At 31.8% G+C, this 288,358-nt stretch overlaps 9 protein-coding genes, 8 long non-coding RNA genes and 2 other non-coding genes across 30 annotated transcripts in view; 10 read left to right on the top strand and 9 right to left on the bottom strand.

Moving 5' to 3' along the window:
• Nucleotides 1–44,316: 44,316 nt before the first annotated feature.
• LOC143201193 (uncharacterized) lies at nucleotides 44,317–163,797 on the bottom strand. Its single transcript, XR_013006903.1, has 2 exons — nucleotides 163,683–163,797; nucleotides 44,317–44,398 (listed from the first exon to the last, which is right to left on the bottom strand). It is a non-coding gene; the product is annotated as an uncharacterized LOC143201193 (long non-coding RNA).
• LOC143200492 (uncharacterized) lies at nucleotides 46,189–47,091 on the bottom strand. Its single transcript, XM_076410931.1, has one exon. The coding sequence runs from the start codon at nucleotides 47,018–47,020 to the stop codon at nucleotides 46,208–46,210; it is 813 nt and encodes a 270-aa protein (XP_076267046.1). The 5' UTR covers nucleotides 47,021–47,091; the 3' UTR covers nucleotides 46,189–46,207.
• LOC143201826 (U6 spliceosomal RNA) lies at nucleotides 74,094–74,200 on the bottom strand. Its single transcript, XR_013007032.1, has one exon. It is a non-coding gene; the product is annotated as a U6 spliceosomal RNA (small nuclear RNA).
• slbo (slow border cells) lies at nucleotides 88,697–91,339 on the bottom strand. 2 transcript variants are annotated; one of them, XM_076412094.1, is made up of 2 exons: nucleotides 89,704–91,339; nucleotides 88,697–89,591 (listed from the first exon to the last, which is right to left on the bottom strand). In XM_076412094.1, exons 1-2 carry the CDS (start codon nucleotides 90,687–90,689, stop codon nucleotides 89,537–89,539), a joined length of 1,041 nt encoding a protein of 346 aa, XP_076268209.1. In that variant the 5' UTR covers nucleotides 90,690–91,339; the 3' UTR covers nucleotides 88,697–89,536. The 2 variants fall into 2 exon arrangements, with proteins under 2 accessions (XP_076268209.1, XP_076268210.1); XM_076412095.1 differs by having other exon boundaries at nucleotides 88,697–89,634.
• Nucleotides 121,153–128,262, top strand: Fatp3 (Fatty acid transport protein 3). Of its 2 annotated transcripts, none has more exons than XM_076412091.1 (11): nucleotides 121,153–121,255; nucleotides 121,914–122,026; nucleotides 122,075–122,225; nucleotides 122,345–122,582; nucleotides 122,902–123,097; nucleotides 125,319–125,520; nucleotides 125,579–125,771; nucleotides 127,270–127,389; nucleotides 127,444–127,663; nucleotides 127,721–127,811; nucleotides 127,901–128,262. In XM_076412091.1, exons 1-11 carry the CDS (start codon nucleotides 121,250–121,252, stop codon nucleotides 128,210–128,212), a joined length of 1,842 nt encoding a protein of 613 aa, XP_076268206.1. In that variant the 5' UTR covers nucleotides 121,153–121,249; the 3' UTR covers nucleotides 128,213–128,262. The 2 variants fall into 2 exon arrangements, with proteins under 2 accessions (XP_076268206.1, XP_076268207.1); XM_076412092.1 differs by lacking the exon at nucleotides 121,153–121,255 and adding an exon at nucleotides 121,366–121,501.
• Nucleotides 128,335–136,683, top strand: LOC143201192 (BBSome complex member BBS2). The gene is made up of 11 exons (XM_076412096.1): nucleotides 128,335–128,516; nucleotides 128,575–128,739; nucleotides 129,230–129,663; nucleotides 129,723–129,945; nucleotides 131,674–131,921; nucleotides 131,982–132,164; nucleotides 134,222–134,336; nucleotides 134,406–134,662; nucleotides 135,690–135,853; nucleotides 136,254–136,402; nucleotides 136,462–136,683. The coding sequence occupies exons 1-11, from the start codon at nucleotides 128,393–128,395 to the stop codon at nucleotides 136,560–136,562; spliced, it is 2,163 nt and encodes a 720-aa protein (XP_076268211.1). The 5' UTR covers nucleotides 128,335–128,392; the 3' UTR covers nucleotides 136,563–136,683.
• Swim (Secreted Wg-interacting molecule) lies at nucleotides 139,527–187,067 on the bottom strand. Its single transcript, XM_076412093.1, has 9 exons — nucleotides 186,792–187,067; nucleotides 148,270–148,432; nucleotides 146,134–146,353; nucleotides 145,907–146,074; nucleotides 143,012–143,200; nucleotides 142,821–142,952; nucleotides 142,072–142,274; nucleotides 141,865–142,016; nucleotides 139,527–140,204 (listed from the first exon to the last, which is right to left on the bottom strand). Exons 2-9 carry the CDS (start codon nucleotides 148,430–148,432, stop codon nucleotides 140,052–140,054), a joined length of 1,380 nt encoding a protein of 459 aa, XP_076268208.1. The 5' UTR covers nucleotides 186,792–187,067; the 3' UTR covers nucleotides 139,527–140,051.
• A 4,983-nt stretch (nucleotides 187,068–192,050) lies between these two features.
• Nucleotides 192,051–194,030, bottom strand: LOC143201778 (uncharacterized). Its single transcript, XR_013006994.1, has 4 exons — nucleotides 193,771–194,030; nucleotides 193,311–193,388; nucleotides 192,197–192,310; nucleotides 192,051–192,139 (listed from the first exon to the last, which is right to left on the bottom strand). It is a non-coding gene; the product is annotated as an uncharacterized LOC143201778 (long non-coding RNA).
• Nucleotides 194,031–198,558: 4,528 nt separating this feature from the next.
• Nucleotides 198,559–237,468, top strand: LOC143201187 (influenza virus NS1A-binding protein). 4 transcript variants are annotated; one of them, XM_076412088.1, is made up of 12 exons: nucleotides 198,559–198,693; nucleotides 210,711–210,738; nucleotides 228,195–228,379; nucleotides 229,808–230,011; nucleotides 231,302–231,478; nucleotides 231,527–231,770; nucleotides 231,846–232,110; nucleotides 232,232–232,389; nucleotides 233,328–233,455; nucleotides 233,530–233,773; nucleotides 233,831–234,175; nucleotides 236,176–237,468. In XM_076412088.1, the coding sequence occupies exons 2-12, from the start codon at nucleotides 210,732–210,734 to the stop codon at nucleotides 236,427–236,429; spliced, it is 2,211 nt and encodes a 736-aa protein (XP_076268203.1). In that variant the 5' UTR covers nucleotides 198,559–198,693; nucleotides 210,711–210,731; the 3' UTR covers nucleotides 236,430–237,468. The 4 variants fall into 4 exon arrangements, with proteins under 4 accessions (XP_076268203.1, XP_076268205.1, XP_076268202.1 ...); XM_076412090.1 differs by having other exon boundaries at nucleotides 198,566–198,693; nucleotides 228,195–228,597; XM_076412087.1 differs by lacking the exon at nucleotides 198,559–198,693 and adding an exon at nucleotides 209,014–209,155.
• A 2,331-nt stretch (nucleotides 237,469–239,799) lies between these two features.
• On the top strand, nucleotides 239,800–241,020 carry LOC143201557 (uncharacterized). The gene is made up of 5 exons (XM_076412680.1): nucleotides 239,800–239,900; nucleotides 239,954–240,266; nucleotides 240,379–240,644; nucleotides 240,737–240,844; nucleotides 240,898–241,020. The coding sequence occupies exons 1-5, from the start codon at nucleotides 239,835–239,837 to the stop codon at nucleotides 241,018–241,020; spliced, it is 876 nt and encodes a 291-aa protein (XP_076268795.1). The 5' UTR covers nucleotides 239,800–239,834.
• A 1,009-nt stretch (nucleotides 241,021–242,029) lies between these two features.
• Nucleotides 242,030–242,494, top strand: LOC143201199 (uncharacterized). Its single transcript, XR_013006907.1, has 2 exons — nucleotides 242,030–242,098; nucleotides 242,275–242,494. It is a non-coding gene; the product is annotated as an uncharacterized LOC143201199 (long non-coding RNA).
• Nucleotides 242,495–245,305: 2,811 nt separating this feature from the next.
• Nucleotides 245,306–288,358, bottom strand: part of LOC143201194 (phospholipid-transporting ATPase ABCA3) — a 46,509-nt gene continuing 3,456 nt past the window's right edge. The window contains exons 1-22 of one of the 5 annotated variants that reach the window (XM_076412100.1): nucleotides 270,289–270,678; nucleotides 270,125–270,232; nucleotides 267,055–267,411; nucleotides 266,797–266,997; nucleotides 266,483–266,739; nucleotides 266,194–266,428; nucleotides 265,955–266,131; nucleotides 265,685–265,893; nucleotides 263,724–263,946; nucleotides 262,267–262,418; nucleotides 262,022–262,168; nucleotides 261,751–261,961; nucleotides 258,734–259,004; nucleotides 255,789–255,877; nucleotides 255,632–255,708; nucleotides 250,470–250,701; nucleotides 249,902–250,405; nucleotides 249,054–249,847; nucleotides 248,249–248,390; nucleotides 247,944–248,187; nucleotides 247,651–247,873; nucleotides 245,306–246,697 (exon numbers count right to left, since the gene is read on the bottom strand). In XM_076412100.1, the coding sequence (XP_076268215.1) occupies nucleotides 246,536–246,697; nucleotides 247,651–247,873; nucleotides 247,944–248,187; nucleotides 248,249–248,390; nucleotides 249,054–249,847; nucleotides 249,902–250,405; nucleotides 250,470–250,701; nucleotides 255,632–255,708; nucleotides 255,789–255,877; nucleotides 258,734–259,004; nucleotides 261,751–261,961; nucleotides 262,022–262,168; nucleotides 262,267–262,418; nucleotides 263,724–263,946; nucleotides 265,685–265,893; nucleotides 265,955–266,131; nucleotides 266,194–266,428; nucleotides 266,483–266,739; nucleotides 266,797–266,997; nucleotides 267,055–267,358 (4,854 nt within the window). In that variant the 5' untranslated portion in view covers nucleotides 267,359–267,411; nucleotides 270,125–270,232; nucleotides 270,289–270,678 and the 3' untranslated portion in view covers nucleotides 245,306–246,535. Of the gene's footprint in view, nucleotides 246,911–247,650; nucleotides 247,874–247,943; nucleotides 248,188–248,248; nucleotides 248,391–249,053; nucleotides 249,848–249,901; nucleotides 250,406–250,469; nucleotides 250,702–255,631; nucleotides 255,709–255,788; nucleotides 255,878–258,733; nucleotides 259,005–261,750; nucleotides 261,962–262,021; nucleotides 262,169–262,266; nucleotides 262,419–263,723; nucleotides 263,947–265,684; nucleotides 265,894–265,954; nucleotides 266,132–266,193; nucleotides 266,429–266,482; nucleotides 266,740–266,796; nucleotides 266,998–267,054; nucleotides 267,412–268,799; nucleotides 268,909–269,036; nucleotides 269,185–270,124; nucleotides 270,233–270,288; nucleotides 270,679–280,950; nucleotides 281,080–288,358 lie in introns of those variants that run through there. The other 4 variants (XM_076412099.1, XM_076412098.1, XM_076412102.1 and 1 more) reach the window with 4 other exon arrangements.
• LOC143201196 (uncharacterized) lies at nucleotides 256,373–268,089 on the top strand. Its single transcript, XR_013006904.1, has 3 exons — nucleotides 256,373–256,513; nucleotides 267,449–267,563; nucleotides 267,623–268,089. It is a non-coding gene; the product is annotated as an uncharacterized LOC143201196 (long non-coding RNA).
• On the bottom strand, nucleotides 257,684–258,071 carry LOC143201201 (uncharacterized). Its single transcript, XR_013006909.1, has 2 exons — nucleotides 257,931–258,071; nucleotides 257,684–257,870 (listed from the first exon to the last, which is right to left on the bottom strand). It is a non-coding gene; the product is annotated as an uncharacterized LOC143201201 (long non-coding RNA).
• LOC143201198 (uncharacterized) lies at nucleotides 266,125–266,657 on the top strand. Its single transcript, XR_013006906.1, has 2 exons — nucleotides 266,125–266,261; nucleotides 266,324–266,657. It is a non-coding gene; the product is annotated as an uncharacterized LOC143201198 (long non-coding RNA).
• On the top strand, nucleotides 270,721–272,948 carry LOC143201197 (uncharacterized). Its single transcript, XR_013006905.1, has 4 exons — nucleotides 270,721–270,946; nucleotides 271,004–271,394; nucleotides 271,450–271,680; nucleotides 271,858–272,948. It is a non-coding gene; the product is annotated as an uncharacterized LOC143201197 (long non-coding RNA).
• LOC143201200 (uncharacterized) lies at nucleotides 273,841–274,143 on the top strand. The gene is made up of 2 exons (XR_013006908.1): nucleotides 273,841–273,930; nucleotides 273,993–274,143. It is a non-coding gene; the product is annotated as an uncharacterized LOC143201200 (long non-coding RNA).
• The window catches only part of ITP (Ion transport peptide), a 53,990-nt gene continuing 42,849 nt past the window's right edge, over nucleotides 277,218–288,358 (top strand). For 2 of the 3 annotated variants that reach the window (XM_076412103.1, XM_076412110.1), the window contains exon 1: nucleotides 277,218–277,336. In XM_076412103.1, coding sequence (XP_076268218.1) covers nucleotides 277,334–277,336 — 3 coding nt within the window. In that variant the 5' untranslated portion in view covers nucleotides 277,218–277,333. Of the gene's footprint in view, nucleotides 277,337–281,978; nucleotides 282,121–288,358 lie in introns of those variants that run through there. The other variant, XM_076412105.1, reaches the window with a different exon arrangement.
• On the bottom strand, nucleotides 277,418–277,490 carry TRNAV-CAC (transfer RNA valine (anticodon CAC)). Its single transcript has one exon. It is a non-coding gene; the product is annotated as a tRNA-Val (tRNA).

Here is a 288,358-nt window from a genome sequence, read left to right on the forward strand (position 1 = left end):
ATAAGTAAGAATATTGATAGAACTGCTAATAAAGTTGAAACAACTGTCAAACAAATGAAAACTTACTAAACCAAAGTTCTTTGCAACATTATTAACGTAACAGGTCAATTGAAATGTCCCTAGCCTACCATAGTAAAACCCATTTTTTTGACAAAATTAGTTTTATTTTATTCAACATAATTCCCTTCAAGTGTGATAAACTGATTATAACGATTCTCCAACTTTTCGATACCATTCTTGTAGTACGATTTGTCCTTTGCTTCAAAATAGGCCTCAGTTTCGGCGATCAATTCTTCATTCGACGAAAATTTCTTTCTAGCAGTTAAACACTGCTCCGAATCATCAAATCGTCGTTGTTTTTGGTCAAAAGTGAGCTCGCGCAGCACCAACTATGCAGAGCAGCTTTCTCATACCCATATATTCGTGAATGATATCATCTACACCTTCAGTTGATATCTTTAGAGTGTCTGCATACAAAATCATTTTGCGGATTTTGTTAATGTTTTCGTCGGTAATAACTTTCTTTGGGCGTCCACTACGTTCACCGTCTTCGGTGCTTATTTCACCACGTCTAAACTTAGCATACCAATCCTTGATGATTGATTTTCCTGGGGCAGTGTTCGGAAACTCGACATCAAGCCAAGTTTTTGCATCAACTGTATTTTTTCCCTTCAAAAAGCAATATTTTATCAACATGTGAAATTTCTTTTTATCCATTTTTTTCACAATAACAAAAGTTGCTTCACTCAAAATGCTATAATTCACAAACTAAAGATCCGACAGCTGTTAAATTTATCCATGCATCTTTCGAGGGTTAGAGCTAACTAAAAAATATATGGATTTAATTGTAGTAGCGCCATCTATGTGTCAGGCCTGGGAATTTACAATTGACCTGTTATTAGAAACGTATATTGCAAATGAAGATATCCACAAAGAGCTAAGGGCACCGGGTAAGACCACCAAAGAACTGATATAGTTAAATTTTGTGTAAAAAAGCTTTAGAGTTTTAAAAGTATGTGGGTTGTTCCAGTAGGAATACATCAATCAAACGCCAATTAAGCTTAAGTTTGAAATCTTAAATCAAACTCTATGAACAATATGACTCAAAATTACTAATTAAAGAAAACATGTGATTAGAGTTTAAAATTTATACAAGTAAATTTTAAAAAACTAATGAGAACTAAAATTACGTTTTACCTACTCATCCGTAATATATATAAATTGTGTTCACGTAATTTAAGTGTTATTACACCTATCTTACTCTACTATTTGTTATTTATAATGGTTTAAATAATGAAAATGTTTGTTTCAACTAAAAGAAACGCATTATTATAGATGCGTGTGTGTGTGTGTGTATAATAGAAAGTGGAACATCAACAAGTAGCCCAGTACGAAAGATAGGATAAGGTACAGTAAATTTAAATCTCATTTTTCATCTATTTTTAAATAAATAATGTATTAGTTTGGCATCTGAATATTAAAATATTCAAATGTCGAATATTTGGATTTAAATAAAATAATAACACTTGCGTTTGAAATCGTTTACTTGCAACTAACTTCATAGGATGTTAGTTATGAACCCACAACGTTCATATTCCCTCAAATTTGTATACAAATTCGTCGAAAAACCTTCATACGAAGTTACAGGAGGATATTATTCGAAACACACAATACACCATAAATATTTCCCGACTATCTTCGAGCATGGTCTTCACCTATCAAATATAATATCGAAAATATTAGCTGGTTCTGGTCCTGTCCGAGGGCCAATGGTCTATAACTGTTAAAAGTTCAGGCGGTCTCTCCCGAAAGCGGCTCTATTCTTCTTCCGAAAACGTATCTTGGCCTCACCTTGCTGGTTGTTGACCTTTTGCAGCTAATATGCATCTGCTGCAGTATCAACTCTTTCAACGGGTCGAGCGCCTTAGTTTTTTTTTGTTTAAATAAATTACGTCTCTTAAGCTCACCTCTCGATCTTTAGAAAAATATTAACACACCTAATATAATCTGTGTTTTAACATTTTAATAAGAAACACTATTGGTTTTTATTCGTTCACCAAACTTAGATAAATTACTCTCACAGACTTTGATTTAGGTCAAATTCATTTACATCTAAGATTTATCTTTAGCCATTATTAGAAATAGATTCAACAAATAGTCTCGGCTTTAGTCGGGTATTGTTTAAATTGTTGTTTAATACTAAAAATTAATAGTTATACAATATATGTTTACAAAACAGCGCTTAAGTAATAATAACAATAAAATAATATGTGAAATTTAATTATCTATTTAATTGAGAATTTTCTACAATTCAGCCTTTTAATTATTTATAACTAATTTATAACATATAATATTTTATGGTATCAAATACCAAATTGTAACTTATGTAGTTGTCTTTCAATATAATATTTAATAACAATGGCTTCGGAAAAATGGAATTTCATACATATAAAAAACGAATTTATTCAAATTAATTTTAATAAATAATGCCGTTTTGTTCGATGACATTTTGATACTTTTCTGGAATAACTATAACACGAAAGAGCCTTAAGCCACTTTTAGGCCAACTTGAAAGGATTAAATGTGAAAATGGTAGTTAAATTGGACAAGGGGTGTTGGCCACCGCAAAAATATCGATATTTCGATACATCGATATTTAAAAGAAATGATGATAAGGTAGTTAAGGTAACTAATTGAGGTTAACTAATTCCTTGTTTTCAAGACATGTTCATGTTCCTTCAAAATGAATATTAATAAAATTTTATACTACATATCACTTGGAAGTAATTCTTCGCTTTCTGTTCGTTCTTTGAACTATACATTCATATCAATATGATATCAATGATAGGTCGATGAATCATTATGCTGTCACTATGCTTCAGATATAAGGCAGAAGAACAGGCTTGACTAATAGCTCTAATACTGATTATGCGGAAATATTTAGTTAATTATTAATAGAAATAAAAACCACCAAATTATAGTCGGTGACGAACAACAAATTAGATGTGTTTTGTTCGTAATTTAATTTTGTGTATATGTCACAAAATTATATTATTATTATTTTTTACATATTTTAAAGTCTCCTTTTGTCAACTATGAGCTTATCTGGACTGGATCTACTATTTAACGTGGGTTCCGAACCACAGTCCTCGGCATTAAGCCTACCGACTGACGAGTGACCAACTTAGAAATCATCCCAGAAGACATCCGGTCTTACCCAGCCTGGATAGTGGCGTGACTGGGATCATTTTCCATGTCGGATTTTACACTCTTGTCTAGGACAATCACAAATATTAAACAATCGCAAACATAAATTTACGACCATGCCCCAGCAGGATTCGAACCCGCGGTTATCGCAACAGTAGGAGAACCGTCCTGTTGCCTTTACCACTGCGCCACCAAGCTGGCTTATTATTATTTTTGTATTGTTTAGGCTTGGCACCGACTTCCAATTGAATAGTTGGTAGCAGTTAAAAAATTATTGTAAATATATAACGAGGTTTAGGAAGATATTAAGCTAAATTCTGTGTATATAATGGAATGTAAAATACGTGTAGTAGATAGGTTAAATAAGGTTTTTGATTATTTTTATTTAGTTATTACAACGATTATTATGTCTATTTATATTTTATTTTAATATTTTCTCTTTTGTGTTAAAAATTTAAGTTTGATTATTTTTTAATTTTTAGTGATTTCCTTATTTATTTTTTAAAGTCGGTTCAGTTTTTTTGTCAAAAATATTTTATATTTACCAGTCTATACACATGTTCCATCGCTTATAACGAAACTACAAATGATGTTCTGAAATAATATGTTTATTCTGTTTTATTATTCATCCTATTTATGTAAATTTTCTCAAAGAAATTGAAAATTATCGGTAATATACATATACAATAATATAACAACACAACTAAGATAAACCAAAAATTTCCAACTACATCTTATATAATATGAATATAGAAAATTATCCAAATAGCATAACATTAAATCAAGAAAACTAGATATTAAACGCACATAACATGGTATCTACAATAAAAACAAAATAAAACCGACACATGTTCAATGCTGATGCTTGAATATCAAAAACAAAAAATAGGAAGGACATGAAATTAGATATAAAAAAATAAAAATCACATTAATTATCAAACCGATTAAGTTCATTAACTTGTTTCGAATCACAAATCTACTATGGATCGTGTTTGGATGAATTGGGTTCTCTTATCGGCAAATATATGTATACAGGTCAGTAAGGTCACGAGTGTTAGCGACCAGAAAAAACGTTTATCTCGTCGTTTTTTTTAGATGATCGGGTTATTTTCAGCTATTTCGATTTATGTAATTAAAATTTGTTGTTTGAAGACATACGATGTCCAACGTTATGCACGGGCATGTAAATAAAACTAGAAATGTCTAGATATTATATCTTTTATACTTGGTATTATTTATAAACGAGCGAATAAACACAACACAGACATAAAAGCACATGATATAGTTCTGAGTATACCGAAAATCCCAAATCCCATCACACACTGCATTTGCTTTTTCTGAGTATTAATATCTAGATAATGCACAAAGTATAATGGAAACTTTAAACAAAAATTGAATCTAAATTGTTAAGGAAAACATGGCATTCTATATTTACTAGTGATCGCCCTGTACCCAAAATTCGAATCACAATATATTAACATAATCATGATTCACTCATAATAAAGTAAAAGGGCTATTTGTTAAAATATTTTCAATATAAGGCCATACATGTATTTAATACATAACATTAATTAAACAATAAATGTCTTTATATCAAAACATTTTAAAATATATGAAAACTAAAAATCTCAAGAACTAACACTCACTAGCAATTTTGAAATTACATTTAATTTCCATTAACGTTCAATAATCAACAAAGTATTAATAAGCGTAAATTACTACGACACTAAACATTATAACAAAGTATCAAAAGTAACGTTATTTTCAGAGCTGTACCAATTTCAGAGCATTAAATAAAATACATGATCTTTGTTTACTTTTATGTTATAAACATAAGTATGGAATAATCAATGAAGTAATATATGTTTGTATATTAAAACAGAATATATGAAACGGATTAGTAGTATTATTACTTGATTTCAATTATATATTATAACTATCCTGACATGTAGAAGATCACTTCAGTAAGTGATCTACTGTACAACTTATAATCTAAATCTTCTTCTAGATACCATTCTAACTTATTTTAAAGTTTATCCTAACTTATTCTAAAATCTATTCTAGCTTATTCTAGAGATTATTAAATCTCACTCTATGTGTCTATTAATCAGTTCCTATGGTAGTTTGAGTTTGAGCCTACGCACTTCACTGTCATCGCGCACATTTAACGGTTTAGCGAGTGTAGTAGGATGAATATGGAGTCTTTCAACACTTCGAATTACACTCGTTATGGGTTCTATGGGGATATCGCATTGAATCAGTTTGTTGGACCCCTAATATGGAGCATCGACGATGACTCGCAACACATTATTCTGGAACCTCTGGAGAATATGTATGTTAGATTTGCTAGCAGTACTCCACAGTTCAATACCATAGGTATAAATGGGCCGAAGTATTGACTTATACAGTAAAACCTTGTTATCTAATGATAATCTAGATTTACGCCCTATCAGCCAGTACATTTGGTTTAGTTTAACCTCGAGCTGTTTGCGTTTTGTCACTATATGATTTTTTCCATGTCAAACGTCGATCGAAATTCATTCCCATATATTTAACGTTGTCTGCTTGCGGAAGTTCATAATTATTCAATTTTACTGAGGGACATGTTCTTCTACAAAGGGTGAATGTCACATGGGTAGATTTTGTCTCGTTTGCTTTGATATGCCACGTTTTCAACCACAAATCAACTTTGTTAAGATGAAGTTAGAGGTTTCTTGTGGCTGATATTTGATACTCGTGTGATGATAATACCGCTGTATCGTCGGCATATATTGCAACATTAGTGTTTCTTGTGGTCGGTAGGTCAACTGTATACAATAGATATAACAACGGGCCAAAAACACTGCCCTTCGGAACACCCGAATATATCGTCACCCTGCTTGACAATAACATAAAGTAAATAATCAAAATAATATATATAATAATAATAATAATATATAATCATACAATGTGTGGTTTGGTTCGCTTCTGACGGTCTGATTTCCTTCATGTTGTCCAATAGTAGAGCTAGTATTGCTTCCATGTTGATTGATCTGATTTAGTACCCATATTTCATGTTTTAAGGTGAAATCTTCTATGATTTCATAAATTTCGTGGATTTCGAATTCATCATTCAGTTCGTCATTGATTACGTAGGTCCAAATAGGTTATATAGTTGATATACAATTCTGTTTGGTCTCAAGTCCAGTTGGAGTCCACTTCCGACCAACCAGTACAGTTTTTTAATTTATTATGTGATCTGCTCTATTTTTTATCTAACTTTAAATAGTATAAATGTGTGGTGGGTTTTTAGTTTTTAGTATATTTTAATTAGATGGTAAACTGAAGAGCAATTTTCCTAGAATAATACAATAAATCAGAGGAATCGTCAAGATGAACCATCATGAATAAACTTACACCACACCTGCATAAAGGTAAAAAAACAAAATATTTTTTCTATTGATTCATCCAATTTTGTTAAAAGTAGCATGAAAAACGTCGCAAATTCTTGTGTCTGATAATACACGTGTTCCATTCATGAAGTCAAGGCCCCAGACAGAAACAGTGATAAGACGAAAATGCTACGTATTCGTCAGTTTTGATATAATTCTTCCAATAATTTATGAACAGTTTTGATTTCGCTGCTTATGTTTAACTAATAAATTAAACTATCTTTGACGCACTTGTTTTTAATCATCTTTCATCTAATAAATCGGCAGAATAGTTGTTAAATACTAAATGTCCTTTAAACATTTCTACACCATATCAATTTGTGTACGTTTATCTGTATAATATGCTTTATGGTTTCTATATTTTAACAATCCGATGATTAACATACAAAGTTGACTCTTACTTGTAATTAAAATTACCTAATTGATATACAAATATATATTTATTATTTGTAATCAAATTACTCATTAAAAACGTAATTGTTATTCGTATTTCAAATACCTGACGCTGAGCTATTATGTAGTTACTATTTCAAATACTTATGACTTCAAAATATATTTAAATATTAATTAAATAACTTCTTCCTAGTTTAATGTCTGCAGACAAATTTATCGACGACCTTATTAATGAATGCGTTCTGCCTAAAATGACACTGCATAGCTATTACCATTACCATCCCTTATTTTTTATCAAGAAGGATTGTTACAACTAAATATAACACTAGATGAAACTAGGGAGGGATAGTTATATTTACCTAGGTACCTCAGATGTTCCAGTCATACATTATCTTTTGATCACTACAGATATGAACAATTTTATCAAAGATTATCGCGTTATTAGGATTCACTAAACAGCAGTCATTTGAAAAATCCTCGGCCTACCATAGTAAAATACATTTTTTTTTGGCAAAATTAGTTTTTTTTATTCAACATAATTCCCTTCAAGGGTGATACACTGATTATAGCGACCATCCAACTTTTCGATGCCATTTTTGTAGTACGATTTGTCTTTTGCTACAAAATAGGCCTCTTAATTCGATAAAAATGTCTTCCCAGTGAGCATTCTTTTGAAATCTGAGAACAGGAAATAGTCGCTGGGGGGCAAATGGACGACTGTGCGTTTTCCCATGCTTTGGAGCGAGTTCATCGTGTGCAGTCCACTCGGATAACTGTCGATTAAACTTCGGAGTGAAATGATGGAGCCATGTTTCATCCATTGTCACATATCGATGCAAAAACTCGGGTTACTTACACCCACTTTGCACAGAGCTTTCTCATACCCAAATATTCGTGAATAATACGATGTACACGTTCAGTTGATCGGTCATTCAAAATCATTATGTGGACTTTTTAACATTTTCGTCGGTAACAACCTTTTTTGAGCGCCCACTTCGTTCCCGGTCTTTGGTGCTTATTTCACCACGTCTAAACTTAGCAAACCAATTCTTGATGGTTAATTTTTCTGGGGCAGTGTCCGAAAACTCAGCATCTAGCCAAGTTCTTGTTTCATACGCTATAATTCACAAACTGATGATCCGACAGCTGTCAAATTTATGCACGCATCTTTTGATGGTTAGGGCTAACTAAAAAACATATGGATTTAATTCTAGTATAGCCATCTATGTGTCAGGCCTGGGACTTTTCAATTGAACTGTTATTTAAAAAAACCGAAATTATTTTCCCCAATCCAATATCAATAATTGATAGTTTTTTTATAGTTCATCACTGTAATTATTCCCTAACTAACCTTAATACTTAATATGTTTTAAGATTAAATACAATATATCAAGTCGGCCTTATCTAAATAAACATATAAGAGCAACTTTATTTTCACTTAATATTAATGTTCCGTCCATTATCTATATATTGCTTTCGACAAATTTATAAAAACAGACGAAATTTTCTCGACTCCTCTCTCAACGAGAAAAAACCAGTTATTCCCAATGAGTTATTATTCATCTGCTTTCTGAGCTACCAATAAATTTCATTAATAACCGTTCATTAACAGTTTAAGTTTGATTTTAGAACGAACAATTTAAACGAACATCTCTTATTATAAATTTAAATTACGTAACGTGCATGTTCTTAATGTTATATTGTCGTGATTATGTCATTTAATCGTGGTGGAGGATCTTGTTTTTTATCTGTCAGGTACCGTTATTCTGATTTTAAATCTGTAGATTATCCATGGAGGATACGGTTCGATAAGAAACGCTCTGACGTAGACGTATTCCGAGAAGGAACTCTTTTTTTTTAGTTGTATAAAACTTGGTTACCTATTGTTCAGTGAAAGTGCTTTAACAAATCGATATATTATGGTTCTGATTGTAAATAGTTATGTTTAAATGATTTACAAAAACTGGTGTTACTCTTTGTTACTGATACTACTGTACTTATTGTCTGAACTGCCTAACACTGGCTACAATTTTTGGTATATTATAACGTCGAAGTGTTTTCAAAAATTTTTTCAGTGCCTTGAAAATGTCTGAATTTGTACCGAATAGTTTTAGTGTTTTCGTTCATTTTGGAAATAAAGACGGTTGAAGGTCTTCGAATGCTGTGCGAAGCTTTTAGCAACCCTACTCCAACGATGTCGTTATGTGAATACTAGTTTAGACGTTATAAAAGTGGTGATGTCGATAGCGAATAACGTTCTGGGCAGTGACACAGTACTACGAGCTGCTAAAGCCTGATAAAACCACCAAAATGGATCGCTATCAACTACAATTGATGAATTAAATCCCAAAAATGGTCGAAATACGAGTAAAACGCAAGAATTTTATTCTTCAGCATGAAAACCCTCGACTTTGTTTCTTGCGATTTCTACTTGTTCCAACATATGAATCGTGACCTGTCTGAGAGGGGTTCTTCTTACGAAAACGCCAAAAAATTAAACGATTCATGGGTTATCGATTTACAATACTTTGAATAATAATTCAATACATTATCGATATTTTAAGATAAAAATTCAAATTTAAAAGAATTGCATTAAAACCCATTTATAGCCTATAAATAAAACCAATAATTAGCATTCAAAACCTAAGTTTTAGTATTGGAATAGTAGATGGGCCATCTCGATGCCTTATCCACTGTAATACCATCATCATCTATCCGTAACCGTCACTCAGGAAGAATATCTCTCAACCCAAACGCCTATGTTTGTGTCCCTGGCTACTGAGTTTGTGTCTTCTATACAAAAGTCGATATCGCCACATAAGTCTGTAAATAATTGAAGGCTTTTTAAATATATAATAGCAGCGAACTTAGATCTACCAAAGAATTCAGAATTTGTAACATCTTAGTGAATGGCATGTCTGTTTTTAAAAACTGTCCTACACTAGTATAACACTACTATGTTGAAAAGCAATTGAGAGACGATAGTAGTCCAAGAGGGAGCCTAAGTTCTTAAATTTTTTTTATAATATTTAGCATATATAATTTATCTACTTATTGTTAGCAATTGTTTGGTCTATAAATTCGATTAAGATAGTGCTGGCATTTTCAGACGCATATTTCATCTATCAACAATCGATATCTTATCTATTTATCTATCTGTCAAACTTTTCAACACCTTTTGGTAGTAAATGTTAAAATATAATTAGTTTTAAAGTAAATCATCTACTAGTTTGCTGGTATTTATGCTGATAATCAGTTTGTACTTAACACTCCACTTTATTCACCATATATAATCATTTCTAGTTATTTTTTCTTGTTTTATTACTAAAATAATAGTATATCATATATGATTATATAGTTTATTTTTACAATAAACTATTATAAATCTAAGACAACTATTTGGTCCTCATTTACTTGTTCATCATCAATTTTGCATTCTGTCGTACTCTTTTAAGTAAAACACACTTCGTTAATAACTTATTATGTAAGTTATGAAATGTGAAGGGTTAACAAAAGGAAAGCTTCTATTTTACTTCAAAAGACCGTTTAATTTGACGGAAAAATTTGACCAAACCAAACAGTCTTAACATAAACACACAGTATCGTTCTTTCAAACATACCTAGGCCAATATACAGAAGACCTGTTCAACTCTGATTCGTTTATTCTATTTTTGATATATTCATCCTAACAGAGTACGAATCAAGATTCAACCTAAGATACTAATGCTGATATCCATTCTGGATACTTATCCGAATAATATACATCAATCATCCTAGAAATTGATATATTAGTTTTAAAAAAAATGCTGAACAAATTAAAAATTCTACCCTTTAAGTTGCCTTAAAGAAGCAGCTTAAGCAGTAGAATTTATGCATAATATAAATATCAAACTGAAAATACGTAATATGAAGTATTTTAAGGATATGTTAGGTTGGTCTAATTTATTAATGTTTCATGTTGACTTTGTGTCCAAAACTTCTCTAATAATTTTAATTAATTCGGTAACATGTTCAACCAACATTAAATATGATGATCTATGTAATAGTTTCATTATACAAAAGCATCTAATAAAAAACTTGAACCAGCTTATGCCATCAGCAATTAAGTATATTAATTCTAAGACAGCACGAACTTTTTCATCTCAATATCCCGATCAATAGTGAAGAAACCTCACGAAAATTACAACAAGCAAGTGACAATATCAATAATTGGGCACAAGCTTGGAAAATATGAATTAATGAAAGTAAATTTGTACATGTGCCAGTTCACCTATAAAGACCGTGCAAGCACTAATAACATTAAATAACACTATAATTCCATATAGCAACAACGCTAAATATCTTGGAATAAATCTCGATGCAAAACTTCGCTGGAAGGAATATATAGAGAAGAAAAGAAAAGAACTGAAATTGAAATATAGGAAAATGTACTGGCTAATTGGAAGAAAATCACAATTTACAGTATATAATAAATTGCTACTATATAAGCAAATACTAAAACTTATATAGACCTACGGAGTTCAATCATGGATGTTCTGCAAACAGTAACATAAATCAAATACAAATTTTTCAGAACAAAGTCCTATAGGACTGATGTAGGTAATCGAGACCTTCAGATACCCACAGTCAGTCAAGAAAGCAAGAAAATTGCAAGGGGGCATGAGGAAAGACTCCGTTGTCATACGAATATTGCAACTATTGGATACCACCACAACAGACTCAAAAGAATCAAACGATCTGATAATGTGTAGTGTTGTATAGTGAGGTGCATATAATAAAAAATACAGCAGTGACATGTATAAACATTATTTTACCAGAGACTGAGTTGGGGCCGATGGGTCCTCATAGTTATATACCTAGATTTAAGTTATCGTAAAGACAAATTGTAGGGTAGATGGAAACAATTAGTAACAATATATTAATTAAATAATAATTATAAAAAGAAATATCCAGATAATTAATACGTACAAAATGAAATGAAATTGAAAATGAAATATGTAGAACAATAATTTCATTGAGACGCAAGAATGAATGCAGTTTTGGATGATATATGTTTCTATTCCACTGAAACTACGATAAATAAGTTGGTTTAATGCGACCAGTGGCAATTATTATCAGAACGAGATTGTGGCGTTGACAAACTGCACACGCGGTTTATCTTGGACTTAAAAATATCGATATATTAAAAGAAAATTATGAGATTCTCTATTTCTAATTTCAGATTGTGCCAATTAACTATTTTCATCACGAGCATCACCCTGTATCCCATGTTATCAACTTCTTGGCCTAATTTTATCTGGAATTAAGATAAAAATAGCCGCTTGCATTGTAAACAGCTGTAAATTAATCTCTTCTATTTTTAATGCTGCTGTTATACATATCGCTATCAAGTACTGCATAAAATCCATCTTTTTTCGACTCCAGATTAGATAAAATAATACATATTTAAATAAAAACATACTTATTTAATAGACGATCGCATAAAATTTGCATACGATTCGATTCGAATCAAGACAGAAAATCGAAATGTTTAATTCCGTTAACAACCGGGTATTCAAAAGTGCGAAACGGAACTGAGTCTGAAACAAAAAAAGAAGAAGCCACGAGTATAAGCCCCTGTGACCCAGATAAAATTCAGTTTGGGTCCATGGCTATTTTCGGTGAGTAGTTAAATAATCCCGAACAGAACTGAGTCACGACAGATGTTTTTCCACAGAACAGATTTGCTGGAAGCTTTTCCTAACCATCATCGGCAAAATATGTTAACAAAGAGGCAAGTGCTATATTTTGCATTAATTATATATTTTTTTAATATTCAATGCCTTTTAGATACATTAAAATAATAATATTAAACAAGATTTATGATTAAATGAGTACAATGAATACATTTAATTCATTAAGAACTACATCAAATAAGGAAACTAGCTTGGTTCTTTATCATATTTCACACTTGTTTATATAAACAATTAGTCACAATCAATTTTGCATATTTAAATATCACTAGAAAAATTATAACCAAATATCCAGCAGCAATGAAACCGAGCCGAAAGTATAACAAGAAAAAAGGTGAACCACTATATAAATGTACAATTAACGTTCATAAGAAAATTAATTTAGTAAAATAGCACTAAATGATACCGAATTGAAAGCACTGTCCAAAAAAAAACATATCCTAAACACGATTATTCTAATGTGAATAACTTAAAAATGATATGATGATAATTGGTTTGGTCTGACAATATTTTCAATATATAGTAATATAAATATATATATATAAAGTAAACACAATACTCAGTAACATTTATTAAATGACGTTTAATAAGTCAATTGAAAAGTCCCCGTCCTACCATAGTAAAACATATATTTTTCCTGGCAAAACTATTTTTTTTATTAAACATAATTCCTTTCAAGGGTAATTCACTATATTATAGCGACCCTCCAATTTTTCTATACCATTTTTGTAGTACGATTTGTCCTTTGCTTCAAAATAGGCCCAAGTTTTGTCGATCGCTTCTTGCTTCGACTAAAATTTCTTCCTAGCGCGCATTCTTTTGAGATCTGTGAACAGGAAATAGTCGTTGTGGGCCAGATCTAGAGAATACGGTGGATGAAGAAACGATTCGAAGCCCAATTCATGGATTTTTGCCATCATTTTCACTGACTTATGATACGGTGCATTGTCTTGGTGACGCAGCACTTCCTTTTTCTTCATATGCGGTCGTTTTTCGGCGATTTCGTCCTTCAAACAGTCCAATATAACGCAATGTAATAATCGCTGTTGATGGTCCTTCCTTTTTCAAGGTAATCAATGAAAATTATTCCAAGCGCATCCTAAAATACAGACGCCATAACCTTGCCAGCCGACTGTTGCGTTTTCCCCCGCTTTGGAGCGGGTTCATCGTGTGCAGTCCACTCGGATGACTGTCGATTGGACTTCGGAGTGAAATGATTCAGCCATTTTTCATCCATTGTCACATATCGACGCAAAAACTCGGGTTTATTACGCTTGATCATCTTCAAACATTCTCCGAATCGTCTACTCATCGCTTTTTTGTCATTCAAAATCCTTTTGTGGATTTTTTAAATGTTTTCATCTGTAACAACCTCTTTTGGGCGTCCACTGCGTTCACCGTCTCCGGTGCTCATTTCACCACCTCTAAACTTAGCATACCAATCCTTGATGGTTAATTTTCCTGGGGCAGTGTCCGGAAATTCGGCATCAAGCCAATTTTTTCCTTCAATTGTATTTTTCCCTTCAAAAAGCAACACGCGAAATTCCTTTTTATCTATTTTTTTACAATAACAAAAGTTGCTTCACTCAAAATGCTATAATTCACAAACTAATGATTCGACAGCTGTCAAATATATACACGCATCTCTTGAGGGTTAGGTCTAACTAAAAAACATATGGATTTATTTCTAGTAGAGCCATGTATGTGTCAGGCCAGAAACTTTTCATTTGACCTGTTAATTAAATCTTATTTTTGTGGTTTGGTTTGCTACAATGGTCTAATTTCCTGCGCGTTATCCCGTAATTGTATGACCTGCATGTTGATGTGATTTGCTAAACCGTATTTCATATTTTAGAGAAAATTGTTGAATACCTTCGAAAATCCAACTAATTTCGAGGTTCATATAGGCTTTGGATAAACCAGTCTCTTTGATTTTAGGTCAAGTTCGCAGTATCTTCCGACTAACCAGTTCAGTTCCTTGATTTTGAACCTGATCTGGTCTACTTTTTGTCTAATGTGATTTAAAAAACTTTTATTAATCTCAAGCATTAGATTATCATTGAGATTAAGAAAATGATATTATTGCTGAATACTGAATGTAAGAATATTTTTAAATAAAGTTCTAATATAGGTTAAGGAAGGATAGTTTAGGAATAGGTTTAGATAGGCTTTTCATTTCCAGTAACTCCATAATTCTGAAACTATAGAAGTTCTGATTTCAGGCCAAAAAAATGAACCAGCTCTTTTTTGCAGCATTAAGAATTTTACAAGCAGTTGGTGAAGCCCTCATCATCTTAAACACCACAACATGTCTGATGGATTTGTACTGTATCTTTCCCTTTTCGAAATCAAAATATGACAAAAATGAGCTTTTGGAATCTCCATTGTATTTATTTTATATTATCTTCTATTATACTGACAAGTATGAATAAGGTGAGAACAGATGTTGCTAAAACTATCTGATTATTATTAACAATAAAGAAATAGTGGCTAAAAATTATAACGAGGAGTCAACTATACAGCATACCAATGTCGCACCCTTAAATAACTTCCCTAAAATTATTTACCAGACAGTGTTCAGATTAACACGTGTTGGCATAGATGTAACCAATCCTAACCGGAAAACGATTTACAGGCAGTTAGTAACTAGTTTTCATCATCCCAAATATGATGTTGATAGTGACTTATCAATGCATTCATTATTTATACTACATCAAAATAACGGACACTTAAACTTTTAAAAATATATGCATTTTAAAATATATTATACCAAAAAGTTATTTTTTAAGAGGAAATTTCATTACTGTATCTATAAATGGATGGAAAAGTATTGGTACAATAACCACCAGATAGTTTTCGTGGAATTATCTAAATCATTTTAACTTTCACATCACATGCATCATGATTATCTCTGTGGTAACTTTTAAAAGCCAGATTTTTCGTTGCTATACAGTCTAAATTCGTAATAAAATCAATATGTGTTTTTAAAAATGTAATCGCTGTTATGAGAAACATCACCCAATAGAATAACAATGTTAAAGGTTGTCCTGGGATCATATTTTGCTGTACTGTATGTCCAAATTATAATATTATATCTACACACTAATGAGAGCTCAAAGTAAATAACGTATCTATATCTGGTAGGTTAGGCAACGTTGGCCTTATTATACGTTTATATATAGATACGGGTCAAAATGTCATTAGATATAGCGTTTTTGAAGAATATCAGACCACCCAGTGCACGTCAAAATATGCTGGCCTTGCCTAAAAATATTTCTGAACATAATACCAAACATATCTATATATTATATTATATTATATTATATGAGATAATATCTGACCTTATAGGTTATACTGTAATTTCACTAATAATAGTGATCACGTACGACAATAATGTTGGAAAAATATCTTGGTCAAAGCCCGGGAATCTTCACTCACAATGAAAATAACCGTTTTCATTATAAGAGAGATGATGATGACTGTATGGAAAATAATTCTTCATCATAAGCTGCTCGAAAGTGGTCAAGGCGTTCATTCGACTCTTTGATGTCATCTAATAAGATTGAAGCAGACTATCTATTTTTCGCCAAAAAAAGCGTTATATTTATCAACTTAATATCCTTTTCAGTCCAGAACTTATTATTCTTTCGAAATAATAGGGTTTCCCAAGACGCTGATAATAATAGTGAACTCTTCATTCAACCCAGCAATTTGTCTTACCTCCCTGTCCTTTCTTCAGATTTGGAGACAGGAGATAGTCTCAGGGGCTAAAATTAAAAGTATAGTGGATACGGTAGCAGTTTGTAGTCAAATTTTTGGATTTTTACCATACTGATTACACACGAGTGTACCCGTTCATTGTCTTGATGGAAAAATATATAATTATTCATTAAATTCAGTTATCTCTTAACCTTCTTTGTTGTATGTTCACCTGGAGAAACCCATTGTTTTAACTGTTCTTTGGTGTCTAGTATTTCTTGATATATCCATGTTTCAAAATGATGCAAAAGTGTAAAAACATTCTTGATCTTGTTAGAATTCGAAATATTATCAAGAGTTATCGAAGGCTGTCAAATACAAACGAAATAGCGCAGCTGGCTCAAACAACCCTGCAGGTATAACCTTCAGCAATTCATATATAATATATTTTTAATACTTTAATTATTACTAAAATAACCTAAGAGAAACTAAAAAACTAGAAGATTAGAAGTCAAAAATCAAAAAAATTAAAATAATTTGTATTAGTGAAATGATTAATGAATACCAATCAATCAACGACTCTTATACATGGTCAAGCTAATATTCAAAACCTACGTGAAAAAACAACCAGAGGAACTAAACTTGAAGCTGTATAAAATGTACTGTATAAGTTATTTTTATAAACCTTATCAGGTTCCCAACAAATACATTTTCAACATTATAAGCGATCAAACGTTTAATATTTAACATTTCTGAGCATTACTAATACAACGCATACCTGTAGATGTAAAAAATAAAAACAACTAACAAAATCTAACGACATTTGAAAGTTTACAGTGACAGTATATATGTCTAGAAAAACACATTAAAAATAACAAGAACAACGTGAAATAGAATGCATGACAGTATGAATATCACTACATAGTATAAAACAAAGTCGCCTTTTCTGTCCCTATATCCCTATGTGCGCTTAAATCTTTAAAACTACGCAACGGATTTTGATGCGGTTTTTTTCAATAGATAGAGTGATTCAAGAGGAAGGTTTATATGTATAATAGATGCATAATATGCTAAGGCAACATTGCTAATTTTAGAGGTTTCTAACGTGATGTCGTAAATTAACCTATTTTTTTAGGTTTATTTAGCAATTAGCAAAAACGCTGCCTAACCCTACGAGTTAGATCAAATTAATGTACTACAGTATTGTACACCATAAAAAGGTCTACAAAAAAGTCCGCGATGGTATATGTTTATCTTTTAGGGATAACCCACATTAACCATTTTTATTGTTTACTTTTTACATGAGAAAATGGCTTATTTACGAAGCTATTTTAAGCAATACGGCATTAATCCTTATCGAATTAAGTACCTTAAATACAGTGTGCAATTAATATAGATCAATATGGTTCCTTACAGCATGTAAATTAAACAAATATTTTCGGAGATATTACAAATTTAAAATTTGCGTTTAAAAATGTGTAATGTAATAAAAATTGTATGAATTTAGATATTCCAAAGATAGCAGGAAATCTTCATAGTAAGTATAGGGGAAGAGGAATTGTTTTACTCCAAATTTAATGCGTGCAGGCCAAGGGCAGTAATGAATGAACCAAAAATACTGGATCGATTTTAATCATGTTTTCATTGAGTGACATAGGCATATATATTTTATGCCCGTGCAAAGTCGGAGCGGGCCGCTATGTTTTTATATACAACGTTCATATTTTTTCTGTAGTGTATTTAATTTAGTATCAGCATTGCACCCGTGCGAAGCCGGGGCGGGTCGCTAGTATATACTAATCAGTGACAGAATTACAATTGAAGAAACATATTTTATCTAGTTTATAATAGACAGAACCTTTACGACATTCATTTAAGAGAAACATTATAAAATTAAAACAAATTTTCAGAAAGGCAATTAATATTTATTTTTGAAATAAAATTTGGTTAACAGCTAACTATATGTCAGGCAAATAATAATGTTAAAGGTATGTTGAAATATCGACATGATAAGAATGAAAAGCTATTAACAGGTCAGACTAAATGGTATCTATCTGCCTAATAAATTAGATATAAATAAATCGTAATTAGGTACTTAGATATTGTTTTTGAGACTTTGTAAAATGTCAGACCACTTCTTGCAAGTCAAAACATGCTGATATTGCCTAATTTTAACAGGAATATGTGTGTGTCTAAATAAAACTAAAAATATCCGTATCGTATGAGCTTATAAGGATTACCTAATTTTGTACTGCCAAATAAACAACATATTTTATATGTTTTTCTATCTTATATATTATTTTAAATCAAGAAGACACTAATAATCAATCATAATCTCTAACTAAAAGATTATCTATATCCATTATAACTTCATGTTTTGTTACAAGAAATGCTTAATGCTTAACAAATGCTATTAAAATAATGTTACTACTATGATTTGGTTATAGTACAATAAATAAAACATGAGGAATTTTACCTACAAGTTGTCTGATTAGTTAAACATGAGACAAGTAAGTCTCTATAATCATCTATAATAATTTCACCAAGTAATCAAATCTAGATTCTATTAATCCAACTCAAAATTGTTGTAAATATTCATAAGATTGAAATATATTGCTACTGTTTCTTTATCAGATAGTTTTTACTAATTAAAATGACAATAGCTGTCTATTAAACATTTTCAAGGCAGTTTTATTTACACAACACATGAACAGTCACATGTTTTATTAATTTATTAACCTGGAGCCTTTTTCATGTAGATTTTAGTCTTTTTTTGGTCAAACAGGGTTTATCTGTACTGGACCTACAGTTTAACGTGGGCTCCTAACCACGGTCATCGGCATCAAGCCTATCGACTAGCGAGTGACCAACAAGCATCCCAGAAGACATCCGGTCTTACCCAGCCTGGTTACTGTCATGACTGGGATTATTTTCCTTGTCGAATATTACACTCTTGCCTAGAACGATCACAAATATTAAACAAACACAAACATAAATTTACGACCATGCCCCAACAGGATTCGAATCCGTGACTATTGCAACAGTAGGAGAACCGTCCTGCCGCCTTTGCCACTGCGCCAACCAAGTCGCATAACTTGAAAATTAACTTGTATATTAAAAAAGTATTTGTAAAAGATGTTCATTAATATAATTAATTAATATTTAATATAACTTGTCAAAAATGGTTCCGAAGTTTCAAAACCATAATTTTTAAACAAACAAGTAAGAGAGAACAAAAAATAGGACGTTAAATCACTCAGTGAAAAATTCGCAGAGGATCAGGCATTTAGAAAAAAACAAACTCTAAAATAAACACTTAAATACCAAAAAAATCTTAGTTCAACAAAATATTGAATAAAATGCAACAAGGGCAATTTAAAAAATTAATTAGACATTATAACGTATTTGCTGAGATTAAGAAGAGTCGAATAACTTTTCGAAGCTAGAAGCATAAACAAGGATGTATGCCCTCCTCCTCAAGACAAAAGGCATCACTGTAAACTTATTAAAACATTATCTAATTGATTTAGTAAGTTTTATTTTATAAAAATGACAAAATCTTCGAAAAAAATGGATTAACATCGGTATCACTGGTTTTATTTTATTTTAGCAGTATACTTTTATAAAAAATAATATTTTATTAAAATTCTTAGTATCATAAAACATTTTATATCACTTTATTCCATTTTTCATTTATACGATATATTATATGATTAAAGAATCATCTTGGTTTTACGACTATTACAGTTTTCTCTCGACAATTAAAGATTTCTTAATATCAATTTCTTATTAAGGATATAACGATAAAAATTATAGAAATTGTGTTCTTTAATCCCGTGCTATACTGCAATCAAAGTCGTCAATTTTATTTATATAATAAATGTTTGTTTCTATCGATTATCACTTTCCTAATAATATGACTCGAATAAACTTTACAAACTTCTAAGAAACGAACATCTTGATTTTGTTGAAATCTAACAAGTTTATTGTCGTTACTAATAAAATATAAGTTTTTATTATCTAAAACAAAATAAATATCTAAATGTAAATGACTATAAATCAGTGTTAAAGGATATATTTTAGTTTGAAGCTTTATGGGGAAAAATCGGTGCAATTTATTTCATTCAAAGTAGAATCATGTTTTTATGCTTAAAAATAACATTATTGGTCATTTTCCGCGCAGTGCTCGATTCAAACGCATCAATTGTAATCAATAGCGATCGAATGTAATATTCGCATGTTGAAATAAACGAATCGTGATTCCCATAAGCACAGCATCCGATTACCCTCAGCAGCCCTTTTCATCAAATTGACGAAAAAAGTTTCTGCAGATGCCTTCATTTTTTTTCATCTGCTGACGAATATATTAGATGAGTCTATTGTAAGTTATCTGGCTTCGTCGCTATAATTAATTATCATTCCTTTGATGCTATCAATCTTGGCCCTCATATTGGATTGGTGTCTCATTTATTAACCAAAATTAGCCGACGTTTTACAATCTCCATGATTTTTTACATCTTCATGATAAGAGATCTGTCACTGAAGATCTAACTATCTAAACCATTTAAGCAAATACCTGTCACTCCTCAGTAATTAGCAGACAAACAACCTCCTTTTTCATGGCTCAAATAATTGCAATATCGAAAGTATGTTTTACCAGATAAGGTTGATCTCGTAGTCCTTGTCTTTGTTAAGATTAACAGATCAATTGAAAAGTCCCCGGCCTACCATAGTAAAACACATTTTTTGGCAAAATTAGTTTTTCTTATTCAACATAATTCCCTTTAAGGGTGATACACTGATTATAGCGATCCTACAACTTCTCGATACTATTTCTGTAGTATGTTTTGTCCTTTGCTTCAAAATAGGTGTCAGTTTCGGCGATCACCTCTTCATAAACGATTTCTTCCCAGGTAAATAAGGAAGCAATTCGAAACCTAATTCATGGACTTTTGACACGGTGCATTGTCATGATGAAGCAGCACTTTCTTCTCCTTCAAATGCGGCTATTTTTCAGCAATTTCGTCCTTCAAACGGTCCAGTAACACTATGTAATAGTCGCTGTTGATGGTCCTTCCTTTTTCGGGGTAAATTAAAATTATTCCATGCGCATCCCAAAATACAGATGCCGTAACCTTACCAGCCGACTGTTGCGTTTTTCCACGCTTTGGAGCGGGTTTATCATGTGCAGTCCACTCAGATGACTGTCAATTGGACTTCGGAGTGAAACGATGGAGCCATGTTTCATCTATTGTCACATATCGATGCAAAAACTCGAGTTTATTATGCTTGATCATCTTCAAACACTGCTTCGAATCATCAACTCATCGTTGTTTTTGGTCAAAAGTGAGCTCGCGCGGCACCCATTTTCTACAGAGCTTTCTCATACCCAAATATTCGTGAATGGTATGATGTACACGTCTGCTATTTCATTCAGTTTCAATTTACGGTCATTCAAAATTCAAAAAATGGATTTTTTAATATTTTCGTCGGTAACAATCTCTACTGGGCGTTCACTGCGTTCATCGTCTTCGATGCTCATTTTACCCTGTCTAAAGTTAGCATACCAATCCTTGATGGTTGATTTTTCTGGGGCGGCATCAAGCCAAGTTTTTGCTTCAACTGTATTTTTTCCCTTCAAAAAGCAATATTTTATGAACACTAACAAAACTTGCTTCATTCACAATGCTATAATTCACAAACTAATGATCCGACAGCTGTCAACTGGGAGGATTAGTAACTATAAAACAACTAATTCTAGTAGCACCATCTATGTGTCAGACCGGGGACTTTTCAATTGACCTATTATTTTGGTGTTTGAAAATCTTAAAAAACTCTTTCCTTAGACCTGTGAAGTGGATGAAACTTCGACTTTGTTGAATTAGATGTTGTAATCAGTATCCATCCAGTGTTCAACCAAAGTTATGTCTGTATCTGTGTTAAGCCACTGTAAGTCTGGCGTCAAAAAGCCAGAAAATGTGTAGTTCGTAAGGAAACGTGTAGCTTTAATTACTAAAATAATTCATTAATAAATCTTGTGCCATTACGATTTATTACGATATTTGTACATTAGACTACTATCCTGCATATTAATAAAAAAAGGAACTCTAACGAATATGATATTAAGAATATTGCAGTTCGCAGGTTCATATGTGTTTTTATACACAGTAAAATAACTCTATTAAAATGGAAAACCTGACGGTTTCTGTCGGTAACATTTCACCTTTTATTAAGTCGTTATAAACTGAGCGTATCACTTTTCGACCAATCGAACATAATAACCAATGCGTAGATTTCTAGTCATAATATTTATAGCCATTGGTATTCTAGTATCTTCGCAACTGTGTATCGACTCGAAAAAAAGTGAAAATAATAGAAAATTAGCGTTATATAATCGGGTACCGGTCGGCATAATGAAACGGGTACCACAAAAGTGCCGTCGTATGTGTGCCAAGGTGGTTCTGCGGGACGCAGGCGCTTCTTGAACGCCCGCCTGGTCAATGATGCGGTACCGACACGACGAATTTCTCTTTGTATCTAAGTGGAGGGAAAATGGCGGCGTTCTAGTTGCTGCCGTTGAATTATTTTTAAAAACGTGGAAACGGATTACGACATCGGCCCGTAGAAACGTAATGTATACGCTGTGCTTTTTTAAATAGTCACTCGGTACGTTTTTGAAGCATACTCGGACTGAAAATGGATGCAGACCGTTGCTAAATCGTTACGAAATTAAAACAATAGTACGTCCGACAGATCCACGCCGCACAATTCGTTTAACCATTACTATAATACACTTTAACACCTGTAATAAAACCTACAAGTACTGAAACAGCAGAAATGCAAAGAAAAATATATTTTAGAGGTATTGTGATTTTTAGAGGTACTAGATTCAATGAAAATGGTGTTGCTGCATTTGTAGATGAGGCTGAGTCAATCAGCCAAAGTAAATCAGTGCATATTGACTTCACCAACAAAATAATCAAGCACAAATCAGTATATATAAATCAGCCAAATATATTGGCATGTCACGTAACTAGGTCTCCACTTTGACCGACGGTTCGGTTGACATTTCCAAATCCAGAAAGAAATCCTGAAATTTCGGGGATAGCAAACCAGCTATCTTCTCTGATCTGCCCTTCTAGTAGACTTCCCATCTCCATCAAATGCTTATTTTGTAAGATGTTAATTCGGTCCGTACTCCTCTACAGATCTAATGTCTACTTCAAGTTTGTTACACCCAACAAGGTTAAACGGCTTCATGTTTTCCAAAATAAGCTCCTCAGGAGAATCTTAAGCGCTCCATGGTTTGTCAGAAATAATCAAACTCATAAGGAAACTGACACTCCAGAAATCAAGCACTTCATACAACACAGTCAAGCACTCCAGCTTCTTCGCAAGCTGGTCGACATATTGGGAGCTTAGCACCGCGTCACTGCTAACCTCTAATATAATAAGCTTATAATAAGCTTTTGCTTTACAAATAAGTCTTGAAACCAGTGTGGAGTTATGGTCAATTCAACAAAGAACTTGAAGGTAGAAACTGTCGATAGCCTTATCAAGGATTATCCCCAAAGACATGAACAGAGGCTCCTAGTTCTCCAACTCCTAGATAATGATGGATTAGTCAGAAGATTAAAGTGCACATTAAAATCAGTGACATAGATTTTAAGCCCAAAGTATCTATCGTAGAATATATTATTAGAATTATTTTACAAGATGTCGTATTTTATTAATGATAAAAAAATAATTAAAAAAAAATTTTACTGTTATTTTTACCAGCTAGTATTTATCTGGACTGGACCTTCTACCAAAAATGGTCTCCAAAAACGTCCACGGCATTAAGCCCTATCGTCTTTTAGACAATATTATTCATAAATAATCAAACACAAATTTAGGACGATGCTCCAGCAGTATTCGAACCAGCGAATATCGCAACAATTGGAGGACCGCCCTTCCGCTTTGGCCTCTGCGAAAGTTTCTTTAGGATTAATTATATGGCTCAGTGAATGGAGGTAAAACGAAGTGACAACAGTTGTGGTTCACATGATGTGACCGTTATTTAATGAAGTAATACAAAATATAAAAATACAAATGATAAAACGGATGGCAGCGGAGTTACTTGTTGACAAGGTTTGGGCAGTCGATGGTGGCACGGCTAAACCAACCGATTGTCGAGTACTGAATGAATCGAAATACCCTTCAATAACATCCCAGATAAACGTCTCGGGGTTGCCGCCAGCTATTCGTTATTGGGTTCTAGTTGGCGCTGCTGGCACCCCGCCCATGTTCAACATCTGGGATTATATTTCTGGGTATTTTACAGACCGTTATTCCACGATGTAAAATTCGACATGCCTCAAGGTCGCTACAGTATGAATATATTTTTCATATTCATATAGCGTTCAAAGATGATAAACCTTTATCAATTTTATCAATTAAACCCTATGCCCTGTAAGAGTGTATGAAAAGATGTCACATCCCTCAAAAAGCTACATGTCCCTAATTCTTTTATGTATACTTTCCAGACAGACAATTTTCTCTATAATAATTTTATTAAATTATGTTTATATCGATAAAATAGTTTGTGTACCTACTGTTCCTAAACATTTCGTACATTTAGTGTCGATTAGAGCCAAAATTAAGAAGGTCAAGATTCATCGCCCATTTTGTATGCAGACGGGGTTTTTTGGATGAATCTACCGTGTTATTCTTCATTTCGTAAGCGATGTTATTCACAGTACCCACACTAAAATTTACTGCGGCAGCAACCCGCTAAAATATTTTCAACAAAATTGTAGGGACTTATATTATTTAACATCATCAATAATTACCTCTCTAACGGAAATTATAGGAAAAAGGGAGCCTCCATTATTTCGTTCCTTTTCGAAATATTTCATTAAAGCCGCAATCAATTTGTGCCTGACTATTTATTGTTTTTTTATATTGTTAAACGAAATAATATATTAGGGAGCGATTTAAAAGTTATCAAAACAATCAAAGCCCTAAAATAACGTTTGTCGGTTTTTAATCTGTAACTTTGTATACGTCTGACAACCGGCCGCCGTCCGTTTGCCAGATGTATGCAAAATTCTTTAATGCAATAGTATTAAGAGGTTGTAACTCTTACCTATAAATTATTGTAGCTGTATAATTAGCTGTAGTTTTTAGATATACTAAAATATTAAAATGAAGTATATTTGATAACATTTCTGTTCAATTATTTTATTTAGATTAGAATTTTGTTGTATCTCAAAGCCAAACTGAACTAAAACTCAGAGTTGACGCGTCAACATTGCAATGTTTACACGTCATAAATATCCATGACGTATTACTAAAAAAAACTTTGAATAGAGTAACATTTTAGGGTTGTAGCATATTCCCCAAGATTCAGGTGATTCGTCCCTACAATCTGACATCGTAGACGTACATGTTAAGCATCGTGACAAAGCTTGTACTAATAAAATTAAATAATACACAGGAGTTTTATGATAAATAACTGTTTAATAGTGAGAATGGCAAGACAATTACAGTACAGCACAGATGCAATGTTACCAATTTAAGATTGACATGTTTAGCGGTCGCTACTTTCCTTACAAAAACTATCCAGCGGTATTGTCTGCACAATGCATCCATTAATTAAATATAAATACTAATGTATTTATGTTCAGAGGTATACTGAAGCCATAAATATTTGAAATACTAATTACAAACTACTTCGGCATCAGGTATTTAAAATTACAATTACAAATTAAATTTTTAAAAAGTATTTATTGTACTTAAATGAAATCATTGGACTGCATGAATCAAAACTGAGGCTATATCTCCAGAGAATGCTAACTTAAACAAAGAAGTTACTGCATGACCGAAGACTATGTTAAAAACAAGTATGCATTGTTCTATAAAAAAAAATGAGAATTTTATGGAACAGCTGAAAAGCTGATTCAAGTTTTCTTGAAATAAAACGCATTGATAAACAAATGGACAGTTGGCCAACAATATTCTTGTTAATTATACCGGATAGCACATGTATATCACACAGTTTCTTATTTTACATTGAGATAGATACATCACACCAAAATACTTAAACTAAAATTGAAACTAAATGTCCCTTGGAAGCCAAAGGCCGGTTTCAAATAACATCCTATTCAAAATATCCTGCAAAAAATTCATTAGCGATGAAAAAACCAGCACAGAATAAACTAAGTACCGAACGTACATTGTGGATTTAACTTAAGTTCTAATATTCTAGACATATTAGTAAAAAAATTGCTTAAAAATACAACATTGATAGTCGATCTAATTTAATTTTGGTTATAATTATATGGATGCATTTTTTGGCACTGATGACAAATACTGACATTGTTGGCAGTGACACAGTGAAGACAACCTAAAGGTTATGTATTTAAAATAAAAGTGAATGTCAGTGTTGAATTTATATATATATATGAAAGGCATACTGGATGTGTAGTATTCATTATCATTTACATTCATACTTCGATTGTAATGGAAGGTATCCATACCTTTGGCACCCCTGTTTCGCATATTGCTATAACACTATAATTATAATAATATTATAGCAACAACCATATATTATATTTTCCAATAATAACCGATACCGACCTTTATCAATATTTCGATTTTATTCAAATAAATGTTCAGACAATGTACGAGAATTTATAAAATAAACGAATAAACGAATTTTCAATTTAACTTAAGCAACATTCGTCTAAAATATAAGCCATACAATTACCACAGTATTACACAAAATAACGCACCGTAAAATGGCAGAACCACCATCAATAATAGTTTCGCACTTTTGTATGTCTTAACTAGCGGCAAATCAATAACTTTACGAAATATCAATCCATTTTGACGATGATTTTGTTTTCCAAAAATCTTCAAACTGTATCAAAATTCAGTCTCTGTATATTTAATTTAAGAATATATGTAATTCTTTAACTTTAACTTTTCTACTTTCATATTAATTGAAAAATAGAATTGTTTGTTAAACAAAATAATACAACATATGTGAAAAAAATACAGATTTTTTTACATATTTTAAAGTCTTCTTTTACCAAATATGGCTACCTACTGGCGAGTGGCCAACTTAGAAATCATGCCAGATGACATCCGGTCTTACCCAGCCTAGTTACTGGCATCACTGGGGTCATTTTACTTGTCGGATTTTACACTCTTGCCTAGGACAACCACAAATATTATACACTCACAAACCTAAATTTACGACCATTCCCCCGCAGGATTCGAACCCGCGGCTATCGCAACAGTAGGAGGAACGTGCTGTTGCCTTTACCACTGCGCCACCAAGCCGGCTGACAGAAAAATTGACAAGGCAAGTTATCAAAATATTTATTCTAAAAATATGTTCAAAGTAAATGACGTTCACAAATTACCTTTGTTTCAAAATATTTAAAAATTATTGTAGGGAATAGCTGTACTGGTTGAAGATATAGCTCACAGATATATGACGTTAAAACAATATAATAATATAATATATAATAATCAATATTTAAACAATTGTTTTGAAGATATCTTATGTTTTCTCTTACAGCTGTTGGATAGGTTTCTTTCCAAAAAGTCATGGCTTAGTTATTGATTCCACAAAACATATACAATTTTATATTTTGTCTTATAAAAATATCCCGTCAGCTTCTTTAAACAAAAATATGCTATGGTAACATGGTCTCTTTCCTTCGAAGTTACAAGCCTAGGACATTTTGGTGGTGGTTACCTAGCATCATAATTAACGTACATGTCTTAAACAAAAATAACTCCGTGTCCAATGTTTATTAATCTCAAATATGATAAAATCAAAATTTAACTGTAAATATTATCTAGTAGATGTCCCGATTTGAAAACTTTTTTTTGCCGTAAGCTTCTTTAAAATTAAAATGAGTGAATATTAACTAAAAAAACTTGGCCGGATAAACCATAACTCATTAAAAAAACACTAGAAAGAGAACGCTGTTAGTTGTAGTAGGTGTTGTAGCAATATTAAATGCCAATGAACCAACAATATCGCACTAAAAATATATAGATGTGAAGGTATATCGTGTATTTACACACAAAAAAAAACAGTTTAAAAACAAAAATTAAAATTAAATTAATCAATGAAATAATAAGAGTATTATTTCTGTTTCATTAATAGTATAGATATTCCGGGTGTAAACTTTTTCGAAATACAACAATTTGGAAAGGAATATTTGAGCTTTAATGAATAAGATCATTTGGTTATTTCAAGGGTTAAACTTTAATCGATAGTCTTTTATAGAATCATATGCGAACATAAATAATAACGAATCAAAATTAGTGTTGGGAACTATCGACTGAAATCGACTATCGACTGTTTAGTAATTGACTACATTTTACTATCGACTGTTTCAGTCACTATTTTTGGTTCGACTGATTTTGTTACTATTTACTATCGACTGTTTCCGTCGTCTACTTTTAGTTAGTATTTTTGGTTCTACTACTTTCAATGGACTGATTTTTTACGTTTTGGCTCTATCGTCATAGCCGCGACCTTGACAATATATATCCACTTTGTGCTTATATAGATATTTATATGTAATATATATAGTTTTATGATTTTTTTGGTAGTTTGCTTGTAAATAACAAAATATTGTATATTAATAGAGCAGCATTTAGGAACGATATTTTTCAAGATTGTTAATGTAATTGAAGATTGTAATAAAATATTAAAATTATGAATGATAAATAGGAAAATACTTTTGACTGTTTTTATGGCAATAATGGGTAATATTTCGATTACTCTGTCGATATTTGTTAAAAAATATTTTCGTTCAATAATAAACAAAGCCTTTACTTTTAAAAAGCTCTAGTAGTTATTGTGCGATCATTTTTTAATTATGCCATGAATTGGTTTTTTTTCTATGATTAGGTGTACGTTTATTTTTTATTTTGAATTTATAGTTATTGTACATCTTTTGTTTTTTAGTTTCGTTTAAATTCTATTGTATTGTCTATATTTATTATAGTATCTCATTTAATAATAGCAATTAAAATATTAAAATACGTTAAAACAATTTTGTGGTATTATTCCATTCCACAGAAAAATTCCATTCCTTTTTACAGATTCACATAAATTTGAAATATAAAAGTAATTCGACTTCCTTTAAAATGAAATTATTAATTGCATGTTAATAGTATTCAGTAATTATTTTTCCATTTTCTTTTTTAAAGTTAGTATGTGAAGGAATAAGTATATCTCCGTTTCGCTTATACTACCGTTCGAAAATATAAGCACATATAAAATTAACTGCTTCATGCAATTATCTCCGTCCTTTCCTCTCCAAATCCAAATAAGATACGTGTTTCATTGATAACAAGCAATGTAAGCTAATGAATACTTGCAATATATATTAGAGTTCTATCATATAACTTTTTTGTCATTCAGATTCTTAACATAATAATTGTTTTCAACAAAACATGTTATACCGTAAACCATTACGTGTTATACAACGAAAAGATTTGTGTGGCATGAGCTCAATTGCCTTGCCTCTATAAACTTTATCCTATCTAAAGAGTTCGCTATAACAGATTATCAACAAAAATTTCACTCCTTTTCTCATCATAATTGTAGAGACATTCTAATAGATCCAAACTAAAAATACAAACTATCTTGGTTAATTAGCCTTTTATCGAAACATATTGGTTTGAATATTTAAACAAAATATATTTCTTTAAATAGATTAATCTATTTAAAAAAATGATGCTATTTTAATAAGCTTATTTTTAAAATGAATGAAAAAACACTAAAAACACTGTCCTTTACTTATACACGCAGAAAATAGTGCCCAAAATACCAGTCAAATTGATTTGCAGCTCTTAGCAGAGCGATTCAAACAAGTAATTAATTCAGAGTACTGACATCTAGATATTCTTAATTTTACCCCATACGCACTTTCACTTGCTGAAATCGTACCTCGTAGACAGACATTTTATTGTCAAACAGGGTGACGAATACACTGACCTACAGCCCATATATTCGGGTGTTCCGCAAGGCAGTATCCTCGGCCCATTGTTATATCTTATGTACACAGCTGACCTACCGACCTCACTATACACTACTGTTGCAACATATTCTGACGATACGGCGGTTTTATCATCAAACAAAGTGGAATTGTGGTTGAAAACGTGGCGTATCAAAGCAAAATGAGACAAAATCTACCCATATGACATTCGTCCTTTGAAGAAGAACATGTTCCTCAGTAAAATTGAATAATCATGAACTTCCGCAAGCAGACAACGTTAAATATCTGGGATTGCATTTTGATCGACGTCTGACTTGGAAAAAACATATAGCGACAAAACGCAAACAGCTTGAGGTTAAACTAAACCAAATATACTGGCTGCTAGGGCGTAAATCTAAATTATCATTAGATAACAGGGTTTTGCTCTATAAGTCAATACTTAGGCCCATCTGGACCTATGGTATTGAACTGTGGTGTACTACTAGCAAATCTAACATAGATATCCTTCGGAGGTTCCAGAATAAAGTGTTGCGAGTCATCGTCGATGCTCCATATTACGTGTCCAACAAACTGATTCAACGCGATATCCCCATAGAACCCATAACGAATGTGATTCGAAATACTAGTGCGAAGTACTCTGAAAGACTATTAGTGCATCCTAAAGCACTCGCCAAACAGTTAAAAGTGCACGATGACAGTGAAGTGCGTGGGCTCAAACGCAAACTACCATTCGAACTGGTTAATAGTCACATTGAGTGAAATTTAATAATTCCTAGAATAAGTTAGAATAGTCATTAGAATAAGTTAGGATAGACTTTAAAATAAGTTAGAAGAGTATCTAGAATAAGATTTAGATTATAAATTGTACAGCAGATCACTTACTAAAGTGATCTTCTACAGGATGGTTATATTTTATAACAGAAATCAAACAATAATACTTATTGCCCACGGGCAGATTGTTGACGTTCCAAGAGATTAATAAAAAAAAGATATTCTTAACGTTTCTCCAAACTATTCTAATGAAGATAAATATCTATTTTCTCTGTGACAGAATGTTCTATGGACTGTAACCTTTCAAACTCGCTATTGTTTGACTTCATTGATAAAGTATTACTAGAGAAATCTGAGTTTAACGAATTCTATTCGAAATAAATCCGAAATTACTTTTTCCCCAACCTTATACTCACGAACCACGAATACTACGTTAAAGAATGGTTGCAATCCCAATTAAAACAAACATCAATCAAACGAGCCAGAGCCGCCGATTTCGTTTCTCGCAATTATTATTCGACCGTCAGGTTCACTGTCATAAACAAATCTTTTTAGGTGACGATTTTATGTAACCAGAATCTGCTACTACGAAACGAACGATCTCGGTGCGCTCGTAAACAGCCGACCATACGTTACTCATTCATTTATTTGGTGCCGACCCGCCCAGTATATAAATGGTTTATTTATAAACTCGTTGCTTTCCCAATTGCGAATCGACCGTTTTAAAAATAGATCCAAACAATGTCTCTTTCTATGCATTTAATCCGTCGATAGATACGATTATGTTAATAACGAGACACACATTGCGAACGGGGCAGGAATTCGATCGGTTCTCGTTCCGTTGATGCGTCCGTCACAAGGCAATGTGCCTTTCTGGGTATTGTTGGTTTTATATAATGTTTCATTTTTACGCCATGATATTAATAAGTTCAGTTTTATCGTTTCAATGTGGATCTGTCAATGATTTTATCGTAATTAGATACTTCTACTTTAGTTAAGATCTTTTATCGCTATGCTCCTTGCCTTTTTTATTTCGGGACTGTGGTTATTTATAACCTTATACAGCTTAAAATCTTTCAACTGTCTGATACAAATAATTGTTTATCGTCACGTTTGTTATACTATACGAGGGTTGCCTTTTTTATTTCGGGATAGTGGCAACATATAACCTTATGCAGTTTAAAAGTTTTCAACTGTCTGATATTTCTGGTTTAGTTTAAATAATTTATTATCATCACCTTTACTACGCTATAGGAGGGTTGCCTTTTTTATTTCGGGATTCCCAATTTTATTTGATTTCATTTCAATTAAATATATTTGATTTAGTTTAAATAAATTTAATATAACATTCGTCATACGCTACGAGGGCTGCCTTTTTTATTTCGGGATAGTGGTAACTTATAACCTTATACAATTTAAAAATGTTTCAAGTACTTCATATTTCTGGTTTAGTTTAATTAATTTTTATGGTCATATTTATTATACTATACGAGGGTTGCCTTTTTTATTTCGGGATTCTCAATTTTATTTTATTTCAATGCAATTTGATACATATGGTTTGGTTTAAACAATTTTATTACCATCGAGTTCGTAATTATACTATACGAAGGTTGTCTTTTTTATTTCAGGTTAATGGTAATTTATAACCTTATACAGTTTAAAAGCTTTCAATTGTCTGATATTTCTGATTTAGTTTAAATAATTTGAATTCTCAATTTTATTTCATTTCATTCCAATTAGATATATCTCGTTTAGTTTAAAAGATTTTGTTAACATCACGTTTGTAATACTATAGGAGAGTTGCCTTTTTTATTTCGGGATTCTCAATTTTATTTAATTTCGTTCTAATTAGATATATCTCGTTTAGTTTAACAGATTTTGTTAACATCACGTTTGTAATACTATACGAGGGTTGCCTTTTTTATTTCGGGATAATGGTAATTTATAACCTTATACAGTTTAAAAGCTTTCAATTGTCTGATATTTCTGATTTAGTTTAAATAATTTGTTATCATCACCTTTATTACACTATAGGAGGGTTACCTTTTTAATTTCGGGATTCTCAATTTTATTTAATTTCGTTCTAATTAGATATATCTCGTTTAGTTTAACAGATTTTGTTAACATCACGTTTGTAATACTATACGAGGGTTGCCTTTTTTATTTCGGGATAATGGTAATTTATAATCTTATACAGTTTAAAAGCTTTCAACTGCCTGATATTTCTGGTTTAGGTTAAATAATTTGTTATCATCACCTTAACTGCACTATAGGAGGGTTGCCTTTTTTATTTCGGGATTCTCAATTTTATTTAATTTCGTTCTAATTAGATATATCTCGTTTAGTTTAACAGATTTTGTTAACATCACGTTTGTAATACTATACGGGGGTTGCCTTTTTTATTTCGGGATAATGGTAATTTATAATCTTATACAGTTTAAAAGCTTTCAACTCTCTGATATTTCTGGTTTAGTTTAAATAATTTGTTATCATCACCTTAACTGCACTATACGAGGGTTGCCTTTTTTATTTCGGGATTCTCAATTTTATTTCATTTCATTCCAATTAGATATATCTGGTTTAGTTTAAAATATTTTGTTAAGATCACGTTTGTAATACTATACGGGGGTTGCCTTTTTTATTTCGGGATAATGGTAATTTATAACCTTATACAGTTTAAAAGCTTTCAACTCTCTGATATTTCTGGTTTAGTTTAAATAATTTGTTATCATCACCTTAACTGCACTATACGAGGGTTGCCTTTTTTATTTCGGGATTCTCAACTTTATTTTATTTCAAGCTCTTCTTCTAACTGCAAAAGTTGCCTGGAAAATATCGAAAGATATTCACAGTCACACGTTACAAACTCTTGTAAATTAAAATGATGTTCTTTAACTAGTGTAGCCTTAATTTTCTACTTTATTATTAAGTATTTCAAGCTTAATTTAAATTATTTTGCTCTACGAGGGTTGCATTTTATATTTCAGGATTAAACTATAATCTCGCATAGTTTTTTTCTCTATAATTATTATTCTTCAGTAATATTATCGAAAAATAATACATATTTCAAATTAACTAACATTTCAATATTTTGAGGGTACTAAGCAATAATGTTAATGGTTATTATGACTTATTGTCACCCATACTCCCATACCGCATGCGCTGTTAGCCATATTTGTCCCGATTGGACAACCAGTGATGTATTTTATCAAATAATCTAATGAAGAAGGGGTCAATTATACCTCGCTCAAAAAACACATGACATTACGTCAAATATATTGAAAATTGCAGTTTGTAAAAATTTTAAATTCGCTTTAAATTTCTTCCAATCCCAATTAAAGAGATATCTGATGCGTTCGAACATTTAACCGAATCAGCCTATAAAATTCGAATTGGGTTGCCAAATATCTGCAAAATTCTTCGAGACATTAGTGATAATAATTAAAGGTTATAAACTGGCCAACGTTGAAATTTAAAAGTTAAATTTGATGGACAACATTAGGATTTTCTTATTAAGAAAATTATTATATTAAGATATTTAGTATACCGATTTATTTAAAAGTAACACTGAAAAAAATGTCAACGTTATGTATTAACCAATTTCGATCACCAGTATCTTATCAATAAGCTCCAAATAAAAGTTCATATTAAATTAAGTTTAGCCTATCATCGTTATTTCTATAGTGGGTGTAGAACTCATATTAAAAGAAAAACAAAACACCATATCTTTTAAAAATAACTTATCAATACAAGTTATTTTCAGACCACCTGATGATTGACTTGACCTCGAATGTTACTTTATTTTTTATATTATTTCAACACATTAACTGTTTTAAAATATATATTCAGTGTCAATATCATTCAACTTTATATTATTCAAATCTTTTATAAGATATCAAATATATTTAATTAAAATTGCAACAAGATTAATGGCTTTATCGATTTTTAAACTACGGGTTTATTAATATGTTTGGAAATAAAAATTTACGTGATGTACGTGATTAATTCACATTGCACACATTCTTGTGGCTTGCTCTGAAAAGGAATTGACGTATAGCGTTATAGTTATTTTTCTGAGATTTTAAATCACGGGGTTTTACAATTACATACAGATACAGATACCATACAGATAACGAAGAATACTATTCCTGAATGAAATAAATACATGTTATTGAAGTAGTAATTGTAATATGATGTAATATTAATAAATAAACAATAACTAATTTAAGTAAAAATATGGTTTAGAAATAGATATTCCTACGGTTTATTTAGTTTTTAAAAATTTTACTTGTTTACTGTTTAATTATGTTGATTTATTATTCATTTAAATGTATACAACATAACTCTAACACATTTCTCACAAAAAAAAACGATTATAAAAACTATTAAGTGAATTTGATCAGACAATCTTCTTCATAGATCAGGTATCAGTAACTAGAGGGGATAAACTATATATATATATATATATATATATATATATATATATATATATATATATATATATATATATATATATATATATATATATATATATACAGTAAGGAGTAGTTTTCCATATTCAACATCTTTGAGGCAACTGGGCAACATTTCGTTGAAAACTATTCAGACGCTCTGATGCAGTTGCTTAAAAGCAGAAGCGAAGAGGTTATATTACTGCCAATGAATGTAGCCATATTCTTAGCATAGAGTAAGCCTCCAAAACCAATAGTATTTATCTTATTATCTATTATAAAAAATTTTATTTTAATTTTATTATTTAAATTTTAAATTTATCTCAATATCCTCTAGATAATGATAAACTAACATGTTTTGCGTCATTATAGCCGATGTACTTCCGATATTAATCATTTCTAACTCTTGATACGCTACCGGTACTACTTGTCTTTTTCGGTACTATTATTTCGGTATAATTTATTTACTTGTATTTGCAGGATGTGGCATTGAAAGTGACAGAAACGAAACCTGTTTGGTGTATCGAATTATTAACCTGAGTATTTTAATAGGAAATTAGCAGCCATAATTTCTGCATATATTATATCAATAAAAAACTCATTCATCTATGATTTACAACTAATATTTCTAAATGCAGGTATATATTTTATTAAAAAATAAGAATACTACAAATTTAAATGTGAATAATTATAAACTCTGGATATACGTGAAAGTTATTGTTGCTGAGGACAGATGATTCCAGGTCGAGAGACAACTTTTTACTAGAGACTAGACATAAAAAGTATAGTTTATATTATACAAATCTGTAAAATGTTATTCGAGAAAACCTGTAATTTTAAGGAATGTAATTCCATTACACGTCACCTTTTCCAGAACCTTTACACCTTAGCCAGAATGTTTAGAATTAGACTAGGAGAAGCTTACTCAGCAATGGAAGAAATAGAAGCAAGTATAACCCCTAACGCGTAACGTAAGGTACTGTTTGGATCCTGTTCTTTACCTTCCTTGTTCATCTCAAAAAGAGATCATATCACAAAGAGAAAACGTTAATATGGCTATATTTACTGATGACACAACGATACGTCCTGTTGGAGGCAATAGCGAAGAAGCATCCAGAAAACTGCCACACGTAAATAATAATATGTTCTTCACCGTATATTATATTCACCTGCAACCTAACTGTTCTTATAACAATAAGCATTATAACAGTATTAGCTCATACAGTAACAACGCCAAGTACCTTAGGCGGTGAATCTTGATGTAAAACTTCATTGGAAGGAGCATATCGAAAAAAAAAATCGAATTAAAATACAAAAAATGTATTGGTAATTTGAAAGAAAATCTAAATTATCCGTGAATAATAAGTTTATGTTGTACAAGCAAATAACAAAATCTATGTAAGCCTATGAAATTCAATTATAAAGATGTTTTGCTAAAAGTAAGATCAACGTAGTACATATATTTCGGAATAAAGTCCTGAGAAGTCTTGTGGATACACACAGATACTGTAGAAGTATTTACCTACACTTACACCTAAGAATTACAATTGTGACAGTTATGTTATCAATATATCAAATGAGACTGGAGTGCTGGAACTCTTGGATATCATTATTAAAGACCAAGGAAAATGACTCCGTCATGCCGGTAACCAGGCTGGATAAGCCCGGATTTCTTCAAGGATAATCTTTAAGGTCGGTGGGGTTAATGTCGAGGACGTTAGTTTGGAGTCCACATTAGACAGTCAAAATAAAGTCCAAATAAACCCTAGTTGGTAAAAAGGAAACTCTAAAATACAAAAAAATAAACATTATCAATGAATATTTATTATGCACTAACATACCTAGGATTAATTCATCAAAAGATATATTATTACAACAATAATTAATAGTAATTAAATTAAATTTGTATTAATAAATGTCCGGAAATATACGGTTAATATTATCATATTGTATCCAACTGTGTCACAACCAAAATTCTGACCATACTAATTTTTTTTTTAAACGAGATAAATTAATATCAGTTACAATAGGATCAATCGACACCAAAAATACGTAATATCCTTTAACCATTTCCTCAGTAAATGTATTTTACCACATACTGGGAAGGACATGGAACATTAAAAAAAACATAAATTCATGTTATCAATAAAAAATATATAACAAGCAAAAAAGTATTTGTACAATATCAAAAAATATTTAAAATGATAAGATAATGAACGTATAAAGGTGGGTCTGAGGTATGAATATGATAGTTGCAAATCCATTGGTAGTTCTTATCTTTAGATTACAGGTCCTGTACTAAGACCAACAAGTTGATGTTTATGTCAATGTTTGAACTATGAGTCATTCGTCGTGTTTTTTAAAGTGTAATATCAGTTAAGAATACAAATATATGCCACATATTTTAAATATTCTCTATAGTTACTTTATACATTTATTATTTCTATGTACTGTAGAAATACGTTTGTCAACCAATTATCCTCAGAATTGTATTTGATAATTTTTTCAGAGGTAAACAAGCAATGAAATGGTTATAAATAATTTTAGTTATTAAATAATTCATTATATTCTCTCCATTTATCTATATATTACATTTTACATTAATTATTTTTATTAATATATTATATCTAGTCATTGTCGACTCTCTTACAATTTACCTCTAAATGATTTAAAACTATACCTATTATGAAAATGGCCACTAAACGAACGATTGCAAGATGTATTCTAATGACTGGGAAGACCCATTGCTCCTTGGTCTCTAATAAAGTAAAATATAATTAGTAACAATTTTCATTGTTGTTACCATCTAATAGAGTTTAATATACAATATCACAAGCCTGTATCTTACTTCAGCTCCTTCTATATGCTCCTTCCAATGAAGTTTTACATCAAGATTCATCAGAAGGTACTTGGCGTTGTTACTGTATGAGATAATACTGTTATAATGCTTATATATAAGAACACTTTGGTTGCAGGTAAATACAACATACGGTGAAGAACATATAAAACTGCAAAATATATATAGCCATAGTAACACTTTCTCTTTGTAATATGATCTCTTTTTGAGATGAACAAGGTAGGTAAAGAACAAGGTCCAAAATAGTACCATATGTTAGGCGTTAGGCATTACATTTGCTTCTATTTCTTTCGTTGTTGAGTAAGCTTCTTAATTCTAAAAATTCCGGCTAAGGTGTAAAATTTCTTTAAATGGTGAGGTGTAATGGAATTACATTCTTTAAAATTACAGGTTGTCTGGAATAACATTTTACAGATTTATATAATAAAAACTATACTTTTTATGTCTAGTCTCTAGGAAAAGTTGTCTCTCGGTGTGAAATCATCTGTCCTTAGTAATAAGAACTTTTACATCTATCCAGAATTTATAATTATTCACATTATATATCTGCACGTTAAAAATGTTAGTTGTAAATCATAGATGAATGAGTTTTATTTATCGATATTATATATGCAGAGATTATTGTTGCTAATTTCCTATTAAAATATTCATTCATTCATGTTCAAAACAGGTTTCATTCCTGCCACTTTCAATGCTACATCCTGCAAACACAGTACCGAAATAATAAAGACAAGCAGTACCGGTATATATATATATATATATATATATATATATATATATATATATATATATTAAAGATATAATAAAAATAATAATATAAATGTTATATATTCCACAACTCGAAGCCCATGTTAGATAATATGTCCAAATAAGATCAATCCTAAGTAGTAAGACTAAAATATAACAAGAAATACTAAAATACGTAAACCTTAAATACACTTATGATAATTAAATGTATAATTTTCGAATAAATTAAGGTATAAAATTAAATTATCATTAAAACCTTATCGCAAATATGTAAATTTATTTATAATGTTTAACTACTAAATGTTTATCAATTGCTATTACTAACTAACCTTCATTATATACAAAAATCCTATTTACTTAATTGTTTATGTATATGTATTAAACGATGTTTCTATTTAAAGAAGAAAAATATAATTCAGGTAAAATATTGACTCGAATGTTAACAAAATCCTCTAAATTTTAAAAACAAATAATTTTGAATAATTATTTAATTGACTATAGTATAATTATATTCCTATTTATACTGGTATTATAAATTAATATTGAGGTATTTAGGATACGCTTGTCCTATGTAGCAAACTAAATATTTTCCCAGCTATGGAGAGAACATTTTATTTCCTTATCAAGAGATAATTCTTAAAAAAGTTTTACTGAAAATTAACAAAACGAAACAAATTATTGATGCATGTGCTAATCTAGTTTAAGTATTAATAAAGAACTATTCGAACAACCATCTTATTTTCCTAATTAACTTCTTAGGACACCACATCTGTATTTTTGTAGAATTTGAGGTATTTTGCCCCTATTATCACACTTAGCTTTATCCTAATGAATTCTGTAGCAAAAAGAAATACATGTTTAATCTCCATTATGTCAAGTTTAAACAAAATGTGTTTAAAAGCCTGAAAGATTATTCCTACTTTTTTGTGTTCAACAAACGCACCTTTGGTTTTAACTGATTTTCCTTACATGGAATTTAATAGCGACCAAAATTATTAAAATGTCGTGAAAATAAACATGACTTTATATCTCAGATATATACACATAAATGCTCGACAAACATTTGTTTATTTTCTTTTACCATATCTGAAAATATCTTTATTACCGTTCATTATTTCTACAACAAACAAGTGTGTTGGTTGAATAGTATAAAGTCTCGACTTTATGTCTACTTTATCTCCCGGTTTCTCCTGAAGCTAGATGTGATTTTCCTCCATAATTTCTGTTTCCTGGTCTGAAAATAACACATGGCTGACGACTTTTTTTGCTCCCTTACAAGTTACTGCACATCTCGAGGTTTTCTATTTATAGTTTTCGAATGACTATTTGAAAATATCCCATGATAACAGATATTATATATAAATAAATTTATATTTTTACACTTTACAATAAGTAACAAAATATAAAATAATAGAAAATTGTTTTAAATGAAATTACTCATAAATGTATTTTAAAAATAAATATCCTGCATAATCATTTTATGGTTCAAAGTACGAGTTGTGCAATGTTTATTTTACAACTTTACTATTTTAAACAAATAAGAAAGTGATTTACCACTAATGATCATATTCCCTTAAAATTGCTGGAAATATTTAGTTATTCAAGTTATTCTACTGATTCTAGTTCTAATATTAAATATTTATAAGTTTTGATCTAAATAAAATCAATATTTCTAAATACTATTACATTTCACTATTAGTCACTAAGAATGTCGATAAAAAAGTTATAAAATACCATATGAAGACTCAATCTACATTCATTTGCTATGTATTCAACAAACTTGTATTAAATAAAGTAATTTCGATGCAACTGTATAAAAATTTCGATTTTAAAAATAATAATAATAATAATAAAGAAACAGTATTATTGCATATAAACATTTAAATATTTCTAATTAGAATATGTTATTACTAATATTTGTATTAAGGCTTTAAAATTAAATATCTAATTTAAGAGCTAGGTAACTGCAAATTTGTTTCAATAACTTTAACTAATAAGCATCTGATACTAGGATATATAAGACGCTAAAAGAGTTTAACGACGGCAGTAGTTGATGGAAAAGGTAAAAGTTGCCAGGTTAAAGAATGAAGTATTTCAAAAGCTTACTTAGAAATGAAATATTTAATTGTGTTTAATGTAATTTTTTTTTTTTAGAAAAAGAAACACATTAGTTCAGATGGCGGAACAATATGGGCACAGAATATCGAAAACAATTATTATAATAGACATGCAGGTCAAGCAAGATATAAGGGTAAGAATTGTTTGGACATTTTGTTTGAAATATTCGTGGTTTATCTCTAATAATGGTCTTGAGTTTCACATTCATCAGAAACACAAAAAAAGAAATTGACCAATCGTAGAATTGTGAACTAGTGTTATATTGGAAATTAATAGTTTAGTTATTGACTTGAATAGTGCATTAGAATGTTACAATGGCTGAATGCAACTTTCTGGATATGGGATTATGATTCCGTGTTTATAATACCAAGAGGAGAGTCGAAACAACTAAAGATGGGTATATAATTAATATAGCATAATTGTGTAATAGTTCAGAATATTTGTGAGCATTTGGTAAAAATGTACGAGGAGTACATTAACAGTTTTGTAGATATGGCAAACGCATTAGAGAAAACACAATGCTCTCGAATGAAAATAAAATACATTGCTTGGATATAGAATTGTTAATTAGGTGGATTAGGCCTCCGGGGGATATCACAGGTGATTTAGAAAATGGTTGAATGTAAACGTAATAAAATAACTCTAACCTACAAACTATTGTTGCAGTTTTATTAACTGTAGTTTAAGTCCTTGGAAAATATATGCACTGTATGTGACGTACTATAAAGTTAAAATAAATTATATTTTATAACATTTTTTGTGTTTTATGTACTTTATATATGAAAGGTAAAATAAACTAAAATAGGTAAAATTCCAACGTTAAATGCGACAACATTGCAGAGTTTTGACATCATAAATTGAGATGACGTGAGTTCACCGCTACTTTGGAGACTGCATTGACTGTTATTTTTAATGTTAATGTAATATTTTTAGAGATCCATAAATAATTAATAACGAAACTGTTAACCAAAATGAAAGACATAGAAACTAAATCTCAGGTGATGAACGGTGACCGTTAGAAAAAGCAGAGGGCCGACTCTGGTTCGGCTGGAATCCCAAGGAGCGGCACTGGTTCGAAACGTAATCCCGCACCAACGACGTCGGACGAGCACATAAATATCTCGAAGGCCGGCGAATGACATTGAGCGTCTCACCCCGCCCGAGCAGCCACGCGTTATTTCCGGGCCACGGGAATCGAGATGGCTTCTGCAGAACACCCATTCCACTCGCTCCTACTGGCCCACTTTCGCACGTTGGTCCTTAACCCCGGCCTGTTGCGTCCTATTTACGCTAGATACGGCGCCCGAAATTCTCTCTACGAGCACAATGCAGACACACTTATTAAGTTCTTTTTTACGTCTGAATACATTTAAAATAGCGTTGGAAACTATCGACTGAAAACTGTCGAAACAGTCGATAGTCAAAACAGTAGCGACTGAAATAATTTCATAGTAATTACTATTTTCAGTCAAATGCACGATTTGACTTTTTTTAATCCTTGATGTTAGACGAAGATGCACGAACCCTTTCCTGTATAAACTGTAAGAGAGGAAAGAACGGAGATAATTGCTTATATTTTTCAACGGTAGTATAAGCGAGACGAAGATGCACATATTCCTTCACTTTTTAGGGTAAAAATGATGTGGCTCGGTGAATGGAGGTAAATCGAAATGAAACAGTGGTGTTTACATAATGTGACCGTTATTTATTGGCAAAATAAAAAATGTGAAAATACAAATAAATAAAACGGATGGCAGCGGAGTTACCTGAAGACGAGGCTTGGGCAGTCGATGGTGGCACGTCTTAACCAAACGAGGGTTGAGCACTGAATGACCGAAATACCCTTCAATAATATCCCAGATAAACGTCTCGGGGTTGCCGCCAGCTATTCGTTGTCGGGTTCCAGTTGGCACCCCGCCCGTGTTCAACATCTGGGATTATATTTCTGGGTATTTTGTAGACCGCTATTCCACGATGTAAAATTCGACATGCTCAAGGTCGCTACAATACTCCCCTGCCAGAATTTTACATAAAATTATTTCAAACAAAATGTGCTGTGTAAAATGGGCTTGACAGATATGATAGTTCGAAACGGTTGTGGTTGGTACGGTTGCGATCTGGTACGGCTGTTGATATCTTCCGGTCCTACAGATACCGTTGCATCATCGTCGCTTTGGCACTTGAATGTGGTCCATCGACGACGTTGAAAACAAGCTATTCTTCAGACAGGGCTCCCGTAATCGACGCTGTGGGAGGATCGACTGTTCGACGACGTGGTAGCTTATTTTCTTCGACGACGAGACGTTGGCAATTCTGGTACTTCGGCGAAGACATAACGAGTCTACGGTGACTGCAATCGGTACCTAGCTTCTGGAGCTGCTCTGTGACTAATCCGTAGTCACATACGTTAGGTTAATTCAGAAAAAACAAATAACGACGGTATCCGACCGAAGCTGCCCAAAGCCTTTTAAATCAAAATATCTGCCATTATGACGGAGACGGCGAGCGAAGGAAGACATTATGATTTAAACATAGCGCCGAAAGAAATGTTTAGCCGAGACGCTGATGATTAAGCAGTGATATAAAAATATTCCAAAAGATTGTGAAATAAAAATTTTGACAAAAAAAAATTTTTAAAAATTAATTGGAAATAATGAAATTAATCGGAATAAAATGAAAATGAATCTTGAAGGTAGAATTGAAAAGGAATCGAATTAAAAATATTTAAAATTTTGAAACAAAAAAAATATAACGGTCACGTAAAATACACCATTTTCTACGTACCCTCCATTCACGAGTCCAAACCCAATTTTCCGAAAGATCACGTCGGGGTCACCACTTTAGGGTAAAAATGATGTGGCTCGGTGAATGGAGGTAAATCAAAATGAAACAGTGGTGTTTACATAATGTGACCGTTATTTATTGGCAAAATAAAAAATGTGAAAATACAAATAAATAAAACGGATGGCAGCGGAGTTACCTGAAGACGAGGCTTGGGCAGTCGATGGTGGCACGTCTTAACCAAACGAGGGTTGAGCACTGAATGACCGAAATACCCTTCAATAATATCCCAGATAAACGTCTCGGGGTTGCCGCCAGCTATTCGTTGTCGGGTTCCAGTTGGCACCCCGCCCGTGTTCAACATCTGGGATTATATTTCTGGGTATTTTGTAGACCGCTATTCCACGATGTAAAATTCGACATGCTCAAGGTCGCTACAACTTACTTTCATTAACACTGTTATATTTAAATGTTCTGTGGATATGCAAAAAAGGAATGGAATAATACCACACAAATGTCTTATCGTATTTTAATATATTAATTTCTATTTTCAAGTAGTATACGACAATAAATATAGACAATACGACAGAACTTAAACAAAACCTAAAAACTAAAGATTTACAATAACCATAAACACTAAATAAAAATTAAACATATATCTAATCATAGAAAAAAAAACTAATTCATAACATAAATTAAAATGATCGCAGAATAACTACTAGAGCTTCTTAAAATAAATAAATGCTTTATTTATTATTGAACGGAAATATTTTTTGGCAAAAATAGAGAGTAACCGAAATATTACTTATCATTGTCATAAAAACAGTCAAAAATATTTTACAATTTATCACTCACAATTTTAATATTTTTATCTTATTACTTTAACAATCTTGAAAAATATCGTTCCAAAATATGCGAATAATTCAGCTTTTTCATCGTTGCGTCGAACCCATTCAATTCCATCATTTTTAATCGACAGTACTCTAATAATGAATCTTTTATATATCCGAGCTGTTTTCCATAACAAATAATATAAGCACATATTGTTCGAAACAACTCTGTATATGTTCTTTAATCTTTTGATTTGTTTGATTACCAATTCTATTAAATATTGTTTTGTCTATACCATATCTGGTTCCCTGCTATTCTCTTCTAGATCTTCACCTATCTTTTACCAATATCCTAGTTTCAAAGATGTAATTTACCTGTTCTGTTTTGATTTCTCTATTGATGCTGGGGTAGCTTCTCAATGAAAGAAATGGAGAAGTGATAACATTATCTCATAGGAGAAAAATCTATGCAAAAAATAATAAAGGAAAAATTAATATTAACACTAGCATTTTAATATAATTTTAGATAATAGTTTATTTAAATAGTTATAATTGTCAATGTGATTGAAAATTGTATAGTGTTTATATTAAGGAGTAATGATGGCAGTGTCAAAATTGGTTTCCTAGTTTTCATTTCAAAAATTTCGATGTTGGGAATGGGAAAATATCGCTGAATTTCCTTCATATATTCAAGTAAACCGATATATTTTACGTCATGAATCAGAACTAAAAGACTGAGCACCAAGAGAAACGATAGAGATTGACCAAGATACTATGATTTGATCCAGCTAGACCAATTTTTAGATATTTACCAGTAAGCTTCAATCACTCGATATTCGTAAATTTATCATTTCCCAGTCTTTCAGTCAGATTCAGCATAATATATGCGGCGCAATCGTTCTCAATCTACATCAGATACAGCATTATATAAAACGCATTCTATAAATTTCAAATAAAAGGAAAAATTTAGTTAATGACTGGCACACTGCTTCTATTTTTACAATAAAAAAAAGATAATATTTATATATTTCACCATGAAACTTGTTTTTGGCCATTTTTTTTTGTCCAAACCAGAAAACACTCATTATTTACTGATAAAAAAATTAGTTTAGAAAATCAATTGTGAAGATGTTAAAATGGATATAATATAGCAATCGAATACCAAATGACGAAATATTTTATTCCATTTCAGACATTAACAAAGGTTGCGAAAAAACTGCCTCTTCGTCTGTTTCGTTATCCGTTTGATATCCCGGTTCTTTTAGTTTTTCCACCTCGGTTTCCTTTCCTGGCTCGGACGCCTTGTCGACTTCTTTAATTATATGTTCTTTTTCGATCTTTTCCAGCTCTTGATTTTTCTTCAGGTGTATTCCATAGTACAAGTGCTCGATCGCTATAGCCATCCAATCGGCAACTTTTATGAGAAACGCACCAGTTCGGTCAGAATCGTCTCTGTTCGGCACTTTAACATTCTTCAGATCGCAAATTTGTTCTAAAATTATGTTCGACAAGTTCCTCAGTCTAACCGAAATTAATGGTGGAACGGGAGTTTTCAGGGCAAACTCCATTCCTTTTATAAATAAAGTTTTAAGTAACTCATAAGCTTGTTTATATTGTTTCTTGCGCTTCCTCTTCTTATCCAACTTCTTTAGCATGAACTTGATATCCTTCCTCTTAGACATTTCGTCCACTTTGCCTTTAATATACGCAAAATATTTTTCGGTTTCTTCCGGAGACATTGCATACAGTTCCTGCAACAACATCTTTATCTTGTCGGCTTTTTCTCGTGGTAAATGACTGGCGTGGTCTTGATACAGAGCTAAGATCAATCGCCGGTTAGGGATGGCCAATTGATCGATACGAGGACGACAATATTTATTTTTCTTCTCTTGTTTTCTCTGTTTGGTCGGTCGCTGTCGAGGTTTACTACGTCCTGGGGATTGGACTTCGTCATCTTCCAGATCGTTATTGAAGTTATCGTCTTCAGCCATATCGAATTTCTTGGAGTAATATTACAAAAATTTAGGAAATGTAAGAAAATATAATGTTTCAATTAAGTCTAGTAAAACGTCAATTTGACAATGACGTTTTAATGATGTTGCATAATGACGGAAAAACTGGGGTTTATTACGCTTGATCAACTTCAAACACTGCTCCAAATCATCAACTCGTCGTTGTTTTGGTCAAAAGTGAGCTCGCGCTGCACCCACTTTGCACAGAGCTTTCTCATATCCAAATATTCGTAAACGATATGATGTACACGTTCAGTTGATATCTTTAGAGTATCTACTACTTCATTCAATTTCAATTTACGGTCATACAAAATCATTTTGTGGATTGTTTAAATGTTTTCGTCGGTAACAACCTCTTTTGGGCGTACATTGCTTTCACCGTCTTCGGTGCTCATTTCACCACGTCCAAACTTAACATACCAATGCTTGATGGTTGATTTTCCCTATGGCAGTGTCCGGAAACTCGGCATCAAGCCAATTTTTTGCCTCTACTGTATTTCTTCCCTTCAAAAAGCAATATTTTATCAACACGTGAAATTCCTTTTTATCCATTTTTTCACAATAACAAAAGTTGCTTCACTCAAAATGTTATAATTCACAAACTAATGATCCGACAGCTGTCAAATTTATATACGCATCTTTTGAGGGTTTGATTTAATTCTAGTAGCGCCATCTATGCGTCAGGTCGGGGACTTTTCAATTGACCTGTTATTTTTGGCAATAAATAAAAAAGTCAAAAGATAGATTGGTACTGTGAAATAACCTAATATAGTAACAATAACAGAATTATAAAAATATACGTAATAATTCTTCCTTGATATGTTACCACATATATACATATTTCTTAGTCCTTTTGGTGTTATGATGGTGCATGATGCTGAAAACACGTCTGTTTACAAGTAATCTGCAAAGAAACAGACGTTACTTTTTCTCTCAATTTATTTCCTTTTAAAACATTTGTACTTAGTTCTAATTTTTTTTATCATTCTATTGTCGGCTGAATAACTTCTGATAGAAATTAAACTCAAATTTGAAGCCATGTTTTTTGAGGTATACTGAGATACTACAGGACTCATTACCTACATCGAGACCTTCAGATACCCACAGTCAGTCCAGAAATCATGAGAATTGTAAGGAGGCAAGAGGAAAGACTCCATTCTCATGAGAATATTGAAGTATTGCAAAAGTTGCAATACCAAATACCACCAGAGCAGGACACAGACTAAAAATAATCAAACAATTTGGTAGTGTAGTGGAGAGAGGTGTATATAATAGAAAACACAGTAGTGTTAATAAGTATTCATTATTACACCAGATACTAAAATAGAGCCGATGGGTCCTCTTCGATATATATCTGGATTTAACTTAATCTAAAGACAAATTGTAGGTTGGTCGAAACTTGAATTTCGATAGGTTAAGGTAAATCTGTGAATGTACAAATATTTCGTATTTCAATGAAATTATCTACGTAGATTTTAATGAAAGTATTACTATTTAAGTTACAACTATAAAAAAAAGAAAAAGTAAAATAGAAGTGTACAAAGCAATTTACAGACCATCCTTACGGTTCGGTTGCTAGACAAGGATATTGTCACAAAGAGATAGAAGCAAGATACAAAAATACCGCCGAAGCGTTAAGGGTATAACATAGATAGATAACCCATTTGGTTGGTACATTTACAAATTCTTGTAGAAATGTAATACTATCTAAAAGTATCAAATCAACACGTTAATTATTTTCTGAGTTCTGTAGATACAAATATACCCAAGATTAACTTTTTTGGTTTGGATTATCTCGATTAGTAAGCACCAGGCCAGTAACCAGGATGGGTAAGACCGGATATTGAATCCAATGACTAAAAATTCACCGGGAGGTTTACGTGACTAAAATTGTTGTAACAACATACTCAGCACATATAAAGAACCATTCATTTTCAAGCGTAAACTGACCGCAGTGTCTGTGGTATGTTTATAATAATCCAATAAAAGACCGCAAAACTGGATAAAATAAATAATTTATTTGACGAAGAGATAATTTCGCACAAGCACGTCAGTTGTTTGTAAAAAAAAGCCATCAAACAAGCCGAAATCGACACAGACAATGTATTTGTTACCGCAAATATATCTGTTTCAAACTCCTATCTGACTAATAGAGCCAAACAGTCTAGACGTCTCTTACGGTTATGCTGTGTGTAATTGGGCAACGTTCGTTTCGCAATCGCGAATATTGCACCAATCGGGCCATTGTATTCTCCGAACATCGTCGAAATTGAAACGAACCGGAGGGAAAAAATTAATATAATCGATTCGATCGGAATTAATTAGTTGGAGAAGAAAATATAGCGATCGGTTCGTGGCATATTATTTCCTAGTATTTGATTTTGCCTAGAAAAATTTAATTCATTACGCCAGGTTGGGCAACGGCTTTTCAATAATTACTCGTATTCAGTGGAATTAACATAAATGCAGCGTGAAATTCGAATTATATTGTTGTTTATTGTTACATAAAATTATCTGGATTCAGTTGTATGCTTCTTCATAACAAATGATGATTATATTGATTAAATCATTCAGTTAACATGTAATAAATTATTCATATTACTGATAATTTTTAATGGAGCCGGCTTCAATCACGCGTTCGAATCCCGCAAGATACTTTATGTTTGTGATTTTACTTATATCAGGTAACAGGTCAATTGAAAAGTCCCCGTCCTGACACATATATGGCGCTACTAGAATTAAATCCACATGATATATATGAGTGATATTTAGTTAGCACTAACCCTCAAAAGATGCGTGTATAAATTTGACAGCTGTCGGATTAATAGTTTGTGAATTAGAGAATTTTGTGTAAATATTACTTTTTGAAGGTAAAAATACAGTTGAAGCAAAAACTTGGCTTGATGCCGAATTTCCGGACGCTGCCCCAGGAAAATCAGCCATCAAGGATTATTATGCTAAGTTTAGGCGTGGGTGGTGAAATGGGCACCGAAGACGGTGAACGCAGTGGAAAAGAGGTTGCTACCGACGATAGCATTTAAAAAATCCACAAAATTATTTTGAATGGCCGTAAATTAAAACTCAATCAAATAGCAGACACTCTAAAGATATCAACTAAACGTCTACATCATATCATTCATAAATATTTGGCTATGAGAAAGCTATGTGCAAAGTGGATGCCGTGTGAGCTCACTTTTGACCAAAAACAACGACGAGTTGATGATTCGGAGCAGTGTTTGAAGATGATCAAGCGTAATAAACCCGAGGTTTTGCGTCGATATGCGACAATGGATGAAACATGGCTGCATCATTTTACACCGAAGTCCAATCGACAGTCATCTGAGTGGACTGCACAAGATGAACCCGCTCCAAAGCATGGGAAAATGCAAGAGTCGGCTGATAAGGTTATGGTGTCTGTATTTTGGGATGCGCATAGAATAATTTTCATTGACCACTTTGAAAAAGGAAAGACCATCAACAGCGACTATTACAAATCGTGATTGAAACACGAAATCGCCGAAAAACGGCCGCATTTGAAGAAAAAAAAGTTCTGCTTCACCAAGGCAATGCAACGTGTCAAAAATCCATAAACGGAGCATCGAATTGCTTCCTCATCCACTTTATTCTCCAGATCGACCCCCCCAGCGACTATTTCCTGTTCCCAGATCTCAAAAGAATGCTCGCTGGGAAGAAATTTTCGTCGAATGAAAGGGTGATCGCCGAAACTGAGACCTGTTTTGAAGAAAAGAACATATCGTACTACAAAAATAATATAAAAAAATTGGAGAGTCGCTATAATCAGTGTATCACCCTTGAAGGGAATTATATTAAATAAAAAAAAATACCAAAAAAATGTGTTTTACTATGATAGGCCGTGGATTTTTCAAATGAACTGTTACAACATTAATTCCTTTCCATATTTTCAATAAAGAAAATACTTTATTTGCAATGAATAATCAAAAATTATACTTAAAGGTTTAAATGATCCATTTGATTAACTAAATATTTTACTCTAATTGCAATATATCAGCCAATTTATGGATGTCATACCAAAATAAAAGTATCGCCTTTGAGCTAAACCTTTGAGTCAAGTCTGGAGAATACGCCGGATGCTATAAAACTTCCCATCCAAGTGCTTTTGTTACAACTTGCTTTGCTGGTCTTGCTATATGAGGCATGTTGGGCGTATTGTGGTCATATTATGGCTGCTAATACTTTATTTTAAATCGCTTTTTTTGTGTTAAAAATCTAAGTTTGATTATTTTTTACTTTTTAGTGATTTCCTTATTTATTTTTTGAAGACCGTCAATTTTTTTCTTAAAAATATTTTTTTATTTTTATTGTTTTTTCTATATATTTTAAAGTCTCCTATTACCAACTATGGGTTTATCTGGACTGGACCTGCAGTTTAACGTGGGCTCCGAACCACGGTCCTCAGCATTAAGCCTACAGACTGGCGAGTGATCAAATTTGGAAATCATCCCAGAAGACATCCGGTCTTACCCAGCCTGGTTACTGGCGTCACGGGGATCATTTTGCTTGTCGGATTTTACACTCTTGTCTAGGACAATCACAAATTTTAAACAATCACAAACATAAATATACGACCATGCCCCAGCAGGATTCGAACCCGCAGCTATCGTAACAGTAGGAGGACCGTCCTATCGTCTTTACTACTGCGCCACCAAGCCGGCTTATTTTTATTGTGTTATTATTTTTATTATTATTAGTATATTTTAAACTTCCCGGCATTCATATTGGCGACTGTCACGCCATCTGGCAGCGAAACAACTCTGGTGCTTTTCACGTTTCATAGAGGACAATTTAATTTTTTGTTCTCTGTTTTGTAATTATGAAGAATAAAATTGCAGCCATTCGCCCTCGTTTGGTGACTTTTTATATTTGGAAGGTACTTTAATCAAAACCAAAACAAATAAAGTGAATAATATAAATACAAAATTAGTAAAATTACTCTTATTTTATTCCTAAGGCTTGAAAATTGAAATCTCCCTCTTGGACCGACTGTACGAAATACATTTTCAGCAAAAACATTCTAATTTAACTGAAACCAATCTACAGGTCTACTAAATCTTACAGTTCACGGCAACATTAACCAACATCGCATTATGCAAGTGAGACATTACAACAATTAGGGACGTATTTAGATTAATTTTTGAATTAGATTCGTTATAAAAATATATGAAATTGATTAGAGGCGGAAACAATTCATCGCAATAAAATGACTTTAATTAGTTTAAATCAATTGAAACGGGTGATGTTTTTGTCTCAGTTTAATTACGTAAATCTTAAACGAATCTATTAGAATCGTAGAATAGTGTTATCCGAGTAATTCGGGCCGATTTATATAACGTTATACAATTGTATTAACATTTTTGTGGTGGATTTTGATAAATTACTCATTTAACATTCTCTTCTATAATTGCATTAGCAAACGATAAATTCCTCTTAAATAATAACGTTATAGAATAATAGCCAATGCCAAAAAAAACATTATACTAAAGAATAGGTATCTGTAAGGGCACGTATGTGGTCTAATTGTTTTTTGAATGTGTTTCAAACGACTTTAATTGGTCTAAATCAATTGAAACGGGTGATGTTTTTGTCGCAGTTTATTTACGTAAATCTTAAACGAATCTATTAGAATCGTAGAATAGTGTTTTCCGAGTAATTCGGGCCGATTTATATAACGTTATACAATTGTATTAACATTCTTGTGGTGGATTTTGATAAATTACTCTTTATAACATTCTCTTCTATAATTGCATTAGCAAGCGATAAATTCCTCTTAAATAATAACGTTATAGAATAATAGCCAATGCCAAAAAAACCATTATACTAAAGAATAGGTATCTGTAAGGGCACGTATGTGGTCTAATTGTTTTTTAAATGTGTTTCAAACGACTTTAATTGGTCTAAATCAATTGAAACGGGTGATGTTTTTGTCGCAGTTTATTTAGGTAAATCTTAAACGAATCTATTAGAATCGTAGAATAGTGTTTTCCGAGTAATTCGGGCCGATTTATATAACGTTATACAATTATATTAACATTCTTACTCTCAGTGGACCTAAAGTGTAGTGAATACGTGTTTACGTGACCAGACAAAAGGACTGCATCTCATTTTTATTAGTGTTTAAAATTATTTCATCTTATTTTACAACAGTCCTTTTGAAATTCATTTATAGTATTTATAGTAAAAAACTAGTGCTAAAATAACGTAAGTGAAAAATGAAGTGCGTGAAATAAACAATGTATTTATTTTATTTTTTTTATCCTCTGGAAGTAAATTAAATAAAATATTAAAAATTAAAAAATGGCAAACAATAGCGATTCAACCAAATCACCTGCACACTTTGATATAAGATTAGAACAAACAGCAATAACGCAAACTCCACCATCAGAATGGACTACAGTCGTTAACAAAAAACGATTGAGAAGTCCAGAAGAAGAAATCGCGAGGAAACAAACAAGAATCAGTGACTATTGGTTGCAGAAACCGATAGAGACAAAAAACAGTTTTAGCAACCTGTCGGAAGAAATTGAAGAGAACATACAACCAAGCCCTGAAAAAGTTGTTCCCAAACCACCACCAATAACAGTCTATAAGGTAGGAATAATAAAAAACATCCATGACTTATTGAAAACCATTACTACGAACTACACAATTAAAACAGTGAGCTATGAAACAATTAAAATCCAATTGTTCGAAGCGGATCACTTTAAAGTTCTTATAAAAGAATTAGATGAAAGAAACACCCAATACCATACATTCAGGCCAAAATCCGAGAGAACATTTAAATTCGTATTAAAAGGATTACATCACGGGACGGACTTTAACACCATCAAGGTAGCACTAGCTGAAAAAGGCCACGAGGTCGTAAATATTCACAATATACGACATCACACGACAAAAAAACCTCTGCCTATGTTTTATATAGACATAAAACCTAATGGAAACAATAAGGCGGTGTATGAAATCACCAAATTGGAAAATAATATTATTAAATGCGAACCACCACATATAAAAAGAATTATACCACAATGCACAAGGTGTCAAGCGCACGGGCACACAAAGACTTACTGTCGCAAATCATATAGATGCGTAAAATGTGCAGGAGAACATAAGACAGGAGATTGTACTCGTAAAGTTCGCGATGAAAAAGTGAAATGTGTCAACTGTAACGGAAATCATCCAGCGAACTACAAGGGTTGCGCAGTTCACAAGCAACTACAGCAGAAACTCTGTCCTGCCTTAAGGGAAAAAAGGCATCAACAAAAACAATCCACTACTACCAATCTACCACTACCCACCAGAACAAGTCAACCAGACATAACTTATGCCCAAATAGTTGAAAATGGTTCAGCACAAAAACGAGAGACAATATCTCAACCTACTGAAACTAGCAACATCTCAAGATTAGAAAATATGATGGCCAAACTAATGGATCAAATGAGTACGATGCTTGGTCTACTCACAACCGTCGTAAGCAAACTTGCCTAATGCCTGAAACCAATAGCTACAAAATCGCCGTCTGGAATGCCAATGGGCTCCAACAACATGCCAGGGAACTAAAAATGTTCGTAATTGAACAAAATATTGACGTTATGATGGTTTCCGAAACACACTTTACGGACAAAAATTATTTGAAAGTTCCTAAATATAAGCTTTATCATACAAATCACCCTGATGATAAAGCACATGGAGGTACAGCCATAATAATTCGAGATGATATAAAGCATTTCGAAAAAGAAAAATTCCGCAAAGACTACCTGCAAGCCACCAGTATAACCATAGAGGAAGCCCATGGACCATTAACAATTTCTGCGATTTATTGCCCACCCAAACATAACAACAAGGCAGAACAATTTCAAGAATTCTTCCGTACGCTAGGTAATAGATTTATAGCAGGAGGAGATTATAATGCAAAACATTTAATGTGGGGTTCAAGAATAATAACCTCAAAAGGTAGAGAACTGCTCAAAGCCATAAGGATAGATAACTTACAACATATCTCTACTGGTGAACCAACATATTGGCCTTCAGACAGAAATAAAAAACCAGATACAATAGATTTCTGTATTACAAAAAATATTGATCCAAAAAAGTGTCAGGCAGAATCATGTTTCGACCTGTCTTCTGATCATTCACCAATAATAGTAACAATTTCTTCAAAAATTACCATCAAAGATAAACCCCCTTCTCTGTGCAATAATAGAACTAACTGGCCCTCATTTAGAGAAAACTTAGACCAAAATATCTCTCTAAATTTACCGTTACAAACTGAAATGGATATAGAAATAGCAGCAATAAATCTTACAAAAAATATACAGGAGGCAGCATATTCCGCGACTCCCAACATTGAAACATTTCCAAGAAAAAATACACATATATCATGTACAATACAGAAAAAGATAGCAGAAAAAAGAAAGTTACGACGAAATTGGCAACAGCAAAGGACTGAAGAGAATAAAAGAAAATTTAATAGGGCCATAAAAGAGCTGAGAGATCTAATCCAAATCGAACAGAACCAAGGCATTCAAGAATACCTAGAAAACTTGACATCAACTGAGGCTACAGACTATTCGTTGTGGAAAGCAACAAAAAAGCTTAGGAGATCCCAGCAGCATAACCCACCTATTAAAACAAGCGAAAATAATTGGGCGAGAAGCAATAAAGAGAAGGCCGACATTTTCTCAAAACACTTAAAAAATGTTTTTAAACCTTTCCAGTCTCAGCTACATAAAGATGACGAAAATAAAATTACTAGCTTTCTAGATTCGCCATTTCAAATGGATTTACCGCACGAGAAATTAACGGTCAAAAAAGTTAAACATACAATAATGAGAGAGATTAATATTAAAAAAGCTCCTGGTTATGACTTAATTACTGGCAAAATTTTAAAAGAACTATCAGAAAAGGCTATAAAACTATTAACATATATATTTAATGCTATGCTACGAATTAATTACTTCCCTAGTATCTGGAAAGTAGCTAAAATATTAATGATACTTAAACCAGGAAAAATACCAGAAGATGTGACCTCCTACCGACCTATAAGTTTATTACCAATAATCTCGAAAGTTTTCGAGAAGTTATACATAAAAAAACTAAACTATATAATAGAAAAAAGAAAAATTATTCCAGAACATCAGTTTGGCTTTCGCAATAAGCATGGGACTATAGAACAAGTGCATAGACTTGTAAACCAAATAAACGCTGACCTAAATGCCAAAAGATATTGTTCGGCTGCTTTCCTAGACATATCTCAGGCTTTTGACAAAGTATGGCATACGGGCTTGCAGGTTAAACTAAAGAAACTTCTCCCTCATCCGGACTATCAGCTACTAAAATCGTATCTCACTGACAGACATTTTATTGTAAATCAAGGCGATGAACATACCGAATTAAATCCCATATATTCAGGAGTTCCGCAAGGTAGTGTACTGGGTCCAGTACTGTATCTTCTGTATACGGCTGATCTGCCCACCACAAAAATAACTACTGTGGCAACATATGCAGACGATACAGCAATCTTAGCATCCCATGAAGATCCAGTCACAGCATCAATAAACCTACAAACCCACCTGGAGCAAATACAATTATGGTTGAAGACATGGCGCATTAAAGCCAATGAATCAAAATCCACGCATATAACGTTTACCCTGCGTAGAAGAACATGTCCACCAGTAAATATCAATCATCGCCAACTCCCCCAAGCAGACCATGTTAAATATCTTGGTATGCATTTAGATCGACGCCTAACCTGGAAGAAGCACATACTCTCTAAACGGAAACAACTAGGACTAAAATTATATCAAATGTATTGGCTCATTGGGCGCAAATCCAAGTTATCATTAGATAACAAGGTATTGCTGTATGAGTCTATACTCAAGCCCATTTGGACATATGGAATTCAACTATGGGGTACCGCTAGCAAATCCAATATATCCATCATTCAACGGTTCCAAAATAAGGTGTTGCGTGCCATTGTTGATGCTCCGTACTATATTTCAAATAAAGTGATACAACGCGATATTCCTCTAGAACCTATAACGAGTGTAATCCAACGTGTTTGTGTGAAGTACTTCGAAAGAGTGTCAGTGCATCCCAATGTACTCGCTAATCAGCTAAATATGCGACGTGATAGTGAAGTGCGTAGACTAAAACGTTTAACACCATCTGATCTGATTACTGGACATATGTAGAGTTTAGAATAAGCATTAGAATAAGACTAATTAATTAAGATAATATTTTATACAGAAGATTGCTTAATGAAGTGATTTTCTACATGCCATGTATATATAATATAAACAGAAGAAATACTTATTGCCAATAGGGCAGATTGTGGACTCACGAAGAAAAAAAAAAAATATTAACATTCTTGTTGTGGATTTTGATAAATTACTCTATATAACATTCTCTTCTATAATTGCATTAGCAAGCGATAAATTCCTCTTAAATAATAACATTATAGAATAATAGCCAATGCCAAAAAAACCATTATACTAAAGAATAGGTATCTGTAAGGACACGTATGTGGTCTAATTGTTTTTTAAATATGTGTTTCAATTAATCAATTAAAAACGGCAAGGGAAAAAAAGATTAATTGGACGAAATAACACTAATTACGTGTAAAATCAAGTTCGTTATGTGAATAAATCATAACTTTCAAATTTTTGCATCGTACTGGACGCTTTACCGTTCCATGAGCGTTTCTAAAAATCCGTATTTCAGTTCCAAGGTTCTGAGATAATTTACAAGTAGGTTTTAAGACCGATATATCTCGCGCTATCGTTTCCTTCCTCGATCGATTCGCCCAGAAGGAATCGACATGAGAACGGTGGAGCGAACAAGCGAATGTGAAAATTAATAACTATCATTACGGTTCCAATGAGTTTCGCTTGTTGTGGTTTATTTACTAAACCAGGATCTACAAGGGATTCTTACAAATTTGGTTTCAATTGATGTTATTATTTCACCTGGGTATTAAAAGAGCTGCCACGAAAAGCAATGCCACGAAAATCATATTGACGTATATATTCAAAGCCTGTTTGAGACTGAACCATGTTTCGGAATGTCTTAAGATTGCTCGAATTATTAGGCCTAAACAACCTGACAAACTGACACAACAAGCTGGATTTTACAGGTCTATTTCGCTGCTACCTATGATATCAAATGTGCACTCATAAGCACTCGACAATCCATCAAGTGAACAGAGTAACAGCGCTTGTTGAAAAGGCATTCTAATAAAAAAAATAATTCCCAGCAATATTCCTGGATGTCTCACAAGCTTTTGCCCTGGTATGGCACTAGGAATTAATCTGCAAAATTAGCAAATTCTACCGCAGAACCGCTGTCGACTGCTGGAATCATATCTTATAGAAAGAAAATGTAGAGTCTCGTATGAAAGGGCATTCTCAAACCTATTTCGGCTGCCGTTCCATAGGGTAGTATCTTGGGACCACTCCTATATCTGCTTTGTACTGGTGATATACCAATGGCAAAAGATATATCTCTGTCTAACTAAGGCTGTAGAAAAGTACAAGTACAACAAGATTAATAAATGGTCTAGAAACTGGAAAATACAGCTCAATAGCTCCAAACCTCTTCATGTTAATTCTGCGTTGTAGCGAAATGAAAAAATCCTAATTGTATCACTTGACGGATGCCCGATTCCTCAAGAAGAATCAGCTAAATACCTCGGAATATATCTCGATGGTAAGAACATCATGTTAGACAAAAAGTAGAGCAAATCGGACTAAAAGTTAAGCAACTGTACTGGTTAGTCGGAAGATACTCTCAACTTGACCTAGAATCAGAGAAAAGCTTAGAGAACTTTTATTAACAATCTATAACTTCAAACTTAACACGTAACAAATTATTTTTTCTATATCTTAAGGTAAACTGTATTTTTAAAAAGATGTTATATTTTGTTTTTTACGAAATGCTTTTACATTAATTATTGGATAAAAGCTATATTTTCGACAGCTAAGTACAAATATTTTGTACATGCAAAATTAACATATTTGAAATTATAAATAAATATATATTTCATCTTTACATATTTGCCACTACTAAAGTCATGTAAAGCCCTTTATATAATAAATTATAATGAAAATAACTTACCTTTTAAATATTCTATTTTAAAAGAATTAATTCTTTTTAATTTTTAATTATTTTATTTTATTTTTTAATTTAGAAACCGGTATAGCAATTAATGGATGACTGATGGATAAGACTGTATGTAAGCTTAAATACTGTAAGTATTAAGCTTTAAAATAAGCCTTAGTGATTTTTAGAGGTAATCTGACTTAATTGGCAAAATTTGTCAATACCTTGCCAAATTCTTTACTATGAAGAAATAATGTTAAGTTATATAACGGACTTTTTTCTCTCATATTTTAATATCATAGACCTCCAATACACTTATTCCAACAATCCTCAACCATTATTACTCCGAATTTAACAATGATCTACATATTATGTCATCAAATGTTACATTATAACAGTGTTCCCCTCGTAAACAACTCAACGTTTGCAATGTCATTCAGGATTTGCACTTCCTTCTGCACGACCTTGAGCCAAGTAATAGTAGCTCAACTTTATATGCGATCTCTAACGAGTTCTTATTGGAAAAACTATAACACGAACGAGGAATGAAGAATGTCCATTTCAGCTCGCTATCGCTTCTATTGGATTTAAAGACATTAGTGTTCCCATTCTCGAAGCAATTTCTTACATTAGCGGTATATGTTAAACTAATTTATCTGTTACGTGGAATGTGCTAGTCACTTAGTACAGATTCAAATTAAAAACAACCTTTAAACGGTTCGGTAATATTCACTATATATTAATTTTTAGATAATTTCTATAAACAACTTTAAGATCAAACGATTAAGTTTTATCTTATAAAAATTTTAACCTGAAAAATTACGTGATATCAAAGAGTGAAATTAATTTGTAGTTTTATATATTACTGTACGAACTGAGACTTGGAGATTGGCAAAAAAAATAAAGCACAATCACAAAAATTCATAACAATATTAGAAAAGTGAACGGGACCTTTGAAATGTCGCACGATAAGCATCACGAAAGATGCTGATAGATCTTCATTCAGCTTATAATCATGATCCACCAGCAAAATTTGGTTTCTGCCAATAATTAACATGTCAAAATCTTCATCTGTCTGACGAGCCAACCAAAAAATTTTCTTCAAGTATATAAATTAACAATAGCTGCAAAAAAAAGAAAACAAAATGATTATGAATAAAAAAAACTACTGGCAAATGAGTCTTCTATCAACTGTAAAAGTGTTGATATTCGCACTTCATCTAGCAGAATATTGTCACTTAACTATTTTCACTAAAGACCAAAATAGCAAATTTTAAAGTCATTTTAATTCACACAAAATGAGTCATAATGCTTTGTTGAATATCCAAATGTATTAAAACAATTATTACTCGAAGGGATTCCTCATAATAACAGCCTCCTTCAAGAAGATTTATACAAAGCGTTCTTCTAGCATCATATTGTGAACATATCGTGACCGATTCAAACAATTTTTACAGACTAACTGTATGTAGAATATTACTGACAGACAGTACTCTATTTTGGCATATAAATATAAGTGATTTGAGCAGTGTATTAGATATGTATATATAATCACTGTAAATTACTTTTTGGTAAAAACGAGCATATCCAGAGTCGGATTACCCGACAGGGAATACCCCCTACAACTTTCCCATGTTTTTTTTTAAATATTTTAAGTAATATTTCCATTATTACGAAAATATGACTTATTCTGAACGTTACAGAATTTTGACCAGAAATTGTGAAATGGGCTCACTGTATATAGTCGTAAATTTTAATATGCAAAAAGCATATCCATAGATTTTGAGGTTTCAAGCATTCTTCACGATATAGTTAAATCATACATGGTATTTTACGTATTGCCTATAAGTTTTTATATTGCAAGCATGATATCTTTCCAAATAGACGTTCAGTAAAATTACAAGTCATCCCACACATTTGATAAAAATTAAGGAATTAATATTATTTAAACTCAATTTATTTTTATTTTAAAATTTCAACAACTTTTAGATGTAATTTGTCACGCATCATAAGTATTTAATGAAATAAAAAATGTGATAATTTACAACGCGAGTTGAGATTGACGTTTTGGTACATAAAACAAGGTTGTATATGGAATATATATAGAACCTTTAATAATTTATGGCAGGTAATCAAAATTGTGTGAGGTCTCAAGTTGTGTCGATGAAACACAACTCCATATTACCACCATAACCGTTTCAGTGAATATTTACTTTCAATATCAGGTTCCGTATTTGAAATAATTAATCGAATTATCCGAGAGCCGCATTACTTTGAATACTGATTCATTTTACTCACATGTAATTGAATAAAATCAGTGAAAGAAGAAATAGTTATCGATTTAAATGGACGAAGGGTTAATATATGTGGTAACATTAAATTAAATTTGCCTTAATGTATATAATTTAAACAGCGTATAATAGATACACCCATATTCACTCAGTCACCTTTTATATGGAATTATTTTAACCCAATGGTATCACTTTTCCATAAGATTTTTCAGACAAATTGTTTCATACTACTCTTATCCTGATAATTACAAACATAACCAAAAGTAACGTGCTTACATACATTTGGCAATTGATTTATATATATATATATATATATATATATATATATATATATATATATATATATATATATATATATAGTCCGTTTTATAACTTATCATTATTTCTTCATAGTAAAGCATTTGGCAAGGTATTGACAAATTTTGCCAATTAAGTCAGATTATCTCTAAACATCACTAAGACTTATTTTAAAGCTTAATACTCACAGTATTTAAGCTTACATACAGTCTTATCCATCAGTCATTAATTGTTATACCGGTTTCTAAATTAAAAAATAAAATAAAATAATTAAAAATTAAAAAGAATTAATTCTTTTAAAATAGAATATTTAAAAGGTAAGCTATTTTCATTATAATTTATTATATAAAGGGCTTTACATGACTTTAGTGACGGCATTTATTTATAATTTCAAATATGTTAATTTTGCATGTACAAAATATTTGTACTTAGCTGTCGAAAATATAGCTTTTATCCAATAATTAATGTAAAAGCATTTCGTAAAAAACAAAATATAACATCTTTTGCTAATTTTGCAGATTAATTCCTAGTGCCATACCAGGTCAAAAGCTTGTGAGACATCCAGGAATATTGCTGGGAATTATTTCTTTTATTAGAATGCCTTTTCAACAAGCGCTGTTACTCTGTTCACTTGATCGATTGTCGAGTGTATAATAGATACACCCATATTCACTCAGTCACCTTTTATATGGAATTATTTTAACCCAATGGTATCACATTTCCCAAAGATTTTTCACACAAATTGTTTCATACTACTCTTATCCTGATAATTACAAACATAACCAAAAGTAACGTGCTTACATACATTTGGCAATTGATTTATATATATATATATATATATATATATATATATATATATATATATATATATATATATATATATATATATATATATATATATATATATAATTAATTCATTTAAAAAATGACTTCATTTTTTTTATCCAGACCATTACATTATTGTTAAGAATTATATGGCAATACAAATGAGACTAAACATTCATTAAAATATACCGAACAATTATGTTAACCGCAGTTACCAACCAAACTAAATGATAAATTAATACCACCAAATAATAAAACATAATATATTACGAAAAACAAAACAAAAAAAAACAACGCGATAGATTAATCACGGTTTCGAAATCCATTTCCTCATCTGATCAAAATGCACAACAAATTAATAGTTAACCTTCGCATCGAAGAGTGCAATCAAAATAAGATAATCGTTCTACTTCACCCCACCGATCTACCAAATATCAACATCAAAATCAGATAATAGCCTTACATTTATAATTACATTTATGACTAAACTATAATTATGGGATAATGGATTAGGATTCTAGATCTAAATGATAAAGTGATCTTTAACAATCGCTATTAACGCGTTAAAAATAAATGCTTATGCCGTACATCCGTAAAAATATAAAGTAAGAACTTTATTAAACGAGTACTGTATTACAGTAACACGATAATTAACGATGAAACTAGTATTTACATGAATAATTGTATGTCATTTTACCGATGATTATATTACTGCAAGACAATTCAATCTTCCCTCTAGATCCTTCCAGGTTTGAAAAAAATACAACGAACTATACCCTGTTTTCGTAAATATTCAATAAATAGAAATATATAGTCAATTCAAAATAGCAGTGACACGGGAAACGTCGCAATGTTGCCACAGCTACTCTGAGTTTTAGCACATTTAGGCTCTGACATATAACAAAATTTTAATATAAATAAAACCATTGAACAAATATTCTATTAAATACAATTTATTTTAATATTATAGTACATCAAATGCATTTATTATCGAAGAACGTAAAACTACAATTAATTTTACAGCCACAACAATTTATAGGTTGGAGTTGTTTTAATTATATACTAGCGACCCGCCCCGGCTTCGCACGGGTGCAATGCTGATACTAAATTAAATACACTACAGAAAAAATATGAACGTTGTATATAAAAACATAGCGGCCCGCTCCGACTTTGCACGGGCATAAAATATATACGCCTATGTCACTCAATGAAAACATGATTAAAATCGATCCAGTATTTTTGGTTCATTCATTACTGCCCTTGGCCTGCACGCATTAAATTTGAAGTAAAACAATTCCTCTTCCCCTATACTTATTATGAAGATTTCCTGCTATCTTTGGAATATCTAAATTCATACAATTTTTATTACATTACACATTTTTAAACGCAAATTTTAAATTTGTAATATCTCCGAAAATATTTGTTTAATTTACATGCTGTAAGGAACCATATTGATCTATATTAATTGCACACTGTATTTAAGGTACTTAATTCGATAAGGATTAATGCCGTATTGCTTAAAATAGCTTTGTAAATAAGCCATTTTCTCACGTAAAAAGTAAACAATAAAAATGGTTAATGTGGGTTATCCTTAAAAGATAAACATATACCATCGCGGACTTTTTTGTAGACCTTTTTATGGTGTACAATACTGTAGTACATTAATTTGATCTAACTCGTAGGGTTAGGCAGCGTTTTTGCTAATTGCTAAATAAGCCTAAAAAAATAGGTTAATTTACGACATCACGTTAGAAACCTCTAAAATTAGCAATGTTGCCTTAGTATATTATGCATGTATTATACATACAAACCTTCCTCTTGAATCACCCTATCTATTGAAAAAACCGCATCAAAATCCGTTGCGTAGTTCTAAAGATTTAAGCGCACATAGGGATATATAGGGACAGAAAAGGCGACTTTGTTTTATACTATGTAATGATACATTGAGTTTTTTTCACACTAGTATCAGTAGGGTTCTAGACGCGTTTTTGTATGTAGTGGTATCCCCTGAGGGCCTAATCTACTTAATTAACAATTGTATATCTGATTAATGTATTTTACTTTCATTAGAGAGCATATTTATGTTTTACGCTTAGTTCTTGTTTCTTTCGATCCAATCCTTGTAAAGCCATTTTGATATTATTATATTGCTCTTTAATTTGTCCTGTTACTATCTGTATACATCTTCCTAGATAATACTACATTTAATAACCAAACGTTCATGTATATTCTGAACAATAACACACATGCTGATAAAGCTTTCACACTCTATAATACAATTCCCTACAATTAAAGTATATTAAATGTATACTGACCTTTAGTGGTTTCCTCTTTCATCGCGCTATCTTGGTAATCGTCAGCATTTAATCATAAACCAACATTCATAAAGTTTTATTCAATCACAGTTACTTTCAGAAATACTAATCAAGTTAATAACCAAGCTGTTTATTCCCAATATATTAAAAACTTGCTCAGGATTTCTACAATGCCTCTTTACATGTTTCGACAATGCCTCTTTACATAAATCCAGATAGTTCCGATTTGATTATCCTCTTCGACCTGAATATCTATTGTAATAATTCTTTGCAATTCCCCATATCAACTCCATTAGATTACTGCTGGCACTGTAATACTATGTGGCCATAACATTCAGTGATCTGATCTACTAAGTACCTTTTCTCAGGCTTAATTCTAAAACACTAAATTACATATAATGCAATTAAATATTTCATGTATATTTACCAAGTAATAATTTGAAATAGTTCATTCTTTAACATGATTTCCTCGAAACTTATTTCATGTATTTTAAGCCACTCCTTAATTTCAGCCTTTGTTGATGAACTTGTTAGGATTTTCTCCATCTATATATTTATATCTTAAAATATGTTACATTTTTCAAGAATAAACACACAGAGGAACATAAACAGTTTACTAAAACAGAGAGATTATTAAAAAATATCTTACACACAGAAAAATGAGAAATATTATTTTCTGTAATAAGAAAAATTGATCTGTATCGCAAAATCTAGAGAACCAATGTTAAACCGTTGTTATTTATGTCATTTATTTATTTTTCATGTTGATATATTACTTGTGTATTATGTTATATTATACTAAGAGCAATCCTCTTCTATAATTGATATTATATTCATATGTATAGAAGTGAAAACTTTCTCTAAACCAGCCTATGTAGCAATTAATTCACCTAATTGGCAAGGTTTCATTAAATTGTCCTGACTAATATCAATATTTATTTCTAATAGTTAGGAAAACAATGAATTAGTATATTGTGTTCTCCTTGTATTGTTGCTTGAGTTGTGCTTATTACTGGAAAGTATTGCTACCATATTACGTTTTCCTATCAAGTAGTTTTTTATTTTGCTTCCTATGGCATGCCTATTTAATTTAATATTTGTTATACTTTAGATTTTATTCGAATTCCACTTTTAACACGCATCTCAATTAAAGTCAGAGAATATCAAACATACCTGGGACTTGCTGATATGTGTAGTTAGTTTATTGTGTGTATCACGCATAAAATAAAAATGTCTTCGCAGTAGTGTTCCTTATGGCAACTCCCCATGGTATCAAAAGATATCGTGTGAATAACAGTGAACTTACCCGGGGGTTGAAGAGACAAGTACCTTTTAAACTAACATAGTACAAATATGTGCGAGAACTATGTCATGTTTTAAAACTGGTGTACTCATACCAGTGGAATATCCATCAAATAATAATTAAATGTAGATCTAAAATCTTGGATCTGGACTTAATATGATGAAAAAATTACTAGATCATTGTAGTTAACTATAGTTGTAAGCTATTTCTAATATGTGTGCTATGTGCTTTTGAATTGAAAGGACTGCCATAAATAAACAAATTTTATATAAAACTATAGATATTATATTAAATAAACTAATAGAATATTAAATAATTTCAAGTTAATATGCCATATATAGCTGTATTAATAACCTACATCATTTGCGTTGGTTCCCATAATAAGTCAGCTTCCATAAAAAGTTAAAGGAAACGAAAATATACTTTCATAAAAACAACAACATTCAGCCACCCCGTGGCAGCAGCTGCAACCATGATAAATTGAAACACTTTTGCTGTTAATTGATGGGCGTATGTTATAAAGGTAGAGTTTATTCTACACATTAAATGTGCTAAATTACTTATAATGGTTCCAAGTATTTTAAAAAGAGAAAGTATAATTTCTAAATAAAAAATATATTAAAAATATCACGTCCTTTGTTCGCCGTTTTGATATTGAATTTTGTTTATGCATACTTTTATTTAACATTGAAGTTAATAATATTATATTATTATTTAATTATATAATTTAAAAATGATTGTTAATTGGAACCATACATAATTTAAAAAAAAACAACAAAAATGCAAGAAAATTAAATAAATACTATATGTATTTTAACATCTAGCTTCTTGCATCTTCAACAAATATCATGACATCATTACTTAATAATATAGGAACTTATTCATACTTTCATACATATCACATTGTTTAAGCTATCCCATTCTGTTTTCTTCTATTATATACCATCAATCAATTCAACTAAAATCTTACTAACACATATTGTTAAGTTTTAGAATGATTTTCTTTATTAAACCTTATATCATCGTATTAAATATGCTTAACACAATCTTAGTTCATAATTGATTTATTATTATTCTTTTATTGCTCAATAGTAGTTCAATATAATATATTGCATCAATAAACTAGTAAGACAAATACGGAATAGATATATAGATATATTATTATATATTTCCTAAATTAAGCTAAAACTAAATTAATCAACAAAAATAACATTTATACACCAACAAACTCGTTGGTTTGCTTCACCCTTCTGATTTCCTGTATATTTTCCTGTAGCTGTATTGATCGTTCCAAGTTGCTGTGATTCTAGTAACCTTATTTCATGTTTTAAGGCGAAATCTTGAATAACTTCCTAAATTCATTTGATTTCGAAGTCAACGTGCAGTTCTCTTCATTGTTACGTATTAATAGGAATTGATAATCAATCCAAGAACTTTGTTTTGATAATCTTTGAATAATGTTATTAATCGATTTGATGTTTACTGCAAAGCTGATAAATCTAAATCCACATTGGTTTTATAACTTACTTATTAAATAAATGGTACCTAATGAATGTATATTAACATGTAGTTAACACATTAAGTAGATATAATCATACCGACAACATAATTTTTAAAATAAAATTTAACTTACCAAAAAAAACTAAAAAATTGATTAATTTTTAACTAAAATTATAATTTATAAACATTTGGTGGTTCAAATTTATAAGATACTGAAACGAAATTTGCCTCGGTCAAAGTGTTATATTTACGTAAATTATTTTATAAATATTATTAGTTTAGTTAATCACTATAAAATGTAGTTTTTTTAGACTCTAACAGTTTAGCATTGAAAAGTTATATTAGAACAAAGATGAGTAAATAATACAATTGTAAAAATAGTAATATTGTAATAGTAAATAATAATAATTGTAATAGTAAATATTGTAATAGTAATAGTAAAAATTGTAAAAAAAATCTGAAGAGATAGAATGGGACACTAAGAAAATACGAAATGCTGATTAATAAAAATATCTACGTTGAAGATGTAAAAATAGAGCAAGTAAATAGATGTAATTTCACCAAATTGATAAATTTGTACTGAATTGAATGAAACCATCCCAGATCAGAGATCAAATTTATGAAATGTATAAAAATGGTGAGTAGTTTTTTCAATATAAACATAATTTAATACAATAAATATAAAAGAAACTGCCCATAGAAAACTAAAACCCCCCAAAAAAAAAAGTAAACATTAAAATAACATTTGATTATGTTTTGCTTATTATCATATTTAATATTTCATTGTAGATATATTGTTCTTCATCCTGAGAATAGGAATGGAGAAGGAATATTACTAGTGCAAAGTTAGTATTATCCTCCAAGTGCATACATATAGATATACAAGCAGCAAGAACTGTCTGAAAATGCTCAAAGAAGTGTTGCCACAATATAACCATCGGTATAACAATCGGTATACTCAATGAAAAAAACTGAAGAATAAATTCAAAAGAGGTGAGATTGCTGAGCAGCTTAATTATTGACTTGAATAGTGACTTAGAAGTGACAATGACTGAATGAGTCTTTCCTGATGTGAGATTATGATCCAATTATCAGCATTATTACTGAGATAGTAGTAAGAAGTAGGAAACCAAAAGTGCGTACACAATATAGGATAACTGTAGAGAAATGTATTGTAAAGTTTGAAAGATGTTTTTTGACAAATGTGTAATTGTTCAGAATATACATGAGAACGTATGAAGTAAGAAGATATAATAACTGTTTTGAAGGTGTAGTCATTAAATCTGATTTTATCAAGAAAGTTACACAGGAATTAACAGAAGAAATTAAATAGAAATACAGTGATATTAAAATGATTTGTCAAGGAAATACTGCAACGAATAAAACTTTGAATTTTTTTATATCTCTGTTATTAAGTAAAAATGAGCTAAAAATTAAAATTAATGCGGCAATATTGCAACGTCTTGATGACATAAATTGAGATGAGTGAGTTCACTGTTTTATTGAACTGACTACATCTAAGAAGGCTTGTTTTGATATATACTATATTTATTATAATATAGAAATATATTATATATAGCATCAATAACTTTTGGAAGCATGCTTTGTTTTCGCTATTTTCGCCTATAAATTCTGGGAATGATGTAGTTTTATAATAAAGAATCCAGGACCGTGCACGTCCAAGATGATGCAACATCTATTCGAATTAATTGAAAATTGTTTTACTGATAACGGTAATTAATCGAAACTGCTTCAGTCGTTTAAATAGGAGCCAGAAGTTATCTCAATGTGACACGAAAATACCCCATCGATAACAGTATGGTTCAAGGCGACCTAATATGTACGTATACTCATTTTTCTGATGTAATATTCGGTCCTTCCTTTCGTATGTTTAAATTAAATCGCATCCCACATGTACATGCGGTACTTGTCTCAATAATTTATTAGCAACGTATAAAATGTTGAGTATGCAGTTTTGTTTATATCTGTAGAATCAATGCTCAGATTTTATTTAAAAAATAATATATACAAATTATTTATTATATGCTATTATTGGATATAAAACATATACAAACATTTTTAAATAAAAGAAACATTGAAATATTTTAGTTGTATATATAAGAATATGTCATGTGTTTATTTGCGTTTAAAAATTAGTGGACATGACCAAAATATTAACGTAATTAAACAACACGTTGTTGGTAAACATTTTATTAAAATGTATATTCATTCATTATTTTTTCATTATATATGTTAGGCCTGTTATAATTAATTTCTATAAATTAAATTTGATGATTTAAACCGCTGATTCCAATATAGTTCATTAAGAATACCGTGCTTCATGCAAATTAGTTCGAATATGGGCCTAATTTCAGACCAGTCAACCTACTAATGATTTAAATAAAAATGCTTGTGATTATTTTTGACAGTTTTTCCTGCAATAGTATAGATATTTTGGAATTTCTTACCCCACTCTTTGTCTAATTGACCAATATATTTAAGTTTCTAAAAAAATCGTATTATTAAACATAATAATTGTTTTTATTTGTATCTCTATATATCACCAATCTCTACAAAAACTAATATCGCATGAAGGGACATTCTCCACACTTAAACCTATTTCTGCTGGAGTTCCGCAGGGTAGTGTCTTCAGATCTCTCATCCATCTACTCTACAAAAGAAACAGTACTTGGAACATTTGCCGACGACATAATTATCATAACAAAAAATATATCACTAAAGCTCTAGAAAAAATACAAGTGGCAATCAACAAGCTCTACAAATGGACTAGAGCCTGGAAAAGGTAGCTCCAAATCTGTCCATGTACAAATACCTAATTATATCACTTGAAAGATACCCGATTCCACAACCAGAATCAGCTGAATACATCGGAATACATTTCGATGGTAGCTTAAATTTATGTTAGGCAAAAATCAGAGCAGATTAGAGTCAAAGTCAAACAAATATACTAGTTAATTGGAAGATTCAATCAATATAAATATATAATATATGATAATCCAGTAAATTATAAAGCTAATTTGGACCTATGGGGTGCCAATATGGGGTTGTACTAAACCATCAAACCAACTAGTAATACAAAACAAAGTTCTACGATTAATTGCCCATTCTTATCGCTACGTAATCAAAGAAGATTCGCCTTAAAATATGAAATAAGGTTATTAAATCACAGCAACATGTATGCAATACAGTTACTGAAAAACTACAGGATATCAAAAGAGTGAATGTTAATTACAAATCCCAATTACATGAAGCTGTATACTATATAAATGTTACTCTTAACATAAGCTTAGGAAATTTAATTTAATTTTAACTTGGAAAATACATTATGTTGTATTTGTTAAGGAAAGAATTATGCAACAGAACAATAGTAACAAATTAATTTGTAAATTAAGATTTTATAAAGCATATTTAATATAAAAAGTAATAACAAATACCATTTAACATAAACAGTGGCAATAATTTGTATGAATTTTCGTATTCCGTTTAAATATCTATTATTAACTGACATCTAAGGCGCCCAAGTCTTTTAATAATATCTTCGTTAACTATAAATTTATAACGTATTTATTTTTTCATCCCAGTTACACGCTTATTTTCGTGCCAACTGAAAACTCCACAAGTTTAAAAATAGAAGATTGTACAGTTAACAAAGTGTGATATTAACAAGAACATTAAAATCCACTATTGGAATGAATATGTGCAAAGCTCCGCAGTGCAAACAAACACATGCGACTCTTACCTTGGAATCGACGACAGTATGCCCGGTAGATGTTTAAATTTTATTGAAGAACTGACCTTGCATCCTCTGCATAGTTGTAATTAATATATGCCTACTATCTATTATGTCGGCGATTTTTTCGCTTGACGAACAATGAAGAATAACCGTTTGACAAAAGAAAACATCTTTTTTATTTGCATATTTTACATAAAATGGATGCTAGAAAAATAAACGAGACTCATTTACTGACACCCAACATACATGCGATCAGTCACGAAAGGAATCGTCATCGAATATTCAATATCTTCTCAAGTTTTTTTTTAAATAACATTGTTACTAGTCCTTGCCGACTAACCTACAGTTTGTTTCCACGATACCTTAAAACTTAGAAGAGTTCATTGATTCTTGATTATTCTTAACAATAATAATGTTAACACACTCAAAATTTACTGACGGAAACCAACAAATAATAAAAATAATTGTGGCCAAATGACATACCGCGACAAAAATAACATGAGAGCTCCTTACAAACTTACTTGAGTAATACTGTTTAGACAAAAACAACCACTACAACCCTTTAGGCCACCACGAATTCACCTACATTAAAGTTAAAGGTTGGCAACGCTGGTGGATTGGTACCAAGCGGTTCCTAGCTATAAAAGACCGTCACATCTCACTCCTTTTTCTTTTCTCTACCCCCTTGTAATATACTGTCCATTCTCCCGTCGACCACATGTGTCACTCAATATCGAAATAAACAAGTATTTATTCAACCAGTGTTTTGTTCTCGTGCGAATTCCTTCCACAAAATAGTAGTGAGTGTTCGGACAAAGAATCGCATCGACAGCCACACATTCCGACCGACCAAACGAACATTCCTACAGTCCTATGAATCATCGTATGGAGTGCAGTATCAATGCTAAGTATCTTTTGGACCACACTAAACTAGGACGTAGACTCAAGCGAACCAAATCGTATATTGTATAATGCGTTTTATTTTATTTTATTAGAGACTAAATAAGGACCAATGGGTCTTCCTAGATATATATCCAGTTTTGCTGAAAACATTATTACTTTTTATTATTCCATTTTACTGTAGAGAAAAATTGTGAGGTAGTCAGTAACGATAGCAAAGTCAGCAAAATGTATGGAGCACCCCAAAAAACCTACGATTTAGAGTTCCTGCATCCTACAATAAACATGGTGGTGAAATTTTGTTACTATTATTTCTCTCATTCGTATTACTGACCGGACTACTGGGAATTCACATCTCGACATCTTCAATAATAAAATTCTTGCTATGACTAGCATATTGCTGCCAGACACTGTCATATTTATAGATGATAACGTGCCCATGCAACACCCAAAAAGGCTCAAACATCTTCCTTAGCCAGTACAATCGCAAAACCTCAACATAATTAAACAATTATTTTAGAGCAGAGAGCGAGGAGTAGGTTTCCATCTCCAACATTATTGAAGCAATTGACGAATGTTTTGGTACAATAATTAGCCTTACACTGCCATACTTCTATATTATTTATTTATTTATTTGTAAATTTTAGACCCATCAGCCTCCGGGACTATTTAGGGCCTATTTACAGATATACAATATACAATACATTTACAGTATCAATCATCAGTTAAAGTACACAATGTTTTTACAGGTAGTACAACTGTGTAAGATGACAAGCAAAATATGAAAAAGCATACAGATGCATGAATATATGAATGCTACAATATAATGGTCATATAACCTATGACAGTGATAATGATACAAAATACAAAAAATTTAAACGAACACGTATGATATTATATAGATGCACACTATTACATTTTTAGTAATAATCCTACTACGGTTAAAAAATTAATCAGCTTGTCCAGGTTCTCCAGCCTAAGACACTGGTCCATCGTCTTTCCCAGATTAACAAACCATCTTTGTGAGTTATATCTTCGGTATTAGATTAGTATGTGTATATGCACAGTGGTGGACTTCTTCCTTTAATGGGAAACTCATGGGTCAGTTTGCAGTGACCAATTCTGAGACGATGCCTCGATGATACTCCATTTGAGTTGGTCTAGGTGTCTAAAGATTCTAGTAGAGTGGTGCTTCATATCTCTACTCCTGAAGAGAAAATTTTCAGTAAGTGATCGCTCCCTCTTCATGGCTAAGTAATCAGCTCTTTCATTTTCAATGATCCCAGCGTAAGAAGGGAGCCACCATAGAGTTGATAGTTTTGCCGCTCCTTTCCAATTTAGGGGTTAGTTCACGGATAAGCACTCCTAGCGGGTGTAGAGGTCGATATGGTTGGAGGCACTTTAAGGAACTCATTGAATCGGAGGCGATAACTAATCGTTTGTCTTGCACATCTTGTACTGAGGTCAGGGCCCTATACATGGCAAAGATTTCAGTCGTCAATACACTAGATGAAACGGGGAGCCTGAAATGTCCTTCCGATATCACCAATATAAATGCTGCCCCCACATAGTCATTGCTCTTGGAACCGTCCGAGAATATGAAAAGGTGTTTAGGATTTTTGTTTAATTGGATGCTGATCCTGCCAGAGTCAGAACTATCCCTTGGTAGACTCCTCATGGAGAGGGCAACATTCACCTGCGACCATGGAGGCAATCTATCCTCGGAGGTGAATATAAAAATATGGAATGCTTCATGATTTTGCAGTCAAACTTGCGCAGGGGCCATGCTAATCCTCTGATTTATCGTTTCAATTTTAGTATACGTACCGCCGAAGCGAGTGCATACTTCCTTTTTGTACATATACTTTAATTTTTTTTATTATAGGAGTAGGCTTGCTCTTTCTTAGCATTAAACTTCCTGATGGCTAAAATTTTGAAAACTAGCCATTGTTTAAAAACGTTTAGACCAAAAAGCCTACCAGCTAGGATATTCTTATTCCCTAGCTACATTTATTATTACGTGATTAATTCTTCGATCCATTAATATATGGTCTTTTGAAATGACTCATGACTCCATATTCTAAAATAACGATGACGACAAAAACCGCTTACATTTCGTAAAATAAAAATTATTCGTTAAAAAATTCACGTTAAAAAATCATTTTGTCCATCTTGTTCCTTGATTTTTGAAAATACCGCTAGCACATTTGACAAATGAAGAACTGTTGATAGAATATACTTATAAAATCCTACTCTGTATTTTTATTTAACAAAATTATGTAACCATTAATAATTTCAATGACTTTCAAAACCTATATACTCTAACGAATCAAGCAGGTAATTAGACTGTAAGACCAGCCAAAAATAAAAATGTGTTTGTAAAATAAAAATGAATCTTTTTTAGTTGATGGTATCAAGAATATTTTGAATCTCATACATTGAAAACTGGCCAAACAGCAGTAAAAATATCATCAATCCTAAATATAAATATTAAGATAGATCAGTTTTTGCATGCTCAATATTAACAGATCGCTTAAATGACTAATTCACGTTAAGAAAATATTATTTTATGGATGTATTATTCATTAACAGTAAATACAGAATATTTATTAGTTACAATGTAGGTAGAGTTATGAAATATATAGGTAGGAAGATTATAGCATCTCGAGCTCAGATAGACATATATCAAGTAGGCTTTTTTATGTAATGTTTAAATCGTGTTTCATCTAAACATGCAGCATATTCTTTGATTACTCTATAGTCTCCTAAATATTTTATAGTACTATAATAAATGTTGTTGATTGTATAATGTTTTAATAAATGACTGTTGAAATCACTTTCAAAATGTCTAGTCTATTTTGAAGTTTGAATGATGCTGATTGTATTATATATTGATAAAATTATTGGTTATCAGTACTCAACCGTGTTTATTTGTCCATTATACATTTATTAATCAATGAAACAATTCATTCAACAGGTATCTTATTGTCAGATAGCTACAAAACGTATCCAACAATTATTTAATCCTGTTTTTTTCTGTTAAATACACTTCACTGCACTACTAGATCAAATGGATTGATCCTTTGTAGTATGTGTCCTGCTCCAGAGTTATTCAAGCATTGCAATACTTTGGTACTAACATAATAGTCAGCCTGGTTATCCCTTGGTTTCAGTTCTTCTTACGTAGGACTTTTCATAAGTTAATTCAAACACTTTTAATCTCACCTTTTAATATATATGTTAGTAGGCATTATTATCTATGAAAAGTAAGTTAATATATAACAAAATTTTACATCTAATACTAATGCCTGCTAATATTATTCGCTATGTACTTAAGATTATTTTATCAGATTATTAGCTATATGATTACATAGAATTAAAATTTAAACAATGTTATAAATGCGGTGATACCTGCAAGTTTAATTTCGAATATCAAATACATATAACTTCGAAATAAGTTTTAATAAAAGTGTAATGCAAAAACTGATCTATCTTAATATCTATATATACATTTAATGGTATTTTTACGTTACGTTTTGGCCAGTTTTCAAATCAATGTGCATCAAGAGAAAAAAGCTGAAACCATCAAACAAATAAAATATTATTCCAGTTCATATTTTTAAATTTAATGGACACCAACAACATCTGGATACCGATTTTTCAACTGATATTTTCCTGGAATATTAGGTATAATTTGTTTTATATGTTAACTAAATATAACATTTAGTTTAATTATGTTGAAAATAACATAAGAACTAATTAATTAAGTGCGGCAGTGAATTTACAAAAGAATAGGATCAAAACACATATAAGAATGACTTGGACATACTTGTGTCCTCCTCACAGAACTTTTTAATAGCAACTAAAGAATGTGACCGATCACCAGCAATCAATAATGATGATAAATAAGATATGTGTTTTCTATTTGGAACAAACTCAACGCTAAGAAATTTTACAATTAAACCAATTTATTGAATTCACATAATTGAAAATTATATAGATAAGGAAATGGAAACACAATATAACATAGAGAAGTATAAAATTCCATAAAGGACTGAAGAGATTGAAGAATATTTAATACTTTAGATTTATTTATAAAACAGCAAAAAGAGTTATTTACTTATTTATAATAATAGCTATTTCATGAATTTTGGATTTTTTTTTTGATTTTGACATATAATGGTTTAATAAAAGCTCCAGTCACAGCATCAATAAACCTACAAACCCACCTGGAGCAAATACAATTATGGTTGAAGACATGGAGCATTAAAGCCAATGAAACAAAATCCACGCATATAACGTTTAAGCGTAGAAGGACATGTCCACCAGTGAATATCAATCATCGTCTCCCCCAAGCAGAGCAAGTTAAATAACTTGGTATGCACTTAGATCGACGCCTAATCTGGAAGAAGCACCTACTCTCTAAAAGGAAACAACTTGGACTTAAATTATATCAAATGTATTGGCTCGTTAGGCGCAGATCCAAGTTATCATTAGATAACAAGGTGTTGCTGTATGAGTCTATACTCAAGCCTATTTGGTCATATGGACTCCAACTATGGGGTACCGCTAGCGAATCTAACAGATCCATCATTCAACGGTTCGAAAATAAGGTGTTACGTGCCATTGTTGATGCTCCGTACTATATTTCAAATAAAGTGATACAACGCGATATTCCTCTAGAACTTATAATGAGTGTAATTCAACGTGTTTGTGTGAACTACTTCGAAAGAGTATCAGTGCATCCCAATGTACTCGCTAATCAGCTAAATGCGACGTGATACTGAAGTGCGTAGACTAAAACGTTTAACACCACCTAATCTGATTTCTGGACACATGTAGACTTTAGAATAAGCTTTAGAATAAGACTAATTAATTAAGACAATATTTTATACAGAAGATTGCTTAATGATGTGATTTTCTATATGCCATGTATATATAATATAGAAGTTCTATTTAAATAGAAGTATATAACTACTTATTAAGAAAGAAAATCAAGACACATTATGACAAAAACTAACTGTTAAAAATATACACAAAGATATAACAAAATTGTCAAACATGTAAAACTTGGAACTAATGAGAATAAGTAAAATGAGTAGGAATGAGGGATCGAATGAAATTTAAAGCTAAACTTATAAAATATAAAATAAGAAAGAGATTTATGATTTGCGAATAAAGTTACGTCATACGTTAAGTGAAAAATAATGAAATGCCTTTGAATTGACCATTTATTTTTAAGTTAGCCAGGTCAGATACTAACAAAGCAGCGACATTTTTTTTTCGGTCGAAAACATTTGAAAACGAAAATAAACAGGTGACTTATAATATCCCAGACCTACACAAAATTATCAATATTATATACCTGGCAATAAACCCGAAGCTTAAAAAACACATTTTGCCAAATCTTGGAACCTTGTTACATATTCACTTATTTATCTTATCTAAAAAGTAAAGTATCAGATACGGAGATATTACTACTAAAAATACAACAGGGGAACTACATTGTAAATTAATGGATTATATTTATATACATATAGTTTATTCAAAGTTTATTTGTATATACGTCATCAAGATGTTTAACATATTGCCTGCCGCAATTTGTAAATTCGTTTCAGAATCAGACAATATTTTACGTCTCATTTTATTCTAGTTCAAAAGAGACACAATGCTGTCTGACTAACTAATCGTAAACGAATCAGCATGTCAAAGTCGCTCCGGAAGTCAGACGTATGCAAAATTCTTGAAACCAATAGTAATAAGAGCTTATAAATCTAACCTATAAACTATATGTGGCTGTATAATTAACTGTAGTTTTTATATGTACTATAATGTTAAATTATATTTAATAACATTTTTGTTCAATTATTTTATATAGATTAGAATTTTGTTGTATGTCAAAACCAAACTGAACTTAAACTCAGAGTTGATGCGGCAAAATAACTTTGAACTTATGAAATACACTAACTCGTCTCACTAGTTCACCACTTAGGTCGTTTTTAAAACAGATAGCCGGATAGTAACCATAGCCCTATACATATCATCTCCCTGCTAAAGCAACGGCCACAAGGATGTTCCTGGTCGTTGCTCCGTCTGATCATCTTATAATTCTTATAAAAATTATGTTTGGGCATCGATCATACCTTCATCCACCAGTGTGCCTAAAAAAATTTTCAAGGTATCACTGTTTCTACCCAAATTTCCTTGGTAACCCTCTATGGAATGGTTTCCAAGCTTTAATGGCTCCAGATGCCAATAGTTTACGGCTAAGAAACTAAGCTACTACAATCAGCTTTTGATGGCCATTCACCTTGAACTTCTACTCGGAAGCTTCTCTTCAAATTCCGGTAAATCATGTTAATTCACAGTAACTTCAGTCCGCCTTTGGTGGCCTTACATTCTAACCTATGAGGCATGTGCCAGGAAGTAGGGGTGTTTTTCAGAGCTTGAATATTTCTTGGTTTGGATTTCTGTTCTCTGGATTTCCTTTTACTGTCTCTTATTGTTGGGACCTTCAACAGCTTCAACTGCGATACTTTCACGGGAACAAAGAAACGGTTCGAGCTACACCGAGAAATGCTGAGAGTAACTGCAAAGCGATTGACAATGCAACGTCAACCTATCTTCTTTTCTTGATAATTAATTTGATTCCAATTAATTGAATGAATTTCAGAGAGAACTGCGAAAAAGGGCTGTTCCTGTCGTAAGCTCCCCGGAGTCCTACTGACTTCACCAGTTTAAACATGACAAAGGGTTTTAAATAAAAAAACTATTATTTTACTTAAAAAACTATCTTATATTTTTTAGAATTTTATTCCTGATGCTTTCGTGGTTGGTACATACTGGAGTAGTATTCTAATAGTACTTTGTTTCCGATAAGAAACTTTAATATTTTGATGACGTATCGATAGAATATTTGTTATCTTCACGTCTTGCTTCCTTTTGATCAACATCACATACGGACCGAACAATTATATAAATAAAGATATATATTTACATATATCCGTTTATATAACAAGTGCAAACTCAAATATATATAATCAATCATAAAATATATTATCGTGATCTTAATCGTAATTATTTTATTATCTTTAGTCATAAATGTGAATTCCAAATTCCAGATATCAAGATATAGATATAAAGTATTGGATCTTACGGTTCATCAGCTAAGAGGTTTAAGCCTCTGCCAACAACACATAAGACTATTAATGATTATTATTATTAAAACAAAGTTATACCTAACAATATCTCAAAATATAAAATATAACTGAGATATCTAATAATTGGTCAAGATTTCATCGTTATTGGTTCTGATCAAATATCGATACCATATACAGCAGAATTTATTATGATTGACTTTTATACTGTATTACTTTTACTATATTATATATTATTATATATACTGTATTATCATTTTAACATATTCCTCGCCGGCTTCATTGGCGCAGTGGTCAAGGCGACAAGACGGTCCTCCTATTGTCGCGATAGTCGCGGGTTCGATTCCTGCTGCGGCATGGATGTACTTTATGTTTATGATTGTAATTGTAAATGTCTTTAGGCAAAAGAGGAAGACAATATCCGACAATGAATAACCACGCGAGTCACTCCAGTAACCAGGCTGAATAAGACCGGATGTCTTCTTCTGGGATGGTATCTAAGTTGATCACAAGGACCGTGGTTAGAAGTACACGTCATACTGTAGGTCCAGTCCAGATAAATGATCGTTGGTAAAAATGAGACTTTAAAATATTAAGAAAATATATATATTCCTTAATATAGATTCCTTAAATAAATATAAATGTTAATAGATTTTAGTTAAAAAAAATAAGCCAAAGCACCACTTTGATTGACAAAAAAGTAGTTTCTTTTGATATTTTTCAACTTTTAAAAAACGAATGTATTCGTATAAATTTGAAACACTAATCATATATATTTTCTAGCTTTATATCAGCCACATGAGTATTAATAAATAATGATTTTTATATTATTTCGTATTAACTATGTATGCATTTAAATATGCGCTTGGGTCGCTTTAGCCACAGCTAATCGTTGGATATCCAACTTTTATTTTAATGCAAATATATTTAAAAATGCTGAAGTAGCAATATAATTATCATCAACTTTTATATTCATCATAATAACATTAGTTCATGCAAATCATTTAAGTAAATTAGTGAACTAATGAAATTATAATATTAAAAATGTTAACACTTGACGCTGAAATAAATATTAAAACTATAAAACTATTTTATAACGCTTTATATAAATGTTGTGCCTGTTGTCTAACGTAATAATTATTAAGCAATATTCATAAAACGTAAAAAATATATTTAAATGTTTTTCGTACAATAAGCGTTGTTTTTTCTTATAAATTAAATCTAATTAGAGAAAGTTATGATATATTGAAGGATTTGTTTAAACTTTTTATCACATATGTTGGAAGTAAATATTATGAAAATGTACAGTTTTGTGTTGCAATAATAGGTACATGTAGAGAGGAATTTCTGTTTTATATGTAGAATAAATAGTATTTATGGCAAATAAAATTAACACGTTAAAAAATATAATGGTAATTTTGATTTATAACGTAATGTTTTAATGTTCACTGACAATGAAATAGAGAATACCTGTCTAGATACTAAGATAACAATAATTAGGACTTAATTTATAACTTTTTTATATACTAATACTTTCATATACGTAACGGGTAAAGGGATTCACCCCTATCTTTATAAGAATGTTGACGCATTCAAATACAAAAGTTTGGAGATATGAGGCATAGATATAATTATTAATTAGTTTATTATTTTAATACTCAATGTTCCTTTTTTTAATATTAACTCACTTTTCATGTAGTGACATATAGAAGATCCCTTCATTAAGTGAATAAGTGATCTGCTGTACAAATTGATAACCTAAATCTTATTCTAGATACTATTCTAACTTAACTTATTCTAAAGAATATTGTAACTTATTCTAGAGGTGATTAAGTCTCACTCTATGTGTCTATAATCAGCTCGTATGGCAGTTTACGTTTGAGAACACTACATTGCCATCGCGCACGTTTAACTGCTTGGCGAGTCCATTGGGATGCACTAACTCCTTCGCACTAGCACTTGAAATCACACTCCTTAAGGGTTCTAAGGAGATATCCCGCTGAATCAGTTTGTTAGAGATGTAATATCGACGATGACTCGCAACACTTTATTCTGTAACCTCTGGAGGATAGCTATGTTATATTTGCTAGTTGTACCCCACAGCTCAATACCATAAGTATAAATGGGCCTAAATTTTGACTTACACAGCAAAACTTTCTTCTTTCAATACCGACGTGTTGCAACACTTGGATGACACCAGAACAGGACACAGACCCAAAATAGTCAAGCCATTTAATATTATTTAGTACAATATAGAGAGCTGCATTTAATATATAAACATTGTTAGACTAGACCGATGAGTCTAGATGTATATCGAGATTTAAGCTATTATATAGACAAATTGTATTTTATTAGCAATGACTAGTAACAATGCAATTTTTTCAAATAACGTTAATTAATTAAAGAATTTCTTTGACCTAAACAAAATAGTAAACGTTCTTTTAACGCTTTATTTTAATAAATTTGAAATCGCCGCGTTTTTTATTGAAAATATTTTTTTACGCCTTACAACTGCACTTTATATTAGTACGGACAGCATCACTAAAATAACTAAAACAATAAAAAACAATATAAGCTTAAAAGAAACTGTGTTTATGCGAAACAGGTGACGAATCAAGATCAATCTTGGCGTTTCAGATATCAAATATACGAAATGTATAAAACAGTAAGTAGTTTTATCAATCGAAACATGATTTAATACAATTATTTCAGAAAAAATGTTTAGTCTGGAAAGTATCCACAAAGATCCAAAAGATATACAGCTATTTGAGAGATGTAGAACAGCCGTTCATACATTGTTGGTGTAAAGGATTTAAGTGGTATAAAGATAACCCACGAAGTGGTTTAATGGAACTTCCAGAGATTGCTTTTAAAAGAATACAATTCTTAAAAACATATAACAAAATCAAGAAAGAATTATATCAATTTGTATATTTAAAAGAGCCATGAATATTCCAGAATGGTACATTGGGTTGCTCATAGCAAAATTATAATAAATATGGTATAAAGACAACAAAGGTTCATGAAAAAACGTAAACATTAGAATAACTATCGATTAGATTTTTTTAGTCATAACATGTATTCATTGCAGATATATAGTTCTTCATGCTGGAAACAGGAAAGGTTTTATTCCTGGTGCAGAATAATTGTTTCTATAAGTCCAAGGGTGACTACCATGGAGAAATGAACCCTAACTTGTCTTTGCAGTAGTTTAAAAATCAGCTTTTAAGGAACTTGGAGGAACCATCAGTCATTTACAATGCACCAGATCTACCATATCTATATATATATATATATATATATATATATATATATATATATATATATATATATATATACATATATATATATACATATATATATATAGTACCAACCCAACAAGTTCATCAACAAAGGCTGCAATTAAGGAATGGCTTAAAGCACATAAAATAAGATTCGATGGAATCATGTTAAAGAATGAACTATTTCAAATTATTGCTCGGTGATGAAATGAAAATATGATGAATGATGGTGATGAAAATATGAATCAAATATTTAATTGCATTTTAGTAATTTACAATTTTGGAATTAAGCCTGAGAAAAGAAACTAGTAGATCAGATTACTGAATACTATGGCCACAAAGTATTATGTCTCCCTTCCTATCACTGCATTTGAGGCACGTCCAAAGATTCAACCATAACTGTCTGAATTTATGGAAAGAGGCATTGTCGAAAATAACACCTTCGGTTTGTATGAGCTCGATCAGACACACTGAAGAAGAAATTGACAAATGGTAGAATCTTGAGCAGGTTTTTAATAGATTGAAAATAAACGGCTTGGTTGTTAACTTGATTAGTATTTCTGACACTGATTGTTATTGAATAAAACTTTATGAATGTTGGTTTATATTTCAATGCTGACGATTACCAAGACAAAGGTGATGAAAGAGGAAACCACTAAAGGTCAGAATACAATTAATATACTTTAATTGTAGGGAATTGTATTTTAGAGTGTGAAAGCTTTATGAGCATGTGTGTTATTGTTCAGAATATACATGAACATATACAGGTTCAAACAGGTTCATGAACACTAATAGGACAAACTAAAGAGATATGTAGTAATATCATAATGACTTTACAAGGATACATTACATCGAAAGAAACAAGAACTAAGCGTAAAACATAAATATGCTCTCTAATGAAAGTAAAATACATTATTCAGATATACTCAGATTACTCAGTTAATTAACTGGATTAGGCCTTCGGGGGATACCACTACACACAAAAACACGTGTAGAACCCTACCGATACTAGTGTGGAAAAAAGCTCAATGTATATATAATTAAACAACACTAACCTATAAATTATTGTGCTTGTAAATTGTAGTTTTAAGTTCTTCGATATAAATGCATTTCATGTACTATAATGTTAAAATCACTACATAGTATAAAACAAAGTCGCCTTTTCTGTCCCTATATCCCTATGTGCGCTTAAATCTTTAAAACTACGCAACGGATTTTGATGCGGTTTTTTTCAATAGATAGAGTGATTCAAGAGGAAGGTTTATATGTATAATACATGCATAATATACTAAGGCAACATTGCTAATTTTAGAGGTTTCTAACGTGATGTCGTAAATTAACCTATATTTTTAGTTAGATCAAATTAATGTACTACAGTATTGTACACCATAAAAAGGTCTACAAAAAAGTCCGCGATGGTATATGTTTATCTTTTAGGGACAACCCACATTAACCATTTTTATTGTTTACTTTTTACGTGAGAAAATGGCTTATTTACGAAGCTATTTTAAGCAATACGGCATTAATCCTTATCGAATTAAGTACCTTAAATACAGTGTGCAATTAATATAGATCAATATGGTTCCTTACGGCATGTAAATTAAACAAATATTTTCGGAGATATTAAAAATTTAAAATTTGCGTTTAAAAATGTGTAATGTAATAAAAATTGTATGAATTTAGATATTCCAAAGATAGCAGGAAATCTTCATAGTAAGTATAGGGGAAGAGGAATTGTTTTACTCCAAATTTAATGCGTGCAGGCCAAGGGCAGTAATGAATGAACCAAAAATACTGGATCGATTTTAATCATGTTTTCATTGAGTGACATAGGCATATATATTTTATGCCCGTGCAAAGTCGGAGCGGGCCGCTATGTTTTTATATACAACGTTCATATTTTTTCTGTAGTGTATTTAATTTAGTATCAGCATTGCACCCGTGCGAAGCCGGGGCGGGTCGCTAGTAAACTATATTTAATAGAATATTTGTTCAGTTGTTTTATTTATATTAAAATTTTATTATATGTCAGAGCCTAAATGTACTAAAACTCCACAGTAGCTGCGGCAATATTGCGACGTTTCCCATGTCACTGCTATTTTGAATTGACTTTATTTCATTTATCACTTAATTAGCATATATTTATATCATTCCATTCAGAGGGAATAATAATAAAGACTACTGAATGAAAAACTAGCGAGTTAACCACGAAAAGGATACTATAATAAACTAACTTCAAACATAATTCTAAATATTATATTAATTGTTTGATTAGCTTTAGACGTATTTAACATTTAAATAAATATTTTTTTATTTTCAATTCCTACTTCTAAATGAGCTATAAACAATAGCCATTGAAATAAGCATTTATCACAAATTATAATAATGAATATATTGTTATGTGTACTGTTAATTTTCTGAATTTAATAAAACACATATGTAGCAATTCTTAACAGTACAAGCGATTAATAACATCCTACCAATTCAGTCAATATACATTCAGCAAAATATGAAGTAGGGTTTAGAGACATATATGATTTTTCTTAATGATTACCAATTTAACGACATTATACAAGTTCAAATGTCAGAATTTCCATGTTTTTTATTAAAATACCTTTGTGCTATTTACGTCATTGTTAAATAATAAAAAAAACCTAATCTACAATTAATGTCATATAATAAAAGCTGTTCTTTTATAACGCTTCTGGTTGTTAGAATAAATTTCTATTTAAATTACAGCACATGTCTCAGTTATATGCAATATTTACTACTTCAACTGATTTTTTATGCTAAATACCTCCAAAATTATTAGTTATTTAAGAAAATATTTGTTGTATTTATAAAATAAAGAAACTTTCCTCTTGGACCATACGAATATATAACCGTTGTGAACTTAAAAACTGCTTTACATCGTTCTATAATAATATTGCTTGATTGACAAAGTTAATAATGCTTAATATACTGGTTATAATGCTTAAAAAATATGTATGAAAGCTGAGAAGAAACTTTCAGAAAGTGGAGTCGTTATAAATATTTACAAATGACATGTAAATGCTTATATGAGCTATATTTTGGTACCTAGTGTAGCGACCTTGAGGCATGTCAAATTTTACATCGTGGAATAATGGTCAACAAAGTACCCAGAAATATAATTCCTGATGTTGAACACGAACGGGGTGCCAGCAGTGACAACTAGAACACGATAACGAATAGCTGGCAACCCCGAGACGTTTATCTGGGATGAAGGGTATTTCCAATAATTAAGTACCCGACCATCGTTTGGTCTAGACGTGCCACCATCGACTGCCCAAGACTCGTCTCCAGGTAACACCGCTACCATCCATTTTATCTATTTTGTATTTTATACATTTTTATATAGTCAATAAATAATGGTCACATAATGTAAACACCACTGTTTCATTTCGTTTTACCTCCATTCACCGAGCCATATAACATACCCTAAAAATGCTTTAAAGATATATGAAAGCTGAGAAGAAACTTTCAGAAAGTGGAATAGTTATAAATGTTTACAAATGACATGTAAAAGTGTCTATATGATCTATATTTTGGTACCTAGTATATCATAGGTCATTATATAACTGTTACCGTATTCTGCTAATAATTTAGTTTTTTTATATTTAATTTCTAATAATATTAGAATATTAGAATGTCATATATAATATTACACATAAAATATTAAAAATATAGCACTGTCAATTAAAATTTAAGCAAGAAATAAAAAAATATATAATAACCAATATGTATTTATTTGAGCTTTATAAATATGCATCAATTATTTCATTACAAACCTATATTTTAATTTTACAATATACGTATTGAATTAAATTTTTTAAGAGCTATAAATTTATTTCATATATTTTAAAGATTTTATTATTTAATAAATAAAACAGTATACAGTAATAAAAATAAAGATAGAATTTATTTGTAACATATAGAGTAATAATTAATTAATATATTTTCATTGAAAAATCAATTAAAATGGATAATCGTTGTATCTCTATTTCTTTCTTTTCCTTGTTGAGATTTTTTAGTTTTCTGAGACTAAACTAAGCTTAGTTTAAATATCTATATATTTATTTAATTAAAGTTATTTACTATAATATATAATATTAGGTTCGAATTAAAGTTATTTTATAATTTTCTTTTCATTTATTCAAATATCCTGATTCTTATTTTTCAATATTTGTTTAAAAGGAAGTTTAAATAGAACTATTTTCTCTTGTTTGTAGCTTGTTGTACAACTATTTGTTTTGTGTACCCTTTTTCTTTTTTTTTAATCTATTTTAAGATTAAATTTTAAATGTTATATTTAATTAAAACCCAAGATTTTTTTTCATTTTCTGAAATGTTTATATATTGATCCTAATAATATTTTAAACTACATTATTTCTAAATTAATACTTATATTATTAATGATATTGTTTTGAATAAAGTTTTTTTTAATTTTTTAGAGTAAGATTTTTTATTAAGTATATTTAAGCTATAATTTTTTTAGGTTTCCTAGTTCAGTAATTATTTTTAAAGGATTCTAATAGGGCGATTTTGAATCTTATATTTATAGACAATTCAGTTAAATATATTAATTTAAAATATTATGTTTAAAAGTTAAAGTTATAGAAGAAAATATTTAGTTTAATGTATTTTTGTGTAGTTTATTATTATTAAATACATAAAAAAATAGTTTTAAACCTTTTTTTTTAATATTTGAAGGCAGAATTTTTATGTTAAAATAAACAATAATAACTTTCCTTTTTTTGAAGATTCCTAGTTAAGTAATTATTTGTAAAGGATTTTAATAGGGCGATTTTAAATATAAATATAGACTATTCAATTAAATATATTCATTTTAGATTTTTTTTAGATTTTATTGGTTTTAATACTTAACGTTTTAAACTATTATTTTTAAAGTTATATGAGGTGATGTTTAAATTTCAGCAGTTGGAATATGTATTAAGGATTTTTACATTAGAATTTTTATATTTCATTCAAATAGAATGAAATACTATATTTAATTAGAACAAAATATTTTTAAACATTCTGTCGATTTTCTGAAAATTTTCCATACTTATTGCAAGAAAAATTTAAAGTATATTATTTCTAAAGTTATAGGAGGTAATATTTAGTTTAATATAGTTCTTGTCTAGTTTAAAATATGAAATGCTTACTAAAATAGCCGTTAGAACAAAATAAATTGAGATTTTCTGGTTTTAAATATAAAGTACTTATTTTTAAAGGATTTTAAATGGTCTGTTTTTAGACATTTGCAATATATTAAAAAAAATTATTTTTGTTGAATATTTATTATCTTAATATAACAATAATTATTACATAAAATATTTTCGATTTTTTAATTATAAATATTTCTTAAATAGACGTTTTAAATTTAATTTAAAAACCTAATAAAAGTAAAAATCATTATTTTTTCCAGTTAAAATTGCAAATATATCAAAAGTTCTTTAAAATTTGAAATACGAATATTTATTTAATATTTTTACAGGATTTAACATAAATAAAATGGGTAAATGTGTGATTTCGTGAAACTTCAAATTGGGTAATTAAAACAAAAAAAGTAACACAATGTATCGAAAGTAAAATTACACGTGTAGCTCGCAACTTTCAGCTAATAAAAAGAGACAGAGACAGAGAAAAAAACTAACGTGCGACACTCCTGCTGGTTATAGTCGAAAATTCGTAGATTGGTATGCAAAGTCTGCGACTAAATCCAGCTTTCACCGAAATTTTTCATACGGTCCGCATCCGAGCTTCTACAGTACGCCATTGTTCAGCCAGCCCGCGGAATAGTACTTTACTTTCACATTTTTATGACTCACGACGGTACGGTACTTTATATTATCAGGAGATTTAAACAAACAGCCAGGTTATACTTTAGGCATTTATTAAATAAAACAAAATTTTTAAGTAGAAAATATACATCGAGAGAAAAGAAAACAAAAAACTATATAAAAAAAACTCTATCTCTTTGGAAATATATTAATTTTTACAGTACTCTTTACAGATATCTACACTAGCTTAATTTACATTGAATAAAATTAAAATGATACAACAACGACTTATCGCGGAAGGAAAATATATCTCTTAGCGCGGAAAAAAAATAGTACAATTACCAATTAATTTACTACAAGTTAAGAACAAAAAGGTACGGTGAATTGCATTTACAGACATCTACATATATATAAAAATATATTATATTCGTATTTTTGAAATACAATTTATTTAAATCACATTATTTTGAACGGAATCTAATGTAATTTTAATACCCGTTAGTATTTAAGCTGGAAATTTGACTTCGTTCGTTTCGACAAATCTCACGTCCTCATACTTCTTAAATATTATATGTACAGGCTAATTCGATGTCGGAATTCTGGACGTGGGGTGAGTTTTGTACGTGAATGTCGGTCAGTCTCCCAGTAAAATAAATAAACTCAAAAATAAAACATCATCATCATCATCGGTTCGGAGATCCACAGCATTAAACTAGTTTATTGTCCGTTAAACACTAATATTGTCGTAGAGCTCGTGCGCCCTCAGGAGATTGGAGCAGTGATCGTGTTCTACGACCAACGCCGACTAGATCGCTTCAGGATTCAGACCGTCACTGCTGCCAATGGGTCGAGCGACTAAGGCCCGAGATTAAAGCTTGAGACGATGTTCCTCGTCGTCATCTATTTACCTAAACTCTTAAGCTACTAACAGTCGTGCTATGGTCCGTAGTCGTGTACGACATCCATCATCCGCTGCCGATGCTCGTCGGACCTACACAGCCAAAAGAGAAGAACAATATGAGCTAACAGATCGACTGAAAGAGCAAAGGAGAAAAAAGGATATTGGTGACTAGTTGCGTTCGTTATGTTACGGAGGGACTTACATGTGTTGCTGGTGCTGCTGCTGTTGTTGGAAGGTGTCCAGGTGTTTGTTGATCTCTCGGTGGACGTGCTCGGGTAGTACTCCCACGTTCGTAAACAAACTCCTCAACACGTTCAACTCCTCGGTCAACAGTTCTATCCGTTTCTGGAGACGCTCGTTCTCCTTCATCAGGATCTTCACTTTCTCCTCGGTCTCCCTGGTGCGCACTTTGGCCTTTTCTCGGCTCTTTCTGACGGCTATATTGTTCCTCTCCCTCCTCCGTCTGTACTCGTCACTATTTTTATCACACGGTTTCACTGATTTCCTCGACACGTGCTGGTTTAAGAGCGACGTCTTAGATTTCATCGCGTTCATGTTAAGCTGGTGGTGGATCACCGGACTGGGGGTGAGCGTGGTGAACGTAGCCCCGGGATTGGGAGGATATGCTCCGGGCATGTAATTGTTGGGTAATAAGTTGCAGGATTGTCTGCGGTAGTCCTCCTGGGGATCGATGGGTTCCTCCTTGATGCTGGGAACATCGCTGCCGGCCGAGCTGTTCGAGTCGCTGTTGGAGTTCTGGTTGCCCGCGTACGTAGCGCCGCTGTGGACGGGCTGGGGCATATACGCCAACGTCGTCCTGGGATACGTGTTGTTCTGCACGCCCATCAACTGTCGGGGATGGAGGTTCTGTAGGTGCTTCCCCTGTTGGCTCTGGAGGATGTCGTTGAAGAGCCCGTCTCCGAACTGGGAGTCGTCGATCAGGTTCTGGAGATCGAGCGAGATCTCGGGGGTGTTGAGGTCGCTCATGTCGCCGTGCTGCTGGTACTGCGACAGTTGGTGTTGTTTCAGTAGGGCGGCCGTCTGCTTCGAGTTGCCGTTGTTATTGTTCAACGTGGTCAGGTTGTTGTTGTTGTTGTTGTTCATGATCACCGATTTTTTCGTGTCGGCGCTGATCACACCGTTGTTTTGGCCGTGCTGTTGATTGTCGTACATTTGCGGCGAATCCATGTTTAGAGTCCGGCCAGGGCCCGACTTTCACTCGGCTCCACTTTCACTTTACCGAAAATTCTGTCCGCGCGTCCGTTACACCGGGTCTCGCACTCTCCGAGAGAAGGAAAAATCGTCGTGGAAATCGCGCGTCCTACCGTCCCAAAAAATAAAACGAAAATTAAGAAACACCGCTGCTGCTGTTGGCTGGTCGAGATCGTTAGATCGCGCGACTGACTGTGCAGGATGCACTATCGGCCTAGTCCTGGGTACCACACGTGCGTGCGCTTGCCCAAGTCGACTGTATACTGAGCGATGTTTGTTTTGTTGGTGCGGCGTTCCTGCTGAGCTGCGGGCGAATCGGTGCGCGTGAGGCGTGCGCGTGAACCGACCGACGTGCGTTTTGAAAGTGAAACGGACGGAACGGGGCTGCAGGCTTATAACAAAATTTTGACGTAACGCGGTGGTACGCGGCGATCGACGCCGTCGCGATGCATATTGTTCTCGGTCGGCCTGACGCAGATTTCAGAAATGTACCGATACGGACACAATAACTTGTTTTTTATTATTATTTATTTCGTGTTTTCGTGCGCGATCATACAGACTCGGTCGGAGATTGAGGCTGCGGGTACGGCGCTCCACTCGATTCATCTCAGAATCGAAAATAAACTGCTATCCACGTTCGATAACGATTTGTATTAAATGCTTCATATTTTTTGGTAATTTACAACACATCAACTATGCATACGAAACCATAAAGATCATTAGCGTTATTTAAATACTTTTTTTATTAAAATATAAGATAGCAAATGTAAGAAGAAGGTTACAATGTCCAGAAACCAAGATCACATAAATATATAGATATAATCTTTTGTATAGTTAAAAACAAGTTGTATTCAGTTTTATGTTATAAATAATTGATATCGTTTCCTCCTATTTTATATTCTGATGAAACTATTACACTTGCTCTTGAAGTCCAAAAAACATAGATCTTGTAAATATATAGATAGTTTTCATAATATAACATAATAAGATATACTATATTTTTTCTATAAATACAAATCACCTGTAGTTATAGTTTTATATAATTATTTCATAGCTCGGTATTATATATAGTTCATATCGTTTCTTGATCTTTTATATTCTGATGAAATTATTACACTTGCTCTAGAAGTCCTAAAAACTTAAATATTTTAAATATATAGATAAATTTCGTAGTATACCATAATAAGATATACTATATAATAGTGCTAAATGAATATTTTGGGGTTTATTATTCTACTCTAGCAATTTTTAAAAATCGATTTTTTTCTTATTTTCCAAGCTTAACATTAATATACCCCTAAAAGGACTATCAAGATTTAAAATAAATATTTTCGGAGATATAACGCTTTTATACTCATATCTCAAGTTCTACTAAAGTATTTTTTATTTAGAAATTTTGTATGAGTCTTCTCTACGTATTCTTCTATAGTACAAAATAAAATCGGATTGCTGTAATTTGACAACAAAAAAATTGTTTGTCGTTTTTTACTTTGTACGATAGCAGCACTTCTCTATATTAAGAATGTTCTTTATTTCGTTCGGTATACAAGATGGTTATAACCGTATCAACGAACATACTTTGAAACACCCTCCACACTTAATCAACCTGTAACTTTTTGGATTTTAAAGTTTTTCACCTTTTTTATTTTAGAGAATATTAAAACATTAATCTAGAAAAATATGGATACTAAAAATATTATTTGTTTTTTTTAATTTACTTTAAAGATTACCTTATTAGTTTACAATACTTTAACTATGCATACGAAAATATAAATATGTTTTTTTTTTTGGTAAAATATAAGGTAGAAAAAGCAGAAGGACGTTACAATATTATACTTTCTTTTATTATATATTTATTATATACAAATTATTTTTCTTGGGTTCATATTACTAGGAATCTAACAATCGTGCCAAAGAAGATTCCCATTTTTTTTTGAGATCAGCCTTCATCAGCCTATAATTTTTCGATTTTTGTTTTTTTTTTCACTTTTTCTTTTAAGTATTCTTTAAACATCAATATTTTTCATTTCAGTTGAAAAAATATATAACATTATCACCTACTGTTTTCTCGTTAGCTGACAACACATTAACTATGCATACAAACTTAAAAATGTCACTAGTGTTATATAAATACCTTTTTTTTTTAATATAAGAAATCAAACTCAGAATGGCGTTCTAACATTACAAATATATCCATCGTATTCATAATATTTTATAATGAGATGCACTATATCATTTGTATAGATATTTATCTACAACACCTCATAAAAATAAATAGTTCAACATTTTATATAGTTATATTTCAATAATTATATTTTTATTTATAAACAATTACCATTGTGCTATTGATATAGAAACCTGGACATTGTGTAAATCCCTTTTGTTGAAGAAATAGCATGGAGACGACTTTTAAATATCTACACTACATTCAATCATTAAAAAATAAAATAATTTGCAATAACTCTCAAAGTACTTTACACAAAGACTTTGATTTACACTCCTTAAGGGTTCTGAAAAATATCAAGCTGTATCACTTCATCAGAGGCATAGTACGGAGTATCGCAATGGTACGCAACACTTTATTTTGGAGCCGTTGAATGATAACTGCATAGCAGAGTAAATTATATGAAAAGATTTTGTTTCATTTGCTTTAATGTCCCATGTTTTCTGGTAAAATTATTCAAAAAAATTGTAAAATTAGACTGACTGAGTTTGAGACTGAGAAGACTTTTATAAAAGAATAACTCAACGAATATCATCGAACAATTACCGTACTCACCTGAAATAACTTCAAGCAACTGCTTACACTTTCCAAAAGTCTAATTACCATTATTTCGGAAGAGACAAAAAAAACAATTCATTTTGATAACAATACATATTATGAATTAATTATTTAAGTTCTCTGATTTAATGTTAATAAACGCACTGTTTACTATAATTTTATTTTTACTTTATTAGGTTAAATTACTTACGAATTAGTATAGTATTATATTGATTTTAGTCACGTCAAATTCTAGACATTCAGTAGATAACTCTATTACCTAATGTGGGATCCGGTCATGACCGTCATCAGGTCGATCATATATTACTTTTTACCTTGGAGAATTGTGACAAGTGGACATACATCCATTGGACTGATTATTTCTCATAAAACCTTTTACACCGTTATTTCAATAAAATCAAAAATTGGCCAGCTTCTTTATTATGACAATAAAAGGCCTTCTAAAAATTTAGAAACATTAAGTTTATAGGAAACGTACTCAAAAATATTACATTTAAATATTTTTACAAGAATGATGTTTTTTAAATATAATATATCCCTAATTAAAATAAAATTAGGCTAATTTCGATGCACTATATCACAACATCTATAAAAATATAAATAGTAGGATGTCCGGTAAGTATAAGGAAACGAAGTAGAATTAAAAACATGTAATTAGTAATAAAAATATCTTTGTCTAACAGTATAGTTTCACTTTAATTATTTATCACTTAATTTTAGGCAACAATTCCCCAATTTGTGCTCTTAACTCTTGTTCTAATAAAAACCGTTTTCAATAGCAGAATTTTTTCAGTACTGAGAAAAAAAGCAGGAAGAACTAAATCTGGAGAATAAGTTGAATGTTAGAACAATTCGTATTTTCAATGAGGAAGTACATTCTATTGATTCGAACAGAGAGGATTTTTCGCATTCAGTTCTAAATTTTATAACAATAATGTGAGTGTATTTTTTGTCACTCTAGAGATACCATAAGTATATTTAAAAAATTTTAGACTGATTCCTGATAACAACAGTATATCATTTATAAACCCATATGGATTACCTTCCAAAATCTTTCCAGTCTAACGCCACTATTACAATGTGTGAGTTAAATGCTTGCATATATACTGATAATTTTTTAAATTTCAAAAGTTTGACCTGGGCTTTCGTCCAATAAGTGTTTCAATTCACTATATTCGAACGTTTTTACACCGCCAGAGCGTTTCTTATCATTGGCATCAAAAGCAACACTGAAATCATTGAAACCAAAATTGAGAATAATGATATAAAGGAGCAGCATCACCATAAGTTTCTAAAGTATTTGCTGGACTTCAACAGTAGACTCCTTCGAATCAAACAACAAAAACAAAATATGTAGCAAACTACAATAATACAAAAGTTTGTATACACTGAGTAACTCAATAATAATAAATGGAAAACTGATTTTTTCATGTAGCAAAATGTCAAAAGCATCGATTCTAATAAGTTAGGTAGTTTATATAACAGTTTTTTACAATAATAATTCGCAAATTCACCAATATATATCACTGATCAAACTACATGCTAGCACTTACAACTTCTGGATATTACGTATTCATATCCACATGATCGAAGAGTTTACAAGTCAACGTGGTATTATTGAACAAGTTTTATTATTTCCAAAACAATGACCTAAAAAATCATCTAATACTATTGATTCAAAACAATAGGAAACAATCAAAAGACCTATTTTGACGGGAAAAAAGATTCGTTCAATTTTTAAAAAATCATAAAATAGCTAGAATACCGTTAAAATGAATATATATTTTTTAATTATTTAATTAATATATTGTTACTAGTCATTTCCGTCTAACCTACAATTTGTCTTTATGATAAATTAAATCTAGGTATATAACTAGGAGGACCCATCGGCCCTATCTCAGTCTCTGGTGAAATAATATTTATACATGTCACTGCTGAATTTTTTATTTTATGCACCTCACTACACAACACTATATAAGATCAGATGGTTTGATTCTTTTGATCCTTCCAGCGAAGTTTTGCATCGAGATTTATTCCGAGATATTTAGCATTGTTGCTATATGAAATGATAGTATTATTTAATGTTATGGGTGATTGTACGGTCTGTTTATAGCTGAACTGCAGATGTACAGATTTACTTTCATTACTTCTTATTTTCCAAGTTTGTGTCCAATTATTTATATTGTCACTTGCCTGTGGTAATTTTCGTGAGGCTTCTTCACTATTGTCTCCGACAGCTATAATCGCAGTATCATCAGCAAATGTAGCCATCGTAATATTTTCCGTTTGTGGTATATCACAAGTGTAGAGTAGATAAAACATTGGTCCCAGTACACTTCCTTGTGGTACACCTGCTTTAGATTCTTTTATTGTAGAGTAACCTTATTCTTGTTTGAATCTAAACATTCTGGTTGTAATGTATGATTTTAATAGTTCGGTGTGTTTTTGGTAACATTTTCTGTAGTTTATGAATAAGGCCTTCATGCCAAACTTTATCGAAAGCTTGTGCTATATCTAAAAATATAGCTGAGCATAATTTTTACTTTCGTAGACTTTTTCAATAACATCTGTTATTCTGTAGACCTGGTCAATTGTTGAGTGCTTGTTAATAAAACCAAACTGGTGTGTTGGTATTAGGTTTTTTCTCTCCATGATCGGTTTTATTCTTTTTCAAGGAGTTTTTCAAAAACCTTAGATATTACTTGTAGCAGTGATATAGGCTTTTATTTCGTTTGCTGACTTCCCAGGTTTTGGGATCATTATAATTTCCGCCATCTTCCAAATGTGTGGGACATGTTTTAATCTAAAAAAATGAATATATAACAAAACATTTCTAAACAAAAAAAAATTTACCTAGACCGGAAACTCGACGAACAATTCCTTATATCTAAATTATTCGGCCATGATATTTAGTACCGTGCAGTTTTTTTAAAGATTTCATTTATACATTATCATACGTAATATTTTCTCCAATCATTGAAATGTTCAAATGAATACGCTCTTCAAAATTAATGAACATCTAGAAACTTTCTGTTTCTATAGGCTTCTGATACTGAATACTAATTTTTATCATTTCACAATGTACCGAGGAACAAAACAAAGACGGCGAAGAAAACTTTGACCGTTGATTAATTAAAAAGAAATAGAAACCTAATTGATTCGGATTAACCCGAACGTATTATGGTAATGTTTGTTTTTACACATTATATAATTATAACATCTGCGGTGGATTAATTTATGTCGAAAATATGCCGTCATTCGCACGTATCAATTGTGTAGTGACTTCGTCTTGCGCTGCATAATTATTGACATTAAATTTACAATGCTCTGCCGAATATGACACTGTCTTTTAAACAATATGGTAAATAAATCTATGTATGTTTTAATCAAGAAATCGTAATCTTATATAACAAAGTTACTTACTCAGACTATTTCAGCGTGTCTCATCGCACGTAATATTTCTATTTGATAAAATTACCGCAGACGGTGTATAATAAAAATTAATTATATTTTTTTTATTATTTAACTATTAACAGATGAATTGTAAAGTACCCGGCCTGACATATAGTTGGCGCTACTAGAATTAAATCCATATGTCTTTTAGTTAGCCCTAACCCTCAAATGATATGTGTATAAATCATTCAATAAGAGAGAGCTGTCACTTCATTAGTTTGTGAAATAGAGCATTTTGAGTGAAGCAACATTTATTATTGTGAAAAAAAAACTTGGCTTGATGCTGAGTTTCTGGACACTGCCCCAGGAAAATCAACCATCAAGGATTGGTATGCTAAGTTTAGACGTGGTGAAATGAGCACCGAAGACGGTGAAGGCAGTGGTCGCTCAAAAGAGGTTGTTACAGACGAAAGCATTAAAAAATCCACAAAATGATTTTGAATGACCGTAAATTGAAATTGAATGAAATAGCAGACACTCTAAAGATATCAACTGAACGTGTACATCATATCATTCCCGAATCTTTGGGTCCGCACATAATGAACCCGCTCCAAAGCGTGGGAAAACACGACAGTCGGCTTTAAAAATTTGTATTTTGTTTGTGTTATTCTTTGCAGAACATCCCTATAATTGAACTCCGTATGTCCATATAGGTTTCAGTATTAATTTATATGATAGGAATGTATTATGTACTGATAATTGTGATTTTCTTCCAAATAGCCAATACTCTTTCCTATATTTTATTTCCAGTTCTTTTCTTTTCTTCTTTATATGTTCCTTCCAGCGAAGTTTTACATCAAGATTCATTCCGAGATATATTACATGGAATGATAGTATTATTTAATGTTATTGGTGCTTGTACGGTCTGATTTATTTTCGTTAATTTTTATTTTCCAAGCTTGTATCCAATTATTTATATTGTCACTTGCCTGTTGTAATTTTCGTGTAGCTTCTTCACTATTGTCTCCGACAGCTATAATCGCAGTATCATCAGCAAATGTAATCATCGTAATATTCTGCATTTGTGGTATATTACAAGTGAAGAGTAAATAAAGCATTGGTCCCAGTACACTTTCTTGTGGTACACCTGCTTTACCATCTTTTATTGTAGAGTAAGCTTCTTCTTGTTTAACTCTAAACATTCTGGCTGTAATGTATAAATTTAGTAGTACGGGGTTTTGTTTTGGTAACATTTTCTGTAGTTTATAAACAAGACCCTCATGCCAAACCTTATCGAAGGCTTGTGCGACGTCTAAAAACATGGCTGAGCACATTTTTTTAATTTCGTAGGCTTTTTCAATAACATCTGTTATTCTGTGGACCTGGTCAATTGTTGAATGGTTGTTAATAAACCCAAAGTGGTGTGATGGTATTAGGTTTTTTCTCTCTATAATAGACTAATCTTCTGAACAAACATTCACCAATTGATCAGGTATATAGAATAACAGGCATTATTGAAAAGGCCTACGAAGAGAAAATGTTTGCTCAGCTATCTTCTTGGACGTAGCGTAGACTTTCAATAAAATCTGGCATAAGGGGTGCCGGTATCAACTCCAACCAGGATGTTTAGAGTTAAACCAAATGAATCCAAGGTGTTAAATTTAGGTCCTGTTCTTTTTCTACTATATGTAACATACAAGTAAATATTATTATAAGTAGAACTGCTGATAATATTACGATACTTGCTATTGGAAATAATAGAGAAGAAGCAAGCGGAAAACAGCAATAGGCAAACTATAATATAAATAAATGGATAGTAATTCAATAAATTATTAAAATTAGAAAATATATATTACTCAATCATTAATAATTTACTTAAATACTTCTTTTTGGCATCAAGTTTTCCACCATCATCAGCTGCTGAGTTGGCGACATTGTTCCAGTCTATCTATCCTTTGTTCCAATTTATACAAAATTTGCTTTGAAAAATATTGAAAAAATTCATTTTTCTCCAACTCATTAATAGTTATTCTTCCGAAGAATATATTAACTAAAACTTAATCACAAGTTATATCATAAAAAAACATATAAAATCAGATCGTCATAAATAATCAAAAATAGAAATAGAAAATGTTCAGGAGGAATTGAAAGAATATACCACAGCTATTAAAAGCACATATTCGATATATCAACAAAAGCGGTATAAATTCTTTGGGTTACGTGATATAATCACATAAATCAAGCATATTCCAATACGTAGTAACTCTTTCCTAGCCCAGCCAGCATATTAAGAAAATGTTGGTCATTAGATTGTCCTTTAAATCATTTTTTAAACCCCAAACTGTACTTTTACAGTTTCGTTTCTAACAAGGCAGCGGTAATAAATCACACTGAATACATATATATATAAATATATATTTTTTATTATTCGGTACAATCTAAAACCATGGAAAAGTTGAAAGCACGTATTGTTTATGCCGTCTATAAAATTTTATCTATTTATTAACCGTACTAAATTTTTAATGGTGATATTGTTTTTAAATTTCAATCGATTTTTTTTTCGAAGGATTGAGTGACTGTACTGCAACCGCACCGAGTAAATACGTTAAAAAGACTATTAAGGTCAATAAACTTCAAAATTCGCTTTATTTATTTGTTGGTAGACGCACTACTATAAAAGATTGCTTACGATTGCATTAATGAATCGAATTTATCGCGTACGAGGATCATATGAAAAGTATAGCGTTTTGTTTCGTTTTATTTACAGACAAATATAATTTAATATCTTATCTGGATTGTAGCTGTTTATTGCGACCATTTTTTTCCAACCTTATCAGGATATATGAAGCCTATGTAGATTTGGATTGTTTATCAAATATAATTTAATGATTTTGATAATTTTGAACGTAAAATAATGTAAAAATAATTTGAAAAACATCATATCGCTAAAAATTGACAGAACAAAATACAAGGTATATATTATAAATAGTATATACTATTTATAATTCGGAAATTGGTAACACTGTTGTCATGTGAGTCCATCTGACGGTTCCATCTAAAGTTTTATCGACCCTATTTGTTTATTTTATATAGTTGAAAGTCTCGTCTCGGCAAAAAATGGTGCTGAATCGTAAACATTTTCGTGCGATGATTTTTTACGATTTTCGACGTGGATTATCACAAAAGTGCATCAATCAACTTAATTTGACTTGTGGCGATGAAGCTCTTATTGAATTCAATCGTGGTCGTAGTTCGCTGTCCGACAAGTTTCGTGAAGGTCATTCAAAATCGGCTGTTGTGATTAAGCAAAATCGTCATGTCACCTATTGTGAGATTGAGGCATCCCTAAACATTAGTTCCACCAGCATATATGCGATTTTACATGAACACTTAGCTATGCGAAAGTTATGTTCGTCTTGGATCTCACACAATTTGAAAATCGCTCAAAAAATCGCTTCGAAAGACGTTTATAAATTCATGACAGGTGACGAATCACGGATATATTCATATGAGCCCGAAAGCAAGCAGCAGTCGACCGTGTGGGTGTTCCAAGATTAATCAAATCCAACAAACGTTGTTCGCACACAAAGCACTTCAAAGAAAATGGAGGCATGTTTCTTCAGGAAAACTGGTCATATTGCAACAGTGCCTCTAGAGGATCGTAGAACAATAAATTCTGATTCATACACAACCATTTGTTTGCCAGAAGTCTTCGGTGAAATAAGGAAAACAAAGAAGAGACGCCGGATTGTTCTTCATCATGACAGTGCGAGCTCTCACACATCGGCTCAAACAAGAGACTATTTGAGCACTCAAAACATCAAATTGATGGCTCATCCGCCGTGCAGCCCTGATTTGGAACCCAATGACTCTTTTTGTTCCCATCCGTGAAGAATAAACTACGTGGTCCACGATTTTCATTGCCCGAACAAGCTATTGAAGCGTTCAAAAATCATGTTTTGAAGATACCTCATTCGGAATGGAATAAATGCTTTGAAAATTGGTTTAAGCGTATGCAAAGTGTATCGATATTCGTGACGAATAATTTGAAAAACAAATAAAAATAAAAATATATTCGCAGATTAACTATTTGTTTTTTTTTCTGTTGTCATAATATAAATAGTGATCCTCGTATATCACCTAGAGTGAAAAAATTTTTTTTGTTTAATATTCTTTCGCAAAATATAACTTATATGACTCAAGAAAAGGTAAACAAGACAAAAACTATATCAGCATTGAAGCTAATCCGAATTAGAAAAAATTGATAATAACTGCTATAAAAAAATATTGATAACAACCGATAATATCATACTATCAGAAATTAGCCATGCGAAAACAAAATGATTTTCAAAAAAGGTTTAATTTAAAAAGTTTAATAATAAAATTTAGGGCGACACCAAAGAGAGTTCTAGATTGTACCTACTGCAAAATGCGTTAATAACAAATTAGTACTTCGATCATAAGGAAATCCAACAATAAACAATAAATTATATATTGGTAGAGAGAAGAAAAATAAGAGAGGCAAGGGAAATAAGAATAAGGAGTAAATCAAATATTGGAACTAATTACTACATAGCAGTTACGATAATAAGAAAAGGCGCGGAAGTTACGTTTAACCAAGAAAGGGATATAGTTGGAAACGAAGATAAAAAGAAGTCCTAAGCAAAAAAACACAAACAAGCAAACAGCTTCTTAGCTTTTGTAAGGAAACCTAAAGAAACCACCTCAATGAAAGAACAATTGAAAGGACAACTGATAATGAAACAATAATTAAAAAAATAAACTAATATTTTCAGGAATTGCTTTGTACCCAGGAATCGATATAGGAAAAATATAGCGACCGATTAAAGAAAAGAGAAAAGTTCAAGTTATAATTCCTCAGTATATTAAGAAAACTGAAGAACGGAAAATCACTAAGCCAAGCGAAAATAGTACCCCAAAAGGTACAGTAAAAAAGTATGGAAAAAGAAAGAACCCAGCAAAGTTGGCAAACGGCAATGGTTTAAAAGGATTACCTTTAAAGGAAATCCATCTAAGATCAACAATAGATAAGACACTTTCAGAAATATCCTAAAGCAGATAGTAGAAGAACTACAGCTTAAAAACATATTATTAAACATTCAGAGACTTTAAAAACCATTTGACAGAATAGGGGAGAAATATTATGAATTATAGTGGAACAAAAAAGGGTAAGTTATAAAATGGATAGAGTAATTCATTTAAGAAATATGTGGGACAAACACCAATGCTAAATTAAACACGTCGTAATCAAGCAGGAGTAGACAAACTTTACTCAAAATATTTATGAATTAAAAAAACAAAGAATTGTCACAATAAAAATCAAGACTGCCAATAAAATATAAGAATGTGAAAAAAATAAGGAGCTTTTACAGAGTCCAGACCGCCTACAGAAAACCGTAAGCTAATGCAACACTACACTAATAGAATATGGAATGATACTAAACCAAAGAAAAACAAGAAAAAGAAGTAATGCATTTAAATACTACATCCAAGCCAATTAATGCCAGAATTCGAAAAACTACGAAAATATGCCTCGCCTGATAGTAAGCTGATGAACTAGTTGGTACTAGTAGTATGCAAAACTAGCTGGTGAGAAAACTTACAGCATATAGAAGGGACAATATAAGTTTAGAAAGTCAGGAAGACAAGAACGGTAAATCATCTCCATCATCCTATAACTCATTTGAATAATAACATTTTATGGAGTACTTAAAATAAAAAGCTCAAACACTTATTGTTTCTTAGTGTCAAGTAATTAAAACTTCTGTTCCATATATAATTGTAATTTAGTTTATAATAATAATCCAGTTTAACTATATCTAATCTAAAAGTTTGTTGACTTAATTTGTCATGACTGATTATAAACCTGATAATTGTTAATACGACTATCATTATCGTCCTATTCAACAATTGAGTTAGCTCCATTACTAAGGTGTGATACTTTTTAACTTTCACTTATTAGTATTAAAGAGATTTAACAAACCCACACCAAAAAGGAATAATTTCTATCTTTTTTCTTTCTATCTCCACATATTAATACATAATGAATTATAACATTTTCTAATACATAATGGTTAAAATTATATAAACAAATGATGGAATTAAAAACCTAAATAAAAATATACTTAATTATAACATTAAAATAGGTCACCAAACTTCTAAATCATTACAAGCAATATCTGGTTATAGTGAAAGTTTTAGTTAACATAGTTTTTTTAATACACCTTTGTTGCACAGATGGTATAGAACTCTTTGTGAATGAAAATAAAACAGATATAGATCGAAACTTCGTGGAATGAAAATTAAAAGTAGTTTTGCTTCAAAGTTTCTACTGATTACAAGCTTTTTATAGAATTTTTTGGTATTAAACATCTTTCCGAAGCATCTGTTTCTACAATACACACTGAATAAACTTGACTTCAAAGATTGGCTAAACAAACTGGACCAGATATCAAACCTATAAATGCTCAGAGGGTTATATCTGCACATTGCTTGTTGGCAAATCAAAGACACGACATTTTAAAGAAGAGTTTTATTGGGTGTATTTTAAAAGTGAAATATTTAATTTGTTACTAAATTTTTCACTTTTATAATAGTTAGGCATCCTGTCTGGCAGTTTTTTAATTCAAGTATACTTTGTATAAGTATAAACAGAAAAACCTTTTTCTCATACAGTCCACGAAATAGAAACCCTAGTTGAGATTACTTTTTTAGGTACAATATATTCACCCAAGACTAGTTCAAAGATATGGATATAAATATGTGCACTCTGAAGACTGCTTCTTCACTAGAAGACGTCTGACAAAGATTTGAGAGATTTACCAAGTATCCAGTTCTGTTTATTTTTTCATCTTGTTTAATAAATCCTACGCACTAGCCCTCCAGTGCAAAGTTATATGAAATTAATAAACATTAAATTCTATCTTTTTCTACATAAACCATCTAGAAATAAGCTTGTTTATAGACTGACTATCGGTCCCTCAACATAAATCATATTTCCCTACAAAAATGTAATAGTTTCGGAAACCTTTCAAAAAATTTTGAAAATATAGGCTGATTTTCTAAGTCTAAGTAACAGGTGATGCAAAAGTCCCGCTACCATTTTGATTGGTTATCATCTTGGTTATGTGACATTTAGCTCAGTTTCGCTTCAATCATTGTGTTGTGTAGGCGTCCAAATTTTATTATGGATAAATAAACGCTACAAAAACGAGCAGAAATAGGGACAATATTTATTGGAAATAATCGTTCCATTATTGCCATTCAGCGAAAATTGTGTCAAAAATAATCTCTAATCGTCCAGTGCCCCACAAAACCACAATTTATCGTTTACATGCGAATTTTCGACAGTACAGTACGACAGCATATAAGGCCTGGTTCTAGAAGACAACGGACGTCTCGTAATGCTGAAAACACTGTGGTGATCGATAGTGCTGCAGAGTCTCCAGAAACACCAATTCGGAGATGTGGTTCACAGTTACACATTTCTGCACGCAGTTTAAGGCGAATTTTGAAAACTGATTTGAACAAAAATTCAATTAATCTAAAAATTACTACCAAGAGATCCTGATCAACTAGTTGAGTACAGTAATGCAATCCTAAGGCTGTCTGGTAAAATTGAAAAGATATTTTGTCTAAATAATATAAATGTCAATAAACAGAACAGCCGGTTTTGGGAAACACAGAATCCTCTAAAAACAACTGTATGGTGTGGTATTCATGCTGGAAACATCATTGGTCTCAATTTTTTTGAAAATGACGAAACGGTACCAAGACATGATTCGAAATTTTCTTGTGCCTAAAATGGACGAGCAAAGACTAGAAGACATGTGGTTTCAACAAGATGGGATCACAGCACAAACAGCTCGTTCAATTACTGAATGATTGAAATATTTAGCACGGCCAGCCAAATCTCCGGATTTAACAGCACCAGACTTCTTCTTATGGAGTTTTTTTAAAATCAATAGTGTATGTGAATAAGCCCCACACGATTCAACATCTTAAAGAAAATATCCGTCACGAAATTGAAGAAATTCAGCCTCAGATGTTGCAGGATGTCATGAAAAATTCCTTAAAAAGAGCCCAAAGTTGCATAGCGAATCGCGGTCACCATTTAGCCGACATAATTTTTCGGTCATAACAAAAAAAAATGTAAAGACCAAATAAACTTCTTGTGAAAACCAAACTTACTTATTTTTTGTTTGAGCAAAGTTATAGGCAATCAAAATGTTAGCGGGACTTTTGCCCCATGTTTTATAATGCTTAGATTTTTTTTTATAACATCTTTATTAGATACGCTTAGTACAATCTTAATTTACAATTAATTTATTACTACTTTTCCTATGTACTTGGAACAAGCAAGACGAGTGCGAGAAAATACATCAGTATGTACTCCTCAATTATAAAATTATAATTTTTTATTAATCATTAACTTATAGCTATAGTTTACACTAAATATATACACTTTATATAAGTTCGTATGGTTTCATTCGTTTTAATCTCCTGACATCCTGCGCGCTGTCCAGCAATTGTATTGCTTCCACGTTAGTATGATTTGGTAATCTTCTTTCGTGTTTCAAGGCGAAATCTTGGATAACTTGGCAAATCCATTTGATTTCCAGGCCACCGTGCAGTTCTTCATTAGTTACATAGCGATAGGCAATGGTAATCAATCAAAGAACCTTGTTTTGACAGCGTTGTATGACCAGTTGATTTGAATTTTTAGTGCAACCCCATATTTGCACCCCATAGGTCCAAATTGGCTAACCAGTATAGCTGTTTTATTTTGGTTCTAATATATTTTGCTTTTTGTCTAACGTGATGCATGCTTAGATATTTCTTAAGAAACAAAGGCTTGCGGTGTGCAAAAAAAGTTATTCGTATTAAATACCTTTTTCTCCCCACACTTATTTGAATAATTCATATGAAATTCAAAAATCTCCGTTTACATATATTCAATTTCATTTCAATAATCAACTATTTATATTTCAATTAAACCAATATCAGGATAAATAAATAATAATATTGTTAGGTAGCTAGTATTGATGACTAACAAAATTCATCATCATTAAAAAATTAAAATATTTAATATTTAAAAAGACAAACCTGATTAAATTGTCTTATAAAGATCTTTTAGAAGAAATATTCAAGTGGGAAGATCTCATTAGTCACTTTCTTTTGTTTCAATTTTCCGTTAAAACCGACTAGTCATAAAATCATTCATGTTTTGATGGTAATGTACGATATTTGTGGTTTAATTCATAAATATAATATTATTTTCTCACCTATGTTTAGACCAGAATCTTTCGATTAAATTTTGATAATAATTACGTAAAAAATTGAAACAAAAAACGTTTACTACAATAACAGTATAAATGTCAGTTAAGACAAATTTTACTTTAACATACATTAGATTTAATATTTCCGTATATAGATAGAACAGTCATTATTTTCTGCAATTAAAATGGAAAATTTCTAACAAACTATTAGTTGTTCGGTTGTTTTTCTGTCGATCTCACAACATAACTATGGACCACCAATCATAAAAGCATCCGCTAAATATTAACCAACTCCATTGTGGCTTAATTTATGGAGGTTTTTTGCTCCATCATCGGCGATAAACCTCCAACAAATTCTGCCATATTTCTTATATAAGTCAAATTGGTTTTATTGCCGTATAATTTCTAGGAATTATCATTACATTCAATTTTTTCAGTCAATTTATTCATAAAAATATCAATCACTAATTAATAATATATGGATTATTTTGATCTTTTGACACTTTTATGATAATTAAGCTGTAGTGACCTTGAGGCATATCGAATTTTACATCGCGGAATAATGGTCAACAAAGTACCCAGAAATATAATCCCAGATGCTGAACACGGGCGGGGTGTCAGCAGCGACAACTAAAACACGATAACGAATAATGGCAACCCCGAGGCATTTTATTGGGATGTTATTGAAGGGTATTTCGATCATTTCAGTAACAGACCATCGTTTGGTTTAAACGTGCCATCATCGACTGCCTAAACCTCGTCTTTTTATTACCAATAAATAACGGTCACATAATGTAAACACCACAGTTTTATTTCGTTTTACCTCCATTCACCGAGCCCATATCACTTACGTTAAAAAGCATTAAGAGAGTCTATGCCTTTTTTCTACTACCACTTTCTTTCCAATGTGACACATATTCAAGTTAAAAATCAATTTACAGACCAACCTTAAATATGCAGTTGTGTGAGTGGGTTATAACAAAGACAGATAAAAGTAAGATACAAACAGCAGAAATGAAATATCTCAGAGGTGTCAAGGGTATGAGTAAAATGGACATGATGAAAGGTAAAGAACATATTTCGCTAATGAATCAGTGATTCCATATTGATTGATAAAAATATGTTATATAATACGGTCCAGACTATCCGGCCATTTGTTTCAAAAGAACTACATGAATAGTGAACGAGTGAGACGGGTTAGTCATTTTTCTGCTAACGGCCAACAAAGACAGATTACAGTACCTCAATTTCTTAGCCGTAGACTGTTGGAATATGGAGTTATCAAAATTTGGAAACACAGTCCATAGTATCATGGAAATTTATAGATCTTCAAAGACAAACAGGTAGACGAAGTCACAACCGATGCTCAAAAACAATATTTATAACAACTATAAGATGTCCTGACGGAATAACGACGTGGTCCCTGAAGCCTTTTCTTTAGGAGGAATGTAACATAAACTTATTAATAACATTTTTGTTTAAAATCCTTTCACTTGTTATAACTGATATACATTATAAAATTTAAAAACACTTATTACACTATATAATGTTGGCAGTAAATATTAGACCGGAAAAAAAATTAGCTATATTACCCGGTAAATGTATTTATTTGTGGTCAGTCGTCATTAAAATATATAAAACCCATCAAGTACCGCATAAAATCATCGAAAGAAAATCCCCTTATCGCCAAACCAATAAGTCATGTTGAAAAGTCTTCCAAGATTTGTGTGTATTTAATAAATAAATATTTATTTAACCGTAGCAGCTTTACGAAAAAGCTAGTTGCTTTACTTTACGAGAAATCCATAGTCCGGCGTCCAAAACACTGGTCAGATTCGCAGATGAACAATGCAAATAGAGCATAATAATAAAAAGTCTTATATATTCAGAATTGATGCAATTGAAACAATCTACTGTGGTGAAAACATTTGTCTATTATTATGTTTATTTATTGTTAGAATATGTAAATGAGGAGATCATTTTATAAAAACAAAAAAAACAAACGTAAATAAACGTATAGCGGCATGTTAAACAGTTTGTTTTGGTAGCGTTCAAAAGTTTATTGTCCGAGGCCATCGCCTAAAAACTACACCTAACCGACTTGCACAATCAAAATGTCGGTAGGTTATTTTTCCTCGTGGTCTTGAACAGCGAGGTAACACGCTGAAATAATACCGATTCGAAATAAACTAGAATAGTCCCAGAACGTCTATTGTGTCCGTTTCATTAGCCAAAACATATACCATATTGTTTGTATTGATAAAATATTTTTAACAAAAAAATGAACCGACTTCAAAATAAGGAACTCACTAAAAAATAAAAGGTAATCAAATTTAGATATTTAACACAAAAAAAGCATTTTAAAATAAAACATGTACCTAATAATTGTTGTAATAACTAAATAAAAATAAACAAAAACCTTATGTAACCGATATACCACATGTATTTTATATTTTACTGTATACACGATATTTAGCTTAATACATACTTAAATCTATTTAACTAGCTAGCTTGGTAGCGCAGTGGTAAAGCGATGGGACAGTCCTCCTACTGTTGCGATAGCCGCGGGTTCGAATCCTGCTGGGGAATGTTTTTAGTGGTAAATTTATGTTTGTGATTGTTTAAAATTTATAAATGTTCTAGGCAAGAGTGTAAAATCCGACAAGGAAAATGATCCCGGTCACGCCAGTAACCAGGCTGGGTAAGACCGGATGTCTTCTGGGATTATTTATAAAGTTGGTCACTCGCCAGTCCGTAGGCTTAATGCTGAGGACCGTCGTTCGGGGAGCCCAAGTTAAACTGTAGGTCCAATCCGGATAAACCCATAGTTGGTAAAAGGAGACTTTAAAATATATTTTTTTAAAATCTACTTATCTATTTACAATATTATTTCAACTACTACCAACTGATGACTTGGAAGTCGGTACGAGCAACAAATTAGATGCGTTTTGTTCCTAATTTAATTTTATGTTTGTGACATAAAATTATATCATTATTTTTGTATTGTTTGTGCTCGGCACCGACTTCAAACTTCAAACTAAACTAGAATAAAAAGTTATTGTCCCCGCCCGGAACGAAACCACCGTTTGGGAGCTAAACGCTCTAACCATTATACGATAGAAGCAGTTGTCTGCAACATTTCTACGGCTTAAAAGAAAACTGAACGGCTCTTGCATTGGACGTTAATAGACCTAAATATCTGATTATTTTAGATAAAAAAAATATGTGAAAACTTTGTACGTTTTACGGCTTTAACCCCCCACCCCCCAACAGGTCCTGACTTGGTTCCAATCCAGGGACAACCTCGAAAGTGCAGTTTTTCGAATAAAAAGAGAATTTTGAAAATCGGTCCATAATTGATTGAGAAATCGGTGAACTTACAATTTTAAAAAATACATACAGTCGAACTAAACAACCTCCTCCTATTTCGAAGTCGATTAAAAAATTAGCCGTACGTCAAAAACAACAGAAACAGAAATATACAAAAGTGAAATTAATAAGTACAATAATCTGAATTCTAAATAAAACCGATAGGATAGTTTCTAAACTAAGAAGATGGTTATTGTTAACAACAATAAATATAAACAGTCCATAGTGTAGACGTGATCATGCTAAGGTAATATTCTTGATATGGTTAGATGACTAAAGCTGCCATGACTTTGTAATTTCTACTGACTAATAACTTCACTCCACTATAATTATATATAATGTCACATTTGTTAAATTATTGCAATGAAAGGCTACACTTAATAAGTATTTTTATGTAAAAGAGGCATAATACAATATTATTTGTTATGGTAATAATGTAGATTTCTTTCGCAACTATCAAAATATTTTAAAATGAATTTTCAGAAATCTAATTAATTTCTTTTCGTATAACACATGCTTTGAAATGATAACTAATGTTTTGGGAAGAGATCCAAAAATTTCCATGATGTCAACTTTTCAATTAAAATACCGAATATTGTCCCATTCTCGTACTTGTAATTGCTAGATTGATGACGGAGATAGAAGTCCACTCCTCATTTTCTATTCTGAGACTCTCCACAACGATTCAATTACATTGTGGTCTGACGATTGTCCTGGCCAGGACAGATATTTGATGACATTGATATTCAGATAATTCTCAAACCGCCGGCATCGTTATCGCAGTGGTCAAGGCGACATTACGATCCTCCTACTGTTGCGATAGTCGCGGATTCGAATCCTGCTGGCGATGTACTTTAAGTTTGTGATTGTAATTGTTAATGTCTTTATAGGAAACAGTGGAAAATTCGATAAGGAATAACCATCCCAGTCACGCCAGTAACCAGGCTGAATAAAACCGGATGTCTTCTAGAATAGTCTCAAAGTTGGTCACTGGCCAGTCGGTAGGCTTAATGCCGCGGACCGTGGTTCAAAGCCCACGTTAAACTGTAGCTCCAGTCCAGATAAACACTCGCTGGTAAGAAGGAGTGGGTATGGGCCGAGTATCATCTTGAACTAGCAGTATAATAGGACCTGAAGAGAGCTGAGATTACCATGATATTACCGCCCAAATCATAACAGAACACTAAACTGAGCAATATAAATACGTCGTGTTATTTACAGGGATGTAGTGTTACCAACATGCACTAAAATATACTATATTGTATTATGTTCATATTATTTTGTCTATCGTCTGTGCTATACATTTTTTTATCTTTAATGAATGATTTTAGTCACATATTTCAAATAATACTTCTTCAATAAAGTCATTCTTATAACACATTTTCAATGTAACAATCCGTAGAATATAGCAGATAATATTTCGTTATGTTCGTTAACTCAATCTAACTCAGAATTCATTTTTGTTAATTGAAAATGCAGGAGGTAATTTTCATCATACTTTCCTTCTTTATTGCCGCAAAAGGAAAAACGAAAAAATATGTGGTGTTTATAAAAATGAGTGCTTAAGATAAGATCAGCGTCAGAATTGGCTGACTTGTTTTCATTTCGATTTTTCGAATTTCGACGCTAAAGTTGAATATCATTCTGATCGGCGTTGAAATCGTTGGAAAAATCAATCAAATTTTGGGAAAATATCGATGTCGACTAGCATAATTTATGTTGCGATATTGCTACTTCACTAAACCATAGAACCACAGGATAAGAAACTGTTGCAAAGCCTACATTGGTGAGTTCATCATGAGCTAACTCGAACTGATTAAAAAATCATAACTAAACTATAACCCGACAAGAAGTTTGTGAACATCAGTGGGTTCAGTTTCTTGTACATAAATGACTGAGACGGAACTATGGTTTACCAAATAGGTGGAAAAATGTCTTCGATTAATATGTTTGATTTAAGTGAATAAATTTGCTTTGAAAACTTTTAAAAAATGAAGTTATTTGTTCCCCGACCAATAATTGGGATTACATAAGTCATTAGCGAACAACACTAGTCTAATGATAATGAGATAGAAAATGATAATAGTTATTGGTTGTAAACTATATTCGAGCGAATATGTGTGTTAAAGTATATCATTTTCGATAGGCGTTAAAGAGGCCAACTAGATGTTAAATATTATTGTGTGATGAATAAATGTTTATCTATACAACGTTTGCCACTTATCTCGAGACGAGAGAAAATAAGGACATTTTTGATTATTTCATGTATCGTATTTCGTAGGTAACTTTATTTTACGATGCTAAGTTGTAAAAAAGATTCATAGAACCACGGATTATTCACGATTCGCGAACAATTTGTTGTATTAATAGCCAAAAATGGTCTAAAATATAGTGGTCTTTAGCGGCAATGAATAGGCATAATAGCAGCAATAAAGACTGAGAAATATACTGGATTTAGAATGAAATAGGACTACTGGATTTTAAAAAATACATTTACTTTACCTCTTCGTTTGATTAAAAAACGTTTTCCACGAAAGTTTTTTAAATATCAGAGGGGGATAAATTCGGCAAATAAGTCCAAGTAGTTCAAAGCCTAATTCGTTATATCGTATGCCTTATATTTATGAAAATTAATATTTAATCATTAAATTGGGATTTTTACATGAATTTTTGCGTCTCTAGACCGATTCCACTGTTTAGCCAATTTGGAAGTAATGCATGATTATAAGACTTGTTATATATATATAAAAGTCATCATTAACATGCGAGTGAAATCATCCCAGAGGACATCACCATCCATCCGGTCTTACTGAGCCTGGTTACTGGCGTGACTGGGATCATTTTCCTTGTCTAATTGTACACTCTTGCCTAGAACAATCACAAACATAAATTGTACGACTATGCCCCAGCAGGATTCGAACCAGCGACTATCGCAAAAGTAGGAGGACCGTCCTGTCGGCTTTACCACTGTGCCACCAAAAATTGTAATATTAAATTTTAATTTTTCAACATTGTAAATCTGATACAATAGTGTAACAGGTGTCGATCGATCATATCTAAAATTACGTTAAGAATAAAATATTACTCATGTAAATAATAAAGGAATTTGTGGATCACAATTAACTACGTCATATACATTAGAATATAAATATTTCCTGGATATATTTCCAGTCAAGAAATGCCAATCATCTCAACGCAAAGGTGTTAAAGTTAAATAAATACTTTTAAAACTGAGAATTATAAATAAACAATAATATTGGAAACTATTTACTAAATATGACTAATTGGTTTTGTACTTAAGGTAATTTCCTATTACAATTTATGATGTAAAACGGGTTGATTTTAAACAGTGCTGGGAACTATCGACAGTTCAGTAATAGACAACTTTATACTATCGACTATTTCAGTCGCTATTTTTGGTTCGACTGATTTTACTACTTTATACCAGTGACTGTTTCAGTCGAGTGTTTTCAGTCGCTATTTTCGGTCCGACTGATTTTGTGACTATTTACTATCGACTGTTTCAATCATATACTTTTAGTTACTATTTTTGGTTTTACTAGTTTCATTCGACTGATTTTTAACGTTCTGGCTTGTCGTCCTAGCCGCGACATTGAGGAATATGTACCCAATTTATGCTTACATATATAGTTTTATGATGTTTTTGGTCGTTTGCTTTTATATAACAATATATTGTAGATTAATATAGTGGAATTTTGGAACGATTAAAATTGTGAATGATAAATAGTAAAATACTTTTGACTCTTTTTATGGCAACAATAGGTAATAATTCGATTACTCTCTCAATTTTTATTAAACAATGTTTCCGTTCAATAATAAATAAAGCATGTATATATCATTTTATTGATATCATTTTTAATTATGTCATGGATTGGTTTTTTTTCTATAATTGGATATAGGTTTAATAATTATATAGAATTTATGGTTATTGTACATCTTTAGTTTATAGTTTTTGTTTAAGTTATATAGTATTATGTATTTTTATTATAGTATATTATTTAAAAATAGCAATTATCACATTAAAATACAATAAAACATTTGTGGGGTATTATTCCATTCCATAGAAAAATTCCATTCCTTTTTATAGATCCACGGAACATTTAAATATATAAGTAATTCTACTTCGATTAAAATTAAATTATAAATTGCATGTTATGTATAATTATTATAATAGTATTCAGTAATTATTTTTTCCTTTTTTTTAAGTTAGTTCGTGAAGGAATTTAAACATCTCCGTCTCGCTTATACTACCGTTGGAAAATATAACCACATATAAAATTAACTTATCCCAAGCAATTATCTCCGTCCTTTCCTCTCTCACAATTTATACAGGAAAGTATCCGTACATCTTCGTCTGACACCACGAATTGAAAAAAAAAGTCGAGCCTTGCATTTGACTGAAAATAGTAATTACTATTGGGTACGTTAGTTTTTTGACTATCGACTGTTTTGCGACTATCGACTGTTTCGACTGTTTACAATCTATAGTTCCCAACGCTAATTTTAATCATTTTTATAAAAATTGTTTATTAATTAGATTTAGAGAGCATAAAATTATAAAAACTTTATCGAAATATTTTACTAGAAAATAAATTATTCCTAAATCAATATCCAGTAGAGAAAAACCACCTAATCATCTAATCTCAGAACTGTTAAATAAATATTTTTTCAAATGTGATTAATAATAAATAAATAAATAAAATATTGGAAAACTATTAAGCTGAATATGACGAATTGGTTTTGTGAGTATGTCAAGGAATTACTACGTAAAATTACAGTAACGCCCAAAAATTTGGAAACAATAACGTAATTAAAAAAGTCCTTTTACACTGAAATCTCAACCAAATCTTAGATTAACAGTTAGCCTAAAGTTAAAGTTACGGAATAAAATGTTAGTTACATATTACGCTCGTTAAAAAAGGCCATTTACTTTTAACCAACCAACCAACTTTTAAAATATTAACTTATTTATTAAAATATTAACCACTAAAATACTAATATTAATAATTAAAGAAGTTAGATGTAGTTAGTTAGATGAAGTGAAAATACTTTTACCAAAATACTTTAATATTATTTGAGTTATATTAATCCTAAACTTGGAATATCTTAAGTTTGGTTTATGTTAGCCCCTCCTATTTTGTACTTCCTGTATTATAGAACACTCATTGATTACTGATAATTGTTACTATTTATATTTAAGATAAGATTGTAAACACGACCTTAATAAAATCCTAGAAATTATAAACTGATGTTCGAGGAAGTAAAATAAATAGATCTTTGTTTTCAACGTATACACTGATACTAATTCCCAACTCTAATTGTTCATTGTGTTGATGCGTAATATTTTTTATATGTAATAGTATTGAATAATGACATTATTACAGGCATTTTTTTTAGAAAGGCTAGCTAACATTTTCATAGTCTTAAAATAAAATATGTACCTAAGAATCGCTCTAATAACTAAATAAAAATAATCAAAAACGTTATTTACCTATCTACTACACGTATTTTATATTCTCCTATATACACACAATTTAGCTTAATACTTACTTAAATCTATTTATCTATTTACAATGTTATTTTAACTACTACCAACTCATCACTATAAAGTCGGTACGAGAAACAAATTAGATTTGTTTTGTTCGTAATTCAATTTTGTTTATATTTCACGAAATTATATTATTATTTTGTATTGTTTGCGCTCGGCACCGACTTCAAACTTCTAACTAAACCAGAGCAAAAGTTATTATCTAATTTGAAGTTATTATCTGAACGCTCTAACCATTACATCATAGAAGCAGTTGTCTACAACATTTCTACGGCTTCCCATATGATATAGTTAGTGCTTGAACATCAACTCAGTAATAACATTTTATACCAATATCTGATTATTTTAGATAAAAAATATGTGAATGATATGTGTTTCCCTCGATTCCCCCAACAGGTTCTGACTTGATTCCAATGGGACAACCTCGGAAGGGCGCTCTTTCTAGAAAAAAAAATATTTTGAAAATTAGTCCACAATTGACGAAGACAATTTTTTTTAGATAGACTAGCTAACATTTTTATCGATAAGTTTTGGTTTTTATAACGCAGGAGGGTAGTTTGATAAATTACTGCTGCCATTACTGTTGCGAGCAACTGAAATCTATTGTGAAACGTTGAGCAAGCTGCATCATTTCGTTTTGTGTTTGACAGTTATTAACACGAGACAACCTCCCGAATTTTAACAAAAATGGAAAAAATGTCATTTTCTTCTCATCGTTTGGTAAATATTTTGAGGATTCAGCACTATCAATTTCACTGGTTGAGAAGTAGTTTACAGAGTACCACAAGTGATGCCGAACGTTCAAGTCGCCCAAAAGAAGTAGTCACGTCAGAAATCCTCGATAAAATTAAAAAAGTGATATAGGATGATGGAAGAAGAGAGGGTGGCTAAGAGTATAACGACTATGCGGAATCCTCAACTGAGCGGGCACATCACACGTTACATGAATATTTAGATATGAAAAAGCAGCCCGCATGATTGGTGCTAAAATTGTAACACTCGACCACAAGCATAATCCTATGTCGTATGCAAAGGAGTGTTTCGATACATGGATACAAAACAATACAGCAGAGACCGGAAAATAATCCAAACAATGAGTTCTTCCAGGCGAATGTGTACCAAAGGAAGCCAAGGCCACCTTGAAAAAGGATAAAACTATCACTGGCGAATACTATTCACAGTTTTAAGACATATTTGATATTGATTTGAATGAAAAACAATCGCATTTGACGAGGAAAATGAGTCTTTCCATCAGGACAATGCACACCTGTGTAACCACCATGGCAATAATTCATAAATTTGATTACAAACTGCTACCCCACCATATTCTACAGATTTAGCGCCCTGTTACTATTTCCCGTCCTCAAACCTGAGGAAATCCTTGGTTGTAATGAAAAGATCATCACTGAGACAAACGACTATTTTAAGGATCTTGAGGGAATAAAATAATTAGAAAAACGGTGAACTATATGTATTGAGTTAAATTCAATGACTTTACAAACTGTCCTTCTCTATATGTGCATTTTAACCTACTAAGATCATTTGAATTATAAACAGCATCTTGGAAACAAAAAATTACCTGATATGAAATTAAATTGTGAATATTTGGTTCGTTTTATTCTTTGACAACTTTTTGGTGTTATTATTATGAATGAAGAATGAATTGGCACCGCAATTTTCCAGATAACCAAAAAATCAGCAGTTACGTTCAAAAAGTGCATTTTGCAATATATATTTATGGATAAATATGCCACTTTTATATGTAATTGTTTTTATATTTTATTTGGTCGAGATTGGCTTTATTTAATAATAAATAGATTCCGTCAAAACAGTACGAGGAGTTGACATTTGTGCGATTTTGTCAGTTCAAATCAACTTTTTCCTCGTTGTAATTAACAATCGACAAGTCTCCCGCCTACTTCTTCCTCTGTCCAAACTCAAAACACCATTTCAAGAAGAATTGAAATCGATTCTGAAAACTACCTTCAAAAAACGATTTTACAATACTCTTATTCGTTGGCATAAGCCTATTATTTCGGGAAAGGCCTGCTTTATAGGAGATTCAATCAATTTTTATAAATATATTTTCGAATCTATAACGTTTCTATATGTTACAGATTCTCTAAATACAAAATAAACTAAAGTAGTACGGTTCTAACAACACCGTTTGATTACAATAGAAAAAAAAATAGTCGCCAGAGGGAAGAAGCGGCATCATGATCATCAACGCTCTACAAGTCGACTTCAAAACGGTTTCAGTTATGTAAAGGTGCTTGAACGCTAAGAGAACAGAGAAGGCGGCGGTACGACGTCACGTGACGTCATATACCTGAGTCCCACGTGCAGGAATGTGCATACATTCCAGCTGAAACTAGGTCACAAACCAGCTGGCCGGAGTGAAGCGGTGCTGCGGCGTTGCCAAGTCGACAGAGAAGGAGTACTATTATGCAGTGGATGATCTGCACCAAATTAAGGATCAGGATGAGATAAAACGGACATACAAATCCAAGCACAAAATTTAATACTCAGAGAAAGAAGCTTTGAGACAATCAATGGCTCGCTATACTCTCAAAGGTGAACAACGTCAACTCTTTCAAAATAATACACTTTTAATACTATCAAAAAACGCCGAATATTGTTGAGAAATTAAACCATAATGTATCTAAATAACAAATAAAACCGCTACATTCAACGAATAACTTATAGAAAAAATTAAAACTTATTATTACTACAGAAAAAATGTAGCAGCAACTACTTCACTTTGTTATGTTTATTAATTGTACACACCTCAAATCAACTAAACTCCCTCTTTGTTTAAACCATATTGGTGCGGGCATTTAAAATATTAGATATCCATAAAAACGGCAACGCTGTTCTTTTTTTAAATTTTAGTCACCAGTCGCCATCTTACCGCAATGTCTTTAACAATAAACATTGAAACTATAAAGAAATCTGTAACCATTCATTCAGAACTATAAATTATAGATTTCTTTTTTGTAGAAAAATTGAAAATAAATTACAGTTACCTGTAATAGGCATTCCTACCAACAACTGTCACAAGACTGACAGTCAACAGATGGCGATCACTCCAATATAAATTATGTGGCAAAATTAAACTATATTCAATCTAACATTTTGATTCCTATATTGATATTGTTTAAACTAGTTTCTACATTCCTAAAAGCAATTAGAAATATTACATATACATACATACCTTCTCAAATTACAAGCGCCAAGCGCCATCTCATAGCAGCCTATAAAATAATGACCTAATACACTGTAAAGAAAACTGTTATAATTTAAAATCTAATAGCGAGAATATTATTATCCACAAGAGATGGTACTAACTACAAAAATAAAATTAACTAAAATTTAGAATTATAGTACATTTAAAATTATGATTTTTTATAACGTAAATTTGTTTAAACTAGATTTTACATTGGTACCAAAATTTATAATATTAGTTAATCGTAGAGTTGATATTTTATTTGCATTTATAACTTTCAAACTACAAGTACCATCTTGCATCAGAGATACCATAATAATTTAAAGAAAACTGTAACAAATTATTACAGATTACAAATTAACAAATTTCTTGTTATGAAAGCAAAGTAATAAACTAGGTTACAGATACCTATAACTTATTTTAATTCCACAGAGGTCTACAACATTTAACAGATTTAAACACCAGCATTAAACAAAATTGCCTGTTTTAAACAACAAAAAAATAAGAACAACTAACCTTTTTTTTTCTGAATCGTGCGACAAAATCGCAGATTTCCTTTAATTGGGTTAAAAAATTTGTGGGGGATCTTAAGTTATATCTATCTTTTTCTAATGTTGTGTAATTTTAAGAAAATTTGAAATTACGTAATTTTTCTAGCATGTATGGTAAAAATAATTTGTTTAAATTCAGAAGCAGAACATGAATTAAGAAATTTGGTATTTCTATTGTTCTGGATTATAAAAAATGTCAGTACGAATTCAAAAAGAAAGAAAGAAAGAGGTTATATAATATATTATATGGATAGTGTCCAACTACAATAAAATAACTTATCAGTTGTCAGATTAGATAGAATTTTTTTATATTTTAAGAATGTTTTAAGCAAATGTTACTAGTATTTTAATAAAATATTTTACTATATGTCTATTTTTTAATCTTCCGCTATAATTGATACTCCCTCCTCAGGAGACTTGGGCGCACAAAATTTATATAAATATATGCTTATTTAAGGATATTCATTTATTTCATAAGCCTAAAATATCTGCCTAATATATGATGAAATAATAATATATTAATAATATGTGACGATAGTTGCGGATTCGGAGCCTGCTAGGGTATGGTCATAAATTTACGTTTGTGATTGGTTAATATTTGTGATTGTCCTAAACAAGTGTGCAAAATCCGACAAGGTAAATGATCCGAGTCACGCCAGTAACCAGGCTGGGTAAAACCGGATGTCTTGTGGGATAATTTCTAAGTTGGTCACTCGCCAATCAGAGTAGGCTTAATGTCTAGGTTCGGAGCCCACGTTAAACTGTAGGTCCAGCCTATATAAACGTAAAAAGGAGATTTTAAAATATAAAAAAAAATTAAAAATAATTCAATGATTATTTCATAATTCAAATACATAATTATTTACAGAATATAATTAAATAAAATAATATTTATAAATTTCGGTCTGTCTTCTTCGAATGTACAAGAATGTAATAATAGACAATTCCGGCTTAATATCAATTTTAATTAAACTTGAACTTAGTACAGGGGTCACATCCTAAACATAAGGAATTATTTTTGTTTGTATTCGTAACAAAATCTCTCCGATAAGCTGTTATCTCCGTAATAATTTAACGTAAAAAGAGTTATGTTTTCTTTACTTGTTTAAATATCACAACCTAAATATTTAACATAAATATTAACATTATTATTATTTATTGCCATATATGTTATCTAAATCAAAATATTTAATATCATATTATATATGATTTCTGATTATTATACAATATATTATATATCTAATAATTAAAATAGAATAAAAATATAAATTATAAAATAAAATAGGTTAATGATTATAAATAATAATGCAGCTAAATTCAGTGAAAACAATTCAGAAATATTTATCAAATTGATCACAGTAGAAATTCTAATCGATTTACAACTATAATTCGTTCAATAAAATAATTAACGCACGTCATAGATGACGTCGAATATATTACCAATTACTGTAATTGTGAAAATTAATGTAATTATGCAAAAATAAAATCCATTTTAAATCCGGATAGGATTTTTCCTTCGCATTTTATCCTAATTAAAAAGAGATAGAATGCTATTTCTTGCCTCGAAACATGTAATCGAATCAGCCCATAAAAGTCGATTTGGATTGGTATTAGTGGACCATGTTGCCAAACGTCTGCAAAATTCTTTAGTATATTAGTGATGCAATTAGAGGTTATAAACCGCCAAATCTTGTGAATTAAAATTCTAAATTGACGAAACAGGACGTCTGAATGTTATAGCATCATATTTGACTATTGCTTTAGAACCGGTTTGTCCGTTTATAACCTATATTTGTTATCCCTAAAGTATTGTAGAACTTTATAGACAGATGCCTATACGGCATGTTGAAACAATTTACAAATTTTTGAAATCAGGTAAAATAATAATCTTAGTATTCTCTTTTCGCCCCAAAGAGAAACGACTTAAATATGTGTGCGATCTATAATATTAAGAAAATGCGTGTGTTGATAATTAATTTCAAATTAATTGCTAACATTAAATACAAAATAATTTAAAATATTCCAGTTGGATCCAAATATATTTTAAAGATTTAGTGTAAATTATCAAATTAATTTGAAAAATAATGAATCTTCAAATGGACGACACAATTGACTGAAATTAATTCATGAGATGCAAATAATTACAACATTATTTCAAACACCTAATAGATATTGAAGTATTAACCGACTGTACATAAATAAAAATATTTTTATGTCAACTCCGAGTAGTCGCTAACGGTTCTTCTAATAGAAAAACACAAAGATAAAACGTCTTTATCAATAAAACTGTCTCAAATTATTTTGTTAGTTTAGTTTTATTCTGTGACAAACGCTGAACGAACATTTGATGATGGTAACTAAACATTTTATAGCTAGTTGATAAAAAAGAAATACAGAATTCTTTATATCTTGATAAAATTAAGTAGGATTAAAGTATGTGTTATTATTAAGAACATATCAATCGATTGAATATATATTACCATCTATTGGAACCAAAAAATAATACTATAGTATTTCTGTTTTGTTATGTTACTTTAGAATATGAAAAAAAGCTATTGTGATATAAAATAGAGTGTAGTTTGACGTTTTAAAGAAAATGGTAAATATTAAATAACACATGCTAACGATAGTTAAGGTGTAATTGTTCTTTTTTAACTGATATTTGTATTCCAAGTTGTTTAAAGACACCTGGATATATCAGCGTAGAATAAGTGGCTTATGCACATAAACCTTTCTACATAATTGTCACTAAAAACTCTAATTTTATTGAAAGCGAAAAACGTTATAGAGGCATAGATTTTAGTAAAAAATTAAGTATATAAAGAATTACTATGGATAAATTGCTTATTTTTGCTTCCATGTAAAATAATTAATCATATTTAAATTACAACGCCAGGTATTGTAACTTCACGTACATTTAGTTTTCTGTGAGAATCATCTATTAGAATATTTTTTTGTTTAAATAACATGTCTTACGTTACACAAAATTAACTTATTACATTTATTTTTAGGCAATTTATGTCTTGTCCTGTGTTTTAATTGTTGTTTTATTTATATTGAGTCGTCTAATAAAACATCGCGGATATGTTTACCGAGTATTTAAAACGTTACCTCGAGATCTAAGGTAAGTTCATTTTAATTTAAATACTTATTTGATGTAAAAATATTTTAGGACTCTAAAGAAACTTATTGAAATATACTTCAAGCTACGTAAAATACAAAAACGTCAAGTAACTCTAATAAGTTTGTTTCAAGAAACAGTATCTAGGAACCCTCATAAAGTAGCGTTCTATTTCGAGGATCAGAAATGGACTTTCAGAGAAGTAAGTAAAAATTGGATTTAAATTCTTGTTTTGGACTATATTGTGGAAATATTTGATTAAAAGAATATCAACTAATGACGTAATGGTTACTAAATGTTATTAATTTGATTCTGTTGCAGCTAGATATACATACCAACCGCATAGCACATTATTTCAAACACAAAGGATTAAAAAAAAATGATATAGTAAGTTTGTTACATGACAATAGTCCCGAATACGTAGCTATCTGGTTAGGATTAGCAAAATTGGGCGTTTTGACTGCATTTATTAACACGAATTTAGTGTTCGGCTCGTTATGCCACTGTATACAAGTTGCAAAAAGCAAAGCCCTTATTTTTTCAAGCAATTATAAAACAGGTAAGACAAGAAATACCTTAATGGCTTGGGACAAAAGTAATTTCGTTCAATGATATAAAATAAGAGTAGAGATTGTATGATTTCTAAGAGAAAAACTGGATCAAGTGATGTATTTACTACAGTTTAGTACTTTTAACCAATTCTTATTGTTTTGCCGCATTTATAAAATAAAAGAAAAATTAGGAGTAAAAGAAATGATGCAACGTTTATACCTAGAATGTTCTATGGGCCGTTATGTTTCAAACGCGTATCTTGCTTAACTAAATTACTTTCACGTCAAGCTTATATATTGTTATATGTACTTAAAAATGTTTTTCAGCCGTTAACTCTATCCAAGATTCAATTAAAGATGTCACACTTTTCGAATACAACGAAGAACTAAAACATGTGCTATTAAGTGAGTGTACAACAGCTCCAGAAGAAATACAAAATATAGATTTTCGGGACTACTTGTGTTATATATACACATCAGGAACTACAGGATTGCCTAAAGCAGCGCCGTTGTCCCACAAAAGGTTTGAAAATATTTATAATAATACAAACACAAAAAGCCATGAATATTTGAAGTAATGAAAATTTGGTTTTCTCGTCAGGAAATGTCAATATGTTTTGCGTATTGTAAGGGTATAAAACATTTAAGTGTAGTCACAATTTTGGTAACATTTATTTTATAATCAAATTTTTACTAGGTAAATTTTAAAAGCATATTTAATGTATTTTGTATTAGTATGTTATTTCATTCTTAATATTTCCTTTTGTCAGTATAAGTGGATATACACATTGTTCTCTTCCATATTAAAAAGCAAAAAAGCCAAAGTAAAATGTTTAGTTTCCAGAATGGTGGCTTCCAACTAAATTGAACGATTGTCATCTCAACTCATTAAAAATGACCTAGATATTATAAGTTTTTAACAGATTAAAATTACAGACGATATAAACTAAAGCTGCTTAGTTGTTACACAACTTTTTCAGAATGATACAATAACTGAATGCAGGGTTTTTGATTTTTCTATCACCCGGGAAAATTACCGCAACATGTCAAAGGTACTGTTCCAACGCATGGAATACTTGCGGTTGATCCATGTTGAACACTGCCTTGAACGGTTTGCACTTGTCTTTCAGTCATGGGGTTGTTGAAATCAGTCAAGAATATTTTGCAAACTGTACAATCCAAGTCATTCGATACTGCTAACTCCAATACTTAGTCCTTTACATGTTGAAGCTTTCATTTTAAATAAACAAAGTACTTGTTATTGACAAAGTATTGTTATAGATATCCTATCCAGTCAGTGTTATATTGAATTTTCAATAATTATGTCACCTATATGATAATCTCCAATCTTTTCTACTTTTTATGACAAGTAAATTGGCATTATAAATTAGAGCCGCCTAAATATCAGAGGTAAATAGCATGTAATCAAAATTTTTAAACACTTCTCGGATTAGTATTAGTACTATTCCCTGCATTAGTTTGCGAATTTTCGTAATATTTCTGAACTATTGCTTTTGGGCAAGGAAGTGTACTAGGGCCAGTGCTTTATCTACTCTACACTTGATATATACCACAAATAGAGAATATTACGATGGCTGCATTTGCTGATGATACTGCGATTATACCGGTCGGAGACAATAGTGAAGAAGCCACACGAAAACTACAACAGGCAAGTGACAATGTAAATAATTGGAGACAAGCTTGGAAAGTAACAATTAACGAAAGTAAATCTGTTCACCTAAAGTTCACCTAAAATCAGATCGTACAAGTACAAATAACATTAAATAATGCTATCATTCCATGTAGTAACAGCGATAAATATCTCGGAATGAATATTGATGCAAAACTTCGCTGGAGGGAACATATAAAGAAGAAAAAAAAGAACCAGAATTTAAATATAGGAAAATGTATTGGCTAATTGGAAGAAAATCACAGTTATCAGTACATAATAGATTGATATTATATAAGAAAGTATTGAAACCTATATGGACATACGGAGTTCAATTATGGGGATGTTCTGCAAAGAATAACATAGACAAAATACAAATTTTTCAGAACAAAGTCCTGAGAAGTATTGTGGGCGCATCTAAATACTACAGGACTGATTACCTACATCGAAACCTTCAGATACCCAGTCAGTCAAGAAATCAAGAAAATTGCAAAGGGGTATGAGAAAAGACTCCATTCTCATGAGAATATTGAAGTATTGCAACTTTTTTGGATACCGCCAGAGCAGGACACAGACTCAAAAGAATCAAACCATTTGATCTTGGGTAGTGTTGTATAGTGAGGTGCATGTATTAAAAAAATACAGCAGTGACATGTGTAAACATTATTTCACCAGAGACTGAGATAAGGCCGATGGGTCCTCCTAGTTATATACCTAGATTTAAGTTATTATAAAGACAAATTGTAGGTTAGTCGGAAACTACTGGTAACAATGTAATAATTAAATAATAAAAAATCTTTTGGAGGCAGTTGTTTCCTGCAGTAGAGCGATTGTTTTATCAGAGAAAGGAATGCATGGTATAAATAATGTTGCAAATATAATATAATACTGACCGGACAAACTGTTTTAATTGTAGAAAACTGTTAGCTTAATTATTCTCTCTAAGAAATATCAGAATATTTAAATTTTACCAAAATATCAAACAGAACGCCACGAACATGTCAGTGATTACCGTTGAAACTTGAAAACCAAAAAACTTAAATATTAATTTTCAAATAACATTCTTCTGTTTTAGATTAATTTTGAACTCTATCGGAATAAGTCATTTGTTGGATTTTAAAGAAGAAGATACAGTATACAATCCATTACCCCTATATCACATAGCCGGAGGACAACTTGGTATATCAGTGGCATTGATTAGTGGTACGACAGTTGTTTTAAGAAAAAAGTTCTCGGTTACTCAATACTGGACAGATTGCGAAAAATTTGGCTGCACTGTATCTACATTATTATTTACATAAAAACAATATTACTTCTATATTGATTGATTTCTAGATTTCGCTCTTTATTGGCGAGATGTGTCGATATCTGTTATCGGCCCATAAACCAGGTACCCCAATGCAACATAACGTTACGAAGATGTTAGGCAATGGTTTACGATCGCAGATATGGGATGAATTTATTGAAACATTTAAGATCAAGCACTTGTATGAGATTTATGGATCAACAGAAGGCAATACAGCTCTTGGTAAGTATCACAACATCGTAAATTACGAGTGCTGCTTTTATATTTTGACCCTTGGCAATACTAAGTGTTGTTAAGGCCAATCTGACGTTCCAATTAGGAAGTTTGATCCTTTTAACCGTAAAACCTTCTTCAGAAGGTTTGATCATTTGAGCACAACTTGTGTTATGTACAGTGACATGAAAATGTTGTCTCAGTGCAATTTTTTATTACTTTCAACATGGGTTATCAAACAGGAATGCATCACTCAACTTACTGAGGCTTTTAGCAATAAAATCCCTTCTTTGGCCACTGTTAAACGTTGGTATAATGTATTTAATTGTAGTCGCAGTTTTCCCCAGGGATGAAAATTGTAAATATCGTTCAAAATCAGTTATTGTCCCAGAAAAGAAAGCATTAATATATATACGAAGATCACTATTTATATTTCGGGAATAGGAGAAAAACAAATAGTTAAGCTACGAATATATTTTTATTATTTTTCAAAGTACTCGCCACGATGATCGATACACTTTTGCATACGGTTAAACCAATTTTCAAAGCATTTATTCCATTCCGAATGAGGTATCTTCAAAACATGATTTTTGAACGCTTCAATAGCTTCTTCGGGTAATTAAAATCGTTGACTACGCAGTTTATTCTTCACGGATGAGAACAAAAAGAAGTTATTGGGTGCCAAATCAGTCTCTTGTTTGAGCCGATGTGTGAGAGCTCGCATTGTCATGATGAAGAACAATTCAGCGTCTCGCTTCTTTTCCTTATTTCATCGAAGACTTCTGACAAACAAATGATTGTGTACCAATCAGAATTTACTGTTCTACGATACTCTAGAGGCACTGTTGCAATATGACCAGTTTTCCCGAAGAAACAGGCCACCATTTTCTTTGAAGTGCTGCTTACTTTCGAGCTCATACGAATATATCCATGATTCGTCATCTGTCACGATTGTATAAACTTCTTTCGATGTACCGCGATTAAATTTCTTAAGAATTTCTTTGCACCAATCGACACGAGCCTTTTTTTGAGCGATTATCAAATTGTGTGGGATCCAACGCTATGCTGGTGGAACTAAAGCTTAGATGTTTTCTGGCACAACAGCGGATTTTGGACGACCTTCACGAAACTCGTCGCACAGCGAACTACAACCACGATTGAATTCACTAAACCAGTGATACACGGTGGTTTTTGGTGGAGCTTTATCGCCAAAAGTCAAATTAAGTTGATTGATGCACTCTTGTGATAATCCACATCGAAAATCGTAAAAAATCATCGCACGAAAATGTTCACGATTTAGTTCCATTTCTTGCCGGGACGAAACTTTCAACTAAATATAAAATAAAGAAATAACGTCCGTGCGACAAAATGTTCTGAGTACGTATGTATGTTTTTACTACAATAAGTTTATAACAAGTTTACACAATAGGCATCTGTAGCCTTAACCTCTTTATATATCTAATTTTGAATATAAAAAAAAAATTAAATTAAATTTTATTTATTTTAGTTAACACAGATAATAGAAAGGGATCTATAGGATTTTTGCCCATATGGGCAAAACCGATACTATCGGAAGTTATCTTACGCTGTGACCTAGAGACTGGCGAAATCATAAGAAACTCCAACGGTAACATTTCTAAACACCAAACCGGATTATAATATAGAACGACACTTTCTACAGGTCTCTGCATAAGATGTGAGGATAATGAAGCTGGCTTAATGGCGGTTAAAATCAGTAACAAGAAAGAATTCCTCGGATACACTGACCAGCAATCGACTGACAAGAAAATTATTCGCGACGTATTTGTGAAAGGCGATAAATATTTTAATACCGGAGATATTATAGTACAAGACGAATGGGGATATTTATATTTTAAGGATAGAACAGGAGATACATTTAGGTATTTGATAAAAATGAGCTCTTAATAGTTAATAATCTGTAATTTTATTTACTATAGATGGAAGGGTGAAAATGTAGCAACGAACGAAGTAGAAGATGTCATTAGTAGGGCCTTAAACTTCAAGGATGTTATTGTGCTCGGAGTGGAGGTAAGTTTTCCCATTATTTACATATCGGGCTTCTTTAATAACAGCGGATCTATGTTATAATCTATACGTATATCCATTCATCAATTTAGATACCCGGAACAGAAGGCAGAGCCGGATTGGCAGCAATTGTGGACGACGATATGGACATAAATGTAAAAGCTCTTGCTCAAACGTTAAAGTCAAGACTACCTGCCTACGCTATACCGTTATTTCTACGAGTAATACCATCGGCACCACTGACAGGAACCTTTAAGTTGCAAAAGACATCCTTAAAGAAACAAGGTTACAACGTCCATGAGGTAGCTGACCCCTTCTACTTTTACAGCGCCTCCCAAATTGACTATATCCCCTTAGATAAAAATCTGTATAACGATATTATTAAGAAAAAAATAAAACTTTAGTGAATTTATAAAGATAATAAGTATTTTAATAAAGAATATTTTTAATATAATTTTATTGTTCCAATTACCTTCACCATTTTGTCTTAATAATTTAATCAATGTTACCATAGTTACCAAACCAAACTTGTTTGTACACAACAAATCGTCTTCGTAACATGAACAATATATGTTACTAATAAAATGGAAAAACAAATAAAGCCAGTGTTTACTTTAGAATTGGGCTATAAAATAGTTGCTGGTCTTGTAACCATAGGCAAATATGATGGGACACATCCATGTATAACCGCTGCTACAACTACAGATAAAGAAAGCACCGAAATAGCCCAGTTGATGATCCGAATTTATAACGGCTGAATCATTTTAGGTAATAATACACAGTCCACATAGAAAAAATTCCTCCAACGTTGGGAAAATAATATGGTCTGAGACTAATAAGGAAATTGCAACACTTAACGTGAATCAAACTATAACTGCCTTAACAGCAGGGTTACTGTTACCCAATGAAGATAATGATATTCTTATAATAGGCAAGTACACCTAGTATATCTATAATTAATTAATTACAATGGTAAATACACATTAGTACTTTTATTATTAAACCTGTTTAATAAGACACATTGAACTGAAAATATCATGAGAGGGTAAATAAAATTTTTAAAATATAAATAAATAGGATAATTAGATAATTAAGATAAATTTTAATTTATATACACTGAGGACAAAACTGAGGAATATTTTGACGATTTAGAAGGGATCAAACCATTTGATCTTGTAGTACAGTGAAGTGTATTTAACAGAAAAAACAGAAGTGTTATTGATAAATGCACATTATTGTTATAGAAGGAAACTAAGGACCGCAGAGTTCCGTTAGATATATACCCAGTTTTTACGTTATTGTAAAAATAAATTGTAGGTTAGTTAATAATAGCTAATAACCAATTCTGACACGACATTCACTTAACTAGTCTTCACCATCACCACCAGAAAATTTTATTACAACAACAGGAATTATTTTAGGAACCTCTACAAATCTTCTTGTTTATCATGTCCATGACAACAGAGATATTTTCTACAAAGAATGTGAAGATGGCATTAAATCGATTGTCCTAGGCCAATTTAAAACATTTAAATCTCCTATAATATTAGTCGGTGGAAACTCATCAGTGCATGGTTATGACCATAATGGAGAGGAAGTATTTTGGGTAGCCATTGGTGATATAGTAACCTCTTTGATCTTGATGGATTATAATAATGACGGACAGAATGAACTCATTGTAAGTTCTGAGGATTTCAACATAAGGGTGTTTAAAGGAGACCAAACAATTGTTGAGCACAATGAAACCGAAGTTGTAACGAGTTTAATTCCATTGGCCGAAAATAGATTTGCTTATTCGGTATCGAATGGAACTGTGGGAGTTTATGAAAACAGTTTAAGGCTATGGAGAATAAAGGTAAGCCAGATAGATTGATTTTATTTATATAGTTATGAGCTATCTCTATGAGCTTCTAGTCTAAAAACTTTGCTGTATCTATGCATCGATATGATTTACTGGGCCAATCAACTCAGCAACTTATTACTGGATGGTCTAATGGTAAAATAGACTGTCGTGCTCCAAAAACAGGGGAGGTTTTATTTAAAGACTCTATGGGATCTGGGATCGCTGGTATAACCGAAGGAGATTATAGATTTATCGGAAAGAATGACTTGATATGCATATCAACAGAAGGAGAAGGTAGAGTATATTAATAAAAGTCTGGAAAAAAGTGCGTGGCGCTTTACACCATAAACGGAAATCGACAATCTCGACTGACAACTTTAGCTTTTGATTGAAAACCTGATTCAAATGATTTTCACACAAGAGTCTACATTGAAGAATATAATACGTATTAACTAAACAAATTAACCTAAAATGTTCATTTAAATTATAGCTTAAATTTTCACAGGCTTGTTGGTACAAATATAATCTATAATTATTAAGAGTGATATCAAAAAGTGTTTATATCAACACTTAATTTCAAAATTATGTTAAATAATAAGAAAAAAGAATAAAAACAATATGTGCGATAACAGATATAATTTATTAATCAACTTATATACCTTCCATTATGACAAGTCAATTGAAAAGTCCCCGGTCTGACACATAGATGGCGCTACTAGAATTAAATCCATATGTTTTTTAACCCTAACCCTCAAAAGATGCCTATATAAATTTGACAGCTGTCGGATCATTAGTTTGTAAAATATAGTATTTTGAGTGAAGCAACTTCTGTTATTGTAAAAAAATGGATAAAAAGGAATATCGCGTGTTTATAAAATATTACTTTTTGAAGGGAAAAATACAGTTGAAACAAAACTTGGTTTGATGCCGAGTTTCCGCTCCTGTTTACACTGCCCCAGGAAATACTGCCCAACCATCAAGGATTGGTAAGCTAAGTTTAGACGTGATGAAATCAGCATCGAAGACGGCGAACGCAGTGGACGCCCAAAAGAGGTCGTTACTGAAGAAAACATTGCAAAAATCCACAAAATGATTTTGAATGACCGTAAATTGAAATTGAATGAAATAGCAGACACTCTAAAGATAACAACTGAACGTGTACGTCATATCATTCACGAATATTTGGATATTAGCAAACTCTGTGCAAAGTGGGTGTCACGCGAGCTCACTTTTGACCAAAAGCAACGGCGAGTTTATGATTCGGAGCAGTGTTTGAAGATGATCAAGCCTAATAAAGCCGAGCATCGATATGTGACAATGGATGAAACATGGCTCCATCATTTCACTCCGAAGTCTAATCGACAGTCATCCGACCGGCCTGCAGACTATGGATGAACTCCAAAGCGTGGGAAAACGCAACAGTAGGCTGGAAAGGTTATGGCATCTGTATTTTGGGATGCGCATGGAATAATTTTCATTGACTACTTTGAAAAAGGAAGGACCATCAACAGCGACTATTACATAGCGTTATTGGATTGTTTGAAGGACGAAATCGCCGAAAAATGGCCAAGACAATGCACCGTATCGAAAATCAATGAATTGGGCTTCGGATTGCTTCTTCATCCACCGTATTCTACAGATCTGTCGACCAGCGACTATTTCCTGTTCTTAGATCTCAAATTAATGCTCGCTGGGAAGAAATTTTCGTCGAATCAAGAGGTGATCGCCGAAACTGAGGCCTGTTTTGAAGCAAAGGACAAATCGTACTACAAAAATGGTATCAAAAATACAATTGTAGGCCGGGGACTTTTTAATTGACCTATTTTGTATTATGAAGGAGTTAATAAGGAGTTTTAAACGCCTCTCATCCTTTGACATAATCTTATAATACCTGATCGATGACAAGCAAATCTAGATATGCTACAATTTATACATAGGCACCCATTTCTTGTTCTTTATTAGTAGTTAATCTTTTATTAGTTAGTTTGTTTTATTAAATTTTTTAATCGATTTTTCTTTTAGTAAGGGGTTATACCACAACAAAAACTGTAGCAGCCGGAAATGGATCCAACCTGGAACAAGATACAATAAGAGAAATGCTTTCTCAGAAGCAGGCCTTATTGATGGAGCTCAAACACTACGAGAGTAACTCGAAGTACAATTCTAATGCCGATAATCAGACTGAGAGTTTCGAAGTTAGCGGCGTAATTCCGTCAAACACCAGGCTTCAAATCATGGTTAACACCAATGTTGGAGAGAAAAATAATAAGGTGGTTTTTAGAGTAAAGTACAGGTAATATGAATGACACTAAATTTATTGCACAATATAGCCCCATGTCGAAATATATCTCTGTACAAACAATTCGACAATCATCAAGGCGGTGATTATATTCGCAGAAGGTATTTTTAAAGGCGAAAGTTACGTAATTCACCCTGAAACGTCAAAATTATCAACCGATATGTGTATCCCTCTGTATTTACCACGTGATTACCCTGTAGACATACATATTAAAGTAAGTATAGATATGTTAATATACCGTAAGATTAGCGACAGGAGACAATAAGACAAAATAATATTAATATTATGCAATGTATAGTCTATTTCCGTTCAATATCCAGGTACCCGGGTACCCACTAAAATTAATGTATATGAACGACGGGTTTATAAACCCTTCAGAGACTGCTTATTAAAGTATTTAGTTAATCTGACTTTTAAATTGATAATAGACAATACAGTTTGTAATTTTTTTTTATTTAAACAATAATTCTTATTATAAACAATAACAAAAATAGTAAGTAAGAAATACATAACTCCGTTTTATTTTATTTTATTAATATCGTTTTCCATTCTTTTACTATTTATTTATTTACATTATTTTATTTATTATGATACAGTGCCATATAAAAATTGAAGTACATTAAATTATTTCGTACATCCTTCACATGTCGTGGTTGTAATACAGTGTTCGTCACAAATAGGGTTCTCACATACCGAACATATTTTTCTAGTTTAACGTATCTAGATTTGACAGCATGTTGGTGTTCCTATTAGGTCCACATCTCTCTCGAACAATATTACGCCTCCCAGCTTGATGTTCACTTGGTGATGTCGCCGCCTGATCTTTTGCTGTCATTTCAGATGCCGTCGCTTCTACTTCACTTTCTTCATCCTCATCCTCTCCATCTTCATTTTCTCTATCTTCATCTTCCTGGTCTTTATCTTCATTATTGAGTGCAATTTCATCATCTATTATGAATAAAATATACAATTTATATAACATAAAATACGTTATTACTATCAACGTACACAAGAGAAAATAGAAATGTTACTTACCTGTATCATCACAATATCAAAAATATTTATCATCACTACTATCCAACACGCAGTCATCATCAGATTATTCAGCTTTATTGTAAACAATTTAAAATTCATTTATTACTATTTTTTTTAATATTAAAAACATAAAATAAATCATTTATTTGAAAATAAAACAATTAAGTATCTCCTTACCCATCTAAAACTCGTGAATCAGCCATTGTATTTAGATTAAATACATTTTTTTTATTAATACATTATTATTATATTATATTTTAATATATTAATAATTAATATTAATTTTGTATATTTTCTTTTCACTTTCAGTGTATATTTTATAGTCTGTTCACTACGCTTGTAGAATTTCAACTGAACACGTTTCTTTCTTTTCGTACGACATGCGAAGAGGAAAGGGACATCTCAGGTCCCTAAATATCGGTTGGCTTGGCATTCCGCTATTGTTATTTCTATGAGGACTATAAAATTTGTCCCTATTGTCCCCATATGCCACATATCCAGTTTACACAGAAAAAAAAAGTCTATTCAGTACACTAATGATTTGCACACCTGCCTATATAGGTGGGTACTCGGGTACCCGGCCATTGAACGAATGGTGAAAGTTTGGTCATTGACCGGACGCTTAAAGTGTTTTTGTACATACATGACGTATGTTTAATGTATTACCTGTCACAATTTGTAAATTCGTTTCAGAATCAGACGTTATTTTCCTTCTCATTTTGTTCTTGTTAAAAAGAGACACAATGCTGACTGATTCGTTCGAAAGCGTAAACGAATGAGCCTGTCAAAGTCGTCCGGTTGTCAGACGTATGCAAAATTCTTGAAAGCTAAAGTGATTACAACTGCAACCTATAAACTATTGTGGCTGTATAATTAACTGCAGCTTTTGGATGTACTATATTGTCAAAATAAATTATATTTAATAAAATTTTTGTTTAATTATTTTATTTAGATTAGAATTTTGTTGTATGTCAAAGCCAAACTGAACGACAACCAAGAGTTGATGCGGCAACATTGCGACGTTTTAACGTCATAAATTTAGATAATGCATGTACAAAGTAACTTTGAATAGACTATAATACATCTTGTTGCATATTGACAACACCGCAATATAATTAATATCTCTATAACTTATTAAAAAATAAATATGATGTATATATCAGATGTTCATATTAATTTGTCCATCTCGTGAACATCAGCTAATTCTCAATATTTCAATTAAAATTATATTTTAAGGCTTTAATTGGATATCCCAACAGCATTCAATTTCATGTATTTGAAATAACCAAGCAATTGCCGTGTTTCTCAATGTATTCCTTAAAACAAACTGTGGACAAAACGAAACCAGAGGGTAAATAACGATCATATATTTATGATACTAATATATTTACATTATAAATTCATCCGCGAAATTTTTAAGGAAATTTGCAATTCAAAATCAACGAGAGACTGCAAAGGATATGCATGTGGGTAAATCAGAATTTCTTATTTCCGTCGGACATTGAGTTCGAATCAGGCCCCAATCTGGTTCTGGACATGAAGTGCTTAAGGGATGATACCGATTTGGTGCTGGTTTTTGAAATATCTGGAAAAGTTACTTTTTATACTGATAATATGTTCTTGGCGGCAGATTTGATCCAGTCCCTATCAAGCTATTTAAAACTGGAAAACTTGGAGGTAACATATCACTTAATAAGTCTCAGACCTAAATAATAAAACAGCAGCATTATTAAAACAGCATGAAGCTATGTCAAGACTAATATATTAAATCCAATGCTTATTTAATTTCTTTATACGTTTTTTGTAGAACGATTTATTTTTATTAGTTTCTTTCCTGTATCATTTCTTTATTGAGCATAACTGGTACAATATGTATTAATCAATATATCTCCATCATTTTCTACAACTTTTTGCCATCTTTCTGGCAATATGGTGATATCATGTCGAAAGGAGGATGTTGGTTTGGCAGCGATCCAATAGTTTATCCATTTTGGCACTTCTTCCTCATTCCTGAACAAATGGCAATCCGAAGACAACTCTTTAGCGGTCTGGTGAGTACGTTAGTTACATCAGAATTCTGCATTTCGGCTGTAATATAATATACTTCACAACTCTTGCAATGATAGGCCAAGCTGCTAATAAACTGTTAAGCCGTGTGCTGAAAGGTCGAAGAGAATAATCAATAAGTCTTGCAAATAATTGTCTTTGAGCATATTTATCCTCTATACCGTTATTTGTCATTAATATCAAAATCACCACTTTAAAATTGTTGAAACCAATACCGATAATTGAAATATGACGAAACACCATCGCCAAGAGTTTCTAAAAGTGTTCGATAAACTTCTTGAAATACAACAACGCTATTTTGAAGATTCCATTGTTGGCGTTTGTTGAATAATTCAATAATACTATAGGAAACAACAGAAAGAACAAACCAATTACTTCTTTTATCCTGAGGTCAATCTCATTCTCTAGAGCTTTATGTTGATGTTTAGAAAAAGCATTCACTTTGACTATTGTTTTCATTGAAATTATTTTCCATTTGTTGTTTTGAATATAATCAAAGTTAAACTAAACGATGAATAAGTACTGCCAAGGTAAGGTTAGGAAAGTTGGAAGATGGCGTCATAACCGTCACAGATGTCGCCCGGCACTTATTTCCCCATTATTAATAGTAATTAATAGTTAAAAGACCGTCTTTTAGTCCAGGGCCTCTTTTCCTAAAGAAGAAGAAAAGTTGAAATGTCTTATGCAGAAATTGAGTGACATCCAAGAGGCGCGACTAAAACTTGATACCGATATAGCCGACAGGTTAAGTCAAATCAGGAACTTAATAATCAAAGCCGAGGACAGCAGAATTAATGATATGTACGTACACGACACAACGCAGTAGGGATGTCGAGAAAATATCGATATATCGATATATCGATATTTCTGTAAGGCGATATATCTTAAACATTATAGGAAACCATTTAATAATTTTTTATAAATTGTTTAAATTGGTACTTAATTTTAAATATTTAGTAAATTTTGGTACTTAATTGCAATGGTTAAAATATATCGATATATTATTTTTTCTCCGATATATCGATATTTTTATAAGCCGATATATCTTAAACGTTATAGAAAACCATTTAATTATTTTTTATAAACTGTTTAAATTGAAATTCGAATTCGAAATTTTTTAAAATATCGTTATATCGATATGTTTCTCGGTGGCCGATACTCTTATACCGCAGCACTTAAACCCTAATCAGCTTATTTATAGTAAGGAAATGATAAGCCATTATAAGGACCTCGACAGAATTAATAAAGATCTGATTAGTGGATATAACATTAAGGTTCAGAACTATAATGAAGGGATTGATACAATGAAAAAGATCAACAACATAATACAGAAAGCGTCCAGATTAAGAGGTACAGTAAAGACGACAATGAACGCGATGACTTTAGTGAAATTTTAAAATAATTTTCAGTTGGCCATCATTCAGCGGTTATGATCAACCACTGCAGGACGGCAATCAGGAATAACAATATCGAAGGATTGATCAAAATCATTCGTACAGGAGAAATATAGAGAAATGTTATTTTTATTGGCGTTAATATCCCTTGGTGTTGTTGAATAATCACATTAATAGTTATAGCACAGTATTTATTTGTTTAATAATATCAGTACAAATATATATTAAAAAAACGAATTTAATTTTTTTTCTACATATTGTTAATTATAAAAATAATTTATTTTGTTAATAGCACCTTCACATTCAGAAAGGTATGATTGTAATATTGTAAAGTTTTAAAATACTGCGATAATTCAGATGCGTATTCACTATCTGATATTGAAGCGAACCAATGGCCAAGAACGTTTGTATTTCTTCATCAAAAATACTGGAAATTAAAAACAAATATATAAATGACTATCTGAAAAATTTAACAGATGATAAAGAAACTAATATGCAGTCTAGAAAGCCACGAAATATCTAAAGCGCTCATGTCTACACTGTCCATCTATGTGGGACCTATGTGGGAATTGGGCACGTGACAATCTCCCAAAAGTAGAAGCATTTGCTGAATAGAAGCTGAAAATTCGATTATTGAATTAGTCACGCCGAAAGAGCTAACCAAAGTTATTAAAACTGACATTAATCCCAGAAAATAACCAGGCTATAAATTAATAACAGGAGAATTACTGCAAAAACCACCAAGAAATGGAGTAATAAAACTCACCAACTTGATCAATTTAGATTTAGATTAAATCATATCCCACTCATTTAGAAAATGACTGAAATTATAATGATCCCAAAATCTGAAAAGACACCAAACGAAATAAAAGCCTATAGACCTATATCACTGCCGCCATTAATATCTAAGGTTTTAGAAAAATTCCTGTTGAAAAGAATAAAACGGATCATAGAGAGAAAAAAATCTAATACCAACCCACCAGATGTAGCACAAGCCTTGGATAAGGTTTGGCGTGAAGGCGTTGTTTATAAACTACAGAAAATGTTACCAAAATAACACACCGAACTACTAAAATCGTACATTACAGCCAGAATGCTTATAGTTAAACAAGAAGTAACTTACTCTACAATAAAAAAAGCTAAAGCGGGTGTATCGCAAGGAAGTGTACTGGGGCCAAAGCTTTATCGACTCTACCACTTGCGATATACCACAAATGGAGAATATTACGATGCCTACATTTACTGATGATCCTGCGATTATACCTGTGGGAGACAATAGTGAAGAAGCGACATGAAAATTACAACAGGCAAGTGACAATATAAATAATTAACAAGCTTAGAAAATAAAAATTAACGAAAGTAAATCTGTGCATGTGCAGTTCACCTACAATCAGGCTGTACAAGCACCAATAACATTAAATAATACTATAATTCCACATAGCAACAACGCTAAATATATCGCAATTAATCTTGATGCAAAACTTCGCTGGAAGGAACATATAAAGAAGAAAAGAAAAGAACTGGAATTGAAATATAGGAAAATTTATTGGCTAATTGTACATAACATAATAAATTTCTATTATATAAGCAAATACTGAAACCTATTTGGTCATTATGGGATGTTCTGCAAAGAGTGACATAAACAAAATACAACATTTTCAGAACAAAGTCCTGAAAAGTTGTGGTGTGGAAACGTTGTGGAAACAAAGTGGGGAAATTGTGGGCGCACCCAAATACTACACGACCTACGGGACCTTCAGATACCCACAGTCTGTGAAGAAATCAAGATAATTGCAAGGGGGCACGAGGAAAGACTTTTGGTAACTTTTGGATACCACCAGAGCAGGACACAGAAGAAATAAAGAGCAGTGCAATATATTAAAAAAATTTTCACCAGAGACCGAGATAGGGCCGATGGGTCCTCCTAGTTACATATCTAGATTTAAGTTATCATAAAGACAAATTGTAGGTTAATCGGAAACGACTAGTAACAATCTAATAATTAGATAATAAAAAATCTAATCACTACATAGTATAAAACAAAGTCGCCTTTTCTGTCCCTATATCTCTATGTGCGCTTAAATCTTTAAAACTACGCAACGGATTTTGATGCGGTTTTTTTCAATAGATAGAGTGATTCAAGAGGAACGTTTATATGTATAATACATGCATAATATACTAAGGCAACATTGCTAATTTTAGAGGTTTCTAACGTGATGTCGTAAATTAACCTATTTTTTTAGGTTTATTTAGCAATTAGCAAAAACGCTGCCTAACCCTACGAGTTAGATCAAATTAATGTACTACAGTGTTGTACACCATAAAAAGGTCTACAAAAAAGTCCGCGATGGTATATGTTTATCTTTTAGGGATAACCCACATTAACCATTTTTATTGTTTATTTTTTACGTGAGAAAATGGCTTATTTACGAAGCTATTTTAAGCAATACGGCATTAATCCTTATCGAATTAAGTACCTTAAATACAGTGTGCAATTAATATAGATCAATATGGTTCCTTACAGCATGTAAATTAAACAAATATTTTCGGAGATATTACAAATTTAAAATTTGCGTTTAAAAATGTGTAATGTAATAAAAATTGTATGAATTTAGATATTCCAAAGATAGCAGGAAATCTTCATAGTAAGTATAGGGGAAGAGGAATTGTTTTACTCCAAATTTAATGCGTGCAGGCCAAGGGCAGTAATGAATGAACCAAAAATACTGGATCGATTTTAATCATGTTTTCATTGAGTGACATAGGCATATATATTTTATGCCCGTGCAAAGTCGGAGCGGGCCGCTATGTTTTTATATACAACGTTCATATTTTTTCTGTAGTGTATTTAATTTAATATCAGTATTGCACCCGTGCGAAGCCGGGGCGGGTCGCTAGTAATTTATAGACATTTAAACAGGTTTTTTTTTAAATCAACCCATTAAATATCAATATTCGTTTGAGATAGTGATATTTCTTATATTTTAGAAGCACTTTTGCTTTTAATATAAAAGCTTTTTTTATCAAGGCTTTTTCAAGGATTTTGATTCTACTGGAGAGAGGTCAGTAAAACGCTAATATCAATATTAAATAATCTTTATTTCATGTGGCATACATTTATACATATAAAATATATAATATCTGAAAAATATCTCTCATATGTTTACAAGTACAACCTCATTTATTAAGAAATTACATCTAAGTGTAACTAAATGAGTATCAATCAACGAAAAGCCGGTATTTGTAAATATACAATTGAAGCCTAAATCCAGCTTATTAGGTCCTACGATAAAGAAAAAATATAAACTTTTAACCTAAAATAGACATGTATATTTTGACGTTAACACGTAGAAATAAATAAAAATGATTTATCAACAGTGCGCTTCAAATCTGAACACAATTTCTATATATGGCAGTTTAAAGAAGAACACATCAGATCAAAAAAAATTCCACAACTTTGTTATTGTGCTATTCACATAAAACAAATACCGTTAATGTAATATTGAAGAATCCATAGAGAGAAGTTAACTCATGTCTGATAGAGATATATTAACATTTAACATGGTATCTTCGTCTCTACATATTCCTTCGTCGTAGATGACAAATTATGGTCGATAAATAACACGCTTGTTAAATTTATCGTCTACCTTAGCCCATATGCCAAGCACGAATGATTCGATTTCACATTCATTGGTACCCCTAGCAATTCGGAAGTATCCATCTTCACCCCATTTTGTTCCCCAACTATTAGCCACTTTCTAAAATAACATAAATGATACTATTAATAAAATATAATAATCATCACGTGTTTTTATAAAGTCTACTTATTATAGTTACTTCTACTAGCTTAAAATTATTTTTAAAATTGATTTATATTCCTCAAACTTTAAAGTTTTGAAATGGAAAGATAACTGAAGGTAAGTCCACAGCGATAAAATTTTAGCAGAGTATACATTTTTCATTACAACTCTTAATTTGTAGACTCCAGCGATGCGATAAAACTAGCATGCGTACTGCAAAATGCAACTGACTAGGAAATTATTAATACGACTCGTTTTTGTTTCGTGAATGACATACGTATTTCCACATATTATATTTTTAAAGTATCAGTTTACAGGTAAAATTTATCCTATTAATGACATAAAAAACAAAAATGTAATGCCACAATTTGCAAGTGTAACAAATAGACCTAGAAAAATGATCACGAACTATTTAAAATATCCGAAAAATTATATGAAAAATCAAGAAGGCTAGTCATAATGATAGAGCTAGACGAGCAAAAATGTTCGAACGAAATCGCTTCTAAAGCTGGCGTAAAAATACATGTAACATAAGAAATGTTTAACACCTCTTCACAGGTCAATTGAAAAGTCCCCGGCCTTTTCTTGACAAAATTAGTTTTTTTATTCAACATAATTCCCTTCAATGGTGATACACGGATTATAGCGACCCTCCAACTTTTCGATACCATTTTCATAGTATGATTTGTGCTTTGCCTCAAAACAGGTCTCAATTTCGGCGATCACCTCTTCATTCGACGAAAATTTCTTCCCAGCGAGCATTCCTTTGAGATCTGAGAACAGCAAATAGTCGCTGGGTGCCAGATCTGGAAAATACGGTGAACGAGGAAGCAATTCAAAGCCCAATTCATGGATTTTTGTCATCGTTTTCACTGACTTGTGACACGGTACATTGTCTTATTGAAGCAGCACTTTCTTCTTCTTCAAATGCGGTCGTTTTTCGGTGATTTCGTCCTTCAAACGGCCCATTAATGCTATGTAATAATCGCTGTTAATTAGTCAATGAAAATTATTCCATGCGCATCTCAAAATACAGACGCCATAACCTTACCAGCCGACTATTGCGTTTTCCCACGTTTTGATACGGATTCATCGTGTGCAGTCAGATGACTGGACTTCGGAGTGAAATGATAGAACCATGTTTCATCCATTATCACATATCGATGCAACGATAACGAACGACGAAACTCGGGTTTATTACGCTTGATAATCTTCAAACACTGCTCCGAATCATCAACTCGTCGTTGTTTTTGGTCAAAAGTGAGCTCGCGCGGCGCCCACTTTGCACAGAGCTTTCTAAGCTAGCTTTCTTTCTTTCTGGTAGCGCCATTTATGTGTCGGGCCGAGGACTTTTAAATTGACCTGTTATATATGGAGAACCCCAAAAGACGCCTGCTATCTGGACTGCCTGCTTCCTACAGTATTCAGCTGGTTCTCTCATATTATTGGCAGGATTGCTGCGAATTAATATCTAGACATCCTCGTAATATGACTGGCTAGCATATTGCTGAGAAAATAAATGTTTTTGTACTAGAATGGGAACATTCCGTTGGAAATTATTCAGAAATTCTACGTTCATATTATTTTGTCCACCTCCTGCATCAGTAATAAACCTTACCCAGTATTTTTGTAATCCGAAGCGTGTCTTTTCTTCTCCCCATCCGACAATCCTAACAGAGTGATATCCTTTCAGGTGCGACAGAGATAGATCAGTATGACGATAGATACCGCGGGAATAAGAAAAGAAATCGTGGTAAACCAGCATAGTCGCTGTAAAAAGAACAATAATTACCATTTGATTCTGGATAACCAAACGCTAAATTACCTTGAACTGGACCAGATCTTATAATATCATACATTATATCTGTTTCGTTTCCTAATCTGTATGCAGGACCAACTTTGTACAATTCTGTTCGGTTGCTGTATTTTGGAGGGATGCAGTTAGCACTCGACAGTGTGGTCGTCCTTTTAATAGGACATTTGGATTCTGACGAGCCGGTATAGGAGAAACAATCTTCGTCCACCACACTAAAATTATTTTGATTTATTAGATTATAATTAATATACAATAATACATACAATGCACCAAAAGGATGGGTTAATTATGAGAATTATGAGTTTAAATAGCAGATTAAATAATCATATTCTGTATCCAACATACTAACGGCTATTTTTTCAACGTTTTTCCATGTATACAGTTCAGTTACTTTAGTTGCTCTAAAATTTATTGATTGATAATTGTTGTCTAAAAGCCAATGCAATAACAAAAAATTAATAATATTTATTTTGATTAATTTTAAAATTGTTAATCCTTATTTGAAAGATTATGCTATAGTCCGTATAAAAACAAAGATTACAATCGCCAAATTTGAGAAATCAGTCATTGGAGAGTAATAGTATTTGATAATAAAGTAGTTTTGTTTATTCTTGTTATAAGCACGGTCGTAAAAATATTTATTTTTTTTTTTAATCTTTTGAAAAGTGTGTAATCTTCATTTCAGTATTTGTAATTAAGTTTAGAATGTATGTAAGTGTGATGAATATAAAGGAGGATTAAAATAAAAAATACATTACCCATATTTTCTGACATAGTTCCAAGCACGATCCAAAGGTCCCGCCTCGCAAGGAATCGATCCTCTAGCGCACGAAATAATATTTTGTGGACTTAGATTCACGCTCTCAAAGCCTTCTGACATAATGCCAAACCTGGATCAATTCGGTTAATCAATAACTACAATTTATCTAAGTAATCTAACGAATCTTACCGATCTGAAGCTACGGCAGCAGTAGAGATCGCCCAGGACGATCCGCACCAGCCCTGGTCTCTTATGCCAAAAATGAAACGGGGCCAATTCGTGGCGCTGTCAAATTGTATTGGTAAAAGGTGTGGATCGTAGTAGCGCTTTACCGAATTCATTAACATCACCTGTTTGTGTGGCTTTGTTGTTCCTAATCTGAAATATTTTAATGTAGAATATTCAATATTCTGTTATTTTTTTTCTTGCTTTATATTATTGATTTTTACAAGAAGCTACAATAAAAGAAGCTAAAGCAGGTGAACCACAAGGAAACACTTCCTGGGGCCAATGCTTTATCTATTCTATACTTGTGATCTACCATAAATAGAGAATATTACGATGGCTACCTTTGCTGATGATCATCTTCTACTTCTGATGATTCTACTTCTCAACTAATACCATGCTGTTGGTCCATCCAAAAGGTCAATTTCGTTACACAAGTCTGTAAGGAATTCGATTTTCAACCGACTTATATTTCCAAATATTTTCTCCAGTTTGTGCATCTTAAACGAATTACTTCGCTTCTAATACAATCTCGCAAAGAAACATGTAGAATTGCGAAGGCATCGCATTTGAAAGATTTCAAGCTTACCGTCATATCTGCTATACTGTACATTTATCAGATGGGATGGTAGTATACGCTTTAGTCTATGCAATTCATCATCACGCATATTTAGCTGATTGGAAAGTATGTAGGATGCAATGACATTTTTTCCTCCAAATACTTAACACTAACACTTTGTGTTGCAATATTTATGAGTTCTAGAGGAATATCGCACTGTATTACTCCTAGTAGTACGCCATAGCTAGATCAAAGTATTCTTTCTCTAATGGCAATAAGCTAATACTTTGATGTGATTAATCTTGATGGCTATATTAGATGTTCAGCATTGGAATATCATCCGGCAATGAATGTATTATCTAACGTGTTAAAGAAAACTTGAAAATGTTCTTTGCGATATGTAGGTGGAGAACAATTGGCAGACATTCTTATTGGCCCATGAAATTCATCAATTTTTACACCGGTTACCTGCAGATAGTCTTTGTGAAACGCTAATTATAGTTCCAACTCTATATGCTTTATCATCCGGATATTACGTGTCAGAGTTTACATTTGAAAATCGCAGATAGTGTATATCTATGAAATAGGTTTCGGAAACCATCATTACATCAATGTATTGTTCAGTTATAAATATTTTCAGTTATCCGGAATGTTGGTAAACTTCTTATTTTTCTATATGTAGGTAACATTCGAGAGGATTATTTTATATTTTAAGTATTCGGCCATTAAGCTGATTTGCTGATACTACTGTTAAGTACATTAAGCATTGATATACTATTACACCCGCCTTATAAAAGAAATCAGTTCTCTTAGTTGCGTTCCATTTTTACGAACTCATTGAACGACCTAGTAGTTATTTTGAAGATTTTCAAGGTTAAAAACCAGACCGATTGATATAATTAAGTCCTTATATAACCATCTAAATATAGTTCCAGCTCTTCAGTTCAATATATTATCTATTCTATTTTTATAAGCAGGTAAAAATCCTTAAGACCAAAAAATCTCACAAAACTGCCTGAACAGCATTCCACCTGTTGGAATCTTTAACGTTGAAATAAATTGCTTTATTTAACAAATTTTCTCGATATTTCTCAGGCCTTCGATAAGGTGTTAAATTGACAAAGCTTTTGCCCCATGCGCACTTTCAACTGCTGAAATCGTACCTAACAGACAGACATTTTAATGTCAAATAGGGTGACGAATACACTGACGTACATCTTATATTCGGGTGTTGGGCAGGGCAGTGTTCTTGGCCCATTGTTATAACTATTATATACAGCTGACCTACCGACCTCAAGAAATACTAATGTTGCAACATATGCTGACGATACACATTTTTATCATTACACGAGGATCCAATATCAGCAACAAGAAACCTCCAACTTCATCTTGACAAAGTCGAATTGTGGTTGAAAACGTGGCCTATCAAAGCAAATTAGACAAAGATAGACATAGATAGACATAGATATTCTCCGGGGGTTCCAGAATAAAGTGTTGTCTAATCTGTTAATAATAAAGTCATAGTCGATGCTCCATATTACGTGTCCAACAAACTGATTCAGCGTGATATCCCCATAGAACCCATAACGAGTGTGATTCGGAGTGTTAGTGCGAACTACTCTGAAAGACTATTAGTGCATCCCAATGCACTCACCAAACAGTTAAATGTGAGCGATGACAGTGAAGTACGTAGGTTCAAACTCAAACTACTATACGAACTGATTAATAAAAACATAGGGTGAGACTTAATGATCTCTAGAATAAGCTAGAATAGTTTTTAGAATAAGTTAGGATAGACTTTAAAATAATTTAGAACAGTATCTAGAATAAGCTTTAGATTATAAGTTGTACAGTAGATCACTTACTGAAGCGATCTAATACATATCAGGATAGTTAAAATATAAAACTGAAAACATGTAATAATACTTATTGCCCACGGGTAGATTGTTAACGTTTTAGGAGATTAATTTAAAAAAAGCGTACCAAATGTATGTTATCATATATGAAAATAATGAGGAGATTCCTTTCTTCCAGACATACAGTTACGGAACAACTACACATTTTATAATTGTTTTGATAAGTTTGATGAATAAATGGAGAATAAATTCTTTCTCTATCTCCATTCGAAGAAGAAGAAGAATGTTCGAACTACTGCGACACCTTATTGGAGACAGCGTACTGTAGTAGTAGAAAATTTCTCCGAGTGGCCATCATGGATATTTAAAATATAAAATAATAGTTAAAATTTAAAACTACAACAAGAACCTCTAACTATAATAATAACTTACTATACGTCTTACCTATAACGTACTCCATCGGCAAGCGTTCTGCCCCAAAATTCAGAATAATTAGATGCAGTCCAAGTTTGGCGGTTATTCAGATTAACATCGCTAATGATTTCTGGAGAGATCAAACAGATATTTTGCTCACATCGAAATATAGCGTCATTGCCCGATAATTCACATTTACTAAAAACAAAAGTATAATTTTATAGCTAATTTCATCAAAGTAGATGCCAGTAAATTACCAAGTGTTACAGTTGTCTACAATTTCGGTGTCAATAGGATACCGCACACCATTATGGTCGCAGGAATACAGTGTTTCTGGTTCTGGCGGTAGTGGTGGCCTTGTCGTAGTGAAAGGTTTCTTCGTTGTAGTTGTGATGCCTTTGCACACGGCCCAAAAATCGGGGCAACAATCCTGATTGAAATGCCGATCGCAAAACTCATCGCAATAGCATAATGTTCCTGCAGAAATAGAAACGTACATTTTTAAAGCAAATTTAAGAAGAAACAAATTATAATAATTAATTAACATTGTTATTTCATCGTATTTCTATACGTCCTATCCATCTCCATATGTGAAAAAGTTGTTCTAAATGTATTTGCTAATTAGTGTTAGTTAGTTTTACTTAGATAACTATGTTCTTGATTAGATATGCTTGGTAAAATCTTAATAAAATTAAATTATTACCATTATACTTGCTTAACACGGAAGCAAAACTACGTAGAACTTATTTCACTACTAGAAGAATAAAGAGTTATACTTTTTACAAGTTCGTGTTCGCTTCAAACTTTTAATTTCCTACGTGTTGTTCAGCAAAACTGCTTTGTGTCCATATTGCTGTTATTTGGTAAACTGATTTAGTGAACCCCATATTTGCACAATATAGATTCAAATGTGCCTTGTTATTGATAACAGGTCAATAAAAAGTTCCCGGTCTGACGCATAGATGGCGCTAATAGAATTAAATCCAAATGTTCTTTTAGTTTCAATCCTCAAAAGATGCGTGTATAAATTTGACAGCTGTCGGATCATTAGGTTGTGAATTATAGCATTTTGAGTGAAGCAACTTTTGTTAATGGAAAAAAATTGATAAAAAGGAATTTCGCGTGTTGATAAAATATTGCATTTTTAAGGGAAAAATACAGTTGAAGCAACAACTTGGCTTGATGCCGAATTTCCAGACACTGCCCCAGGAAAATCAACCATCAAGGTATGCTAAGTTTAGACGTGGTGAAATGAGCACCGAAGATGGTGAACGCAGAGGACGTCCAAAAGAGGTTGTTACAGACGAAAACATAAAAAAAATCCACAAAATGATTTTGAATGACCGTAAATTGAAATTCAACATAGCAGACACTGTAAAGATATCAACTAAACGTGTACATCATATCATTCACGAATATTTGGGTATGAGAAAGCCTTGTGCATAGTGGGTGCCGCGCGAGCTCACTTATGACCAAAAACAACGACGAGTTGATGATTCAGAGCAGTGTTTGAAGATGATCAACCGTAATAAACTCGAGTTTTTGCGTCGATATGTGACAATGGATAAAACATAGCTCCATCATTTTACTCCAAAGTCCAATCTACAGTCATCTAAGTGGGCAGAACACAATGAACCCGCTCCAAATCGTCGGAAAACGCAACAGTCGGCTGGCAAGGTTATGGCATCTGTATTTTGGGATGCGCATGGAATAATTTTCATTGACTACCTTGAAAAAGGAAGGACCATCAACAGCGACTATTACATAGCGTTATTGGACCGTTTGAAGGACAAAATCGCCGAAAAAAATGGACGTATTTGAAGAAAAAGAAAGTGCTGCTTCATCAAGACAATGCACCGTGTCACAAGTCAGTGAAAACAATGCCAAAAATCCATGAATTGGGCTTCGAATTGCTTCCTCATCCACCGTATTCTCCAGATCTGGCCCCAGCGACTATTTCCTGTTCTCAGATCTCAAGAGAATGCTCCTTAGGAAGAAATTTTTGTCGAATGAAGAGGTGATCTCCGAATCTGAGGCCTATTTTGAAGCAAAGGACAAATCGTACCACAAAAATGGTATCGAAAAGTTGGAGAGTCGCTATAATCAGGGTATTACCCTTGAAGGATTATGTTGAATAAAAAAAAATAATTTTGCCAAAAAAATGTGTTTTACTATGGTAAGCCGGAGACTTTTCCATTTACCTGTTAAAAGCAGATACAGGATTAGTCTCAAGACTCTACCCGGAATTCCAGCCGAAGTAGGTTTAAATGTTGAGAATGGCGTTTTGACAATTACTAATAATTAATTAATTAGTTAGTATGTTACATTGAGAACAAACTTAAACGACTAAATAAACACAAAATATGCAGCAAAAACTTAATTGATAACTGTACCTATAATGGGTTTGGAGCAACTATCTGTTCTATTTAAACAACACCCAATATCTGAACAATAGGGGCCCTGAATATCCTCAAAATTATCGATGATTTGCGATGATCCGAATGTCAGCAAACCGAGTAGTATGCTACAGCTTGCTATTATCCACCTGGCTATCATCTGAAAACAAAATGAAGTATATTAGTGAAAATAGAAGTTATTCTAACACACATTTTATAATAACAGAAAATAATAAGGTACTGACGATAAATTAAATTGAAGTCGCAAAATAAAACAACCAACTTCCCTGTTGAATTCGGTAGTTTTGCCATTTCTTTATACAAAATAAGTGTTTTAGGTTTAGTAAAAATGAGTTATTCGGGTATACACATGCTGAGAGTTGCTCGCTCAAGATTTTTTAAAATTTTTATTTATTAGTTTCAAGAGATCTGCTGCCGAAACGCTGCGCAGTGTTGCTACTTTGTTATATCCCAATATACAACCTGGAGGATCAAAGAAGATTAAAGACAATGACTTATCAGACGAAAACTCTAAACGTTAAATATCTGGGAATAAATTTCAATCGACGTTTGACATGGAAAAAACATATAGTGATAAAACGAAAACAGCTTGGGGTTAAACTAAACCAAAGATACTGACTGATAGGGCGTATATATAGATTATCATTAGATAACAAGATTTTGCTGTAAAAGTGTATACTTGGGCCCATTCGGACCAATGGTATTGAACTGTGGGACACTAACAGCAATTCTAACATAGATATCCTCCAGAGGTTCCAGAATAAAGTGTTGTGGGTTATCGTCGATGTCCCATATTACATGTCCAACAAACTGATTCAACGCGATATTCCCTTAAAACCCATAACGAGTGTGATTCGGAGTATTAGTGGGAAGTACTCTGAAAGACTATTAGTACATCCCAATGCACTCGCCAAACTGTTAAATTTGCGCGATGACAGTGAAGAAGACACATAGAGTGAGATTTAATAATCTCTAAAATAAGCTAGATTAGTTTTTGGAATAAGTTAGAGTAGATTTTAAAATAAGTTAGAATAGTATCTAGAATAAGATTTAGATTATAAGTTGTACATGTCATCTTCTACATGTCCGGAATGTTATATTATATAACTGAAATCAAATAATAACACTTATTGCCCACAGGTAGATTGTTGACGTTTTAGGAGATTAATAAAATTATATATATTTCATATTTTCTCGTAACAAACCTTCCCTGAACTTTCACAAATATACCAAAAACAAAATTCACCAAATTGGTTTAGTAGTTCTCGTATTTTAGCGAGACGAACGAACAGCAATCTAAAGAGATCTTTTTTAACAGAAGTCGACTAAAAGGAAAAATCTCAAAAACACTAAAAAAAAGAACTTATTAACAAACAATTAACATATTGCTTCAAAACAGTTAATTTGTAAATCGTACAAAGAAACGGCTACTGTTTACATCATTATGAACAGCATAGGTTCTTTATACACTTCTCAGAATAAATAAAACAAGATTTGACGAACCGCACAGATGTCATAAGTTATAAGAATCGTTTCATAAATAAAACGTAACGTGATACCGTCGAATGTTGTTCCCTTTTTTTATTATTATTATTACGGCGAAATATATGCCCAGCCCCAGTCCAGATAACGAACATGCACAAGTGGCAGGTCAAAGAAGTCTCGTATATTCGTTCGGCAGACTGACCCAAATTGGAAATTTGATTTGTAACTTTCGCGACCCTGAACCCAAACTCTCATCTGCAGTTAAGTGGTTTTTATGGGCGATGTCACATTTCTTAATCGATGCAGATTGCATTGGGAAAACAATACGGACGAATTAACGGACATCATATTAGAATTATTAGTTTGTTTTGTGGAATCGTCAGCGACGACCTTTTCGGACCTTTTAAAAATACGAGTTAATTAGTAAAACACTTGATATGGGATTTGAGAGTGATTAAATTTGAACTAGTCTCATATTTCTATATTTAATGTGGACACATTGACGTTTAACAGAAACGTACAGAATATTAAGACAATAAATATTAATTCGAGTTTCTAGACTAAGGTTATTGAAGCAGGCTATGAAAAAATGGATTAGAATTGATCGATAGAAGCTTCTGAAAAAAAAAAGTTTATTTTATTTATCTCTTTTATTTTTTATTTGTTTCATTTATTCAAATTAGTTAGGCATCTTGTGAAGTGATAGAAACTATAATCTCGTTAGTTATGAATATGATTTATTCCATTTGTAGCGACCTTGAGGCATGTCGAATTTTACATAGTGGAATAATGGTCTACAAAATACCCAGAAATATAATCCCAGATGTTGAACACGGGCGGGATGTCAGCAGAGCCAACTAGAACCCGATAACGAATAGTTGGAAACCCCAAGACGTTTATCTGGGAGGTTATTGAACGGTATTTCCAATCATTCAGTACCCGACCATCGTTTGGTTTAGACGTGCCACCATCGATTGCCCAAGCCTCATCTCCAGGTAACACCGCTGCCATCCGTTTTATTATTTGTATTTTTATATTTTATATTACTTCAATAAATAACGGTCACATAATGTAAACACCACTGTTTCATTTCGTTTTTCCTCCATTCACCGAGCCACATCATTTACCCTAATCTTTCATCAATGTATCTCTGTTTTGAATCGGATTTGTGAAAGAAAGTTCAAAAATTGTAAAAAAATAACAATTTTCCTGATTTCCTGATAAATGGAAAAAACGAAAAAAATGTTCAGATGACCAAATAAGCCAAAATTGGTGTCCTACTAATATTAAGATGAAAGAAGCCGAAAAACTCATTGGTTTATGTATACATATAATTATTCTTGATGACTGAAATCACCAATTCTAAGAAATTTACTATTGTTTAATAATCGTATTTATTTAAGTTTATATTTAGTAAATAATTGGCCGTATAGTAACTCTTGTGGTCATAAAATACGTGCGTTGATCTTTATTTCGAAACAAGGAACGATTGATAAATAACCAGTAATTTTGTTGCTTATTGTTAATACCAACGCGGGTATTTGAATATTTATTACAGAATTTTTTATGTTAATTAAAAATAAGGTGTTTCCAAATTACAATTGTGGTGTAAATCATGTTTAGTTTTTCTTCGATACCTTCGTTTCGGAAACATGGAGAGGAGTCGAAACGACTTTTTCCTTTCCCCCAACCCATTACATTAATAGATTCATTGACATTTCGCGAAATTGGTATTTTTAAGGTTTAGCGTTTCTAATTAAAATCGACAGTGTAAAATCATGCAGTCCCATGCCGTAACACGTATTAGTAATGGGTATGACTCTAATGTGATTTTTATTTCGCCTAACAACTGTTTATGTTGATATGGGAATGTTTGCCACTATAAAGCTCGTCATTTTAATAGGTAATTAAATTTTTATGGCGTATTTTGCTATCAAACGTCTACAGGCCGAATGATATACGAAGCAACTACTCCGGCTGTTTTTTATTGCCTCAAATTTGAACGCTATACTAACAGTCGTTGCAAGAAACATATACATCAATAGATAAATAAATTATGATTATATTGTAATTAACTTTATAGGTTATAACGGTTGTAGGTTAAAAAATGTATAAATAAATAACGAATCAAGGCAAACAAACTCAATAATCCAAACACATTCAATAGAGTTTTATTAGATTAAAAGAAGTATTAAATAGAAGAAAATACAACTACATTAACTGTTTAACAATTTTTCGAAAAACTATGATATATAACTTATATGGATAAGATAATGGACAGGTTTCTCATTTTATCTGAACGTTGATCGTTGATAAAGTCGATGAAATTCTTAAAAATATCGAGGTAGTTCAACAGATTGCATCTGACATCGCTATGGAACTGAACATTGAGTATACGACAGTTTTGGTTCCATTTGCATAAGACTAGTTCTCAAAAAGGTTCGATTCTCATTACGGATGATGAAAAATGGATCCTGTATGATAATAATGCTCATGCTGTCAACAATTAGTGCAAGTGAAGCAGGCCATTAATAACTAATCAGTAGGAAAAGCATTGTCTTCGCCAACACAAGATCACACATTTTTTAGTGACTCACCAAAAATTTGAATTGAGAAAATTTGGCTGCATGCGCCATTTAGCCCAGACTTTGCTCCATGCAACTATTACTGTTTGTTCACGCCTTAACTTCAAATAAATTTGTCAAAATCATGAAATCTATTTCGTCCAAATCATTACAATTTATAATAAATCATTTTCATTTAACTTTACGTGCGACCTATTTCGTTTTCTGAATATCGAAATATAACCTTCCTAATATTTCTCGTTTAACATAACAATATTATTATTTCGTAAACAAATAAAATCGTAAGCCTACCAGATCCATCCAATAAATCAAGATAAGAAGTGTAACATCATGTTAAAATAGAACTTTCATTTTTTAACGGAATAACAATCTTTCAATTTTGACGTCCACTTGATCCCTTGCTAATATTTCATGTCGAGTCTCTCTAATTTTAAAGATCAATTGAAACGCACTGTACACTTTGTGTAGGAGTAGGAATTCGAATGAAAAATTGTATTCTACAGCGTATTATCGCATAAGCACATTCCGCAATGAGTGATTATTGAATCGATTAAATCATTAATGTACTGAACCATTAGCTAGGTTTTCTGGATTATATTTGAAACTTTGAGTGCGGACGACTACAATAAAAATATCTCAAGATGACAGGTCATTTATTAGAAACTCAAAATTAATTTTTATTTTTAAACATATAAATAACTCCAATATCTAGTACCAAATAAATAATTTAAATGTTGTTTTTTTTTTGTTTTCATTAGAGAATATTGCACTAAAAGTAGTCAAGAAACCAAAGTGTCTTTCAATATACATGGATCCATATTAAATATATGCCAAATAAGTAAGCAATCGCTCAAATTCAACCGATTCTATGCGGCAGAACCACTGAAAATTGAACTACTCGGATTCATTCCACCGTAAGAAGCCGTAGTAAACATTTGAACAATACTATTTTGATTTTGAGCTGAAATCGTATGTTTATTAAATTGCTCCATTTCCTCGCACCACAATTTCAAGATATTTAAAGTTTTCTTTGTTTAAAGTTGGGTTGAATTCTTGGTTACTATAATCTCTGTTAGTACTTTAAACTTTCATTTCAGTTTTCTCCAGACTGAACAGTCTTAGTTCCAGGTTTTGTCCTTCTAATATTTTAAATAAAATTGACCTATTTATCAACTAGTTATCAATAAATAGGTCATGGTGGTGTGATGGTAATATAGCTCATAGTTTAAATTCAGCATATGCTCTAATGTAGCAATGTTAGAAATACATTGAACATAAATGTTAATATTGTACATAAATAAATGTATTGCCTTTTAAAAGGATGTTTACTAAATATCATATGTTAAAAAATATCCAAAAAAGTATCCAATTTACTAAAGCTACTTTAATCAAGATAGTTTTAAAAAAAATGATCTCTTTTATTTTATTTCTCTAGTCCTGTGACATTAATATCACAGTAATTTTGACAAATACCTTCAAAAATTATCTTCTTTATAAATTTTTACGGTTTTATTTGTTTTATTTATATTAGTTATAAAAATTAAAATAAAATGTTTTATTAGGAGCTAAGTAACATAATGATACAGTATCACGTGCAGTAACATGCTCTGACGAAGATTTCTCAAAGTTTACATTATTTTCGGGGATGTAAGTGTTTTAGTGTTTTTAGTTAAAACTAAAAATTTTGGACAAACTGGTTATTCTGGAGACTTATGACTTTTATATTTTAGAGTATGTTATATGGCTCGGTGAATAGAGGCAAGATGAAATAAAACAGTAGTTTTTTACTTGGTGTGGCCGTTATTTTATTGAAGTTATAAAAATATAGAAATAACAATAGATGGAACGGATGGCAGCGGTGTTTTCCATCCAGATATTCGTTATCGTGTACTAGTTGGACGATGCTGAATGTCAAGTTCTATTGGACCGATTTACTTGAAATTGGCTAGAGCAGGCCTTCTCTAAACTTTCTTCTATCGTATCAAATTAATATTATTTTAGTGTAAATGATATGGCTCGGTGAATGGAGGTAATACGAAATGAAACCGTGGTGTTTACATTATGTGACCGTTATTTATTGGTTATATAAAAAAATGTGAAAAATATAATTAGATAAAACGGATGGCAGCGGTGTTACCTGGAGACGAGGCTTGGGCAATCGATGGAGGCACGTCTAAACCAAAGGATAGTCGAGTACTCAATGAATCGAAATACCCTTCAATAACATCCCAGATAAACGTCTCGGGGTTGCCGCCAGCTATTCGTTATCGGGTTCTAGTTGGCGCTGCTGGCATCCCGCCCGTGTTCAACATCTGGGATTATATTTCTGGGTATTTTGTAGACCGTTATTCCACGATGTAAAATTCGACATGCCTCAAGGTCGCTACACTATAAACACTATGGGGTTATTTAGTGATTGATAACAATGTGTATAAAGTATTAAGTGGCCCAAAGACGCTCAGTATTATTGCGCAATATTTTGGTTTGAAAGGTTGCACAATTTTTTGCTTTGTTTGCACAATGTGGTTGTACGCCCGTGCTCGCAACTGAGCAATATATTGCACAACCTTCAACATCGCCCCCATACAGTACAATTTTTTGCACAAACCAAAATATTATAGAATAATATTGAACCTCTATGAGCCGCTCTACAATACATTTCATCATTTTACTACAAGAATAGAGGATAAAAGAAATTTACTTTACGTAACGTTAAAAAAGGCAAAACATTTAACAGAACCACCACTTCATCAGCCTGTAACTTTTTGGATTTTTATTTTTTTAAATGCATGTATTCTTTAAACACTAATAAATATAGAGTAAAAAATTCATAGAAAAAATATTGTTTGTTTATTTTTTACAAAGAAAGACTTGAAAAATTAAATGATTTATTTAAATATCTAATATGAATACCTCTAAGTTTTAAAATATATCAAAATAACGAATAAGGCAAATTATTTTTAATGAAATATTTACTTAATAGACTTTTTTTTTTCTATATTTTAAAGTCTCCTTTTGCTAACTAGGGGTTTATCTGGACTGGACCTACAGTTTAACATGGGCTCCGAACCGCGATCCTCGGCATTAAGTGACCTAAATGACCAACTTAGAAATCATCCCAGAAGCGTTCGGTTCTGCCCAGTCTACTTACTGGCGTGACCGGGATCATTTTCTTTGTCGGATGTTGCATTCTTGCCTAGGACAATCACAAATATTAAACAATCATAAACATAAATTTACGCGACCGTGCCCCAGCCGGATTCGAACCGTCGACTATCGCAAGAGTAGGTGGACCGTCCTGTCGCCTTTACCACTACGCCAACCAAGCCGGCTCAATGAAATATTAATTAAACTATAACACTAATTGTATTGTATATATTTTTCATTATATTCGTGAATTATTGATTTAAATATTAAATATCACTACATAGTATAAAACAAAGTCGCCTTTTCTGTCCCTATATCCCTATGTGCGCTTAAATCTTTAAAACTACGCAACGGATTTTGATGCGGTTTTTTTCAATAGATAGAGTGATTCAAGAGGAAGGTGTATATGTATAATACATGCAAAATATACTAAGGCAACATTGCTAATTTTAGAGGTTTCTAACGTGATGTCGTAAATTAACCTATTTTTTTAGGCTTATTTAGCAATTAGCAAAAACGCTGCCTAACCCTACGAGTTAGATCAAATTAATGTACTACAGTATTGTACACCATAAAAAGGTCTACAAAAAAGTCCGCGATGGTATATGTTTATCTTTTAGGGATAACCCACATTAACCATTTTTATTGTTTACTTTTTACGTGAGAAAATGGCTTATTTACGAAGCTATTTTAAGCAATACGGCATTAATCCTTATCGAATTAAGTACCTTAAATACAGTGTGCAATTAATATAGATCAATATGGTTCCTTACAGCATGTAAATTAAACAAATATTTTCGGAGATATTACAAATTTAAAATTTGCGTTTAAAAATGTGTAATGTAATAAAAATTGTATGAATTTAGATATTCCAAAGATAGCAGGAAATCTTCATAGTAAGTATAGGGGAAGAGGAATTGTTTTACTCCAAATTTAATGCGTGCAGGCCAAGGGCAGTAATGAATGAACCAAAAATACTGGATCGATTTTAATCATGTTTTCATTGAGTGACATAGGCATATATATTTTATGTCCGTGCAAAGTCGGAGCGGGCCGCTATGTTTTTATATACAACGTTCATATTTTTTCTGTAGTGTATTTAATTTAGTATCAGCATTGCACCCGTGCGAAGCCGGGGCGGGTCGCTAGTTAAATATAAACTAATAATTTATAAATGAAATAATATAAAAACTGGTTGATACGGTATCGCTGATAATCTGACATAACATTTGTTTACGGTATTTATAGAGTGAACAAAGTGAATGATTTAATATATTTGCTGGTATTTTTCTAGAAAGTCGTCTCGAAACGTTCTTATTCAATAAACTTAAAATTAAAAGTAAATGACAACATACAATACATAATATTTTGGATGTCATCCAGATCCGACACGAATGATTAATATTAACACATGCTGCTTACCTTCTGACATTGGAATTCTTAATATAAATTTACGATCATCGTTCCAACGTAAAACCAGGTGGAGACCTTTGCCTTCAAAATTTATTATGAAAACGTTTTCTCGGCCCTGGCGGTATGTAAATAGCGTCTGAAATTTTTTTTCGCGATGCATAAATTTGACTAAATAGGAGTTGCAGAATACGAAATGGCCGTTTCGTTTATGTATATCGTTTTTTTATTATATTTATTCTGCTTATCTTTATGTATCTTGAACGTGTCATTCTACCTTTATGACTCTCGATCAGAGATGATGTCACTGAAGAAGTTGACTACGTGTGTTATATGAGTGATAAGTTATTGACGGATTATGGTCATTAAAATTTTCGATGGTGGTCGATTTTTTTTCTATTATCTCATCAATTAAATTTGTAATATAAAATATAGGGCCTTGAGGTATGTCGAATTCTACATCTGAGAATAGCGACCTACAAAATACCCAGAAAATATTTTCCCAGATGTTGAATACGTGTGTAGTGCCAGCAACGACGTTCAGTATACGATAACCAATATTCCGCAACCCCAAGACGTCGATCTCTGATTGATATCTGAACTGATGATAATTGAATGATGAAGGGTACTTTGGATCACTCAGTCATCGACCATCTTTCAGAACAGGCATTCCAAAACTGTCCAGGTGTCTTCAGATAACACTGCGCTGCTCTCAATTTTTATCTTTGTATTTCCATCTTTTATTTGTATTATTTACTTGTTATTTATTGATATTATACAATAAGTAACGGTCGCATTATATAATCGTTGTTTCATTTCATCCCACCTCCATTCATGGAGTCATATAATTCTCAAAATATGTAAATATCAATATCGGGTATGTCGGTAATTCGTTTCCGGTGTTTTAGGTAAAGAAAACACATTACAAATAAATAGTAAAAATTTATTTATTCAAAGTATTGGCCAATTAATTCTATAATTTTTCAATCTCTCAGGCAATTTATGGATGCAATTCCAAAAAGCATTTTCTCCATTGAGTAAAACCTTTAATCCAACCAGCATTTGACTCCTTTTAACATCTGATCTGCAAGCTCGTGCCTTATCATAAGGTGGTAGTTAGATCGAGCCAGACCTGGAGGGATTTTCCAAAAAATCATCACCGGTTCGATTTAGAAATGTTTCTCTCAAGCATCATTTCTAAGGTATTTTTCTGTTTTCTTGTTTCCTCTCAATCAATTCATATAGCACCGATCTTTCCATTGCCTGAATTGTTTTCAATTGTTTTTGACCTTGTATTAGTTCTTCGTCCAATAGCTCTTGCTATTCTACATCTTGTACCTTTCCTTATGGTTGGAGCATGCTTACCATAAGCCTCTATTAGCAAACGATTATTTTAGCGGCTTTTTAATTGGATGAAACAAGAAAAGTAAATCCGCAAGGCAAGTATCGCAAATGCACGTTTTTTAAGCACAAAATTGGAGATTTTCAATACAATATGAACATATAACATTACATACTAATGAAATAGTTATAGTTTTAGAAAAGTCAGAAAGTAATTGCTGACTTGGTAGATATAAGTTGGTAAAATAGCTACAAACCAAGAAATTACCAGGGAATAAACTATAACTGAACTTATAACGCCATAAAAAGCATATCTCGCGGCTGATGTAATGCATATCCACGTGTAGGACTACATAATTGAAAATGAATCACGTTATTAAAATTTGTTTGAATAATACAGGTACATAATGAGAAACACTGAATTAACAATGCCAACATACCAGTTTGCCCGACTGCTATTATTTATTGCGGTGTCCATAAGCAGAACTCATTTCTGATATCACTGCTCCGATTTTATAAGCTATTATAATCGTTTTGTAATTAAGATAAGCGAGGCCTGCACATACAGTATGTAGGTCAAGTAATTCGCTCCAAAACAGAACAATGCCAAGGAAGTAATCTTGAAGACGTACGTTGACATTTACATATATGCTGGAAAAATAGAAGAAAAACAATACCCTCCACTATCTTGAACAGTTATGCATGACAATAGTGAATTTATTAGCTATAAAGATGTATGCTAATAGGATACACATTTGAGCTTCGGTAAAAGTAGTCCTTGTCATTCCAATGATTTACTTCAACACGTAAAATAGTTGTCTGCTGTATGTGGTACACAATCAATACATTGAAGAATTAGAACATGTAACAAATATTAGAGATATACATAATATATAGATTTAAAATGGCATACCTTTATAATATTAATTCAATGAAGCCATACTCTACTACTATTAATGAGTAATATCCCATAAAGCATTCTAAATTTAAAGGTAACATGATTTTTTACTCAGTCAAAAGATATCATTAGGAAAGGCGTTGTCTTCCTTTACAACAACACTAAACACATCCATAATTGCTCCGATACATCTTATAATTATCTTTAGACACCTGTTTATTTGTCAGTGACTTTTTGAATAACCTTTACAGTCGTGCTTCATTTAAATCAATAACTTTAAATATATTACTGCTGCCCCAAAACACCTATCTATTAAAAGAATAGCCATTTAGTTTGTGTTTAAAAAGTGATTTTCCAGTACTTACTATTTTTTGTGCAAAAAAATCATCACCAAAACCAACGAAAACCTTAATACATAATATGACTCTATACTATCAATTTAAGTGGCCAGGAAATGGTTTACCAAGTTCCGGTGTGGTCGTACCAGCGCCAAAAATCGTCGTAGGCCAAAAATCGTCGATAAAATCCATGTAATAAAATTATATGATCGGAGAATTAAAGTACACAAGGTGGCTGATGCTGCACTGATGAAGCATCTCAGCAGAGCGTCCATAATAGATTTTGCATGGATATTTAAATTGCTCACACTTGACAATGAGCGCAATCGTGTGACTTCTTCAAAAGAAGTGCTTGATGAAGTTCAGTTATTTTCAGCTCAGTTAGGTTTCGAAATATGGATACACCACAAAACACCAGAGACCAAGGAACAATCAAAACAGATCATTTCCTAGGGTACAGATGCACCAAAAAGGCAAAACGATCACCAATGAATATTATTCAGTTTTTGGAGAGATTTTATGTCGATGAAGCAAAAATGACCAATTTCATAAAACGACGCGAAAAAATATGTTCCATCAAGACAATACACTGGTAGTAACTACGTCTATAGTTCACCGTGACAGAAATCCTTAAATTAAACTACGAACCGTTACCCCATCCAGCATATTCTCCAGATTTAGCTCACTGTAATTATTTCCTAATTCTAAACCTTAAGAAACAGTTTGGTGTTAAGAGATTTTTGTCGAATGATGAAGAGGTCACCATTGCAATAACTGCCTATTTTAATGGTCTTGAGAAAACCTATTATTTGGAAGCAATTTAAAATTGTGTTCGGAAATAAAACACTTTTTTGGCAAAAAATATCAGAAAAAATAACAATAAATCTTTATATATTATCTTATTGAAGAGTAAATAATAGTGTACTATTTTTATTTAATTCTATTTTCCTGTAAAAAAAATACTGCTTACAGTAAAATTATTCCTTTGATCTAGAATCAAATAAAGTCTTGAATTTACAAACATATATTTTTGATCATATTAACAATAAATTGTTATATTCAAAACAAGCTAATTAATTTGAATGGACTCATTACCCTTTAACATAAAAATTCCCTGCGCTTTTTATGAATTATTGATGCTAATTAAGATTCAACACTCATTTGCAACATAAAGAACCAGTAGTTGTATTTGTAAACACTTAAATCGTAATCGTTTAAAAAAAAAGTATCGGCAAACATAAGAATCGAACCTGATTACGTCACAACCTGTCAATTAATAATAAATAGGCTCTTCTCGCCGTTCAAGACGGTATTTATTCGTGGAAAACAAATCGATCCGAACGAAATTAACGCTCGTATCTATATATACAAAAAGCGATGGTGATGTAATGAGACGGTAATAAAAAAGAAATGATTTTCTGGATTATCGGACGTGACGGAATGCAATTTTTTACACGTCTTACATATTTTTAACTGAATCGAATATGTCGTTTTCTATATTAAAATGTCAAATATATATGCCAAGAATGAAAGGAGATCAAACACGAAACAAAACGTTTTTTATCGTTCCAGTGAGACCTCGTTTGATTTATTTGTGTTATTTTTGTTTTGGCTCGAAATTCAAACAAATTAGTCGACGAGGGTTTATCAGGACTGGACCTACTGTTTAACGTGGGCTCTGAACCACGGTCCTCGGCATTAAACCTACTTAGAGACCATCCCAGAAGACATCCGGTCTTACCCAGCCTGGTTACTGGCATGACTGGGATGGTTATTCCTTGTCGGATTTTGCCGTATCATCAGGTAAGGTCGCAGGCTATTGTGCTAAAACAATATGGTTGGGAGATCACTGAGGCAACTTCTCCTTTTCGTAATAGATGCGTTAAAGTCGCACATCTCTGGTAAAAAAAATGTGTAACACAATTTTTCTAACATAAATCGTAATATGTCTAGTGTTGGGAACTATGGACTGTTTAGTAATTGACTACTTTTTAGTATCGATATTGTTTCAGTCGCTATTTTTGGTGCGGCCGATGTTACTACTTTTTACCAGTGACTGTTTCAGTCCCTATTTTCGGTCCGACTGTTTCAGTCGTGTACTTTTAGTTACTATTTTTTGCTTCCCCTAGTTTCACTCAGCTGATTTTTAATATTATGACTCTGTCGTCTGGCTTACATAGATTTATATATAATATATGTAATTTTATGAATTTTTTTGATAGTTATAAATAGCAAAATAATTTTGACTGTTTTTATGGCAATAATAGGTAATATTATACTCTCGATTACTCTCTCGATTTTTGTTACAAAATATTTCCGTTCAATAATAAATAATACATTTACTTTATATAATAAAGCTCTAGTAGTTATTGTGCGATCATTTTTAATTATGTCATAAATACATTTTTTATGATTAGATATATGTTTAATTTTTATTTAGTATTTATGGTTATTGTAAATTTTTAGTTTTTAGATTTTGTTTAAGTTCTATTGTATTGTCTATATTTATTATAGTATATTATTTGAAACATTTGTGTGGTATTGTTCCATTCCATAGAAAAATTCCATTCCTTTATACAGATCCACAGAACATTGAAATATAAAAGTAAATCTACTTCGTTTAAAATTAAATTATTCATTGCATGTTAATAGTATTCAGTAATTATTTTTTCATTATCTTTTTTAAAGTTACTACGTGAAGGTATATGTATATCTCCGTCTCGTTTATACTAACATTGGAAAATATAAGCACATATAAAATTACTCCAAGTAATTTTTGACCTTCCTTTCCTCTCACAATTTATACAGGAAATACAGGATTCGTTCATCTTCTGAAACTGAAGTGAAAATTGCAATATCATGTATTCCTCCACATATTCATTTGAAACATGAATCTGCGTCTTCAACTTTAGGCAGATAAGAACCAGACAGTACAATACCAACAAAACCAAGAACTAAATGTATGCATAGTAATAATAATTAAATGTTGTTCGGATGAATTTTACATAGTCGAAGAGATAATTTTACATGTATTTTTAACATATTGTGTATAAACATTTCTTTATGTTCCCAATTAAAATATATTATTAAGCTAACAAAAAATATTTTCACAATTGATCTTAAGGCGAAATAATAAAAATTTAATTATATCACTCAATGGATGCCCGATTCCTCAAGCAGAATCAGCAACATACCTTGGAATCCATCTTGACGGTAGATTAAATTGGAAGCATCACGTTAGACAAAAAGCAAAACACATTAAAAACAAAATATAACAGCCATACTGGTTAGTCGGAAGATAATCACAACTTGATCTAAAATCAAAGAGGTTGATCTATAATACAATTATAAAGCCAATTTGGACCTATGGGGTGCAAATATGGGGTTGCACTAAAAATTTAAATCAGTTAGTCATACAGCGCTGTCAAAACAAGGTTCTTCGATTGATTACCAATGCCTATCGCTATGTAACCAATGAAGAACTGCACGATGACCTGGAAATCAAATAGATTTGCGAAGTTGTGCAGGATTTCGCCTTAAAACACGAAAGAAGATTACTAAATCATACTAACGTGGAAGCAATACAACTGCTGGACAGCGCGCAAGATGTCAGGAGATTGAAATGAACAAAACCATACGAACTTGTGTGAACATTTAGTGTGTAATATTAGTGTAAACTATAACTATAAGTTAATAATTAATAAATAATTATAATTTTATAATTGAGGAATACATACTGATGTATTTTCACGCACTCGTCTTGCTTGTTAATTAATCCAATTACATAGGAAAAGTAGTAATAAATTAATTGTAAATTAAGATTGTAATAAGCGTATCTAATAAAGATGTTTAAAAAAAAATTGATTCGAATTCTTGAATAATTGCTTCAATGAATAATTACCTTAGATTAACTGTCTATGTTGATCAAAGGTAATATTTTGATCTCTGTTGATGAATAAATCAATAATTAAAAAAATGGTCTGCTAGTTTGTCTGAAGGTTTTCAGCGGGTTAAAAAGCAATAACATATATAAACCTATATAAAAATTTAGGGTAAAATGATGTGGCTCGGTGAATGGAGGTAAATCGAAATGAAACAGTGGTGTTTACATGATGTGACCGTTATTTATTGACAATATAAAAAATGAGAAAAATACAAAGATAAAAAGGATGGCAGCGGAGTTACCTGTTGACGAGGCTTGGGCAGTCGATGGTGGCACGTCTTAACCGAACGAGGGTTGAGCACTGAATGACCGAAATACCCTTCAATAATATCCCAGATAAACGTCTCGGGGTTGCCGCCAGCTATTCGGTGTCGGGTTCCAATTGGCACCCCGCCCGTGTTCAACATCTGGGATTATATTTCTGGGTATTTCGTAGACCGTTATTCCACGATGTAAAATTCGACATGCCTCAATTCGCTACAATACTCCCCTGCCAGAATTTTACATAAAATTACTTCAACAAAAATACAAAAATGTTTGCAAAAAATATCAAATACAAAAAAAAACATATACCAAACAAAATGTGCTGTGTAAACTGGGCTTTGAAAAAAAACACTGGTTGAATCAAAGTTGTTTATTTTAACTTGCGATTGATACATGTGGTCGATGGGAGGATTGACAGGATATTAGGTTAAGGTGAAGGAAGTACGGTAGCGCTGTGGAAATGGTACTGTTACAGGGGGACGGTGATAAGAAAAGAGAGCGAGACGTCGTCGTGATGGCCTTTTATACTCCAGAACTGCATGGTACCAATCCACCGGCGTTGCCAACCTTTGTAGTTGTTGATGGTGAATTGGTGGTGGCCTAAAGGGTCGTGGCGGTCGCCACATAACTCCCCTCCTAGTGGAACAGCCGTGGAACGTACCTATATGTGGTGCAAGTTCCGGAATGCACCCGCAATCACGCAAACAAACGCCCGGGGACTGCTGATGAGATGGGGATCCCAACCTGAGCGAGGAGTTTTACGGGATCAGCTGCCATCGGAGCTGTAGCAGGACGTCGTTCGTCTTGAGGCGTTTAGCTTTGTTTGAGGGTACCTGTAAATGTGTTACGTGTCCCGTTTCGTGTTGCGAGGGTGCTCATGTGTTGCTGGTATACATGATGGGCTTCTGTGGTTTTCGTCCATCGGGCTAGTCTCGTGGGATGTCGTCGACCACGTGATGTTGAGTTCCGTTCCTCGTGCTATCCTTCCATGCACGTGTCAAGCACCTGTCGAGTGACTTATGTTGAGTTGATTTACCTGTTAGGCACTTTGATCTCGCCGGGGCCTCCAATTGTAGGAATGTTCGTCGGGTCGGTCGGTCGGTCGAAACGTGTGGCTGCCGCTGCGGTTATCTATCAGAACACTCACTACTATTTTTGGAAGGAATTTGCACGGGAACTAAAAACACTGGTTGAATCAAAGTTGTTTATTTTAACTTGCGATTGATACATGTGGTCGATGGGAGGATTGACAGGATATTAGGTTAAGGTGAAGGAAGTACGGTAGCGCTGTGGAAATGGTACTGTTACAGGGGGACGGTGATAAGAAAAGAGAGCGAGACGTCGTCGTGATGGCCTTTTATACTCCAGAACTGCATGGTACCAATCCACCGGCGTTGCCAACCTTTGTAGTTGTTGATGGTGAATTGGTGGTGGCCTAAAGGGTCGTGGCGGTCGCCACAAAAACATATGAAATAACCACAATTCAAAAACAAACAACCATTCTTGACTTTGAATTGACTGTAACAGCGTGTCCTTTTTATTGATGCCAAGATCCAAGACAATTTTTATTTATATAAAAACATTCTCCGGCTTCCATCTCGTTTGTTTTTATAGGACAAATGACCCATTACGCGGTGCTCTGGCATGACGCCACGCATTTATATTTTAATGTATGCCTTTAATTTCCACCGATGTCCCTGACCTACCTGGACAACGTTAAGATACTTTATACCGGATTATTTCAATCTCTTCGTTGGTGGCTCGGGTTTTTTCTATTTTAATCGATTATGGTCTTGTTTTTAAGTAATATTTTTGCCGTTAAATGGTTTACTTCAACCAGTGTAATCATCTTTGGTGGTATAACGTTACATTGTTGCGTTGGGCACTTTTTTATTATGTTCTTTACGTAATATGATATTATACATATTCTATATGATACAGATACAGGTATTTAATTTTATATAACAGGTCAATTGAAAAGTATCCGGCCCACCATAGTAAAGCACATTTTTTCGGCAAAATTAGTTTTTTTTTATTCAACATAATTCCGTTCAAGGGTGACACACTGATTATAGCGACCTTCCACCTTTTCGATACCTTTTTTGTAGTACGATTTGTCCTTTTCTTGAAAATAGGCCTCAGATTCGGCGATCACCTCTTCATTCGATGAAAATTTCCTCCCACCAAGTCTTTTGAGGCCTGAGAACAAGAAATAGCCGTTGGGGGCCAGATCTGGAGAATACGGTGGATGAGGAAGCAATTCGAAACCCAATTCATGGATTTTTGCCATCGTTTTTACTGACTTGTGACACGGTGCATTGTCTTGGTGACACAGCGTTTCCTTTTTCTTCAAATGCGGCCATTTTTCGGCGATATCGTGCTTCAAACGATCCAATAACGCTATGTAGTTCCTTTTTTAAGGTAGTCGATGAAAATTATTCCATGCGCCATCCATGCAAATCCAAATTCGTGAATGATATGATGTACATGTTCAATTGATATCTTTAGAGTGCCTGCTATTTTATTCAATTTCAACTTACGGTCATTCAAAATCATTTTGTGGATTTTTTTAATGTTTTCGTCGGTAACAACCTCTTTTGGGTGTTCACTCTCTTCGGTACTCATATCACCATGTCTAAACTTGGCATACCAATCCCTGATGGTTGATTTTCCTGGGGCAGTGCCCGGAAACTCGGCATCAAGCCAAGTTTTTGCTTCAACTGTATTTTTTCCCTTCAAAAATCAATATTTTACCAACACGCGAAATACCTTTTTATCCATTTTTTTCACAATAACCAAAGTTGCTTCACTCAAAATGCTATAATTCACAAACAAATGATCCGACAGCTGTCAAATTTATACACGCATCTTTTGAGGATAAGGGCTAACTAAAAAATATATGTATTGAATTCTAGTACCGCCATCTATATGTCAGGCCAGAGACTTTTCAATTGACCTGTTATGGTTATTTATTAACTTATTTTTTATTTGCTCGTTTTTTTTTTAATAAAACGACCATATAAACTGCTTTGGTCCTACTAAAGTTTATGTAAAATGAAAAGCAAATCAAACAAGTTCACAATCAATAAATCGCAAAAGTTATTGAACGAAAATCCAGCGCAGACTTCAAAGCACTTTCAGACAGATTAACAGTTGTCACTACTGAACTACATTTTGAACTATTTCCACATTGTAGTTTCATTGCTTGTCAAGGGTACACATCAGTAGTAGTTTTCTGTGGCATATTGTAAACTGGCGAAGAAAAGTGTAAATTATGGAAGCAAACATGATTGTTAACAAAGTAATTATAAAATATTGTACATAACTTTTCATATTTCATATCATTATGTAAATCACTATACATAAAGGATGAGCAAAATAATATGCAATATAACATTGTTTCCATTACAATAATATAACACTTACATCGCTCAGTAAGGATGGAAAGATTACTTAAAGAATTGATTCTCGATTTCGATTTTATTTTTATATTTTTCGATATTAAGAATCGATTAATAAAGCGCAAGAATCGATTCTTCGGATTTTAACCGATTCTAAATTAAAAGATTAATAATTTTTATAGTTAGTAAATTTATTTCTTGAATTGCAATGTTGTGAACGAATAATCCAAATTATTAAGAAAAGTAGGTTTATAAAGAAGCTGTAATTCTTTAGAGAACATTCTGATTTTTTTGTCAGGAGTGCACAAAAGAAGTTTATCAAGAACAGTCATATACATGAGAACAGTTGTTACATCATTATTACGATGACCACCCACTGTAAATATACGGATAAATGTGAATATATAAACATTTTTGATAGGTCGATTTGACTTTACCTAAGAATGAAGTTACGTCACTTAAACAGCGATCAACCAGCGCTTGAAAAATTGGTCTCTCAGACTCCAAAATGAACTTGATGATGTACCGAGAGGAACTCGTTGATTGGAAGCTTCTGATAAGCGACGATATAAATAAATTATGGTAGAAAGAATAAATCTAACAAAATTAAGCATTAAATTACATAATAAAATTAATCACATCCAAATATAAATAAAGAAAAAGACAAGGAAGAAGTAGGTATATATTTTAAGATTATAAATATAAATATACATATTTGCTTGTTGAGGTTGTATAACTATTATTATTTCATTGCCACTGTATTTGTCACTCACTATTCTTGTACGATTTTGATCAATTTTATGTGATTTCTTGAGATGTTTAATGAAACTGCTCGTACAATTATTATATTTCAGTTGTTTCCCATATTGGACACTGGACATTAGATCCGTTGTTTTTTTTTAATAAGTCCACACAGTGCAAGGCGCCACTTTAATAAATATATTAACAAGAAATAACATTTAGTATAAATCAAACAATAAATAAATTTATATTTTTATGGCTTTTTATCGCAAGGTTCGTTGTGATCGTACGTAGAACTTGAAACTAGCTACCATGTTAAGAACCGATTCTTAATCGACTTCGGGAAGGTCCATTTCCAAAAATCGATTATTTTACGAGTAGAATCGGAATCGAGTTTACCAACTCTATTGCTCAGTTTGCATGGCAAGTCTTGTAAGTTATGAGGTATCATTGCATCCTCATAAAAACCCAAACTAATGTTGTGATGCCACCATTTCGGGCATAATTCGGGGTATATCATCTCACACTTCGAAATGACATCATCAACAGACTTACACCACATACTCAGACATGCATGTTAAGATATTCATCTGCAGGACTATGTGTACCAACTATTAAGCAGGACTCTGAATTGATAAAATCCCATCAATCATTTAAGCATCACGATCAAAATATATTTAATGAATATTTTAATATATTAATGAATGATTATGTAAGCATATTGTATTTATATTTTGTTAATCTACATTTGTTGTTGTCGTCGATATTTACGTTACGGTTTTTTTTTCATGTTAAATAAACATTTTTCTCTGTTGTGTCAAGCAAAGCGATAAATATTCATAAAGCTCCAGTTGAATGTCATACGATAAACATTAATAATTAATTTTCATCGCCACATTTGATGTCGACAGGTTTCAATACAATAAAATGGACTTGTGAGAGATAATCATTTAATAGTTTCAATAGAAATATTAGCATTCTCATTTATTACTCGATAGGAAAATTAAAATTTAAGTAGCATTTTTGTAGTGCTCATATTTTTATAAATAATCAAAGGAACAGTGATTCTATATCTCTAACTATATCAATCAATTTATCTATAAGTATAATTAAAAACAGAAATGTATTTTTGAATTAAAAAACTAGGAGACGTAAAGAAATTAAATTATGAAGTAAATATAAAATTATTTCGTCTAATATATTTTATTCAATATGAAAAATGCTCTTAATTTATCCTGAATTAACAATAACGCATTTTTAATCATTATTATTTGGTAGATTTATAAATATGGATATTCGGAATTTCGCTATATTTATACGAAATGGTGATGGAGAATTTCGAAGATTGTATATGAGCAGGCAAGCGATGAAGACCTTTTTATCTTATGCTATTAATTTATTTTCGATAACATTCTGAAATTATAATTTAAGCTACTAAAATGTATGTCGTCGAAACCAAACCCGACAATTGAGTATGACGAAGTAGCCTCACCATAAGTTCCTAAACAGGTTTTATCACAGAGATTATAATTTTATAATGTTTATAAGATATTATATAATATAGATTATATAATTTTTATTCGTAATATATTAATATAAAATATATTCCAATAACGTCAATTAAAAAGTCTCCGGCCTGACACATAGATGGCGCTAGTAGAATTAAATTCATATGTCTTTTAATTAGCCCTATCCCTGAAAAGATGCGTTTATAAATTTAACAGCTGTAGGATCATTAGTTTATGAATTATAGCATTTTGTGTGAAGCAACTTTTGTTATTGTGAAAAAAATGGATAAAAAGGAAGTTTACGTGTTGATAAAATATTGCTTTTTAAAGGGAAAAAAATACGTTTGAAGCAAAAACTTGGCTTGATGCTAAGTTTAGACGTGGTGGAATGAGCAGCGAAGACGGTGAACACAGTGGACTTCCAAAAGAGGTTGTTACCGACGAAAACATTTAAAAAATCCACCAAATGATTTTGAATGACTGTAAATTGAAATTGAATGAAATAGCAGACATTCTAAAGATATCAAATGAACGTGTACATCATATTATTCACGAATATTTGGATATAAAAAAGCTCTGTACAAAATGGGTGCCCTGCGAGCTCACTTTTGACCAAAAACAACGACGAGTTGATGATTCGTAGCAGTTTCTGAAGATTTCACTCCGAAGTCCAATCGACAGCCATCTGAATGAATGAGATGAACCCTCACCAAAGCGTGGGAAAACGGAACAGTTGGCTGGCAAGGTTATGGAGTCTGTATTTTGGAATGCGCATGGAATAATTTTCATTGACTGCCTTGAAAAAGGAAGCACCATCAACAGCGACTATTATATAGCTTTATTGGATCGTTTGAAGAACAAAATGGCCGAAAAACGGCCGCATTTGAAGAAAAAGAAAGTGCTGTTTCACCAAGACAATACAGCGTGTCACAAGTCAGTGAAAAGTATGGTAAAAATAAATGAATTGGGCTTCGAATTGTTTCCTCATCCACCGAATTCTCCAGATCTGGCACCCAGCGACTATTTCCTGTTCTCAGATCTCAAAAGAATGCTCGCTGGGAAGAAATTTTCGTCGAATGAAGAGGTGATCGACGAAACTGAGGCCTATTTTGAAGCAAAGGACAAATCGTACGACAAAAATGGCATCGAAAAGTTGGAGGATCGCCATAATCAGTGTATCACCCTTGAAGGGAATTATGTTGATTAAAAAAAAATAATTCTGCCAAAAAATGTGTTTACCATAGTGCCATATGGGAACTTTTCAAATGACTTGTTAAAGAAGATGAAAAAACCTTGCCAGTGACTATATAATATCGACATGATGGTTGATTTCTACTAGTCACTTCATAAAGAACAGCAAAATGCTTCACATTAGATGAATAGGTCATACAATCCGCATCAATGCAAAAAAGCATCTATTTTGGGAGATAAATTCGTATCGAATAGTCAGCACTTTAAAATAGTAATAAAATTTAGGTATATTGAGTTTTTGCAAATACTTGAGTCAAGACATTAGAGAAACCACGTCAGTATCCATTAAACGTTATGGCGACTGGTAAATTATTCGATTCATATCGGAAGCTTAGATGCTAAATAAAGAATATTATCTAGGCAAGTGTTTATCTCCGAAGAATTGTAGTAATTGATTGTTAACATCTGGATTATTTTACATAATGATAACAACTGTTTGATGTTTATATTTTTGATATTGTCTAAAATTACATATGCATCGAGAATTTATAAATAACAATATGTGATAAAAAGTATGGCTCATTCAATTAAACAGTAACGTTATCAAAATTTATGACGTCAGCATGTTGCAATGTTTCCGCATCAAATCTTTGGTTTTTGGTTTATTTTGAATCAGATATAACAAAATACTAACGTAAATAAAATAATGAAGCAAATATAATTTAATTATATTGTATTATAATTTATTTTAACATTATATTATGTATAAAGCACATATTACTGAAGGACTTAAACTACAGTTAATTATACAGCAACAATAGTTTGTAGGTTAAGGTTGCTTTATTACATATACATTGAACTATTTTCCACGCCACCTTTAAAGTACAGTTCTATTTTTTTATATATAGTGGAGGCCTGGAAGTTTAATTTCTCTAATTAGCACTTGTATATCCAAGTAATGTATAGAGTAGTAATGTAGTTCTTGTGAACTTTGTTGCTATGTCTAACGGTTGCTTGTCAAGTCATTTTGTTCCCACTGTACTTGTTCTTAGTTTCTTCTGTTACTATCTGTATATATTTTTCATGATAACATGTGCCTTACTCATTTTCCATCTTTGCAAAATAGCACTCATTCTTGCATCATACATTTTACTTAAATGCTTCTGTATATATTTACAGTCTATAACACGGTTTTCTAAAGTTATCCTATATTAATTATATGTTCACCTTCAAAAAGTAAATTAAATAAAATAAAATTAAATTGAATAGTTCTTCAACATGATACTTTCCATTCCTTAATTACATGCTTTGTCGATCTACTTGTTGGAATCTTTTCTATCAGTATTTTGTGATACGGCTCACATTCCATAACAATAACTGATGAGTCCTCCAAGTTCTTTAACAGTTGATTTTCAGTCAGTGCAAAAGTGCATTTCTCAAAGGTAGTCGCGCATGGAATTGGAAGAATAGAGCTTTCTCCAGGAATCAAATGATGCCTGTTTCCATCATGAATAATATATCCGCAATAAATTATTAACGAAAACATATCAATAAGAAAGTAGAGAGAATAATTTATTCAGCGTCATTTAATCATTTATTATGTTTAATTAGATTGCTGTTTACCACTATCTCATTATTTATGTCAACAAATTTTGTAAGAAAATATGTTGCTGCTAATCGACCAAGAAGGATATTTGGAGAAAATTATGTGTTTTAATATTTTTTTAATTAATATTTGACAAGGCACTATATTTTTAAGATATATGTTTTAATTGCAACCTTGAGCAGAATTAGTATGATAATAGATATGAAAATGTTATGTTATATCCTGTTATGTAACATGTATTTCAATTAACTTTTTCAACAATGATAGTATATATAAATATGATTTACAGTATTTGATCTCAAATATCTCCCAACAAATTGAATGTATAATAATAATTGAATATAATTTAAATTTACATCATGATATCCATGATATAATTCAAGTTTATCAGGTGTATCTATAAATTGTTTCCTTTTTTTGTTATGTTGTTTTGTAATGTATGTATTTATTCATAATATTTGATTCTATACATTTTGACCATCTCTCAGGTAATTTATGGATGCCATTCCAAAAGAACAATATCTCTTTTGAGTTAAACCATTCATCGAGCAATTTTTCAAACTTCTTCCACATCGACAAAGTGCTCCATCGTCCGTTCATGTCCATCCAGGTGATTTAAATAGTTCTTTGACTGGTATTACTAACCTTCATGTCTTTCAGCGTATTACGGATGCTTTTCGATTAATGCACAGCTCATAGTCGTCCCACCAGACACGGGCGTATCATTCAATTCATGTTATTGTATGTATTATTTTGTTGAAGTATTCTCACCTCCTCAGTAGCTTCTTTCTTTTGATGAAACAATAAAAATAATGCGTGCTCCAAATATGCGTTTTCAGGTCAGTCAAACTTGACATACTCAAAATTATAATTACAATTATAAGAAGAATAGAATATGATATGTATCAAATCATAACATTGTATACTTATGGCTAGTGAAATCTGTTTAAAAAATCTGAAAGCAATTACCTTGTGCCTAATAAAAATACTTAATGGGCCGTGTGTTATTCTAGTTAGTTTTGATAGGTAAAGTACTGAAAACTTTGTTTCTTTTTTCTATAATTTGTGGTAATATTAAATTTCCTAGTTAATTATCAGCATAAATTTCGTTAAAAACCTCCGAAACATCCAATATTTACAGAAGCAACCGATCATTCTGCTCGTAAACTTTTTTAAAGGCACCCAGAAAAAAATCCTTTTGAAAAATAATGAATGTGTTTATGAATATTTCTGCCTACTATTCGAAATAAATGTTAATTAGAATGGGAAAAGCAAATAATTCAAGCGTAGAAATAATTAGTATCGAACTACAAACAAGCGTTCCTTTGTCAATATTTTTAAATATTTAAAATTTTTGTGATTCTTTGAATATTAGGTTTCAATAGAAATATCACCTAATTGAGGGAAATATGTTTTGAGTTCATCAGAAATATTATAGGTCTAGAGAGTACATGGATCTGTACAATACTGTTTATCTCTAATGTGTCTCTAAAGTTTGGTGACAGAAAAGCTACTTGTCTCTTTTTAACATGTACAACTACCATTTTAGCTTATTTTGCATGCTACCAATTTGCAAAAAGTTTGTAGTTTTGTAAAGCTGTATATAACACTCTTATATAATAACTACCGAATGAAATCAAGACTAAAAGACATCTGCCGGAGAAAACAAAACAAGAAGATAACAAACTTGTTGTAAACGAATTGAAATCGACGTCTAAATGCTCTTAAAACTATCGCTACGTTAAATAACACGCGAGAAAAAAATCAGTTTCAATTACAGCTCTAAAGATACTTTTACTGTCTGCTTGCCTGAGAGAATGTGTAAAAACTAAAAATCCCAGACAAACTAGTACTTATTTAAGAAATGGACTGAGTTGAATTAAAATGACATGGCTTAATTGAATAAATATATATTTTTATATAACGACACCAGCATTAAATTTATTAAAGAAATAAACAGCTTTTCATTTGCTATGAGTATCGTTAATAGTTGGATAATTTAAATTATTTTTGAAAGGTTTAGTCTAAAGCCACGTTTATTATAGTTTAACTCATGGCTTTATTCAATCTAATTTTATGGTATATTACAGTATAGTTTTCTAATATTACCACTTATCTAGAATAATATAACATAAAACCATTAGATATAACATTTATACGTTACATATGTTAGATATATATTATCTACATTGTTATAAGATATAAGTAAACTTGGATGATGCCTTCAGTTTAATTTTTGTACGAAACTTGACGTTAGTACGAATATCAACTCATTAACGTGAAAATTAATTAATTTTTTGTGAAAAACTTTTGTAAATGATCAATAACCCATTCAACAATTGAGTTTTAAACAATTTGACGAATCCAAACTTTCGTTATTTTCGAGATATTGTTCAACATCTTTTACAACACCCTTTACTAGTGACATTGTTTATTTTTCAGGCTATAGTTGCTGGAATACTTAAGATTAATTCCAATCTGTGTAAAATTATATTCGACATTAATATCAAGCAGCTGTTGTGATCGGAATTTAAAGAGCCATTGTCGGTATGTTTATTACAACAATTAGTTTAATTAACCTATATAGATATTTATTATGCCACTAGAATAGAAAATACTGTTAATCCTTCGTATCTACAATTAACTATTCATTTATTTTGCAGATGATGTTATTTTTAGGTTTCCATTATCCAGTAGATAGTTTGAATTATATTCTGTTTAAAAATATTAAAAATATTAATATTATGTTATGTATTAATTGAAATATACTAGATCTGAATATAGTTGATATAGGCTCAATGATAAAAATAGCTATAATTTGTACATTCATTCACTAGTAACAAGGAAATAATGCGTGTTTACCTAATTACATTGCCAATATTTATATTTAGATGCAGGTACATTTTATTTGTTACAATTTCTTTGAAAACTATAACAGTAAACATGAAAACAAAAGCCGATTTAGAAAATATCAAGTGTTCATTGGAAATGATTCAGATTATAGGTCAATTGAGCCTTTGTTTATTGATAGGAATAGCAATTCATGAAGTATTTTTGGTACAGAGTAGGCGACTATTTGTTTATTTCTCCAATGCAAAATTCCGATGATGGTTTTAACTAATGATCTAATTGTGTAAATGTGAATTGATTGGAAAGAATCAATCATTCCTTCAAGTTATTTTTTTATTGCTTGGTTAAATATTTCTATTTTGATAATTAAATTACTTACATTTCATCGATTTTATTTGCCGTTTCATCTGTTGCTTTTTATCAGGTGCTGTACTTATTCATAAATAACCTTTTTCCTTTTAATTTTTTTATATTTTCTATAAGGAATTTACGTCAATTTACGGTATATTTTAAATTACTAGTACCGAATGTCTGAGTTGGTCCCTGCAATGGTCACTTGCCAATAAATATACTGTGAACAGGTTAAGGTAAAGGATTTATTTCAATTATGCAGTTATGGTTTCAATACAAACATAATAAAAAAGTAGCTATTTAAACTTCAATTATGAATAGCATGTTAGTTAAGCAATAGTCATTCTGGGCTATAGGAAGATACTCTAGAATAGAGTGTAAGTCATTTGAATCCTAAAACACAAGACTTTTCGATATATAAATAATTTTTACTGTAAATACTATAAAAATAATGTTATAAAACAAATTTTGTTAAAATTATACATAAAAATAAAAACGAAAACGAAAGAAAAACAAATACAACCAAAGTTGCACGCCAAAGGGCACTTCTGTCTTTGGTACTTGAGGATACTCGCATCTGAAGACATCGCAACATGATTACGATTTCTCTAATTAGACTTTCCTTTCTATGTATTTATTTTATATGCTTACACTAAAAATATCCTAAATCTAAATAAAATTTTAAGAATTTAAACAATCATTCAGTTTATTTTTAAACTTTTAAACATTTATTATTTAAAGAGTGTTGAATGGGTGAGTTTTTAAATATGTTTAAAAAAAATATTCGAGATGATTTATCTAGGTTATTATTTCTGGATCAAATAAAAAAGGTTTTTTTTAAATTGTATACAGATATACTTTGAAAAATTATATTTTTGTCAGTCATCACAATATGGTGTCCTACAAACACAGACTATAAAATAAAAATCCGCTGTATACGCTAACCACTGATACACACTGATTGATTATTAATGTAATTTGGTTATGCAACGTCAAGTATGTATGCTATAAATATTATTGAAGATTGTTTCAAATGATTCGTATGTTATAATCAATTTTTCATATGTATATTCAATATTTCTTTCTTTATTTAACAGGATATACACAGTGTATTTTGTGTAAACATAGTGTTTGAGTATCTGTTAAATGAACATTATTTAAACTTAAAGTTAGTTTTTTATGTATCAAGATGCATGTTCCAGAAATAGTGGAACTACAAATTATTCAAGTTGATATTTGCAGGGTGTGAATAATTCAAAATAATACCAAGTGACTTAGTTATGTGGTTTCGGAGCCTCCTTCTGATTATTGGTTCTTATCTCATGTCATATTCAATAAATACGTATAGACTTTAGAGTAAAATTTATTATTAGAACATCAATTTCTGAAATGACTTTCTACATGTCATGTATACAATAATTATTATAAGAAATTCTTATTGTCCATTGAGCACATTCTTGAACCACAGAGGGTAACAAAAAAAAACATTAATATAATAATATCATCGTTTACAACTTTATATGATCTTCAAACAGACATATTGTTTGTACTTTGATAATTAACAGGTGTGCGTATATAGCAAAACGAACTTTCGACATACTAAAAATGTATAATATAAGATTTTTGTCGTTAGGCACTGTTACTAATTTGACATAAACAACGTTTATTTGTTAATTGATATCAGATAGGCTCATTATAATATCTGACTATGTGCCACAGCAAATAAAAACCCCATCGTAGCGAGTGAACTTACATCCAATATGATCTTTCGATGCGAATGTTTAGTACTAAATTTATATTCATTATAAATACTTTATAAATAAAACGAGTATTTAACACAGTTTACTGGTACGTAGTTACAGTAATTGATGGTATAATTAACCCATATTTTATTTTCGTTCCTGTCGAAATACTTGACAGCAAATCTTTTTCGCTTGTTAAATACAAAGTCTGATATCAGATGAATCATTTGTTTAAGATAATTTATGGTAGAAGTTATCGCGTCGCATCAATCTTTTAGATTCAGTCACCAGCAACTAACATACGTAGCATGGATTTGTGTCAGTATGTTCTTCATAGTAAACTATACGAAATGTGATTATGTTATTTACATTTACATATGTAACGTTTGTTTACATACATATGATTTTATTTGTCTAGACAATTTTGTTATATAAAACTCTTTAGATATGAAAATACATTATTACAGATAACGGTAATATAATTTCAGTTTTTGAATATCCTTATCTCTGTGTGAATATTAGTTTAAGTATCTAGAGAGAGCCTAATAGCGTCCATATAATTAGATTACTACAATGATTATTTTCTAATCTAGATGTAATATTAGTTGATTACTTTCCTATATACTACTGCGATAAAATATAGTAAGATTTACGTTTGAATCAGTGCAATTTTTTGTATTGATAGCTACCTGAATAGCGATCGCCTACTGATCTTCATGAAATTATCTTTATAGACGTATAGAAATTAATTACAGATGAAAATCTATTTCTCAATATAATCTGTTTCAATTTATTGACAGGGTTACAACTTATTATTGAGCTCCTGCTGTTACGATAGTCCTGCTGGATCCGGTTGATTGTATATTTATGTTCATGATTGCTCAAAAGATAAGAGTGTAAATCCGACAACGAAAATCATTCCAGTTGAGGCAGTAACCAGGCCGGGTAAGACCGGATGTCTTCTAAGATGATCTCTAAGATGGTTGCTTACTAAGTAAACATTAGTTGGTAAAAAGGGGATTCTAAAATATAACAAGAAATTGTTAGATTACACTTTATGTTATCAGAAGTAAATTTTTGTAAACCCGGCTAGACAAGATACGGAATTTACGAAATGTTTGCTATGCGTGTGTTGTTAAAATCGGCGAAAATTAGTCGGATATGATTCATTGTTCTAAATTTATATTATTTTATTTGAATTATATCTATTTTCGTTGGTGGCTATCGCTCAAGTTTATCATAATTGTGTGTAATAACATTTAAATAATAAGCTGTGATAAAAATACATTATTCCCAAAATCACGCGTGAGTACTTGTCAAGTGGTTCTAATTTTAATAATTTTTTTTATAGATATAAGTTTGTTGTAGACAATTTGGTACAAGGTTATTCAATAAGTTCTATTATTTCGATTTTTGAATCAATTTTTTGTTATATATCATATATTTGAAGTTGACGTCGACTTTCAACGATAGAAAATGCCACACGAATCAATTAAATAGGGTATAAATAAGCTTTAGAATCATTAAAAATATTTAAATAATGAAAAATAACGTCAATATTAAGGACCAACACATAAATCACATATGTGCGGGTTTCTTTCCTTTCATATCAGTGTAGTTTTCGTGCCATAATTATTGCAAGCAAGTAGGTAACTAAGTTTTCTTAGCATTACGTTCAACGGCAATCTCTCTGTTTTACAGATTAATCTTCATTTTATTCTTCTTCACTGTACCTTTGTTATTCCCTTTTTTGACAACTTATTTTGTCAGTTTTTTCTTAGCATTTTTTCAAGAAGAAGGATCTTACACTATAGTAATGTTGTAGCGATCTTGAGGCATGTCGAATTTTAGATCGTTGAATAACGTTCTACAAAATACCCAGAAATATAATCCCAGACGTTGAACACGGGCGGGGTGTCAGAAGGGCCAACTAGCATACGATAACGAATATCTGGCAACCACGAAACGTATATCTGGGAGATTATTGAAGTATAATTTCATTCATTCAGTCACTGACCATCGTTCAGTTCAGACGTGTCATCATCCACTGCCCAAGTCTTAATAAATTAGAGAGGCGAAAATAGTTAAGTTACAGATACAAAAAAAGATTGATTAATAAATTGTTGTAGAATGTTACTGTTAACATTGGCTTAAACATTCCTTGCACTACTTTCATACACCAAGCAATTTGCGATGTGCCAGCGCTGAAATTTTCCATTTATGGACGAAAAAAAAATTGAAAATAACCTGCACACTCTGTTTTAAAACCGCAATAACTTTTGACCGAGTAAACGAATGACCTAACATTTATATCTAAAATGTTTTGTGGTGTGTTATCTTCCAAATGCGCTAAAAATATAGCTTTATTGACTTAGTGTTTAAAGAAATCTGTTAGGAAAAACCGAATTTACTTGTTCCCCAACAAAATTATTTTGATCTGAAAATTTGCGACGGTAATATTTACGAATTTCTAATTAGATGTTAACAAGTGTTATCAGAAGAATGGAATGTGATCATTAGTATTCGGTCGAAATATCAATAATCGTTGCTTGTGGCATCATGTTTATTTCGGTTGGAAAATAAACAAAAAAATAATAACAAACATCAAACAGAATTCCGATGAATCGTCGTCGGAATCGATGCCAAGTGACGTCAGGTATGGTTCGCATGCGAACTGTACGCCGTCCGTGATATCATTTAGTTAGAATTCGTAAATCTTTTTTAACTGTAGAGGGACTAAATCATTCATTACAAAAGATGAAAAAAGAATGCCATTGTGTGTACGGATGAGAAAATCAGCTACGAATTACAATGACAAAAGTGCGAGAATAACTATTCAAAAGCCTTTACTCACACAGAAGTTACAGATTTGCATTATTTAAATTTCTAGTAGGATTACAATAATGTGTGTTGATTGATGAATATTTATTAGGATATGATTTAATCAATATATGGCTGGATTTTTTCTTTACAGGAACATTATCAAATTTGATTCTTATTTCAAACACATTAGCTACTTTCATCTTATATTTGAAACAGTTTTAATTTATCCAGTTTATTTAATAATCATGTTAATGTTAATTAGCTATATTCAATGTTTAGTCCTTTATTTCAATACAAACAAGCTTAATCTTATTTGGTTGGTTATAATTGACATAATCAAACAATTTTTTCGAGATAATCGATTAATTGTTCGATTATAGTATATTCAACATTCAACATTCAACATGTGTTAATTTATATATTATAACAGGTCAATAGAAATGTTATACCGGCCTACCATAGTAAAACATATTTTTTTTGGAAAAATTAGTTTTTTTATTCAACAAAATTCCCTTCAAGGGTGATACACTGATTATAGCGTCCCTCCAACTTTTCGATGCCATTTTTGTAGTACGATTTGTCCTTTGCTTCAAAATAGGTCTCAGTTTCGGCGATTACCTCTTCATTCAATGAACATTTCTTCCCAGTGTAGCGACCTTGAGGCATGTCGAATTTTACATCGTGGAATAACGGTCTCCAAATACCCAGAAATATAATCCCAGATGTTGAACATGGGCGGGGTGCCAGCAGCGCCAACTAGGACCCGATAACGAATAGCTGGCAACCCCGAGACGTTTATCTGGGATGTTATTGAAGAGTATTTCCATTCATTCAGTACTCGATCATCGTTTGGTTTAGACGTGCCACCATCAACTGCCCAAGCCTCGTCACCAGGTAACACAGCTGCCATCCGTTTTATCATTTGTATTTTTATATTACTTCAATAAATAACGGTCACATAATGTAAACACCACTGTTTCATTTCGTTTTACCTTCATTCACCGAGCCATATAAATTACCCCAAACCAGCGAGCATTGTTTTGAGATCTGAGAACAGGAAATAGTAGCTGGGGGCCAGATCTAGAGAATACAGCGGATGAGGAAGCAATTCGAAGCCCAATTCATGGATTTTTTGCCATCGTTTTCACTGACTTGTGACACGGTTCATTGTCTTGGTGAAGCAACACTTTCTTTTTCTTCAAATGCGGCCGTTTTTCGGCGAATTCGTCCTTCAAACGGTCCAATAACCCTATGTAATAGTCATTGTTAATGGTCCTTTCTTTTTCAAGGTAGTTAATGAAAATTATTCCATGCGCATCCCAAAATACAGAAGCCATAATCTTGCCAGCCAAGTGTTGCGTTTTCCCACGCTTTGGAGCGGGTTCATCGTGTGCAGTCCACTCAGATGACTGCTTCATCCATTGTCACATATAGACGCAAAAATTCGGGTTTATTACGCTTGATCATCTTCAAACACTGCTGCAAATCATCAACTCGTCAATGTTTTTTGTCAAAAGTGAGCTCGCGCGGCACGCACTTTGCACAGAGCTTTCTCATACCCAAATATTCGTGAATGATATGATGTATACGTTCAGTTAATATCTTTAGAGTGTCTGCCATTTCATTCAATTTCAATATACGGTCATTCAAAATCATGTTGTTGGATTTTTTCATGTTTTCGTCGGTAACAACCTCTTTTGGGGGTCCACTGCGTTCACCGTCTTCGGTGCTCATTTCACCACGTCTAAACTGAACATACCAATCCTTGATGATAGATTTTTCTTGGACAGTGTCCGGAAACTCGGTGTCACGCCACGTTTTTGCTTCAACTGTATTGTTTCCCTTCAAAAAGCAATATTTTATCAACAGGCGAAATTCTTTTTTATCACTTTTTTCTCAATAACTCAATGCTTCACTCAAAATGCTGTAATTCACAAAGTAATGATTCGACAGCTGTCAAATTTATACTTTTCCTTTGTACTCATAGTTACATCGAATAACAATTTACAAATATCTGACTGAAATTTCCTTCTTTTGGTTTAGCTTTAAATAAATTAGGAATGGTTTAATTAAGCCTAATTTTATATATAGTGGTGAGGTAAGAATGTTTTTTTGACTCTACTAACATTTTATGTAAAATATGTTGTTGTTGTATAAAATATGACCAATGTTGATGCTTTGATTAATGCCCTTATAATTCAATTTTAAACGAAGTATAATTACTTTTATATTTGAATGTTCTGTGGATCTGTAAAAAGAAATGGAATTTTTCTATGGAATGGAGTAATACCCCACAATTGTTTTATTGTATTTAATGTGCTAATTACTACTATTAAATAATGTGCTATAATAAATATAGACAATACAATATAACTTAAACAAAACCTAAAAACTAAAGATGTACGATCGCCATAAATACTATATAATAATTAAACATATACCATATACTACAGAAGAAAAAACTAATCCATGACATAATTAAAAATGATCAGAATGAAATGATATAAACGCTTTATTTATTATTGATCGGAAATATTTTTAACAAAAATCGAGAGTGTAATCATTGCCATACAAACAGTCAAAATATTTTACTATTTATCATTCCAATTTTAATCTTTTAATATACAATATATCTTTATTTACAAGAAAACTATCAAGAAAATCATAAAACTACATATATTACATATAAATTTATAAGCATAAATTGGGTACATTTTTGTCAATATCGCGCGCCTAGGACGACGGAGCCAGAACGTTAAAAATCAGTCGAATGAAACTAGTAGAACCAAAAATGGTAACTAAAAGTACACGACTGAAACAATCGATAGTAAATAGTAACAAAATTAGTCGGACCGAAAATAACGACTGAAAACAGTCGACTGAAACAGTCACTAGTAAAAAGTAGTAATAGCAGTCGAACTAAAAATAGCGACTGAAACAGTCGATAGTAAAAAGTAGTCAATTACTAGACAGTCTATAGTCAATTTCAGTCGATAGTTCCCAACACTAGTAATGATACACAAGTAGAACATTCAATTATGCAAAGAAATCACACATAATGAAAAGTAAAATCTATTAATAACTATCTCTGTGTTCTGAAGTAATTTTGAAGTCTGTAAAAGGCTTCAAAATTACTTAACAGACCTATTATATTACATGTTCTTTGTCATATAAAGAAATGATAAATTATTAATTATCCATCACTACATCCCTAAATATATTTCTAGGTATTAAAATATCGTAATCCAACCGAGTAATTCTTATCATAGCGTTTAATTTAAAAATACACTTTGGTTATTTACAACTACAATTAACAGAAATGATTATAGATAATCTCAGCGGTTTTTCACCACAGACGGATACTTCTACTCAAGTGATCATACAGTATCGAAAGATGGATTATCAGAGATAATGTCACTAGTCACTTAAAATATTTTAGAATCATTGATATTTAAATAATACAAGAAACATTAAAAGAATTCCACAGCAGACATTATTAAAAGAATACCGAGCTCACTTAAAATGTTGTCTTCTGTATGTAGACGAAAATTGAATCCTCCTGCCATAACAATTTCTGAAATCCGATAAGGTATGCATCGTATGCATTTACACAATTGTTTTGTTCGTTTTACAAGCGAATGAAGTCTGGTTATTTAAAGCTAACAAATCATTCATAACCAATGGCTGGTATTTCTTTATATATAATATGTAATTTTTCATATAGGAATATAAAATACATGAAAATAATAATTATCAACTATTCACCAACAAGAGAACTCAAATATCTATCCAGTATTCAGTCTTTCCTGTGAACATAACTAACATTCCTTTATTAATGTTAATTTAGTTTGAAAATATTTAAAGGCACTAGTTATGTTCATAAGACTTAGTATAAGATTTTTGAATATTATTATTTTATTACTACTTACTATTATTATTTACTATTATTTTCATGCTGGTAAATCTATAAACGATACGATGAACGATGAATGATGATTAATGATTATTAAAATTTTGAACCAATTAGTAACAAAAATTGATGAAAAAAAAGCAGTAGCCACATAATTAAAAAAAAGTAATATTACTTATCTAAAAGTGAATAACTATTATAGTAAGATCATACATCATTTTAATATAAACATTGTAAAACATTTGTAAATTCCTTTGTAACATTTTATGAATATTATATTGGTGAGTTTAAACTATTAAAATATATATCTAATAATTATTTTTCTGATTATCTAAAGTGATGTGGTGTATGTCTAAAGTAAAGTGGAAAATGTGAAAATGTGTGAATTAAACGATTAAAGTTTGAAATGTCTGTGAGTGGTATTAGATAATATAAATACATGTTATTAAAATAGAATTGGATGTTAATTATTATGTATATATACGAATTAATATAAATAATAATTCGACTATATTATTTTTATGTGAGTTAAATCGGTTAATATATCTATTTTAGAGTTTTTAAATATTTTTTTAAATAATGGAACCTTTTCATGTGACACCTAACGAAGTATTTCTCCTTCTCACTGTTATTTACCAATAACGAATAGGTATTTTTTCTAACAGTTACAGAAAGTAAACTTAATTTCACGATGCTATGAAGTCATTTTTAATAACCTTTGGGGAATAAATAACTATTTTTGAACCATTTCAGGTCAACTACTTTATGTAGTCTTGACTGGAATTCTGCTTAATTTCTTTTGATTAGATAGGTCTAGTGGATATAATTTATTAATATTTACATGAAAACGATTCATCAACTAGATGTCCGCTTAAATTGACTGTTTGTCCGTTTTTTTTTTCGCCAATAGACCGTAAACATGATTTATTTGGATGGTTAATTGGTGCTTGTTTGAATAAGAGTTTAAAACAAAAATACACGTCATTGGAACAATTTTTAAAGTTGTTACTTGATATCTGTTATGTAAGCGTTGTTTAATCTTGTTATAACGGCTCCGTGTTTGTTCTGTCACTGTTTATATTATACATTGATGAATATTTATAACGACTAAAGACTAGTATCTAACCAGAACATTCTTATCATAAGGGGTTTGGTACTTATTTAGTAACTATGAGAAAAATGACTTTTAGTTATATTAATATATTTTGTGTATAAGTTATATTACTATATTTTACCTTAGTTGGGTTTTTTTTAGTTAGTTAGTTTAGTTAGTTTTACATTAGTTAACTTTAGATTATAAATACTGTTGATAATTTTTTTAGCATTAGAAAATATTTTGTTAGAAATGTTTTATGTTAATTTGGTCTACTTAATATTACTTAGTTCGTACATAGATATATTTATTCTATTTTGATACAATTACATACTTGTATTAGCAGTTGCATATTTCTAAGAAATTGTAACAACTGCTGAATCTGGTGAATAAGCTGTATTGGAAGAATTCATATTTAAATCAAATGTTATTTTTGAATCGTGATAGATGTGTAATAGATAGGTGCAGATTCATTTAACACGGTAATAAAAGATAATATATATTAATATATAATAAAGAATATAAAAATATAAATATTCCTCTTTTTATTTTTACATACATACGTTTTTATTCAAAGTTATATATTCTATATAAAATATTAATATTTGCAAACGTTTCCAAAATTCTACTGATCTTACATATTTAAAAAGATAATAATCAAGAAATAATCAGTACCCATTCTAAAGTCTCTACAACAGCTTGTAAATTAGGAGATAATGATGTCAATGAATGACAAAACATTATGGTTTTGACTATTGGGCGTGTTACGATTAGAAATCTATTATATGCTTATTTTTAGATACTTAACTATGATGATTTAATATAAATAAAATATAAAAAATATGATTAAAAACATATTTTTTCCTAATTATATAATGATTCTGTTTAAGAATATTTTTTTGCACAATAAAACAGTAATAACACAACAGTATCTGTACTGTGAATTGTGGTTTTGGGGTTTTGGGAAAAGAGGATCTCATATATTTTTAGAATTCAATTTTTAATTTTGAACCAGTAATCCATCCATGTATTGGGTTAAAATTCGTATAATTCCCGAAATATGACATCTAAATATCCAACATTTGACAGTTTTATTAAACTTATTTATTAAAATAAATAAAAATTATTAAAAAATATCTATATTAATATTTAAAAGAATTAAATGTCCACGATATATGCTATTATATTACGTAATAAGAATATAATCCTTCTAATATTCTTCTTGTAACAAATATGAATTAATTTTGCAGACGGCTAATAATGTATTATTTAAAACGTAAAGGTCCCCTGTATTAATTACAATAAATGAAATTATTAAAAGAATGTTAATATTTAAAAGAAATATATAACGATATATACAATTATATTTAATAATAGAAATATATATATATATATATATATATATATATATATATATATTGCCGTTAAAAATTGTTTTTTGTATATTTAATATATTATATATTATAATAAACTAAAGATATTTTTACAGAAAGTAATCGAATCAGAAGAAAATATTTATATAAATAACACCATTCGAAATAATATTTGTCCAATTAGTTTTGAAAAAATGACTATTAGAAAAGCGTCACATTATTTTGAAAATGTGAAATATGTCTTATAATTTGGTAATTGTTATCGCCATAAAATTTTAAACTTCATTAACTTAATTAGACCAATTATATATCGCCGATTACTTAGAAATCAGCGTATCAAACATAAATAAAAGAATAAATATCCTTAATTTTAATAACAGTGATTTTAATAATTTTAAAAAATAGAATATGGTAAAGATTGTCTTAAATAATTCGACAAAAATAATTTATTTCAGTATTATAATAAAATTGCAAAAAAAATCAAAATAATTTACTCACTGTTACTGCAATAAACACGCTATATGGCGCCGGAACCACTTCTACCCACAATACAGTTCTATTCAAGTTCAAATGACTACTGAGCCAACAAAAACCAGCTTGAGAGCGCGCTTTGCTTTAGTGAATGATCTCAACAACCGATATTATCGTTCCTTGCCATTAACAACACCGCACAAATTTATTACATGCACCTATTTTTATTTCTTCTCCGCATTTTTATTCTGCGTATCGCAACATCGCTGTCGATTTGTTTACGGTGTCGCATTTACCCACAATGCATTATCTTTTTGGGTTAACCGAGGGACAAATGTTCGTTCCACACCCATGTATAAAAATATATGCATACATACAATGAACGTACTATTATTTCTATATACAAGATTAAATTGGACAATTTTTAATTATTGTGCAAAGCAAAATACGTTTTGCGAAGTTCTGTCGGCTTATTTCGGGAATTGTAACTACATTTAAAAATAAGTCACTTAACAAGTCAATTGAAAAGTCCCCGGCCTACCATAGCAAAATTCAGCTTTTTGGCAAAATTAGTTTTTTTTATACAACACAATTCCCTTCAAGGGTGATACACTGATTATAGCGACCCTCCAACTTTTCGATGTCATTTTTGTAGTACGATTTGTCCTTTGCTTCAGATCTGAGAACTGGAAATAGTCGCTGGGGGTCAGATCTGGAGAATACGGTGAATGAGGACACAATTCGAAGCCCAATTCATGGATTTTTGACACGGTGCATTGTCTTGGTGAAACAGCACTTTCTGTTTCTTCAAATCCGGCCGTTTTTTGCGATTTCGTCCTTCAAACGGTCCAGTAAGGCTGTTTCATCTGTTTCATCCATTGTTACATATCGACGCAAAAACTCGGGTTTACTACGTTTGATCATCTTCAAACACTGCTCCGAATCATCAACTCGTCGTTGTTTTTGGTCAAAAGTGAACTCGCGCGGTATCCACTTTGCACAGAGCTTTCTCATACCCAAATATTTGTGAATGATATGATGTACACGTTCAGTTGATATCTTTAGAGTGTCTGGTATTTCATTCAATTTCAATTTACGGTCGTACAGAATCACTTTGTGGTTTTCGTCGGTAACAACCTCTTTTAGACTTCCACTGCACTCACCGTCTTCGGTGCTCATTTCACCACGTCTAAACTTAGCATACCAATCTTTGATGGTTGATTTTCCTGGGACAGTATCCGGAAACTAGTCAAGTGCGAGATAAATATACCTGTATTTCCCAAATTAAAATTAAATTAGACTACTTAAACTAAAGTTACGATTGGCACTATACAAGTTCGTGTTTGGATAGATTCAATCTTCTGAGTTCTTACGCATTGTCCAGTATTGCTTGTATTTCTTCCACGTTAGTATGATTTAGTAATCTTCTATCGTGTTTCAAACCAAATCCATTTGATTTCAAGGTCATAGTGTAGTTCTTCGTTGGTTACCAGCAACAAGCATTGGTAATTAATCGAAGTACTTTGTTTACTCCAGTCCAAATAGTTTTTATAAAAATCATTCATTAATAAACCAATCTTCTTGATCTTAAATTAAGTTGGGAATATCTCCCGACTAAGCACACTACAGTTCTTTGAAGTTAGGTGGGATTTAGTCTGCTTTTTCTCAGATGTGTTTCCAATTTAACCCGCCATCTGATATTGCTTAAAAAATCGAGCATTCTTCAAGTGATATAATAAAATTTTTGTAGTTTCACTACAGCGAAAAATTGATAACGACACTATTATACCAGATATTTTATTGCTTAGTCCATTTAGGGATCTTACTGCTATTGTACTTTTTCTATGGTCCTAAGCAAAGATATGTAATGCCATAATAACTGTGTTGTCATCAAATATTTAAAGTACTGTTTGTTTTGTTTTTGGGATATCAGCAGTGTAGAATCGAAATCCAGCCGAAATAAGTTGAAATATTGAAAGCTTCATTATAAAACTGTAACAATATACTCATCTTAGCTATCATTCCCATATTCTATATCCAGTCAAATGTCTATGAGACGTCCAGGAATATCACAGAACTGTATTTTTTCTTCACAAGCCATTTTAATAACCGATATTACTCTATGCACTTAGTCAATTTCACCACTTGGGTGGTAATATCAAAACCCAAACTGGAAACTTGGTATCGTAATAATGGATTTAACATTTCAATAGGTTTCTCAATTAACTTGGATATCGTAGGTATAACGATAGTACGAAGATAAAGGAAAATATAGAAAGGGATTGTTGAATCTATGGATAATCATTCATTCGTTAATAGCAGAACTGAAAATTCTGCGTTATTTTAACATCTTATCTACCATAAGAATAATAAAAATTGCGAAGACAGTGCAAGCTGTGATCGGAAAATTCTATTCCATTTTCACAAAAATTGAAAAATCCGAAAACTTTATTTAAACGATTTTTTTGTCATAAACTACACTATGGACTGATTTGGACTGAATGATAAATGTATTTATTGTTAAATGTATTTTGAGGCCATAAGTATTTCATATGCCAATTACAAACAATTACGTATTTTTATTAGAAATAAATCAACCCTGATTACACGTACATTTAAAAAAATGACAAATGTTTAAAACTAAATAGTATTGAATAAAACAATATGTACAATAATGTAAACAAAACAGTTCCAATTAAGGCAAATATATTACGAATGTATATTTAAATAATTAATCGTTTAAAATTCCGACTAAAATTCCATTCAAGGAAGTAAGTCTTAAAACGAGTTGATGAAAACAGCTCGGGTACAATATCTTAAAAAATATGTTTACAGCAAAAACGTGATTATTATAAATTAAATAATGGGATTAATGTTGTTATGTTGATAAATTACGGAACGTTATTATCTCGTAATAATTATTTAAATATTAAAATACTTAAGTAATAAAGAATGTTGTAAGTAATAAATAACAGACTATAAATAAGATTCCCAATCATTTAAGGGAACGCTAATCAGTCATTTTTTTTGTATGGAACCCCACATCACAGACCACTATAGTTTAAATGAGAATAAAGATTTTGTTATATTTAACGTAAAACATAAAGAAAAACATGTTTTTCGAAGTTAAAGTAAAACTTTTAATATGAAGAATGAAATTGTTTCACAGCATTATCAGTAATTATATTTATTTCAATGTCCCTCTTAATATTAACTATTTGTAATTAAATCTTTATATTAATAAATATTTACAGAACAATAAAATATGGAAATATGAAAATATAAGATGGAAATATAAGTTGAGACATTTTAAAAACGCATATTGTAAAGGATAATTTCATGCCCACTAGACTAACATATAATGTATTCAAAGTTTTTTTGTACATACGTCATCAAGACGTGTAATGTATTACCGGCCGCAATTTGTAAATTCGTTTTAGAATCTGATAATATTTTCCTTCTCATTTTATTCAAGTTAAAAAGAGACACAATGCTGTCTGATTAGTTCGAACGCGTAAACTGATAAAGTCGTCCGGTTGGCAGATGTATGCAAAATTCTTGAAAGCAATGATGATAAGAGGTTATAACTCTAACCTATAAACTATTGTGGCTGTACGATTAACTGTAGTTTTTAGATGTACTATAATGTTAAAATAAATTATATTTGATAACATTGTTGTTCAATTATTTTATTTAGATTAGATTTTGTTGTATGTCAAAGCCAAACTGAACTAAAACTCAGAGTTGACTCGGCAACATTGCAACGTTTTTACGTCACAAATTTAGATGACGTATATACAAAATAACTTTGAATAGACTATACAAGTTTTTTATTACATTTAAGAAGTTTTAATAACATTCAAATTTGTATCAGGAATAAGTAATAAGTGCTAAATAATTACGGAAACAAAGACAAATGTATCACTTACAGATCATCAAATCTTACAATTCATTTTATGGGCAATCTGAACGCGGAACCAATTTCCAAGAACCACAGACGTTTCTTCACTGGAACTGACAGCCATAAGATCGTCATCAGACCTGAAAAAATACGTGGTGGCTACACAGCAAGTAGCAAGACTAGTCTAGGCGATAAGGTATAATAAGTTAGCGGGGCGTCTAGTATACTAATATTAATTCAATAAAATATTAATTTATAAAATTATAAGGTTATATAATTAAATTTTAATAGAAATAATGTATTCAGTTTATATCAAAATATACATAAATAACAATGATTACATCATTAATATATTGTGATGCTATTAAGTCATCCAAATTAACATTTAATTGTTAATTATAAACAAATTCAAAAATTGTGTTACTAAAAAACTATTTTTAAAAATTTTAATATATTTATGGAAAATAAATTATCAATATTCAACACTGTTAACATGGAAATTATATAAAGAATTATTAATTACTAACAACTTGTTCCACGTTCATTAATAACTCGAAATTATATTATTTATTATTTGTATTACACCCAGTCTTAACATGGTACTTCCTATTACTAAAGATCAACAAAAAAGCAGTATACGCATTATCAGACGATAAATCATTTTTTTACTTATTAACCAATTCAATGACAAATTAAATTAATGACACTAATAATTTACACAAGCGTATTTTTGGTTAGTTTCCAATAATTACTTCAATATCGCATAAAATTTATTTTGGCCAAACTATGCGGCAATTTTAAACAAATGATAAGCTAAATTTGGAAATGAATCATTAAATACCAGTACGGGTACTATGAGTTGTGATCAAATAATATCATCATAAATTATTCAGAACATACAACGGTTTACATGTAATTAAATGTTGCGGTATTTTAGCCTAACCCCACTGAGGACTTTTTATAATATTGTCAACCTGTAAAGACCACTGAGTAAAAGTAGTTCATCATTATTTTATTCAGCTTACATTTTTTTAACAACTTTTTCTAACTTAATCATCTATCATCAATCTAACTAATTCATCCTAGAATGTAATATGTAAAAGAGACGGTACGACATTAATACAGTGTCTTAATTGCATATATCTCAAAAGATTAACAAATTCAAACGTGAGGCTCTCTGAGGGGGAAAGGTTGCAAAAGATTAGAGAAATTATTGAATACTGATAATATAATATGCAACAAAAAATTAAAACATGATATATTTCAAAATTACTGCTGTGCTCTTATTATGGTAAAATCAAGAAGTTAAAAAGACAGCTTAGGCATCTATTAACAATATAATAAAACAAGCATGATAATCTCTTGTATATGTAATAAAAACCCACCTTCTTGAAAAGTTTTACCATTGCTTCATTTGGACACATTTTGGATTTAGAGTGTGGGTAATATGTTTATAATTTCTTCTGTTATATTGCTGTAAATAATAATATATATGAACACAAATGCTTTATATAAATAATTGTATACGTACCAGGTAAAAGCAATGCTAAGTCACATAAATCCTTAAACTTGCTAACTTGGGGTGTTTCTTCCAAGGATAACTGCGTCCGGTTTTTATCTCCGCACAAACACTGGATACACAACACTTTTGAGAATAAAGATACATTAAAATCGAATAATAGTGATTATATTTAAGACACAAAAATGCTAATCGTATTTTATATTAGACACACAAAAAATGTCGTCGTAAACCAACAGAAGCAAACAATGGCGTTATAGAAATGAACCAATCAAATTTCTTCGTAGACTAATTTAAATGAACCAATCAAAAAAGAGGTTTAACTTAAGTAGAGCCTACTTAAGGTATTAAATTTTTTTAATTATAATTTCAATTTCAATTACTTTTCCCCCAAGCCTTATAAGAATGTATCAATAAATAAAATAAAATAAAAATTGTTTTACCACATGATTAGTCACATTTAAACTCGGTTTTATAATAAAAATATTTCATATTTTACTTCGGATTAAACGTCAACTGTATTATAACGTCATAATTGTATATATGAATAATAAAATAAACATGCACAAATATTTAGCAAACAAGTTAGCTATCGGATAATTGTTTAGGTCTGAATACAACAATTGAGAAATAACATATAGTTTATCCAAAGTTGCTGCGAACTTACGACATCTCAATTTATGACGTTAAAACGGTGCAGTGTTGCCGCATCAACTCTAAGTTTTAGTTTATTTTGTCTTTAACCTATAGCAATTTTCTAATCTAAATAAAATAAGGAAACAAAAATGTTATCAAAAAAATTTTATTTTAGCATTATAATACATCTAAAAACTACAGTTAAGCATACACCCACAATAGTTTATAGGTTAGAGTTATAACCTCTTGTCACTGACTCTATTTGACAACCGGACGACTTTAACAAGCTCATTAGTTTACGTGTTCGAGCTAATCGGACAGCATTGTGTCTCTTTTTAACTTAAATAAAATGAGAAGGAAAATATTGTCTGATTCTAAAACGAATTTCCAAAATGCGACAGGCAATACATTAAACATTTTGATGACGTATGTTCATAGCAACTTTGGATATACTAAAAATTGTGATGTGCTTGTTCAAAAATTAACTTACATTAAACTTTGTCAGGGTCTCAGGTCATAGTTAGGGCCTTTATTAGTTTTCTGATAAAACCATAGGTTTGTCATTGCACTATAGAGAGAAAGTTACAAAGAAAGAAAATTCCATCAGTATGACTTCATTGCATTCCTTTGATAGATTATTTAATAGTGATCACTGTTGCCTAAGAACAATCACAAACATAAATTTACGACCATACCCCAACAGGATTCAAACCCACGGCTGTCGCAACAGGAAGTTGACCGTCCTGTCGCCTTTACCACTGCGTCAACCAAGCCAGCAAAAATTATTTTTAGTAGTATTTACTTGGTATAATAATGATTAAAGAAACGAAAAGCTGCATTGGGTGGCGCAGTGGTCAAAGATGGTCCTCCTACAGCTGTGCTTATGCTTATAAATGTGATTGTCCATACGGCAAGAATACAAAATCCAACAAGAAAGTCATGCAACTCACGCTAGTAACCAGGCTGGATAAGACCGGATGTTCTCTAGGATGAATCTCTAATGGACTTAGTGTTGAGGACCGTAATTCGGAGTCAAAATTAGGCAGTAGTCTTAACCATTCCAGTCTATAAATAAAAAAAACATAAAAGTGCCAAAGTGTTATGAAAAGTGTCCATAATATATACAAAAATTAGAGCCAAAAGATCTCTTAAAAGAATTAATGAAGGAAAGACTGACATTGTAAAAGCGCATATATAAAAATATATGTACAATAACGAATTATTTAACAAGTTCTGAAACAATTTTTAATGACTATTCAATATATTAAAGATGTTAAAATCGCAAACAACGATAAAGAAAAACCCATGTAAATTATCTTATCAGATGTTTAACAAAAAATTCCAGATATTCGTTTAGTACACAAAAACATATTATGTCAAAGAACATTAACTGTAAACTAATGTATTTTATCATTTTGTAAATAAAGACACAATAATAAAGTGAAATATATTTGTCGTATACATTTATCTAGATTTCTGAGATATAAAAGAAAACCTTCAAAGCAAACATATTTTTAACATTTAGTTAATTGGTTTATAATTTGTACATGTGTTAGTATTTTTGTGGAAATTAACTTGAACTCAATTAAAAGTATCAAAGCCGGCTTGGTTGGCGCAGTGATAAAGGCGACAGGAGTGTCCTCCGATAGTTGCGATATTCGCGGGTTCGAATTCTGCTGGGACATCGTCGTAATTTTATGTTTGTGAATGTTTAACATTTGTGATTGTCCTTAGGAAGAGTGCTAAATCCGACAAGGAAATTAATCCCACTCACGCCAGTAATCTGGCTTGGTAAGGCCGGATGTCTTCTTAGATGATTTCCAAGTTGGCCACGGTTTGGAGCTCACGTTAAACTGTAGGTCCAGTCCAGATAAACCCATAGTTGGTAAAAGGAGACTTTTACATAACATATTATAATATTAGAAATATAGCTTTTGAACTAGACTCTTTACTATGAGAATAAGCTGAAGTTAGTTCGCAGTCAAACAATGAAAAACTTGGATTTTCAGTTAAAAAAATTATTTACGATTTGTGTATCTATTTTATAAAATCCCATTAGTAATCTCTTTACATAAATAAAACATAAATAATCAAATGTTCATGTGTTCTCTCATTCCGGTTGTAACTTATTTTTAAATAGTTTAATTTTTACTTTGGGGTTATTTAAACTCAAAAGGTAACAAGAGGTCCCCTATGTTGAAAGAATTACAATTTAAGAAATAACCTTCTTTCGTGTTTTCTTTTTAATTCATATAATCCAAGTCTACATTTTGGGACGCCTTGTACACAATATTCTGATGAATTTACAAAGCAGAATAAGACACAATAAAATTAAAATATTCACAGAATAATCTTATTAATAAAGGCTTTTTGGCCTAGAAATATTACTATCATAAAAATATCAGATCTTATGTTGATTTCATCGAAGCGTATATATTTTATTGTATAAAAAATCCTTTTATTTGCCGTTACAAAGAGTCTTTTGTTCGCGCGGTGACAGTACTGACGTGGATCCACAGAAAGAAACCTTTTTTCCTTCCCCAAAAGTTATTGCTTCAAATTAATCGATTTCATGCGACGTCATTAGTTGTTTCTTCTTTTTTTTTTCGATGTTATCTTGCTTAGAGAAGATGTACCTATATATTAGCTAGCGGTACAGTTTTGGTCTAATAAAACTGGTAATAGAATGTTTTATCGCTATAGAGGTCGCAAATCTCCAGTAATACTAAATTTAATAGTTAACAGCTCATAGAGTATTCTGCATAGAAAGGTAGTGACGTTTGTCACAATCAAAATGTATTCTACTTTGAAAAAAAAAAGATTCTAATATACACCATATTGGTTTTTGTTTTACTTTACCGAAAATTGAACAGATCGTGGTCTAAAACCGAAGAGGCTTCACAAAAGGTTGCAGAGCGCATATTAACGCCAAGGAAGGTGATCTTTGCAAATGCTTAATAGGATTGGAAAGGAACTGTTCAATATGAAGTGCTCTAATCTAGCCAAACCATTAATTATTTTTCCTACTGTCGACAAATAATGTGACTGAAGCACATGTGACATTCAAAAGAGGTCTTCCAGAACATCAACTCTAGACCACGAACATTTATAATGACTAATCAAAAATTTAGAGAGTTTGGTTGGGAAAATGATACGTCCACCAAAAAGAGGCTTAAAACAAGAAGAAAAAGTTGAAATTATTTGATTTAGTTTTTTCCCAGTGAATTCAGAAGTTCTAAAATGAGCAAATGATGGTTTTACCAGAAAAAAATGGCACCTTCATCATTCATTAGTGTTTAAAAATTACACGAATAAATTGGCTATGAAGGATATAAAAGAGAACTGAAATTATTTTACAATTTTCTTCGAATATTACTAACAGTATAAAGTATAAAAGCTTACAAAGAAAGCACTGAAAACAACTGATGGACCCGAATGGTAAGGAATAAAATCAGTACGAAAGTTATGGTAAAAATGAGAGCCAGACGAACTAAATAACCAAATTGAAGATGTAAACATTAACATTTGTTGGTGAGACGTGCGTGTTGAGACATGGACAAAGAGAGATACAAACAGTGGAAATGAAATACTTCAAAAGACAGAACAAAGATGGACAGGACGAAATGTAAAGAAATAAGAATTGACCTCAATATTGAATGAGTGAAAGAGTACAAAGAAAGCACTCAGTTAAGGAATAATCCTGTTCTTCGTTAGAGCCAAATTGATTTATTTATCGTGTGTATAAAAGTATTTTTAGTATTTTCAGCTCTGTAGACATGTGAGCAATTAATTTTTAATCGATAACACCATAATCATTTCTACTCAATCAATTATTTTCAGTTATATATTTGATACTATGTTCTTCACAACACTTCCACAAAAGAATAAGACAGTGTCTGTTATAATAAGTTATTAGCGATAACCTTTTTTCGCATCAGTACCACATAAATCGAATTAATGATATTTAGTATTAAAATGTATGGTGCAGAAAAAGTAAACTATATGTCAGATATTTATTTTAATATCAAACACATACATTTCTTGAATCATTATCAATTTTCAATGGAGTTATTATAAATTTGAAATTATTTTTATTAACCTTATAATTTTGGAAAGGTAATTTAAGTAATACAAACCTACTAATAAAAAAAATTATTTAAATTTTGGCCTCGCAAATATGATCAGCATTATTATTTTTGATTACTTGTTCACAAATTTTACTTAATCTTTTTAATATCTTATTTAAGCATTCGAAAGCTAATGTCTTCCCTTCACTTTGTTAGTATTTCTAAGTTCGATGGGTATCCATTTTTCTATTAATTTCATCCAATACTAAATCGATAGGAGAGACATCTGGCGATTCTGGTGGCCATTTCAATATTCGCAAAACTTCTTTGTGTCGTTTTTGTTACAGGAATCCCTGACATAATTTTGACAAATGTTTAGGATCCAGTAGCTGTTTGTCATGTAAGTGCGAAATGTACACATTAACATAAAATCGAAAAAAATATCCGTCCTAGCTCAAAATGCAGATAACATTCATTTATTTAAGAGAAATGTGTTACCTTATGACTACTTTATGCTTTTATGAACTGTAACTATTACATGAACGTCATAAAATACACCGAATACACTGAAAACACTGTTAGGTGTTTTATTTTTTGTTAGGTTTTCATTTGTGAATCTATCTCGGCAACTCCACACCAACGCAATTTAGTAGTTTTATAAAGTCTTTAAATACCTATAATTGATAAATTTTATTTAATTAACCTAATAATGTTTATCGAAATAATCTAATACTTTGTAGTATTAAAAGTTGCATAACGATAACGTTTACATATGATAAGAGATATATATTTAAAAATAACAAAACATATTAATTTGGTAAACATTTTTTATTAAACTGTACCTATATAACAATAAATGTTCGATTTATGCAATGAATTTGTAACAAAATAAAATTACAATTTAAATGATAATTGTTAGAAAACGAAATAAATTTTATAATGTACTAATTAAAATACACTTCAATGAAGCGTAAAATATAGACTGGGGTCCAGCGACCTCTATCGTCGACGAGTCATACTAACCCATAAAACAAACAGTGTCCTCTGTTTCGAGTTGTGTCCTCGATTTTTAATATTATCGATATAACTATGACAAAATGGTGAATACATACATATTTTGGTATAAATAATTTTTATTTAATTATTTCTATATTAAAATAACTGTTAAACTTATACAATAAATGCGATAAAAATGAAATAACAATTAAAATAATAAATAAGAGACCAATGAAAGGGCATAATTCATTAATTCTAATACTACATTATCTGGCGACCTCTATAATAGAAGGACTCTACCAACCTACAGAACAAATAGAATTCTCTATTCTATTGATTTTAGGAAGTCGGTTCTAAAGCACAAAGCTCTCATCTGCAATCTTCCCAGGTAAACAAATGCGCATGAGTTTTGATAGTTTCACTCACGTTGCCAAGTCATCCATTTTGTCGGGCTTCGTTTGATATAACGTTTCCTGGACAAACTAAACTTTTCATTTCCAGCTATGTTAACCGTCCAATAGAAACATTTTGATTTTGTTGTTATTTATATGTAAGAAATCAGTTTCGATACACACGTATTGTGTGATAGTAGCTTTGCGATGTAACATAAAAGAATCAAAGATTTTAGGCGCGTTCTATGTATGAAAAAAAGCCGCTGATATCTGGCAACGTCGCTTGTGTTAAATGTTTAATATGGAAGAGAATAGCGCCAGAACTCGTCAAAAGGAGCAATAATTTTCCACGTGTATGGTAAATTAGACAGTGTAGTGCCAAAATCGACAGTTTATCGTCGTTGTCATCAAACCCCATGTAAGTAACATCATTTCCATTTTTAATTAGGGAATATCATAGGTCGTTCTTCCGGCTTTCTATTTGTTGACCCGTCAATCGTACACCGCAGACACGTTGTTTTGATTTGAACGTCGGTTGTTGGGAGGAAATTACGATATTTAATGAGAAAAACCGGTGTTATTTGTAGCGGTTTATTAACGTAAATTTAGTGTTCGTTAACAATACGTTGATAAACAAGCAGAGAGCTATTTTGATCGATGTTAAGCCCGTTCGTTTAGTTCTTAGAAGACACGTTGTTTTTAAGTTACCATTGCCATCCTCCGTAGGTTCACAGTTTTTCGTACATGTGACACTTTTAATTTTATTTGAATATCGCATTATTATTTAATCTCAGTACGACCGACAACAAATGGCTAATTCGAGCCGACTGGTTCAAAGTATCGTGCATTTAAATCGTGTCAGTTTGCAGGCCACAATTGCAATTTTATTTTAGGATGGCATGCACGTATGTAAAAAAGTATTGTGCAAGTTCTAAAACTATCATAAGCATTCAGAACGCATTCTTATTAAAGTAGGTGATAATAAATCTTAATGGTATAACACAAAATGCGTTAGTATTGTGTGAAGTACTGTTGTTTTTTATTGCTAACATTCACCCAACAAATATAATCTACACAGTAAACGACTATACTTTTGTTTATTGATTTTTAAACAGCTGCATTCATTATTATTTTCACATAGTACATGTAAATATCGAAGTGTTTTCTGTTAAATATGATGAAATTATTGCAAGTAAAACATTAGTAATATAAATGTGTATTTCCCGTTCTGTTTCCCAATAACTTATTGCGATTTGTCAATATTAAAACTAATGATATTTATCGCTACATTAATGTCGCTAATGTAGTGGTTATGCACCCAGATGTCCCAGAATTTAAACCCACCACATCCGTTGTGTGTGTTTCTTGTGAGCAGAAAGTACTGCATACTGCAGTTGATTCAATTGCCAAAACTTTGCAGGCTGACGTTATGTATATTATCGTTAAAATCAACAGAAACATATTTAAAAAATATGTTATATAGGCTATTAATGGGCCTGAGTTACCACAACGGATTTATTGCGTCTCTGGATGAATGCTAAAAGTATTTAGCTTTCGTTTTTTTCAATAACAAAAAAGTTTATTTAAAATTCATCATAAAAAGTGCTCCAATATGTAATGTGTCAATGATCGGAATATATGATAATAAACTCATATGGTTTTACCTATTTTTAAGGAATATCTTGTACACCAGCCTGCAAAGCTACCAGGCCAAAATACATATTTCGCTTTAATTCTCATACAAAATATTATCTTGGGGAGCGAAGTAAACCAGCTAAATAACAATGTTTCTAAAGGTCCTGATGATCACAAATGTACGAACATAATTTTAATATTTTGATAGCGTTCAGGGATGATAAGTTTCTTACTTTTATCGTTTATGAAGTCATCATCTTCTTTACTAGTACTGCTACTCTCAGACATTATTTCTTGTTTTTTTTTATAATTCGCCTGTAAGATATAAATTGCAAGATTTTCAATGCTTTGCAATCATCTGTTGTGATGCTTTCCTGTAACAAAATCATTTTATAACTATGATGGTGTATGGTTCCAATGTGGCTCTATTAATTATATTATTAATTATATTCTACAAATTATATTTTTAAGTAGTGATAAAACAAATATCATATATGTATTTGTATTTCAATTGCATATGTTAATTACAAGTAATTCAAATACAAATATTTTGTAACTGATGTTGATGGTTCGCTGAATTTTTTAATTTTTAACCCTTTGAATTAGTTATTCAACTCCTTGTCGAATTCTTCCAATTGGTAAAATAGTCAATTTCCTTCCTTGTCTATCTTTGTTTCCAATGTTTTTGCAGTAGTCGCAGTCAGTATTACTGGTCGGTGAACTTCGCGCCAAGGCCGTCCTCTTGGTCGTTCGTTGTCTTGAAAATCAAAATCACTTAAAACATTTTAGTTGATCAGAGAGATTTTATTAACAATATTCACGTTAAAAGAGTGAAGAAAAACCCCCAGTAAAAGCAGCTTATACCTAATCACTTCTTCTTGGTCTTACAGAATAACTACAAATATTATTTTAAATATGTAATTAGTTTTATTACAACCCACTGTAGATATGTTTATTACAATCTTAATTTACAAATGAATTAATTACTGTGATTCTGCTGTGATTGGATCAATTCAGATGCAAGACGAGTACTTAAGCCAAAGTTAGGATTAATTATACAGGTTAGTGTGGTTTGGTTCGCTTCAATCTTCTGATTTCCTGCGCGTTTTCAGTATTTCCGTGTTACTTCTACGTTTCTGTGGTTTACTAACGTTTTTTAATGTTTTTAAAGCGAAACCTTGAATAACTTTGTAGACCCATTTGAGTTTGAGGGCACCGAGCAATTCTTCGTCAATTACGTAGCAATAAGCATTAGTAATTAATCGAAGAAAATTATTTTGGCAGCGTTAGATTACGAATCGGCTTGATATCTTAATGCAATCTCATATTTGCATCCCATAATACCAAATAGGCTTTATAGCTGCCTCTTTGATCTTAAGCCAAGTTGGGATTATCTTCCGGCTAACCAGTACAGTTTTTTTTTAATTTTTGAGCCCGATCTGCTCAGGTTTTTGTCTAAAGTGATATTAGATATTAAAAAAAGAATAACGTTTAACTATATTAAATAAATATACTAAATATAAATGTATTCTATGTTTCGGGAATTTAGATCAGGAACAAACATTTATTATATTTTATTATCATAATAAAATTCATAGAGATTAATGTTCTTTTACGAGCGATCAGGTTTATACAGTTTCACAAGCAACACGCGTACGAGCTAACAATCTGATGCACACGACTTGAAACGTGTGAATTAAGTTTGCAGAAAAACATGTTTGAATGATAAAAGCCGACCCTAAATATTTACATATTGGTAATCTTTTATCGCCAAAAACGGTAGCTCTGTTAGTCAATATTCTTAAAATATCACTTGGAATATGGTTTAACGTAGGCTCCGAATCACGGTCCTCGGCATTAAGCCTACAGACGTCCGGTCTTACCCAGCCCGGTTACCGGCATGACTAGGATCATTTTCCTTGTTGGCTTTGGCACTCTTGTCTTATGGACAATCATAGACATAAATTTACAACCATTCCCAGTAGCATTCGAACCTGCGATTAGCAGGAGTAGTGCCTTGTCGCCTTGACCGCTGAGCCAAAACCAAGTCGTCTATTTTTTAAAAATTCTCAAAATTAAAATTAATAAAAAGTAAAAACAGGCATTAGTACACTATGTGTGGAAGTGCTTTTAAATGTTCATCAGTTGACAGCTTAAAGTGAATGTGAACGCTCGTTAATGTGAACTAATTCGGAAATTAACCAACGTGTTAAAAAAGGAAACGTTTTATTAAAAGAAACCAAATTCCAAAGAAACAGTGAAGTCGCATCATCAAGATTTATAACGTCGCAATGTTGCCGCATCAAATTTAAACCTTGACATTTTACTGGCAAGAGACCCCCATTATCTCGTTCATGTTCGAAGTAACTGATTAGAGACAATCTCTGTTTCTAACTATAACTATTTTTTGACTCTATTTATTGCTATTTTGAACAGATTATTTTATCAAAATCGTCACTGTCTGCTTCTTGTTATATTGACTAGTTCATTCATTTATACAATATTATGGGGAAAAAGTAATTACGGTTTTTTATGATTTTCAAATCGAATTTATTCATATGAATTTCAAGCACTATGATTATGTACCATCATCAATGATATATATGTCATTTTGAACCATGATTGTAATTTTGGTGGTAAAATCATGATTCCGATATTGTGGAACTTTTTTTTAACAAATAATGTTTTGCGTTAAAATGTTAAAAAAACATTCCAGACATTTCCGGAGTCAAATTAAATCATAAACTTCATGCAATAAAAAACATTTCACTATTGAGTACATGAAAACATTAAATTATTATAATATACGCCAGATATTATAAATTGAACATAAAACCGTGTTCTATATTTTGATGCCCCATGTCATAACTCGCACATTTAATTAAGATTAGACTAATATTGTTCCAGATATATATTTGTTAAAATAGCTTGAAGAATATATCTTAATTCCGCTAAAATTGACATATACTTTTGTTAACATTTGTTAGATCTTTTCAAGAATATGAGTAACTTATTTACAATCTCCACCAATAAAAGATTACGACCTAACGTTTGTAAATATTTAGCGTTTCATTTTGCTATCTACCTTGTTATTTCGAATGTGAGTTCACACCTTGAGAACCGTGTGCATCGGATCACATGATTCACCGATATGTTTCTGAATTCATTTCTTGTTTGCCATAGTACTTTGAGGATTGTAACTTGATAATTTGAACTAAACAGACAATTTGTTCGTTTCTACAAAATTATCTTAATGGTGTAAACGTTCAGCTTTCCAACAATTTTCTTCAACTAAATCTTTCTGTATATTGATTATTGATTAAAATCTTACAATTTTGTGATCGGAAACGCTACGTTCATGGACTACAACAGTATTGTACGTATCATGCCTTCTTGCGAATCAATTCTAACTACTAACTACCATCAAATGCTTGATTCACGAAGAATTATATGTTATTAATTTGGTTTTCCAAGAATAGCTATGATGACTAATAATGAATTATAAAAATATTGATATATAATAATAATATAATTTAGACAGATTCTAAAAATTCTAAGATTTTAGTAGAAATAAAAACAGAACAGTTTAAAATTCGCCATATTAAGTCAAACGCCAATCAGAAACGTCAAGCGTTACGAAACGTTAACATCACTTTACGTTTCCTAACCGCAATTTCCGCATTCCAAGGTCCGAACCAACTGACCCGAAATCGTCACTTAGTTACTGTGGCTGATATAATCATTTTTTAAAAAAAATCTATAACGTTACGTGTATGAGACACTTTAGACATAATTCAAACCAGTTAAAATAGTAAATACTTGCGTCAGAATGGTCTTCACTGCAATAAAGTACCGATGTTCAAGTTGTATCAGCTGGTTCACAGCTGCTTGTAAAACTTAACCACACTTCTTTAACTTTTTTCATACATTGGCACGAAAAGTCATAATTTTTTTGGATCATCAATACACATTAGATAGCCTAATAATAATAATACAAAAAATACAAAATTAATAAAATGATGTATAAATAACACCTACATAAAACCAAATTTTTCTTTCAAATCAATTTTTTTGCAGAAATATTTTTTTACGAGTTAAATATATAGAATTGTCATAAAGAAGTTTTTCAAAATTAGTCATCATGCCTATTACGTCAATATTTTTGTTGATGGTTCAATTCATGTCGTACGTTTTTTCAGGTGCATAAAATTAATGTTTCAAAAAGGTTCTTATATCAGCATTTCAAAAGAAATTATACCTGTTGGGGTTAGACTGTAAAAAACTTGTACACAGCTGGTCATGAGTAGAATGGAGATATCCGTTAACGTTATGGATATATATATATATATATATATATATATATATATATGTTCTATATAAGGGCAATACTAAGGGTATCATTTGTTTCACCAACTGAAAACATACATTTTTTGTACATAAATTTAAATTTGCACAATATCTTAAATAATTGCGCATTTTTTAATTAGCTTTCTTAACTTTGCTGGTACATGCATAAACTTTTCTTGACATTTTTGTAGTTGAATTTCGTTAATAAGGTAACCATTATTTGTTATCCAAAGATATTATTGTTAGACGTGTTGACATAAACTTTATATGTCATAAAATTCCAGAATTTTGATAACAATATGGAAAATAATTGGGTCATCAATTTTAATATTAATTATAATTAAACTATTAGATCTTCTTTGTAATTTGGAAGAAATTGTTTAATATTTCTTATCTGCTTTTAAATTACCCAAACTTACACGCGCTCTATATAAAATCGCTATAGAATAAACTATTTCTTAATATACATAGATAATATTTCTCCTGCAAAGGTTTATATGAAATTCCGATAACCTCCGTTGGATGTATTAAGGTTCACATGACCTGAAATGATTTTCATTTCAACAGTTATTTTAGAGTAGTATTTATGTGATCCTAGATAAGATTTGTCTTACTTAAGATAAGCCTCCCGAAATTTATTTATATACATGTACAATACATCGAGCCTGTCAATATCGTTACAAATCAATACGCGAAAAAACCCGAGGTTTTTAATATATATATGAGATGTATTAGCAGACAAACTTGTGGATTTTGGAGAAATGGGTTTTTAATGACTTGATTTAATCGTTTGTATTTATCTTCAGATAAGTGTTTTTAATGTTCCGAATGTTATTTGTTTTATTATAATATAGTATACAAAAATAGCTCGAAATAAATAGCAATGGGTAACAGGTGAATTGAAAAGTGTCCGGCCAAAATTATTTTTGGCAAAATTAGTTTTTTTTTTATTCAACATAATTCCCTTCAAGGGTGATACTCTGATTATAGCAACCCTCCAACTTTTCGATACTATTTTTGTAGTACGATTTGTCCAAAATAGGCATCAGTTTCGGCGATCACTTCTTCATTCGAAGAAAATTTCTTCCCAGCGAACATTCTTTTGAGATCTGAGAACAGGAAATAGTCGCTGGGGGGCAGATCTGGAGAATACGGTGGATGAGGAAAGAATTCGAAGCCTAATTCATGGATTTTTGCCATCGTTTTTACTGACATGTGACACAGTGCGTTGTCTTGGTGAACCACCACCTTCTTTTTCTTCAAATGCGGCCGTTTTTCAGCGATTTCGTCCTACAAACGGTCGCTGTTGATGGTCCTTCCTTTTTCAAGATAGTCAATGAAAATTATTCCATGCGCATCCCAAAATACAGACGTCATAACCTTGCCAGCCGACTGTTGTGTTTTCCCACACTTTGGAGCGGGTTCATTGTGTGCAGCATTCATTCCATTGTCACATATTGACGCAAAAACTCGGGTTTATTACGCTTGATCATCTTCGAACACTGCTCCGAATCATCAACTCGTCGTTGTTTTTGGTCAAAAGCGAGCTAGCGAGTGTCTGCTATTTCATTTAATTTCAATTTACGGTCATTCAAAATCTTTTTGTAGATTTTTAAAATTTTTTCGTCGGTAACAACCTCTTTTGGACGTCCACTGCGTTCACCGTCTCAGGTGCTTTTCCTGGAGCAGTATCTGGAAACTCGGTATCAAGCCAAATTTTTGCTTCAATTGTATTTTTCAAAAGAAAATTTGCTTCAAAAAGCAATATTTTATGAACACGCGAAATTCCGTTTTATTCATTTTTTTCACAATAACAAAGTTTGCTTCACTCAAAATGATGTAATTCACAAACTAATGATCCGAAAGCTGTCAAATTTATAGGCGCATCGTTTGAGGGTTAGGGCTAACTAAAAAACATATGGATTTAATTCTAGTAGTGCCATCTATGTGTCAGGCCGGGGACTTTTCAGTTGACATGTTATGATGACTGTAATAAAGCATCATAAAAATATTAATCTAAAAAAAGATTTATTTTTAAGTTACAAGTGTGATTACTAAGATTTTAATAGAAATAGCAGACAATTTAAAATTTCGCCATATTAACTCGTTATTAAAATATCAGTTAACATTTCCTAACCAACTTTTCCGTGTTTAGATGCCCGAAGTTTTTGGCGCGCTTTGATTTAATTTGGATTCTTTATCTTATATTTCATGGTAAAAAATCGATTTTATGGTATTGTAGGAATGTTCGTCGGGTCGGTCAGTCGGTCGAAATGTGTGGCTGCCGCGGCGATTATTTGTCAGAGCACTCACTACTATCTTTGGAAGGAATTTGCACGGGAACTAAAAACACTGGTTGAATCAAAGTTGTTTATTCTAACCTACAATTGATACATGTGGTCGATGGGAGAATTGACAGGATATTAGGTTAAGGTGAAGGAAGTACGGTAGCGCTGTGGAAGTGGTACTGTTACAGGGGACGGTGATAAGAAAAAGAGCGAGACGTCGTCGTGATGGCCTTTTATACTCCAGAACTGCATGGTACCAATCCACCGGCGTTGCCAACCTTTGTAGTTGTTGATGGTGAATTGGTGGTGGCCTAAAGGGTCGTGGCGGTCGCCACATAACTCCCCTCCTAGTGGAACAGCCGTGGAACGTACCTATATGTGATGCAAGTTCCGGAAGGCACCCGCAATCACGCAAACAAACGCCCGGGGACTGCTGATGAGATGGGGATCCCAACCTGAGCGAGGAGTTTTACGGGATCAGCTGCCATCGGAGTTGTAGCAGGACGTCGTTCGTCTTGAGGCGTTTAGCTTTGTTTGAGGGTACCTGTAAATGTGTTACGTGTCCCGTTTCGTGATGCGAGGGTGCTCATGTGTTGCTGGTATACATGATGGGCTTCTGTGGTTTTCGTCCATCAGGCTAGTCTCGTGGGATGTCGTCGACCACGTGATGTTGATGAGTTCCGTTCCTCGTGCTATCCTTCCATGTACGTGTCAAGCACCTGTCGAGTGGCTTATGTTGAGTTGATTTACCTGTTAGGCACTTTGATCACGTCGGGGTCACCAATTGTAGGAATGTTCGTCGGGTCGGTCAGTCGGTCGAAATGTGTGGCTGCCGCTGCGATTATTTGTCAGAACACTCACTACTATCTTTGGAAGGAATTTGCACGGGAACTAAAAACACTGGTTGAATCAAAGTTGTTTATTCTAACCTACAATTGATACATGTGGTCGATGGGAGAATTGACAGGATATTAGGTTAAGGTGAAGGAAGTACGGTAGCGCTGTGGAAGTGGTACTGTTACAGGGGGACGGTGATAAGAAAAAGAGCGAGACGTCGTCGTGATGGCCTTTTATACTCCAGAACTGCATGGTACCAATCCACCGGCGTTGCCAACCTTTGTAGTTGTTGATGGTGAATTGGTGGTGGCCTAAAGGGTCGTGGCGGTCGCCACAGTATCAACGAAAAGAAAACATAAACGAAAAACGAGCTAGGATTTATCAAGGCAAGTAACCTAAGCCTTTGACCGAAATCGTCAATTGGTCACTCTGGCTGAAATAATAATTTTCAAAAGAATACTAGAACTTGGTCGGCGCAGTGGTAAAGATTCAGGATGGTCCACCTACTGTTGCGATAGTCGCGGGTGTTGGTGTGTGTGATTGTTTAACATTTGTGACTGTCCTAGGCCAGGGTATATAAAATCCGACAAGGAAAATGATCCCAGTCACGCCAGTAACCAAGCTGGGTAAGACCGGATGTCTTCTGGGATTAAGTGAGTATTCCATACACGCTAGCTATCAAGTGTGGTAGGATATTGAAGAGATTGTACTACCAGTCAAGAAAATTAATAAAGGGGGAGTAATAAGTCTAAAGGGTACCAAGGATAGCTTAATCACCATTTGCGAACTGTGAGATAAACCTGAGATAAATTTATTTATTTAACAAGGCAACCGAAATTTTAAATTATATATTTTTTTCTTAAACTTTTAGTAGGTATGTGGAATGAAAAAATGTATTCGGTAGTGTATTTCAACAACAGGTTTACAAACTTATAACAGCACGTGTAACTGCAATATTTCATCCAGTACTTTGCAAAATCTGTTTAGACATGCGTTAACATATGAACTCTCTATTTAGATATCTGCTTTTTTTTTACTTTCCTTAATTACAATCTATAAGTAACTATTGTTGGAATACTTTAAAAACTTTTATAATAAAATTACATTGTTCACTCAAATAGGTATCAGTTGCCTTTACTACATGAAGTATAGTTCATCAAAGTATTTGATGTACAAAAAACCAGATGTTCGACTAGCTTTTTGTAATCTAACCATTCTGAAATTTGACAATTAGCAATGCATCTTTTTTTAAGAAATAACTTTTATTCCCTGTAAATGTTCAAAAAATAGTTTTTCACAATTAGACCTCATGATTATTATAAGTAATAATTCATGAAGGTATCAATTTTACCAACTGAGAAATAATAAGATAGTACATATTAAAATCTAATTTCATTAGCGCTAAAAAATCCAAAGATTACCTGATTGTGAAACAAAAAACGAAATCTATATACACTGTACAGAATCACATGTCGCTCGTTCAACAATCTCTCGAAAGTCGATCAGTTAGTTCTATCTCTCTCAAACATACGTAGTTCCTAACAGAACAAAACAAAAATGTTATTGATAAACCGCTCAGCAGCTTTTTATTATTAATAAATGTCTGGCCACGATGAGACATACTTTCCATTAGGTTTCATGTGATAACGACCTCAATATTATACCAAATATACTCGTATATCACTGATAATTATTCGTATAATTTGAACGTATTTAAGCTGGTAAGAGGTGAGATTATAAACAATGGCGTCTGGTAATTGTGACATTAGCTTGGTAAGTAGTAATAAAATTTTACATATAAAAATGAAAATATTGACTGGAATGTTTAGTGTAATTAATAATTACTCAATTACAACTTCATCATAATAAGGGAGACAGAATGACACCGATTTCCTTTGGCCCAAATTGAATGATGTGGACTTACGATCTATCTTGCTAAAAACCACCGAATACAATAAATAAATAAAGAAATAAATAAAACCACAGAATAAAATACTAAAGTCTCCTTTTACCAACTAAAGGTTTTTCTGGACTGGGCCTATAGTTTAACGTGGGTTTAACCACGGTCCTCAGCATTAAGCCTACCGACTGGCGAGTGACCAATTTTAGAAATCATCCCAGAAAACATCCGGTCTTACCCAACCTGGTTACTGGCGTGACTGGGATCATGTTCCTTGTCGGATTTTACACTCTTGCCTAGGACAATCACAAATTTTAAACAATCACAAACATAAATTTACGACCATGTCCCAGCAGGGTTCGAACCCGCGGCTATCGCAACAGTAGGAGGACCGTCCTATCGCCTTTACCACTGCGCCACCAAGCCGGCTATATATATAAATTGATATTTATCTTAATAGATGAATTTACTGTCGCATGTATCCAGTAATTCACATTGAAAATGAAGATTTTAAAAGGTCTTTTGAAGAAGGTTATATTTTGCTTTTTATTTTCAAAAAAGAAACACCGTATAGCCCAGACCCCGCCCCGTCCGACTACCATTTATCCTATCCTGTAGTAATAAGCATTGGTAATTGATCGAAGACTTTGTTTTGACAGTTTTAATTTACTACAATTCCATATTTGCTCCCCATAAGTCCAAATAGGCTTTATAATTAAGTAATAACCAGTCTCTTTGTTCTTAGATCAAGCTGGGAGTATTTTACTAGTAAAGTTATTTGATATTGAGTCTGATCTGTTCTATTTTTTGTCTAACGTGACGCTCAGTCAAAAATGGCAAATGATAAAATGGTACTAAATAATTAATAATAAACCAGTTTTACGCAAATCATTTTAAACGGATTTAAAATGGATATTTTCTCGCGTGTTCAACGCAAATTACTTCTTCAGTTACCACACACAAGGTCGTAACCGTGTTTTTAACACAACGATACGTTACCGTTTTAAATAATATTTTCCAATAAATATAGCTTACTTGACAGGTATAATTTTTCCGATAATCTTACCCTAAGGTTAAGTCGAAAACCACAACGTATTTATCGCCTTTATAATAATGTGCTTATAAATCAAATTATGAACCAGATAGTATTTGACATATCAATAAAACAACCTAAACACCAATTAGTAGCAATGTTTCCGTCAATAATGTAAATAAATCGTTGGTATCAATTTTTTACGAACACGGTTTAAATAACATCATATTTCATACGAAATGTTTTCGGTGATATACAAATGGAATAAATTCAACAAACACGTTTGATAAATGTAGATAAGCTGAAGTCGTATCACCTTTGGTGCGTTTATTTTTATAAATTTATGAATGGTTCTGAAATAGGATGCACTATTAACGGATTTTCTTTGGTTTCAGATTTATCCGCTTTCATCCAATATGAACGGTAAGTTTTACTTTATTTAATTGTAAGAAATTTTGGTATGAAGTAATATAATTTTTTGATGAATTAATATTTATTGAGTGCTTCTTGATATTGTCTCCAATGAGTATTACAATAACAGTATTGTGGTATACTCGCATTAATTTATTATTTTTGCGTGACCCCAACTAGTGATGCAACCGTATATGGAATAATCGATAATTATCGATATCTTGAGGTCCAAAAATATCGATATTTATGAATATCGAAAGTAGTTATGCAAAAATATATCAAATTATCGATAATTATCGATATATCGGATAACGGATAATTAAAGTATTAAGTTTAAAACATTTTAAAATTAATTTTATGTCACAATCCAAGTGTGTATACATTTTTGTGGATGGGTATCATAAGATACAACTTAAAAATTCCGTAAATGGATTATAAAGCTCGCATTTATTTATTAAGTCACAGAAATCACGAAATCTAATTTAACCTTAAAAGCTGGTACTAAATATTGTCGGAATGGGTTTCTTTACGACTACATTACTAAACAAATATTTTACGATCTACGACAGTATTTTTATATCCTGAAACATTCACATATTTTTGTCTTGTGCCTGGTAAAAACCGACACCACCGCGAATATTACTTACCATGCTAATAAATGTTAAAAACTAATAAATAATGAAAATAATTAAGTAATAAAGACTTAATTTAGCATTTTACAAGCTAGTTTTACTAGAAGAAACTGATAACAATTTAGCAACACCCTAAAATATTTATACAGTTGGAGGTTACTATTTAATATTGGAAGGGCAAACTATAAAGGATGTGTAGAGAAAAAAAATGTTACAAAAAATTTATAGTCACGAGAATGAGCGTTCTCACATCTGCCGGCAACGGCACGGCACCGTATTTTATTTTTATCATTTTTTTTTTAGTATTGTCCCATATAGAAGACTTTGATTCTACTAATTCAATTAGTGTTACAATATCATATTTAAAGCTAGATATTTTCCTCTTTTAATGTTAAAAGTATCTCTGTACACAATGAAAATCGGCGCCGACACGAGTGGACCGATTGCTTCCCGCCGACGTGCCGTTGCCGATAATGACGCGATACCGGCATATAAGTGAGTGGGAACATATTACATGTGATTACGGGTCCACCGATATCGGTATCAGCAGATATGAAAACGCCCAATCGGTCATTGGAAAGATGCAACCAAACGTAACAGGTCTATGCAAGTAGGAACACAAAAAAAACAGAAACTATTATTAACTATCAGTTTTTAAAACATTTTATTCTGATCTGACTTTAGAGAGATTTCAGACTTCTTCACCAGCAGAACTGACATGAAGACAAGAATAACACTGAACATTGATATTTTTTAAAGTATCAATATATCGGAGAAAAAATATAGATATTTTTTCGCAAAATATATTGATATTTTTAACAAACCCTTACAATTAAGTAGTTAAACAGTTTATAAAGAAATATTAAATGGTTTTTTATAATATTTAAGAAATATAATTGATTTCAATCATTGATTTCAAAATATTGAAAAATATCGATATATCGATATTTTTCCGGCATCCCTAGTAAAAAATACCATATTGATACCGTCTTACGAATATCGCCATAAATAACAGATAATTATTATTAAGTTAATTAATTCTTTAGGATTACAATCATAATAACTTTTTTTTCTGATCATTATATTTGAATTATTCTAAAATGATCGTTGTGTCTATATCATTTCATTATTTTTCATTCGTCTGAAGTAGTTATTTTTCATAGCTAAACGACTGAAATGACACTTTCAAGAACAAAACATTCTTAAATTTTGACGGGCGAGAATTGAAATATACTCCCTTTTTTTTAATATCAATAAACTTGTAGCCGGCTTGGTTGGTGCAGTGGTAAAGGCGACAGAACAGTCCACCTACTGTTGCGATAGTTGCGGGTTCGAATCCTGCTGGACATGGACGTGAATTTATGTTCGTGATTGTTTAATATTTGTGATTGCCCTAGGCAAGAGTGCAAAATCCGACGAGGAAAATGATCCCAGTTACGCCAGTATCCAGGCTGGGTAAGACCGGATGTCTTCTGGAATGATTTCTAAGTTGGTCACTCGCCAGTTGGTAGACTTAATGCCCATGGTTCGGAGCCCACATTAAACTGTAGGTCCAGTCCAGATAAACCGCTGGTTGGTAAAAGGAGACTTTAAAATGGGGCGTTGGGAACTATCGACTGATAACAATCGAAACAGTCGATAGTCGTCAAAGAAATAGCGACTAAAAATAGTAATTACTACTTTCAGTCAAATGCACGGTTCGACTGTTTTTTTCCATTCGTGATGTCAGACGGAGATGTAGGAATTCTTGTCTGTATAAATTGAGAGATAGGATCTAATAGACAGTTTTGTATTTTTTCCTCATTCACTTGTGAAAACCCTGGATTAGATGGAATGTTTCAATACTTTTATTAACAGTATAATTAAAAACATCGTGGGATATTTTTCACCAGATAACTCGGTGGTCATTATTTCAATGGGCTTTAAAAGTTGAACACATTCTGTTAAGATAGTCCATTCGTCAACAAATAAAAACTGTGGTGCTCTTCTTAATAGCCATCAAAATAAATTGGTGAATAGTAGAGTTTTCCTATGAGAAAATGTATTTATTACAAATATTTAATATACTTTATTCACCCTTTTGCCGTTAATATTTTTAAAAGAAATTTAACCAACTGCTACTGCAAAAATTCTTCAAATCTTTTACAATCTATGCAATTTCTGAAACCTTTGGAACCTAATTTTAGTTTTCCAGATTTTAGGAAAAAAGTTTTAACAAACAAAAGGCTTGGACAAAAATCGTGAAAATTTATCAAAAAATTATTACCTATTATACCAGCCCAAAATATTACCTATTATACCAGTCAAAAGTATCTTACTATTTATCATTTACAATTTTATATTTTTACCCTTACCTTTAAACTAGCGTTCCAAAATGCTGCTATATTAATTTACAATAGTTATTCATAAGCAAACTACAAAAAACATAAAACAACATATATTACATATAAATCTATATAAGCATAAATTCGGCGCATTATCTTGAAGGTCGCGGCTAGGATGACAAGGCCAGAACGTTAAAAATCAGTAGAATAAACCGAAAATAGTAACTAAAAGTAAACGACTGAAACATTCGATAGTAAATAGTAACAAAATCAGTCGGATCGAAAATAGCGACTGAAACAGGCGATAGTAAAAAGTAGTCAATTACTAAACAGTCGATTTCAGTCGATTGTTCCCAACACTACTTTAAAATATATATAAAAAAATTAAATTTTATTGAACAATATCGTCATGTATAAATCTGCATTTAACACGAATTAAATAACATTATCCCGTAAAATGTCCCATTAACATATTAAAAGGTATAAACGATACCAGTTCACAAGTTCATCACGTTTATCTACTAATATATTTTATAAACAATGTATTTATTATATGGCGACGATATTTTCTTGACTGATTGTAGGTTATCACCAAACCGTTCAATCTCAAGCACTAGGTATTTATGGAGATTTATTAAATATGTCGAAAATCTAAGAATATCACGTTGCTATGTTCCTATTAAAGGAATCTTATATCTTTTGGATTTTGTTTATCGTATGTAGTACAATTGATAATGAACTAGACATTTTTCTCATAAAACTGACGTAGTTACTAGATGTTTATGAAGATAAATCCGTCAAAACAATTTTTTTATATTTCTTTTTTTTGCTTATGGTTAATAAGCTTATTTTATTTTTGTGACTGTTAGCCTACATAGCCTATAATTTTTCATTTCCTAAATATTTAATAACCAACGAAAATATCGATCCTTTGTTACAGTCAATGAAGAACGAACGAAGTTTATATGTCTAAAATTCTATCACCTTTCCATATTTTGGTGTATTGTACGGTTTAGATTAGCTTTTTGAAGTTATCTCCCCTGAATTTGTAATATAAACAGTATTGTTTATTTTAAAATAAAAAAAAACTTAATATAGTATATCAAAATTCTTCGGAATATATTTTGAAATCTTTATATACACCAGCTGAATTTGAACTGTATGCCTACCTATGAAAAAGGCTTTCGAAAGCTACCTGTTACTGGTAATAAATTCAGTGTCGATCCTCGAATCTTAGGAATTGTGTTCCCTCTACACCTACCGTTAGGTTTGTCGGGCAATAACGTGAAAGATATATAAACAAACGCTTTAAAAGCGGTCTGGCCTAGCTAGGTTGGAGTTCGAAGAACAACAATTAAATTGTCTAGGGGTTGATCTGTTTTACGATACCTAACGGATTAACTCTTAAGAGGATTTACCAAAATTTTAATTATTTTTGGAGATACCTGCTTTGGTGACGCGACATCTAAAAACGAAATTTTAAACATTTCTTCCAAACTATTTTTTTTCGAGACGATTCACGTGATATCTCAAGGTCAACACAACCGATCTATGGTTGGATTTTTATTATCTTCAAAAAAATCGGAAGTGTCAAAAAATGGTTAACAAATTCTCATTTGTTCGAACGGCCGTAATTTGGCGCAATAGAATTTGTTGAACTTTTTATGATTTTGTTATTTCGTGTTATCTTGAGCATTTTTAAGTGATTTATTTATGAACAGCTTACATATTATTACAAATACTTAAGCTACAAAATAATAACATATAAAATTAAAATAGTTGTAAAATTTTACAAAGTGGTACAAAATGATAAGGAATTATGGCCGTTTTCACATCTGTCGGCACCGACACCACAACGACGCGGACACGGTGGTAGCGTAGTTTCACGTAAACAAATGAAACCCTTTCACGCTCGCCGATATGTCGGTATCGTGTCACTGTACTCTGGACTGTATCCACTCGTGTCGGCGCCAATTTTTATTGTGCACAGAGATATTTTTAAGGTTAAAAGAGGAAAATGTCTAACTTTAAATATGATATTGTAACACTAATTGAATTAGTAGTGCCAAAGTCTACTATATGGGACAATACTAATGAAAATGATAAAAACAAAATATGGTGCCGTGCCGGTGTCGTGTCGGTGCCGGCAGATGTGAAAACACCCCGTGATATGTAGTTTAAGATAGATTACTGGTAAAAGTTTAAATGATTATTGAAATGTGCCTTGTGTAGTGTCGTACACATCTTCCCTCTCTTCAGTCCACTCTGCATTTCTGTTAATCAATGTATGTCTATGTCTAAAAAATATAATCTTAAATATTACTAAAATATTAGACGAAATAAACTTTTTTAAACTGTAATGTTACTTAGTCTTCCGCTAAACATTCTGCGTTGATTGAATCTAGTTAAAATTAATAATACAAAATACGATTTGATTGATTAGAATAAGAAATAGTAAAATATCGATATTCTTTTAAGGATGACATTCCTAGTTTCTCCATTTATAACTAATAGCGTATTTATAGAGAAATACTCTGCACCAAGTTATTGGTTATCTGTTACCAACGACATAACTAATCCTCTACCTGTTTTTAAATAAGAGGTCGATGATCTTTCGAACTGTATCTAGTTCTTTTGTCGATATCCTATTAATTTACTCGGAAAAAATCCGCTTTATTTTTTACGTAATGTAATCGAGAGTTTCGCTTCGTTTGATTCAAATATTATTCTCAAAATAAACTTTCAGCGACTTTCGATCTTAAGGTTTAACTCACTGTTGGAGTCTAAGCTAATTTTAATAGCAGATACAGGATTGCCCATATTTTACTGACAAATTCGACATTCACTTGCACAGACGATACAAAAATTCGACGTCAATGGATCATGATTGGTTTGAAGTGAGCTTAGTGTGACATTTTATGTTATTTGTTATGTTTTTTCTAGTGAATTACCTTCTTTACTTACATCTTACATTGGATATAACATGGCAATTGAAAATTCGCCGGCCTACCATAGTAAAACACATTTTTTTGGCAAAATTAGTTTTTTTATTCAACATAATGCCCTTCAAGGGTGATACACTGATTATAACGACTCTCCAACTTTTCGATGCCATTTTTGTAGTACGATTTGTCCTTTGCTTCAAAATAGGCCTTAGTTTCGGCTATCACCTCTTCATTCGACGAAAATTTCTTCCCAGCGAGCATTCTTTTGAAATCTGAGAACAGGAAATAGTCGCTGGGGGACTATTTCCTGGGGGATAGATCTGGAAAAAAAGACGGTGGATGAGGAAGCAATTTGAAGCCCAATTCATTGGTTTTTGACACGGTGTATTGTCTTGGTGAAGCAGTATTTTCTTTTTGTCCAAATGCGGCCGATTTTTTCGCCGATTTCGTGCTTCAAACGGTCCAATAACGCTATGTAATAGTCGCTATTGATCGTTCTTCCTTTTTCAAGGTAGCCAATGAAAATTATTCCATGCGCATCCCAAAATACAGACGCCTGTTGCGTTTTCCCACGTTTTGGAGTGGGTTCATCGTGTGCAGTCCAGTCGGATGACCGTCGATTGGACTTCGGAGTAAAATGATGGATCCATTGTCACATATCGACGCAAAAACTCGGGTTTATTATGCTTGATAATCTTCAAACACTGCTCTGAATCATCAACTCGTCGTTGTTTTTGGTCAAAAGTGAGCTCGCGCGGTACCCACTTTGCACAGAGCTTTCTCATACTCAAATATTCGTGAATGATATGATATACACGTTCAATTGATATCTTTAGAGTATCTGCTATTTCATTCAGTTTCAATTTACGGTCATTCAAAATCATTTTGTGGATTTTTTAAATGTTTTCGTCGGTAACAAGCTCTTTTGGGCGTCCACTGTGTTCACCGTCTTCGGTGCTCATTTCACCACGTCTAAACTTAGCATACCAATCCTTGATGGTTGATTTTCTTGGGACAGTGTCCGGAAACTCGGCATCAATCCGTAACTAAATATCCGTACAAAAAAAACATTTAAGCTATTTTATTAATTATAAATACCATAATAAATAAAAATATATTAAAATTGGAAGAGGAGTAACAAATGAAATAGTATTAAAAATAATAGCCATTTTCTTTTCAATAGTTACAGTAATTATTTAATTACATTTATTTAATTAATAGTTGATTTTAAAAAAGTTTTGTGTTTCATATTATGACTAATTATACTCCACATTAAGTAAAAATCACTATCTATCTGTTCAGTTATCTGTAGATGGCAGAGAAGAAGAAATGTACACACTTTTGAAAGTTAAATCTGTTGTTTTATTGAATAAAAAAAATATGTCGTCACATGATTGTTCTAATCACATGTCAATATCAAACAAATTTTAATGCAATGCCAGTTTTAAACCATTCTATTAAGGTCAAATTGTCGTATTCCATGGTTGAAGACAAAAAAAAATTGTTGATATATAAATAGATTCAGTGTTACGTTAAATTAAAAAAATATGTGAACGACTTCTTATGTAAATTTGGAATTAAACGTAAATTTTACACAATATGCATATTGGTGATTAGAGTGCTATTGTCACTTAAATATATTACAGACATCTCTTATGCAAAATATTAACGGTAAAAATGTGATTTGTGCTTTTACGTATTTTATATTACGCTATGAAAGCGGTATTTAAGTATTCTTCGTAAAACACCAACTATTTTTGTTTTAAACTCATTATGTTCAAGTGGATATTTTGAATTTACTTAGTTATTTTCGGTTTGTGTTTTTATGTTATAATTAGCATCACTCCTAAAAAAAACTTGTTTATTCTAAGAAAATATACGTGTAAGTTCAAAATTTCCATGTCAAACGTTATATTTTACAGTATATGTACATCACTTGACATACATTTACAATAATTACTATTACGTTACTAGTTAGAAAGAAGTACTAGCTAGAGATAAATTATTTTTATTAACATATCCTAGACCTTGTTCATCACTTAACCTTGCCTTGGTTAACACTATAGATTAGGAGGAGTATGCCCAATGTTGGAAAGAGTCTGTTATTTTGGACTTTAGAATATCTGTTTACAATATTTTTATCTAAAACTTAACATTTTAAGTTTTTAGAAAAAGCTATAAGTTGTAATTGATAATTTAGAACAAAAGTTGATATAGTTGCACCATAGCAACCTTTACTTAAACATAATCAATCACCGATCATTGGTGTACAAATTTAAATAATTTAAATATTTAATATTTTACATTCGATATTTTAACATCATTTATTGGTGGTTATCTACAAACAAAAAACAAGGAAAAATTTATTTGTACAAGTTTACTAAAAAAAGCTTGAAATATTGTTTATAATTAGGTTTTGAAAAATAGGTTTTTCATCAAATTATAACAGGTGGTAAAAAATACGCATATTGGAATACAAAATAATATCTGATCTGCTATCTTTAACATTATCAAAACTCAATATATTTACTAAAAATGTATATTTATATGTATTTGGTGGAACCAGAATGCTATATAGATGTTAAAATCTTGAGAAACCTTTACAACTAATTATTCAAAAGTGTAATTAACCACCTTAGGGCAAAGTTTTTTTCGAGTATTCGGTATTGCCATAATGTACTTCGTCCAAGAATAATTACAATTTGTCTAACGAATCGACATATTTTCATTCAACAAATGGTTTTATCGGATCTCTCATAAAGCTTTATTATTATTTTATTATCTGGCCTTGACGCCAGATACCCTCATACCTTATCCAAGCGTTCTGGCTTATCATGCATATCGAAGTTCAATTTAAAGGTCAATAATGCCACCCAGGGCGTTGGTACCACCATAAATATGAACCAATACAGATAAGAAACGCAAAGCATGCGAGACACGATTTTAAATGTCGTAAATTCGTAAATTATCGTCTACATCGTCAAGTTATCGTTCTTTTTTCTCCCAAAAGGCTTTTATAACATTAGTGTAATGTATCAATGAGGCCTATAATTTACAATTACGCTCAATATCAGGAAAAGTGCTAAAACGAAATAATTAATATTTACGAGGTTTGTCCTAAAAATACCCGATTTCAAATTTTGTGGTTTACTTGTATATCGACTTATATATTGGTATATTGACGACATGCTACCACCCTAGTTACAAGATGAGTTCGTCGCCAAAGAGCATCACAACATATGAAAGGGAAATAATCTAAAATCTTACAATTAAATCAGTCACATATATCAAAAATGTCAGAGCTAGTCAGATTCCTAAACGATGTAAATCAAAAGCTTGCTATCCGAATATAAAAAACATATTCATACAATATAACACAAGTTTGGGCATATCCACTGCTACTGTGAACATCTAGTGTCCAAGAAAGGAAATTCTTCTTTTACTGATTAATAGATTAGAGATAATAGTCAAAGTTAGTTCTTTCCAATTTATATGACCTACCTGGATGTCTATTTTATATTTTAAAAACATGCGAGATAATATTTTGTAATTTGTATTTTAGTTAAAACAAAGCATGTATTTTGCCCAGCGTTCATAATTATTTTTTTATTCGAAAGAGTGCACTTCCAAGGTGGTCCCATTGGAACCAAGTCAGGATCTGATGGGGAAAAGGGGGGAAATTGACGGAAACGCTCAAATTTCAAAGGCACGTACAAAGTTTTCACATATTTTTTATCTAAAACAATCAGATATTTGGGCATAATGTTATTGCCGAGCTGATGTGACGGAAAATCGGAAGTCGTTTAGTGCAAAAGCCATTCAGTTTGCTTTTTAAGCAGTAACTATAGTATATAAGACCTCGTAGAAATACAGTAGACAATTGTTTCTATGGTGTAATTGTTAAAGCGTTTAGTTAGAACATTTGTAAAATCACCTAAGCGTACTGACGCACTCATTATTTTCAATCATTGTTTCTTTATCCCTATTTTTCGTCATACGGGCTGCACCTTTATTTGGCCTACCCGTTGCAATATTAAATAAAATAACTGCGATTCCTAAGTGATCAGTTGGTAGTACTTAAAATAATATAGAAAATAGATAAATAGGTTTAGGTAGGTATTAAGTTCAATTGCATGTATATAGTAGAATATAAAATACTTGTCGGAGATTGGTTATATAAGATTTTTGTTTATTTTTATTTAGGTATTATAACGATTATCATGTACATATTTTATTTTAAAATGTTTTTTTTTTGTGTCAAAAATTTAAGTTTGATTCTTTTTTTAATATTTAGTGAGTTCCTTGTTTATTTTTTGTCGTCGGTTAAATTATTAAAAATATTTAATATATTTTTGAAATATAAAAATACGTTGCAGGACCTTATATAATGCTCTTTATATCTTTGGCCAACTAGGAAATTCATGGCTGGCAACAAATGATGATATTTCGAATTGTGTTGTACAGTATCTAACGCTGGGCAAAATACATGCTTTGTTTTAACTAAAATACAAATTACAAAATATTATCTCGCATGTTTTTAAAATATAAAATAGACATCCAGGTAGGTCATATAAATTGGAAAGAACTAACTTTCACCAATCTATTAATCAGTAAAAGAAGAATTTCCTTTCTTGGACACTAGATGTTCACAGTAGCAGTGGATATGCCCAAACTTGTGTTATATTGTATGAATATGTTTTTTATATTCGGATAGCAAGCTTTTGATTTACATCGTTTAGGAATCTGACTAGCTCTGACATTTTTGATATATGTGACTGATTTAATTGTAAGATTTTAGATTATTTCCCTTTCATATGTTGTGATGCTCTTTGGCGACGAACTCATCTTGTAACTAGGGTGGTAGCATGTCGTCAATATACCAATATATAAGTCGATATACAAGTAAACCACAAAATTTGAAATCGGGTATTTTTAGGACAAACCTCGTAAATATTAATTATTTCCTTTTAGCACTTTTCCTGATATTGAGCGTAATTGTAAATTATAGGCCTCATTGATACATTACACTAATGTTATAAAAGCCTTTTGGGAGAAAAAAGAACGATTACTTGACGATGTAGACGATAATTTACGAATTTACGACATTTAAAATCGTGTCTCGCATGCTTTGCGTTTCTTATCTGTATTGGTTCATATTTATGGTGGTACCAACGCCCTGGGTGGCATTATTGACCTTTAAATTGAACTTCGATATGCATGATAAGCCAGAACGCTTGGATAAGGTATGAGGGTATCTGGCGTCAAGGCCAGATAATAAAATAATAATAAAGCTTTATGAGAGATGATTGAAACAATGATTGAGAATAATGAGTGCGTTGTTCTAACTAATGTTCTAACTAAACTAGAACAACAAAAAACTATTGTCTGAGCCAGGAATCGAACTCGCGACCTATCTAAACGCTTTAACAATTACACCATAGAAACAATTGTCTACTGTATTTCTACGAGGTCTTATATACTATAGTTACTGCTTAAAAAGCAAACTGAATGGCTTTTGCACTAAACGACTTCCGATTTTCCGTCACATCAGCTCGGCAATAACATTATGCCCAAATATCTGATTGTTTTAGATAAAAAAATATGTGAAAACTTTGTACGTGCCTTTGAAATTTGAGCGTTTCCGTCAATTTCTCCCCATATATATATATCACTACATAGTATAAAACAAAGTCGCCTTTTCTGTCCCTATATCCCTATGTGCGCTTAAATCTTTAAAACTACGCAACGGATTTTGATGCGGTTTTTTCAATAGATAGAGTGATTCAAGAGGAAGGTTTATATGTATAATACATGAATAATATACTAAGGCAACATTGCTAATTTTAGAGGTTTCTAACGTGATGTCGTAAATTAACCTATTTTTTTAGGCTTATTTAGCAATTAGCAAAAACGCTGCCTAACCCTACGAGTTAGATCAAATTAATGTACTACAGTATTGTACACCATAAAAAAGTCTACAAAAAAGTCCACGATGGTATATGTTTATCTTTTAGGGATAACCCACATTAACCATTTTTATTGTTTACTTTTTACGTGAGAAAATGGCTTATTTACGAAGCTATTTTAAGCAATACGGCATTAATCCTTATCGAATTAAGTACCTTAAATACAGTGTGCAATTAATAGAGATCAATATGGTTCCTTACGGCATGTAAATTAAACAAATATTTTCGGAGATATTACAAATTTAAAATTTGCGTTTAAAAATGTGTAATGTAATAAAAATTGTATGAATTTAGATATTCCAAAGATAGCAGGAAATCTTCATAGTAAGTATAGGGGAAGAGGAATTGTTTTACTCCAAATTTAATGCGTGCAGGCCAAGGGCAGTAATGAATGAACCAAAAATACTGGATCGATTTTAATCATGTTTTCTTTGAGTTACATAGGCATATATATTTTATGCCCGTGCAAAGTCGGAGCGGGCCGCTATGTTTTTATATACAACGTTCATATTTTTTCTGTAGTGTATTTAATTTAGTATCAGCATTGCGAAGCCGGGGCGGGTCGCTAATATATATATATATATATATATATATATATATATATATATATATATATATATATATATATATATATATATATATCCGTGATATACCGTCGAACATAGAACCTTCTCCTTTTTCGAAGTCGATTAATAAAACAATTTTCGTTGATCTTTGATCTATCTTCATGGTGTTAAGAACAAACATCTCTCTGGTAGGAAAAACTGAAATTATTTTCTTCTATATTATTTACTAACTAGATCAGCTTACTTATTTGTTTTTATACTAAAATAAATTATTTATTCTTAGATATTATGTATTGTTTGAATTGCGCTTTTAGTAATGTGACTTAAAGCCAATAATATAAATGATAATAACTTAAGTATGCTATCCAGTTTCCAGCATTATCAGTTAGGAAAGAAACACTTAAAATTACAAAATTACATGCATAAAAAATCTTTGACGACTCTTATCCAAACAAACGGTCTTATCACGGCATCAGCTGATGTGCTCCATTTCATTTCCGACGTGTAATGCGTAAATCTAAGAGGACCGAGATCATATCGTAAAAACACTGAAACACGCCAAAGTTTCATTATCTGATTATGTTAATTTTGCATCGTATTAACGTGATCTATACGTAGCATTAACAACGCCGCGTTTAATTCCACGATATTAGTGAAAACGATATAAAATTAGCGCGGATTTATTTTCATAAGCAAAATTTTAATGGATACCCCTCCATTACAAATTAATACCAACGTCATCATAGGTAAATAGAGTCCGAATTTATCAACGTTAAGTGTTTTAATGATTTTTCGTAGCCGTTATTGATGATGTTTTGATGCCCAAGACCGCGAAATTATCGTTCAGTTACCAGATCCTATTCAAAATCGTAATTTTTAATACGAAATGGTGGATGTCAAGATAACGAGATAAAACAATAGTGTTTAATTACACCTTGTTGTAACAATGAATTAGTAATCCTCACCAATCCATAGCCGGCGCTCGAGGATGGTGTCTACTTCCCAATATGCTGCTGTTGGTGCTGCAGGAATTCAAGACAAATATAATATTCATCATTGTCTTTTTGTCGCTACGCCTTCCATTCTGAAGTCTCTGAGGAATGTGTTCCTCAACTGTGCACTGAAACATGTGGAATTTGTCTTAAGCATCGCATTTAAAAAACCTCAAGCTTACAGACGCCAGACAGTAATAGTACGTAAGCCTCGGAACAACGCGTGCGGAAGGATTGTTTGCCCCTTTCTTTATTAATTCCTAAGCTATATGGCTCTGCAATATGAACTACACATATACCGCAATATCTGTATGAGTGAATATAGCGCTATCAATAGCAAACCTCAAATAAGATCAAAACGTTTATTGGCATTATGTTTATTATACCTGTAAAATAACGTTTAATGGAACATACTCAGCTTATGAGGCTACTCAAAACGAAGGACAATGAATACAGTCGAGAGCAGAGTGAAAAAAGTAAAAAATAAAGCAATAATAAATAACAAATTCTGACTGGAAAGAAGGCAAAATATCATAGAAAATAATAATAGATAATATTGAGAGGATTAGGTTTATTACTACCATTTTTTGTATGGAACAAATTAGCATAAAGCAACACACACACACACACACACACACACATATATATATATATATATATATATATATATATATATATATATATATATATATCAAGTTCAAATCCCAATAAAGGCTTAAATTTTCAAATTCAATAACCTATAATTAGTAAAGTTTAAACGCGTAACTATGTCCAATTGGTGTCGTGTATTTTGTAAAAGAGCATTGAACTACCAAATTACAAACTATTTTCATAAAATCCCTTGTAGTTTCGTGAGACAATACTAAAATTAACCATCTCTATCTGGAGAACACTGGAAGCCTATTTAAAAAATACCAGTCACGCAAACAACTACTCAATTATTGAAATAATCAATCGTTCGTCATCAGGAGTAACTTAATATTCGATTTGTAAATATAACAACCAATAAAAGTTAACAGCCCTGCTGTAATTAAAAATTGTAGTTAACGTGCATGTTGACATTAATTGTATTGACATTACGTAGATAAAACAGATTAAAATTTATTAAAACGTGGATCTTATGGTTTTTATTTATTAATTATAATTCGTTAATTGCGTATAAACATTAAATGTATATTATTAAGAAGACTGCTTTTTATGATTTCAAAACTCTGTTTAAAATTGCTGGTTCGCTATTGAATTTAGCAAACATTTGGCAACATTGCCCATCAGCACCAATGGAAATCGAATTTTATAGGCTGAATTCGGTTACGTATTCCTACGCATCGGGCAGCATTCTATTTCTTTTTAACTAAGATAAAAAGAGAAAGATCCGCCCCGAGTTTGAAACGAATTCTACATTTTTACAAACACCAATTGGCAATTTATTAGACGTCGTTTATGGCTTGATTTAACTGTTATTATTTTCTATACACACATCAGAATTTGATTATAAATTAATTACAAGAACATAATAGCGTGCTAAACGCACTCTTCTCTGTGTAATGCACACAGAAAAGGCGGTAAAAACAAACAACAAACACACCGTAGAGACGAAATGCACCAATCGAATGCCTTCGCGAACATACCAATGACATGGATCGAAAAGGCGATTGCAGTGGTATCTAGATATTGGACGTCGCGAAACATTTGCCCCAAGTGTCCTATGAAATGAAATCTCTATTTACTGTAAGACAGAATAATAATAATTATATGTCGGGAAGAAATTCTGAAAGACTTAAGTCCTAAACATTAATTACAACCTTAAAAGTTAATTAAAAAACACATTTAGTGATTGGATTTTATTTAAATCCTAATTAAATAGTAATGACATATAAATCCTTAATTACATTTAAATTTAGTCCATTTACTATATTAAATTCGGTTTTAATATATCAATATAACACAGTAGCAGTCTGTGAAAATATAAAAAATATCAAATTGCTGTTATCGCCCTTTGTGACACACCACTGCTTACAGCGATAGTTATTCTAAACCCTTTTTACCAAATCCGACACCAAATTGGATTGAGCTTGTAATGGGATCAGTCGGAAGTTCGTCCGTAATTCGACCTTCCACTGGAATCTGAACTATCTCACCTAGTCTACCTGTACCAAATTACTCCGTAAGTAAATAATATTTTTTCAATTATTATGATATTCATAGGCAGTCAATATCGGCAAATAATCCATTAGATTCAATTGATAAAAGCAAAAAACGTAATTATTCGTCACGTGAGTATGTTTTCCAATCCGCTTTGCAATTAAAATTATATACTGCATAAAGATAACACAAAATGTGTCGCATATATTAAAACTAATAATGAACTAGTACTAATTCCTTTGTTAAGTGAATACGCTAAATAAAAATCTCAGTTATGAATAATAATTGATATTTGGAATTGCTAATTTTACAATCATTTATATGAAATTTGTTATGTTGTATATTGTATTATGAAGCTGTATTATTTTAATTCAATTTAATTATTGATTATTAATAATTACAGCTGTAAAGAAATTTATTTTTCACATATTTGACATGGCAATTTATGTTTTATATATACTACAATGAATATTTTGTCCGTTTTAAAAAATATATTTATAAGATATTTTGACATTATTGACATTATTAATTGACAATAACCTGCAATACAAACAATAAGTTATTGTTCTGTTTAACTATTGATATTGCATAGCGTAAGTACTTGTCACAACAAGAAAAGTTGCAAAATTGTACATAATAAGGATATTACAAATATGTTTATTGTAGGAAACTGTTAAAACTTCTATTTACCCATATCAAACACATAAATAAAAACACAATACACATACCGACCGTAGTATATCATAATTGACTTAATAGGCCGAATTTTCCTGATTTATGATGGGGTGCCATAAAAAGAAATGTTGTAGGTAACTATCGATTTAGTTGGCCTTGAACTATTTGAGCTAATTATGAATCAATTGTATTAAATATTAATTCGGGTTTTGTATTGTGTTTTTGTATGTATATTGTCATTATTTTTAGGTTATATAAAATTAGTTATAATCTACCTCTAATATAGAATATTCTGCGAATTGTTACCTCTTAAACGCGCTATCCTATCGCTCCATTTAATAAATTTACTACATATATGCAACTTTAGATCCATAAATTAGGAAAAACCGAAATTACTTTTTCGCCAACCTCTAATGCTTGAAGGTTATATTGTTAATAGAAGTGTACGACATGACTTTATTTTCTTTCGTTGATCGTAAGATTTACTTGTACACATAATGATTCATATAATTTAAATTATATTTTATTTGACACGATCTTCCATAAGTTAACTAAATTACTATTAACTGAAGACGCTTCAGAGCGATTAGGAAGACGCAACGCGCGGGATATTTGAAATATATTTTGATTGATTTTTTTTATCCACAATATATATACATATATACATATATATATATATATATATATATATATATATATATATATATATATATACATACATACATTTTCTAATTTTGATTTTTATTAGCCCAATAATATAATTTTAAATTGCCATATACATACATTTTTATACTTTAGGTCATTAAATATATGTAAATCATATCATCTTCATTCAACGTTAATAAAAAATCTATTTCTACAGCATTTAATATTTTATTATTAATATTAAAATATAAAATAGCTCCTTTGAAAGTAACTTTTTTCATCCAGTAAAACAAACGATTCTTCCTAAATCCGGCCCTCTGGTGGACTTGAAGCGTAAAACTTGATTATCCATTTAAACTCTTTTAGGTCTTATTTTCTACGTATATCTGCTATGTTCTCAATACATTTTGACAGTCGATCATTCAAAAACCAAAAATTATTGTAAGTCTATAACTATATCTATAACTTTTAATTATTATTGCACAAATAGTTACAGAACGAAGCAGATTATTAATTGATAGTTAAAGCAACAGTAATATTATACCATTAATTATAAAGTAATTAAAATTGTTTTGTTCTAGGTATAAAACAAGATTCGGAATATACCAACGGGCACGCCGTCGCCAGCGACATGGACGTCGATCTGGAGCAGGACGAGGAACCGGTCCTGCAGCTAGAGTTTGTGGATGACGTCCACCACTCGTCCATGCTCAAGTCGCTGAACATGATGCGTAAAAATCGTCACTTCTGTGACGTCATTCTTCACGTATGTGCCTGGCTGTACGATACAACGAATTTTGTCTGGCATTGGGGCGCAGTCGCAAAGCCTTATACGTAAATTCATAGACATATCATAGATTTAATTAGCGGATGACCGATCTGTTGTGACTGCGCGGAATGTCTGACAAAATTGTTATTGTATCTGGTCAGTTACACTACTGGACCGCTCAAATTCAACTTTATTGAAATTAATTCTAACCAGTAGTGAGTAGTTTTTAAGTAATTTTTTAAATATAAATAGATGTAGCTGTACAACACGAAATTGTTATATTGGATGCATAGTGTCTCAAATATCTCTGATTAAAATCGTTAAACCAACAAACATTTCAACTATAACAAAAATATCTGGTTATATATTGGCAATATGTTTTTTTAATTGATTTATTATTAGTAAAATAAAAATCCAATAAATGCGTTGATATTCTATACAGCAACTCTACCAATATTTTTGGTATTTAGCGGTTAGATGGTTATTTATAACTATGGTTGGTTTTTACAAACATTATAATAACAAAAATAGGTACAATAACGTTATAGTATAGGATATTTTCGATTAAATATAGGATTGTATTACACAAGAGAAAAAATAACTAATTAGAATTCATTCACATACTGGTGTTTATGTAGTAGAATGTGCATAAGTAATCATTGTAATACACTTTTCAGTCAGTTAAAGTGGTAGCGATGATATTCAAATAAAACTGCTTTTATCCTGTTTGTAACAATATATCTACACGATAAATTTAACAAATACAGAAAGAAGTTACTTATTTAATTAAATTTTATTTCTTTAAATGAATTTTAATCAACAACTGTTTGCCAACTCTCCACTAAATTATACTGTAATAAAAACGTTGATTTGAAAGTAAATCCTTTTTAATTATTTTTTTTTTAAATAGGTTCATTTGATGCTTACTTATTACGGTCTTATAACTGAGTGCAATCAAAGTACCATATAGATACAACAATCCAATCGAAATACCAAAAAAATTTAATGAGCTGTTCTAATTATATTTTTAAATAAATCAAAACGCATTTGTTGGTGGATATAGTATAGTGAATATCTTAAAAATTATTCATTATTTATTTATTTGTACAGCCCAAGCGCAAACGTTCCTTATAACAACCAGAAGTAAGTTATCGAAAGTCCTACACAATGCAACCCAATATACATTTCATAAAATATTATTTTAATTTTATCTGTTTGCAGAAGCAAAGCGCCAATTTAGATGGGGGTAACTTTTTCCTTTTATTTTTGAAACTTTTTTTGATATTATTCTCTCGAATGCTCTATATTTATGTCTGGAAATAATTTGTTTAAAAAAAACAATTCAGATAACTCACTCTAAATCATGTTAACATATCGCCAAAGCTCCAGTCAAGTGTTTCATTTTAGTTTGTTGTTTTTAATTAGATTGGTAATATGGAAATACATGCTCACCGAGCGGTACTGGCGAGTGCCTCACCGTACCTGTTTGAATTATTCACGGCTGATCAGGACTTGCAGAGACTAGAGAACATCGTAATTTATGAACTGAATGGAGGATTTGATCAAAATGCCTTACAGATTCTAATAGATTATGCTTATACGGCTAAGCTCACCGTAAACTATACTCAGGTAATTTTATTAATGAGTACTTTTGTAAAAGATGATATCAACTAAATATCCACGGGGACTTTTGAAACTACAAGGTGTCTGAAAAAAAAGTTTGTACTTTTTACAGAATTTGGGAGCAGGAAAGTGTTTTAAATGTGCATAGATCATCATTTCTCCACATTTTACACAAATACTTAAAGATGCATCTCTGCAATAAGTTAAATGTATAACAGGTCAATTGAAAAGTCCCCAGCCTACCATAGTACAACACATATTTTTTTGGCAAAATTAGTATTTTTTAAATAAACATAATTCCCTTCAAGGGTGATACACTGATTATCCTTTTCATCATTTCGTTTTTCGGCGATTTCGTCCTTCAGACAGTCCAATAACGCTATGTAATAGTCGCTGTTGACGGTCTTTAGTTTTTCAAGGTAGTCAATGAAACTTATTCCATGCGCATCCCAAAATGCAGACGCCATAACCTTGCCAGCCGTTATTTCTTTCTTTAAAGGTCTGTTATTTCATTTATTTTCAATTTACGGTCATTGAAAATCATTGGATGTGGATATTTTTATGTTTTTGCCGGTAACAACCACTTTTTGGCGTCCACTGGGTGCGCCGTCTTCGGTGCTCATTTCACCACATCTAAACTTAGCATAACAATCCTTGATGGTTGATTTTCCTGGGACAGTGTCCGGAAATTCGGCATCAAACCAAGTCTTTGCTTCAACTGTATTTTTTCCCTTCAAAAAGCAATATTTTATCAACACGCGAAATTACTTTTTATCCATTTTTTCACGATAACAAAAGTTACTTCACTCAAAATTCACAAACTAATGATCCGACAGCTGTCAAATTTATACACGCATCTTTTGAGTGTTAGGGCTAACTAAAAACATTTCGATTTAATTCTAGTAGCGCCATCTATGTGTCAGACTGGGGACTTTCCAATTGACCTGTTATAATAATAATAATCCCAGGAAATCACTTACAGGACTGACTTCGTAAACTAGACAATCTCATGTTCATATTAAATCACGCCTAAATAATCAGAACTGCCGCTGTTGGAGTACAACGGATTCGAAATGGTCGTTACTATTCCGAAGAAGAAAGGGTATGAATAATACCACCAAATGGACGACTTACTTTTGAGACACCTTGTATGTTGATATAAAAATTCTAATAAAAAATATTTCGGCAACTAATAAAGTCTAGACAAATAAGCTCCGCTTTAATAAAAAATCCCCTCAAAATGAATTTACCGCCACGATATTTTACGACTTGTTAAAATTTCCACATTTTTAACAGGTTAAAGCAGTATTTTTAACAGCCAACCGTCTAAAGATGGACAGAGTCGTGAAAACTTGCGGAAAACACTTAATCAAGCATCTTTCTGTGGAGAACTGCATCGATATTCGATCACTGTCAGGGATAACGAAAAACCGAGACTTTGTACAACAGATAGATACATATATAGCGAAAAACGTAATAATACTCACTAAACTGCTATATTGTTACTAATATTTTATCTAGTTTTCAGAGATTTCTAAAAATAACCAGGTTTTGAACTTATACTGTGCGAAAATCGAAGTTTTAAACCAATCTAAAGAGGAAATGTCGTTCGTCAATCAAAGCTCTCTATGTCGCTTGGTGCTGGAATGGATTAAACGACAAATTACCGACGATCTACTAGACAAAAATACACTGCAAGAGAAAACTTTCATGCTTTATCTTGCCATTGACAACTCCCTGCAGGATTGTTCAAGTCTACCTTCAGGTAAAATATATAACACATTTAACAAACATGAAGCCATTTAAGACCACATGCAGTAACCACCACCATGTATTGTAGGAGATATCAGTGATACAGAAATTGTTCAAGATTACAAAAAGATGTCTTTGAAAAACACCTCAGTGTCTAACAAAATGAAGAAGAAAACTCTGAGCCAACCATCAAAACCAAGAGTCTTAATATATAACCGGGAAATAGGCGAGGAATTGGAAAATGAGGTTGAGCCTGATTGGAATTTAATTGCAACAGAAAGTGTCGGAGAACACAGTTTCCTAGCTCTGGTTACTTTAGGTGGAAAACTTGCCACCTTGTCCATTCAATTAAGGTATCTTATGATCGCTACTCCACTTATGAATATCATATTCATTTTAACTACAATTGTAATTGCAGAAATAGCATTATCTATATGTTTTTTGGGGTATAAGTAATACTCGCGTTTGTTTTAGACTGAATGTTCCACAAACACCGTCTCCAACTCTAACACCAAACAATAGCCGATCACAGAGTGAAGAAAAGCCTGACCTTTACTGTGCTCTCACAAATATGTCTTCACAAAGATGTTCCCATGGCTGTGGTGAATACAAAAATACTCTCTTAGTTTGTGGTAAGTTCACTCTTGATCGCCTATGAAACCGCATAATTATTGTCGATTACTGGAATCATATATTTTCGAAAGAAAATTTAGTCTCGCAAGAAGGGGCATTCTCAAGACTGAAACCTATTGTCTAGTCTTGGGACCACTCATATATCAGCTCTATATTTTTAATATCCCAACAACAAAAGAAACAGTACCTGAAATATTTGCCGACGACACAGTTATCATGGTAAAAGATGTATATCTGTCTAAAACTGTCCATTTTAATTTTGTGGTGCTGCGAAATAACAAAGAACTAATTATTAACAGAATCAGCTGAATACCTCGGGATACATCTCGATGGTAGATGAAACTGGAAACATCATATTAGCCAAAAAGCAGAGCAGATTAGACTCAAAGTCAAGCAACTGTACTGCTTAGCCGGAATATAATCTAAACTTGACCTAAAATCAAAGATTGGTTTTTCAGTCAGTCGTAAAGCCATTTAGGACCTATGGGATGCACTAAAACATCAAACCAACTAGTAATCCAACGCACTCAAAACAAAGTTCTACGATTAATTACCAATGCTTATCGCTACGAAACCAACGAAGAGCAGCACGACGACCTCAAAATCAAATGGATACACGAAGTGATCCAAGATTTCGCCTTAAAACGTGAAATAAGATTGATAAATCACAGTAACGTGGAAGCAATACAGCTACTGAACAAGATGCAGGAAATCGGAAGATTGAAGGGAACCAAGCCTTATAAACTTGTTTAACACATAAATTTATTCTTAATTTTAACTTAAGGACTAGTTTTATTTTAATTTACAGTAGTAATAAATCAATTTGTAAATTAAAATTGTACCAAGCATATCTAATGAAAGATGTAATTAATTTAAAAAAAAATTGCTATGAGTACAGGTAGTAGGTAGGCTAAGCGTTATAACGTTCTTCTTTTAGGTGGATATGATAGAACCGAATGTTTACGTTCAGTGGAACAATACTTTCCGGAAATAAATACTTGGAAATCCTTACCATCGATGCTTGAAAGCCGTGGCCGTTTCAAAATCGTAGTGGTTAAAGATAAGGTAATGTTTTACTTCCAAAATTACACACGTAAGTGATCAACGATCAACATATTTGACCCGGTATTCGGTTTTAGATTTATGCCATAGGTGGTAGTAATGGTACCACTGAACTAGCATCCGTAGAGGCTCTGGACCCCGAAGCCGACAAATGGGTAAAAGTCCCTCCCATGTCTATAGCCAGGAGCAACATGGGCGTTTGCGAACTAAAAGATTTAATATACTGCGTGGGCGGATGGAACGGACAAGTGGGTTTAAAACAGTGTGACATATTCAACCCTGAGACTCAACAATGGAGTACCATGGCAGGCCTTAACACGGGTAATTTTGATACCATCATTAGGAATGTTTGATCGAACTAAATGTATGTCGATTTAGGCCGATATCAGGCGGGGGTCACGGCCCACAACAATTTGGTGTACGCCATCGGAGGATCGGACGCGTGGAACTGTCTCAACTCCGTGGAAGTATACAATCCTGAGGACGACATCTGGAAATTATCGAAACCCATCATCACGGCGCGCCGTGGATGCGGCGTGGCTGTCTTTAGCGGAAAATTATACGTCGTAGGCGGTTCGGATGGTAACCACGCTCTCAATACGACAGAAATATTCGACGAAGATACACAGTCCTGGTCAATGGGCCCGACAATGACAACCGCTAGAGCCAACGTAGAAGTTGCCGTCGTAGGAAATCGGTTGTATGCAGTGGGTGGATTTTCAGGTATTTATTTATTACATATTTGTATATTTTCTTTCTTACGTATGATTTATTTGATCATCTTCCCTTCGATACTAAAAATTAGCGTTGGGAACTATCGACAGAAAACAGTCGATAGTCAAAAAATTGCACGGGTTCGACTGTTTTTCTTCAGTTCGCGATGTTAAACAAAGATATACGGACCCTTTCCTGTATAAATTGTGAGAGAGGAAAGGACGAAGATAATTGCTTGGAGCAGTTAATTTTATATGTTTATATTTTCTAAAGGTAGTATAAACGAGATGGAGATGGTCCTTTACGTACTAACTTTAAAAAAAGGAAAGGAAAAAAAATGCTGAATACTATTAACGTGCAATTAATAATTTCATTTTAAACGAAGTAGAATTACTTTTATATTTGAATGTTTTGTGGATCTGTAAAAAGGAATGGAATTTTTCTATGGAATGGAATAATACTCCACAAATGTTTTATCGTATTTTAATATGTTAATTACTATTTTCAAATAATATACTTTAATAAATATACACAATAGAATAGAACTTAAACAAAACCTAAAAACTAAGGATGAACAATAACCATAAATACTAAATAAAAATTAAACTTATACCTAATCATAGAAAAAAATCATGACATAATTAAAAATGATCGCACAATAACTACTAAAGCTTTTTAAAATAAAGTAAGTGCATTATTTATTATTGAATGGAAATATTTTTTAACAAAAATCAAGAGAGTAATGGAAATATTGCCTATTATTGCCATAAAAACAGTCAAAGGTATTTTACTATTTATCATTCACAATTTTAATCTTTTCACCCTATTACATTAACAATCTTGAAAAATATCGTTCCAGAATGCTGCTATAAATATACAATATATTGTTGTTTACAAGCAAACTACCAAAAAAATCATAAAACTATATATATTACATATAAATCTATGTAAGCATAAATTGAGTACATTTTTGTCAAGGTCACGGCTAGGATGACAGAGCCAGAACGTTAATAAATAGTCGAATGAAACTAGTAGAACCAAAAATAGTAACTAAAAGTGCACGACTGAAACAGTCGATAGTAAAAAGTAGTCAATTACTAAACAGTCGATAGTTCCCAACACTACTAAAAATTATAAAGAATGGGTGAAAGAAACAGTTTAAATCACGTTTGTTTGCCATGATGTTTTGGTAAATATTATTCCACTTTTTCTTTTTAATCAATCCAAGAGCATTCAAAAAGCGATTCAGACGCTGTAAAATCAATGATATACCTCATTTATGACAACGTTGACTCTGGCAATTTTGAAATCAAAGCTAGGATGATTATAATCGACGAAAGACTAGGACGATCTTTTTCGATGCGGCGAAGTATTTAGACGTAAAAATTATAAAACTTTTTTGAATACACTTGAGATACGAAATTTCATAGAGTTGAGAGAATATGAAAAATAACATGGTCAATGTCTGATGTTCGCTAAAACAGATGTGAGCACAATAAGGTGAATAATGCTCTAATATCTATATCGCATTGGAGAGCGTCAGGATTAAGTTGGAAAAATAAAATTAGACTCTTACTGTTAAGAGACACAGATTGCAATAGTTTGAACATGTCTGTCGAATGAAAATTGAATGCTTCCCAGATTTCTGTGGTGAAATCGACGTTTTGTTGAATGAAAGGCACATTGAACATTAAAAAAACTAACCTAGGACTACCATTTGCTGATCACTGCCAAATTTCCTAGTTAGTGGTGTAAAATTGACTTCGAAAGAGCATTTTAAAAATCCCTTGCTCCAGTTCTCCACCTCAAATCTCAAGAATTGTTGGTATTATGATTTTAGTAGAAAAGTGGTAAAAAGCTATATGATTAATGCTGGAAATATATATGAACAAAATGTCATAGGGAAGTTAATTTTGTTGGAAATTGTGCTTTAATTTATTGTTCTGATCTTACGTGAGGATTCTTCAATTCTCATTATTCTTAACTTTAAAATTTTTTTCCGGTTTTAGGCAAGACATTCTTAAATACCATTGAATACCTTGATTCCAAATCGAATGAATGGACGACCTTTATCCCAAAAGGTACCTGCGATGCCATATCAAGAAGGAAACCACGCAGCCGAAAAAATTCGCGGAAAAGCGTCTCAGAAGACAGTAAAAAGTCCACAATCATTCCGTCGGCGGGGGATCTCTTGAAAAATCTAAAACTACTAGCAAGCCCCGAGAACGAGAACAATCAGTCAGATACATCAGACGAATCATAAATCCTACTTGAAGGGAGGAATAAATATAGGATAATTTTAAGTAATGTAATTTTATGAATTTCGGTGTTATGTTAAAAAACGAAAATAAGATCTATTGTGACGAACGGTGGATGATCATATATTTTCGTTTTATTTATAGAACATCGAAATAATATACTCTGAAATCAACCATTGAGAGACCTCTAAAGTATTATCTATATCCTATCTCGCGAATAAGCAATGGAACAACTTAGTCTCTAGCTGGAGTAAAATTAATTGCACCATTTGTCTTTTTTGAGTAAAGACTATATTACTGTACTTTTTATTAAAAACTAACATTATCTTGAAATGGTCCATTTATTTTTTAGAAAACGTACTGTTAAGTAAGAAATCCTATATATATTTTGCTACTAAAATATCTCTGTAAAGGCCTCTTCATGGGGTCAGTAACAATAATGGAAACGCGCTTATCACAGGCTAATAAAACCAAAAGAATTATCCGGAATCTCTTTACATTGACTTACTAATGATTCAGGCCAATTTATTTAATGAGCAATATTTGTTACTTTTTTTTGATTTTATTAGTCTGCGATAAAAAATAAATTGATCACATTAATCGAGAGAATAGGTCTATAAATGTAAGGTCCTTTGTGACTAAACCACAAAGATATATTAAAATTATTTATGCTATTTAAAATGAAACACTTACCTTATGTGAGTAGGCCCAGAAAAGACATTAAGCATTTAATTTTAAAATATTTCTAAGATTATGTTCTTAAGCCATAAATCTCCACATTACCACCAAGTTTTACGTTTTTCGTTTAAAGCGTCTTGTTTTACTCATTTGGTACAGTCAGTTTGTTCAACTGCGGCAGCATTATTATAGCATGTTAATAATAATTGGTTAATGTTTCTATACAATTTTTTATGAACTTGAATATATATATTTAGTAACATAAGTTATCTAATTGGATGTATGCAATCTTTACATATTCATATTTTCATGTTTATAATTTAATATTGGATGTTGAAAAATATAAATAAATCTGCTAAAATTATGGTTGGTTTCGTATTTATCGGCTGTGGATTGTAATAAATTACATTCTCCTAAAAATTATCCTCAGATCAAAGGTGTTGGTGAAGGAACCAAAGGCCCGCAAATAAAAATGTATTCGCTAGAAATTTTGTTTGTTTGTGTTAGTCCTTGGGCAAGAGTGCAAAAATTGAGAAGGCAAATGATTCCAGTCACGCCAGTAATCAAGCTGGGTAAGACCGGATATCTTCTGGGATGATTTTTAAGTTGGTCACCTGCCAGTCTGTAGGCTTAATGCCGAAAACAGTGGTGTAGAGCACTGTATGATTTCAAAATAATTAAAATCTATAAATGAACATTACTAAACAAGTTTGGAAAACAAGCATTACATGTGAACTTTAAAATTATTCAATAAAATTAAAGATATTTTTTAAACATCATAAAATTACTATTTAATTTTAAAGATTTAATGTGCTTTGGTACTTAGGCTTAAAGGTTTATTAAAAATATCACATTTTTTGCAAAAATGCCGATATTTTTTTTTTAAGTTACAACGATATTTTTCTCGACTGCCAACAATCCTAGTTACTGGAAAGGTTCGTTCCTTGTTTAATTGCCGAATTTTAATCGAATAAAGGGAAATTTGCTTATTTCTACACTTTTTCAGAAAATTGATTACCTCAAATTTAATATTCATTTTATTTTTATACTAGCGACCCGCCCCGGCTTCGCACGGGTGCAATGCTGATACTAAATTAAATACACTACAGAAAAAACGTTGTATATAAAAACATAGCGGCCCGCTCCGACTTTGCACGGGCATAAAATATATATGCCTATGTCACTCAATGAAAACATGATTAAAATCGATCCAGTATTTTTGGTTCATTCATTACTGCCCTTGACCTGCACGCATTAAATTTGGAGTAAAACAATTCCTCTTCCCCTATACTTACTATGAAGATTTCCTGCTATCTTTGGAATATATAAATTCATACAATTTTTATTACATTACACATTTATAAACGCAAATTTTAAATTTGTAATATCTCCGAAAATATTTGTTTAATTTACATGCTGTAAGGAACCATATTGATCTATATTAATTGCACACTGTATTTAAGGTACTTAATTCGATAAGGATTAATGCCGTATTGCTTAAAATAGCTTCGTAAATAAGCCATTTCCTCACGTAAAAAGTAAACAATAAAAATGGTTAATGTGGGTTATCCCTAAAAGATAAACATATACCATCGCGGACTTTTTTGTAGACCTTTTTATGGTGTACAATACTGTAGTACATTAATTTGATCTAACTCGTAGGGTTAGGCAGCGTTTTTGCTAATTGCTAAATAAGCCTAAAAAAATAGGTTAATTTACGACATCACGTTAGAAACCTCTAAAATTAGCAATGTTGCCTTAGTATATTATGCATGTATTATACATATAAACCTTCCTTTTGAATCACTCTATCTACTGAAAAAAACCGCATCAAAATCCGTTGCATAGTTTTAAAGATTTAAGCGCACATAGGGATATAGGGACAGAAAAGGCGACTTTGTTTTATACTATGTAGTGATATCTAATCGCCTAGCCGCAAAATAAAAAAGTATTTTTATATAATTTTGATTGCTCTCCCTATGGGATGGTAACATATTACAGATTAATTGTTTTATTATCATATTTATTTTTTCATATCCTTTTATTATCATCTTTATATTTATTTATTTAATTTTTATTAATTTAAAAAATATTTAAATATATGGAAGAAAAAAATATATCGATATTTTTTTGCAACGACTAGGAGAAATATCAATATTCTCTAAAGTTTTTTTTTTAATATTTAAAGTAAAGTATCAATTTTAAAGGTTTATTAAATATAATTGAAAGGTTTCTTTATAATGTTTAAGAAATATTTTTAATGTTTTTTAAATAATTAAAATCTATACGTGGACATTAGTAATCAAATTGATTTTACTTTCTCTAAAAGTTTAGTTACTTTTTGTTCAACTAGGATATAATGCTTCGGCGATAAGAATACCACTTAGTGATATTTAAAAGTATCCATATCGGATGTTTTCAAATAAAGAACCTCCATTATATTAAAGAAAAATATTTGAGCGGAAAACAAATCTATTACTTTCTATTCTGATATGATTTATATTAATATATCTAATTTTCAACCAGACTACTAAAAATTTCCTAGCTTTGAAGCGTCTAGCATGATTAATGGTAAGGTTCGTTCCTTGTTGGATGTTACACACCCTTGTATATGGATAATTATAATTCAGTAGCAGATTTCTCGAATTTTGATTATGTCAATCATTAATATTCTTTATGATTGACAGATAACATATTTTTGTTTTTTCTTTTTTTTATTTAACTTAATTTCGATGGAAGATAAGAAAGAAGAGAACAAAAAAAATCAGTATCATTGCTTAGATGATATTTGTATCTTAGTAAGCTATCAGTATGCTAATTTATACTATATACGTGAATTCCAAATCTGTAGGTTGACATACCTAGTGCCTCCACTTTCATGTCAAGATTGTCAAAATTACAAGAAGAAAATGAAGGGACTGTAATAGAATATCGGGATAATATTGACGACGAGTCAGATGATGAAGAGGAGATTGCCTGGAAAAGCTCCCATGATAATAAAGATTTAATAAAAATTCCCATTTTAGATTCAAGCAGTCATAAACAGAGGTCATTTGCGAAAACTAGATATTCAACAAGTATACCTGAATTGATTTGTGCGGAATTTACCGATCCCGTTACGTTCGCCAAGGAATTCGTAAAAGAAATCATTCAGAAATCCGAAGGTAAAGACACAATAAGTATTGTAAAATCTGGAAAAATAACTATCAGTATCATCAGGATGTTTTCATTTTGTAAGTTTTAAGATACCGTCGAGTAACTTTTATATCCCTATAGAAACTATCGCAACAAAGGATGTTGCGCCAGATAGTAAACATTCAGAACACTTAATCAAAACTACGGAGTCATCTTCTGATTTCGATTACGTTGAAACTAATCGTTCCTTTACAACATGGCCAACGATAGAAGAATTTACCATTGAACTGGGCGCTAATAAAATTGACGAGTATCTTTCGTCATTTGAAACTGATGAAGATTGGCTCTATGTAATTTATTACCATGGAACCAAGGAGTTAATCTCTTCTGATATACATAAATACCAAGTACTATATACCAAGTGATTTGTTATAGTAAATAAAAGAGTACAAGAAAAACAACTTAAAGTAATGGTTGGCCAACAATTATTGAATTTTAGGCGATCTATAGCTTACCAACTTGGAGGTATCCCATAGCCCAGGCAACCGCAAGCATTTATTTTACGATAGAAATTTGCAAAGTGAAGCCAAAATCGTGCTTTGTGAATGTAACAGTTACAAATGTTTTCAATCAAAGTACTGAAAATTAAATGTTTTGCAGGTAACTTTCCAATACGAGACCTTTCGAAAGCAATACAAACCAGGCATTTTTGACTTCCAGGAAAAATGGCTTCATTATATTCTTGATTCAAAAATTAACTTCTTTAAAACAATCACTTATTAAAAAATTTCAAAAAAGTTATATATACATATTTTCTTATAAGTAAATGGTATATATTAGAGATTGAGGAAGTTTCGTAAAAGCCAGAACTTGTCGTAATTCTCTTAATGGCATAAAACGCTTTCCATTTTACGTTCTTGTCCCGAAGTTCTGCGCTAGCGCAATTACTGTTAACCTTATCAGTGGCTAAAAGTCATCTATCAAAAGGTACATCACATAAATAATTTATTAGTGTTTAAAATACACATCAATAAATTCGCTTTGCAGAACAAGAAAAATTCTGAAATTATTTTCCTTAATCAATGAAATTTTAGTTATGTAAGAGATGTCCTCAAGTTCATTACAAACCAAAGAAAAATGTACATTAATAGAATATAAACATAACAAAAAATTAGTAAACTTATCTACTGCGGTAGGGGTTAAAAAAATATACCTCCAAAGCTAACTAAATCCATTCATATTCGTCTAAGTAATCTAATGGCGACTACAAACCGGAGCATTCGGCTCGAGCTGTTATGGCGCATTTACCAAATTAGAAAACACATGCGTGCGCAGAAAATTAGGCTACGTTTTGCCTTTTTTTCATCAATGCGCCGAATTCGCTCGAACCGAATATTCAGATTTGTACCAACCGTAACAAGAGACATGACAGTAATAAAAAAAACTTTTATTCGAAATACTATAACCTAAAAACAACACAAGCGTATAACCAAAATCCTAACAAACGGTACTGTTACAGAAAATATTTAAACATTCTAGGAATTTTTTCGAATTTAAATCGAATTAACGGAAATTTGTTTACTTAAACACTTTTTTTAGAAAATTAATTACGTAAAAAAATATCGCTATATCGGAGAAAATAAAATATCCCTATAGTTTTGCAACGACTAGGAAAAATATCAATATTTACAAAATATTTCTCGATATTATTAAGAAAAATTAACGATAATATCGACATATAGGCCAAAAATATCGATAGATCCACATATCGATATTTTTCGGCATCCCTATCCCCAGATGATCTTAATCATCTTAATCACAAAATATTGAGAATTCCTCTGTGTTTTGTGATCTTAATTCTGTAAAGACTTTGCATTTTATAGTATATTACACCACAAGGGCCGAAAGTTGAATTTTCGTCATGATTATCGACGAGCAGGACCGAGATTTCAACTTTTGGCCCGTGTGGTGTATACGATTTTTTTTTCATAGCCGGTCGAAAATAAGTTATTAACAACATTGATGCTTATTTTTAAGGTTAGAGGTAGCAACATTAATGACAGCGGTAAATACTTTCTTGTAGCGACAGAATAAATAGTCCGTGGTTGGGATTATAAATACCCACAAGAAATTCTTTCCTACTGCCGTTATAGAAGGCGCGGGTGTACTTCCCACGGGGAGTAGATGTTTAACTTTCTTCCCTATTATTAGGGACGAAAGTACGTACTTCGACCGAGGTATGAAAAAAAAGTTTTTTATTGTGATTTTTTTGGTGAAGTTATGTGTTATAAGTTTTAGGTAAGTACTAAGTTTGCATTATAGAGTAATATTCTCTCTAGAGTCTCTGGTTTGCGTTAACATATCATTCAACAAATAGCCGGTTTAAGCAAAGTAATAAGTTAATTTGGCTTCAACATATTTTTCTCATCAAAAAACAACTTTTTCAATAGAAAATCCTTTTTTGATGTTGTGTCAAATCGCAGACTTGTTGAACGGTTTGTTATATAATTTATTGTGTTGAAGTTTTTCTTTAAAAATAATTTCTACTTTACATTCTCAACTAGACCTTTTTTTGAATGAGTGCATGAGTAATTTTTAGTAAGCCCATGTGGTATAACTTGATAACTGGCCGAAACCTGTCATATTTAGTTTTTTTTCTATAGTTCGTATCTGACCCCTAAACAAGTATATCGCGTCACAACAGCATGTCATGTATACTTACACCACAATGTTGTTTTTGCACAGTTTTCATATTTACTTGAAATTCATTTATATGGTGAAAGCATTGCAATATGTCTAAAATGAGTAAATAAAGTGACCAAGAACAACATAAACTAATCAATATTCTATGAGAATTCACCCATGTGCTTAAGGGAAATCAATACTTAGCCGATCTAAGTAAAACAAACTGTATCAAGTACTTTTTACCTTCCAGAATAAAATATATCACAAATATATATAAAAAAATGTATAAATACATAGTATTATATATTCAATTCCACTAAAAATTAGTATGTAATTGAAGCTGACAAAGGGATGGTACAGTATCCTGGTATGTATATCAATACCAAGTAACTTAGTTACGGATATGTTTTGTCCATCTTTTGATAAAACATCATGTTAGACAAAAAGCAAAACACATTAGAACCACAATAAAGCAACTATACTGGTTAGTCGGAAGATACTCTTAACTTGATCTAAAATCAAAGAGGTTGATTTATAAGACAATTATAAAGCCAATTTGAACCTATGGGGTTGTACTAAAAATTCAAATCAACTAGTAATCCAACGCTGTCAAAATCAGGTTCTTCGATTGATTACCAATGCTTATCGCTACGTAACCAACGAAGAACTGAACGATGACCTGGAAATCAAATCATACTAATGTGGAAGCAATACAACTGCTGGACAGCGCGCAGGATGTTAGAATACTGAAGCGAACCAAACCATACCAACTTATATAAAGTGTATACCTTTAGTGTAAACTATGGCTTAAGTTATTATAATTGAGAAATACATATTGATGTATTTTCTTGCACTCGTCTTGCTTGTGAATAAATTCAAGTACAAGTGAAATGTAGTAATAAATTAATTTATAACAAAGATTGTACTAAGCGTATCTAATAAAGATGTTATAAAAAAATGTTTTGATAATACTGCCCTTCAAAGTCCACCTTCAGGTTCTCTTGATCTTGATCAAGATTTATGGAAGGTCAAGAGACTAAAGGCCATCGAACTGTATATGCCGCACCGGCTGAACAAGAATTTATGGCGTCTGCGTCGACTGATTTATCAGAAACACAATTGGAGATCCCTAATATTTCGAATGTTGCTTAATTGCATCGCCCACCAAGCTCTCCACTAGGTAGACAACAGCAATACCGAAACTAGTATAAACAAAGCCAATAAACAAACGTGCTTTTTGATCCAATCTTCCGTTATCTGTAAAAATATCGTTTTTTTTAATAAACTAGATTGAGCAACTAGAACCAATTGATCTTTTGCTGATTTCGCTTCGGGCTCAGGATGCTTGAATTTGCGGGAGACAGAGGTCCCGGGATTGCCGTATTTTTAATTATCTTCTGGAAGCGGTGAATGGGTAAGGCTTTTATTAGTTGGTTTTCATGATTTAAGGTTCCAAGGGCGAACCTCACACTGAGCACGTTCGCGACCCTTCTCACGAACAGGATGCCTGATTCGAGGTGGGTATTCGCGTTTCTCACGAACCAGGAGACATTGAGTAACGCGCGGATTTTTTTTGGAGTCGCACTGTCGAAAAAATATCGATAAGCCGATATGTCAATATTTTTTCAACTAAATCAAATATATTTCTTAAACATAAAAACTATATAAACTGTTTAATTGGTATTTAATTTAAAAGGTTTAGTTATTTTAATACTTTTGGTGGCCAACACCCCTAACTTGGAAGTAGTGCAACTTGTCTCTGGGAGACGTACTTTTACCACACCCGTGCTCCATAAAGGCAGACCGATCGAACCAGCATTTTATACAGAGTCACTTTCTGGGCGATAGGAAGTTTACTTTTTCTGCAGAGGAGTAAAAATACCGATACATCTTATTCTTATTCAAACTGAACAACCCTACTTTTCCACGCAGAATTCACTTGATGACCGAGTGTCCCCCCTCCTGATTTAAGCTCAAAACAAAAGCTCTACACACTCCTTCAAAAACCGTGGGTTTTCATATTGAACTTTTTCCGATCCAGTCGTATTTTTAACCAAAACATTTTTGAGAATCGGAGCGTTGGTTGGTTTGTGTGTTGGAATTTTGTGGAAATCCCAAAACAAAAGTTCGATACTCTTCTTCAAAACCCTAGATTTTTAATATCAAGATTTTTTCGAATGGAAATAATATATAACCCGGTCGTATGAACTAATTACGATTCAATCAAATTTTGTCAAGGTCATCCGAACTACCTTAGAAACTTCGGAAGACAGAAATATTGCCAACATGCATCATCTGACTAACAAATAACGATTTTTTATACCCAACGACGCAACGTACACGAAATAGACAAAAGTCATTACTAGTAGTAAAAGTGCAGTAGTATTAATTGAATTTTGTTGCTTTCATTTATTGTTAAGTAATATAAAATATAAAAAATTAAAGTTAAAATATAAAAAGCAAATTAATAATATAATAACTAAATAATAATATAGATACATTTATTATATATTATCTATATATCGTATATTTTATTAATGACTGCAATGACTAATTCTTGGCAACATCTAGGAACACATCCTCAAGGGTGGCATCCGTCAAGCTATAATCCTCTATACAACTACTTACTGATTGTAATCGATCCAACTCTCGAAGCAAATCCGACCACTTCTTCTTTTGTTTTATATAGTAGGATAGGAAACTCTGAACAGAATAAATTTTAAGGCTCTAGTAAATTTACAAATAATTCAGCTATGAAAGCAGTTTTAGCTTGACTTTAGCGTGGTACTGTATATCTATGTATATGAATATAGATCTATGTGTATATATTTCATGCTTGCATTGAAACTACTGCAATCGGAAAACAAATAAAGGTAAACATTTCACAGAAATATGGTATTTTTAATGTCATGGCGTCGTTCAAGATGTCGGAATTATAGACTGACCATTATCCTCGATCTAAAGATTGACCACCCTCGTCTTGACCAATATCACCTAGGTTGTTGCCAATGCCTCCCCCTCTCTCTCGAAAACTAGCCAAAGTTTATCTATCATAGCTTGATGGTTGGATGGTTTGACTTAACCGTCGCTACCACTCGATTTTTGAGCAATGTTTTAGTCAAAGCTTTTTTTCTGATTTTCGGATCAACTGTTGTATTCAACTTCGGGTATAGCCTACTGCCATACATGAATCCATTGAATAGATTTGAAAAATAGCCAAAAGGTGGTCGAAGGACATGACTTAAATGTGGAACCCGTAATTCCGACATCTTGAGACAAATGGTTTTTCCAAAATGACGCATAACACTAAAATAATATACTTTGTTGACGGTTTTGCAGAGCCAAACGAATTTAGAGTAAACAAATCTGTGTCTTCTGCTTTCTGACAGTTGCTTTATTAGCTTGTGCATAACTGTTGGAAGGCCTTCACTACTCTTGTTCTTGCCTTGTTGGTGATTATTAGGTTTAAAGCACTGTTTCTCGAGGCTAACCAAAAAAAATGTATTTTCAGAAATGAAGGAAGGTTACTCTATGCACTTTTGCCTTGAAAATGCATATATGCCATTGTGGTAAATTATGACGCTTGCCTCCCCAGCCAGACTCATCAAAGCAGCTATAATTTTTTTGCAACGTCAATAAAAACGTCTTCCAACGAGGCATCTGTAAGTAAGTAATCCTCGATATATTGATTACTTGATTCCTGCAATCGATGGAACTCCCGAAACAGTTCAGACCATCTTTTATTACATTTCTTGATATAATAATGCAGGTAGCCCTAAACAGATGGAAAATGTGTTAAAGAAATATACTAAATTCCTTAACAGGGCACTGGTATAGTCGGAAGATGATACACATATTCATTTTCAGGATAAGACCCAAAACAGTTATTATTTCCATTTGCGGAATTATTTGTAAAAAGCATCTGCAGTGTGTCAAAATTACAACACTATGAAAGAGGATCAGCTTTTACAACTTGCTACAATGAAAGCTGTAAAAGCAAAAAAAAATTAATATGAAAGTTTGTCCAAGCATGCTTTATAGAATGAATAAGTTTGCTTGCAAAATATAAGGCTGGGGAAAAATTAACTTCGATTTTTCCTAATATGTCGCATATCCCTATCAGTATTTATTCCGTGACGTCATACTATAAAACGTTTTAAGGCAACAGTCCGCAAAACGTTTACTTACTCAAAAGACGATAAAATAATAAACATTTGAACAGTGAAAATACGACGTAATTTTCTCCAAATTTCGGGAAAAAAAATTGAAAAACATTAAATGAACAAAAGGACTCAGATGAAAGTGATGTTGGTAAGAATGATTTAGGATTCAATAATTTGGAATTAAAAAAATAGGGCAGAAATAATAATGAAACTAGCGAAAATGAGAAAAGTAATCAAAATAATACAGAGCAAGATTTAAATTTAATGAATAACGGGGATAATGATTATAAACATTCGAGTTTAAATTATATACAGGACATGGAGAACGATACGGATTCAGAAGCTCTAAGAAAAGATCGAGTCTTTTCTCTATAGTAGAATGAAACGTTTTCCTTTGCATTATGATTATGCCAGAAGAGGACCAAAAGGTTTGGCACATTATTTAAAAAAGAATGAAATTATGAAGGCCCCTATCCTTTATGTTAATTACAGTGCTTTAGTTGGTGCTATAATAATAACTAAACCAGGCCCATAACATCAACATAAAGAATAATATTCAAATTACCGGATGTTCATCTTTTACAGTGCCCTCATAGTTATCCGAAAGATATTTCTTCAAGCTCTCCATGTTATCAATAGTAATATTTTTTGAATTACTATCTACTTCGTCTGAAGACTCTAAAGAATGTTTAGTATTTAACTTGAACTTTACCGTGACACCATGTTCATTTTTCAGTTGGACAATTGTACCGTCCTTTTCGATTTTCCCAGATTTCATTATTTTTATACTGAAAATAAATTATATTTAACACGTTAACACAAGTAAGCGATACATTAATATAGAAAACATTTTCATACTTATTGCAGACAGCTTCACATTCCGGCATGCTATGGGAGGTCAGAAGGAAAGCTATCTGTTTTTCCTCCTTCAACTTCTTGATTAATCTCCAAAACTTACGCCTGGTGTGTGCGTCCACTCCGTTCGTTGGCTCATCGAGTAGTATAATACTTGGTAAACCCAGTATAGATACTGCAAAACTAAGTTTTCTTTTATTACCACCACTATAACGTTGACACGGTAGGTCGGCGATATCTGTGAGTTCTAAGGGCGATAGTCGTATTAATGGATGCTGCAATGAACTAATTAAATGTTGCAACGGTACCGAAAACATCCAAAACGTTATTCACAATTTCCTTGGTATTTTTTAGTCCTCTTAGCTGCGCCATCGTATCGAGAATTTGTCGCCCTGTTAAAAATATATTCAGGCTGTCGTTTTGAGGGCAATAGCCGATAAAAGGCAGATACTAAAATATATAATCAAATGTTTTCTTATGTATATTTCAGTTAATATTAACAAGATGTCTCAAAATAAAGTTTATATTTGTGTATTATTTTAACCCTGTACTTATTAAATGATTCACAAATGCAGCAAGTTGTAAACAATATATTCAGCCTGATTTTGAGATGTCGATATTTGCAAGTGATCGAGAGGTAGAGCAATTGTTATTCTGCAAACCCTGTCCGCTTGGGAGTTAAATAAATCGGAGTTACATTTCATGTATGATCGTGTACTCCAAAATGATTAATTTTTATCGCCATATAATCGGCATTTACCACACAAGACAGTAATGATGTGAGAAGTAGAATCCAATGAACTACGGCAATCATTTTTTTACCCTGCTACTGTTAAGAGCGCTAATAGTTCTTGATTGTTTATAATTGTTTATACTTTATTTGTTGTTATACCTATCTACCGTTATTAATATTCACAAATCGCCAAAATGCTTTTGTAGCAATTCTAATGTGAAGAGAATTTTTAATTCAATATATTGAATTCATTGTATTATAGGCATGCGAAACTAAAAGCCCATCACCAAATATAAATTATTTTTTGAGACACCTTGTCTGTTAAGCTGCACTGTCCCATATTCCAATAACAAATAGGGCATAAATAATTAGGAACTTACTTTTTTCTCGTCTAATATGTCGATTTTCTGATTACTGTTAACATGCCTCATAGAAATTGTTCCGCCGTCCTTAATTTCTTCCCCGGTTAACATGCGAAAAGTTGTTGATTTTCCTGCGCCATTGACACCTAACAGTCCCATACATTGCCCTTTATCCAATGCGAAATTTACATGGGACGCTAAATTGTTGGAAAAGTATTTTTCCAAACATTTGACATTCAATAAAGGTTGGTTCGTGCTTGATGTTCTGCGTTCCATGTGAGTGTTTGTTTTATTTCTATGTTTAAATTGCTTTCTACAATAATTATGCCATATTTTTACCATATTGCTCTCAAGTATTATACTAATTAGAAGGAAAATAAATGCACCAAGTACTACCAATAAGCATGTTTGGGAATCTAGTAAATCATAATATATCCCCGAACATGACTGATCTTTTGCACAGCATGGATGATTTTTGTTAGTGTTACAATAAGCAATTTTCTCTCCAAATTTCATATTAAGGTACTGATATTTTTCCATGACCTTATTTGAGAAATTCACGCCCAAATATGTAAAAATAAAGGGCGGATTAATGATATAAAATAAATACATTAAATAATTTCCCCAGGACATGTAGCTGTTGTTTTGTGATTCCTGCATGCCTTTAACTATTAAACAAGGGATAATTCCGCATATAATTCCAGAGATTATGAAGGCCGAATAGGAGCTCGCGAGTGATTTGTTTCTGCTAAACAGGTACGCGTACGGGATACTACTGAACCCATAAAGGCACAAAATTGCACACAGAAAACCTAAAATGTAATAACAATAATTATACTGACAAGGTAGATAGATAAATTACATACCAAATTCCTTTGGTCCATAAAAAGGGTCCCAAAGCATGCTGATGCACGTTATGATAACGACAAATAAAATATATAACATATAATCAGAAATAAATAGGCATACCCAATAAAATCGGGACGATATTCCACACATAAATTGTAACTGTAAAAAGTTACTGGAGAGTTCGAAGTATGGAAAGTAAATGAAAGTTCCTACAAAGAACATCAATCCTATTGGTATTATCAGCAACCATAACACACCAATTTGTATGTCTGAAAACGTTTTAACGTAATTATTGTCATCTTTCAGGGGAAGATTAGAAAGCGTAATGGAATAATCCTCCCCCAGTAATGATTTGGACAACGTGTTAGTAATAAGGTTCAAAGAAATCGGCGCTGAGTGTTTAGCCAGAGCATTGTATAGGCCGGTGATTTGTAATTCATTTCCACTTTGGACAAATTCCGCAGATGCTACCATATGACGCCGATAATACTGAATATTTTGGAGGCCTTGACGTACTATATCTACAAAAAAAGTGTATCGAGTTAGCTGAGTTAGGTTAGTTAGTTTAATGAATTAATCGACTACCATCAGAAACATCCTCAGAATTAAATGAGAAGCTTCCTCGGCTCTGAACCAGTTTATCATACAAATTTGCTAATGTTATAACACCGGGCTCCAGAGTATGGTTGAAATAAACGGTTGTTTTGCCATAAGAGTCCAAGTCGATTTTTAATGGGTACATTTTCTTCACAAAACTGTCAAATGACATGCCACTTAGCAGTACGCACAAAAGGAGCATTGCAAATGCGAGGATTGCCTGAAAAAAATTATTTACTAAGCTGACAAGAAAATAATTTAAACTAAGATATTTTTTATTTTTTTTTTTTTTTTTATAATTATATACATTGTTACTAGTCGTTGCCGACTAACCTACAATTTGTCCTTATAATAGCTTAAATCTAGGTATATATCTAATAGGACTCATCAGTCCTACATAGTCTCTAACATAATAATAATTGTTTTAACACTTTGAGTTTTTTCTAATGCACCTCACTGCACTACACTACAACACACTACACAAGTTCAAATGGTTTGGTCCTTTTGAGTCTGCGTCCGGTTTTGGTGTTGTCCAAGAGTTGTAATACTTCGAAATTAACATGAGAGTGAAGTCTCTCCTCATGTCTCTTTGCAATTCTTTTAATTTCTTGATTGACAGTCGGTATCTGAAGATCTCGATGTAAATAAATGGTCCGGTAATATCTGGGTGCACCTACGATGCTTCTTAGGACTTTGTTCTGGAAAACTTGTATTAGATTTATGTTGCTTTTTGCGGAACATCCCCATAATTGTATTCCGTATGTCCATATAGGTTTTAATATTTGTTTATATAGAAGTAATTTATTATGTATAGTTAATTGAGATTTTCTTCCAATTAGCCAATACATTTTTCTATATTTTAACTCAAGTTCTTTTCTTTTCTTTTTGACATGTTCCTTCCACCGTAGTTTTGCATCAAGTGTCATTCCGAGATACTTAGCATTATTGCTGTATGGTATGACAGTGTGGTTTATGGTCAATGGTGTAAGCGCGGCCTGTTTATAGGTGAATTGAACATGCACAGATTTGTTTTGGTTAATTTGTATTTTCCAGATTTGGGTCCATTTATTTATAGCGTCAGTAGCCTGTTGTAGTTTTCGGGTTGCTTCTTCGCTATTGTTTCCGACAGCAAGAATAGCAGTATCATCAGCAAATGTAGCCATTGTAATGTTTTCGATTTGTGGTATATCACATGTATAAAGTAGGTACAGAATTGGCCCCAGTACACTTCCTTGTGGTACACCTGCTTTAGCTTCTTTTATTGTAGAGTAAGCTTCCTCTTGTTTCACTCTAAACATTCTGGCTGTGATGTAAGATTTTAATAGTTCGGTGTGTTGCTTCGGTAATATTTTCTGTAGCTTATGGACGAGGCCTTTGTGCCATACCTTGTCGAAAGCTTGTGCTACATCTAAGAATACAGCTGAGCATACTTTATTATCTTCATAGGCTTTTTCAATAACATCTGTTATTCTATGCACTTGATCAATCGTTGAATGTTTGGTAATAAATCCAAACTGGTGTGTTGGTATTAGGTTTTTTCTCTCTATAATTGGTTTTAATCTTTTCAAGAGGAGCTTTTCAAATACCTTAGCTATCATCGGTAACAGTGAGATAGGTCGATAAGCTTTTATATCATTTGGTGATTTTCCAGGTTTTGGAACCATTATTATTTCAGCCATTTTCCAAACGTCTGGGACATATTTCAGTCGAAATGCTGCATTGATTAAGTTAGTGAGCTTTATAATACCCTTTCTTGGCAGATTGTGCAGCAATTGCCCTGTTATTAAATCATAGCCTGGTGATTTATTTGGCTTGATGTTAGTTTTTATAACGTTGGTGACTTCTTTCGGAGTTGTTAATTGAATTGTCGAATTTTCGCCGTCTATGTCCGGTAAAGTATGTTCAATTTCACTTTCGTTTGGTTTGAAAGTTTTCTCTAAATGGTCAGCGAATGCTTCTGCTTTCTCCAGGTTGCTGCGTGCCCAACTTCCATGCATGTTTCTTATCGGAGGACTATGTAGACAGGATCGTTTTAGGTATTTAGTGGCTTTCCAGAGCGAGTAGTCTGTGTTCTTGTCATCTGTTAAATTTCGTAGATAGTTATTTATGGAATTGTTTTTAATTTCCAAAATTTCCCTCTTCAACCTTTGTGTTATGTTGTTTAAGATATTCTTATTTTCAGGTGTTCTATTTTGCTGCCATTTTTTCCGTAGTTTTCGTTTTTCAGCTACCATTTCCTTGATTTCTTTCGGGTAATTTATTCCTTTGGTTGAAGTTTTAATTTCTGGAGTGTTATTCCAAGCAGCCTGTTGGATGTCTGCAACGAATTTTTCGGTTTCATAATTTAATTGGTCTTCTGTCTTAAGGGGAACATTTAGTTGAATTCGATTGTTTATTTCTTCAACAAATCCTTCCCAGTCTGTCCTCTTGTTGGTTAATGTTGGATTTTGTTGTTTTCTTATAATGTTTTCACTCAGCGTCAAAATCACAGGTGTGTGATCTGAACTTAAGTCAAAATTTTCTTCAACTTCCATGTAGTTAGTGGTTATGTTTCTAGCTATAAAGAAGTCTAACAGGTCTGGAGTTTTCTCTGGATCGGTAGGCCAATAAGTTGGTTTTCCTGTCGACATGTAACTGCACCCTAGCTCAGCAGCTGCTTTATGTAATTCATTACCTTTAGTTGTCGTCATTCTAGATCCCCATCTTGTATTTTTAGCATTGAAATCACCACCGATTATAAATTTTTCTCCTAGGTTGTTTAGAACATTCAAGTAATTTTCTTTTTTTTGGTTGTATCTTGGAGGGCTATATATGGAAGCTAATGTAACCCTGTATTTGCTAGATATAACAGTTACTGCCGTTACCTGATTTTCTGCTAAACTGAGTCCGGGTTCTTGATGATGGCATATATTATTTTTTATTATTATTGCACTTCCTCCTCTTGCTGTGTTAGCTGGATGAATGGTGTGGTAAAAGTAATATCCTCTAAATTTAATAAAGGATTCCTTTGTCAAATGGGTTTCAGATATTAAGCAAATATCTATTTTTTGCAATTCTAGGAATACTTGTAGGTCAGCGTGATGTTTCTGAATCCCATTAGCATTCCAAATTGCGATGCGGATGTCTTTACTTGCCATTTTTAGTTCTTGAGGCCACCGCCCTATTGTTTTCGAGTTTAAGTAATCTTTCAGAAAACGATTCAATAATCTTTTCCTGGTTGTCCAGCTTTGCTATAAGTTTCAATAGCAGTTCGTTGGTTGTAACGTCTTCTTTTTTTGTTTCTTTTTGAGCGGTTTGGTTTATGCTTTGAGCATAGGTCATTTCATCGTTGATTTCGTTGTACATTTTTGGTTGTTTATTTTGAGTCACTGTTTTTTGCTCTTTAGCCTGACTGATTTTATTTCTTCTCTCTTGGAATGTTTTCGCAACTACGCATCCTCTGTAGCTTGCTGGATGCGCTTCATTGCAATTCGCACATTTCGCTTTTGTTCCTTTGGGTTTTTTGCATTCTCCCGTGATGTGTTTTCCTGAGCATTTTACACACCTTGGTTCCCTTTTACAGAATTTTTGTGTGTGTCCATGTAATTGGCATCTCTTGCACTGTGGCACAAGATTTGCCTTTCTAAGAGGTTCTATTTTTACTTCGACTCCTAGAATTTGTTTAATTTCATAAATTGCTTTTATGTCCGTGTTATGTTGGAATGATAACATAAACAGTGGTAAAGGCTTCTTCTGGACAACTATTTCTCCATTGTTATTTTTATTTCGTTCTTTTTTCAGGATATTTGTGACGTCAGTACATTTAAGTCCATTTTTTATTAACTCTTCCACTATTTTAGTAGTTTTAGCTGTCGGTGGAAGCCCTCTTGCCATTACTTTAATGTCTCTGGTTTGCTTATCTTCATACGAGTGCCATTGTAATTTTAGGAATTCCAAGCACTCAGCAATTTTCGTAAAAGTTTTACGACATTCGGCGTTTAATTTGATTTGTCCATTGTTTAATGTTGTTGCTCTAAATAGTATATTATTTGTTTTCATTGTTTCATATAGCAAGTCAAAGTCTGTGACATTACTTACTATAATTGGAGGTGGTCTCGGCACTTTTATTTCTTTATTCAATTCTTGTGCTTTAATGGTTTTTGGTTGTTGTGGTGAAGCTTCAGGTGTGTAGTTTGCTTTTCGTTTCTTATTTCTTTTAACTGTTATCCAGCCTACTTCTTTTTGCAATTCTTCCTCGTCTGTTTCATAGTTTACAGGCAATTTGTTTTCAGTGCACTGGTTCACTACGGGAATGCTAGTTGGATTGTATGTGTTTTGGTTTTTTATTAGGAGTTGTAGTGCATCTAATTGTTTTTGCATATTTGTTAGTGCAATTTCCAGATTCCGTCGGGCTGTTTTTTCGTTAATATACGCATTATAGAGAGCTTGCTCATTTTGCGTTCTCTTATGGTTTTCTTGACAAAAGATTTGATTCTGTTGTGCCAGATAAGCTTCACCTGACGTTGAGGATTGTGTTTCCATCTCATTTAGTCTCTGGTTCTCTCTATTAATCATTTTTATTTAATGAATAGTTTAATTCACGTTTTTACAAAAATTTCAGTACCGGTATTTGTTTCAGAACCGTTATAACGCCGCATTTGTGGTACAGATGATGCACCTCCGACCCTTAACAGCCCCCAAAATTTTACCTTTGTTACTTTATTGCAGTGACCATCGTTTTAAACACATTTTCACTAAACATTTAACGCGCAGTTTTAACACTGTTATTGTCGTCACGGTTTTTACTTATTTTTTAAAATCGCATTTGTGGCACAGGTAGTACACTTTCAAATTTATTACACTGACCGTCGCTCCAAACACGTCTTTACTCTACGAAGGTCGAACGACAACTGAAACTAAGATATATTCATCTGCTTTTTTAAAACTAAACTGCAGTCTAAATATTTTTGTATGTTGCATTTTTAAGTATAGGTAGACATATATGAATTGTCACAATAAAATAACAACTTCTGCTGGTAATTCAACTTAACTGCGTAATGAATTAAAAGAAATCTAATATGTATCTTTGCACATTGATAGATTCAACTAGAAATACTCTACCGAATAATCTTAGATAAAACAATAATAGAAAAATAAGTGATAAAACTTACGGGTATTATATATTCCAGAAGTTTGTTGTAAGTAAATTTAAAGCGTTTGGAAAATAGAGCTATCGCAGGATTAATAACTAAAAAATTACATTAACCTTATACATTATATAATCCAAGTAATGTGCATGCATTAATGTATAAAATAATAGATACTTACAGGTATAAGTATAATGCTGTTCTTTTTTAATATCCAATTTTAAACTATCTATGTCGTTTTGATCGTTATCTGTATTCTTCGGTTTCAAGCTGAAAAAAATATATAAACAGTAACACAAATTGAATATAATCTTTTTCTCTCTCATCTTTTCAAGTGACAAAAGCAAATCAATTCGAGCAATCGAAATTTGGATATTGTGCATATTTTTTGAGCGTATTTAATTATAACGTATTTAATAAGCATTTTGATATATATTTTAAAATATTCTTAGTTAACAAAAACATAATAAATAAATATGTATAAAATAAATATACTATAAAATCAGAAATTGAATAAATAAGAGTAACCAATCAATATATAAAATAAGATGAAAAGCGTAACATATAAAAGTTATAATGAAAGTTCTCTCTGTTTCAGGTCTTAAATGTGCTCCTTTCAAATAAGCGATTGGTCAGAAATAACGCCAAGAAATTTTGCGCTCTGTACAGGAATACATTGATTATTCCGAGTTAAGGAAGTACTTCAGTACAAAAACGAACTATTGATAATTTCCATCCAGCTGAAAGCCTTCCTGGGGTCTGAAGAAGAAGAAAATGTCATGATGTCTGCCTTAAATCAGTATTTGCATTAGGAATATTAAAGATAGTGTTAATTGCCATTTTATATGGGACTAAGGTCAGAGCCCTGGTGAACTCTGTTATTAAGGGGATAAACAGATGAAAAGTGTAAGTGTATTCATAATCATTGTTTGATAGTGTAAGAAATATAGAAAAGTATATTGCCTCGGATGTCCTAACAATGAGGTTGTGTGTTTATTAACTACCTCCAAATAAGGATTAAAGTAAGGTATACAAAAAGGTCACGATTGTACGTTTTCCGTTGCTAAATCCTTCGGAGATGAGAGTTTTAATTCAATGCAGATGATGATTAACAGCAGATGCGCAGAAGCTTCAGCTTTTCGTTAATCATCCGTTCCAGAATTTTAGACACATGGTCCGTAATGGTGATTATAGATAGAAATTGATCCATAATTGAAAAGGCTATTGTGAGATTTCTCCACCTAGAAGCAAAGGTCTCTTTAACCCACACATATAAATCTTTAAGACTTTTTAAGAGGGGAGTGGATATACTATCCGGCCAGGCCCAGAGAGCTGCTGAGCAGTATTTGGAGAGTAACTTCTTTAATTCAAGTAAACTGGATAGTTTATTGATAAGTAATTGTTCGGTCTCATTAAAGCCATTGGTGCTCTGATAAAATCCTATATTAAGATGATAGATAAGCCTTTGTTATATTAAAGAAGTGGGGAAACAGTGAGGAGGAAATTCATTCGATATTCATCAGCCATCCACTCCGATGCAACTTCCTAGAAACGTGATGCGGGAATACTGTTAAGTCGCTTGTCGCCCTTCCAAAATGTGTCGGTAGTAGTATCATGGGAGATTGCCTTCTACCATGAAGTATGTTTGGCTTCTTTCATTGTTTTTCTGCCAATGGCTCTTGTGTGTTTACAGGCTATTGAATTCACCTGCGTAGAATTTACCCTAAAATTGTTTAGAGCCCTTTGATTACGCTTTTTATACGCTTGATTGCTTCTTTACATTCTCTCGTTTACTATGAAATGAGAGGCAAACGGCGACGATAAGGATGGAATCTGGGACGGGCGAGGAATGAGAATTCGTATTGGGGCAAGTCAGCTCCGAAAAATCGAAATTTAGACATATCTTGAGTACTACTAGAAAAACCGGAAGATGTCGTCTTTTCCAACTAAGCTAGATACCAGGCAGTGGCAAAAAACGTGAAACACTGACCTGACAGAGAGATCCAAAATACCGTCATAAAGCTATAAAAAGGCAGATGTTATGAAAACGGTTATATTGCGAAATAAATACAAGAATTATAATAAATATAAATATAATATATAATGTATAATATATAATATATATACATCCATCCTGAACATGAGTCTTGAATTATTATCCTGGAATGATTACTTCCATATAAATCATCTGCACAGGCCCATAAGTCTACGGGTCCATAAGCAGAGAAGGTGAGGAGGGTCAAATCAATGGAGGATTGGGGACCTGAGGAAAATGATATGTGTGTAGGGGAGCCAGAATTTCAGATACTCAATTGTGGATTACCTAAAAAGTTAAATATGAAGTGCCTCTAGAATTGAAATTAGTAGAGCCCAATTCTGGTGATGGACTTTGAAATCGCTACCAGTGAGACACACAAGTAACTGAGTCATTAGGCCATTAAGGTAATTGGGATTAAGACAATAGGAAGGTGTAAATGCAAAGTATAATTAGAAACTGAAAATAAGATGCTATAACTTTCAAGTTTGTCTGGAGTAGAAGAATTCCGAATACATATTTGCTTCTGCTGCAACATCAGCATTAACTCTGTCTTTTCTATATATTTTTTGATACTATTCGAGATTCCACTGGATAATTAATTGATTTGGACGCATTATTTGTTTTGCGTAGTCTCACATATTTCAGTTGAATCGTCATCTAAACAACAATAACCAGAAGTTTATTGGTTTTGTTTTTCTTGTCTGGAGATTTTGCATTTTTGAGTATTTTTAGAATTGAAGATTGGGAAGGACGAGCCGTAGGATGAGATGAGAGAGGTTGTGAGGTAGTTGTATTATGAGAAGTCAAGATATGTAGGCTAGAGGGCAGTGGAGATTTGGAAAGAGGGGTTATTAGATTTGGAAGCAGCGCGTGGACGGGATCAATTGGATACGGGAGTAGTATAAAAAGACGAAGGGGGAAGATTCTCTTGTTTCCATTGACGGAAAAACCTTTCATTAATCAAGTCGCATAACAACCTAGCTGAAGACAACACTCATGTCCCAGGGCTGTCATTCCCTAAGCTCAGATAACGAATTTGAACCCCGTGAAAGAAATAGGCATAATAATTATAATACTATAATACTTACCCTAAGAAAACATCCTCGAGTGTGGTCGATGTAAAGGACATGCAATCGATTTTCAAGTCTTCCTTACCGCGTTCCAAACATTCAAACAACTTGGTGTAATTATTTTTCGTGGGCAACATGAGCACAATTTCGTTTCCATCTGGTCTACAGAATGTAATATTGTCATATAGGTTTTTGGATACGTTTATTCGAATTTCGTTCTTCAATTCTTCCACGGCTTTCATCACATCCGCTTTCTCGTTAATAAGTAATTTCAAATAGTAACCGATATCTGAGCATGATAAAAATACTGTATTAGCGTAATATACATAGTAATCGTAATATATTCGTGGATGAATGAAAATTTCTATTTTAGCATTCAATTTACAGTTAAGAAACTCAAATTTAATGAGCATTGATCAGGTTCTTTTTGCAATTGAAAACCCAATATTGACTTTAGGTTATGTTTTTGTAATCACTAATTTACTAGTCGTTATTCATCTGTCTGGAAGGAACCATCCATCCTAACTTAGTTTCTAATCTAATAATGTTTATACATTAACACTGATGTTTTTTTTTTAAATTAAAAGAATATTTGATTCTTTTGAATCTGTGTCCATGTTGAAACATTGTGCCGGCTGCCCGGTGCTTCTTTGGGATTCAACAGTTACTTTCTGGTCCAGCAGGCATTCAATTTTGAATATGTGGTGCTCGCCTCTGGGCACTATGACCTGGGTGAATGGGATGGCGATCCCGGCTTTTGTCCGCCATCTCTTTACGAAAGATAGATGGAATTCATTTTCCTGGAGTGCTTCTCTTATTTGGTCTTCTGTATTCGATTCTAGTGGTTCGCTGTCGATGACCTTGAGTGGCATCACCTGTAAGGATCTGAAGGAGTGGAAAGGATACTTCCTCTCCAGTAATTTGGTTGTTCTTCTTCTTGGTCTTCTCTATCTTGGTTGTTCTTCTTGGTCTTCTCTATCTTGGTTGCCAGTCTGTAGTCGCCAGCGGTTTTGGGGTAAAATACCACTTCCTTAGGTTTTGTCCTTGTATTATTTTTTAATATACAGACGAGCTCCATATATTTAGTTCTATCTCGGAGTACTATCGGCTAGATCTATCTATATGTTGCAACAGTAGTGTTTCTTGAGGTCGGTAGGTCAGCTGTATGCAATAGATGCTGCTATTTCTGTATGTCTTTCTGTTTTTAGAAGGTAAATTTGGTGATATTAAACTGTCTAATTTCTCTAAATAATGGCCAGTTATTTTTGGTATTATGTAAAGGTGGTTTTGTTTTGTTGAGAATATTTGAGTTGACTGTTATAACTGGTGAGTGATCAGATGATAGATAAAAGTCTATGGTATTGGGAATTTTATTTCTATCTGACGGCCAATAGGTTGACTCACCAGTAGAGATATGCTGTAAATTATGTGCCCCACATTACCTGTTTTGTATTGTAGGCTCCTCCAGCAATGAAGCTATTACCCAGCGTGTTAATGAAACCGTGGTATTATTATATATAACAGTGTTGTTGTGTTTGATGTGAACAATAGATAGTCGTAATTGTTAATGGACCGTGCACTTCTTCAATGGTTACACTGATGGCTTGTAAATATCCTCTTCCTGCTTTTGATTGGTTTTCTTTGTTGTACTGTTTCTTCTGTCTCTGTCAGCGTACTGAAACTGTACTGTATGTTTAGATGGATTTTTAAAGCCAATAGTAGCCGATTTTCGTTTGTTTTCGGACGACTTATTCTTCCGGAACTCTCAAGCGTTTTTATTTGTAACAATGTTCCATTCTGGCATTTGAGGGGTTTCAGTTATTGGCAGTTGATCGCTATTTCAAATAGCGGGTGATTCAATTGATAAGTCAACGTAGAAGTGTTGTGGATTAGTCATTGTGTATTGAAATTAACCGTACAGATCACTTATGAGTTATTAAATGTTTAATTTAATTTTTAAGTTTACGCGCCTCATATTTTACTCGCTCGATTTACCGTTCCGAAAATAAGAATGAAAATTCATAGAAAGTAGATCCTTGCTTATAAATGTGTTCACGTTTTAAATCACGTTCTCACCCTACAATGGTTGAAACTAGGTTTCCACTTTTTATGACCGGCACTTTTATAACACCAACAGTAACTCAGATGTTTTTTTTTACAACAGAACGTTCTGAAAGGTACGTCTACACTCCGAGGTGATTTGAACAGAAGTGATATTTTAACAATATTTTGTTGGTAGGTTTGGATCCAATTATTTAAATTGTCACGGGTCTGATGTAATATTCTGATGTTTTATATCTGTTATTATTTTCAACAGGAATTTATCAAATGCCTTACCTATTACAGGTAGCAGTAACATAGGTCTATAGGATTTTACTTCATTTGTTAATTTTCCAAATTATGGCATCATGGTGATTCTGGTCATCTTTCAAACATGGTTTAGCTGAAATGCTGTATCGATTAAGTCGATGAATTTGATAATTATCTTTCTTAGTTGTCATCAATCATACATCATAATCTTTTGGCGTAGCTAATTGAATGATTAAATTTTCATAGTCTAACAAATTTATATTCAATATCACTTTTGTTTGGTTTAAAAGTTTGCTCTAACTGGTCAGCGAAATCCCTTTATTGATTGTTGTATGCATATTGTGTAGACATAGTCATTTTAGGTTTTTTCCTTTTCAGCCGTTGCGTTATATTGTTGAAAATATTTTTATTTCCAGATGTTCTATTTTGTTGCTATTTCTTCGTGATTTTTGTATATCAAAGAAAAATATCTATTTTTGGTAATTCTAGAAATACCTGCCATTAGCATTCCCAATTGTGATTCAAATGTCCATTTTCTATTTCTGGTATTTAAAGCCACCACCATATTGTTTTCTATTTTTAAATTCTTTCAAAAAAGATTTAACAACCTTTTCCAGCTTGTCCAACTTTGAGTTTTAATAGCAATTCGTTGTTGGTAACATTTTTTTTACTTCTCTGGCTTAGATTAAATAAAATGTTTTAACTTTAAGTTGTCTGTGACTCACCGTATTGCTTTTTCAATCCCATTGGCGTTCCAAAGCAGCGCAAATGTCCATCCTCCATGATGGCGATCCAGTCGGCCAATGCGTCGGCTTCATCCAAAAAATGAGTGGTGATCAGAATGGTTCTATTTCTCCTCAAATTTAATAACAAGTCCCATAACTCCCTGCGCGATTCAGGGTCCATACCAGACGATGGTTCATCCAAAACTAAAATCTGAATATAAAAAATTACATGACCGACCCATTTCTAAGATCAATTCGATTTAAAACGCACCTTGGAATTTCCAACAACGGCCATACCAAGACAAAGTTTACGTTTCATACCTCCGGATAATGTGTGAGGCATACTATTGGCCTTATCTTCCAAAGATAATTTCTTTAATAGTTTTGTAATCTCATCTGCATCGAATTTACCCTTCAACTATATTTGAAAAAATGTTTTTATATGTATTATATATACCTTCCAAGCTCTTTAATTCGCAAATCTAAATAACTTAATGAAATATAACCAATGTTTACCTTGGCAAAAAATTTCAGATGTTCTTCAACTGTCAAGTCAGGAAAAAATAAATTGTGTTGTGTACAGAGACCTATGGAATTGGACAAGGCCGATCTGGAATTGGATTCTTTTCCGTTGATGCTTATTTTACCCCAAGTTTTCCTTATCAAGCCTAAAATAATAACGACATATAGTATCTAATATATAATAACGACATATAACGGTATATAAGTACAAAACATACTTCAGAAACAAAGGTTTTATGCTAACAAGTACCAAATAGGATGTTTATTTTTACGATTCATATTTATATAAGGTTCATACGATGTGTCGAGAGCCTTATCGAAAATCAGATTCGAAAAGTTGTCTCCGGGGTTTAGTTTTCAGTTTAGAACTGTCCATGCATTACAAAATACTTTCTCACATGTATTTAAAATACGAAATCCGGAATACTTTTAAATTGTGTATTTAAGATACAAAATACAGTATTTTAACTATTTTTATTTAGAAAATAAAACACGAAAAAAAAAGTTGTACAATACACTCGGGAAGAGGAATATGCTTTCACGAATACTAGATTTTTAAAGGCACTATCAGACAAATATGATCTTGTCGGGAGTGAATAATACCTGCTAAAGAAAACAATCTTTCTACAGTCCTGATGTGCACAAATTTATATTATATCGTATAACACTTTTTTTTATATATTTGGATAGCGTTCAAAGATGGTAAGCATTTTGCTTTTATCATTTAGGAAGCTGCCTAACTCTATATTTTTGGTGACTTTGTTTGATCACTGTCCCTGTCCTGATCCTTTTAACTTTTAACTAACTGCTACTCCTGTTACTACTGTTTTATGTAATTTGTTTTTAAATCATTAATTGCAAGATATTAAATTATTTAATTCTTATATGTTGTGCTGCTTTCTGGCAACCAACTCATTTTGTAACTGGCGTGACGCCAATATGGTTCCCTTTCTCTCAAATCTTCTTCCTGAGCCCTCGTTTAGTTATAAACATAAATATAACAATAAAATATCTCAAACAAGTAGGCAAAATTTTGCCACAGTAATAAATGTTGCCCTGAATGTAATCTAAAGCTTCAGCAATTTTAATACTTTCAAATAATTCCTCCAAGTATTTTAGTTTTATGATCGAGAAAGTTTTAGTTAGATTCTAAAGGCGTTAATGAAGATATAAAATTTTAATACAAAATGCCTTAAATTTAACTAACATAAAGGTAAATATTCAGACAATAAACAATAAAGAAAGCATTGGCATTTAACAAACAGAAATACACTCCAATGCGTCGAAACAAAGATTGACATATTTAGCGCTCGCTATTTTGCTTGGGAAAGACATTCAAAATGAACATTAAAAGATGCATTATTTGCACATAAGACCCTTTCAAGTCTCTTGAGAGAAATGCTTTCGCGAAATTGTATTTTATCAATATTAAATTAAATATTTCGAATTACCTGTGATCATGCCTATCGTTGTTGATTTCCCAGCACCATTATGACCAAGTAAAACAGTGATTTGGTCTTTATAAATGTCAAGTGATAAATTGCGCACGACAAATTTCTTGTTAAACTCTTTCGACACATTTTCCAGTTGGATTCCAATATTTAATTCTCCTTTTTCGATTACCTCTAGGTGAGTGCTCTCGGGGCATTCAGTTTTTGAGTCCTTTTTGCAGAACTGAAAATATATATTATGATAGAGACAAAATATAATTTCTGCTTTTCCAGTAATAATCCACAAAAGGTTCCGTAAATAAGCGCCATTCGTCTACTTAACCTTAGACGCATAAACAACAGGTCAATTGAAAAGTCCTCGGCCTGACACATAGATGACGCTACTAGAATTAAATTATAGTTAGTCCTAACCCTCAAAAGATGCGTGTATAAATTTGACAGCTGTTGGATCATTGTAAATTATAGTATTTTGAGTGAAGCAACTTTTGTTATTGTGGAAAAAATTGATAAAAAGGAATTTTGCTTGTTGATAAAATATTATTTTTTTTGAAGGAAAAAATACAGTTGAAGCAAAAACTTGGCTTAATGCCGAGTTTCTGGACACTGCCCCAGGAAAGTCAACCATCAAGGATTGGTAGCATACCAAGTTTAGACGTGGTAAAATGAAAAAAAAGCACCGAAGACAGAATCCACAACATGATTTTGAATGACCGACTGAACTTTACATCATATCATTCACGAATATTTGGGTATGAGAAAGCTCCGTGCAATGTGGGTACCGCGCGAACTCACTTTTGACCAAAAACAACGAGTTGATGATTCGGAGCAGTGTTTGAAGACGATCAAACGTAATAAACCCGAGTTTTTGGGTCGATATGTTACAATGGATGAAACATGGCTCCATCATTTCACTCCGAAGTCCAATCCGAGTGGACTTCACACGATGAACCTGCTCCAAAGCGTGGGAAAACGCAACGGTCGGTCGGCAAGGTTATGGCGTCTGTATTTTGGGATAATTTGGAATGCGCATGGAATAATTTTCATTAACTACCTGGAAAAAGTAAGAAGCATTAACAGAACTATTACATAGCGGTATTGGACCGTTTGAAGTACGAAATCGCCGAAAAACGGCTGCATTTGAAGAAAAGGAAAGTACTGCTTTACTAAGACAATGCACCGTGTCAAAAATCCATGAATCGGGCTTCGAATTGGTTCCTCATTCACCGTATTCTCCAGATCTGCCCCCCAACGACTATTTCCAGTTAGATCTCAAAAGAATGCTCGCTGGAAAGACATTTTCGTCGAGTGTAGTACTACAAAAAATGCTATTGAAAAGTTGGAGGATCGTTATAATCAGTGTATCACCCTTGAAGGGAATTATGTTGAATAAAAAAACAAATTTTGGCGAAAATGTTATTTATTATGGTAGGCCGGGGGCTTTTTAATTGACCTGTTTATTGGGTTAATATGTAAATACTAATGTTTATTGGTTCGCGCCGGATGAAGATCCCGTCATATTGATTCAATCTCTGTTGTGATTTTAACCGAGTTGCTTGTAAAGTATAAATACAGAGCGACTCAATTGAATCCAGTATTTTAATTGCCCAACCATCTTCACCAAACCGATTCTAACATTAGCCAAAAGTTATTTCCGTTTGAAAATGAAAATATTCATTTTATATCCAAAGAAATTCTTTTCTGTCAAATTTTGTCAATACTTGTGACTACTTTTGAAAAACCACTTTAGGATAATTCTACCTATTTACTTTACAAGAAAAAAATCGATTTGAAAGAAAAATTAACGTTAGAAATAAGGTAATTTTAAATGCGCTGTTAAAACGCTCCAAATCCTCTCAAATACATCTGCATCTTTATCTTCAAATTATCATCACATTTTTCAGTAGGTTTGCCATCGAAATCTAGTCGCCATTCGCTAATGAGATAATTTCGAAAACACTTACCCTAATAAGATAATTTATTGGATAGCTAATGGGATAGAACCAAGACTGTTTGATGCCAAATTTCCCAGGGTTTACTGCGTCAAAGTAAAATGTCAATATCATGTATATGACGCAGTCAAACAATAACATAGCAAAAACATTTGCCATTGTTACGGTACCAGTTGCATCATCAGGTGGGGTAAAGATATTTCTCCAGTTGACACCAATTTCTAGAACAAAAATCGACATTTACCAATAAACGACTAAAGGAATTCGGCTTACACAGCGTACCTCTTTCTTCAAATAGGGCAATAATTGAATATCCGAAATAGAGAGATGTATTAGGTAGTAGCATCATAAGCAAGTCATACAACTTGGAAATTCCATTGTTATTTGGGTCTAATGAATATATTGGAACAAAGTAACTTAATATCCAATAGATCAAACCAACTAACATTGCCATTGTTGCTAAAACCACACATAGACAAATTATATGTTATCTTACAAATTGTATCATTATCTGTACTTACGTTTACTAAACAATGTACTTAGGAACAATGCTGAAATACAAGCGGCCAGGACATATAACATTAAAAAAGTAAAAATAATTGTGCCTGAAGTGTGTTGAATAACAGGAAGATCTGAAGTTGAAATTTTTAGGCACAATGTTATAATCAAAACAGAAACGACCATGGGAGCAATACTGTAAATAAACCAGCTCAACCACAACATCCACGACCTCATGCCAACCATTTTTACCAGCTCCTGTTTAAATAATTTTAGTGAACCTAATTTGAATTGTCAATGTTTTATGCGTACCTTAATACCGGAATGTTTTTCTGCTACCACTCTTTGTATTATGGATGGACACACAAAGATAAAACTCATCAAGGTAACCAATGGCAGAAAATGGTAAAACATTGGAGTCAAGCCTTTATCAGCTTTATGCGGAGGGTATGGAAATTCTTGTATCTGAATAAAAATATTTTCTGTATCTTTTTTACTTATTTTTTCTATATAAGACATATCAATAGCTAATTGTAATTGCAAATAGCCTCTGAAGTGATAAGGTGTTCCTATGATTTAAACATTATGTTAATTGTATATATTTGAATAGTGAGGATATCTCTCACCGGTCCCAGGCTCAAAACTGTATGGATTATTGTAAAGATTTTCAGTTTCCCAATTTAGTCCCTGTTGGTGATAACTCAATGTGTAATCTAGTTTTCTAGTTGAATTTTTAGAATTAAATATAACAGCAACTAAAGTTTCATTGTTGCCGGTGGCCTTAAAGTATTCCAGGAGTGATTCCTTATCAGAGAAACCTTTTACATCTGCAACAAACAATTAGTATTTATATGATTGAGATTCCACTTATTACAGTGACTTACTGTTGTTGATGATAGAGAACTTTTCCTGAACCGAGTGTATAATATCCCAGTTAAAAGGGGTCTTTGGTGCATAATAGATTTGGGTCTCGCCTAAATTTAATCCAACGGGTATATAATCTATGGGTTCTTTGTAATTATTAGTTACTCCAATATCAATGCGCCCAAGATAGTCGATTTTGCTTCGCGCATATGCCAATAATACAAAAAACAAAACTGGAATGACTGACTCACAAAGTGTTAAAAACCAGTGCCTCTTTCTTATTATACAGTTTTTCCATAATATTACTCTGAGTTTATGATACATATTTACTCATATATATACGAACATTTACATGTAAGATATCAACATAGGTGTACCTAAAAAGAAGGAGAGTATATCTTTATGTTTGAACAGTGACTTGGATAGTGCAAGTGGCAATAAAGGAATTTTTGACAAGTTGACGTAAAATGGAAACACAGCAATAAAGTTAACAAGAACTAAACGTAAAAAGGCAAATATGCTCTCTAATGTAAGTAAAATACATTACATTACATACATACATTACTTGAATATGAAATTATTGATCAGGTCGATTAGACCCCAGGGAATACCACTACATAAAAAAACGAAGAGATACATTTAATATAAAATAGCCCACTGTATAAACTATTGTGGCTGTATAATTATAGTTTAAGCTCATCCATAATAATATGCATAATGTACTATGATATTAAAATTTATATTATAATTAATTATAATTATATTATTTATATATATTAATCATTTTAACTATATTGGCTGTTTGATCTAAACGATTTTGGTCTTTTTTATGGTAATGTTTATTTATATGATTCTTGGAGTCCTTATTAATTGTTGAAGTATGTACATTTATTTAAATATGGTGTTTTTATAAAAATAGAAAGGCATATAAAAATTATATTTTAATTATTTCATTTTATTCAATAATTTTTTAAATAAAATGTGTTATTTCAAAAAATTTTCAATGTTTATCCCTCTCTTTATATATAGTTTCAACATTAAATCAATTATTTGATATTTGTGTATTTTTATTTATAAAAAGTAATGATAATGCGTAATATGATGTTTTTATAAAAATAGAAGAGTTTGACATATCTTAATTATATTTTTATTATTTTGTTTTATTCAATACTTTTTTAAATAAAAATGTGTTATTTCCAAAATTTTACCATTTTTATTTACCTCCTGAACCTATTTACCTGCTTAATATTGGAAATGTTGTGGAATAATGTATCCTAAACAAGACGAAAAGTTAAAAATATCACCTCTGTGAGTACAAAATTCATAGAGAAAGTCTAATAACTTATTGATCAAGAATAGAAATAAGAATTATATAGACTGGTATTAATTTATATCTGCTACATGGAGTATGGTTATATATTAGTAAACAGTTAATTACAGTTTAGAAGGCGAGATGTTCATTAACTGTATTGAAATTATTTCAAACACAACAGTCAACTAGTATCAGAAAAGGTGACGAGTATAAGATAACTTGGATGGACTGTGATCCACAGTACATATAAAAAGATATTATACTGGTATTTTATTTAAAATAATACACCAAAACATAAACTTGCTGACAATGTAAAATATTTTGATAGATATATTGGAAAAAACGAGGGGTTATCATTTTGATACTACAGTGATATGATATCTACTGCATGAATAATCACAGCTAAATAAGTGACTATATTATATAGAAATTACCCTATTTAATAGATTTTACCATATATCTCTCAAAGATCTTTTTCGGTATCTTCATCACAAATATTTATCAATTTATTACAATATTCAAACATGTTTCTGGTAATAATAAATAAAATTGGAGGTAGTCTCTTTCCAACACGTATTGAAATCCAAAGTATGCCACGCCTTATAATCTTATTTGTTTTTGTTCCCTCTGGTACTTCACGAGTAAACCCTTCCTGTTTCTGGAAGAATTATCGATAGCAAAAAATATTACCTTTCAACGGTGACATTGATTCATGGCTGCCGATAGAGTCACAAAAGCAAAGAATTCGAAAAATACGACAATCTTAAAAATACTTAACCTTAATTTTAAGTAGTGGGGCAATGTTTCACTTAGACCAATCATTGGTGGCGCTGACAACGTGAATTTCATTGGTTAGTTTAAAATAATTATGTAGAACACTGTAAGGAAAATACTTTGCTTTGATTGATCTGCCATTTCGTCTAATTACTTTATGATGTCACATCTATTGGCCAATAGTATTTAAATGAAAATCAAAATTAATTTATTAAAATAAAATCCTATACAATTATACATTAATGTAAATAATAGATATATATATATATATATATATATATATATATATATATATATATATAAATACAAAAAGGAAAAAAAACAAACTATATAAGTGTAAATTAAAAATAATTATGAAGTCTATTCTAGGCAAAATTAAAATATTCTTCTATAACGCCTTCTCATATTTGTTTAATGCCATTAATTTTATGGGATCTATTAGAGTATACTATAAATCAATTGAAACACTAAAAATGTATGTGTTTTTTTAAAGATATTTAGATTTCAGAGTATCTGATATGTGGAACTACTTAATATAGACTGTAGATAAATATTACATGTTCATCTTCTTCACAATTTGCTCCGGGAGAATAATGTGAAAAAATTGAAGTAATGATGAGCCCTTTTAAAGATTCTCGAACATACTAGGTGAAGGGTGATGTTTCTACTTCCAAAACCTCTAATAGATCCAATAAAATTCTCTAAGAAATCTTGGTTAAGATTTCTTAAACAAATGTAGTTATTTGTAAATTTAAACAAAATAGATTTCTTTAAGGTAATAAATCCCCTAAAAGTAGCAATTAAATTTTTAATTGATGGCACCGTAACAAATATTTTTTTAACAAGGCATTCAAATTTGATACTATTTAAATATACAATAGCTCTATTAAATTATTGAACATTAATTGACCTAAAAAGTTGAAGTATTACAAATACTTTAGGGATATTTTACAATTAAAAATAGTATTTATTACTGCTGATTATCCAGTTATCTTAATTATTACCTTCTTGCAAGACTTTATATGGAGATGTCACATTAACAGCATATAACAATTTGGTACATTAATTAAATTTTATTACCACTAGCATCTTCATAAGTAGTTTTTGATTTTCTGTAAACAAACAATATATAAATAGACATGTAGTAGATAGATAATTTTATATGCACCTGATAAAAACAATGTTGAATATGTATTTACCCTAATACCTATTTGTGAAGACTTTGATACATTTGCGTTGTGGTTTATCCAGGTAACTTACTACTATTTATTTGATCAACCTATTTTTAGAAAAGAGCGAGATCATTCTTTGGGAAACGATGTCTAATTTCGGTAGTAGATTTTCACCCAGGTACACTACATATTTTACTACACGGATGTATTGTCATCAATTTTTATATTATTACTCCATAATAATTAATGTAAAACAGAAAATATGCACAACGTAAAATGAAGATTTCTTGACCTAAACAAAAACCAAAACTTTCAAACAGCAAACTTAAAAAGGGGCGCCCATAAAAAATGCTGCCTTCTCACAATTTGATGGACTCCATGTCAGTGGCAGTTCCAGGAATTTAAACTAACCAATCACAATCGCAGCGCAATCGTTGATTGAACTAAACAAAACATTCCCCCAAGGTCGCCTATACCTTGAAATTTCTGTTTTTGGCATTTATTTGTTTAACTATTAAAGCGTTTGATATGGTATTTTAAAGTTATACTGTGATGTTACTTTTTACTTAAAAAGAAGGCCTTTTAGTTTAACATTTCAACGTTTTAGCACGATTCAAAATATGTCAAAATAGGTTTAGTTAAAATAAGTCAAAGGTAGGTTTAGTTTCAGTTGTTACAAATAGGATAAATTAATTGACTTAAATTTTGCAGTGAAAATAAATTAATATGTCAAGTTTGTAATATGACATACTTAGTAGCTAGAGAAAGAAAGATTTCACCATGAGCTTGCTGCACAATATAGGCCGAAACAATAATGATCATCTGCCTTCTCTGTGTTTCCAACTTAATGATTGTAGTATCCTTTAGTATACGTACTGAATTTCGGCAGCATCTTTGTTGGAACCATAATATAAATGATAAACAATCTAATCTATATTTTAAGAACTTGTAAGGCTTTGAAAGTTGGAAGCTACAGGACGATAAAGAAAAAATATATTACTTAAAGAATTTCTTAGAAAACAAGGTGTTTATATACCACTGTATAAGGAGAGCTTATTAACAAAGAAGCTTATATACCACCGTATAAGGAGTTATCATCAAGGTAGTATTTTCCATAAAGCTATCAATATGATTATTATCTTACAAATGAATTTTAGGTAGGGTATGATAAGTCAAGAAGAGTTACAGGCAAAAAATTAATTTGCGTCTGTGTATATAAATTATTTTTTGTTAAGAATGTTATAAAGGATTGTACTTGCTACAGCTGAGTGATTTGTTGATAAGGAAAAGTAATCTGCCAAAATATTCAAGCAGAAATAAAAGAAAATAGTTGAAAGGTATACTAAAATAAAACACAAAATATTAACATCATTGAGGTGTATTAGACGGTAAGCCATTTTTTCATGAAATATATTAACCTTGCCGTTACTTGGAAATTTTGATTTAATTTATTCTGACAAAGCTTTTGTAGAAAGTGTCTCTTTCATTGCTGACAAAAAAAACTTATGAAGTTACCTATTAAATATTCTTATTTTGTTAACTGTGTTTTTATGGTTCCTTTTTAGTTAAAATGATTTGTTTAAATTTTAAGACATCTCAAGTGTTGAGTCCCTGGATGTAGTACCATTTCAAATAGAATACCCAGCTTCCCTAGGGATCCTGTTCTATGTCAGAAATGGTTTTTAGCAATAAATAATGAAAAACTGATGGGAATATCTTGTGAGATCTTAAATTAAAGCAAATGGGTTTGTAATGTAGATTTTACACAGGATAACTACAAACCGAAGTGTAGAAGAGCCTTGCTTAACGGGGATATGGTTTCCACCTTTTATTTACATTTTAAGTCTTTTATGATGATAATTATATGTAATTGATTTGTAAAATATAACAAACCTCAATTTTAGCTATGGCATAGAAGAATCCTTGATCCAAATATGTTAGGAAATGTGAGTTGAACAGTGAATAGAGTGAATAGTATGATATATGTAATTTGACAAAGCCAGGGACTTTTTTTACTTTGTTGGTAAATTATATCTTGACTGTTCTATTGAATTCCCAGATTATGCACAAAACTTAACAAGCAGTCTGTGCAATATCTTAAATCACCAATGCCTGTATTTTTCAAAACGATCAACTGTTTTAAGAATTCTGAATGAGACATAATTAAAAAGATATAGTAAGGTGTTGTAATAATATAGTAGATAAGTGGTAATAATTAGGTGTTGTTTGTTTTCGTGGATGAGAAAAGTGAACCTAATAGCAGAAGGCAAAAATGTAAAATTTTTTATTGTAATATTTAAATATTACACAGCTTCTATGGATGATGTACAATTATATACTTACAATAAATATTTGGTAAAGAAAATATTTAAAAAAAAACATTTCAAAGTCGATAGTCTTCAACATATATATTGTGTTGTATTCTATATTGGGCCGAGTTATATTTAAGATAATATAAAATGTTCCATATTGTATAGTTTATTAAATTTTGTACATTTAAAAGAACAAGTTTTGTGTTAAATCTGTTATATTAGGTTGTAATGTATTGTTAGTACAATATGTTGTCATTAAACATAGAAAATTCCAAGAATTTTCATTTGATATCATTGTAATGTAAATTTTACATATATTTAAATAAAATATATTTTTAATCTTATATAGCATTTTTATTAATAAAATATTTTAAATTTCCCGCTATTCAAATTGTCAGTCGCGTCCTCTGTGATAAATTAATGCTAAACTTGTCACAGGTAATATATGGGAGATATACTTCTATATAAATATATCCATATATATTATTCGATATTTATAAGAGAATATCTATATATCGGAGAAAAAAAATATCGATATTCTATTGCAATATATATTGATATTTTTCACAAATCCTAAAAAATATAAAAAAAATCTAATCATTTTAAATTAAGTATCAAAATATGCTTAACCCTTAAAATTAAGTAAATACCAATTTAAACAGTATGTAAAAGAATTATTAATCGGATTTTTATAATGTTTAAGAAATATAATTAATTTTTTTGAAAAAATATCTATATATCTTTCAAAAAAATTAAAAACAGGCCGGTTTTAAGATTATGGTTCTGAAGAGTGTACAGGAATACACACAAGTGATTTTTGAGTTGCCTATTATCAATGCAAATCCTTTTACAATACTACTGTTCACGTTTCTTGGAAGTTACTGTCGCTAATCACTATATTTATTATATTAATAATTCTATTAATACACATTTTACTAAGTATATATCTCTAACTTATGTTTATTCATTATTAATCATTTCAGTTTTAATTAAGTACACAAAAAGATAAATAGGTTTCCTAAGAAGGGTTTTTTTTGTAGATAAAATTCCTTTATAGATAAGATAATACATATATATAATATATACATATATATATATATATATATATATATATATATATATATATATATATATATATAGATATATATATAATAAGTATGTAATATTTATAATATTTTTATTAAATGATCATTTCCGATTTTGTGATAGGTTTTGCAAAGTCGAGACACCAGACGGCGCTTTGACTCGTAATAATATTTTGACATAGAGTATTGTATTTAGGGTTGAAACTTTTTTTCTTAATTATAACGTGCTCTTATTTATGAGGTAATGGGTCATAAAAAATCTATATCATTAAAATATGTACATAGTACTTATTACGCCCATAGAAAAATGCAAATAGATCCAGTTCCGTGGACCTGCTCGAAACAAAGCTCTTACAGGAAATTTGTAACCAATAAAGTTGCCGTGTAATCAATTAGACTGTCTGTTTAACTATATTATTGTGAATGTTAATCGATTAAATGGTCAGTATATTAAGTATTGTTTCTTATTTTGATAGGATTATAAAGAATGTTACGTAGCTTTTTGTTATTGGAAATAAAGAACTTAAATATCGTTCTACATACAATGGTCCGTCATAATCATACTTCCATTATGAGCGAATCTTCTCATTCTCAGCATTATTTATATCTGTTACGTGCATTTTTAAGTAATCAGCTATTATTAGTTTGTTTTTAAAATAAAATCATTAACTATTGCCCTAACCTAATTTGTTTTCTTTTAAGTAATATGTTCTAAAATTATATTTAATTTAAATCGAATTAATATATTTTTGCAATCTTGACAAGAAATAAAAAGAATTAAATAAAAAGAATAAGGAAGTCTGAAGAAGTAACGAGAGCTGGAATCAGGAATCGAATGTATAGTCTTTTCATATGTGATCATAAATTGATATACTATTCTGAAAGTGCAAAATTAGTATAATAAACCATCTCCATCTGTAATTTAGCCTAGATTTATATTTATAAAGTTCTTCTGATTGTTTTTCAATACATCCATTAGTTGTGTTATTCGATAGTGCTTTGTGTCTGTTAATTCTATATTTTTGTAATTACTATCTAAAAGCCGACATCTTCTCAGAGTATTAAAAAAAGTTTTTAAACCATTCCCGTCTGAGCTATCTCAAGATGACGAAAATAAAATTATTACCTAAATTCGTATTTTAAATGGATTTATCCTGGATATACCACGCCACTTCGTCGTCAATATGAAACGCTATGAAGCATTTTTTCTAGTTAAACGATCACCATCCCAATCGGAATCATCCATTTCTTCAGTGCAGTTGGGGACTTTTAGATATCAAAGTATTATTTTTCAGCTGTCTATGCATTTTCCTTTGGCTTGTCTAAATATCTGCTTAGATATGTAGTGCTATATGCTATAACCTGACATTGCGGGTCTCGTAACGTACTATAAGTGTTACGAATCACTTATGATTCGAGATGGGACGGAATTAATAACACCACTTACGGCTCTGGAACAAAAGAGGGACTTTTATACATTTTGAACAGCTTTAATACAAATTACAGCGCCGTCTAGTAGTTGTTCTTCTATTCTACATTGGCATAATAAACCGTTTCCATTTGTAATTTAGTTGAGAATTATATTGATAATGTTCTGATTGCTTTTCAATACATCCCTTAGTCATGTTATTGTTATATAGTTATTGTATACTGCTTTGTTTTTTTTTGCTCTGTCCACTTCTATTTACTTCTCTAACATTTACTTTTCGAGAATATTTTGTTTTTGTTAATTCTTTGTTTTTATAATTTCTATCTAAAGACCGACAACTTCTCAGAGTATTTAAAAAATGTCTTTAAACCCTTCTCGTCTGAGCTATCTCAAGATGACGAAAATAAAATTATTAGATTCCTAAATTCGCCATTTCAAATGGATTGGCCACTTTAAAAATTCGCCGTCAAAGAAGCTCGCAAATAGTAATCAGAGAGATTAATTCTAAAAAAGCACCTGGATATGATCTAATAACAGAAAAAATATTACGGGAACTATCGGAGAAGGGGGTAAAATTATTAACATTCATATTTAATTCTATATTGCGAACTACTTATTTTCCTAGCAACTGGAAAGTAGCTCAAATAATGATGATTCTCAAACAAGGGAAAACACCAGAAGATGTCAACTTCTACCGACCTATAAGTTTATTACCGATAATCTCAAAAGTTTTTGAGAAGCTGTACATAAAGAGGCATGTATCAATTGTATAATAGAAAAAAGATAGATCATTCCAGATCACCAATTTGGCTTTCGCAATAAATATGGAACAATTGGACTAGTGCATAGACTCGTTCAGAAAATAAATATGGACCTAAACGCTGAAAGATACTGTTCAGCTGAGTTCCTAGACGGGTTCTCAGGCCTTTGGTAAAGTATGACGTACGAGAATTGCAGGTTAAATGAAAGGAACTTCTTCCTCATCCGGATTATGGGCTACTAACATCTTACATTACATATCGTCATTTTATAGTAAAACAAGGTGATGAACATACCGAATTTCATGCAATATATTCAGGAGTTCCGCAAGGTAGTGTACCGAGTCCAGTACTATATCTACATCTGTTCTACCTACAATAAAAATAACTACTGTAGCAACATACGTAGACGACACGGCCGTCTTACTCTCAAGAAGATCCAGCCACAGCATCACTTAACTTACAAACACACCTAAATCAAATACAAATGTGACTGAAAAGATGGCATATAAAAGCCAACGTAACAAAATCTCGTCATAAAACTTTTACGCTACATAGAAGAACATATCCAGCAGTCTATATCAATAATTGTCAACTCTAGCAAGCAGAGGACTCTAAAATATCTTAGTCTGCACCTAGATCGATGCCTAACGTGGAAGAAGCACATACTCGCCAAACGGAAACCACTCTTACTTGCACTCTATCAAATGTATTGGCTTATCGCTCCCAAATTCAAGTTATTAGATAACAAGATATATAATTTATACTCAAGCAAGATTAGGAAGCACATTGGGATTTACTAATAGTTTTTCAGAGTACATAAACACTTTGTTTTAGATTCGTTATTAGTCTAGAGAGATATCGCGTTGTCTCACTTCATTAGAGACATAATACGGATCATTGACAATACTGGAAACGTATGATTTACTTACTGTTTGTTTACATAGGACTAACGTCACATAAAACCACCCAACGATTTGGGACGAACCTTTTTCTTCACCGAACTTCACTTTTCACTGAAAACCTTCATTCCCCACCGAAATAATATATTTTTAGGAAATAGCCAGCAGGAATTATAAACGTTATATATAAACAATTATTCGTAAATGTGTGTTAAAACAGTGTTAACATACATAACAAAAATGTGTATATTTTAAGAATCAAAATTACAGTTTTCTGCAGATCTATAATAAAGCATAAACAAGCCGAATAAAGCGAACAAATTATTTCGGTTCCATACTGTCTTAATCATACCCCTTGTCGCGATAGCTTGCTGTCTTTAATCAAGGGAAAAAGTGGTTGAATCGGATGTAATTTTTCCGAATGAATTGCGCAAACGAAATATTTCCAACGATTGATATAAAAGGGCCGAGGCCGTCACACCAGAGACAAATTCGTGAGCTAGTCCGAAGTCCGAAGTTCCACGTTTGTGTTTAAATCCTTTCCGAGAGCTCAGAATGGTAAGTTTCGAATATCTTTTTATATTGCAATAACATAAAAAATATTCAGTTGATAACGTTGGAACAATAAAAAAAGGAATATGTTTCCGCCCGGGATCGAACCGGGGACCTTGTGCGTGTGAAGCACACGTGATAACCACTACACTACGGAAACTTGTGGTTACGATTTTCAGATCTCATATAAGTTCGTATTTTTATTTCATAAATGAATAATATAAAAGTCAGTTTGAGAATCCCATTCAAATTTCTTTTTTAATAATAACTTCATATTGACTTTTAAAGTGACATATTTATTAAACTCTCTTTGATTTGGTTTCGAAGAAGAAATATGTTAAAAGATATTATTAGTCGATTCCCCATAACCGAGGTTTGATAATATTTGTGCGTTTTGGGTTTTCCCAATTCAATTATTCCTTTAAAATGTAGTTTATTATTGATACTTCAAATACCTGACGCTGAAGTATTTGAAGTTAGTATTTCAAATACTTATGGCTTCAAAATTAATTTGGCAATATTATTAATGGGTACCTTCCGAAGAAAATAACAATGGATAACTTGTAACGTAAGCAAAATCAGGACTGCTGAATATGTCAGCCCTTAAATTTAGCGATACTACACTAGCACTGTACGTCAAATTGACGGTTAAACTTATATTAGATCTTATTAGACTTAGGCGGCTTAGGCTTAAATTCTATATCCAGCCAACTTGTATTAAATATAAAGCCACGGTCTTTTGGCGATACACCTGAAATAAAAACCCGGAAAGCATCCCTTTATGCCTTAGTAGCCAGTTACAAAAAAACATCAAATAATGCTTGGGTGTAATAAGAGTGGTAGTAATAGTAAAGAAGATGATGATTTTATTGCTGTCGAGTACAGGGACAGTGATTAACTACAGATATCAAAAAAAAAAACGATAAAAGCAAAAACCTTACCATCCTCGAACACTTGTAGAAAGATTGATTGCTTTAGCAGATTTTATTCATTTATTCATTCCCCAACAAGAACAAGGTCTTCTGATAATATATTTAAAGGTTATCTGATAATACATTTAAATATCTAGTGTTCGTGATTCGTGAAGAAGCAATAGTTAAAATGCTGTATGTTGTGTTTTAAATACACGACTTAAAATATTTTGTATCTTGTATTTTAAATACTTGCAAGATAGTATTTCGTAATTTATATTTCAATTAGAGCAAAGCATGTATTTTGCCCAATTCTGCATATAACACTCATCAGTGAACAGTTGCGTAATTCGCCCCGACTGGTGTTTAACTGATCATGGCGGATTGCTGTATTTTTTTTTGACAAACAAATTATCAATCTCGACCTGATTATGAAAATAAATGCATTTTTACGAATCTATGAATCCGATTTCGTTGGTCAAATTCAATATTTTTGCGATTGTCGATTACTGTCACCATTCCAATTCCGAAAAACGACACCATCCTGCACTCCCAATTATCTATTGGCTAAAACAAGTCATGCCGTCACTCCTAAATAATCCCATCTGTTTAAAAAACAACCCATTAGGAATGATTGACAAGCGAAATGACTTTTGATCCAGTTTCACCAATGAGATCATCATCGAGAACGGCACGGAATTCGTTGAATTCAAGATAATTGACCAAGGAAGAAAAAAAACTGTACATGTGCTCTCGCGAATGATTATATCAGCCGATGATGAAGGTGAGGCTTTAATTGGCAGTGACTGGACATTAATCTTGTTTGATCTGGTTGCGTTGTTCCGTTCGTCCTGATACGCGGTACTGATGATGATATTTTCCCTCTTATCATTATTCGCGTCCTTTATGTTTATAATATATGGTTTTTCCCTAAGGGCGAGTATCATGTTATATTGGTGCCAAATCATGTTGATTGTGGTGGACACTTTGAGGAGCAATTCTAAATTACAAAAAACTATATTATCACAACGAGTGGTTGTTAGGACAAGGTGTATTTGTGCATAAGATGCAAAGCATGCATAAATGCCCTAAAAACAGAGGATAGACAATATAATATGAACACCATGCAATATAGTACATTTTGTTTCATTTTGTTGGTTATATTTCAGTGTAATATACGCTTCGTTATGCGATCGCTAAAATAGGTGATTTCTCAGAAGTTGTTGATGTCAGATGTTTAACGTTTCACAAGCGACAGTATCTACGATAATGACACTGTGACAAAGTTAACTGACAGAAACCGCGGTAGAAATGTTAACAGAACTCAACGTTCATTGGGGTAATAATGTTTCGACAAAAACAGTACAGCGGCAGCTCCACACAGCTAATATTCATGGAGGCACTGCGATAAAGGAAGGTTCTATTATATTTTGGGTAATATCGTGGTCATTCACATCACTGGCTGGATTACTGCTAATTAATATCCTCAATCAACATTCTCAATGATGAATACGCACTAACATATTCCACGGCAATTAATGCAATAATGGTTGGGAACTATTCAAATACTTTTCCGAAATACCTAAATTTCAGTTCTAATGAAGATGAATTGTAGGTTAATCATCAATGACTAGTAACAATGTAATAAACAAATTTAAAAATGTTATCAATGAAAAAAGTATTCCGAGAAAATTTACAACTGCACAAAACAAATAGTGGCTCAACACCTTGTTATTGAATAATTATCCTCAAACCCATGTTCACAAATTTAACATAATCGTTAGGATAGGTGTCATCGTGAGAAATTGTAACAATTTCTTTCAAATAATTCTATTTGCTGCCTTAATCGACTATATTATAGTTTTATAAATGCGATTCCGCTTTATCTATTTAGATATGTAAAATAAATTTGTATCAGATGGTTTTTATGTTACTATTGGAACCAAGTAGGGATCCGGCGGAGTCCGGAGAAATCGAAGGAAACGCTCAAATTTCAAAAGCACGTACAAAGTTTTCAAATATTTTTTTGTCTAACATAATTAGATATTTGTGTATAATGTTATTGCTGAGCTGATGTGACGGGAGACATAACTCCTCAATAGTTAGGAGTTAGATGATAATTTGTTAAATGTTATGGGGACTTAAGCTAGAGATGTAAGCGGCAATGATTCAGAGTTTTTAATGAATTTTTATTAAGCGTTTGCTTAACAAAGTAGTTCAGTGCAAAAGCCGTTCAGTTTGAACCAAAAACCGTAAAATTTGAACGACTAAAAAATAAAAAATAATCAAATTTAGATTTAGCTAAAAATAAATGTTTTAAATTAAACTATTTCCATAATAATCATTGTAATAACTAAATATAAATAAACAAAAACCTTATTTAACCTGCCTACTATACGTATTTTGTACTATATACACACAATTTAGCTTAATACCTACCTAAACCTATTTATTTATTTACTATATTATACAATGTTATATACAATATTATTTGTGTTATATACACAAAATTAAATTACGAACGAAACAGGTCTAATTTCCTGCTCTTAGTTTGATTATTTTTTTACTCTTTAGTGAGTTCCTTATATAAATTTTGAAGTCGGTTCAATTTTTTTAAAAATATTGTATTCTCTATAATTCTACATTGTTTATAACGTCAATAAATAACAGTCACATCATTCACACCATCACCGTTTTATTTTATCTTACCTGAATTCACGCAGCTACATAAACTTCTAAAAATGCACAGAGAAGACTCAAGCTAAATTTCAAGATTCACAAATTTGGCTATCCAAGAGAGTGCGGTCGGCATGCAAGAAGGCCATCATTCTATCGATCCTAAAAAAACACAATAAGCAGTGTAAGAACTATGAAGGTATAGGTCTCCTATTAATTGTCGGGAAGGTATTTTGCAGGGTATACAAATGAAACGTCAAAAGGTACGCGAGCAGACCAGCCGAGCCGTTTGAACCGATTCAAGATTGTGAAAATAAGATGTTCGTGTTACGCCGGCTGTTAAGATTGTTAAACTTCTTCAAACCTATTACGATAGTTTCATTAGCTGTGTGCAAGTGCGAAATGAATTGTTAAATCCATTTGAGATTCGAGCCAGCATCCTCCAAGGAATATTCCGACGCTTCTCAAAATAATAGTAGATGTAATTATTTGTTTTTTTTAAGAGACGAGTGGTTTTTTATATTACTAGACTAGAATACTACCTAAAGTTTTAGGTTAGTTACGAGCCAGTTTAGATGCAGCGTCACTAAAACAGTTGGATCTCCGAAAATAATTTCAATTTTGAAAAATCCTCTTAAAGACATAATCGTTGGGGGTTAAGCTTTTAAAGCATGAAGGAAATCGGTTATGTAAAATGTCTAGAATAGAATACCGTCTTAATTTGTCCGTGGATTTTATATACGAATCCATCTGTAGTTTGCCCGCTCTGCAGGGCTTATCGCTGATGCGGTTTCGAACTGTCTGTTAATTCACTTATTTTCGGGCTATACTCGGCAGCCCCAATTACCCGGCCATTATCAAATCAAGTCGGTCCGCATCAACTTCCTGGAGAGCTCGCCGAACGTAACATTATCTCAGTCCAATTTCTGCCATGCAAGCACCGTATCACATCACGAGACGGCTTTAATCGATCTCATCCTGTCAAACACCGTACGCGTATACGTCGTAGACCCTCGAAGAGATCGGGCCTTCATCGAAACAATGGTGGTCGTGCGGATTGCGACGTGTTGGTGACCCCAGTGATATTATAAGGAAAATCGAGGTTCGGTTGAATCGAAAATACAACGGAAAGTTCATGTGTTTCCTTCTGAACTTGTATCTACATATGGGTCCATGGCTTCCTGATAACAACTCTAGGTGTAGGTGAGTGCTTATGTGTCAAGTAAGGCATGGTGGGTTGGTTCTCTTGAACTGGTTGAAGAAGGCACGATTGTTATGACACGAAAAACTAGGAACACGAGTTTGGTAACAGGTACGAATTTCCTAAAATACTCAATGTCACGCTCAACTCGACCCAAGAGACTGTAGAGTCGATGACGTATAATATAGTATTTCGTATTTGGTATTTTCAATACATACATGAACTTGGAATTTGAAATACTTAGATGGACAGACAGTGTTGAGATTCAGTATCTGCATTTTATTTCTATTGGTAGGTAATAATTTGCTATTATAATAATATTTAAGTATAATAAGGTAAGTTCATAAAAAATGCTCATACTTGGAACTATGCTATAAAATAACCTTATAAGAAATAACATCAATATGGAATTCTTTAAATATATTCGTGTAAAAAGTAAATTAGCAATCCGTTTTCGTTTCGAATAGGTAAATGATATGAAATTGGTTAGCAAAATGTAATATTTGTATAAAACATTAGAAAATATGTAACTAAACTAAAAACAATAATTACTCTAACTTTTTTTAAATTTAGAATTCTACGAAATGTTTTCAAATACCATACCTGTAACTCAATAAAATTAAAAAAATACTGGGTAAAAAATACTTAATATTTGGAATAGATAAGAATACTGAACTGGTACACATTGGTACACTCAATAAGAATAATGAAAATGGTAAGAATACGGAAATACATGGAAAGGGTACCAACACTATTGCATACAATTATTGTACAATGTTTGAAGTAAGAAAATTCACATATATATTATTCAAATAACAACAATATCATAAGAAACAAGCAGAAGCAAATTTTTCTCAACGAAATGCATACGTGGGTCAATATTCATATTTCTGGAATTGGTAAAATTGTTGTCACGTGAGTCCATCTGACGGTTCCATCGTAAACTTTGACATTTTTGACGATATACGTACTCAGAACATTTTGTCGCACGGACGCTATTAGCTTATTTTATATTTAGTTGAAAGTCTCGTCTCGGTAAAAAATGGAACTGAATCGTGAACATTTTCGTGTGATGATTTTTCACGATTTTCGACGTGGATTATCACAACAAGAGTGTATCGCTAGTTTAGTGAATTCAATCGTGGTCGTAGTTCGCTATCCGACGAGTTTCGTGAAGGTCGTCCTAAATTGGCTGTTGTGCCAGAAAACATCGATGCTGTGTGCGAAATGATTAAGCAAGATCGTCTTGTCACCTATTGTGAGATTGAAGTGTTCCTAAGCATTAGTTCCACCAGCATATATGCGATTTTACATGAACACTTAGCTGTGCGAAAGTTATGTTCGCGTTGGATCCCACACAATTTGACAATCCTTTAAAAAAAAAAGGCTCGTGTCGATTGGTACAAAGAAATGTTTAAAAAATTCAATCGCGGTGCTTCGAAAGACGTTTATAAAATCGTAACAGGTGACGAATCATGGATATATTCCTATGAGCTCGAAAGTAAGCAGCGGTCGACTATATGGGTGTTCCAAGATGAACCAAATCCAACAAAAGTTGTTCGCGCACGAAGCACTTCAAAGAAAATGATGGCCTGTTTCTTCGGGAAAACTAGTGATATTGCTAGGTTGCAAGGGTTGCAAAATTGCCTCTAGAGGATCGTAGAACAGTAAATTCTGATTGGTGCACAACCCTTTGTTTGCCAGAAGTCTTCGGCGACAATAAGGAAAACAAATAAGAGACGCCGAATTGTTCTTCATCATGACAATGCGAGCTCTCACACATCGGCTCAAACAAGAGACTATTTGAGCACTCAAGACATCGAATTGATGGGTCATCTGCCGTACAGCACTGATATGGTACCCAATGACTTCTTTTTGTTCCCATTCGTGAAGAATAAACTGTGTGGTCAACGATTTTCATCGCCCGAAGAAGCTCTTGAAACGTTCAAAAATCATTTGGAATGGAATAAATGCTTTGAAAATTTGTTTAAGCGTATGCCAAAGCGTATCGACAGTTGCTATTATCAGAAGCCTTGTCTATTTTAAACTTGGCATAACGTACGTGTTTTAAATAATGATGTAAATTAAAATTAATCACGCACCCACAATACGGTGTACAGTTCCTTTATTGTATTTCTGCAACCTAGATAACACCTTTTCTCTCCTTATATATTCTAACTTTTATACTATTGTATACTATTTTCGAATTATTTTGATCCACATGTTATATTTGTTACTGAATTGATCTTAAAAATACCGCACCCCAATTAGTCATCATATATAAAGTAAAAATATAGATCAACGGGAATAGTGTTAGTATTATTAGATAGGACAAATTAATTCTTAATTAATTTACTTACTCATGTAATACTATAAAAATTTGGGTAACACTATATAGAATTTTTAAAAAACATAAATTTTCACTACCAATCGTTATAAACAAAATTGTTGTAATGTTGTATGAATAATCAAGCGACAATTTATAACGTTTATTTTATACAAAAACGGGTACCTCCCGTTATTATATATTTAGTTGCATATATATGGTTCATGACGCTCTAGTTGTTCAAAACAACCGTTCACTTGAATCAAGAAAGTAACGGAAAGTATAGGGCTACTAAAATTAAAAGTCAGTTCATACAGTTAGGTTATTCATTTTAATCTTAAAATTGATTTTACGGCCCTGTAAATGCATGATAACTGTCCTGAAAAAGTGACTGTCTAACATAGATTTTGAAATAGTCTTAGAGGTAGAACAAACAATGGAGCTAGCTGATTGCAAAGCTGTATAAGACGTGATCTGATTACTGTCGTTAGTTGATGATCGTTTTGGAAGTAAAATATTGTAAGGTTGAAATTTTTATCATCACAACTCAATTCAATTGTAAAGAAGTTCATCTGAGTCTATTCAAGAGAGAATATTAATCAGTTATATGTTGGGTGATTACATATACTCTTTTCAATTTCCACCTATGTTAGTGTTAAAACTAAATCTTATAAAATATAGCTGACCGTAAAATAATTTTAATTCATTTAACCACATGCACCACATGAATTAACAGTGAACGTTCTAATTTGACCCACCATTTGAGAATCACCGTTGAAACAGAACGAAATCGAGTCGAATTAAACGAGTAAATATTGAAACGAACGATTGACAGTATTCCCTATAAACAATCAAAACATTATACGTGACCAAATTAAATAGAAATATTCATTTTATTTAACTCAGGGTATTCATATAAACATTACAAAGAGACGGTTGTTTATTTACAGGTTTCACATAAGATCGTGTCATCTGAACGACGCGACAAAACTATAGCAAAAGATGTGCTAAAGTTTATTTGCGATATACTACTTTATTACTAATACCAACTACTTTTGTTTCCGTATAATCTTCTGAACCTTCAAATAGTCGATTTCTGGTTTCTTTTTCATCACATCATTAGTTTCATTACGTCACATCAGATTTGACGATTATTATTTCATAATCAATCAAATAATAATAGCCATTGAAAATTGTTTAACAACTAATGATTAAAATTTGTGATTTTTTGTTGAATAAAATGACTTTTTCAAACAATGGATATTTTTATAGGATTCTTTTCGTATTGTATGAAATATTTTAATTAACACGACGCATAACCAATCAAGCCGCAGGACTTGACGTCATTGTTGACGATTGGCCACAACCGTTTTAGCCTCAGCCAATGTTAGCCTCCTATTTCTCATCTGTTTATTTGTAAGAAGTCTCATGGGCTTTTGATGGTCAGTTCATAAACATTAAAATATACATTATTAAGAGTGACAATTGTATACTATAGAAAAGAAAAACACATTTTACGACGTTTCAGCAGAATCTCATCTGCTATCTTCAGGTCTTCTTTATCCTTTAAAGGATTTAAACTGTAATCGAACCAAACTCGGATAAAAGCTTTGACAGCTTTTGTTTTGGCATCTGGCTACGGATTGAGTATTCTAAGCAACAAGGATATGCGTTTAAGTTAAAACAGTAATGAGTTAGACGTCTAGAGATAGGTGTTTGGTTTATCTTGGAATAGAGTTAAACTTTAACTGTTATTTTGTATCGTCGTTCAACAAGTCGTCACTGCTTTCCGAAAAACAGATTTTAAAGTAAAAGAAAGTGTGTGTGTTTTTTAAAACTGTTACATTTCTTAACTTATCTCTGAAAATGATTTGAATTTTCAATAATCTTGTCAGGTATATATTCTAAGTAATTATAAAGTTAAGCTAAGAAAATATGGGAAAAAATGATTTTATTATTACTAAAAAATTTTGATGGAATTACCACGACGTAAAAATATGGCAGACGATACATTATACTTATTAAAAACAGAAATTGGATGACTGGAAGATTTAATTAGTTGAAAACTATTTTAAAATTCGCTAGTCAGCCTGATCCAGATGTATGATGTTGATGTATTCAAGGAAGTACGGGTTTTTTTCGTTTCAGAAAATGTGTATTTGCACCATCTCTCGTAAGCATGTCAGGCTCACATCACTGTAATCGTTTCATTATACTGGACAACTATTTTATTAATTAACCAATTTAGTGAAGTCATTAACATGGAAAAAGATGATGAAGCCCTTTTTAAATGGAACGTGGCAGCAGTAAAAATTAATTTGAAGCAAAATACATTGAAAATACATCTGTTTTATAGGAATAATTCATTACCATATAACACATTATTAAAAAAGGGTGACGTCATCGTTAAAGTAATTTATTTAGTTGAATATTAAAAAAAGTAAAAAAAAACGATTGGAAATCATTCTTGGAAATTCTGGCATACAAAACAGACTACCGTGGGATTTGGCACGGAGACAATATGTTAAAGTGTCCCTGTTATATTATCAAATAAAGAAATAATAATTGAGAGCACGATGCTTTCAATTCTAAATTTTTTTAGCAATAATTTATTGTTTATTAATACATCGTTACTAGTTGTTGTAATTTATACAATTTACTTATCTGATACTTTGGTCCTTATTTGGACTAATAATATTGACATATTAATTAATAATTTGCACTGCTTTCTTCTCCAATACAGTAAACAAGATGAAATGGTTTGATTCTCTTGGGTTTACACTGTCTTACTTTGATTTACTGTTTTTTTTGTTACTAGGATGGCCAGCTAGACGCAAATGGTATTTTGCTGATCTTGCGTAATCTTTAAGACAACAAAGGTTTGTGGATGACAGAGAACCTGTGATTATTGTATTTGGGATACCTATCACAATCAATGAGTGGATAGGGCTTCCATCAGTAGGTTGGGATGACGTAACGTTGTGAAACTTTTCACGAGTCGGACGACTCTAAGTGGTTCTTGACGTCTATCATAACCTACGGGGTATTGAGTATCATGCAGACTTTCTTGGATCACCCGAAGTTGGGTAAGCTCTTAGAGACACATTTGTAGCAGAATTTTGTACAGAGTTGCCTTCTGGGGAACTGCCAGCTTGTTATTCCTGTGCACTATACAAAGCATTGCCCTTGCGGCGTGTTTGATATTTGGTATGACCACTAACGTGTTACTTCAATATTATCCCAGTTATATTTCAGTCCTGGTTTTTTTAAATTGTGGATTAAAATAATCAAGAAAGATTTAGAAAAGAAAAAAACGGTATTTAGATCGAATTACGATTACATAGATAAAATTTTCGTACTCCGTCAGTTTGTGGAGGCACGTATTAGATCACTTCGGGCAGCTTGAAAAGTTGAAAATACTGTCCTAAAAGCTATTCTTCAGGCGTCTTACGTTAGTTCCATTAGCTGTATGCGAATACCAAGTGATTTCTCATATCCATTTGTGGTCTAAGCCGATATATGCCGAGGAGATGTAGTCCCTCTATTGCTTTTCAACATAGTAATGGATACAATTATGAGGAAAAAGACATTGTGTTCTATATGATCCTACAAACTCATTGACCGATCTGATCGATGATAGTGCTCTAACAAACTCGCTGATACAGATGTGAAAGGCTTCTGAAATTTTTCATGATATAGTTCCTATTGCAATGCATATGGCCGAGAGCAAACTGCAAATTTCGGTACTATACGTTATCAAAAAGTAATATAGTTGATTTTTTGAGATTTTACTGAATATAGTGATTATGTTTAGCATAATATTTATACATAATATTTTATATCACTAATATTCAGAATTACTTTTTATTATGCACCCATATATATTGATTCAAGTTCAGATCCAAGTTAATATT

This window comes from Rhynchophorus ferrugineus, unplaced genomic scaffold (genome assembly GCF_030347505.1).
Source record: "Rhynchophorus ferrugineus isolate W39M unplaced genomic scaffold, kcgeb_rfMv2 rfM8, whole genome shotgun sequence".
NCBI classification, from domain to species: Eukaryota; Metazoa; Arthropoda; class Insecta; order Coleoptera; family Curculionidae; genus Rhynchophorus; species Rhynchophorus ferrugineus.

Excerpts from the sequence above, each read along its gene's own strand:
- LOC143200492 (XM_076410931.1), bottom strand. The coding sequence starts at position 47,020 with ATGGCTGAAGACGATAACTTCAATAACGATCTGGAAGATGACGAAGTC.
- slbo (XM_076412094.1), bottom strand. The coding sequence starts at position 90,689 with ATGGATTCGCCGCAAATGTACGACAATCAACAGCACGGCCAAAACAAC. Across the intron at positions 89,592-89,703 it reads CAGCAGCACCAGCAACACAT|GTCCGACGAGCATCGGCAGC; the intron begins GTAAGTCCCTCC and ends TTGGCTGTGTAG.
- Fatp3 (XM_076412091.1), top strand. Across the intron at positions 123,098-125,318 it reads GCGCCGTTGTCCCACAAAAG|ATTAATTTTGAACTCTATCG; the intron begins GTTTGAAAATAT and ends CTTCTGTTTTAG. Across the intron at positions 127,664-127,720 it reads AGAACAGGAGATACATTTAG|ATGGAAGGGTGAAAATGTAG; the intron begins GTATTTGATAAA and ends TATTTACTATAG.
- LOC143201192 (XM_076412096.1), top strand. The coding sequence starts at position 128,393 with ATGGAAAAACAAATAAAGCCAGTGTTTACTTTAGAATTGGGCTATAAA. Across the intron at positions 129,664-129,722 it reads TAAGGCTATGGAGAATAAAG|TCTAAAAACTTTGCTGTATC; the intron begins GTAAGCCAGATA and ends ATGAGCTTCTAG. Across the intron at positions 136,403-136,461 it reads GAAAGCGTCCAGATTAAGAG|TTGGCCATCATTCAGCGGTT; the intron begins GTACAGTAAAGA and ends AATAATTTTCAG.
- Swim (XM_076412093.1), bottom strand. The coding sequence starts at position 148,432 with ATGATAGCCAGGTGGATAATAGCAAGCTGTAGCATACTACTCGGTTTG. Across the intron at positions 143,201-145,906 it reads GCCGATGGAGTACGTTATAG|ATTAGGAACAACAAAGCCAC; the intron begins GTAAGACGTATA and ends AAAATATTTCAG. Across the intron at positions 142,953-143,011 it reads GCTGCCGTAGCTTCAGATCG|GTTTGGCATTATGTCAGAAG; the intron begins GTAAGATTCGTT and ends GAATTGATCCAG.
- LOC143201187 (XM_076412087.1), top strand. The coding sequence starts at position 209,126 with ATGGCGTCTGGTAATTGTGACATTAGCTTG. Across the intron at positions 231,479-231,526 it reads ATACATATATAGCGAAAAAC|TTTTCAGAGATTTCTAAAAA; the intron begins GTAATAATACTC and ends TATTTTATCTAG. Across the intron at positions 234,176-236,175 it reads TGCAGTGGGTGGATTTTCAG|GCAAGACATTCTTAAATACC; the intron begins GTATTTATTTAT and ends TTCCGGTTTTAG.
- LOC143201557 (XM_076412680.1), top strand. The coding sequence starts at position 239,835 with ATGGAAGATAAGAAAGAAGAGAACAAAAAAAATCAGTATCATTGCTTA. Across the intron at positions 240,267-240,378 it reads AATCATTCAGAAATCCGAAG|AAACTATCGCAACAAAGGAT; the intron begins GTAAAGACACAA and ends ATATCCCTATAG. Across the intron at positions 240,645-240,736 it reads CTGATATACATAAATACCAA|GCGATCTATAGCTTACCAAC; the intron begins GTACTATATACC and ends ATTGAATTTTAG.